The sequence below is a fragment of the Anopheles bellator genome, chromosome 1 (genome assembly GCF_943735745.2).
Source record: "Anopheles bellator chromosome 1, idAnoBellAS_SP24_06.2, whole genome shotgun sequence".
NCBI classification, from domain to species: Eukaryota; Metazoa; Arthropoda; class Insecta; order Diptera; family Culicidae; genus Anopheles; species Anopheles bellator.
The window spans coordinates 18,297,029-18,580,155 of record NC_071285.1 but is presented as its reverse complement, the minus strand read 5'-3'; the positions used below and the strand labels follow the sequence as shown (position 1 = coordinate 18,580,155).

General features: G+C 48.7%; 18 protein-coding genes across 23 annotated transcripts in view; 11 read left to right on the top strand and 7 right to left on the bottom strand.

Moving 5' to 3' along the window:
- Window positions 1-1,762, top strand: part of LOC131216290 (Golgi pH regulator) — a 1,967-nt gene extending 205 nt beyond the window's left edge. The window contains exons 2-5 of one of the 2 annotated variants that reach the window (XM_058210741.1): window positions 67-337; window positions 412-813; window positions 881-1,062; window positions 1,125-1,762. In XM_058210741.1, coding sequence (XP_058066724.1) covers window positions 67-337; window positions 412-813; window positions 881-1,062; window positions 1,125-1,580 — 1,311 coding nt within the window. In that variant the 3' untranslated portion in view covers window positions 1,581-1,762. Of the gene's footprint in view, window positions 1-66; window positions 338-411; window positions 828-880; window positions 1,063-1,124 lie in introns of both variants that reach the window. The other variant, XM_058210742.1, reaches the window with a different exon arrangement.
- Window positions 1,763-3,188: 1,426 nt separating this feature from the next.
- Window positions 3,189-46,890, top strand: LOC131205555 (neuromodulin). Its single transcript, XM_058197708.1, has 4 exons — window positions 3,189-3,291; window positions 32,335-32,517; window positions 45,126-45,247; window positions 45,334-46,890. Exons 1-4 carry the CDS (start codon window positions 3,189-3,191, stop codon window positions 45,454-45,456), a joined length of 531 nt encoding a protein of 176 aa, XP_058053691.1. The 3' UTR covers window positions 45,457-46,890.
- Window positions 46,891-47,048: 158 nt separating this feature from the next.
- LOC131216269 (BUD13 homolog) lies at window positions 47,049-49,105 on the bottom strand. Its single transcript, XM_058210719.1, has 3 exons — window positions 48,979-49,105; window positions 47,485-48,909; window positions 47,049-47,412 (listed from the first exon to the last, which is right to left on the bottom strand). Exons 1-3 carry the CDS (start codon window positions 49,083-49,085, stop codon window positions 47,049-47,051), a joined length of 1,896 nt encoding a protein of 631 aa, XP_058066702.1. The 5' UTR covers window positions 49,086-49,105.
- Window positions 49,106-49,352: 247 nt separating this feature from the next.
- On the bottom strand, window positions 49,353-51,525 carry LOC131216255 (protein FAM98B-like). Its single transcript, XM_058210699.1, has 4 exons — window positions 51,304-51,525; window positions 50,238-51,228; window positions 49,792-50,047; window positions 49,353-49,722 (listed from the first exon to the last, which is right to left on the bottom strand). The coding sequence occupies exons 1-4, from the start codon at window positions 51,348-51,350 to the stop codon at window positions 49,481-49,483; spliced, it is 1,536 nt and encodes a 511-aa protein (XP_058066682.1). The 5' UTR covers window positions 51,351-51,525; the 3' UTR covers window positions 49,353-49,480.
- A 202-nt stretch (window positions 51,526-51,727) lies between these two features.
- LOC131206548 (longitudinals lacking protein-like) lies at window positions 51,728-57,363 on the top strand. 4 transcript variants are annotated; one of them, XM_058199132.1, is made up of 4 exons: window positions 51,728-51,820; window positions 55,054-55,294; window positions 55,373-55,459; window positions 55,539-57,363. In XM_058199132.1, the coding sequence occupies exons 2-4, from the start codon at window positions 55,196-55,198 to the stop codon at window positions 55,731-55,733; spliced, it is 381 nt and encodes a 126-aa protein (XP_058055115.1). In that variant the 5' UTR covers window positions 51,728-51,820; window positions 55,054-55,195; the 3' UTR covers window positions 55,734-57,363. The 4 variants fall into 4 exon arrangements, with proteins under 4 accessions (XP_058055115.1, XP_058055116.1, XP_058055119.1 ...); XM_058199133.1 differs by lacking the exon at window positions 51,728-51,820 and adding an exon at window positions 52,867-53,162; XM_058199136.1 differs by lacking the exon at window positions 51,728-51,820 and adding an exon at window positions 53,285-53,304.
- A 109-nt stretch (window positions 57,364-57,472) lies between these two features.
- Window positions 57,473-58,373, bottom strand: LOC131216767 (origin recognition complex subunit 6). Its single transcript, XM_058211343.1, has 2 exons — window positions 58,271-58,373; window positions 57,473-58,198 (listed from the first exon to the last, which is right to left on the bottom strand). Exons 1-2 carry the CDS (start codon window positions 58,345-58,347, stop codon window positions 57,511-57,513), a joined length of 765 nt encoding a protein of 254 aa, XP_058067326.1. The 5' UTR covers window positions 58,348-58,373; the 3' UTR covers window positions 57,473-57,510.
- Window positions 58,374-58,611: 238 nt separating this feature from the next.
- Window positions 58,612-60,149, top strand: LOC131206034 (mitochondrial-processing peptidase subunit beta-like). The gene has a single exon (XM_058198397.1). The coding sequence runs from the start codon at window positions 58,619-58,621 to the stop codon at window positions 60,050-60,052; it is 1,434 nt and encodes a 477-aa protein (XP_058054380.1). The 5' UTR covers window positions 58,612-58,618; the 3' UTR covers window positions 60,053-60,149.
- Window positions 60,150-60,363: 214 nt separating this feature from the next.
- LOC131206035 (1,5-anhydro-D-fructose reductase-like) lies at window positions 60,364-61,676 on the bottom strand. The gene is made up of 3 exons (XM_058198398.1): window positions 61,439-61,676; window positions 61,195-61,362; window positions 60,364-61,131 (listed from the first exon to the last, which is right to left on the bottom strand). The coding sequence occupies exons 1-3, from the start codon at window positions 61,511-61,513 to the stop codon at window positions 60,397-60,399; spliced, it is 978 nt and encodes a 325-aa protein (XP_058054381.1). The 5' UTR covers window positions 61,514-61,676; the 3' UTR covers window positions 60,364-60,396.
- A 276-nt stretch (window positions 61,677-61,952) lies between these two features.
- LOC131205322 (peroxiredoxin 1-like) lies at window positions 61,953-64,472 on the top strand. Its single transcript, XM_058197383.1, has 2 exons — window positions 61,953-62,158; window positions 63,308-64,472. Exon 2 carries the CDS (start codon window positions 63,335-63,337, stop codon window positions 63,923-63,925), a length of 591 nt encoding a protein of 196 aa, XP_058053366.1. The 5' UTR covers window positions 61,953-62,158; window positions 63,308-63,334; the 3' UTR covers window positions 63,926-64,472.
- Window positions 64,473-65,819: 1,347 nt separating this feature from the next.
- Window positions 65,820-69,178, bottom strand: LOC131214135 (cyclin-dependent kinase 11B). The gene is made up of 3 exons (XM_058208508.1): window positions 67,714-69,178; window positions 66,389-67,674; window positions 65,820-66,303 (listed from the first exon to the last, which is right to left on the bottom strand). The coding sequence occupies exons 1-3, from the start codon at window positions 69,176-69,178 to the stop codon at window positions 66,193-66,195; spliced, it is 2,862 nt and encodes a 953-aa protein (XP_058064491.1). The 3' UTR covers window positions 65,820-66,192.
- Window positions 69,179-69,339: 161 nt separating this feature from the next.
- On the top strand, window positions 69,340-70,419 carry LOC131216445 (distal membrane-arm assembly complex protein 2). The gene is made up of 2 exons (XM_058210940.1): window positions 69,340-69,889; window positions 69,960-70,419. Exons 1-2 carry the CDS (start codon window positions 69,456-69,458, stop codon window positions 70,372-70,374), a joined length of 849 nt encoding a protein of 282 aa, XP_058066923.1. The 5' UTR covers window positions 69,340-69,455; the 3' UTR covers window positions 70,375-70,419.
- A 153-nt stretch (window positions 70,420-70,572) lies between these two features.
- LOC131216352 (vacuolar protein sorting-associated protein 26C) lies at window positions 70,573-71,760 on the top strand. The gene is made up of 3 exons (XM_058210819.1): window positions 70,573-70,691; window positions 70,753-71,509; window positions 71,595-71,760. Exons 1-3 carry the CDS (start codon window positions 70,635-70,637, stop codon window positions 71,678-71,680), a joined length of 900 nt encoding a protein of 299 aa, XP_058066802.1. The 5' UTR covers window positions 70,573-70,634; the 3' UTR covers window positions 71,681-71,760.
- Window positions 71,761-71,893: 133 nt separating this feature from the next.
- LOC131215160 (uncharacterized) lies at window positions 71,894-74,426 on the bottom strand. The gene is made up of 2 exons (XM_058209546.1): window positions 72,987-74,426; window positions 71,894-72,925 (listed from the first exon to the last, which is right to left on the bottom strand). Exons 1-2 carry the CDS (start codon window positions 74,424-74,426, stop codon window positions 71,894-71,896), a joined length of 2,472 nt encoding a protein of 823 aa, XP_058065529.1.
- Window positions 74,427-74,894: 468 nt separating this feature from the next.
- Window positions 74,895-75,427, bottom strand: LOC131205239 (coiled-coil-helix-coiled-coil-helix domain-containing protein 7). The gene is made up of 3 exons (XM_058197254.1): window positions 75,319-75,427; window positions 75,159-75,257; window positions 74,895-75,079 (listed from the first exon to the last, which is right to left on the bottom strand). Exons 1-3 carry the CDS (start codon window positions 75,361-75,363, stop codon window positions 74,969-74,971), a joined length of 255 nt encoding a protein of 84 aa, XP_058053237.1. The 5' UTR covers window positions 75,364-75,427; the 3' UTR covers window positions 74,895-74,968.
- A 1,118-nt stretch (window positions 75,428-76,545) lies between these two features.
- LOC131214934 (phosphotriesterase-related protein) lies at window positions 76,546-86,390 on the top strand. Of its 2 annotated transcripts, XR_009157052.1 has the most exons (4): window positions 76,546-76,617; window positions 76,697-77,598; window positions 77,669-77,949; window positions 86,346-86,390. XR_009157052.1 is itself a non-coding variant. In XM_058209282.1 (3 exons), the coding sequence occupies exons 1-3, from the start codon at window positions 76,599-76,601 to the stop codon at window positions 77,804-77,806; spliced, it is 1,059 nt and encodes a 352-aa protein (XP_058065265.1). In that variant the 5' UTR covers window positions 76,546-76,598; the 3' UTR covers window positions 77,807-78,010. The 2 variants fall into 2 exon arrangements, 1 of the variants encoding a protein (XP_058065265.1); XM_058209282.1 differs by lacking the exon at window positions 86,346-86,390 and having other exon boundaries at window positions 77,669-78,010.
- A 7,457-nt stretch (window positions 86,391-93,847) lies between these two features.
- On the top strand, window positions 93,848-95,435 carry LOC131216455 (uncharacterized). The gene is made up of 3 exons (XM_058210951.1): window positions 93,848-94,780; window positions 94,847-95,078; window positions 95,148-95,435. The coding sequence occupies exons 1-3, from the start codon at window positions 94,617-94,619 to the stop codon at window positions 95,262-95,264; spliced, it is 513 nt and encodes a 170-aa protein (XP_058066934.1). The 5' UTR covers window positions 93,848-94,616; the 3' UTR covers window positions 95,265-95,435.
- Window positions 95,436-144,903: 49,468 nt separating this feature from the next.
- On the top strand, window positions 144,904-182,904 carry LOC131215159 (cysteine-rich motor neuron 1 protein). The gene is made up of 6 exons (XM_058209545.1): window positions 144,904-145,118; window positions 151,129-151,256; window positions 161,847-162,019; window positions 162,119-162,203; window positions 163,407-163,453; window positions 182,887-182,904. The coding sequence occupies exons 1-6, from the start codon at window positions 144,904-144,906 to the stop codon at window positions 182,902-182,904; spliced, it is 666 nt and encodes a 221-aa protein (XP_058065528.1).
- A 1,159-nt stretch (window positions 182,905-184,063) lies between these two features.
- LOC131211774 (cysteine-rich motor neuron 1 protein-like) lies at window positions 184,064-271,227 on the top strand. The gene is made up of 2 exons (XM_058205384.1): window positions 184,064-184,218; window positions 267,851-271,227. The coding sequence occupies exons 1-2, from the start codon at window positions 184,131-184,133 to the stop codon at window positions 269,080-269,082; spliced, it is 1,320 nt and encodes a 439-aa protein (XP_058061367.1). The 5' UTR covers window positions 184,064-184,130; the 3' UTR covers window positions 269,083-271,227.
- The last annotated feature ends 11,900 nt before the right edge of the window (window positions 271,228-283,127 follow it).

Below are 283,127 nucleotides of genomic sequence, written 5' to 3'. Positions count from 1 at the left end.
TACGGCTCGACATTCCAGCACCTAAGGGTCCTTATTAATTGTTTCGCTGGTTTCGATTGATTTCAGTTAATTTTCTTCATCGGAGGATGGCTGTTTTTCGTGAAGCAACTGTTCCGGAACTACGAAATACGGCAACTGGTTGTGCAGCTCATCTTCTCCTCGACCCTGGCCCTCTCGCTGACGATGTTTGAGCTGATTATTTTTGAAATAATCGGCTTCCTAGACTCAACTTCGCGCTACTTTCACTGGCGCCTCGGCTTAACGCTGCTGCTGATTATGGTCATCGCGGTGATACCGTATCTCATAGCCTACTCCTGCATCAGCAACGTGCGGATCGGTAACTGATGGCTTTAAAAATGTATCTCAGGAGATCTAATTTTTCGCACCTTTTCTCTCCCCTTCCCATCAAAGTGCCCGCAAAGTGGGTACAACCGCTGACCACACTCATCTGGCTGTGCTATCTGTACGGGTTCTGGCGCATAGGCGATCCGTTTCCGCTGCTCAGCGTTAGCCGGGGCATTTTTACGATCGAGCAAGCGGTCTCGCGTATCGGCGTCGTCGGCGTGACGGTGATGGCGATACTATCTGGGTTCGGTTCGGTCAACTATCCGTACACGAGTATGTCCTACTTCATACGGCCCGTCTCGCAGACCGATGTGGTCAATCTGGAGCGTAGGCTGCTGCAAACGATGGACATGATACTGGTGAAGAAGAAGCGGATCGCACTCGATCGTAGGAGAAACAAGCCGAACCAGAAGCAAAGCATCTGGGGCATGATCAGCAGTGTAACGCAGAGACCGGCCGGTGCAGAAAGTAATGTATCAAAAGTAATGTCGTCGTTGATGACGAACTTATCTCTATCCTCGAATCCTGCGCATAGATATTGGACAGTTGCGATTGGAAATTTCCGCCCTAGAGGAACTGTCCCGCCAGCTGTTCCTCGAGGTACATTCCATGAAAAACATGCAGGAACGGGAACGATGGGCCGGAACGCTGCAGGGAAAGTACTTCAACGTGCTGGGGCACTTCTTTAGTTTGTACTGTTTGTGGAAAATTTTCATCGTAAGTGATGCTTTCAACCGTCAGTGTCGCTGTTCCCATTTCATTACTTCCTGTTTCCACAGTGCACGATCAACATAATATTCGATCGCGTAGGTAAAAAGGACCCCGTTACGCGAGGCATCGAAATCGCGGTGCATTGGTGCGGGTTCGACATGGACATCGCCTTCTGGAGCCAGCACGTGTCATTTCTACTGGTCGGCTGCATCGTGGTCACCTCGATCCGGGGCCTATTGTTGACGTTGACGAAATTTTTCTACAAAATTTCCTCCAGCAAATCATCAAACATCATCGTGCTGGTGCTGGCCCAGATCATGGGCATGTACTTTTGCTCGTCGGTGCTGCTGATGCGAATGAATATGCCTGCCGAGTACCGGGTGATCATAACGGAGGTGCTCGGTGGGCTGCACTTTAACTTCTACCATCGGTGGTTCGATGTGATCTTTCTGGTGAGCGCACTGGCCACGATCGTGGTGCTTTATCTACTGCACAAACCACCAAACGTCGACAGCAGTATGTAACGTGAAAAGTATGATCCTAACCCGCTGTGTATCCTTGCTCGTACTGCTCTACAAGTGTGATTGTGCTTTATTTTTAAATCCATTCCGACGTTTCCGAACCGCATACCGGCGGCCATGACAAAAGGCTGTCAAAGATTCTTGTTGTAAATAATTTAACCGCGAACAAGGCGAAAACGAAAAGAACGACAATAAAATAAAGTTCTGATATCAAACTCGAACCTCCGCCCTCGAAGGTGCTGTCACAAGACATAAATTATACACGCGGGAAATACTAAATCCATTTAGTTAATACTTGTTTTTTTTTGGACCACACCATAAGAATGGGGTTCCCGCCGAAGCGGATCACAGGCGAGAAATTATCACGATTTATTTCCCCTTTTACGGCCACTTCAATGCGATTCAAACCATCAATAGTTAATGAGTCAGCACCGTAGGCGGGCGGCAACTGGAACAAATGGAACGTCATCGTTGCACTGCTGGCCCCTCTAGGTACCCGGCGGAAAGGGCCCACAAATCTCATTTTTGCCGTTTCAGCCTTCGGGGCGAATGGCTGGCTGGTTTGGTTTGGTTTTCTTGTACGGCGGGCCAGCGGCAGCGTTCGTTGTCATGCCGATGGTCCATTTTATGAATAAACAACTTTTCGCCCCTAGCGGACAATCGGCTTCTGGTCGGGTCGGAAGGACGAAGCCACGAGTTTCGAGGCGAGGCCGCAGCTCGTGGCATCCACGCCGTGGTGAGGCAGTCGAGCGACTCACACGCCACACCTTGAAGCACGGGAACTAACATATGACTACGGGTGATGCGAGTTCGTCATAGAAGGTTAACCGCTTTCGTTAGCACCACCGCTGCTTGTGCCGCGTGTTCCGCGTATGTCAATAGACGTGCTCCGATCGCGAGTGCCATGCCTGTGTCCGCCGGGTGTTTGAAACATTAATCGATAGACCGTTCAGTTGCCGTTCGGCGTTTGATGAAAGTGAATTAACTCCATTCGGGACCCGTCATTTGGTTTGTGATTCAAAGAGGCAAACAGAAAATTTACAAAGCTCACCGTTAAAAGATGGCCCGTTACGGAACTGGAAAGGTGCTGTGCGACATCGAAGCCGATCGAAAGAAGGCGGAGAGTAGTAAATAACCTTCCGTGCACCCTTCAGTCAGCTCTTCTCTGCGTTGCATTCCGCTTTAAAACCAGTGTGTCCAATCGTGGGCAATTTCACACACATAAACTGGGGACCGGGCTGGGGAAAGGAGCAAAAATCAATCTATCGTTGTTTGGTCGAATCGTTGGGCCCCGACGGTAACGCTGGTTCGACAACAGGTTGCAAGTTGCACCCGATGGCCGGAAGCCGATCGGGACGTGAAATAACGACACCGGTCAGCGGGTGCATCCGCCGGATGTCCGTGTGCTCCGGGAGCGGAACAAAAGTAAATCAGCCGTGCTGTGAAGATAATTAAAGGTTGACACCGAAAGGGCAAGTTCAATATTGGACCACTTAACAACCCTCAGGATGGCGACGTAGTGGTGCTGGTTATTGTGAAGTTGACGGTGACGATGCTCACAGTCAGGTTGTTAGTAGTAGTCAATTAGTTTGGTGTGTGCAGTGAACCATAATGGGTTGCAACACTAGCCAGGAGATACCGAACTGCATAGGCCAGAAAACAACTGACTCGGCCGCCGCCCTCGGTGACCTACTGGAAGGTGATATTGAGGAAGGTAAGCCATAAACAAAGGTTATTCAAAGTTCACAGTTCAGTTTAACAGCTGCAACCTTGCTACATGGAGGCGCCTGGTACCCGATGTATACGCCTGGTACTTTTGATTGCTCCCCATAATTGAATGCCTCTGGAAGAGGGAATTTTGGGCCAGGATGTGATGAGACTGTATAGAAGAGCCACCAAAGGAACAAAAAGGCATAAATTCTAAAATCTGTCTAAAGCGATAGCGATATTACTCATATGCTACTTACACATATGCAATTAATTCAAGCAGGAAAAACTCTTACTTTCCGGAAAAAATCCCAGTAAATCGTCATTTCCCAAATATCGTATTCCAAGTGGTCCGCCAAGTAATAAGCATTGAATGTGGAGTACCCAGCCGTTCCCCTTTTTTTAAATAGCAACCGCGGAAAGACGGAAGCTTTCCCGAAAGCTTTCGCACCGCTCGAAAGCTCCGCTGCTCGAAAGCTGTTACATTGCGAAGCGTTTCGTTTCGAGTAGCAGCTGACGGGAGCGCGTTCGGCAAAACCGACTGGCCCCGTTTGACCGAGCCCGAACCGGGCTGTCGATCGCGCTCGAGCGGCCTCGGCGACCGAACCGCCCGTGTGTTGTTGGTGGCCGGTGGTGCTTTTCGGTGTTCGGCGTCCATCCCGTGCTGCCACATCCTACCGTTACCTCACATCCTTCGGACGCAAGGACGGCTGGCTGTTGCCTGCTGGCACCGCGCGAGCTTTCAAGGCTGCTCACTCTGAAGCGATACTCGCAGCTGTGCACACGCGAAAAGTTGCCCCGTGGCCCGTGACGGTCTCCTCGCGCGCGCGTTCTAACGCCTTCGAAGCCAAGCTCAACCGAACGGTGCGCCTTTCGCGCTGTCCACCCTACCTGCCTCGACGGTGACGGGTTCTCCGTTTCCGGTGTCTTCGGTCCTTCTTCACCCGGCCGCGCGGCCCTCGGGTTACTCATTGCGTAAGCGTGCCATTTTCGCGGAAGCAGCGCGGAAGTAATCGTCCCCAGTTCGCACCATCATCTCCGTGTGCCGTGTGGTGTGGATTTCTGTTTGGTGCCCCGGGTGCTCGAAAGCGGTTATTAGTTACGCCACTCGCGCTCACCATTATCCGTGCGGTTCCGTAGCGTGCGTGCTCTCGTACCCCTCGGACGTCTTCGAGGAGTGACACGGAAAGCCCCCTCCACTCACTTGTCCTTCGGCAACGGCAGCACAGCCCAAGGACGGCGGCAGGCGTTTAAACAGGTAACTTCTTCCCTTTCTACTTCCTGTGCCCATTTCGCCACCTTTTTTTGCAAATGTTTCAAAAGAGACAAAGTTCAACCCGGCCAGGCCTCCGCTTCAGAAGCTGACAGCCGCGGCCCGGCCACAGTTATGATGGTTGGTAGATAAATTATTTATAATTAAAATAATTATAACCCAAAATGGAGCCATCGCGATAAGCGGAACTTTCTGAGGACGTCCCCCTCCCCACCCAAGTCGGGTTTGAACCGTAAATCGTATCCGGCGGTGAGGGGATCTTGTTGTCGTCATCGGGCTGGTTATCGTTTCAAAAAGCGTTTCATCGCTCGGAGAACGGGCCGCGGACGCGCTCCGATGAATAATGTACGTATCGTGACGTGTCGTGTAGGTAGGACTCCGGAAGGCGGCCGGAAACGGAAACCTTTGGCTGACTCTCGGTAAAGTGGGCGCCCGGGGTGAGGAAATTAAATCGGGCACCGGGAGGGCTGCCCGCGGAGCCATCACAAAATCGATCGATCGCTGCTCACACTTCCGATGGCCTCACCGGCATCTCATCTCGGGGGCCGCCTGCCGTTACCGTTTCGGGAGGCCCGAACGTTGGCTTTATTGATTTCGGGCTTCAATTTTTGATGCACTTCCTGCTGGGCGCGCACACCTGGAGCGAGGCCACCGAAACGAACTGGTGGCCCCACGGGCTGGGGGTTTGATTCCGTTAGTTAGCTACTTACTCGACCCCGTTTCCGGAACCGAAGACTCGCGCGCTGTGATTGCGTAAGCAAGGTGATTCGATTTCGTTTCTTACGCTGCTCCGATTGGCCACCGTAGGGGTGGCCTGTGAGAATTTTCCTCGTCGTTTCCAGTCGAGATTCGATCGCCCGCCAGGGGTTCTTCTAAGGAACAGCCTTCCAGCTAATGGAGACACTTTGAAGCTCGCGTGTCCCCAACACTTCACGAACGGCCCGCACTAAGCGATTCCGCGGCATTTACATGATTCTGAAGCATCACTCAGCCCACGGTGCAGCCTGGCCTGGGCCTGGGACGGTGGGTTTCAGAATGGTGCCGTTTATTGATCGAGCGCACGGTTGAAAAGGTCACGGACGCACTCGTGGCGAGCTGGTGACTCAGAAAATCAGTGAACCGGCGCTGGTGAAGATGAAGTTACTGCAATTTTTTTTGCTGTTTTCTGTTCTTTTTTTAAACTTACGATGTTGAGTCGATCAAACGTTTTCAGTGCCCTTCGAATAATAGCGAAAAGTCCTCAATTTCAACGACCCAATAGGTCGATTCATTACCGTGGTGTCATTTCTAAGCGAATTCAAATTCTCAAATTTATTGCCCATTAAAATGGCAACGACCTGGCCGCGTAAGGCCTAGGACGAATCTGGGCCTAGTTAGGGCTCCCCGGCACGAGACCGAAGCTTATGAATAAAATTATCGGACCCTTTCGGTGAAGGGCACCAGAATGAATGAATGTAGAAATAACAATCATAAAGCCTATCCCCTGGCTGGCACAGGACGGGCGTTGTCTGCCGTTCCGCTGTTCCCGTTCCCGGGGTGTGCTAGTAAATAGATTTGGTATGCCACCCCGAAAGTGAATGTGGTGCCAACGATTCGGGTGAATTACGACGACTGCCCGGCCCAACCCCGGGGTTCGTAATACATTTTTCGCCACACGCCACACGAATTAATAATTCATTTCGCGATTGAGAAAATCCTTCGCCCACACAACGGGAGGCTGTGTGCGCGCTCGAATCGAATTACCGCGCCCAGCTGGGAGATGAACTCACATTCGTTTACAAATCACCACCAAGGATGTTAATCAGCAAGCAAACGCTGGTGGAAGGTGCGAATAGAATCCGACGGCACACGCAACCAGCGCACCAGTTGCGTTGCGCTAGTAGAACTTGATTATAATTCTCAGGCACAAAACCGAGAGTCCTGGCTGGTGGCTTGCACGTGGCTGATTATTCGCATATTTGTGCACTGACTTTCATTATGCAAATGATGGCGGAAACAGCGCTGGTGGAAACAAATCTTCAAAAACCGAAACCGCTTCTAACAAGAACGCGCGCCCCAAACGGGACGAGCCGAACCACGGAAACCACTTCTCCGAAAACGCTTTCCTCTCCCACTCGAAGGCTGCGATATCTTCATCGTGTGCAGTGCCGTCAGTGCCGTGATTTATCGGTTATGGTGGTAACCTCTGTGGCAACATGTCGACCGCCACCTGCCACCCGCCGCGACCTCCGCCGAGTGCCGGCATCCACGGCCTCGAAATCAATCGGCTGGCAAACGGTGGGTTGGTGGGCGGGCCCGCTTAAGCCGACATTCACACCCTCCCGGCAGGCAATAGACCGGAAGGGCCGGGCTTTGCGAAATTGTAAATGACAGCCACCGGGAACGTGACGAGCTTACGAATTGTTTCGCAAAACGGTGTCGATGCAAATTTCAATTCCATCCTCCCGAACGGCGGTTTGTCGTGACTATTGTAGTCCTCGCTGGCTTCCCCCCCACCCGAACGGTCTACTGGTGGAACCGCAGGAACCGATAGGAACCGTTTTGTGCTCCCGTGGTGCGGTGCCGCTCCGGAATTGGATTCTGGCGCAGGCGGCAGATGCCCAACGAAGGGAGGGCTTTCTTACCAATGTTACTAAGTGAGACCGGTAGGGGAAAGAATGAAATAATTAGAATTGCAATTAAATTATATATTTCCCTATCGGGTGCCCCTATTGAATAGCTCCCTGTGCTCGGTTGCATAACGATGCTCGGTGGCTAGTGGGACCATGGATACAGCCCGAACTGGAAGGAAGAAACGTTTCGCCCGCCGGAGATTAGTTTTGGTGAAATTATTTATCAGCATGTTGTTCGGCACCTTTTTGTGCCGGTTACACCCGATCGCCTAGAGAGCTGTTGAGCTTGGAATGGCTCTAGCTTATCGGAATTCAAACGAAATGCGAACAGATGCTGCGTGCAATGCAGGTATTAGGAAAAAACAGGATCCCTCCGAACATTTCACCCTAATGTAGATAAAAGTTTGCTCATACATATTTATAAAAGCTTCGTTAAGAAATGTGTTCAACCGAAAGGCGTACTTATCATTAATTTTGCGTGGAAGCCAAAGTTCAGCCTATCTTTACCGTGCGTGTTGCTGTCCCTAAGCCGGTAGGTCTTTGCGACCTCACGTCGAATTGACGTGCACAAGTCACACACTCCTCTAACACAAAACAAGAACTCAGGTCTTATAGGAAAAGTTCAACAAGGTTTTTCTCCCAAGCCCTCAACAACCCGTGCTGATAATGATAAGCACTTGGAAACAGATACCAGTCTAATTACATCAGAAGCGCCCCAATCCGCCCGAGCCGCGCACGTTCAACAGTTCCTTCATCAAACTTTCATACCACGAGCGAAAGAGCGAATGGCAATCACTCAGCGCGGACCATCCGAACCCCCGGGCTCACCGGCTCAGCTGTTGGCCACGTGCCACGTCATTCGAATTGGCAAAAAAACAACGTTATTCCACCTTTTTTTTGCGCTCATGCAACACATGCCACTTCGGCGTGGGTCAAAGAACTGACATGCAAGCGTAAGGTGCTAGCAAGCTGGGGCTTCTGACAAGGCGCGCCCCAATTAGCCTAAGACTTTGGCCGAGCCGGAACGGAAAGTATGCCGCCATAACATACCGGTTCACCGGACCTAGGTCTTCCAATTATGTCTCACGTCCGTCGTACCTTTCGCCAATCAGTCGCCAGGACGGCTAAAGTTTCGATGTTTACGTTGGTACACTGTGGGGTGGTCATCGAACCAGACCGTTGTAAATGATCACATGCGGTTATCCGTTTTATTGAAATCGATAAATCAACCCGAGCGCACCGGCTCCGGAGGAAACGGGTTCCCATCAGCGCCTACGGCCGGATATTGTGATTCGATTCTGTGAATGGCTCAGTGAGACCGTTGGGTTAGGTTCAACCGCAAGTCCCTCGGTCGAGAGTGAAAAGACGGGAATTTAAAAGAATTGGTAGTGAGTAATGGAGAGAAATGTGTCTCCCCGGTTGTCACCATTTTTCATCCCCGTGAGGGCTTCTCCCGCTGATGTATAATGGTAGTCTATAATTGCGCTCTGCGGCGGCTTACACGTCCGGATTTCCTCCACTCGAGCCTGACGAGACCGAGTTGAAGCGCCTCTCCGACAGGCAGGCAGGTAAACCGAAAGGGGTTTGCTGTTTCGTTCCATCTCCGCCCTCCGAGAACCTGGTGCGGTTGCCAAGCGCACCGCAAACAGTCCTTCGGTCCTCGAGCACCTTAAGCCGGGTCCTTCGGAAGTGAACGGAATTGCGGGGACGGGGACCGAAGCAGGCCACCAGCACGGTAGCGCGATATTCGAATCGATTCACTGTCGCTTAGTGGCCGATCAGATTGAGGTTAGGTTTTCGATAGTGCCACTTACGGATTCTCTGGTGGACGTGAAACGGCTACAACAATGAGGCGGTTTAGGTTTTAGGTTTCACCTGCAACGTTTGGGGGGCGTTGAGAAAAAAGCCACTGCCGAGAGTGGCGTAATGGCAGGGTGGACATGCTTACAAAAGTACGGCTGGAAGTCGTAGAAGTGATTGACGATGTACCGATGCCCCATTGATGGCGAGATGGTCACTGTCCCGTGACGCAACCGATCAACGGTTGATTAGGCCGTTCTGGATCGATCGAAGCCTTAGTCTCGCTTTCGTGTCCTTTGTCTCTCTCTCTCTCTGCCGCGTGTGCCAGATAGTGCGGATGTATCAATCAGTGGCGAGCGGATGTGTAGGTACGGTGGATCTAATACCGGAAAATGTAACACAAACGGACCAGCGATAGTGGACCACAACTGACCATAGATTGTTGTTGGCGTTTTAGTTTTTTTTTTTGCTTCATAAAACCCATTCCCGTTGGGACACCCGAGGGAAGCTCGAGCACACCGATACGGATGGCTTACGATCGGCTGCGGCGATGCGAAGGATATTAAATTCAAAATTAAATTGCTTTCAATCCATTCCGATTCGATTGCGATGCGCTTCGTCCATTGGACGCCAGCAGCGACTTCATAAAACGTCGATAAAGGCTGGCAATATTTCGATATTAAACTTTTTAATGATTTGTGTGGATCGATTAAATACGCTGCACTTCACTATACTGCGACTGAGCTGCAAAGAAAACTATTCATGTACTTAAAATTGATTGGAAAATGATCAACCTACTTTACAGCTCATTTTAAAATATAAAAGACGAAAAATACTTCGCTTCGTAACATCAGTTATCGCCTTCCTGGTTCACTGGCCCGATTTACCTCAACATATACCCTTACTGCTGCGGGTCCGAATCGTCCGAACTGTGGCACGATGTGTTTCGAAAAGACGTTGTTGCGTAACCTCAACCAAGTTCCGTAACTTCCATCTGGGGCTCACCACCGTAATGGAATGAATATTGTTTTCCTAGGTCCCTTCCCACGGTGGCCCGGACCGGAGATACCTCGCTCACCAGACCCTTTTTAGCATACCACCGCGCGTACTAAGGTGAGAGCCATCCCATCGCTGGAATTGGTGTGTTTGTACACTTTATGACGTGTTACGGCTCCGAGCGGGAAAAACGGAAAGGGTCTGACGTGGGCAAACTCAAAATCCCCAACCAAGCCCAATGGAAAAAAAGATAGAAGGACGAAACAGGGGCTACCGGTGGGTCGGTTTATGGAATTTATAATAACATAAAAGAAAACATCCTGACCATTAACGAAAGTGTCGATGGCCGGCGACGGCACCGATGACACATGGACGATGGTGGACGGCCGAACAGGACCCGTTATTGGGATGGAGATGCGAAGATTGAAAGCTGCAACCATGCTCGACAACCGACATCCACCCTGGTTTGGTTCGGTTTTAATTGAATCTCTCACCAGACCGGAATGGAACCGGTTGCCAATGGAATGACCTGGACGTGTAATGGGCGTGGGGATGCTAGATGTTACCCTGGCACCCGTTAAAAGGACAATTGCTGTAATCAATACATTGATTTTTATTCACTCCATTTCCACGTTGAGTCCTCGGGGTTGACTCCGATTGTCGACTTAGAACCAAAAAAAAGGAGAATAAAACCAGGACAAGGCTTGGATGGGTTCCAGTAAATTGCTGATGGTGTTGTTCTGGCCCAGCTTTCGATTCTCTCTCGCTCTCACTTTCTCTCTCTCTCTCTCTCGCTCTCTCTATCTTCAAAGGTGGTGTGGTCGCCTTTGGGGTCTTGTTTAATTAAAATCTGATTCAAGTTTCCATTTTCGGTTCACCGAGTCGGTGTTTATTTTCAATCTTTGGGCGGTCTCGGAATGGGAGTGTCGTTTTTTCACTTCAAACCCTATCTTCGCTGGGAGCGGGAGCCCGGAGGCCGCTGCATGCTAACGCGCAGCATTGGAAAATCAGCAGACGACAGTCTGCTGGCGGCTGCCTGCCGGATGATCGATCGGAAGGAATGGCCTCCGGCAAAGATAAGCACCGGTGTCTATGGATGTGTGTCTACACGTGATAAGAATGAAAGATGAGTCACGGAATTCAATTTGCTTGCAGCAACTCCAATACGCGGGAAAAGGACGGAGCGAGCTCCCCGTTGTCGCTAATGTGAAGATGATACATTCGTAGCAGTGGTGAAAGCAATTAATTAATCGACACCTTGCTTGCGGTTCTAATTCAAATCCCCGCAAAGGAATGGAATCGCGAATTGAAACACACGTTATCTCATCAGTGGCAGCAATTTGAAATAATCTACATGTTTCATTCAGCGGAAGTTTAACAATTGCCTATCAAAACACTGGCAAAATGCCGCAAGTAGACAGATCGCTTTGATTATTGTGTTTGCCATGTGCCGTTAAGAATCCCCGGCTAAGAGCCATTAAGAAACCGCAATAAAACGTGGGTCGTGGGAACGTGTGTTGTAAAAATATGTGACTTTATCGGTTTTGCTTAATTAACCTCCATTAATTTACGACGTTCCATTAATTCCGAGTAACCGAGTAACCATGCACCATGTATTCGTCGGGAACCATTATATGCCGGAAACGGGTTAGTATACTAAAACCCATTCAGGCCGCTGGAAACTCCACGCACACCACGGTCTTTGGTGTTGTTTTCTTTTCAACCACACTGTAGCTCCGACCGTTCCAACCGATTGCGCCAATAGCGCAGCCATTGGTTATGGGCCACCACCGCTCCAGTGTTCCGTAACAGTGAGCCATTTTTCTTATGACCACCATCACCATCGTCTGTTGGCTTTTTCCTCTTGTCTGACTCACATGTGTGAATTTGCCACGGACAAAGGTCAGTTCGGGGGGTCCTTCTTCGGGCTGGCACCGTTTACAGTGAGTGATCGGCGAGCTTTCAGGTTGCTTGCGCTGGCTAATGGAAGGACAGATTAGTGGGAAAAGTCAAAGCAAAACACACTCACATTCCACTGTGACCCTCTGGCGCACCGGGGCAGAGATTTAGATCAACATTTCTATTTCGGGCGATTTTTTCGTAAAGCTTCGTTAGCCCTGCTAGCGTTCAATCGAAAACCGGTACTTAAAAGGTGTCATTAGGTCTGTGCGCTCGTCTAACGATACGGTTTCCGAACCGTACATTAGCCGGAACGAATATCTGTTGGCTCCGACCGGGCCATCGGGAGATCGGACGTTCAGCCGTCGGCTGATAGGTTAATCTACATCACAGCCATTGGCCATACTCGTTTGACCAACGTGCACGGTCGAGTAAAGGGGCAACGGCACAGAAGTGGCCAGGATGCCCACATAGGAGCGCACAGACGCACAGGCACTTCACTTTAGAAATCGATTACTCGGAAAATACATTTCTGATCGTCTCTTTTTCCTGTCGATTTCGTGTGCATTCAACTGTAAGCGTTTCTATGCAGGAACCTACGTGGTCCGTCGTCCTTTTACGGTTCCGGTGGACGTGTTCCGTTCAGCGACCGACACAACGGCACCAAGGTGTCGTAAATAATTAAACATTAGGTGAACAGCAGCAGCAGCAGCAGCAGGGAGCTCTTAATTAAAATGTATACAAGAACGCCGCCATGCAGCGTGACCCTCTTAGCAGCGTAACGGCGCCCGACCGGAAAGACCGACTCAAAAGACCGACATCAGCCCGCCGGCCCATCGGTCCGCCGGGGTGTCGGTGGAAAACACCTTCACCCGGCCGGGTGTTCAAAACACTCAACCTGCGAACGGGGCCCTAACGGTGTCACCTTTTCGCCGGGTCAGTCTTCCGGGAACGCCACAACTCCTTCAGAAGCCCGTGTGTAATTAGTATTGATTGCAAGAGTGCCGCCGAGGCCGATGCAGCTAAACCCCCGTGAGGATAATTGAGGCAGATCCGGTGTCCGATAGTGTTGCCAGCGGCGTGACGGCAGTCCCTATTCCCTGGGCCGTCACCAAACCACGTGGCCCAGGATGAGTTCGCCTGAGCGTGGGAAGCGCGTGAGAAACCCACGGCCCACAAAGGACGTGTCCGGGGCGCTAAAAACTTACACCGTCATCAGCTGTTGCATTTCTCGAATGCACTTATTTTCCTACCCCCACCGCCAGCATTCTGTGACAGGAAAGCGACACGGCGAAGGTCAATGTCGCAAACCCCACAGTTTGTGTCTGTCCGGACGGAGCCCGGTTCGCATTGGTGTGCAAATTGGATTTGATTATCATTGCTCCGCAGCCGAGCCCAGTCGAGCAAGGTTAACTGTGTAAGCCGCCGGTGCCCGGGTTGGTTTCTGTTCGATTGGCACGGGAATCGGGACGATAAGCCCCCTGTTGCAGCCGGCCAGGCCAGCGCTTCGTGATGACAATTATCACAAGCGGAAGCTGTAATGACGGTAATGACATTTGCCATCCCAATGCCTCCGAGCCCTAATGCTCCGAGTGTGGCGAGCTTTTAGTTACACTTGCGAATTGTAATTGTCCGCCAGAGCAATCCTATCGTAAAAGCGACCCACCGGGGGACGTTGGACCGTGCTCGATGTTACGTAACAACCGGGACCCATTACTGAACCCCAGAACGGGGAGCGCCATTCGGGGGTTTCGAAATCGCTGACCTCATAAAATCAACTGAAATTTTGATTTAATGTTAATTTTTCCACAAAACGCCACAAAAATCGTTGCTCAATTTGCGATTTATCAAAAAGTGACAGCCCCGCCCCGAATCGAACAGGACCGTGGCTCGACAAATGTCATGGCACCGCTTCCACCGGTTCGAACTTGGCAGCAGACATTGCACGCGAGCCACCGGAACCGGAAGCACTAAAGGTGGCTTACCGTGACCAACGAATCGGTCGGCAAGGAATCGGTGAAGATCCTGTGGGGCGCCACCAGCGCTCGGCCAGGTGTCCATAAATTATATCCTACCCGTGGCCTGTGACAGGTGGTCGCTGAACACAGGAAATCTTCCCGAAGCCCCACCAGAGACTCTGGCCCCTTACTCTGGCGCCCCGAATCGATTGGAGAGGCCCAACCAGGGTTCAACTCACGGGACATGCTCGCTCGTTCGGGTCGGTGCGCATCGTTTGTCGACTCCTGAGGGATGAGGGCCTTCATGCGTTCATAAGCGGATAGAAAGTCATGAGGCGGTGCCATTGCACGGTCCACTACACCTTTCGACGGCCAAACGGTCGACGGAGGGACGGAAGACAGACGAAGCGCGGGATTGGGTGGGATTGAAAGAAACGGATTTGGCAAGCAAAATTAGGATAACTAACCAGGAGGGAAACAGATGCCATGCGTGCGGTGCAGACTGCGACCGTGGACCGTTATGGATCGGTTACGGTGAGTATCGAAGTAATCATATTGCTCCGATAGGACGATAGGAGGTTGACGGAATCCCATGAGCCGCGCCCGCGACTCGAGTTATGGAAAGAAAGGGAATTCGTATATCCTTTTCTTTTGAAATAACTATTTAATTGGAACTTTTTGTGCTTTGTGTTTTGTTTTTTTTGTGCAGTTGCATATAACTATTTGCCTATAAGGAAATGTCAACTACATTTTCTAAAGGTTTGTAATAGAAAGTAGCTAAAGTAGAAAGAAGACGCGTGTACAACAACGGTGCGCCGTCAAACTAAAAGCTTACGAATATGATTTTTAAAGAATGACTAAACATTCAAAATTTTCATTACTAGCTTTTAACATAACCGCAAATGCCTAATTTTTTCCCTAAAAATGCAGCTAAAGTAAAGCGCACAAAAAACTGCTTTAATGAAAAGTGCTTCATACCGATTCTTGTAACCTATTAAAAAACTTATGAACCATTGAATGATTTATTTAAAAAGGAATGCATTCTTTGCACAGGATCATTATTGAATAGTGAAGAAATACGCTTCGGCCAAATAATTTTTCATCAATTCATGGGGTCAGTGGAAATCCGGTTCGATTTTTAACAAATGTTTACTGTACTACAATTGTTTGATATTACACTTCATGAACATATTTCACCACTAAAGCGGAACACACGCTTTAGTTCCGCTAGTCGTAGACGATGGCCGCCTCGGAACCAATCGGTTGGTAATTAGCGACACCGTATCGGTCATTCGAACGAAATACATAGTTATTGCACAACAATGTACTCCGCTCAACTATTGGCAGGGCCATGTTTTGATTTCTTGTCCTCCGTTGCCGCTAATTGCAGCCCGTGTACTTCAAGTTTTCGGGGTGGGCCTTTTGGCAAGGGCGATCGATTTACGAGTGCCTCAGCACCCAGGCACGAGCCTGTCGTAAACCCTTTCGGCCCGTAAAAAGGGACACTCCGCACGGCCAATAACATCAAAAAGCCAGCCTGTTTGTAGCCACATATCGAGTGGAAATATTGCTGAAAGCATGACCCAGCATGCGTTCCGTGCCGACCCGGTACCACGCTGGAATGATGATTTTCATCGCCCAGCCGCGGGCGACGTGGTCCGAATAGCGTGGTACAGAGCATAGGCAAGACAGGGTCCGAGGGTTCGGTGCAAAATGTCACAACTATTTTACAACAATTTTCAAAAGCCCTCCGTTCTAGATCCGCATCGATGCTGGAGCGGTTTGGACGCGTCCGCAGCCGGGCGCGGGGCTTACCATGTAAACACGTCCGATAGGTAATCCTGAAATTTGGCCCAAGGCCCCCCGAGTGTCATCCGGTCCCGGGCCACTAGCCCTGGCGTGGCCTGGCGCTAGCCGGAAGCTTCCCCCTAGTGGCCGGATGAATCGGTCCACTATCTAGGTCAGCGCAGGATAGCGCTCCGCACGGACTCGTGTGAGTGGGTCTTCGACGGGCACGTGCTGTAATCATCATCCGTCTTTCCCGTGTTTCCCTTTTTCTTACGCCCACCAACGCCCACCGCAGTCGCTAGTGTCCGGCTCTTCGTAAAAGAGCCCTCGGCTTGACCTTCGCATAGTTCGTGCATAATTAACGGGTTTTCCCCGTCCAACCGCGGTTCCGTTCGAACGGCACCATGCATGGCAAGGACACGTCACAAAAGTCACATCACGAGGGAAGTGTAAACTGTGTGAAGGATGTGTGTGGGACCGAGGCCACCCGACGCGTGCTGGGAATGTTTAGCAGCTTCGCTTCCCAGTGCCCGTGCTGGCCGTGACGATAAATCATGTGACGGGCTGGCGGATCAAGGCCCCCAAACTCGTTTCAAAGTCAATGTTTGGCGGACGACCAATTAGACAGCGTACCAGGGGCGCGGCTTTGGGGTTTTGGGAATCCTGGGAAAGTGGCATGGAAATTCCGAAAATTGGGCAATTAAGTGGCGAAACCAAATTAAACCTCGCATCAGAAGGTAGGCCACTAATCAGATATAAGCTAAATGTGCTTTCGCGGATCGCACCCTTGGCTGGAGCAGAAGCTTTAATACATTATGCGCATCCCTTACGAAGGGTGGCAAATCGGTGGAAGTGATAAAACCACCAGCCCGAGCTATTAATAATGCACGCTAAATGCGTTCACTCGATCCTAGTTCAAACTGAAGGCAGAACCTACCGTTCTAGGGCTTCTTTCTTGTCAATCGTTTGAAGAGCACATTATCCTCTGGCCCGTTACAGAATGCGTCACAGCGAGTGACGCTGGCAACCATGACATGGTGTATCTGCACACCAGCAGAGAGATAATTTTCCGAATTTAATGATAACTAACGAGGAAAGTTTATATCTCGTTTTACAGGGCCTCGACTCGACACGGCTTAGAAGCACTCCTTTTTCGCCGAAAGCTGCCGTGGCCAGCCCTTCTCACATCCACGATGGGCAATTATATTAATTAAGTACCGTGCCGTGGGTCTGGGTTGCAAGTATAGATGGCACAAATGAAGCACCCACTCTGCACGCGGAGAAGACCTCGTGCTACTTTATTGCTACATTTGCGCCCGGCTTTGGTGATGCAGTAACAACGCGAAAAAAAACGGACCACTGGTCGCCACGGCCATCGGATTGGCTTTTTAAAAAGGAACGAACCCCAAGATGGCATCGGGGGGAAAAAAATGGTAAAATAAATAAAACACTCCCGCACGCCGGCCGTTTATGATTAAGTGATTCGGTGCCTACATCATAAAAAATGAGCTTGATGTTCGTCGGCAAAAACAAACTCATTTTTGTCGTCGTGCTCGTGGGCGAGCACGAACAGCCGGGCGGGCGATCAGCGATTGTTGCGGTGGTGGATTATTGAAAAAACATACGACCGATGGCCGGGGGTTGCATAATTTAACGGCCCCACGGTGCTCGTGAGCCCAAGTGAAGTCGATCGCATGCCGATACGCGCGTTTCGCCATCGATAATTTATCCTCTGTCATTTCGAAACGAACCGTTTACGGGCGCGACAGTCCATTAATCCGGTTACTCAATAAACTCAAACTCAATTACGGGCCCACCACCATCGGTGGGCTGCATTATAACTGCGTTTCTTTGCCTTTTTCTATCTCCCTGTCTGTCTCCTGTGTATGTGTTTAACCGAATGGCGATCGCGTGTGTGTTTGAAGGGAAATTTTGGCTATATTTTGAATTTTTCCATTTTGCTCCCCACTCACACCATTTTTGGCCAGGGCACTAACGATTCGCAGGACGTACCGTTTTGCCGGTCGCGCTCCTCAAGCTCGGCAACGGAACCGGGATCGCGTGCCTCTATTTGGTCGATGAAATTAATTTCCTCCCGTGGAGGGTAGTTCAAGAGCTATCCTGCGACGGCTCCTAGCCTCCGAGCCTTCGATAAGAACCGGTGCACCACCAAAGGAGCGCCACGGAAGCGTTGGCCTGCGATGGGCTGAACTTTGGCCGCCGTCGAGTGTCTGGCAAATCGGTCACCAGAAGTGGAAAAAGTGGACTCCCTGGTCGCCGACTGATAGGCCCTGTAGGGCACCCGCTCGGTAGATGCCGACCGAGAGCACCTAGGGCACCAAGGGGCTGTAAAATTTTAAAGACCCCCACCGGCGACACACTAGCAGCGGTTGCATTGGTTAGTACGTCCCGAAAATAGTTACCACACGCCCCGGGGGCTGTTACCGAAGCCGAATGCTGTTGAATAATTGATCCGAGCCCTCGGCATAATAACGTTATTCTTCGTTCCATTCTGAGAATTTTGGTCCGCAGTGTGCGCTCGTACCTTTTTTTTGCCATATTTCTGCTGAAAACTCTTCTAGACCCGAGCCGCTTCTTGGCCGGTGGCCGAGGGCCAGAATATTGCACTGTATGTCCTGTGCCTGGGAAGGGATAAGGACGGGAAAATTAACGTTTTCGATGAACCCAGGGCCAAGGTTTGACCGGCGAACTGTTCCTTCGTTCAGTGTCGCTACATGTCACCGGCTGCCCTGGTGGTGGACAGCATGATAAGTGGTATTACTGGACGGTAGTAGCAAGCTGAAAAGGCACCGGCGAACCCGGCCAATGTCCGTAATGTAGACATGCCTTTTCATTGTTATAGTTTCCGTCCCCTCGGTGCCGGGTCTATTCATCAACTTTTGTTCTTGTTTAAGTTTGAAATTCACATTCAAATGAGATTAAGATGAGAGTTACGGTTCCATTTGGTTAGTGAACCCGTAAAAGCCCGTTTTAATAAAGCTGTACAAAATAGAGAGAACTGTATGTTAGAAATTGTGTTACATTAAAATAAGCTTAGACAAATTTTGCAATGAAAGAAAATCACATTCAAAAACATTAGGCAGAGTGCGGATCGCCTGCATCCTGCCGCTGGAAAATGTTCTGATGGGTTTGAAAAAACCGCTCACGTTTCCAGAAAAACTGCGTTCGTGGAAGATTTCCTTTTTTTCTCAGTTTCGCCATTCACCATCGAGATCCGTTTTCTTAGAAAAAGAAACTCCCATTCCGAAAGCTACAAGTGCCGTAAAAATTAAAATTCTACGCCCGGATGTCACTCCGCCAGTGGCGCTCTCCGGGTGATGATTGATTACACCGAAAGTTTACTGCGAAAGTGTCATTAATGATCGATAATGTGACAAGTTTGGCGCTAAACAACTTTTGGCAGTTCCGCACGGCTGCACGGAGCGAATGTCCGAAGTCAGTCAGTGGAACATTTGCTCCCCCAGGCCGTGCGCCATCCACTGGCGAATTGCGTTTGAAATCCTTTTAAATCTAAACTTTGTGAACGATCTGAAACTGTAAAAAGAAAATCGGACGGTGGGTAAAAACCTCGCCGCTCTTTCGTTCGGTGCTGTTTTATGTTTTAGCCCGTGAAGCGAACATCCTTTCGTAGTTTCCAGCCAGCAGGTCTTTGGGAGCTAGCGAAGGAGCTCGGTTTCGTGTAGAGCGTGTGGTCGCTCACCGCACAAGACACAAGACACCGGGAACACTTTAACTGTCAGCGGGTCGGTGCTGGACGACGACAAACGAGTACCGGGATGTTGTAGCGTGTGCCATAAAATGCTTCACCGATTTGTTGCTCCGTTTCTCGGTTTCTGGGTTCCCTGACAGCAGCGTGGAAACTCTACCACTCTGCGAAACCACACGCACGCCAACCGACATGCCGAGCTACGTAATTCCGTTCGCAGTAAACTAAGTTCCCGGAACGTGTACCACCAGCATTTAGGTGGTGTCCTGTTCCACGCCGACTGCAAAGTGCTCGATGCTGTTGGTTAACAGTTTTACAACACACAGAAATGGCTGCCGGCTCTGATTTACTTCAGCATCTGCTCCCTGGGAGCGTTCTGTTTCTGCAGAAATATTTTCGATCACGCTCACCTGAGTGTCGTACCGTGCGGCACTTTAGTGACTCGAATGGAAGTGGCAGCGGCAGCAGCGTTGGCTTTCGAAAGCCCCTACATCCGAAAGGGATCGAGAATTACGAATTCCGCAGATCATCGAGACAGCCAGGCCATTAGCATGTAAACGAAGCCCACCGTTTCGTTGATTAAAGCCCTCTGCTGGCTGCCGTGCCCAATCTTTCGCTCCGCTCGGGCTCGGATCAACGGGTCCGGGCAAGGATTAAGACCCTGCTGATTGAACTTTAGCCTTTGCCGCGCTGCCTGACAGCAGGCAGCGCCGGTCGGGCCAGCTGCTAAGCTGCATTAGCATGATGTTGAATTTCAAATGCAAACGCGGCCGGTGGCCTCGTACGATACAATCCGGGCAGACAAATGTGTTGCCTGACCATCAGCGAGAAGCAAGTCAGGACAGTTACAAGCTGAAAACCTTTTCAAATTGGCGTGTTTTCGAGCAAAGTGGTATCGCCATTGGAATTAGTCATTTCGACGCAACCGAGCCGAGGTTGGATCCCCGAGAAGCGCCGGCCGTTGAAATTTGCTCGATGTTGTTAATGGAGGCGCCTGGTGCTTCGTAAAACGCGCACAAAACTCACAAGCAGAAATAGCGTTTGTGACAACAGTATATGTGTCACTCCTCGGTGCAGACAGATATACCCATTTCGGTGTCCCAATTCTCATTTGCCGATGGCACACTACGAGCATGCCTTTCGATTGGAATCGACCGCGAGGAGTGTTTCGAAATGGAGGCGCATGGTCGTTCACGGCTCAGCGTTACATGCCCGGGGAGAATGTTATTATTGATTTCGGATCAACGTCGGCGCAAACAATACAGTGTGATGGTTCAGGTAATTGAGCAACCCGGCCAAGAGTGTGGCCAGTCGAGCCAACCAGAGCCAACCCGGCAAGCCAAACAACGCGCGCCACTAATGACGGAGCACATCAATAATTACTAACAACGTAATCCCCCCAAAAAATCCATCACCCGTTTCGTGGCGAACCGATTGTGGTTGTTACTTTTACGTGTACCCAACCCGGCGGGGGCTAAACTGTCACCAACCGTGGCGCCCATGACAAGAGCCTTAATTCGCCAACCAAATTCACCTAATAAATCATGGCCCGAAACTGGGCGAAGGGCGGGATGAGCTCGGTCGGGCTTGTGTGGCCGGGGGCCGGGAAAATGGTTGAAAAATTAATCGCCAGCCCTGTGCGTGACAGAGTACAGCGCTCATACTCGGCCCGGCCCGGGCTGGGGCTGGCCTATTTTTCGATCAACAGGCTGCTTGGTAAAATTAATGACAACAAGCCAGCCATTCATTTGCAGCACGCAAATCAGTCGTACTTTGTGCTTTCCGCTTCTCCTCTTTTGTTGTTTGTTTTAATTTCCCTTCCACGTGGCTTCACATTAAGCCAGGCCGGGACCATGATTAGTGCTCGACGGGTGCGAATGATGGTGATACTAATAAAGCCGTGGAGTGTTTGGGGCGTCTGAATCAATCCGAAGCGTCCTTGTCCGTGGTATACAACGCTATTTCAACATCGAAAAGCATAAACACTGTGGCGCAAAAATTTATTGCATTGTCGTGCGTCGTTCCACTCACCGCAGCGTGCGGGTAACGTTATTTTTATTTTGTTTTAATTTACTACGAATTACTGATCGTATCCGCAATGGCTTTGGTGCTTGCGAAACCAAAATTGCCTAGCAACCGGTACTAAAAATGAGCTATTCAGTGGTCAAACTCTGTCTCCTGCAATATGCACACGTGCGCCGCCGTTTCGAGGTGGTGAACGAAGCAATAAAAAATGCCACAATTCACTGGTGAATGATTTATAGCCCCACTCGACAGCGATTAATGGTCTCAAAACTGTTTCTGCTGCTGTTGTTGTTCCTGTTAGCGCATTCCCGGGCGGGCAGTAATTTGAAGCCAAATTGAGGCCTCCCGGACCGTGAAGCACTTAAACCCCCGGACCCTGGGTATGCAAATTCAATGTTTTGCAAAACTGCCCGCAGACTTAGGGCCATTACGCGGGGCCTGTGTCTCTTTGGCGATTCCAACGGAGGGGCCATTTTGATGGAACGGTTCACAGCGACACGATGGTACCATGGAGAAGAATTATGACTATAAACGAGCAAAGAAAGCAGTTTCCGCCGGGAGCCGGGGATCGAGGACCGAGAGTCGGCCGTCAGCTTATGATGCGGACCATACACCGAGCACATTGTACCAGCATAGGGGTGTATTTGGACAAACAGAACCACCAAACGGGCTGTTTTGGGAGTGCAACATTGTACTACAATGGCTGTACCTCTAGTGTGATTGTCATCAGACTGTGGAGATGCATTTTGTTGAAATTGCCACAAGATAATGGGGCGACAACTTGAGGCATACCATTAAATTGTTTGCCTTTTTAATTAAACTCCGGATCTCCAGCTCGGATCCAGTTGAGAAGCTTGCAACAGAAGTGTGTTGGTAATTCATTCAAGAATGTATTTTTAGATTTTCTACTAATTAATAATTTTTTACCTAATTTATGTTCTTAAACATACCTAGCAAAATAATTGAAAAGAAAACGAAGAGCAGAACTGATATCAAACTTGGTCTTGTCGTTTCGGGAAACGTTCCAAAAACAGGTATCATAAGCATGAATCCAGCCGATTTCGAAATTTCGTTTCCTACCCAACGAAATGCAATAAACAACGGACAACATACCGATTTCGCATGCGATGAGCTAAGCCATGCCTCTGTCTCTTATCTGGCCAATTGTTGCCACCCAGCCCGGGGAATTAAAGCTTTGACTGTCGGCCAAATCAGGTGGCCAGCAAGTTGGCCGGCACCAAGGGACACCCGGTTCGGCCACCGTATTATCTGCTTGATCCACCAAAATAGATCCGGGCCCTTGGCGCGAAGGTGGTCCGTAAAATTTATTACCTCCGGCGGCATAGGGTGCAGTAGCACCGAGGTCGGATCAAATCGGTTGCCCGAAAGGAAATGCACAACAAAAGAACATCAAACAAACACATAAACACAAACAACGACATAAAATCCTCCAAAACAAAGCACGGGTTGTCGTCTCTACCGGGAACACACAGAGACACACTATCCTTCGCCGAGGGCCTTCGCATGAAGCTGACCTAAAAGTTCAAACAGCACCCGGGGGGCGTATTTTCGGGTTTCGAGTCAACTGCAACTAGGGGTCGTGCTGAAGGATGAAGAAAACCTGGAAAGCTTCAGTCCACCGTTGGTCGGTGTTTTATTCAATTTTTCTGACCTCCACTCCAGCCAGCAGAGCTCGGATTGAGGTTAAGGTTCGTGTGACAATAGGAAGAAGGCACAAGGACACACGGGCACCGCATTACTCGAAAGCCATTGTGCAGCCAGCCCAAAACCAACCCCAGCACGGTCCCGAAGCAGACGAGAAAAGAATCCACGCAAATCCCGGACGATGTTGAGTGGACACATCCTTTCGGAACCTTTCATCGTGCATCCTTCATCGGTGCGGCACAATTTTGTTTATGCTCGTCTTCTTCGTGCATCGCTGGGCCCACCAGCGGCCAACCAGGACACCGTGGGTTACTATTTTTAGTTCCTGGAACGATGAGAATTAATGAGCGCATACTCATTCGCGGCCAGGACTCCAGCCACGGAGACTGTCAAGATAAGGTGTGGCCGTGTGTGCTGCGTGTGGTTTGGTGGGTTTTGTGGCCAGGAGCCCTTAGTTAGCTTTATCTTTGGTTTTTGTGGCTACTCGAGCTCCGAGGGGAATCGTTAATGGAATTAATTAGCCTGCGGCCGGCTCGGTGCAGCATGTGACCACAGCGTTGTGCCGAAAGTGGAACAAGCAGAAAATCACGATCCCCAGAAGGAGAAGGACTTTCAGGATGCAGAACCTGTTTTTTCTTGGTGCTGATAATCAAACCATCAAAGAAGTTTCCCTGCGCAACCCACGAAGTCGAACGAACTGTTATCCTGCCGTTCATGCCAGTGTCGTTCGTGATAACGTTCAATGAAATTGAGTTTATTCGAAACATCAACAAGCATCGGAGTACCGGAAGGCAGGAGGCAACTAATGGCGAGCGCTCATTGCGTTTGGCTAATTGGATGTAAATAATTTGAGCAATCATCAGCGACGACGACGACGACGGCCACGATGTGCCTGAGGTGCAGAATTTCGATCTCGAGCCTATCGAAATTCAACCAAAAGAGGGAAAAAGTCGGACCGTTCCCAAAAGCGGCGTCAGTTAATTGGATGAGCAAATGAAATAATCGAGTGCGGTAGCAGCAAACGTGAAAGGACGTACGGGCTGCACATCGTTCAACACTGGCCACAGGCCACCGGTGGCCGCTGGCCATTCGGTAGTCGATCCAAGTGCGGGCCCAGGATTTGTTTGATGTGCATAAAAGGGAACAGCGCGCCGCGGCCGCGAGTGGTTCGAATCGATTGGTCCGTTAATTGAGTGATGTTCATGCGGTACCGATGCTTCGATGTGGCTGTCGTCACACAGGCCAACGGTACCGCACCAGAAGCTCGGTGAGGTAGTAGGAAATAGAAGAATGGAAAATTAATTAAACGATCGGAAGCCAGACGAAGTGCTAGGAAATATTCACATTACCCCGAGTGTATGCATATCGGTAGCATTTTATTAAAAATTGTTAATTTATTAGGTCACTGGAAAGCAATTGTAAAGTGCTTCAGTATAGAAAAAGGTGCAACCAACCGAAAGTGCATCGGTGCAGAAACACTCGCTTTCGGGTTGTCGAATGTCTGGTCAACCGTTGCCCGGGCAGACTGCTTTCGCAATTATTGTTCGCCACCAACTGTTACTGTTTGACGTCAATGCACCGGATATCCGGTGCACATCAAACAGTACGGTCATGCATCGGCAACACACCACTTGCTGTTGCACTCTCTCCAGGTCTCTCTCTCTCTCTCTGTCTCTCTCTGCAACTACGTGTTGTGTGCACTCACGTCACTCCGGTTTGATGGAATAGTTTCGGGCGGAAACAGCAAACAGTGCGGCACAAAATTCATCCTCACAACACATACACAATCAAACCAAACACGTACGTGTCTCGAACAGGGCACGTGCACTTTGAAGCGGAGTGGCGAGTCCATGCGTCCAGCTGGGGTTGGAAACATGCGAACAAACAACATTTCACAAGTGAGCCATGAGCATGGCATCCTACGCTTTGCGCTCATCGTTCGCCTTTTTTGCCACCTCCCGAGGCATACGTCAACATTCGTGGCAACCGGCTGATCGTGACCCGATTCGGGCGGCAGGGGGCCAACTGGGGAAGCGATTTGCCCTAAGCCCGGCGACAACGACGACGGTGATGAAACAACAGATCCCCGAGCACTCTAAGGCTCGGCCTCGGCTACACGTGGCCTGGCGTTAGCATCCATTGCGTCGTGATTGATGTGATCTTTTCACTTGCGCCCGCTGTGATTAGTGCAGTCCCACGCACTGGAACTGAGACACCGGCCACGTGTGCTGGGGTTTGGCACGTTTGGCCTTTTTCTCATGAGTCACAAACTTGTCTTGGGCCCAAAAACGCGCGTTGGCGCGCGTAAAACATTGCCCCCCCCAGACGTGCCCGGTGGGTTGAAAGAACGTGCGAAATTGGAAAAGTTCCTGGTGGCAGTTTGTTTGGGGGGCTGTGACCCACAATCCGGGCTCCCAATCCCAAAAGACGCACAAGTTGTGCAAGTGAAAATATTGCTCTCAATTAGAAAAATGTCGTCCGAAAAGGGGAAAATGCCAGGCAGAGATGTAAATTGTTTGCGAAGTAGTATTATCAGCCAGCCAGCCAGCCAGCGAACCAAGAAGCTCTGTTGAGCTTCAGCATGACATATTATTTTGACCGAAAAAGTTTGCCCCGAAGAAACTCCGATGGATGTGTCCCTTTGGGATGGTGACGTGTTGTGGTAGAGATGTCGCATAACAACGCCATAAAAATAAAAGCCTGAGGCCTTGAGCCCTGTGGGCACTGCTACTCCAACACGCCTTGGCCACGGGCGCTTGTCTTGGTAGCGCTAGGATCGGTAGAAACTGTCAAACTCCGGAGGAGAATAGTTAAACTTTAATTACTACGCTCGGCGACGCTTCAGGATTGGTCCGTATGACTGCACGGAATCTCTGGTGCTGTCAAAAGATTCACAAAGAAGTATACTAATTTTATGATCATTTTCTAGGCATAATATTTCACACTGCCCTGCCCAGTTCTGTGTAGTTTATCGACTTTTATGCTCGTCCGTCCGGTTGGAAAGGTTTTAAAGGAGGTTAAGGTTACGGGGTGTCGTCCTGACTGTCCATATTTTTAACTATCTCGGCAAGTGGGACATCTACCAAGTTGAAGAAACCACTCAAGAAAACTCACACCCCCAAAAAGGCTTGCCGCTGTCGTACCATCGGGCATCCTCCCCGACAATCGATCGGCCAAATTTATGGCCAAAGCCCGACGAACCCGTATTTTATAGGTTGCTCAAACAAGACGACGCAACCCACCCGGTGCCGTGCGGAAGGCAAAGAAATAGTTTCGATAGCGAGCGGGCCCACCCGAAATTGCCCGAAAAGATGGGCCGGGCGCGGCTCGCAATTCCCGTCATTCCATAACTCCGACCAGGGCCACCAGAGAGCATTCGGTTACCAGGCCAAGCCAGGGGGTCCACTAATAGAAAGTAAACTATTTTCTAATGCCATTCCGCACCGTCGCCAGCCAGCGGACGGGTCCGAAATGGATTCGATACGATCGTAAATAAGAAAGATAATCATGGTGAGACCGCCACAAACACCGCTTCGGTCCGGCCCGGGACTGCGGATGCGCCACCCCCTCCCGGATCGCCGGAGCTTTGTTGGGTGTGCGCCAAGAAATCACTATTTCGCTGGCGTGGTGAATCGTGCGCTAAACGGAATCGGCACCATCGGCCATCGGTGCCGCCGTTCGACAAACGGCACCGGGCGTCTGCAGAGCGTTAGGAGTGTTCCTGCACGTATTTTTTTCGCCTCCTTCATCCAACACAAGCACCCACCATTCCGGTGGCAAGCGGAAAGGCTCAGCCACCTAACCCCAAAACAGCACTCTACTTCGGTGGAGCAAATGAAAAACAAACAGAACGGATCGTTCACCAGCCGCCGCAAAGTACCGGGCGTCTCCATCGGGTGAAATTCATCTTCGAAATCGGAATGGCGTCGAACGTCGCCGTAGAGTTGAGTGTTTGTAGACTTCCCTCGGCTGTAAGACGCCGTTGTGTGAAATCATTGTTTGCCAGTTAATCAATCGAGAATTGAGTTCCCCATGTTTTAGGTCGATTTGAAGTCGCTGTAGATTGACACTTTTTGCACACACGGTTGGGGTACGTACTTTTTCTGATTTTCAATGCCAATCGCGTCCTAATGTCCCATTACCGAATACGTGAAGCCACGGCACCTTTGGGACTCCGGTGTCCTTGATATCCTTCGGAGCGGAGAAGGAGCGTTGGCGGACGATTGACCTTCGACGGGGAAGGAAATCAATACGGGGCGGCCCCTAAAATCGGAAACCATTTAAGTGCCGTCGAGCCACACACTTTTTTCCGTTTTTTTGGGGTCCTTTTTGCGCCTATCCATCGTGGTGACTGTAAGAAGCGGATTAGGTGACATGTAACCAGCCAATCCCAACGTACCGCTAGGTCGATTGGTGGGATGTTATGAAACACTTTTCCTATAAAGGGGAACATCAGCGTTTGCTCAACACGAGCTTAGTGCTGTTAACCAATCGCTGTTCTAGTTCCGAAACGAACCACACTCAAACCCGATAGAAGGAACGTTTTAGGTACCGGTTCCGGGAGCTAAGTGAACAGCGTCAAACCAAGTCAGTGTACTCAGGCAACGGACGCGACCTGTCAATCAGCTGACAAACTGTAGTTTCCATGTACATCAAACCAGCGTTTCGACCTCACGACATTACACGATCGGTAGAAAACGGCACTGATGTTGTGTTGCAAAAATTACTGTACACCGAGCCACGGGCAGCCCTTTCTGCAAGGTAGGGACCAGATACTCTGAGTCCTGACAGGCACTCGTTTACTTACCGTCCATCAAATTATGGTTACGTGTTTTTCGTGTCCAACAACCGAACCGTCGGTGGCCACCGAAAACCTTCGGTCGAAGTGGATGGGTGTTGTCGCGGCATATCTAAACACCATTGCTGCTGCTGCTACTGTTGTTGCCATCGGAAATAGTGGCCCCCTTGATTTCTGGCCATGGAAGACGCCGGTCGGGTCGGGCCGTAATGAAATGCGCGGCCGCGATAGCATAACGGGCTACATAAATACTGCAATTAAGTTACTTTTATGGACTTTCTTTTCAATCGCTCGTTACTGATTGCCACGTGCGGGGGCCATGCCGGCGATATTATCTTTATTTATAGACCCAAAACACCTCTTTGCGCTCGATATAATTCAATGCAATGTCGGTCTTTAGGATGGGTTATTACGATGCTGGCCAAACGATATAAGACTTTTATGTTTTTTCTTCATGACAGTCAATCGATAGAGATACGGAGCGCTGTACAGATACGTAATCCGTTTCCGTTTAGCAGCCGACGAGGAGCTGCCTTTATTCTTTGAAATGCGTGAACCTAAAGTCTAAAGTTCCTAACAACAAAAACAAACAAGCTGCGCTCTTTGCCTTCTCAAGTCTACTTAAATGGGATTATGATTTATGCTTTCTGCTTCTCTGCCGGAGCCCATCACGCAAAATCACGGAAGAAAACACTCGCCGGGACAAAAGTTGCCGATGACGTGGAGAAAAACGCACCGAAATTTCATGTTGATGAAAACTAATGCTCCGGAGGCCGTACGGATCGACCCGCAAAAGGAAAGGGTCACCAAACGGGGCAGGCCGTTTTATAGGCAATGTGCCCCGTGGCCCACGATGATGATGACGATGGAACATTTCGTGACATTCACGTTGGATGATTAATCTTGATTTTTTCGTGGCCCGCCTTCGAGCCTTGGGTCTTCGAGAGGGAGGAAAAAAACAAACCTAATTCGAGTGCTTCTTTCTTATTTATGCATTTCACTTTTTTATTTGAATGCGCCCAGCTTTTTGGGACCGCCACTTCCAAATCCGGAAGTGCCGTGTGAGGCGAGGTGGAAATGAGCCAGATTTAATAAATTTCGCTCCCCAATCGATCGACCCGATTGAAAAGCAAAGCTGTTGCCATTTTTTGTCTGTCTGACTCGGTCGCCAGAAATTGGGTCACGAGCGAAGCGGACCATCGGTTCCATTACTGCTCGGTGTGTGACGGTAAAATATGGGCGACTAAAAATAAGTCCCCTACACTAACCACATTCCGGACAACCGAACACGCATAAAAAATGGATTCCACGGAGCACGCGCGATTGAGCAGCAGGTGGTCCGCTTTCCAAAACCACAAACCCACAGCCACTCCGAACAGAGACCGCGAAAAGGCAATGAATTTTAAAATCGATCCGACCCCAGCCACATCTCGCGGCGGAAACCATCCCTGGCCCGGGTGGTAAGACCGTTGACCCGCGCCCGTCCCACTCGTTTCTGGGCGGTTTCTTGTTCCTACTTTCTTGTGCCGGATTCATTCAAAACATGACAGCATAATGCATACAACATGCTCATGCCGGGTCTGCACGCTCGGGAAAGGACTCCGAAAAACTTTTACCACATCGCAATCTGCTGTGCTGCCCATTCATGGGGAGCTGCCACGCGGAAAGAAGCATTACTTCCAGCCCAAAAGCGAGCCCCAAAGCAATAAGTTAAAGCAAGGCTCGAGCAAAAAGCTCCCAATTTCCATTTTTTATCCCCCGTCACGATAGGAAACATAAAACAGCATCGTCATGTTACCTGGCCACAGTGTGGGCCCTGGAGGCCCCGTTCGGAACATCGTGCGCCCTACGCAACGGTAAATTCCTACAAATTTTCTTTATTGAATTTTCCGTTAGATCATCCCCTGGGCGGCCACGCGGGAAAACTCAATTTTTGCCTTACCACACCGAGTACCCCCTGCCAAAAATTGGGAAATAATTTTGCGTTTAGCATAAAACCATACACACGGATCCTAACTGATCAACACTCGATCAACGCTTTAACGTGCGGGATAAGTTTTTGAGTAAACTTTCGTATCGGCCAATTCTCGTGGCACCAAATAGTGCGAGTTTGGCAGTGTTTTTGGTGCTCTGTTGAAACCTCTACTCTGTCAGCTTAATGCAGAACCGGCGCCTGCGCTGCACCCCATCAGGTATTCAAGCCACAGGCAGGCAGACAGCCAGGCGGCCACAGGCAGCCGTACGTGCAACCGGCTGCTTTGCGTGTGTATGCATTTCAGGAATTTGAAATGCAAATGAAGGCAACCCGGTAGTTTGCAGTACACTATACCGGACCGAAAGTGCGAGAAAGCTGGCAATGGACTGGATTGAGCCAAATCTGGGACCGCCATGGAAACTAAACAGCTGCCACCGGCTGCGGCTACCTAGCTGCCGGCAACGGTGGTGTTTCTTTATTTTCCAATGTTAGCAACTCGGGCGGTCGGTCGGTTGCTCCAATTTTCTAATGCATTCGATGCTCTTTTTATAACTTAATCCAGCGAATTTAACTCTCGACACAGTTTGCGCATAATATTAGACACGCAGATGAGTGGCTCACTCCAATGCCCCATGGCGCAATCCTTTCGAGGAGTGGTCCCTCGTTCGTGCCGTTTTGCTTTTCTATTTAGAGTCTCTGTTCACTTGCTGTTTAAATTGTTATTTCTTGTGAATCCCATAACGTTATAATGATATGGCGTTTTTTATTATCCCACCGAACCTTTCGCAATAAACATTCCAGCGAGCGATAATAATAAACACATGCCGAGGCCACTTTTGCGCATCCAACGCGTGACGCATATTAAAAACGTGGGCACCGACAACCAATAGAGACGACCTTCCGACACCTGGTCGTAATAATAATAACACTAAGGCCGCCTGTTTCCAACTGTTTACGGGCGAAGGGATAAAATAATAATGGTTACCACTTCTGCAAGTCGCGCGAGTCACCTGACACATGCACTGACAGGCGCGTGAATTTTATTGCCAATTTTTACCTGCTTTTAATGTCATTTTCAGGCCAACGCCCGAAAAACAAGCTCGGGGACTGGAAAACTCGTTTTATTCGCCACTGGTTTTCCATTTCTTCACCTGTTATCCAAACGACGGCCATGATTGCCATCGAAATGGCAAGCGGAGCAGCAGCGTGTCACAGCGTTTTCCGCTGCGGGCTGAAAAACTGCCGTTTGATGTTTGAACGGCAGAGGACGAAGATCGCAAAACACAACAAGAGGTCACTCAAGGGAAAGAAAAATATCTCTACCATCATCAACCATTATTCAGCCTAGGCCTGCGGAAGAACTTTTCGCCACTTACAGACACGCGCACGAGGGAGAGGATCATATTTTGATTTGACTTTCTGCTTTCAATATTCGCCATTTTGACGCCACGCCACTGAACAGAGGCAGTACTGCTTCGATAACTGCCTGCGAAACTTTCTGGAAGCCAGTGCTCAACTCAGTCCTCTTTTTTTGCACCATCGGGTGGTGAATTTAATATTACTCAATTTGCGGCTGCCAACGGGCAACTTCGAGGGGGCCAATGGAGAAAAATTAAAACTGACGAAATAAACAATTCGGTTTGAAATGATTTATTGTCGGACCAGTATTTGATGCATGCAGTTTGGCAGACGGTGGAAAAAGTTTTTAACGTTGTCAAATCGCCGGAGCAACTTCAGTGATTAATCGTTGGATCGTCTTTGCGACTAATTCGAGGGGACTAATTTGCGTGAATAAGCGTTTGACTTCGCCCTTCGGAGCTACCCTTTGGCCAATTCGAACAATAAGTTCAAATATTAGAGCATGTCAAAAAGTTGTATGCGTGATTTGATCATGATTAAAATTTTGCGCTCGTTATTTCAATCATGAATTGCTTTTTGTTCAAAAAAGTAAAAAGTGGGGGACAGTTAGAGCGTTGCCGGAACTGTACTTAGAGCTTAGTTGTGTCGAAATTTCCCGGCCATGTTTCAAGGTTAAGGTCTATTTTTCTTAAATTCCGTCCTTTCCGTTGTTAAATTATCGCCCAGAGTAGTTCGCAGAATTGTATGCTGCTTGTTGGCCGGCAGAATCGAAGCAGTATTAATGACGAAAAACGCAACCTGCTTACAAAACGCTCAAACACTTTTTATACGGCCTAATGAGTGTAGTAAAATTAGATGAGCTTTGGAAATGTCTAATGATCGCGCTGCCCAAAGTGGCCCTCTTTGATTTATGCCCAACAACTTCATGCTACTCGTACCCATCACAAAGCACAAAGTGAGCCTCGCACTCGAATAAATAATCCTCCACCATTGGATTATTTTGGTCCTCTCGCAAAACTCGGTTACCACGGCCACACGGCTGGGCACGGTCTCTGCGTGAGTTGGGTTTTATATTGTTCGCGCTTTTCTCCGCGAAAATTCTTCTCTAAAGCTATTGCCAGCCTTCTACTTACCCTCAACAACGGTTTCTTGTTACACTTAATTTTCTTTCGCAGTTGAAGCGGCAGCTACTAAAATCCAGGCAGCGTTCCGTGGTCACAAGACGCGCAAAGAGATGAAACAAGGCGACGGTGTTACCAAGGCGTCCAGCGAGGCCCAACAGCAGCAGGCCACGGCCGAAACCGAGCGAGAACCGACCAAAGAGGAGCTGGAGGCGGAGTTCGATCCGAACGATGCAGGTACGGAACGGCCACTTTTTGGCCGAAAGCATTTTAGGGCACTTTTAAGCGAAAGAGCCCTTGACCATGAGCACGATTCCATTTTGCTGTAACGACCAGTGGGAACTGAAATACAATTATCAGTCTAAGCACCATACTAGATCAGTTTCACAAACGATAAACGATTGATCAAACTTTATTTATTCGTTTATCAAACTTTACCATACTAAAGCTCGCCAAAGCTTTAACAGGATCACTCGGAAGCCGTTGATAGCGTTTGCAGCGTGATGTAAAATTTATTGCAATTTTAAGACCGGCCGACCGACGAAGAGTGGCACATCATCCCTAACAATTAATGCCGTATGCCACCGCACTCATGCATGATGCGCCGGCCCTAGCCTATTGATTCTTTGTAAACCACCAGCCCACACAGTGCACTTCAGTGGTACTGGCAGCAAAAAAGGACCACGGACCCGACCATGCGTGCTGGATGCTGGCTGCTGACCAACGTGACCACATAATAACGGTGCTGGTCATCGTCGGGCTGGAGCTTACTCTCTGTGTGCGCGCTGCACTGGTCAGCGGCTCACGTTTTTGTTTGTTAATATTGCCCTTTTTGCCGTCTGCTTCGGATCCCTGACAGTCCGCCATAATTGAGGCTCGTCCTCCGCCGGGGTGAATGCGCTGGGGTGATGCGGGATCTGGGAGGTTCTCGGACCACACGCGCTCCACGGTACGGCATAGAATATTAATTAAAATTGATATCTTCCATTAGGACTAATTGGGTGAAAGACGAGGTCAGTGCGTCAGTCAGTCGGACCAACGAGCTGGCCGGTCGAAAGTGATGGTTGTTCTATCGACCACCACCGAAACGGGCCGGCTCCTCCGAAGGGCTACCAAAGTCCGACGCCTTAACGGTGTCCGAGATCAGAGGTCCTTACCGATAGAATATTGTTCCCGGGGGTGTGTTGCCAAACGTGGCCCATTCTTTTTTTTTCTGCATGCAAGAAGTGTAATAATAAGAAAACATAAGGCACCACCAGGTACGGACAGGTACAACCGTGTCCGGTACCCAAAAGGCTAACGATAACAACCCACGGATTTCGCTTTTGTTTCGACTCCGAGGAACAGATGAATTTTTATTGCACATCCTGGCGCACATCCCACTATGCCAATTTAGCACGGGATTGTACTGCCCAACCAGCTAAAGGATAATAAAGGACGAGAAGTTATGACAGTTCTTGGTCCAGCACGGCGGCCGTGGCGGTTAACAAGGGAAAAATGGCCCCAAATTTACTGTGTTCAGCGCCACAGACGATTATTATGATTGCGGCTCCATTGTGTCCGCAGCGCCGGACCGAACTCGCCGCACGATTGTGAACTTGGGTGCACTGTTCTGCGGGGAACGGGTCATGAGTGTCCATTTTCATTTCTTCTCGCCATTGTTACCGACGTAAACAGGTGTAGCCGGAACGTACCCAGAAGGTCAGAAAGACCTGGCCATTTAATTGTCACCGCCGAGAGCATTTTGTGGAGGGACACTAGAGCTTTTGTGGGACAGTCGAATCGCTGGCCGATTTGATACAGATTGAGGCTACGTGTGATGCTGCGTTTTGAAGTGTGTTTCACATTATGACGAATGCATTCCACATTCAAATTTGCGTAGTCCATTATTTAATATTCAGTGGAATCGTAACACAATTCAATCGAAATGTACTAAAGAATTGTAGCTCCTCTCAATTTTTTATTAAATTTTAAACGATTCTCCGGTCCCAAAACGAAATTGACGATGAATGTTTCATTCATTTCAAACGAGAGCTATGAATTTATTAATATCTTTCTCACATTTTGTCGCTCCTGGCCTCCATTTGGAATGTTCAATTTAACTTTTCCAAAATCTACATTGGGCAAAATGGAAGCACTAGTACTTTGTAAATATAATCACTCAAAACCTCCTCGCAGGCAGACCCGGGTGCCAGCATTCTCAAGTGCACCTTTGACCCTGCTCACTTCTCGTGCCCGTGTATTTTGCAAAGAGTAAGAAAAAATAAATCTTAGTCCAAACGGTTCCGGCCAACCGGTACCGGCATGCTGTCGCCAGTTGGTTTCTTGCCTTGGCGCAGCCGGAGCTTTCGACATACGCAGTGCATCGTGGCCCTGGGTGCAACCCAGAGCCACACGCCACACCCAGCGACCGCACATGCGAAAGCCGCCATTAATAAATTGGTTCTCGTCGGGTCTGTCAGCAGCCGTTGCCGTTTGCATTCGCTTTCGCTCGCCGAAAGTCCGCTGCAGGGCAGAAGAACTCAACGAAAGGGAAGGACTTTGCACGAAAACTCGTTTCGGCGGTTTCGGGGAAAGTTTATCCTCCCGAAAGAGCTGCTGCACATCTGCGAGCCGTCAGCCTCTTCACCGGGTCTATTCTTCTCGTTTATTAGTAGCAAGATGGTGCTGTAGGATGAACGATGGCACCCGAGCGCCCGGGGCTCGTATGTGTTCTGAGGCAAGGGCTTTGAGGTTTGAAATATCATCACCGTTCATTTTCGAAATGACTACAGAAACCTCAAACAACTCCAAACCGTTTATTTCGGCTACGTACAGCGACGACCCACGACAACGGCCACGGCAGCCAGGGCCGCGCCAAGCGGATAATCGGGCTGGAAACAAAACACTCTCATTTACCGCTAAATAAACGTTCAAACGGCTAACAAATGGGTGTCGCCGTGAATCATCATTACGGATTTCTGCTTCCCGGTTGCCCACTTACGGTGGCAGTGTTTTTTGGGGGAGACTCATCTCCATGCACATGTTGCACCCGAGCCCACCTTAGCTTTGTAGTTCGGACGGGCCAAAATGGCAAATCTCGCAGACCCATTTGAAGTTCTGTTTTTTTAATCTCCATTTAATTGGCTTTATAAATCATAAATCAAACACGCTCCGTTCGAACTGATATATCGTGCTTCAGATAGCCCTCTTTGGGGTACGAATGTGTTTCTCCATTCCAACTGTGAACATTCAGATTTATAATTTAAAAACCAATCACACACGTGGAAGGAATCGGTGGTATGTGAAAAATCATTTCCTTTGGCCTTTGCATCCATCACGAAAACTGTGCACCGGACAAAAGGTTTAATTCTGGGCTTCCCAACTGAGGGCAATCAATGTGTAAACTTTTGATTAAGCAATTTTCACTTTGAGTCCGGGAAATGCGCCAGGACTGTGCGATTGCATACCGGGCACCAACATTGTATCGCGCAATGCGCTGGTAAGTTTAATTTTCCACTGATTCGTTATTCGTGTACGACACCGCAATTTGAATACAAATAGAAAATCGATCACAATCGAACACTGATCTGGGTACGGACGGATTCGGGTACGTTTTTCCAATAATGCTTGCCCCGTTTCGAGCGAAACCGAATTACACATTACTCACAGAGCCCTTCAGCTGCTGTCGATACCCTGGAAGCCGGGCGTTTATCTGCCCACTCTCCGCAAGCACATTAGCACGTAGGTCCTTTTTCACAGATTTTTTGACGTACGTGAGACCGTTAAATCATCGTAAAGTACACATGAACCCACTCACCGGGGGGTTTTGTTTTTCCGTAGAACGGATAATTTATGCAACCTTTGGCTTCGGTTCTTCGGGTTTTATTGCTTTGCCACATTCAATCGGAGTTTACCCGACCAGAACCGTTTTATTGGGTGTTGCAAGCAATCAACATGCTTCTCGTGGGTCCCAACGCCACAGGACATCGTAAAAGTGAGGTCGTTTTTCTTTGCGAAATTCAATCTCAAGTGTGATTCACAGAAATCCGTTGTCGATCTGGAGCCGGTTTGCATGCGACCGAAGTGACACGTTGCGAAGATGTTGACTCTATTTATGAGATTTTTCCCTACTCCTACACGCCAACATTCGTTTGCCGGGTGGATAAAAACAGTAACGCAATTAGCAATCTCGAGCTGGAGTTTGTTTGTTATGCTCGGCTCTAGAGGGCCGTTCCGCGTTCGAATGGAGAAGGCCGAAGTTCACACCGGCAAAAAAAACATCAACAAAGCGATTAATTGTTATTTAATGAGTGTACATTTGCACGCCAATTCGGCCCGGCAACGTGAGCTGCGGCCCGTTGGGAAGAGATTTTTCGTTCGACATTGAAATGTTGCGATAATCTGGATGTAAATGATCCGAACGAAGCCGATAGTCATAAGAAAGTGTGGAATAATAGATTACACTCATTATTAGCCCCATCATCATCATCAGCTTGATTACTATCTCCGTTTTCCACTTACTAATCATGAGGCAATCCTACACCGAGTCCGGTCCACATCCCGAGGGAAATCAGATAGGAAATCCTGCGTGCCGAGAACTTGCTGCAAGCAAAAACTCATCTTCGCTTCCTAGACAACCAGTCTCACGGATTGGTGAGACGGAACACTTCCTTGGGTATTGAAAAGCTTCTCGGAGCATAAAAAGTTAGACAGATATTGTAACCATGCGTCGAATCGGAAGAATCTTTTGCACCGTAAGCAGGGAAATCGAAGAAAAGCCGCCCATAACCGTATCCGTGACGGACCAGCCTTTGCGAGGGCAGCGGAACCGGTTAATTTATGGTCCAAAAGGAAAACAATTATCTGTCTTAACCCTCCTGAATAGATAATGGACCCGGCACGGCCGTCTCGGTGGCCGGACCGTGGGGAGAATTAAAAACTTTTCTCACCCACTTTTCAAACCCACCCTCGGCCTTGCCTGACCTCTAGTGGCGAACTTTTAACTTTCCTGGTGCCCTGGTTTCGTTATGCTTCGGGTCCTTTTTTTGTTTGCTCTGCATTTGCGCCGGCCACCAACATTTGCAGGAGATGCCGATGCCTGCTGATAATGACGCAGTGCGATGCGCGCTGAAATATGAGAAACACTTGGCCCCGAAAAACAAAAAAAAAACAAACCGGACACTGGCTTGCCGTGAGCTATTTTTAATTTACTAATTGCAGCTTCAAAGTGTCGGGCGCCAGATTGGGCTGAAAGTTTAAACAGTTCGTCAGTTCATTAGGAAAAGTATGGCCCCGAATGGTGGCCAAAGTGATTTTGAATATTTCGACTCCAACCCAAAGATCGCCCACAGTTCACGTTTTGAGACGGATGGTTACCGCCCAGCAACAACAGGTCCGGCATGCGGGGCTCACATTCCAGCCTCCGGCTGCGATGGAGGACAAACGTTGGGGTCATCAAATTCCTGCCATCCCAAGACACGACAACGTTACCGCTGTGCGAGGAATGGCGCTGTCAGAATGATAAATACCCAAGCAGCATGCATCCGGCGCGGATTGTAAACCGGAGTGGGATGTTTACCGTCGCCCGCAACCTGCCTTCAAATGGCGCGCTCCGAGGAACGCTCCATGGCCTCTGCCTGCTGTGGGCGTATTCTTTTATATTTCTGTTTCTTCCACCGGTGGGGTATTCTGTTTTTTTCTGGGACCCTCTGTGTCTCGTGGGGCATGGTGCCCGGTGCCTTAATTAAATGTGATGTGTAATCGCGAGTCGAGCATCAGTGCCCGCACAGGCTACGGGGACGCCCGTGACGTCCGTGGCCAACGAGTCCTCCCTGCCAGTGACCGCGATGGGAGTTCTTAAAAATTTAATCATTTAATCATGGAACAACTCGAGGAAGTCCCCGCGACAAACCGGCGAAGACCGCCCTGCGCCACGTCGTTTGTGCTTCCCGTGCGCGTTCTTCCGCTTCCGTTGTTTGTCAACCGGACGCCACGGAGACGCAGAGCACTGACGGACGGCTGAGCTGTATGAAGCAAAACCTGAGCCATTTGTCAAAATGTCCGAATGGGGCGCGCGCGCTGTAATCCACGGAATTACGCGGTTTTTCTTCGGGCCGGTTTGCAATTAAAGCTGGTTTGGGGTGGGCCGCTAATATAATCCGGTAAACTTTGGCGCAAAACTCGGTACTCGGCGGTGTTGGGACGATAGCTAGGGCTTCGGCCGGGGCGGTTTGTCTTTCGAGTTTCTTTATTGTCACATTAAAATATTATCACACTTCGCCGTTCCTCGCTGTGGAGTAAATGTTTGTTTAAAATAAAATAAAACACACTCTAACCAAGAAATAGCGGCAATTACTCATTTAAAACTTGCTCAGTCAATTTTCTTATCACATCTTAATTGGCTGAATTGTTAAATGTGTCGTTTCACCTCGAACACGGTGGTCGGCGGACTTTTGGTTTTTAGCACCTACGGGCATATTAAATTTAAATGGTGTTAAAAATTGTTACAAATGTTCGTCCATGTGTTAAAGCGAGATACATACTTGGTAACTAATAGAAGTTTGAGTTTCTGTTTTTCCTTCCGGTATTTAGTCGTTAAATTTATCAAACCATTTAAAGCAGCTCCCTTATCGTTCCGACATGGTGCCCGACATCGATGTCGTTACTTTTGGGATTACCGGCCAAAAAAGAACACTGAACAAATATTTATTCACACCGCGTAAGCGCTATGACCGTGGTGTCCCAGTGGTCTTTAATGTTTTCCCAAGACAACCGACATTACCGCGTCAGTGTTCGCTAATTAACACCACCATTCATCCGGAGTGCGCGTCGTCCACTGTACCGATCGAAAGCTTTCGTTTATGTTTGGGATTAATGATTGGGATCCGCTTTGATGGCGATGACGAAAAAAAGGAAACGAAACGCAACGATACCATCGACGCCGGAGCCGTGGGCCGGCGAAAATCAATTCCCGGATCTCCGAAACGATGGAATCGTTCATTGGACCAACCGAATGCTGCTTCCGCGTCGCCTGTCGCCCGTTTCTGACTTCTGTTTGGAAATGCGGTAGCCAAGCGCACAAACTAAGCCCCAGTTTGGCTAATGAAAGTTTACGAGCTTTTTTGCCCGTACTCGGAGGGACACTAAAAGTGCGCCGATACAGCGGACCGTACTTTTATCTACTGGCGCGCCCGCCTGCGCACCGCCATCGGTATCGTAAAGTTTTGGATTTTAGAATTATTTATTTACCCAAGCGCTGTGCGTGTTTGCCATTCTTGGGCCGCGAGCCCGCGGGATGGATTCTTCGCCAAATACCATTTTCCGCTCGGTACGGGGGCCGACCGGAAAGAATTTCTTTTCCCGCGAATACATCCGAGCCGCGTAATCCCAGCGGCGCGGTAATCCACGAATCGGCCCGCGTCTAACCAAATAACGGGCCGATAAATAAATAAATCCTTCGGCACAGGCCACCGTCGTGGCCACCGCGCCGTGGCTTAACCGGGAGCGAACTGTTCGCTACGCCGTCCGGATCGGTTGGTTCTGTTTGCTGCCGTTGTCTCAAAACCCGTAACCCAGGCCCGGGGCTTCACCGTGCCGTATTTTCGATTGGAATTTCCGTTTCGCGGTTGATTTAGGGGACGCTCATACAACTGTGCACATTTCCTGCCCTGCAACTCAATTTACGGACCCAGTAAGGACGTGGAGCGAGGGTCTCCGGGTTCTGCCGTGACAGGAACTTGCTTTGTAAGTGAAACTGAAGCGCCATCAGCGCTGCCATGTCCCGTCCAACAGGCGGCGAACGCTAATGGGTTCGGCGGGATGGTCGAATAATTCAATTCCTGGCTTCCCTTTGGTTGTTGCAGCCGAACCACTCGTATGCTGTCTCGTTTTTTTGCTATTTGTCTCCGGCAGGCTCCATCGCGGATCGATTTCTTGACGTAAGCTGCGCATTGATGTGTTGCCGTGGGGCAATGGGGGCGCATGGTGGCTGAAGCCGCCGGTGATCGATGTTATTGTGTTATTGAAAGATAGTTCATCGGATCGGTGAGCACATAAATGTCAGTCGCGCTGACAATTGTGTTTCAATTAACTGTTGTGAAAAGGCCCTGGCATTTGCATACATTTTAGTTCGCGTTTACCCACAGACAAACTAACGACTGTCCCGATACTACAAAACCAAATGCACTTAAGCTCATAACAAGTGTGGATAATTCCAATCGAAAGAAAAACATCCTGAATACTGGAAGCGGTATCATAACGAGCCAATTTAAATTCGCTCTCTCTCTCTCTCTCTCTCTCTCCCAAACTCTCTGGACTGCAACACAGAACTTGGGCGGCTCCCGGCCAAGGGTCCCAGCCAGTGCTCATCGATGTAATCTTTTTCTTCCGTTTTCGCCTCACCAAAGTTCATTCTAGAAGATTAAAAAACTTTTGCCATCCCCTCAGAGGCCATCAGAAATACTTTGGCGCCGACTAATTGGCGAACCGAAACTAATCGAAACCGAAAGTGCACGGTGGGGCCAACTACATGCCAGGGGTTCGGAGGCTTATTGAGGCTGCACAGGACAGTAACTGTCATCGGGCAGACAATCAGTCAAGTTGGTGGAGATGGTCGCCATGAAACTTTCTCAACAGTGTGCCAGTTTTCAATTATGAACCCGTAATCAACCTATTCCGAGCGAGTGAGCATGAGCGCTCATTGCACTGCATTGGCGTTGTTGTTGCCTATTCAGGCAACGTTGACGATGCATCCTTCGGAGCGATTGCTAGCCGCCCGGTGCTTAGACCGAGCCGGTGAGTGGGCAAAAGTTGCTGATTTCACCACTCCACGTGGGCAATGAGGTGTAAAGTGCCGTTTGGTAGGGAACTGTTTAGTTGGCAGTTTGGCCGAGGTTCGGCTATTTGGTTGTGGTTCGCCATGCAATCGGCTGCCACTGACCCATTTTCGTTCACACTGATTTTCCTTTCAATTTGTTTTGCCTTAACGGACTGCATAAATTTAGTCAATTTTTTTATACGGGACAAGGTTGCACACATAATAAGGGGTAATAAAAGCGGAAGCCGGAAGCCTATCAAAACGGCTCCCGATCTCGCCATATTCGTAAAAGAAAACTGAAACTAGTTTAAATATTCACCAAAAGACACACGATAATGGTACTGCAAACTAGGCAATACTGGCTGAATGACTGCAATTCAATATCCTTGCCACATGCTTGACTTGGGAACTGCTGCAGAAGGCAGACCCTTGGCGCCCCTCTTGTCGGCTCGTTCACAAACAGTTGCGGACGGAGTTGTTTGGGGTAAATAAAACATTCATCCCCGCAAACCGGAGTTCAGGGTGGGCCGAAGGAGCATTCGAAAGCGAAACGCGAAGAACGTGCCACGTTCGGGTGTAAATATTTAATTTCGATTCGTTCACTTGCCATGGTCTAGGGGTTTCTTTTTCGGTCGTTGTTGCGGAAATGGTTGTATTTTCACAACCCGCTTTTCCGCAACTCGAAAGTACTGTGCCCGACGGTGTAAGCGTCCCAAACAATCCAAGTCCGCTTTTTGGGCAACAAGCAGCGGTTTTTCGGGCGATGTAAGAGAAATTTAATCTTCGCCAAAGATTGACGGAAGCTACGTCAAAACCGCCAACGACGAAGATGTCGTTATTTGGTTGCTTCTTCCGCCGCGCTCCGGAGCCGTTGTTGCGGTGTTATTGATTGGGTTCGTGGAGTCAATCGCCTGAATCAACAACAACAACGACCCCAGCAGGGGGGTTCTTTGATTCACCCGGCGCTGGTTCCGGTTTCCGGCCTCGAAGCGACAGACAGCAAAAACATGGCCCACAGATTCGTATCGCATCGGTTGGAATAAACCCATTAGCTTATGACCCTGGACCGCCCATGTCGGTATCTAAAGCTATCGGAGCAATACGACTACGAACCACTTCTTTCAATCAGCATTAAATAATCATATTGCTATTTGCGTTCGGCTTTGTTAATTTAGCAACCGCAGGCCACGGAATGTGGGCTCAGAAAATCCGGCATTTTATTTATAACATAAAATCTCCTTCGAAAAAGGAACGGAAGTTCAATAAATTAAACGAAATGACTCCAAGCACTACTACTAAAGTACGCTCTGTTCGGCTTTCGTACCATACTTTATGATGATTGCAATTAAAACTAGCCCAAGCCTGGGTACGAGCAACCAATTTGTGTCAACGTTGCCATCCCTGTTCTGTGGCCACTTTTCCGACGGTTTCGGTAGAAAAAGTGGGTAGCCCGTGACTACATGATTTTTAATGTATTCAAAAGTTTTAATTCAAGACCATGGCGCAGTGAAAGTTAGACCTCGAAGTCCAAAGTGAAATTCATGACAAAACCACAATCTACCCAACGAGAGTGGCGCAGGCCCGGCCTAGTATGCTCGTTACTTCGTGGCTGCAAGCGCCAAAAATACCCCCGTTTGCCTAGCACGGAGCCACAGAAACGGTTTTCTTCGGGCAGTCATCTCTGTTGTTCGGTTCACCGCCAAAAACGGACTCAATTAAACACAGGACGAATCTTGGTCCTTCGCCGAAATATTTGTCGCTGTCAAGCGAAGTCCACCGAAAAGTGGTGCACGAAAAACTTCGCACCCAACACCATTTACGGGCCTCAAAATTGAAGCTCGCCGTTTGTTAAAACATCCACCCGTGGCAAAGAATGATAAAGAAAACGTGGAAGCATTCCGATCATTGTGCGTCGTCGTTTGGAGTGCCGACGGCAACAATGGGACCCGGTGGACCCGGTTGCCGGCTCTTGCCGAGTGGGAAAATCTAATTTCCATGTCATTTTCACCGCACGAAGACGTTCGCGCCGCTTGCATCGAAGAAGAAAAGAAGCAAACGGCACAACAAAGGGACGAAACGAAAAAGAAACCCTTCCCAAAAAGGGATCTCAAGATCGTGTTCATCGCTGAGGCACAGCCAAGCAAAAAAAGGGCGGAAAGAAGTGGCAACTTTTGGCACCACCGACTTGCAAAGGGGACCCGGTGCCCGGCATCGCATAAAACACAATGTCGGCCGCGTCCCTTTCTGTGAAAAGCGTTCTTTACGTATTTTCTTTTTTTATTTTATTCACCCGTCGACTCGACAATCTTAACGATTCGTGCCGCTGGTGCATCTTCCGCCCGAATCGTACCGACCAAATGGTCGTTTATTTAGCAATTTCTAGCAAGTCGGATGGACCGGTCTTCTTCGTCGCGCAGGTTTCAACTATTTTTCCCGATGTTGAAAATTATACTGCAAACTGAGGTGGGAATCATGAACGCAAACAGAGGGACAGGCAGAGAGTGAGAGAGAGCGAGAAATTTAGTGAAGAAAAGTAGTTCCATCGGCAAGAACAATGAATATTTCTAGGTTTAATGTCAATAAATTAAAGCGATTCTCGGGTGCGGGACGATGGCGCCGGACTAGGACACGCCACGAAATATGGTGCGGTGCACAAAAAATAAGCCATCTTGTTTTAATGTCTCGGATCCCGCGGCACACAGCTTACGGGACCCCAGTGAGACCACTTAGCATATTTGTTTTTTTTTAAACGGTACGTTTAGTGAAGTTGCTATTGTCAGTGCACTCTTTTAGTTTTATATTCACTTTAATGCTATAAATGTTCATTCGGTTAAACCAATTAAGTAAATGAAGCTAATTCTACATTAGAATTCGGATACATTATCTTAAAAAGTTTTATAATTCTCTTTTATGGTTCTCTATCGTGATCAATTCTAATGTTATTTAAAGGAATCGTTGCTTAAATTCCACCACATTACTATTGTTTGTACACAACAAACACTGTTTTAAGCCATGACCGTACTTTACACTTTAAAATGAAGCATATTCAAACGACCCAGCAACTAAACGACTCAAAAGCGACGTTCAACAACAAGCTCGAGTGGCAAACAGTACCTTGCCAACACGCACCGACGAGCCCACGGCCCCATAAAAGAGATCCCCACATTAAGCTCCTGGAATTCGGGAAGCACCCGCGATAGAAGCACCAAGCGCGAGAAGGCTGTTTAAGCATCGTGCCAAAGGGGCCCATTAAGGGCCACCCTCGTGAAGCTTGTGAAATCGCGCACAGCGTTCGGTGTATTTTTCTTCATCTTATGCGAAAGCAGAAAAAACCGATGGCAAGTGATCGATGTGAGCCTCTGAAAGGCGCGGCTTAGGCTGGCCGCTTTGCGGTGTCGATTCTGTGTATGATCAATAGGCGAAAATCGGGCACGATTGAAAACGTTTAACGAGCCTTCGTTACGCGTGCGGCTCCTAACCGCTTTCTAATGGGGTTGCAGCGCCTTTGGTCCCTCTCATGCTGGGTATTGTTATGTCTGTTGGGAGGCTCACCCAAGAAATAATCGAGACCGGGATGATGATAGACTGAAGGACCTCCAATCGTCAGTGCAGAATGGCACGGAGAAAGAATAATATGCCAAGTGTCAATAAATAATGTATTGCCCGTAAGAGTTTGCTTGAAACCCAATTAAATTGTTGTTTCGCAACATAATAAAATAAAGTACCAAGCCGAACAGAACGCAGTGTGGTTGTATGAATAATGGAACGCGGCTCTGGGCTGGTTCTCCTTTTCAACTCTCTTGCGATTGTTAATTGAATTTTTATGTGAATCGAATTTTTATTTAATTTTATAGATTGTTATGCGTTCGTCTGGTGCCGCTGCTAAAAGCATTTCGAGTTTTTATTTTTTCCTTTTCACCATTCCTTTACCAATCCATCAGCAGGGCGGTGTGCTGCGAGGAAAACCACTTCAAAAGCATAATTGAATTATTATATCGCGGTGTCCTCTTTCGTTGCCATTGATTACGGTTTTATCTTCTGTTTGCAGAACTGACCCACGCGGCCACCCGCATCCAGGCCAGCTTCCGGGGCCACATGGCCAGAAAAACGGCCCCCAAGGAGGGCGAGGACACGAAGAAGGTGGTAGACATTGACGAAATTACCAGAAAGGTAAAAACGCAAAGCTGACACGGGCAACGTTTGAACGCCGACGCTATTTACCGTACTTCCCGGTGCGCTCTTTTCTTTCCCACAAGGTTGCCGAGGAACTGGACATCGACATGGACGATCCGGAGCTGCACAAGGCGGCCAGCAAAATTCAGGCCTCGTTCCGTGGCCACAAGGTGCGCAAAGACGTGCCGAAGGATGGTGAAAACTAAGAAGCATAAACACTGCTGTGCAGGATTGATGGCGTCCCACGATTTTCGAGCCCGGGCGGCCGGCTGGCCCCCCGGGCAGATAGCAGTCGGGACACCTGCCGGTGCGAGTGTCCCGACACCCTTCCTATTCCTTCATGCTGCTGCACATCCGTCACGTTGTCGCCGGGTGCAGCTGCTTGCATTTGTGGCCCCGTGAACGAGAAAGAGAGAGCAAGAAAGTGGCAATTTAAAACCACAAACGAAGTGAGCCCAATGGAGAGAAGAAAAAAATGAGAAATATTGCACCTGTTATGATTTCATAAATTTTATCGATCATATCCAATCGAGTATATTAAAGCATCCTGAATCGTAGCGGAAGAACCCAACCCAACCGTTTGATATCCTTCTTCTTCGGCATGCGTGGTGTGTTTCTTCGTGGAAGGCGCACTGGCAGGGACGAACGGCGAATGTTACATTCAATGGATGGAAGAAATACTGAAAGCGACATTGAAAGGCCACTTACTGAATCAAAGAAAACTTTTAAACTACAGCCATTTGAAGCAGATCAACCGATAGGATACGCAGCGCAACCTAACCAACTCCGGACTCCGGACCATGGAACCGATAACTGATCATTTTTCAATTAAAACTATTGCACACGCGGAAACAGTAGCAGCTCGGTGAAGGGCAAACGAGGAATCCTTTCGAGTGTTAGGTGGCCAAGGCTGGTGGTGAGCACGGCCACCGCACATGTTGTTGGCCACAGTATTTCTGCAAGCAACATACAACCTAAACGACACACATACACTATCGATAAACAAATGTTTAGTGCGAATCCGTCGGGCACTTACTGAATAAACTTGCAAACCTTCGCGGCACACACAGTTTGCTTACTCTTGTAGGGAAATCCAAACACTAAACACACACTCCCAGAAGCGAAGGGTTTTTTCTAGCACCGCAAAATTGTGTTTTAAGAAACAATTTCCATACGAAATCAAAACCCAGAGAGTACTCACTTGTAGTACGTATAGAATACAACTCCCGCATGGTGCACTCCCGATACAGCAAATAGTAACGACCGGCTGCTGTAGAGAAGCGGTTAAAATATGTGGGCCACATTTGAACGATTTTCGGCATCACACATCCGAACCAACAGCCAATCGCCAACAGAAGGACGGGTTCAAATCGAAACAGGATAAGGCGACAATGCATGGACCAGAACGCGGCACGGGGTACCTAGACAACCGGTGAACCCCTTCCGAGAGCCAAGTCAATCTTGCGAAGAATGTGCGTTTAAAAATAAATCTCTATTTAACCAACCAGCTGCGAACTTTGCTGCGATGTAACCGATACGAGTGCGTTGAGGATGTGGGAAACGGGGAGCGAAAGAAAATCGTCACCGCCATGAATGTAACTGTCAATAGGCAAAATAAATGCATTACTACATTGAGCTTTAAATTCCCAAAACTCCTTCCGGCAGCAAACGAAGGGCTCCATTTCGCCAGAAAAGAGGAAAGAAATAACAATGAATGAATTGTGGGAAGAATTCTTACAATTGAAGAAGATCGTGCGATCTCATGTATTTCGCTTCCTTCGTACGGACATCGGCATCCTCACATGTCCTCGACGCTGTACTTGTACGCTTCCTCCTCGACCGCTTTCTTCTTGCTCATCGTATCGAACCAGCGCTTCTCGAACCCGTTCGACCGATCGACGCCATCCCATCGATAGCCGGGCCGTATGTTGAATCGGTTGTCCGGGTACGCACCTTGGTACGACGGTTTCTCCGGTATGCCGGCCCGCTGGCTCTCTTCCTTGCGTTTGCTGCGCAAATACTCCAACATTGGGTCGCCGATGCGTTCTTGTTTTTTCAGATGCTCATCCAGATCGCTATCGTTCGCGTACCGTGCAAGCGGTTTCTCCATCTCGTGTGCCGCCTCCTGCAGCCGTGCGTTGTAATCCTCCACTTGCTTCACACTGTAAGGCGGTGCAGAAAACGAGTTAGATTAAACAGGGCATACATGACCCTTTTTAACGCAAGAACCTTACCCTTTTCCCCAGCGCGTGTAGATTTCCTTTTTCTTCTCCTCGTGCTTGCGCTTTTCGAACTCTTCCCGAAGCTCCTTCTCGATGTCCTTCCGGCGGCCCGTTTTGCCACGAACCACCGTCTGTGCGTCGCGCCCCGTAAGATCGGCAGACATTTTCGAAAACAGTTCATCCTCCCGCTGCCGGAAGCGCTCGTTTTCTTCGCGTACGGCTCGTGCGGCCTGTAGCCCAACCCGTTTGCCGTCGAGTGTTTTGGTCATGCGACTCGGACCGGCGGCTTCCTGTTCCGGGGGGGAACGATTACGTTCCTCTTTCACTCGGACTGGAGGTAGAATTGTGGCTGTGCGTCTCGAGGGACTTCTCGATGACCGTTTTTGCCCCCGTCTTGGGGGACTTTCATCCGAGTCGCACCGTGGCTCTTGCTTTATGCGAACCGCTGGCTCCACCGTTGACTGGCGGTTGCGTCCTGCAGGACTTCGGCGAGACTTGCTCCGTTCTCTAGAATCGTTCCCTCTACGCCTCGGAGGGCTTTCATCTGAGTCACGCCGTGATGACCGACGTACTGGATCCGTGCGATGGCTGGATACCAGCCGGCGAGGGCTTTCACGAGCGATACCGCGATCGCGCCGACTGTTAGAACCACAGTTTCGCCGGTCGGGACTCTCATCCGAATCCATGTGACGATGGCTGGCTCTGTGAGAACTCTTGTTTCGTGTAGCTCCGTTGGACGAACTTTTGTGCAAATCTCTACTGCCGGGCCGTCTCGGAAGGCTTTCATCGGAATCGCGGCGCAATCTTCTCGGTGGGCTTTCATCCGAATCGTGACGATTACCACGTTTGGGGGCTGATTTGTCGGACTTGGTTCGTCTCGCAGGGCTTTCATCGGAATCACGGCGCAATCTTCTCGGTGGGCTTTCACCCGAATCGTGACGATTACCACGTTTGGGGGCTGTTTTGTCGGACTTGGATCGTCTCGGAGGGCTTTCATCAGAATCATCGCGCCGGCTTCGAACCATTTGCGTGTCTGAAGTAACGGCACGCCGAGGAGGACTTTCATCGGAGTCGAGTCGCTTGGATCGGGTATCTTTGGACCTTCGGTTCCTTGGTGGGCTTTCATCCGAGTCTCGCCGGGCCTTTCCACCGCTACTTGTTGACGCTTGTTTCGCATTTGTTTCAACACCAATGGCTAGTCGAACATCCCCGGTGCGGTTACTAACATCGCGAACCTGCAGCGTATCATCATTAGCTGCCACCACTTTCCACTTGTTGCTGCTAAAGTCCTCCTTCGCCCGCAGTTCCGGCGGCCGATCATCAATTATGCCCACAATCTGGGGTGCTTCCTCCCCAAGGGCAAAGAGATCCACATCGTCGGGATTCTCGATGGTCTGAAGCTTTGCGAAGTCTAAGTCGTCGTCGATGATCCGCACGCTGTAAAGGAGAAACACGAATCACACTTTAGGGCCCAGAAGTACTGTTGCGCTCAAGCGACATACTTACGTTTCCTTGCCGATGGGCTTTTTCACCTTTTTCTTTTTCTTCTTCTTTTCCTTATCATTGGAAAGATAACGTTTCAGGTACTCTTTCTGATTAATTTTCTGCGCCATCCTTGCGGCGAGGGAAACTAATAAACACCACAATGTTTACGGTGTTCCTTTTGTTTATATTTCATTTGACATTTCCCTTCAACCAGTCGGTCGACATGATGCTGACAACTGTCAAACTTTCAGTTGACCAGTTAAGCAATCGAAAGCAACATTTTTGCTATCTTTGAGCAAAAGCATTCGCCACAGAACTAATTTAACATCACATTTTATATGCCAAGAAATGTTACTAGCCACCGAAATGAGTTCTTCTAGGAAAATTTACGCTTTATTTGTGTCACCGACGATTCCTCGACACATAAAATGGAAACGAACTTATGAAATACAGACTGAGCACGTACTGCTTATGCATGGAAATGAATAGAGAAACTGTCCAGCGAACAAGCGAGCGGTTGATGTCAACGCCGACCGCCCCGGTTGTAGTTTGACCGCCCTCGGCCACCACCACCGCGGGTGTTGTAGTCGTTATTATCGTAGTTGTTCCGATTGTCGCCGTAACCACCACGATCGCTGTAGACACCACCGCTGCCATAATTCCCGCGACTATTCCCGGAACTATTTCCACTGTAGTGCTGCTGTTGCTGGTCACCGCCAAAACTACCACGACTCGATCCAGAACCATATCCACTGTGATTGTAATCTACAAAAAAGGAGCACAACAAACGTTGGGTTTACTCTGAGGAGGATTATCACACGGTAAGGCACACACCTTGTTGAGACTGTGACCAGCCTCCCTGCACCCGACCTCCGCGGTTCTGGTTGTGGCCACCTCCTCCGCCGCCACCTTGATAGTAACCGCCTCCGCCACTGCTCGAAGCCAGATTGCCACCGCCTCCTTGATTGTTATATCCTCCGCGGCCTCCTTGATAGAATCCTTGGCCACCATTGCCATTGCCTTGGTTGTATCCTTTGTTGGGGTAATTAGAGTGTTGTTGCTGGAAACCTCCGCCGCCACCACGTCCACCCTGGAAAACGCAGAAAAGTATTAACGTGAATAGTACCTTGTGAAACCAACTAAACAATAGAAAACTGGGATCCATGCAACTCACACCAACATCCTTTAGAAAATAGCATTTCAGAAGAAAGTGTTCCGATAAGATTTGTAAACGGGCAATTTTAATATCGTAAGGAGTTTCGTTTTAATCCGTTACATACCCTTCCTCCTCCGAAACCACCGCGGCCGCCACCGCCGCCGCCGCCCGTACTGCGCTGCGTTTGCCAGGAGGGCATTTCGAGGGCCGGTGCTTTGTGCTCGTACGCCCGTCCACCACGATCCGGCACCAGTCCGATGATGTGTCGCTGGATTTTGCTCTTCGTGTTCTTCCGAACCGTTGCGCTGCTCGTTTTTTCGATGATGGCCAGAGTTTCGCGCGCCGCCAGTAGCGCCGCAATATCCGTATCCCGTCCACCTGCTTGCAGGGCGTCGAGAATTTTGCGCTTCTCCGCGTACCGCTCCGCAATTGTACCCTCTTTATCTTTGGCCCGGTTCGACCATCTGAAGCTCTGAATAGTAACGTCCAGCCGGGTCAGCAACATCTTACGCCTCAGATCGTACTCATGGTCCAGCTCTTTTTGTATGCGCTCCAACTTGGCCCACTGGTCGCCCGTAAGGCGCTCCTTTGGGTTGAACAGAGGTTTGCTGAGTCGACTCTCGCCCTCGTTGCGTACCATATCGTCCAGATGGGAGTTGATCTTCTCGAACAGCATCTTCGGTGGCACATTGTTCGGCGGTTTGCCCATGCCGAGCGTAATACAGATGTCCTTCAAGGCCGCGGCCGTCGGCGATTCGTGCAGGGTGATTACGGTTGATTTTTCCTTCGGTTTCAACGCTTCCAGCATCTTCAGTGCCATCAGCTCGTTCACCAAGTAGTCGAGCAGCAGCAGTTTGGCTTCGAGCGTTTGCAATCGATCGGAAACGTGACCCACCGTGAGGCTGGTATAGGGACACGTGAGTTCCTTCAGAAAGCTCGACAGTTCCCACACGAAGGTGTTCGAGTCTTCGCTCTTGGTGATGCGTTCGTCCAGCTTGCCCAGTACGCGGATTTCCTCCGTCAGCCAGATCACGACGTCCTGGAACTCGCCACTCTGCGTGCCGGCCAGGATGGCGGTGTTGGCATAGTTTTGATCCAGAAACGGGCCATCGTACCTGCCAACGGAGGGCACAGGTTGTTGCTACCCCTTGCATTGATCGAAACCCTACATATCGAAGCCTATTACTCACCCAACATTTCGCAATTCGAACAATAGTTGCGCTTCACCTGCTGCCATAGCGGAACGGAAAGCTACGCAAGAACGAAAAGCCGGCCAAAGTTCTACTGCGATACCAAACGTTGCAACGTTACTCCAAGATGCCGAGCGCGTTACGGGGTCGCAAACGGGCGACCAGGTTTATTTTGCAAATAAACCACAGTTCCTGATTCTCGTGCAGATGGGGGACAACCTTTTTTTCTTCGTTCTTCGCTGCCGCTGCGGTTCTTGGCTCGATTGTCAAACTCGAAGGTCGACCTTTTTGTTGTTGTTTTGCTCTTTTTCTTTCCACCGAGTCGACATTGTCGACTCGCGGTAGCGAACACCGTTTGTCTCACATCGTGCCGTCCCGCTTGTGAGTGCACTGCGAACTCCATTTTGCATTTCTCTTTTTTCTCGACTCGGACAATCTTGCTCATTCGGTTTCGTGTTGAGTATTCCAAAACAAGTCGAAAAATCGCGCTCCGCAAAGGTGGCCGTGTTTCCCAAAGGTTAGTTTCTGCCCCATGCACGAAAGCTACAAGAAAAGATATTGCGTTCGCACAGCAATATCTACAATCAAAGCAGAGTGATTGATTGCAAATTGTGTCCAAGTTTGCCACGCGAAGAAACGAAAACGCTGCGGTGGGCCGCCGACGAGCGCGTCGCAGACGATGAATTCGATCGCCTGACAAAAAAGGATTAGAAAGAAAGGAAAAGAAAAAGTGACGAATGCGCCGCCACCTTCCTCTACACATTATCAGCGCCTTTCTCAATCGCTTGAGCATTTCGTAGCAATCCGTGTCCTTCTTGTGGTGTGCCTTTTCCGGTTCGTGCATGTTGCGTCGAAAACGGTTTGGCGATAGTTTCGCTTCCCTTTGCGCTTGGCCGGATAGTGAAGTTTCAGTTTGCCCTCCGATGTTCTTTAGCCGGGAGTGCTTCCGCGAAGTAATTAGCGGAAATTGAGTGTAATTTCCAGCAGCCTTGGTGCGTAGTGTAACATTCTTCATCGTTTCGGATACAATTGCGTTTGGTAGACTCCGCCGTCGTATTGGCATGGAAATCTAACGCTCGCCGCTGCGACAAAGCGGGCGGTGACGTGCAAGAAGAAGCATAGTACGGATGACGAAGAAATCTAATCCGTGGCGTTACAGCAGTCTCTCAGCGCTGTCCCGCCGTCCGTCGTCATGTGTCCACACCGTCGCGACCCGAAAGAGGAGGAAAGGGAAAGAAGCGCGAAGGAACGGCGGAGTTTCTTCCCTTGTCTTGATTTTGGTGTTTCTTGCTATATTTCCTTCCTGTCGCCTATGCGATGCCTCGCTCTTTCTCGACTTCGTTCTCTCTCTTTCACTCTCTCTGTCTCACTTTCGCGGACCACCGACATTTCGATTGGAACGCACCTCAAAATGGAGCGATGCAACGAGGCAACAATGGAAGAGAGTGGAAAACACGGAACAGAGAGAGAGAGAGAGAATGGAGTGATGTTTACATTTCGTTTGTGCAACGCAGTTTTTGACAGTCCTGCTCCTTTCGTCGGCTATTCGAGGAAATTGTGATCGGAAATACGCTTAATTCTTGAACGCCAAACGTTGTTGGCACGATAGTGCGAAAAAATCCTGTCCGTCCGACAGCCACAAAGAGCGAAAGAGAGAGTACAAAGAAGAGCGCGAGCGAGCGATGAAGAGAAAACTATTTTTTCGAGCGCGTGACCTTCGATTTGGTGGCTTTCGCAACTTCTAGCGCGCACCGCTATTGTTATTGGTTGGCACAATCGATTCGCCTTAAAAAATATGTAGCCCCTCTCGATACGTGAACGTGGTGTGGTTTGTCTCATGTGTATAATGTGCCCAAAGTGTGCGTAGAATCTGCAGCGAAAAGAAAGACATAAGACAAATGACCCTCGGAACTCCAAAGTAGAACCTGTGCGACTGTCCCCCCACCCAAATAGACCCAATTATGCCGCCGCGATTGTTGTTTGGCGGGGGTTCACAACACGGTACACCGAAGATATTTGAGAAGGACCTTGAGGTTTTCGTCTTTTGCGGCCTAAGAGTGCCTCTGGCACAACTACACGCCTGGAAGATATTTTTATTGGGCACGCGAAACAAATGCACAAAAATTACACAATGCAATCTCTCGCATAACCGCACACTCACGCAATCATGTACGTGAGTGAAGAGAGCGGAAGGTGCATCCGTTCCGAGGACTGTGTACAGCAAACACACGTATACCATCGGACGGCAGGCGTGCCGTTGTTTTTGTCGCCCGTCTCTGTATTTCAAACATACGGGCTCCTACGGTGTTTTGCACCGCAACAGTGTTGCCAAGCAGACGTCGCCGACCGCCGTATGTCGTAGCATTGATTTTTTAATGTTTTAACTTAAACCGAAAAGTAAACGTTCCGTTGTAAATTGATTTCTGTTTCCTGAAGCTGATTGGGTAAACTCCTTTTCGTTTTCCCCAAAGTTATCGCTTCCAATTTACATTCTTGTCATTTGCTGTTAACACTCCTAGTGGAAATAGAATCGAATTCAAAATTAGACTCAAGATCCACGATCGAACGGTACATCACATTGCATTGGGGCCGCTAGGAGCCATACCAACGCAACGAGAATGGCCAGATGCTTGCGAATAAAGCTAGTTTCAAAACGTGCGCCGGCCAAGAATGGAAACAAAACAAAAACGGATAAATACACACGAAACTCTGTGGAACGGGCCAACACTCCAGGTGGTAGTGAAGCATACAAGCACAATATCTTGCGGCTTTTCATAGTTCATCTCATAATTGTTCGATTGGCTTAGATGGAAGAAACCGCCCCAACAGCACCACCAGCCTTTCTAATTCTATCCACCACTCTTTGGCCTCTGGCGCTTCTGCAGATCAAATGCAATTCCTGGATACGGCGGTGGTGGATGAAAAAGGACCGGTCTGCCGTCGTCGAAGAAGACGCGCAGTGCCAAAGCATACCCGTCCGTTGATAATAGTTTTGCACTCTCTATTTTTGAAATAATATATTCAACCAAAACTCGCGTAGGTGTGCGTGTGGAGCGGGGGATTAGCGACGATAAGAAGAAAAGAAACATGACCGACACAAACGCACACATGGGCAAATCGTTTAAAAGAGGAAAAATAGCAACATCATCATCATCGGCGCACCTCTGCCATTCGGTGCTGGAAAAGGGGGGCTTTTGCGGTAAACGAGGTCAAAACACGGCGGAGAAGCGATGCGAGAAGTTCATCTTCTTTTGCTGTTTCTGTTGTTGGGCCAGCATCCCAAAACACCCCACTCTATTTCATTCTCCAATTCTTAAACCACAGCAACGGTTGATGGTGTTTTGTTTTGCGTTAGACCGCTTGCTATGTTTTGCATCAACATTGCGATGATTGCGGAATAGAGCGAGAGAGCGAGCGAGCGAAAGAGTGAATCGTTAACGTTAACACTTTTTGGTGGGGAAATCGATTTAAAAACTTCCGACACGTTGGCATTCAGAATCCTGCACAACTTTTTGCATAGCTTTATCACGATGAAGACGATGAAAAGAAGATATTAATGATTCACTTTTCGCTAGTATTTTCAACGAAGTACTTCGACCGGTTTGAGTGAAAAACATGGCCTACTATCGATTGCGAATGTTAATCGATCTTTGTGCATCTTTCTCTTCACAAGCAGTTTAATAAGAACCAGCAGTATAATCAAAAATGCGCTACTAACGATTACCTGTGTATCTTGCTGCCTACTTTCAGATTAAGTCCCCGTTACCGTTTTGAGTTCCTTTTCTAGTTTCTGAATTTTGTTTCCCTTGGAATCATTTAAACCAACCAATTGTGTCCGATTGCGGAAGCGTAAGAATTTGACCAAGAGAAAAATCAATCACAACAACGCGCAATGGCTGACCAACAGCAGTACTTTTTGAAGTGGAATGACTTCCAGACGAACATGGTTACCTCGTTCCGGCACCTCCGGAACGAAAAGAGCTTCACAGACGTACGTAGTAGCAGCGTTTTGACGGTCGGAACGTGCGCCACAGTTGTTACCTAGCTGTTTGTTTTTCTGTTTTTCCAGGTAACACTAGCATGTGAAGGACAAACGTGCAAAGCACACAAGATGGTCCTGTCTGCCTGTAGTCCTTACTTTAAATCTCTTCTAGAGGTAAGACACAAACGGGGGGCATGCGCTGCTGTCCGGTGCAGTATTTGATTTACTTAACTGTTCGCATTCACATTTGCAGGAAAACCCTTCCAAACACCCGATAATCATCCTCAAAGACGTGTCCTACAGCCATTTGCAGGCAATTCTCGAGTTCATGTACGCCGGCGAGGTGAACGTGTCGCAGGAGCAGCTCCCAACATTTCTAAAAACCGCCGACAGACTGAAAGTGAAGGGCCTCGCGGAAACGCCGACAAATATCAAACGCGAGGGCTGAGATAACCCCACAGTGGGTTACATGCAGCCGCTTTTGCTTTAACGTTTTTTTTATTTACGTTCACCTTTCTTCTCTTCCTTTTTTAATAAACCAGAAATCTTCTATATATATATACAGATTATATATATACACACACAGTACCGCCACATTACCTATTAGTAGTGAAAGGAAAGGATAGTAAGCGAATGAAATGGACTCTGTGCATAAGCAGTTTTATGTGTGGGGTGCTAGTGTACGTGGAAGGATTTGAAAATGAGGATGTTTATGTGTTTTTTCTGTTCTTTTGTAAGAGGCAAATAACATCCCAATGGCCAGAACATGGTACGTGGGACGTATTTGGCATCAACCGCCTAGAGACTACTATTAGCAGACGCCTACTGGGTTGGTAAGAGCAATTATTGCAAAAAGGGAAAACAGGATAGCAAAAAGTAGGCGACGGCAAGTAGGGGATCCCAAGGAAAACAGATCAAACGGCGGCGTGTGTGGCTATAATATAAACGAAGTGTGTTCGACGGTACGAAATATGTTAGTAGTGAAGTTTTGAGGACATGCAATTATCGAGAGCAACACACAATTTAACGGAGGTGAAAGCAAAAGAAGTGAGGAACCAACATATTATTATTATGATAGTAACTAAATAATGCAAACTGCACCTAAGAAAAGCGGGGAAAACAAGTTTAATTGAATGCCGCGAAATTGGTAGATGTGGACCGATAGATGCAGGTGAACGAGAGGGCTGTGGCCGATGTGTATGATAGGGAATGGAGGAGTTACGCGCGGTTCTTACCTGCCCCGAGAAACGGTGACTGTAAGCATGACGCGCGATTGTAGGAAGAGGGTATAGTTTTTGTTCGTGCGACTAAAGCGAAAAGACAGACTCATACCGGCCGTAGGTGATAGAGGTCAGCAAATTCTTATACAAATTGGCAGCACAGAAGAAAACGATGTTGTGAAAGAATAGTTTAACACTAAATTTTTCTACATGCCCCGCCGAGGCCAGTAAAACATCTCCCCGAAGTGTTTGTTTCGTACACTTATGGATCAGGCTTTTTCCAACAGTTTGTTAGACGATTCCAGAGTTAGCCAGAGAATGGTATGATACGATCTGTACCTTCTCTCCTTCCAAGCACCTCCACCGGTGAAGCCGAAGAACCGAAGAGCGAACGTTGACTTTATGATTAAAGAAGCACCATATTATTACCATTTATTCCAAATGAAGAAACAAGTAAACAACAACCCTTCCTTTATCGTCTCAAACAATGTTTCAGCATCTTTAACTAGCTATAGAAGCGCAAGGATATGATAGTGTGCCTGTATCGCGTTGGTTTGCGTGGTGGGGCGAACCATTCGAAAGTCAATCGATCCGTGTATAGCAGCATACGTTGAAAGGCGCAGGAATCCAACGGACGAATTGAGTTTAACGGTGGACTTGTTTCATTTCCCGTAAAGCCCGGCCGAATACGTAGTCCATATTATGCGTTTGTTTTTTTTGTTTCAATTCACGTATAAAGTTGCCTTTCGTCTATTTCAAGATTTACTTTCACAATCCCAAGCGACCGAAATATTTTATCGAAAAAAAATTACCCCGCCAGTAAGGAGGCATACGAATAAAGATAGTTAGAGAGAAACTGAAAAGGCAATGTTGCGTGATGTTTTATATTTATTTTATACTTTGAAAATCCTTATCCCTAAACTTGATGCAAATCGGAAATTGATTGTACATAATATCATCGCCACGTGATCTTTATCGGCTAGCAAGGACGCTGCGTTTTCCGCATTATCCACTGCCCCGAAGAAGCTCCAGCTCGCGGTAAGCCTTTTCCAACATACGCTTCTTCCAGTTCGGGTACGTTTCCACTTTCTCTGGACTTCCATGCTTCCGTGAGGCATGTTTGCTGTCGGTTTGCACCCTAGTCTCTTCCTCAGTCTGCATTTCTGGTTCTTTATTTCCGTCTTGGGCACCATTGGATGCCGGCGCGTTCGCGAGACATTTTTCCCAGTTTTTCTCCAGCATTGCCCATTGGGTCGGTTTGAGGTGACTGAGCCCGACGAGCTTGGTTTTGGGCGGTTTCACTTTCCGCCGCTGACACGCCTGATAAACGGCCATCGCCGCGTACTGTGGATGGGTAAAGTCGGAACCGGTACCGGTGCCGTCGTATCGTTTGTACGCTTCCAGCAAACCCGTCGCTTCGTTTTGCACCTGATTCAGCCCAAGTTGCACGCAAATCTCTCCGATTCCGACCGTCCGAGCGATGTCCAAAACTTTCTCCACCATTCGGCGACCGCCAGAGTAGGCCGGCTTTTTTAGACCCGAAAGTTTGAGAGCTGTCTCGGTGTCGAACGGTAGCCCCAGTAGACTGGCCGCAAGATCGATACAGAGTGTTGCTTTTGCGGATTCGCTCAGATTGCCCGTGAGCGCACCGGACGAGCGAATCAGCAGCAATCGGTGCAGTTCGGTTGACTTGCTGCAGAAGAGTTAATACCATTAATTGGCAACCCGATTGGTTTTCCAAAACCGTCCATGAAGGAGTACTTACGGTGCGAGAGACTCATGGCTTGCTAGGCCTAGCTTTTGGATGTGCTGAAGTAGCAGTTTGTTATCGCTGCTCGCCATTGTTGTACGTGGTAATAATTTGATCAGCAAAGTAGACTGGTTTGATTCAGCTCGGTTGCGTGTGTTTACCGCTCTACCAGTTTGGCGCGCGATTTGTGTGCTGTCAAATCGCCTTCTTATTACACAGTTCCGAACAAAAAAGCACCACCCCGCATTGACAGCCGAGAATAGACGGAAAGAGAAAGAATATAAACAAACTGCTTTTCAGTTGAAAACGTCAGTTTGTGTCAACACCAAGCACATCGCATTCCGCGGAAATACTTTTCATTCGATGGCCGCGTTGCTTAAGATTCTTCGTCCGGCTGGTATCCGGACGAACCGTGTCCGTGGCCTCTGCCAGCATGTGGTGGGTCGTAAAAAACTAAGCAACGCCGGGAAGTTCCAAGCTGCGCTGGTGAATGTGCCACCAACTGAGATGACGAAACTCGGCAGTGGATTGCGCGTAGCAAGCGAAGATTCCGGATCGCAAACGGCGACCGTCGGACTGTGGATCGATGCTGGGTCACGGTATGAGAGCACCAGCACAAACGGCGTGGCACACTTCCTCGAGCACATGGCCTTCAAGGGGACTGCCAAGCGTACGCAGACCGATCTGGAGCTGGAGGTGGAAAACATGGGAGCCCACCTGAATGCATACACGTCCCGCGAGCAGACCGTGTTTTACGCCAAGTGCCTTTCGAAGGACGTCTCGAAAGCGGTGGAGATCCTTTCCGACATCATCCAACACTCGACGCTCGGCGAAGGCGAGATTGAGCGCGAACGGGGCGTGATACTGCGCGAAATGCAGGAGGTCGAAAGTAACCTGCAGGAGGTGGTGTTTGACCATTTGCATGCCACTGCGTACCAGGACACTCCGCTTGGCAACACCATCCTTGGCCCGACGAAGAACATCCAATCGATCGGGAAGACCGATTTGCAGAGATACATCAGGGACCACTATAAGGCTCCCCGTGTTGTGCTAGCCGCATCCGGCGGGGTCCGACACGAGGAACTCGTCCGTCTGGCCGAGAAGAATCTTGGCCAGCTTAATGCAACCGTTGACGGTTCCAGTTTGTTGACTCCTTGCCGTTTCACCGGCTCAGAGGTTCGCGTCAGAGACGACTCGCTTCCCCTGGCACACGTCGCTATAGCGGTCGAATCGTGCGGCTGGCCAGACCAAGACAACGTGCCGCTGATGGTAGCAAACACACTGATCGGTGCGTGGGACCGGTCGCAGGGCGGCGGTGCCAGTAATGCCTCGAAGCTTGCTGTTGCCAGCGCCACCGACAACTTGTGCCACAGCTTCCAATCCTTCAACACCTGCTACAAGGACACGGGCCTGTGGGGCATCTACTTCGTTTGCGATCCGCTTACGTGCGAGGACATGCTGTTCAACATACAGAACGAGTGGATGCGCTTGTGCACGATGGTGACTGAGGCCGAGGTCGACCGGGCAAAGAACCTGCTCAAAACGAACATGCTTCTGCAGCTCGACGGCACCACACAGATCTGCGAGGACATCGGGCGCCAGATGCTGTGCTACGGTCGTCGCATTCCGTTGCACGAGTTGGAACGGCGAATCAACAGTGTCACGGCGCAGAACGTTCGCGATGTGGCTATGAAGTATATCTTTGATCGTTGCCCTGCCGTGGCCGCCGTTGGCCCGGTAGAGAATCTACCCGATTACATGCGCATCCGCTCGGCGATGCATTGGGCCCGCGTGTAAGCCTTGAACCACACAGAAGAGTAGCACCTTTCGTTCCTTGATTAAATTATTGCCGTATAATTGATGATGCATGCAAATAAACATTTTTTTATCAACGAGAAAATGTATGCATAACTCTGATTTCTATCACTATCAAACATTAAAAAAATTATTCAGTACAAAATTATCCGTTTGATTGAAAAACAATTTAATCATCGTCCAACCATTGGGTAGTATTTTGAATACGTAATTTCGGTCGGTAGTATGAAAAGTGCCCAATTTAACTCATCTCTGTGCCGTGTTTCCTTATCATCAGCAAAATAGCATTTTATGATGCATTGTGTTATGATCGTGCCATTTCTTTATCAGTATTCCAGCTTGAAGGGGAAGTATTTGTGTGCGCTGCTGAAGTTGAAAGGCACCGTGCGCGCGCCCGTGTTGAAGCCATCCAGAACCTTAATCTCGTCGGCGGTCAGTTGAAAGTCGAAGATGTCAATATTCTGCCGTATGCGCTCGAGACGCGACGACTTTGGAATCGGAACCGTGCCCAGCTCTATCAAGTACCGTAGCACCACCTGACCCGCGCTCTTGCCGTACTTCTTAGCGATGCCAACCACCCGTGGATCGTCGAGCGCATGTTTCGGAATGCCCTCTGTGCCTACTACGGGGTCAGTTAGGTTCGGACGTCCCAGGGGACTGTACGAAGTGATGACGATATCATGCTGGCGGCAGAAATCGATCAACTTTCGCTGGTTGATGCCCGGATTGCACTCGACCTGGTTGGTCACCGGTTTGACTTTACACTTGGCTAACAGGCGCGTCAACTGTTCGCTGTTAAAGTTAGACACGCCGATGCTCTTAACTTTGCCCGTCTCGAGCAGCCGCTCCATGGCGCTCCACGTTTCAAGGTAGTCAACGTCCGAGTTGATCGTACGGCCGGCAGCGTCCATCGGCATGAAGTCGCTCGGTGACCAGCCCGAAAACTTCCAACCCGTTGGCCAGTGCATCAAGTACAGATCGATGTAGTCCAGCCCGAGGTTGTCGAGCGATCGCTGAAACGCTTGCTCAACATGTTCCGGTGCATGATAGGTATTCCAGACCTGCGAACGGGCACATCATTTTAGCTTTTCCCCCAGAACAGCCGCCTCGATGGCGCCCTTTACCTTGGTGACGATGTAAACATCCTCTCGCTTGATGACCCCTTCGGCGATTTTAGCTCGCACCGCCTGGCCGACTTGGGTTTCGTTCTGATAAAAGTACGCCGTATCGATGTGCCGGTAACCCTCGTCGATGGCCATTTTCACCGCGGCGATACCTTCCTCTTCGGTTGCCTAAACGAACCGGGGGAAAGCATGGAAACTTCACTGATAAAACTGGTTGGTAGTGTGTAATTTTGCCCTTCATTACCATGTACGTTCCCAATCCTAGGGCGGGAATCTCGAGGCCGTTGTTCAGGCGGATGGCTGGAACCTTTGGGGCCATATTGATGCCACAAAACACGACTACACTCGATTGGGAAGAATACGTTCACACGGATTGGATTCGAAACGTGAATGACCAACTGATAAATGGCTCGCAATGCAATCAACCAGCGGGCGGACTTATCGCGTAAATGGCTAATGAGATTCCAGCCGGAGCCGGTGTCCTTGGCACAAACCGCGTAGGTGCCACCAGTTGCATTAACCCTTAAAGCACAGTTGAATAATCATCTTTCGTCAAGTTGATTGGAAGATTCGCACCGCGAAATTCGAGTTTCGACAAGATTCGAGCACTTATTTCGTGACTACGTTTTGAGAGAAAAAAGAAGTGAGAGAGAATTGAGAAAACGGAGAGAGAAAAGAGACCGGAAGGCAAAAACAGAGCCCGGGAACGGTCAGAAAAAAAAGGCCTAAAATTGTTATTTCAAATTTCAAACAAAAGAGTTTCGCGGAACGAGATTTTTTGCTCATTTCTTTGCTCCGCTCGTTCGGAAATCAGCTGAAAACGCGTTTGTCGAAAATCGTTGTTCTCATTTTCCTGTGCGTGCGCGTTCTGTTTTACCGGCTTTTCCTGTGTGCTTTGCGGAACCAAAATTTGCGGAAAGCAATTCATCATCTGACTTGACTGCCGACTCCCGTTTTTAAAAAGGTAAAATTCATCGGTGAAAGGATTGAGCTGGTGACGGTGGTTCCGGCAAATAGTGTGTCACCTATCCCAAGCGGATGACGAAACGTCTCGAATGCTGTGAAAATGCTGTGCCCGCCGCCGGGCAAAATGTCGTCGGATGTCACACATACAAAAAGTGGCCAACGCGCTTTATTAGAAACATGTATTTCGTTTTTGTAGCACTAATTTCGTTCTTGCTTTGCTCAGCACAAATCGCTGCTTTGATGTTGTCCTTCCGACAAATCGATTTTCCGAACAAGGCCACACAATGCGCACTCTGGACCCCATTTTTGCCGCCCTCCGAGTGGAGAGGTAAGCTATGTTGAATGAGAGGCCGCCTTTTGTTCCTCCGCGCTGTTTCCATGCGAACCGATCCGAGGGGCAGGCGAAGGGTTTGCTTCTAGCATTTTCTAACGCGTGTGTCGATCGCCATTTGCTGCCTTGGAACCATCCGTCCCTCTCGGCGGATGATGGTCCCTTTTTCGCTCGCTCCACTTGCTGGTGGGGCTTTTGTACTGTGCACACGACAGCCAGAGTGGAGTCCCCCACCCTCCCCCATTGACAATCGATCTAATCCGCCAGTTACGTAGTTGAGCATCGCGGGATGATTAGCGGCCGACGGCGGTGACGATGACGGACCACAGCCACCGTTGTCCCTTCCATCGAAAGCGTTTCTCCGTAATCGGTTCCCATCGTAAATTGCGTCCGTGGCCGGCGGCGAAAAGCACGCTCCAGGTTCCACTTGCGGACGCTAGGTTGCCGCGACCTTTCCAAAGAGGCACGCATAGTTTTGAAATGTGTGTTGAAATGTTATGTTAAGGGCTTTCGATTTTTCGGCAGATTGAAAGTGAAAGTGGGGATGAGATTTCGATCGTGGCCGGGACGCTGCCATCGTGAGCGCGGTAATTATGCGCTCGCTTGGCGCGCGATGGCCGCGAATAGAATGAGACGGATGAATGAGAGAGGCTCAGTGTTGTGCTTCTGCCGGTAATATTATGCAATCCGTAGCCAAATTGGTCACATCCGGTGGGAGCAGCTGCTCATTCGTTTGCATTGGAAATACGATTCTTTTTCTGGGCGAGGACTCGGACTGATTTTGCTTTTACCTCTTCTTCGCTCTTTAATTCGTAGTATTAACTCATCCCGATCATCAGAAACATGCCTGTCCCGGAGCTCCAGAAGCCAGCGCCCGCCTTCAGCGGTACCGCCGTCGTCGACGGGCAGTTCAAGGAGATCAGTCTGGCGGACTACCGCGGCAAGTACCTGGTGCTGTTCTTCTATCCGCTCGATTTCACCTTCGTCTGCCCGACGGAAATCGTCGCCTACTCCGATCGTGTGGAAGAGTTCCGCGCGAAGGGTTGCGAGGTCGTCGCCTGCTCGACCGACAGCCACTTTGCGCATCTCGCGTGGATCAACACACCGCGCAAGCAGGGAGGTCTGGGCGAGCTGAAGATCCCGCTGCTGGCGGACAAGTCGATGAAGATTGCCCGTGATTATGGTGTGCTGCAGGAGGAATCGGGTGTCCCGTTCCGCGGACTGTTCATCATCGACGGGAAGGGCAATTTGCGCCAGGTGACGGTAAACGATCTGCCGGTCGGCCGCAGCGTTGATGAGACGCTCCGGTTGGTGGAAGCATTCCGCTACACCGACGAGTTTGGCGAAGTGTGCCCCGCCAATTGGAAGCCGGGCAGCAAAACGATGGTTGCTGATCCGCAGAAGTCGAAAGACTATTTCAACTCTGTGAACTAAATCGCCGGAATCGGAAAAACTGCTACCAACGCGTCACGCGTGATCACCATGATGTCCACTTTTTCGTGCACTCTTCTGCAAATCTCATCAGTAGTATGTGTGATTTTTCCCATTTACACCTATCGAACCTTCCCGATCATCGATCATTCACACACCAATGTCACATTTTTACAAACTTCCGCCCGTACTTCACGCTGCTCTCGCATTTCCGGATGACCGGGTAGAACCTGGAACCTGGTAGAAATGTAACATTAAGAGGCTCACGAATAGCAGACGGGGTTGGTTGATATGATCAACCACCTGGAACGCCAAAAAGAAACAACAAGAGGGAGAATTAATTGGGATTCGCTCAACTCAAGCACAGTCGAGAATTGCATTCTCGCTGTGGGACACACAAAGAAAAACCCAAAATGCCGGAACGATGCTATGCTGTGGAAGATGGAGTGTGAAAATGAAACCCCCTAAGAAGAACTGGAAAGGCAGAAGGAGCGTGCCGCACTGTTGAGAACAATAAAATGGAAATGCAGTATTGAGTTTTTGTACAAGGTAGAGTCGTTTCGCCCGCGTAATTGTAATTTATTCCGAAAATTACTGTGTAAAAATCCACTACAGTAAGAAAGCAACCGTACGTCAAAATTACATTCAATTACTGCCCAATCCATCACTATTGCCCGTGGCGCTAAATGGTAGCGGACTCATCCGTCTTCCTACTGATAAGGAATTGTCGTGTACGCTTTGCGGTCACGTTTTTGCCGTCAGCTGTTCTTGGCTCCCAGGCACGGGCTAGTCTGGCGAAGGAAGATAATGTGACCGACTAATCGACGCGCGACGCGGCAGCGCGATAACGAACCCGGGTTGTTGATGACCAATCATATTTCCTTAAAGAAACCCCCTTTTTGACACCATTCACGCGATCGATATGTAGAACTCGGGTTTTTTTTGCGTATAAAGTTGAGCGGACACGCGACTGGCAAGAGCTGTGCTCATTTGCATTCTGCGATTGTTTTTATACACTCGTGAACGACGCGATCATGAACTTTATTAGCAATCGGTCCCACGTTGAATCACACGGTTCTTGAAAAAAATGTCCCCTATGAAGTGCAACAGAGAACAGTTTAGCGTTAAACAGCTAAATTAGTAAGAAGTTTCCAACCACTCGCGTGGTGCGTGTCGAGGGCTCTATAGCCGTTGCTAATTATTTCCTGGACCGGAAGGCAGCAACGATTTCGCAATAGTCGCACAGTATTTCTAAACGCATGGAATCATCCAATGTGCGTTCAGGTTGGGTAACATACAATCGATTTGTGATTACTTTTGAACAACCAATATCGCTCAATATTCGACAATGAAAAGACAACGTTAAAAAATTATCCTTTCATCGGAGGGACGTGCGGAGAATCGCGAAACCTCGATGATAAGGAAGGGCTCGCATAGATCGGAGCAAGACAACGAAACGCTTGCGGGACCACGTAATGGTGCAAAGTCGAACGGCGTGCGCAAATACTCATAAACCGGTCGGGTCGGTCACCTTCCGATGACGAAATGTTTGCGATGCGTTTCATTTTCATTGTCAAGACCACTTAACCTGCGTCTTGTTAACCGGTTTTTGTCGGACGTTCTTTTCCTAGGTCAAGAAATGGGTCAACGAATTTTGTTATCTGCCCCGTGTTGGGGTTATTTGGGGTGCTTGGGTATTCAGGAGCCTCGCCTTTAAATGATCGTGATAATTTGTGCTCTTATCACTTTCTGGCTTGGTTCATATTTTTACCTCATTTTCTAAACAGCATCTGATACATGTTTTTAATATTTTTTTGAGTAAAAATAAGCACTATGAATTGTATTGTAGGTAAACTTAGTTTATTCGTTTATTTATGCTGATTTGTTACGGGCGATTTCAAGTGTCGGCATCAACAATAACTGATCACATGCATCCATTTTACAGGAAAACATAGATGTTGTTCTACGCACAAACTCGGCCAGCAACCGGCCAACAGTGCTACTTTACCAGTATTAATTTCTAAATTACTTTTCGTTTATTGTGATCAATTTGCAATATTAGAATATTAACCATTTTTATTTCTAGGCCGTTATTATACTTTAAATTGCTGCTTGCAACTTCTAATATATGTACCTCGTTTAGCTGTGCCAATATGTTACAGTGTCTTCATCCAGTCACCCAACCTGCCAATGGCCGTTGGGCACACCCAGTCAACCGTGTTCGGATAGTACTACTACTTCAATCCGAACCCGGTTGACAGCTCGTGACCTCAGAACTTTAAACTGAATCCCGGGCCCATGGCAAGCTGTCTCGATTCGGCGTACGTTGCGCCTCCCAGATGAAAGCCACCGATCGCATTGTCCGGGACCGGATCATCTCCCTGCGTGGAGGAGAATCATTGAGAACGTTTGCTCGTAAAAAAGTATCCTCGCGAAGACCGCGAGGGGCGAGAAATTTAAACTTACCAGCTTCTTGAACTCACCACCACCGCTCGGTGGCTTGGGACTGGAAGCGAGTGCTTTCTTCAATCCGAGCTCACTCTTCGCCGGCCACGTTGGGAACATCGCGGGATCAATTGGTAGCGGAAGCTCGCGGAAGTAGGTATGCTGGAGGGCAACTTCAGCCGTGAGGCGCTGCTTAGAATCGAACGTAAGCAAACCCTGCAGCAGCCCGATGCCAAGCTCGCTGGTCAGGTGGGAGAACTTTTTGCGCAGATTCGAGACGGGGTACTCAGTGAACGTCATCTTCTGAACCGCCGGTAGCTGGTTGTAGCCGGGCCAGATTTTTTCGTTCGGTGTTCCAAGATCCTTGAAGATGCGGTTCAGTTGGTCGATTTCCGTTTTGCCCGGAAACAGGGCCGCCATCGACAGGAATTCGGCAAAAATACAACCCACTGACCAGATGTCGATCGGTGTCGAGTACTCCTTGCAGCAGAGCAGCAGCTCCGGGGCGCGGTACCAGAGCGTCACCACGATCGAGGTGTACGCTTTGAGCGGAGAACCGTACTCCCGCGCAAGTCCAAAATCTCCCACCTTCAAGATGCCCTTGTGTGAGAGCAACAGATTGGAGGTTTTGAGATCACGGTGCAGGATCCAGTTGTCGTGCAGGTGGGCCACAGCTCGGAGGAGCTGCTGTGTGAGACATTTCACTTCCCCGGGTAGAAAGACTTGCTTCTTGTGCTTCATCGTTTCCATCAGCGACTTCAAATCGTGTTCGACGTAGTCCATGACGATGAAAATTTTGTCCATATTGCTGCCAACCACTATTTCGCGCACGGTCACGATGTTGGGGTGCTGGCCTTTGAGCAGCGTGTTGATCTCACGGAGTGACGTTATTGGGAATCCTTCCTTTTCCTTTTCCATCTTAAGCCGTTTTAAGGCCACGATCTCCTCGGTGCGTTTATCTTTGGCCCGGTACACCACACCGTACGTTCCCTCCTCGATGCGATTGAGGCAGAGGAACTCCTCAACCGATCGGCAACCCTGGATGCCCGGGAAATACGGTGGTAGGGTGTTTTTCACTTCCACCTCCGGTTCCTCTTCACCTGCAGCAGTCCCGTCCGCTGTAGCGGATGGTTTCGGTGATTTGCTACCATCCGGTTTCTTTCCCCGATCGTTATCTTGATCACCATCGTCACGGTTTGACCGAGCCCGTAGATCCTCGCGCGAGCGGCTGCTGTCGCTGCGACTTTCTTCGTGCCGGTGGTGTGGACTGCGCGATCGGCTTCTCGAGTCCGATTCCGAGCCCGATGCTGAGCGTGTTTGTGATTGGGAGCGGGAGCGATACGAACCGCTGTGGCTGTCTCGTCGATCACGACGATCGGACTTGGCAAGTTCACCTACAGAGAGTGGACTAACCGGCGGCGGTTCTTCATCTTCTTCCCCATTAGAACGGCCCTCGGATTCATCTTCCGATGCCCGGGAGCTGCTTGATTCCGATTCGGATACACCTCTCGAAATGTCGCCACGGTTCGTGTGATGTTGCCGCCGTTGGCGTCGCTGGCGTGTTCGCTTTCTGGGCCGCCGTTCCCGCTGCTCGTCCCCGCTTAATACCACTACTTCTCCCTGTTCGTCTTCCTCCTCTCCTTCTTCGCCCATGTCCGCCCCGGCGTCAGCATCGTCCTCCTCATCGTTGTCATCATCGTCGTCATCCGATCCAGAATCCGTCTCGAGATCGCTCTCGTTGCGTTCCTCTTCTTTGCGCAGACGCCGAGCTTCCAGCTCTTCCCGTGCCAACTCTTTTCGACGCAACATCTCACGATCGGCCTCGAGCAGCTTGGCCCGTCGCGCTTCGTGTTCCCTTTCTTCTGCCGTCCGTGGTACTCCTGTATCGTAACGATCCGGACTTTCGACGATCTCAACCACATCCGATCCGGTGCCACGTGTTTCGTAACGATCGCGCTCACGCTCCCGATGCTCCCGGTTGCGACCACGGTCGCGACCCTCTTTACCCATTTCCTCCTCCCGGTGATGGCGATGTTGATGTTCACGTTTTCGTTCGCGTTTCTCACGATAATACTCCATCTCGTCGGTGTACAGTTCCGAATCCGGCAACATATCCCGCTCACGTTCGCGTACATCCCGCTGTTGCTGCCTAGAATCGTAGCGATTCTTTTTGTTCAACAAGCGCGTTCGCAGATCTTCTAGCATTTTTTCCGGATCCGCTTTCGAGTCGCCACTGCTCATCGCATTCAGCACTTCCGTTCGCCGTTCCCGCTTCTCGGGGTACTCGCGCACCCTTTCGTAGTCTCGCTCGCGGTCACGTTCGCGATGTTCACGCTCACGTTCCCGGTCCCGTTTGCTGTGATAAGTTTCTCGCATTTCCCCATAGAATGGGTTGAGTTCGTAGCGAGTGCTGTGATGCTTTTCGCGGTTACTTTCCCGCATCCGCTCCCGGCCACTGCTGCCGAGTCCGGAAGCCCCGACGCGTGACGACTGTGAAGACCGGTGCTGTTCCCGGGAACCTCCGGAGTGGTGATCTCGTTCACGGTAGTGTTCCCGCTCCCCGCGGTTGCCTCCGCCACGATCGCGGTCGCGTGCCTCACGTTCCATCATATGGTGGCGCATTTGCTGCTCCTTGGAATATTTGCTTCGCTCTTTCGGTTTTTTCTCTTTCCGTTTGCTGCCTCCGTAGTAGGCGTAGCTTGCCTGGGGTGGCTTGATGTCGAGCGAATCGTTCGTTTCCTCGTCGTCCGATGGGCTCAGCTCAACGCCGCTCATCACCTGTCCATCTTCACTCTGGTCACCGTCGCTCATGTTGTTCCGGTTGCGTTCGAAGAACCTGAGTAAAATCTGCACAAACAACCCACTTTCTGTTTTCCAGTGTCCCGAAAATATACAGCTTCCAGCTTTGTCTGCTGTCAAAACAGGCGCAATGACAGCACCAGCTGTCAAATGGTGCCGGCTCGTGGGGGATTTTGTGTTGTTACGCCATTGGTGAAAATTACCCACTGGAATCAAAACACAAACAAAACGGAACAAGTGTGAGGTCTCCGCAAGATTTTGTTGGTCGGTTAAGTTATTTTTGTGGAAAATGCTATCGACAACAATGTATCGGTTGGCGAGGCACACGCGGCTACCAGTGTTAAATCGGGCCGCGTTGCACATTCCTCCCGAGAACAAAGAAATGCAAAGCAACAATGAACTGGAATCCAAACTTGGCCCCAACGTGGTAAAACAGATCAACGAAGACAAGGAGCGGCTCGAGTGGCGCACCCCGTACTCGGAGCGATCGGACAGCTTTTACAGTGTGTTTAAGTTGTTCGCTTCGGAAAACCGAAACTCTGAATTGGTGGAGAAAATGCAACAGCCAATCAATTTGGCACCGTCGGCCATTTATGAGTGGTGGCAAAGGCGCCGGACGAGTATTGCGTCGCACATGCAAAGCTTTATTCCGGAGCGACACGCAACCCTCGGTGACGACATTGCTACGGCCCATTTCATCGTACATCGAGGTGGATCCGTAAGGTACCAGAACGCCCAGCCGACTACGAAAAGGTTTTCCATAATATTTGCATTGCCTAATCGTCCTTTGCAGGTTTCGGGGCGATAGCAACTGGAAGCAAAGGGATGAGGACAATGAGTATGATTTGCCTCGACATTACGTGCCCGGTTTTGTGCTCGAGGAGCTACGCTGCGACGGGATACAGCTGTTCTATGAGGGCATGGAAAACATTCAGAAACTACTGTACTTGAAAAACGCCTCGTTCGAAAATGTGTCCTTGTTCGATGACTGGCATCTGGATCGGTTTTCCGGAAGCACGTTTCCCTCGCTGGAGAAGCTCAATCTGCGTGGTACGGCTGTAACGCACCGTGGTTTGACTTGTCTCTACCGTTTGCCCAGCCTGAAGATAGTACTGGTTGATGATCCCGATAAGGATATTCTCTGGAAACTCATGGTGGCCACGCTTGAAGAATGGAATCCTAAATTAAGGGTTGTCTCGAATGAATGATAAGATGTCTGGGAAGGGATTTCGTACAGAATAAAATACTATCAGTCCGCATACCTATAGCTACCTTGTTCAGGCCGCACAAGTAAGGATGTAAACATTGGAACATCCGCGCTGCTATAAACCTTGACATGGTCGCCGGTCTGTCAAAAATGAGGCTGTGTTTATTTTTTCCCGAACCCTTATCAGTGCGTTTGGGAGATGATTTTCTAGCAATGACTTTTTAAGTACTACGAATCGCAAATCAGTAAATTGCTGGCAAGATGTCAATTAACGTAGAGATAAAGTTCCGCCGAGCGAACAAAGTTTACTACGAAGGGGTGTGTGTTGCGATCACGGATTCTTGGGAGGAAATAATGTATGCTTGCTTTTCCCCAACAGGAAACGGTATCGGGCGTGGTACAAGTTGTCTGTGGTTCGGAAGTGAAACACGAAGGAATCACGGTGACCCTCGAGGGTTCGGTAAACTTACAAATTAGCAATAAAAACGTCGGCATCTTCGAGGCGCTCTACAACAGTGTGAAACCGATCACGCTTCTCAATCAGCACAGCGATCTGGCTCCGTCGGGCAAGCTTCCGATCGGTACGAGCGAGTTTCCGTTTGAATTCCCGTTAATATGTCCGCGGGAGCCGAAAACGTTGTACGAAACATACCACGGTGTCTTCGTAAACATAACATACATGCTGCGGTGCGATATAAAGCGTAGCTTTCTGGCGAAAAGTGTTCAACGAGTTCAACAATTCATCATCCAATACCGACCCGTCGTGGAGCGGCCTCCAAAGGAGGTTCAGTTCTCCATCAGTCCCGACACGCTGCAGAAAACGGCCAAAGAGCGGATCTCTATTCCACGATTTCTCATCTCCGGAACACTCGATTCGACGGACTGTTGTGTGACAAAACCGTTCACGGGCACAGTGACCGTGCACCACACGGAGGTGGCGATCAAATCGATCGAAATACAGTTGGTACGAGTGGAAACGTGCGGCTGTGCGGAAGGGTACTCGCGTGATGCAACCGAAATACAGAATATTCAGATAGCGGACGGCAATGTCTGCCCGAAGGTGGCGATTCCGATCTATATGACGCTCCCGAGATTGTTCACGTGTCCGACCCTGATAACGAAGAATTTTAAAGTTGGTAAGTATCAGAAAGGGTCTAGGCTCAGGCCAAAAGAAAACACAGAATATGTTCTTTCTTTTACCCGTACTGTTTCTGCTTGCAGAGTTTGAGGTGAATCTCGTAATAATCTTCGGTGATGACTATCTGGTGACGGAAAACTTTCAAATACTTCTAAACAGAACAGCATAATACGAAGTGGTCCGCGGTTGTCTCCATTCCAATCGTTTTTTTCCCCTGAAGCAATAAATCTCGTCTCTTAGTTCTCACAACCCATTTACTAAAAGTTAGCCTCTATTTAATTCGATATAATTACCCGTAAAATCGGCACCAACTTTTTCATTGAATTAAAATTTCAGCATAAGAGACAAATCCATTTATTCTTTACGAGTGTCTTGCGGACGACTACAACGTTATCCACGTGACATCGCTGGTCCCGAGCGCATCCAGTTCCGCATTCAAACACTGCAGTTTGATCGCTATCCGCTTGGTGACATACATTTCTATCAGATCGCGCCCGATCATCGGGTGGCGTTTGCTGATAGAATCAACCAGTCCATTCACCAGCGACGCCTTGCGATGGTAGACCGCTTCGACTACCGCGACTTCCAGCAGCTTTGCCTGTGCCGTCCACAGTTTCGATGGTGTCACTTTTGAAACTTCTCCGCTAACCGGTATGAACACATACTGGTCATTCTGCAGCTCGATGGCATACGATCGTTCTCCGAGATACTCGTGGATTCGGCGTAACCGATCCGCTATCAGATGGGTCAAAAACTCGCATGCCTCCTGCTCCGTTACACCGTAGACATCCGGATCGGATGGATCGTCGGGGCGGCCGGTAGTTGCTGAAACATCTGCCGAAAGTTGCACCACCAGCAGGAGAGTGTTGGATATGTGTGATGCGTGCTTGACACTCGCAACCGTACGACACAATTGAAACAGTGCATCGTCTGTAGAAAGAATACGCGTTTCTGAAGCAACGGTAATGGCGCTCTGAAGGCTGAGAAGCGTTTCGCTCATAGGTGTGCTACTCAAGTGTTGCATGGGAATACCGTTCGTTTCCGGAGGACAGTGGACGCGCAAATCGGCCCATAGCTTGCGTGTCGAAGCGATAGAAACGAGGACCGCCTCAGGAAGGTAGTGGTAGTTTGCGCTGCCGACACACCGCATGCTTTCCATAACATTTTCCATTCCATCCAGCACAATTTGCTGCTCATCCTCGCATGCACCATACGGAAGCCGCGTGATGGGAACGTGTTCCTCGTGCGGAGACACCGTTGTACACAGCTCGTACCAATCGCTGAAGAGATCGAAAAGTGTCGCTATCGAAGCAAACGTGTCATCGCCGCTTTCGGCAAGAACTTTCAGTGCGTTTGCTGTGCCATGCGATATCAGTACCCGCGATGGAAGTGTGTTGAAAGCATCGTTTAGAATCTGTGAAAAACAAAATTTCTTAGCTACTTCCATTTCGTTTTTAGGAGAGAGTGATTCCTACCTCAGTGTCAAGATGGCTTTCATTGAACTTGATGTGGTCGTGGATTCGTCGATCGTACGATTCCAGCAGCTTCACCAGTGCCTCCTTTGTGAGCGTCACGTTGTTCTCCGCGATGGCGAACCCACCGTCGAGCAGTACCCGGTGCATGGTGGTGAGTATGGTGTCCGGGCAGGCAAAAATGTAGATAGGGTCATCCGTTAGCGGGTGACGAATGTAGTGCTTTTGGAAACTGACTCCCAGTTCGTTCCACATGTCGGCCGTCTCGCGATCGCATGGCATCGTAATGGCAGCTATCCGGTAGCCGGCTTCATGTACCATTTCTGCGACTCTTTCAACTAGTTTGACACTGTACACGAGATCAAAATCGACATGGACGATTTGCTTCCATTGGCTAAAGATGCCCTGCACGTAAAGACAGTGAAGCTGTGCGTTCGGGCCGACTATTTGATCGCGCACTCGATCGTAGCTGTAGCGTACAGGCACGTCAACTTTAACAAAGTTCAGTGAGCAGATGCGATCGGCTGGATTGTGCAGTAACGGTGCGTAAGCCTTTAGCAACCGAAAGGCCGTTGCGTTTACACCAGTTGCTAGATACGCGCTCTGGATCCATTGTGCGATTTGAAGCGGCGCGGGAAAAGGGTAGTTCAGCTGGTTCAAAACGTAGTCGAATGCTTCCGCACTAATGCACCGCAGTTCAAGCGCTTTCAACAAGTCATCATCCGTCCACCGCACCGCACCGGCTATGAGTGGTCCCGAACCGGTCAAAATGGCCGCCACTTGCCCCTCGGTGAAGTGTCCCGCAAGGATTTGCTCAACGCGCTTGGTTACTTCGTTGCTATCATGATCCTTTACTTCCTGCAATGAGATCGCAAGGTTTACCAGTTCCTTTTTCGTAAACTCGATGCGTTCCGTCTGCTGCTCGTTTGTACGCGTTAGAGCAGAAATCGTATCCCTCTGTTCGCTGAGCTTCTGCTTCAACGTTTCTATTCGCTCTAGTAGACAGTTTCGCTCTTTGGTCACTTTCACAAGCTTATTCTCACACCAAGCCGAGGGCCGCAGCGGAGAGACAATATCTTCCGTAACGGGAATCTCTCCGCCGAGTAGCTTTTCTACCATTTCCTTCCGCTTCCGTACTGCCCCCTTATCCAGCGCTTTATCCGACTCATTCCGAATCGTGGGGACGGCATCCTTTTTCAGTATTCTTCGCTTAGAGCTCCCCGTTAGTTCCGTGTACAGCCGTACTTCGAAACAATGTTCTGTAAAGTGATTACTACAAATATAGTGACGCTGTTTGTGCTGATGTTGCTCGATTCCGCAGAATTTCAACCACCCGTCGAAATGCTCGCCGGGCACCGGGAACTTGTGGTACGAAACACGGTGTTGGTCACTCGTTTCACTATTGGTTTTTCGCGAATCGTTCGAACAAACGATGCACTTCATTTCGCTTTGTAGAGCGACAACAACGAAAATTGCAGGAAGCTCACTGTGCCATTCAGCTTCACAATAGATCTTTCATTGTTTCCGCACAGTTTTACAGTGAAGTTGCCCAAACATAAGAACAGATGTTTTTATTTGCCGATTTGACAGTGAATTGTTGGTGACAGGCCCAAGTGGCATATCTCGATATTAGGCTACGCGAAACAACAGCTAATCAAGTTTTTGTATTATATTTAAAAAAAGGTAACATTTAAATGAATGGAGTTGTTATTAATTTTATTTGAACAGTTTTTGTATCAAATTTTTCATCCTTTCTCTAAAAGTACTACAGTCAACAAACCACAGAAACGCACACATTCAACCATGTTTTGTTTATCATATTTCCCCACCTTTTCGGTACGTGTATCAAAACGGTGCGTAAAGTGAAACGGTAATCATATTAGCACCGGGCGAGTGACTCGATAGGAAGGATATCGTTGCGTTAAAGAGTTTATTTCCTACATTTTTTAATACAAAAAATCAGTCACTAAACGAGTGCACCATCATTACGCCGTTGGTTTCGTTTTCATATACTCGGCTTTAATGTTTGCCCGATCGGCAATATCTGGCAGGTGAGGAAAGATGCCGTGCGCCCTTCGATCCGCGCGTACTTTGTTCTGAGTGGAGAAACGAGTGTGGTTACTAAAACGGATACGGCTCACCCTTTCAATAGAACGCCACGGTTCAACGACTCACCCAAAACTCCTTGCAATTGTTGTAGTTCGCGTAGTACACCTCACACTTACTGTGGTCAAAATTATTCTTGCTGAGACATTTGTACGACAGTTCTTGTTCCTTGAAAGACACACCGGCGGATTATTTCGTAATGGTGGCGATAACATAGAACCGTTCTTACCTTCAAGCAGGGGTTGTTCCTTTCTGCATCCACGTTTTTGGGCATTGTATAAATTGTGTGAAAAGGGGATTGTAGTAGCCGGTCGGTTCGGGCGGCTTTGTTTACAGCGTTTATTGTTGCGCGTTACGTACGAGAAACATCTGATTTTGACAGCACGGTCGAAAGCGATCTTTTGTGGACCCCCAGCGCAAAGAAGAACGTTTCGAATTTAAAAAGCCGTTAATTATCTATGGTAAAATTTTTTGATAAAAGTCAACACAGACAGATTACTTACGGAAGCTTAGTGTTTCATTTTATGCAAACGTAGCGTAAAGCATAATTCTGAACACACCGACACATACTTGGATTGCTCAAACCATACTTGGATTGTTCTAATGTACAGTTTGAGAAGAATTAATTCTTATCTACAACGTTTTACATTTACGTAATTGTACTACCACTTTAAATGTCTTCTTATGTAAATGTTAAATCTTAAGTAGGAACCTGAATTACAAACCACATGTTCGATTGAAGCTTGTGTATTTGTCGACCTTATCTTGACCGTTTGCGTATTTTGATTCAAATGATTACATTCCAAACATATTCGATTTCAAGAGTGCTAACCGTTTATCGCCGGACTGTCCCCATTTTTCCCTCTTAAGTTAAGTTTCTCTTTCGAAGTCCTCTACCGGAATGGGGCAGACGACAAAGAATGTTTGAGAACATATTTGGTTTGGCGCACGAACTGACTCCGACGCGTACAGTTGTAAAAGGTGTAAAAAGATAATAATGGAAAATTCACGAAGAACCGGCCTTGTGTACGGTGCAGAAGATGCGGTCGTTTGCTCGCGCCGACGTTCAAAACAGATACTGCATAATGCAGATAGTATTGATAAACATTTTGTTTACCACACCATTCCAAGCGGTGCGCACATTTTCTATTCACAAAGGCCGGGAACGAGATCCGCAACATTTTGCTGGTTTTCGATTTTTGAAAGAATAGATATTGAATTTTCTTTCACATTTACTCCGAAATAACTCGAGTGTTTTTTTCAAATTTTTACCACCAAGGCTAAGGCAGGAACGCCTTAAGGGATCGCAAAAACAGAGACGAAATCTTCGAAACGTAGATAACGCGCGTTAAGAGAAGATAACACCATCACCAAGCGCACGGCAGTGGTGGTGATAGAGTGTGGCCAGGCCAATTATCGGGTCTCGTGAGGTGGGTTTGAATATATAAAACGGCACGGTTCGGGTCACGTCGAGGCCAGTGTTAAAATTATCTCCCAACAAGCAACGAGATGCTGAAGGTACAGACTGGTAAGTTGTGGAAGGGCTCCGTTATACAAAGGTCGGTGGATTAGTGTGAACCGCCTCTGCTTGAACGGCCCGTTTACAGTGCGCGGTCCGGTGGATCCGGAGCAGCTCGGTTACACGCTGACGCATGAGCACTTTTCGCTCAACTTCGACAAAATGTACGACGCTCCACCGGACGCGGTCGCGGAATATGTTAGCCGGCGCATTACGCTCGAGAACGTCGGTTACGTGAAGCAGTACCCGTACAGCAGCCGGTACAACATCAACTTCGAGGACTATGATACGCACCAGGCGGTCATGAAGGATGTGGTGGCGTACCGGAAGTTTGGTGGCGGTTCCATCGTCGAGAACACATCGCACGGCCTGGGGCGCAACCTGAAGCTAATGTGCGAGGTGTCACGGGAAGCGAATGTCCACGTGATCGCCGGGACGGGCCATTACATACACGCGATGCAGGACGAGGCAACGCACGGGATGAGCGTCGAGCGGTTAACGGATTTGTACACGAAGGAGCTCCTGTTCGGGGTGGAAGTGGCCGGCATCGAGGAGCCGGTTAAGTGCGGGTTCATTGGTGAGGTCGGTAGCGGCTGGCCGATTAGTGCGTTCGAGCGGAACGCCATTCAGGCCACGGCCGAGGTGCAGGCAGCCATCGGGTGCGGGGTCTCGTTCCATCCGGGCCGCGAGCGTGACGCACCGTTCGAGATTGTGCGGCTCTACCTAGAGGCAGGCGGGGCGGCCAACAAGTGCGTCATGTCGCATCTCGATCGGACACTGTTCAGCGAGGAGGATTTGCTGGACTTTGCCAAACTCGGCACCTACTGCCAGTTCGATCTGTTCGGCACCGAGTGCTCGTACTACCAGCTTAATCCGGAATCGTACATGCCATCGGACGAGCAGCGCATCCAGAAGATCATCGGCCTGCTGCGGGAGGGCTACCAGGAGCGCATTCTGATGTCGCACGACATCCATACCAAGCACCGATTGGTAAGAGTCCCGGTGGTATCGGTGCCACCAATCGATGGTAATCGCTAAGCTCCCTCCGCTCTCGTTACAGACATCTTTCGGTGGCCACGGTTTCAGCCACATACTGAACAACGTTCTGATGCGTTTCACGCTGCGCGGAATCGATATTAAAACCGTCGATACGATGACCATTACCAATCCGGCCCGCTGGCTAGAGATGAAGGTTTAGGTTAGACCAGATTAACCGGCTGATAAAACGCCGGGCAACCGGGAGAATCAATCACGCTCCGGTACTTCGCTTTCGGCTCCGATGAGCAAGAACGTAAAGTTCCACCGCTCGCCGCGGGAACGGTGCAAGAAATCCGGTTGAAAGTAAATGATCGTTTCAGTTTTTTTATTATCAAATAAAAGCGCTTGTTAGTGGCGCTAAGGTTTATAACTAGCCTCTTCCGGGCGGTTCCGGTGTGCGTGGTGAACAAGATGGCGATGGAGGTCCTTCCCTCCACTCGGCGAGCGTCCAATTTCCACGACAAACAACGGGTGCGCGGGTAATGATGTTGCTGTGCTGTAATGGTCCTCCCTTTTCGTCCTGGCCGTCGTCAAACGGCACAGCAGCGCGCGGCTACACAACGTCGCAACCCTTTCACGCACCACACTCTTCCCACTGGCCGCAGTGTCTTCGTTTGTGTTTTCTTATCTTTATTACCACTTCATAAAAGTTTCACAATATAAATTTAAATTTTCACCCGACCGCCGCGTGCCGGAAGCGGTGACCCACCGTCTTCTCCGTGACGGTGCACTCGTGCCTTTCGCGCATCCTTTCGGACACCGTGGTGGGGTTGTTTTTGTTTTCTCCGGAACCACGCGGATCGCGAGTGCACAGAGATCATGAGGGAATTTCGCAGAAATTGCTTCGAGTTCCGCCAGGTTGGCCAATAACAGTTCGCCCAAATGGTTCGCTCGGTTCGGGAATGCGAAATCGAGTAATGAAATTTGTCCATCTTTCGTGGCCGTGGTCGGGAAGGTTTTTGTGAAAGTTTTGCCAGAGGACGAACGTCCCTATCCCGTCCAGGATCAATTTGTGCCAAGTAAGAGCGCGTAACCTACGAGAGCGAGAAGTGTTTTTCTTGCCTCATTTCTTTTATTCAATCAAATATGGAGGACTTCCGAGAAAGGCAAAGCCAATGGCAAATGCATGCTGGCGTTGGTGGCGAGTTTCGCAAAGATCATTTGCATCAATTACCGATGGCCGCCGTGTGGGGACTTTGTGCAAAGAAAATAGACAAGTTCGTGCTCCTTCGTGCTTGTGGATCGTGTTCGGTCACAAATGGCAAAGTAAAGATGGAAAAACAAACAATTTATTATGATCACTAGCGGTGTTTAGTTTGCAAAGTGGTATTTTTAGTAAAGCCTGTAAATTTTACGCCAAATCCAAACCTCATAACATATTTAGTTTCACATAAAACCTCGCCTTCTTGCCGCACTGTCACTATTAACTGAAATTGAATAAATTTAAAAATCAGCACCACTAAGCCGGGCAATCCAGCCTAAAGGACTTCGGCTGGTGCCGGTTGCGAGGCTGTGTGTGTTGCAAAATTGATCCTCATCAAATCTGCACACGAAACACGTTGCTGGCGAAAGAAACGTCCTCAGATTTGCAATCGAACCCAGTCCGGGGAGCGCGAACGGTAGCCGGAGCCTGCGTCCGGTGCTCAACCTGGTGGACACAGGCTGGGAGTTCCCCGACTAACCGTTGGGCATTGTTGTCGGGATTTCATCGCACCGGGGCTTACGTTTGCGGTTTGTTTGGACACAGCGAAGGACCTGACATTCAATTACCTGCACTCCCGACGGAGATGTCGGCGGTTGATGGTGGACATATGTTTTTTGCTTGGTTTCGGTGTTTCAATTCAACCTTGTAACGGACATCGCGGCGCCAAACGATACCGACAAAAAAATGGGGAACAAAAATGGGGGTTTCAACATAAATAAAAACTCGTAGAGAAAAAGTAATACAATTTTTTCGGTACTGTTTTGTAAATGAAACATCAGATGCTTGTTCAAGTTTGTCGGAATCCATGAATTTCCTATTGCTAACCTACTCAACTAACCAGCGTTCGACCGCGTGAAGCATGTTCCAAAACTACAAGTTGGTTCTATTGTAATGACTAACAACAACTAACAAAACATAAATAAATCTCTACGGTAACGGCTTATTTTTAAAGCAATATCAAAAATGCTTTCTGAGCAACATTATTGTGTCGTTCTGATTGAAATAAAGATGATTAAAACTGGCATGCGATAGAATGTTCTGCTGCTTCTTAAGCTGTCCTTAAACACCGTAAAAATTTAATTACGAGTGCAGTGGTCGAGAAAGGATCACGTGCGGTCAGTGCCTCGAAGCACTCCGTAAACCCCCTCCGGAAAGCGACAACGTGGATCTGCTCGCCGTTGCCAGTGTGCCGATATTTGCGATGGCCATGTTCCGTTTTTTATGGCGTAACATAATCCTTTTATGGTACCGTTACTAGCAACATCATCCGAGGCAACACCAATGTGTGACCTTTCGAGCTTCCGGACGCTGTTGTTAACGGGTCTCTCTATGGACCTAATGATCCGACCGATGGTTTGAAGAAACTAGCTGAAAGCTCGACACGAAAACTCTCATGGAGCCGCCTGGTCGCTTGTTGTGCAATGGAGATACCGTGACGCGGGAGTTCACGAAAAGTCGATCCCCGGTCGGTAGCTGGGTGTGTTGGTTTTTATTCCTCTGTCGCTCCCTTCATAATACTGGTTTATGATATGACAAACCCACCGAGAATCGATCATTTGCTTTACGGTAAAGACGGATTCTGGCAGGCTACCGCCGGTGAGGGCCCAAAAAGGGAACCATCGAAGGCTAAGCAAACAGTGCTGCCGATTAGGCTGCCAGCAGCAACGTTTGCTCAATCCATCGTGGTCGATGGCGAAGAAATGGTTCCCATCGGTCAGTGGCAGGATCACCACCGTACAAAACCCGAACCAATGAGTTCCTATCCTTTGGGCTTCTTGGACTTGGACCGGCTTCCGGCAGTGCGCATGAGCGTAGCTTTCCAGTGTCTAGCTGGTGCTCAAACCGAGTGATCCAGCTGCTCGGCTCCGCTCTGTCCATGGAGGTCCATGTTGCGCGATTAGCTGGCAAACAGTGGAATGGTTTGTTTATGCTCCTAGTTACGCGTATTATGGGGCATAAGACTTTCACCGCCCACTCACCCAGCAGTAAGGTGAGGTAGAGGCCACCTGGCCGCTGCTAGCGTCAAAACTTTCGACCATCCGGATGCACTTTGTTCTCGACCCGGCACGTACCGCCCGGGCAAGAAGAAGGCTGCAGTTCGCTTCCTTGGCGTGCTCTCGGCCCATCTGCCGGAACAGAATGGTACTCAAAGATTTATGACAATTTACCGGAAGGGCCCGCTCATCAAAGCGTAAAGTTTTTTGAACTTTTCTCGGTCTCGGTAGCGACGGTGGGAGTTCGTGGCATCTTAAGGTAGGTCGTGGTCTCGAAACGCCTTCTTCTGGGTTAGTGTGTGCCCTAGTTAATCGGTTTGCTCGAAGCCCTTTGCTGTGCTGCGGCGCTTTCTGCCACGCTTTCTCGGTAATCTGGACGAGTTTCACCTGAATTCTGGATGACTCTAAGCCGTTGCACCGAGCAAGACGTACTCCTGCCACGGCGTAACACTTAAAACCTTCCCGCGGCTCTCGTGTTTAGGCATTCGACGGGATCTGTGTTTGAATTATTAAAAACTTTCACGCGGAGCGTGGTATCCGGGGACTGCAGTGTGTGATGTGCGAGAATTTATTATGACGCTGATCGCGTTACGAAACTAAATGCAATTTAAATTTATACCCTCTCAGTCTCCAAGGTCATTACGGCGCGGGCAGGGGCCAAAACGGGATGGCGGAACAGAATGTAACTATATGGCACAGGATAGTTAATAATCCACATCCGGGAACTTGCATCGCTACAAGATAATCATCTTTCGCCCACCACGAACTATGGCGGAAGGCGTCTGCACGAAGCGCCCCGGGACCGGATGGGCCGGAACAGCAGGAAGCAATTATACGCTTTTAGTTCGTTTCCGATAGCGTCACTGATCCAGCGGGCCACTGCACCGTTCATAAAGGCTCCTCATAATAATGTATGCACTGGGAAACCGGAATCGCAATCATCGCCACCCTGGACGATGGGTGGTGGCCGATCGAGCATAAATCTTGCACGAAATTCGTGCCCGTTTCGTGTGCCGTGCCGCATTCCGGGTGGTCGCGGTCGCGTGCAGCGTGGATCGCGTTCCTTGCCACGGTGGATCATATTTTAAACCAAAATCCCAAAAATTCGCCATCGCCCCAGACCACGACCACGGCCGGTAGCCGTTGTTGGCATTTAGATAATGAAGGCTGCCACTGACCGCCGTTAGTGCCGTGAATTTGCATTACACTAATTGCCTGGTCCGGAAAGATGCCGAAATCGCAAATTATTAAAATGTTTGTTAAGCTTTTGTATAAAGTTTTGTATAAATTGTTTGATCGAAACGGACAGAAAAAATGGTGAAATTTAACTAACAATGAATTTTGGTTTGATTTTGTTCAATGGAATTTGGCAATTAATTGAACAGGTTTTTCCACAAGAAGTTACTAAAGAAGTTCTATATACTCCAGTTCAGTTTTTAAATTTTTTATAAAAATACAAAATGTTTTAAAAAAATGTTACAAACAGTGGTGTGGTGAACGTTGCTTAAAAAGCTTGACGGACGTTGGTTAAGAGAAAAAAAGATGGACTACCAATGAACAAGCGGACCCCAAGAGATTTGAACAACCGTTCTGATGAGTTTTAAAATATATTTGTGTTCTATTGCTGCACCGCAATTTGGGTCTAATAAAGCCAGAATCACATACGCGGAGCGAATGAAAATGGTATCCTGTTTTGTAATCCCACAAAATAAAACGGTACATGAAGAAAAGAGCGTTATTTAGCCCATTTCAGATCAGACTCATTTCAGTACTGCAGAGCCACCGATCCTCGGAGCCATTCAAAACGGTCGTCAAGGGTCCGAAATTGCATTCCCTTCGCTGTACCATGTGCTGCAGGCGGAACACCTGCAGCTCGTAACCTGGCTTTTCTCGGCACCTTATCGTCGTTCATCACATGCCCCATGGCCAATGTTTGGTCTCACGGAAAACTCTCACGTTCGGCCCATTTGGGTGCTGCACCAAAAATATTTCTGCCGGCCTTCCTGTTTTTTGCTTCTTGCTGTTATTGTCTGGCCCGAGACGAGGAAATCTTCCTGAATTAATTCCTGCACACGAATGCAAAACTTGGTACGGATAGGCACCGGAAACTTTTCCGGAAATACTTTTACACCCGAGCTGCCAGGCCAGCTAGAACTTACATCCGTAAGGATCTGCGTTACATTTGGGATTGCGAATAGCAGGGCGCAATTCATTACCGGAGCCGGTGGTGGTGCTGGTTAACGTTTTTTGGAAGGTGCAGATGCAGCGTGATGACATGCACCGTATGGAATCGGGGGGTCCTCCGGTCCAGCGGGGGAATGCAGAAACAAAGCCACGATGTCCTTAAATGAGTGCGGACGTCTGGATGTAGTGCCGTTGCTGGGCCGCTGCTGCTGTCGTCGCTAGTCCTGAAGCCACCGGGACGGACCCATCAGAGGATCCAACTTTAACCCGCCACTCTCGTCCGGGTTTGCCCCGTTTACCCCGCTTTCGTGACAATACTTCCGGTTGCTGCAGCACTCCAGAGAGCGATGACCGTTCCGGGGCTCGTTGTGAAAATGCACGATGCCGGCGGCCGTTGGATGTCCTTTTTTGCTTCCGTTTTCAAGTACCTGCATGCAACTCACCTGGAGGGCAGAACTTTTCATCGCCCCCCTCATTTCTCTTCCCTCCTCACTCTCTCTCGGTGTCTCTCTCACCCCTAGGGAACGCAATGTGCAAATAAATACTTCACAACAAATAAAAAGGACGGCCACCCGGCAAAAGGCCACCCTGCTTTTCAGTGAGATCCTCCGTCCCGATACCGTCCGACTGCTGCACGGGACGACCCGTTCCGACGACGACGACGACGACAGTCGCAGTGTTGATTATTTTATTTATGAAACATTCTCACGTAAGTGAAAAACTTAGTTGTACTAATTACGGGCCGTCGGTAGGATCGGTCTGCCTCGGAACGGGGTAGAAAGCGGAGCGAACGGCCTATGCTTATCCGCTTCCGGTTCTGGGTCGCTGTTTGGGCTCCGGGTGCCCACCTATAGTAGTTTTATGGCGCAATAGAGTGAGATTTTGAAGTTGCAGCGGGCAGCGGAGATGGGCAGACTTTGAATAAAGAGCCATGTTGGGCCCACTTCGTCGGTTCTGCCGGTCGTTCGTGAAGAGTTTGCTCACTGGCTACGTGTTTTCAGTGACCGGGTTGTGCACATTGAAGCCAAAGCAAAGTGAAGCGGTGTCAAAGCAGGTGTGAAAACATTACTAAAGTTAACGTTGGCAGTTACATCGGCGCCGTCAATTACAGCGTGCACACAGGATTTGGGTGGACAAGGAGTTGTCCAATAAAAGTCGTTCCAGAACCAGAGAGTTTCAGATTGCCTCCGGGCCATAGTTTTAGTGGCTCGGCATAAAACAAAGAAGATCAGATGGTTCGGATGCAAACACACTATCGTGCGGCGCGGATTTGCAGTGGAAGAATAAAAGTTAAGCATTAAAGTTAAGCCACGGCGATGGCCAAAGCGAAACAGACGGGAGAGAGAGAGAGCGAAAGGGGGGCAGATCCGCACAAAAAAGTGATAAAATTTGTTAACACTACAGAACTACATCCTAGCTGTTCGAAACTTTGTGATTGCCCTTTTTGTCTCGTCGCAACAGACGTCGCGTTTTTTTCGCGGAACTCAAGTGCGACGTGGAAAAGTTTTGATAATGACATTTTTTTGCTTTCCTCCACTTCGTTGTGCCTGAAAAAAATGCTGCTGTCCAGCCCAGTCACAAAGTCGATGAAAAAGCACTCAAAAGCGGGTCGCACTCGGCGTTTGTTCCCACGCTGTGCTTGGCCGACGTTACGCCATGGCCGGTAGATGGACTTACAAAAAAGTGAAATGTACTGTTTTTTGGGATCAAGCGATGCATTACGGAACCATAGATGGAGGTTAGGGCAAATAGTTTAAAGTACTCAAACGCAAGGTTTCTACACTTATAATTTAGTTAAGTAGTTTTCCCATTTTTTTACGGATGCGAAACTTTCAGGTTGTGCGGTCACGATGCGTTTACTCATCTTGCAAACTTAATTCCTGAAGGTTTTCTGTCTTTAAAACTTATCATAAAATTAAATCACTGCACACATTTTTTGGAATACTCTTTAGCAACATCTGCTTCGGAACGTAGCATATGCTGCCCCCGGAGGCCGGTCCTGGGAGGGCTGCCTTCACCAACAGTTTCAGCTGCCGTTTGCCATGAGAGAGAAATCCGCAGACCCAGCAAAGGGCCAAACATTCCCCGAGTTGTGTCCCCTTGTAAATGCCGGACACGTAAGTAGTTTGACTGCAACTACTTTTCAAAAGCGTTTAGTAATGAGGCATACCGTACCGGTTAACGTGTGTGCCGAGAATGGTAAATGAAGCAGTGCAGGACGTGGTCCTTCCTTCCGAAAATCGGGTTCCCACCGTTGTTGAAAGCTAGGTCTGTAGGGCTGTAGGGCCCAGTGACGATCATTTACGCATCGAATCATTTGCTGGACGAACGTGAGACTGAGAGCGACCACAAAGGACCACACTGTCCCCGACAGATCTCCGTGGCTCCGTATCGTCGATGATGGTTCCGGTGTTGCTTCTGCTGGTCTAAATCCAAACCTTCGTCTTCGTTGCCGGTGCTGGTCCTGAATTTGAGGGGCTTTTTATGCTTGTGTCACACTGACCATAAGTGATGTCTGGTCGACCGGTGAACGTAGCCCCAGATTTGTTTACCGTACGTGTGGCCTGGCAAGGTACAGCTTTCAGACAACAGTGATTGACCTAATCGATTGTCCATCAATCGGTAGCTGCACCGGGGGAGACTAACAGATACTGAGAGTTTGCCATCCGAACTGGGAGCCTAATTTGGTTAGGGTTCCAGCATTTTTCCGCCCATCCGCTTGGAAACGGAAACTGTAATGGCACGCACACATACCGGAATCAACAAGGATAAGTGTTACTCAGGAAGCAGCTCGATAGGTGGTATCGACACAACTTGTGCCGTTCCAAAAATGCCAGGGTCTGAACCTGCCAGCCCATGTGCGGCGTGCGTCGATGCGCTTCCGGCACCGAGGCTCCAGAAACTCCCGGTGCATCATAACAATGTCTTGTTATTGCTTGTGTGAACTAGTTTCGGGGCTTTTGGGGAAGTAGATCGGGAACAGGATGTCGGAAACGCTATGCTTTGGGTCCGGCCATCTAAACTCCTCCGGGGCGCTGTGGATCGAGCAATGAACATTGTTTATGTTGCTACAATTGCTCCAAATAGCCTGGACTGCGGCGGGCTGCTGCCAACCTGGCTGCCTGTATACTATTTATTCGACTGCCGGTAGCATCCGGTATCTGTAGGGGATTTGGCGTCGGTTCTCTCCAGCGTGCCAGCCAACCAGCTCGTTGCCACCGTTTTGGGACCTAAATAATGCAGACACACCCACCCACCCGGAGCTGCTTCAGTGCTTTCGAGTAATTTATTGCTTTTGGTGCACGTTTTCGTTATAGCTTCAGAGAGAAAACGGACCCCGAAAAGAGGCTTGCATTAGCCGGTGAACTCGGAGCGAAGGTGTCCTGTGTCGGGCGGGGCGAGTTCTGCGAAACAGCGGACGTGCTGCCCGACTCAGCCCGAGGTCCACTATCGAGCAGCAACACCTTGACGCATCACGCTAAAATGTGCGAAGCAATGCAAGACTGCGCTGCATCCTGCACCAGCCGCGATCTAAGCTCGGAACCACCTCGATCCACGTCGTGGAAGAAAATAGCGTACTAACGATAGATATTCCCGCAGAAACTTGGCATCCGTCGCGCGTGTGTGTCGTGGAGGAAACTTTCATGAATAATAAACAAATAAATAATACACCGAGCGAGTGAAAGGGGGGAGGGCAACATTCTTGAGTCCATTATTTTGGACCCTTGTTTTTCGTCGACCAGGATGCATTTAGATGCACATCGGCCACCCGCCCGGTCGGCCCCGTAGCTGAAGGCTAATTGAAGATGAGGAACGAATCCTCTATTGTTTTTCTTTCCACCCCACCAAAGAACTTTCCAGGGATCAGCAAAGTATCCAAATCCTTACAAATGCCGCCGACCGGAGATTCCACTTCAGGGTTTGGGGTGGAAAATTGCATCACTCTGGCACGGTTCCGACTCTGGCTGCATCCAGACGGCCAACTGGCGGCAACTGGCAAAGAGCGCCGTGCCTCCAGCGTACCTTGACTTGCCAATAATGGTGCTCTTTATTTTCATCCCTTCGCCGGTGCCACTTTGGGGCAAACTTTTCCATAACTCCCGGGGTTACCTTTTCCTGCCGGTGACGTGGCGTGGCGCGACTTCGTACGTAAACTGTGCAACATACTCTCGCCGGACGAAGGACGAAAGGCGGTGCCGCGTGGCACGTGGGGTTTATTTGTTGCGCACCGAATGCCACGGCCACCGTGACGGCACTCGCAGCGTAGAACTATGCAGCCTGGGCTGCGGGGCCTGCGACCTATGTGGTGGAATATGCAGCTTTTTTTCCGGTCCCCATTCTTCGGAGCAGAGTTGAGCAAAGTATTGCATTACAGCACAAGTTTTATTAACGTTCAAAAGTAGTTTCACTAACGGGAGCGATTTACCTTTCGGCATTTTAGCTCTCCGACAAAATGCGGGTGAAAACGAAGGAAAATTTTTAGAGAAAGCACTCGCGCAGTCGGTCGGATGGCCCACCGGTTTGTCCCCGGGTTTTTGCAAAACATTTTACCTCAACCTCCGTAATCCTTTCTTCGGCCTTTTTATTGCTTCGTCAACTTGGTAAGCTTGTGTTGCAGTGAAGGAAATTGTGAAGGTTGCGGTCGTTTTGTGCAATGCTTATCTCGAAAGTAAACACAATAAACTAGACCAGCAAGGGGAAGTTTTTAAATGAAAATGTTTTCAACAACAAACGAAAGAAACCGAAGAAAACGATGTCCTCGATAATGAACTCGTTCGACGGTCATTTAATAAATGTTTCCATTTGTGCGGGCCATTTAATTCCAAATCGTGAAATAATTTTGTTGTTGTTATTCATTAACTTATTAATTGTGACTATCGTATGCTTCGTCTCAATACGCTTCGTTTTCTCAGAAAACCCGATGTGGAAGCAAACTTTATGGTCTAATAACATTAAACAACACATAACGTTGCCATAATAACAAATAACGTGCCCTTCACCAAAGTAAAGTTTCGCGTCTACAATATTGGGAAGTTCACTTTAAGAAATACAAACAAAATCGATGGTAAAACGCAACATTCTCGTTGACCCAATGATTCCACAACGTGCCCCGTTGATTTGCCGTTTTCCCGGGAAACGAATGGTTTCATGTTTCGTGTTTTTTTGCTCCGGCCTTTTGAAATTTAATTTCCACCCAATTGCCTAATAAATTAACGAACACCTCCCGCCGAGACCCTCGGAGTAGAGAACGATGGTTCATAAGACACGACACACAGATGACGTTAATTAGTCGTCCCAAATCGTGCCCTCTGACACGAGCCGGTGCTCGGAAGGACATTTGATGCCTTCCGTTCTCACGAAAGCCCTGGCCCCGGGGGCGTCAGCCACCACCAACGACTATTTCGTGAAGGGTTCGAAGTGGCGCTTTTTCAACGACTTAGCCCTGCTGTGTCCCTGCTGCGAACTTCTTAGCGCTTTCTTTTCGGCGCGTGTTTACGATTAATGCACAGAGCGTAAAATTGAACCCAGATCGATCGATTTCGTTTGATCGATGAAATGGAAATTCTTCACTCGAGCAAGCAAAAGGGAAAGGGAGAGAGAGTGAAATTTCAAACCAAAATTGGCAGCGAAGCACTGGAACGGTCGATGGGCAACATTGTGTTCATCAGCAACGCGCTAGCGCGTAACTGTGAGGTAAATTTTGAACCGAAAAACCGTGTCGTTGACGTCTTCGAAACGGTAGCCGCTGGCTGGAGACGGAGTGTTGGGGGGTCTGTGGGGCAGAATGGGCGGTAAGTGGCTGAAATAGCGTGTTTCGTTTCAATATCCGTTGGCATCACGTAACTTCCGGCGTTTGTAACATCTTGCGGGCTCCAAAGGGCACGGAATTTAATCAGGAATGCGAACCAACGGTTTTACGGAAGGAACCTCCGCTTGGTCGGTGCCGGTCTGCTCTGTGTAATCTGCACAATTCAACAATGCTGGTCCTGATGGCCCCCGGGCGTTAGTTGACACCGGTTGTAAAACACAGAAAGTGGGGTTATGTCGCCGCCCATGATTTATGGTAGGATGGCGGAGAAATGGTGCCAGCTACGCGCGGAATGCGCGTAAATTAAACGCGTGTCGATGTAATCGATACGCTTTTGAGGCGTTTAATTTCTTCACTTGAGCATAAACGTTGGTATGTTTCATTTCAAACCATTCCCATCTGTGGCGCATCTGTGTCGTCTTGATCTTCATTACTTTATATTAAAATGTGTCTAGGCCGTGCCGGAGAAAATCTAGAGTCCGCCAGAGCTTAAAACCGATTACGACTGGTGGCTCGGTTGTCGCCCGGACTTTGATGCTGGTGCCAAGATGGTGGTATCGTTCAACTGTTGCCTCCCGAAAATCTGTCGGCTTAGAAGAAGAATTCGCACAAGAGAACGACGACGTCTTCGGGCGTGAGAAGATTACCATTGTTGTACTGTTAATTAAATTGAAATGATAAAATACCATCTCCCGGGTAGCATCCAGTAACCGCTAGCATAAACCGTCTCCCATCAACGATCGGTGGCGGAAGTGGAAGAGTTGAGCCGAGACTCGGTTCCTCCCCGGGAGGTCGCAGGCGGAAGTGTTGAAGTCGATTGTAAGTGAACGGGAAGTGCCCCACAGAACACTCAGCCGCCTCTATTGAGTCGTTTATTGTACGCTAACAGTGTTCATCTGCGTCTTTATCAGTGCCGTGGGGGGTGGGTGACATAATTCTCGGTAGCATGGCTTATGCTGGCAGTGTTGGGTGGCTGAGCTTGGTGCCGAACCTGGTGGAGTCTGGCCCTTATCAGGTGCGATCGCCACCATCTTGAGCGTGAAACTTTTCATCTTTTATTGTGATACTGTGAGTTGTTGGGCACGATAAGCGGCTTTCCAGCGATAGACGGCGAAGCGGTAGTTAACTTGTGTCTCTCGCCGAGGTAAGTTGTTTGGCTTCTGTTCTCTCGGGCAGGGTGTTAGTTTCCCGTTGGTGCAGGTTGTTTACGGCAATGTATCTGTAAGGGGTACGTGTTTGGTGCTACTTAAGGCTAATGGAAGCTTAGTGAAAGGAATGGTGAATAGAAAAGTGTAATTGGGTGCATTTGTTTCAGTTTATGCCTCGAGCTTTTGCAAAGCATATTCGATCACGTGATTTAAGAATCATGATTATTTATTGGACCAGCACGTCTAACGGAATTTCATTGTATTTTTTTGTGCTCATTGCTTCAAGCAAGTTGAATAATGGCGTCCTTTTGAAATCTACAGACAGAGCTAGAGGAGAATATATCTTAAGAGATGCATTTAATTGTTTAAGTTTCTCTTACTTGTAAACAGTTTTGTAACACTAGAATATACTCGCAAAGTCAAAAGGAACACGATCCAGAAAGTGAACCGCGAAGGGAAAAAAGCCAAACGTCAACCGAGTACTGACCGAGAACCGTCGAATCAATTTTATGTTTTGTAGCCTTTTACAATCTGATCGAACAAGTCCATCACGCTCGATGTGACATCTAAAAATACTAATTATATTCTCCGTTTTTACCGATGAAATTCCATGTTCGCCGGTGCACGTATTGCGTGATCATTGCTTTTTATGCACCCGAGCTACATCAGTCATTCACCTTTTTTGCGGCATTCGCTCGATTCCCGCTTTTTAGTTTCGTTCCATCGACTAAAAAGCTAGCCAACCGATCAGATCAATAAAGAGATAGTGGAACACCGCTACATCAATTTGACCTCTTGGTGACACTTTTCTTTCTTACCCGTCCCCGTCCACCGTGCGCCGTGGGCTCTCCATCCCCCTAGTGATGGTAAGGGTCATAAATTGGAGTAGTCATAATTCACGCGAACCTGCGAAGAACCGCTCGGTCACTCGAGAGGCGATTTCCGACGTGTCACTAATTGATAGTGACCGTGCCTCTCGCCCGGGGTCATCACTAACCATGCACAAGACGGTCAGGTCAGTCCATGCAACATACTTCCCTGCTTCTTCATGTTTTGGGTGGGCACGATCTCGCCCTCCGTTGGAAGGCTATAAAAAACGCCGAACGCGTTCGTCCGAAGACATTTGGTAATCGCTACGAGTGTCGACAGGAGCTCACTTCTACTGGTGCTGCCACCTTCCGGAACGGATCCGGCGTTGTTTTTAGCCGATTAAAGTACCCTCCAGTGATTTATAAGGTAATGCTCTCAATTGTTTTTTTTTTGGTACGAAATCCGTGTTGAAGTGATAGAAGACGCGTGTCGCTGTCGGGTGCAAACGAAGTGATGTTGCCGTAATGTGGCCGTGATCATTGTTCGACATGATTGAAATTGATTTCCCAATCCGGCACGTCGGGTGGATTTCTTTCGAGAGGCGAGCGAAGTTATGTTGCGAATTGCTCCGTATGTGCCGTGGTTTGCCGTTTGTTGCTTGGCGCTTTGTTAGCTCTTTAGTGATGATTTCGGTTAGCGTCACACTGTGGCCCGGGCCATGGTATGGGTTGATACGGGTGCGTATCAAGGTTGAGTAGTCCCGACAATAAGCCGGAGATAATGCAATCACTGTGCGAAATGATGGGTCAAAAGTTTGTTGTTCGGGTTTGTCCGTTTATTGCCACAAGTGTTTTGCTCGGTATGAAAGGCTATTGATTAAAGCAGATGATGATTTTTCGAACAATGTTTTCTTTGCATACAATTAATTGCAGTAAAAACCGCTTTTCAAAACACTCTGCTTGATTGGGCGACATTGTGATTCAGAAATTTACTATTGGATTCTTTAATCATAAACCATTGATAAAAACACTTGAACTCCATTGACACGATTTCCCCAGCGGAATGTACGAAAATCGAACATGAACATAAAATTCACTCAACTCAATGGGTCCGCCCATTATGCTGTGCTGTAGAATAATTAAATACCGTTTGAATGGTTCACTGTAATTACTGTAATAATTTTTGGTGAATGTGGCCACCATTTAAGGGGCTCATTAAAAGCCCCGACCCGCAAGAGCGGTTCGCCAACAGCACCTTTTGAATAATTGGTATGCTGGGACCGAATGTTCGAGCAGAGTATTCGTCAATCCACACGCGGCTCGACAGCATTTGCGCTCCGTATGCTGCCACGCAACAGGTACGCCACGCCGCATTACTGCCGGTCGCCATATGTGCGCTTTTACATGCCACGTCGCTGCGACCGGGCCGGTTGCAAATGGTTGTTTTCCCGGAGGGAAAATGATGCCAACATTATGCCTGTCAGTGCGACGGCCGCCACGGTTTGTACCGTGTGTGATGCGAAATAATGGAGCAACCCGGAAATGCCGGAACATGTCTCGACTTGGTGCAAGATAGTATCGATGCGAAAGGGGGAGCGAAAACAGGAGAGACGATTTGGCGTGGGCTACCAGGCGCCCGCTTTCGCTTCGCTAGCGTTTGCACGGCCCTAATTGTCCTCTTTTTTATTTCTGTCCACCATCGAAGCGAACCCGGAGAGGCACGTTGGTATTCAAACATGGTCCGTTGTCACGATAACGGCAGCCGAAAACTCCTCCGGGAGCCGAGGGCCTGAGCAAACAAAACAAATGTCTAATTATTTCCTTACTTTTGTCGTTTCGACGAACGGCTCATCATTATCTCTCGTCCTGTGGCGTAGACATTCGTACGTTTGTGTCGTTAACAATTATCTTCCCTTTCGGTCGTTTCGGGCGTTTCGTGCAACGACCGACATTACTGGACTCGGTAAGACAGACGTTCGAGTGACTTGCTGACTATATACGGGTCATCGTTGACATTAATTAAATAAAACGGAAGCTAAAACTGCTCCCGCCAAGAATGGGGTGGTTGGGCGTGAAGTGGAGGAGACGCTCGAAGAACCACGCACGAGGCTGCCGTTCGCGTATGCGAAGTACGCCACACCAACACAGACATCGCGTGACAAGCAAAAAGGGGCTCGTCTCGTGGAGCGCATTTTTTGGTGGAAAAAATAAACAACTGAGCAGCGATCCGGTGGTCGGATGATGCCACGGGACGGTCGTCTGTGAGAGAGCGCGAGAGATAGGTTCGCATCGAAAGTACGGGATTAGAAGATATTTCAGGTGCTCAAGAACTTTTGGTAGCTTTTCCGCAACTTACCCTAAGCCTATGTCTACGTATCGTTCGTTGGGGAGTTGTTCACCTTCATGACCTACTAAGCAAAATGCCCAGCACTGGTTACCAAAAGTAACTTTAGTAAAATGGAGTTTATATTAAAACCGGATCTCAATTCTTGTTCCTTTTGGGAATTTAGCTCCATGATAAGAAGCCAGGACAGTTGGTCGGGCGATCACTAGTGGCCATGGGTTATGGCAACACTGCCTTGGCCGATGTGGTTCACTACTAGGAAGAGAGCAGAGAGAAAGCGAGAACCGCGAGAGAGCGTAAATACACTTTAAATTGAATCAATTTCGGGGGCGCGCATACACCGAGAAGAGCAGCTGTTGAACCTCGAGCTCGACGCTCTGAGAAGGACTGTAGTCGGCGTATGCGAAATGTGTCTTGTTGCGCGAGTGTTGGTTATGGAGCAGACAACACAAGCAGCGTGGCCGGTTTGCTTGTATCTGCCCCCACTAGTGGCAGTCGTGTGCTGGAACCGCTATGCACTAGAAGAGATACAGGCCCTCGGACACATTACTGAAAACGGGCAGTCAGGAAAACGCAGGTAGCGGGCACAGATCGATCGTTCTGGCCATTTCTTAATTGACGGGTCCAAGGTCCAAGAAGCTTTGCACTGGAAGCTCCAGGTCATAAATCAGCCTCCTGCGAGAGAAGCAGCTATCGGTGTACCGAAAAATTGTCCGAGAGATCGAGCGGGTGAATGAGAAAGAGAGTGCTCGAGAGAAATGGTGTTTGGTATGCCGGCCAGTTCCGGTTGGCGTGAGTGAAATGGCACATCGAAAGCCGAGCCACCGACGGAACGTGTTCGGCAAGTGAGCGATTGGCGTACTGTGGGCACGGCCAAGAAAACAAGCGCGAAAATCGACTTCCCACCAGAAAGCAACAAGTTTTTGCCGAGTTAGGAAGGGCCTTTGTTTTGGTTTTTCCCAACTGACAGCTGGTGGCTGTACCGTGCTCCGTCGGTCGCCTGCTCTTTCCCCGGCCGCTTGGCCCACTGCTCCATCGCTCGTGCCGTTGCTGGTGCGCGTGGCGACTGGGTGAGAGTGTATGGCCTCCATCGTCTTGGTTGCATGTGTGTGGTCAGCGTAAACCGGTCAGCGGTTGCATCGTGGCCAGAGTGTTGGTACAGTGTTTTGATAGTTTTTTGACAGAACAAAACCGCCACGAAATCGTCGACAGTTTTCCAATACCTCCTGTTGCCGTGTTGCGTGGCACAAAAAAAAAGCGAGACATCCTGCTCCTTGTTTGTGTCGATGGGTGCCTGTGGTTGCCCGGTTCCAATCGGAGTTGGCTGTGAAGCGGCAGTTGTCTTTCGTGGTTGAACCAGTTGTTGCTGTGAGTAAGAGATTTCGGTGTTACCTTTTCGGTGCTCTCCAGGAATCAGGGCAGGAAGTGGAAACCGGGGCAAGGCGCCGCGAACGAAACAAAAATAAATAGAAAAAGAAATGTCAGGACCCACTTCGTTAGTCGGAGCGGAAGAGGATGAGCAAACCAATTACGACACACCGGACGAGACCGGCCTTACGAAGTCGCAGAAGGTGGCCCTGACGGCGGCGTGGAGTATCGTGAAGAAGGATTTGGTCACGCACGGGCGCAATATCTTCGTGATGTAAGTAATCGCCAATCCGAGCCGCGAAGGCCGCGAGTAATCGATGCGATTTGCTTTTCCGAACAGCTTCTTCGAGGAGTACCCGCAGTATCTGGACTACTTTGATTTCTCGGCCTCTGAAACGGTGAGCCCGGATCTGGGCGAAAATCGTTCCCTCCACGCGCACGCTATCAATGTGATGAACTTCATCGGTACCCTGATCGACTACGGGCTGAAAGATCCGTCATTGATGAAGTGTAGCCTGGCGAAGCTCGTCCGGAACCACCGGAGGCGCAACGTGTCGAAGGAGGACGTGGGTGTAAGTATCCTAGGTCATCCAGCTGATATGCAGGCATTACTGGTGTGTTGCTTTTGTTGCTCAATTCAGGCCGTCGGAGGTGTCATTATGCGCTACTGTTTGAACGCCCTGGAAGAGCATAAAACGAAGACACTAGAGGAAGCGTTCGAGGCATTCCTTGGCACCGTAGCGGCTGCATTCGAGTGAGACCAATCGCAGATGCTGGAACCTGGAGTAAGATCATCATCAGTATCATCTTCACTGTCATCGACGCCCACCGTTAGCCCATCGTACACCACCTAAGGAGCCTGGGTGAATGCCGCCGAGCACTTCCCGCGTTTCCGAGAAGCTAGACTCGGGCCTAAGCAGCAATAGTGCAGCCACTTTCACTCTCCGTGAACCATTTCAACATGACACGGGCGCTTTTTATGGTCAGAATAGAATAAAATTTTCAGTATCGTATCTCCGTTTGGACTTGTGACCGTTCTTCTCTGCCCGCTACGGCAAGTTCGACAAAAGTCTTCGAGTTGGAGCATTTTGAATGTTTGACAACTTTCGATCGAAGTTCGATCAATACCCGTTCAATTTATCGCGAACCTCCCAGACCACAGAACTTCTTCTTTTAGGCATCACACTCGGGAGGCCGTGGACCTCAGTTTGCAGACTTCACAAAGCGGTGGCCTGGTGCTAGGTGCATCGACTGTTCCGCAAAACCCAACCCCGACAAGTCTAATTGAGTTCAATTAAAAGCAATAAAGAAAAGTTTGCCTAACGGGACCAATCGATCGGTGCGGGTTCCGGCCAGCAGACCGATGATTAATCTTATCCTTCTCTCTCACCCTGTGGTGACCCTCGTCGATTCGGATGACTTGAAGCTTTGGCCATGTCCTTTGTGGTGCTAAACGGAAACGGAAATGCTAGCCGAACGGAGCAACGTTCTACTTCCGCGTAGCTTCGCGTAGGGTCATAAATCGTTCAACACACGGTGTGCCGATACGGAATTGCGGAACCGTTATACGCTGTACGGTGTCGGATCCGGTTTTGCTTTGAGTATAGCAGAGCTTTCGCGGATAATTTACTTCCTTTTATCCAATGGCGAGTATTTTTTATGTCCGTCCACGTCGGACAAGGACGTAGTTTATGTGTGTATGTTGTTCCGTTTGGGCGAGCCCATCACGTACACCGTGGACCGTTCGATCCGTGCGATTCCCCCGTTAAATGATATCCGAAGCTCGCACTTTCCGCTGTTCGGCTTCCGTTTCTTTTTTCTCAGGCAATACATTTTCTCGATATCTTCGGAAGTCCTTGGAGGTTTCGGTGGGATCCCTATTGTTCATCGTCACTGATAGAGACCGTTTACTCCGCGGTTTGGATCGCCGTTGTTCCAAAACCTCAATGACGCGCGGGTTACAAAACGGGGGAAACGGAAGTGAAATATTTCATTCACATCAACCCTTAGCAACATGTAATAGAAAGAACAGTCCTTCTTACTCTTCAGGTTATATATCCGGGTCTTGGGCAGAGCGTACCATCGGTCCCAGAAGTCGGTCGCACAGGCGGATAAGACATTCTACCCCAGAAGTCCAGTCACGGTCCTTCCGAGAAAATGGGGGCGCCTGGTGGGTTTCATAAATAAGTGTTTTCTACCCGTAACACGAGCGCCCAAAGAAAATGATAAGAATTTGCAGTAAATCAACGAAGCACCGCCGCTTGGAACACCGCCAGTGACGTCCGGCGAGCTGGGACGAAGTTGTTTTGTGAGCATTCCAAAAACAGTCATCATCACCACCGTCATCGTAATCAAAATTACGAGTAGCGCCGCTACTTGGACGGCAACTGCCAAGCACCGGAAGTGCTCACGACGGTTTTGTGCATAGTTATGAGGAGACTTTATGGGTTAGTGGACTTAGTATTTGCTGCTCGCCACCTTCCAAACCTAACAGTTCCAGTTTTACAAACACTCATGCAAGACCCAAAAAGGACTTACGTTTCTGCCAACCGGATGTCTCTGTTTAAATGGTTTGTTCCCTTCCCGATTTGTTTCTTCAACTAGTTGCTAAGTGGCAATGGGTCGTGAAGCAGAAAAGCTCCGCAAAGCTTCCAACCTAGCATTAGAGAGAGGCAGAGAGAGGGAGAAACAGAGAGAGGAAGCCAGGAAAGTTAGTCTTGAACTTCCTTCGTGGATCAGAAGGTTTTTGGTGAATAATGGGAGCCCTTTCTGGCGGTGCCATTAGTTTGAGTACTGGTCCCACTTCTGCACATGATGGATCAGCCCGGTCCGCCTGGTTTGAGGTGCACAAACTGTGGTGCGATAATGCTTACAGCTAAGTTGCTGATCCGGTTTCAGTTCTCCTTCCTGGAAACTGAACCCATTCCGGGCGATGATGAGTGAGTGTGGGAGCCATTTTTCCACCCAAGACATTGTGCTGTTTTCGGTGCGGACATGTTTATTTTTTGTTTGTTCATTGGACCGATTATGAAGCACCAAAGTCATGTACAGACCGCGTAACTAGTCCGAAAGCTTAACGTTTTCCGAGGTGTTGTTTGGAGTTGGACAAGAAGTGGTTGCAAAAGAGTGAAGCCAAAGTAAATGCTAGGAAACCGATTATAAACATTTGTTACCACTGCGAAGAAGAGAGATCCTCGGTCATCTATCATGTCCATCCGTTGCTCTGCAAAAGCTCGTTGTACTTCAGTACGGACGTTACTTCACTTTGTATTTTTTTCTGCTTATCTTTGTTTGTCAATTTAGCCGAAATTTAATGCCTCAGATGTTCAAATTCAAAAATCAAGAGAGTTTTGAAATATGTTCGGGTTGTGACAAAAGTACAAAGAAATGAACAAAAATTTAACAACTGAATTCTATTTGTCTTCATCGGTAAGTAATAAAATAATTTTTATTTTATCTATAATGTTTAACACTAGTGAAAGAGTGAAAGAGTAGAGAGACCTAATCTAGTGAATATTTAACGTGAACTCAAACGACACTCAAACGGCGTAACGGCTTGATGCCTCCATATACGAATCGAACATGAAATCACAACTTTCCTCACCAACTTTGAAACAAACGGTTGCCGACGAAACTTTGGTAGCAATGGAAACTATATTTCACGTTCAAACTATCCCGGCCGTAATCCAGTGCACAGGGCAGAAGTTCTCATTATCTTACCGTGGAATAATGCATGATTGTTCCGAACAAAGTTTCTCCGATAAATAGGTGCACTTGCCGGTGCGTGTTTCCCACCTTAGCCCATTTATTTTTCTACTTCATTTGCCCGGTTGCCATTGCTTATTTATCCTCCACCGCATTTATCTAAAGAACCGCTTCGTTCGAAAACTTTTAAACTAACGCGAATAATTTATGGTAGTGCCGTCTGCTGCCGTCTCACCCTCAGGGCCCGTATCGATGACAAAAAAGCTCATTTTCACCTTCTCCAACCCACCGGGTCATAATTGTAGGAACGATACTGCGGTACTGCCGCGAAGCGCTGCGTCTTTCGATTTGGTGAACCGTTGCAATTTCCATTAATCATTTCTATGTCGTCTAGTTTGTACGGAAATGACTGTAAGACTAAGCACCGAAATTGAACGAGAGAAAGGCTCCTAATGGAAGGTGCTACTGAATGGGAAACCAATGGATGTGTTTCGAATTGCGGAAACCGAAGAAAGAGCTCATTGATTTATTTAACGGTTCATTCGATGCCAGGTGACCCGAATTCACATCGTTTGGTATTAAACAGAAAATTGTTAGCTTTGGAAAGTTTCCTTTTTCGTCATTTAAGATAAATTGATGTTAAATAAATGAGCTGTGACTAGCAAAGCACACAAAATATTTTAAATTTTGTACCTTTTTAATTATTCTGTGGCTCTTTTCTTGGTCTATGGACTTTGTTGTAATAAAAGCGTCTTCCGGAAATGGCAACGCACAGTAATGGTTTTCGAAATATCTACTATAAATTTCACCAACTGTACCCAATTTCACTGTATTTTAATTTCCAAGCCACCAACCGGTATATACCAGAGAATGATACTTGAATTGTAACGGATCGGTTTTGAAGAAATACCATAGTGCCATAAACATAAATTGGCCCTGCACCCCCAGCGTTACATATATTTGCATGCTCAACGGGCTTATGCGCAAAACTTATTCCATGAAGTCCGACTATTCGACCACCATTCCCCATTCGAAGCATTGGCACTAGGGCCGTTGCAACTGGCGCAAAGGCAATCACCCTGAGGGGGTGTCCTGATAAAACTTCAAATCCTGCACTCCTGTTACTATGCATGGATGGAATTTCAGCACTCCCGTATGCTCAGTGTGATCAACCGGAATCGATCGATTGACTGATGGATCGGTTGCAGGGTGCGTGCGCGTGAAAGTCGGTCATCCGGAAGCGGAACTTGTCAGGATATGTGGGCACCGCGTCCTATCCACCTATGGCGGTAGGATTCGCCCGAAAACTGTTGCTTAGCAATTTTATTGAAAGTGTTCTGTATTTCATTGCAATGTTAAATCGAAACGGGAAAAGTTTGACAAAAATAGCACTCAAGATAGTAATGGCCTCGGTGCGTCAGTAGGGTGACATTTTATTCATAGGCCCCATTTTTTAGCAAGCTTCACGACCTGGCGAAACAGAACTGTTCTGCACCGAAGCAATTTAAACACCTGCTTTGCCTGTTTTCTAGTGGCAACGGAGCGGAAGTCGAACAGGCGATGAAATTGATTACTCCTGCTCACTATTGTGGCTATGGTCCGTCAAGCTTCATGTCGTGTTCCGAGGCTCCGTTCTCCGAAGGGGCCTGTTTCGGCATTCGGCAGGCGCAATAGAGATTGACGGGGTGAGCACAAACACCACAAGATTAATTTCCGCTAGCAGCTTTCCGATCGATTCACATGCTGGGCTCGTTTTGCTGGTGTAAGGTTTTGCTAATTTTAGATAAGATAGGACAAACAAACGGCCTGCGTAGTGAGCTTACTGTTTTAGGCGTACGGCCGCCGTACGGTTGTTGGTTGCGATTCCGTGATCAATCGGATTGAACACTGCCAGGATTCTTCACACTACGACAAGATGTCATGTAAGCAGTTGTGGTAAATTAGGGTATTGAAATCTGAATCACATCGAATTAATTCGAACAAGAACTGTAACAACTCATGTTCAGCTGTTCCAGTTTTTGTTGCAATGGCAGTTCCAAAGAGCGATTAATATTGGGCTCTGGAATGAATGGGATTTGTAATTTTTGATGCAACATGCAACGTATTACTTTCACCATGGGCAATATTCTGCTATTCAACGGTTCACGAACAATTATTATAGGTCACTAAATTTAGAAACATCCGTATCGGCTACAGTCGCGTATCAATAAACAAATGGGGCCAAATTGCTTGACGTCAATATTTTCCATTACGGGCGAAATGTAATAAAGACGCAAAACATTTGCGTCAATCAATCCCAAAATAATTCCAATTCGATTCGATCGGACCACTCGACCGCCTTTTCCTTTTCATTTTGTTCCACGGTTGATAAATGAACCGGCGTAGCGGCGCACCGGAAACCTGGCGACGAGTTGCGTGTTGATGGGAAAATTAGAACCCATTAATTTGCGCGCCCACCAACTCCCAGCTCGGTGCCGGGAAGCGGGCCCAAAAGGAAGAATCAATTTTCGTGTAAACCACTGTAATTCATTTCCCTAAGCCACCGCGAGGTTTGGTTTAATCTTCGGGACAAGCTTCCGCGAACCTCACCTCCGACGTCGGTTGGGGAGATTAAATTAAATTCATATTCAAAAATTAAAACCCGAACCTCGGACCGTATTCCGGGGCTCGGGACCGAATTCCGAAACCGTCTATCCGGAAGCGGGGTCACGGCTTGGGAAATTTTATCACGAACAGAAAACTAATCTTATCGCCATTGTCTTCTGCGGGAGGTGCAAGGCTTGAGGTGCGGCCCGCTCAACACTTTCGGTTTCTGGGGTTATTAATTTCGCTCGGTAAGCCACAAGTCTTCCGTAAAGGATGCCCTTTAGGGCCACCGCGCCCGAGAAAGGTAGGTGTTACAATGGCGAATGACCGAACGGGTACCGCGTGAGGGTTATCCTTTTATTTTAAATTAATTTCAGTTCGCGGTTCAATACTTCCGAGCGTGGGTCGGTTGGAAAGGTCTCGGCGAAATAATATCTACTTCGAAGCGTAATATTTGCCGCCGAAACGTGTCCTCGGTTCGAGTTTCGGTTTAATATACCTTTCCGTGGTGTCCTTTTGCGATGCTGTGGGCACACACGTCCGCCACGTAAGGTCCTGTGACCGCGAGCCAACAACCAACGTGCGAGATTGGACCGAACGAATGAGATTGTTTTTTTAGGGGACGGCTTGTGGTATTCGACCTTTGGTTCTACGCAGGGACCGTGTGAGATGATCCACGACACAGTTTCACTCAAAGGATCGAAACGATGTGGCAGAGTCCCAAAGGGTATCAACTCCAACATATTGTACCACAAAAGACCACAATTGAACGTGCGGTAACGTGTTTTAAAATATCTGAAACTTTTATACGACAAAATTGATAGTAGTTTAATTTAGTAGGACATAGAAATGACAGAAGCGTATGGCTACGAGAACCGTAACATTTCGTCGGAGCCCTGTTCGGGTTTGTGTCAACCGTACCGTAGCTAAAATAGTGCAAAACACACTTCCATTTGTGTTTCGCTCAAATACACATTGCATTGCCGATGCTCACAACAATGTCGCTTTGAGCGGACTTTTTTTCCCGGTTACAAGTGGCAAACGAACTCCAGAACTGGAGAAGGGCGGATCCTAGCACGAATCACGTGCCGTGACGTAAGGTAATTTTTTAAATCACTATTTGTTTTCGATTAACATCGAAAACGGGATTGTACTTTTCTGTTCGCTGCTATTATTTCAGCCCCGGTCGTTCCCGGCCCGGCCGAACGGGCTTCGTTTGCATACACTTAACGAATGCATTTCGGTATTCCATCCCAATCGATCGGATATGTCTGGGTTCTGTGACCCAGAAGTGCGTGATGGTGTGCCCGCTGATGGCGTTCTGGTTTGCGATTATTATTAACCTTTTTGCATTAGCTACTGCCAATCATTCGATTATAGAAAGTGTCTTTCCACGAAATGTATTTAGTTACACAACTATAGCGCGTTCCTTCAGTCTACTGCCAGGTATCGGATTCTGGGCACAGAATTGCTATTTTTTTGTATTGATCAAACAGTTTTCCCAGTTTTAATTTGAAACCGGAACTCGGTCCGCGGGTTCGCGTTTCAAGCTGCAGTAAGATGCAACGTGGAGCCTGATGAAGCCAATAAAAAAACCCGAAACGTAATAAAACATCAAATTAAACCAATTGTTTGCAGTGCATGAGCGCACGCGAGAGAGAGCTTCAAATGAAACAATTGTCTGCGGAGCCAAAAGGTACTTCCGATCGAAAACGAGTTGTAAATTGTAACCGTTAATACTTCCGACCGCAAATCGCGACGTGCTTTTTTTGGTAGTGCACGTCGGTTTGAACCGACTGGTCGGCAGAGGAATAAAATAATAATAAAGTGAAAGGAAAAACCAGGAACTGAAGCCGTGGTGCTGCGGAAAACCACCCGAGAACGTGCCATTTTCCACCGTTCCGATTGCAGTGGGAATGCATGAGATTGTGCGGACGCGAGAAGGGTGAAGTTGGGAACCTGAGCCGGGTATCATTCAATCATACACACGCATCCCTTGCGTAACTCCTGGTTTGTTGTATTGTTTTTTCCATCAAAGGACTGCGGAAATGGTCCTTGACCGAATGGTTCGACGGGTGGGAAAAAAGTTCAATTAAATCGTGGAAGTGGAAAATGGAAAACGGTCGCTCGGCAAGCGAGGCGAAGAACAAAAATACTTTTGAAAGGGGCCCCCACAAAACCCTGGGGCTACGGTTCGTTACACAAGAGGCATCAATCCTTCGGTGGATCTTCGCACAACGGACCAGCAACGGAGCGTTGATTTTACGTGGGCCAACCAAAGGGCCAAAGCAAGGATAATGATTTTGCTCGGACACGTTACGGTGGCCCGCGCTAGGCTCAGGGGTGGATTGTGAATTTTTGATCCACGCGAACCATCAACGCCGGCGACTTTGGGCCGGATGGACGTAACGCAGAACGACCGCGACCGCGTTGATCGAATCGAACTGGCTGCAATGATGCGGTTTTGAGGTTTTGGAGTTGTGCGGAACGGAAAGACGTTTGCGGTGTGGTCGGCAAACGATTCGATTCCACTGAAAAGCCCGCCGTTGCAACGGAAGCATTGGTTCGGTCCGGAGAACAAAAATAGGTGGTCGGCAAATATTCGCCCAACCCGACACAAAAAAAGGTGTAGCAAATTTTCAACACAACGCTTTTCGCAGGAGAACACCGTTGGGCCGGGGTTTGGATTCGGGTCGGCCCAAACGATTGTTTTATCCTTTGCCACACGGGGAACGGTTTTGCATTCGGGGAAACCGCCGGCTACCGATCGATAGAATGCAGCGTAGGCCCCCAAGTTATAGTCCATACCACTAGGCTACGTGGGGTTGCAGCTTTATGTGCCGTGTTTATTGAAACACAAAAAAATTGACACGTTTGGGTATCTGTAAATACGTGTGTAGGGACCCTTATAAGGGCTGTGCTATGGGCCTTCCCATTCGAGGTCAGTGTTCAACCCCTGCTGTTTCCATAATCATAATTTCGATGTTAAACTGGATAGTAAATAATGATTTCCCTCGCTAATCACGTTGCAGATCCGGCCGGTAGCTTTGTCATCGTCAACTTTTGCGCTATCGGAACGTGATTAAATCGACAAATCCGCAACGCGGCCAACGGAGACTGATTGAAATTTATGTTTCAAACCAACACGAAACCCGGCCACTGGCCTGACGTTGCGTTGCGCATTTATTTTTGCTGCTCGTCGGAACTCTCGGCTCGAATAAACAAATTATAAAACAAAGCCCACAATATGACCGAGCCCGGGGGCGTTGAAAAAATAAACATAAAATAGAAACTCGAGTACCGGCGGCTGGAGCGCGACCGAGCCGAGCCCGATGTGACCTATTAGCTTTCGACCGCAGACCGCCATCGATTATCGAGCTCATCCTTGTTCATTTTGGTTAGACGATTAAGCTGCGCGACTCGATAACGAGGATCGATTGGTTTCACAATCAGTTTAGTTGTTCCTCGTCCCGTTTTTCCCATCGTCTCTAGTTAACCACAGTGCACTGTCTCTCTCCCTGTCTTGCTCTGGTACGATCAGCAATTTGCTCGTGGTGTGTGGCTTTGCGGGTGTGGTAGGATGCAAAAATAATTGATGGATTATGGGCTACACGTGGTGCGAACGGAAGGGATGATGATAAGTTGCAGGTTGTTTTTGCATATCCTTCCACCGTTTCAACGGCCATCGGCTGGATCGCCATCACCGGCCGGTTACGACCAACTCTTTATGATGTGTTCATTTAATAGCGTCAGCAGTTTGTGGAATCGATTCGATCGATCAATATTTTTTAACGGTCTCACTCGCTGCTAAGGGGCGGCCGAAGTCCATCGAGTGGCGGATTGACGGGGCGATAAATTGGCGTACGTAACGCACGGTCCGGGAAAAAAGGTCCCAGAGGAAGGTCTAAGCAGGTAACATGTAGCAATGATGGCCCATAGTAAAATGCTCAGCAAATGGATGCTGGTCGAGGATTGACTTTTGGCAATCGACGCGGAAATATCGGTAATGCAATTTCGTTGTGGGTACCCCATCGAGATTATCGTTTAAGCCTTCCCAATTTAATTTGATTTTTTTTATTTCTACGAATTATTCATATTATCATTGACCGACGTCCAATTTGCGTACAGTTTCATCCTACTTTCGTCCAACATAGCAAAATCCCTAACGACACGTTTTGCTATTTCCAAAACCTACGTTCAGGCAAATTGTATTGAATGGCCTCGACGCTACACGAAAATGGCATACGAAAATAAACAAATAAATAAAAAATAATAATAAATAAATAAGTAAACACCATTTTTACATTATACGTTAATAGGTTTCGTTTTAAGCTGATTAACTTGCGAAGCGGGCATTAAAATTAAGCACATAAACTTAACGAGCGGGAAAGATACGCTCCGATTTCGGGCCGGAAGCCGTCTTTGTCGGGTTCGAAAGCTTCTTCCTGTACCCCCTGATAGATTGACCTTCAAACCGCACTCGACATCTTTTCCTCAAAAGATACTCATCCGTCGCCGCTGCCGCCACCGGGGTAGAGTAGTAATGCGATTATTAGGAAGTTTATCATGGTAATAATAAAAAAAATGATAGAAACCCATCCTTTATCAAGCGAGACAAACAAGGGCGACAATAAATTGTGCCCACTTTTCCACATCATTTATCTCACATTTTTATGCGGTGAACACACGCGTGCCGGCTTGCGTCGCTCGTCTCCAACATCCAGCGTTGTTACGGGTTTTCCGACGGATTCCTACGGGCCCCGTTCCCAATTTTCCACACGCTGATCCCAAAGTCAGGATCCTTCGATCGGCCAAGGATGGCTGATGATGGTGGCGATGATGAAGGTTTTCTGAAGGCTCTGCATGAAGAAGAACATGATGAACATGACACCATTTATCATGCGACGCCGGTCCTACGCAGGCGAACGCTGTCGACAAACTTACGACACACTCGGAGACCGATGTTCCGATTTTCGGAGACATCTTCGCCCGAACACGAGGTGTCATTCAATTACGCCGCAAAACCGAAAAATGTCCCATTCTCGGTCCCGGTAAAGCAGAAACCCTTTCGCACGCCGACAGGACGGTGGAGTCAGTTGGGCACATATGGGCCGGAGCGCGGACTGCCGACGAGGGGGACGATGACGATGGGCAAACGGCAGGTCCTTCAGCAAGCGAGTAAGATGAACGGGAGACTGACGGATGCCCCGGAATTCGATAACTATGCTCCAATTGTAGGGATCATCAAAAAATGGTTAAGAATTTATTATGTTTGGATGACAAACACCAAACGCCTGATTATTCCTGCGATGGTGGGGATGCTTTTGGCCCCGTTCCTCCGGGTTGAATGCTTTGCACGGTTTTCTGTGGTAGCTTTTCAATTTTCCATCATTGTTTCTGCGGCCGGTTGCTTCGTTCGCGGGAAACGGAACTGATCCGCTCGAGTGATGAATGGATTTTTTCGACAGTGAGAAGGTCGTTTCTGGGAACTGACTGCCATTAGCCGTGGGTTCGAAGGGTGCTAACAGTTGGGAATGTGCTCGAAGATTGAAAGTAATGAATCAAAATTGTTGCTCACTCTTTGCTCAAGATTCAAAACTATCGAATCGCAGAGTAAAACGGCAACCTGGTTGTTTTAGTGCAAGTTTGTAATCAAGGTATAATAATAAAATAACATCCAAAACTTTAATCAGAAGCTCGTAGACAGTTGGAATATCAAACCTGAACGTTTAACATTTTCTCCGACGTTTTCAATTTAATTAAACTTGTACGTAGTGTTCCGAAGAATTAAGCTCTCAAGACCACCGATGCCTTCAGCACCGCTCTCTGCTTGCTTCACTGTGTTCCTGTGGGCCCGAAAGGGCTTAAAACCGTAAATGGTTCCACTTTACATAAGCATAACTATTGCGCTTGCTGCTTCTGCTGTAGAAGAAAACCCCGATGAGGACAGCATCCGGTACAGATGACGCCAGCGAGACAGGTGGGCCAGCTCTTTGGCGGCCAAGACTTACACCCAATCGTGCGGCTCCCGGATGAGCCGGTAATTAAGAAAAATAATCCCTCCGACAGTCAACTCCAACTCCCGGCCGGAAATTGGGCATTTCCGTGCAGCTTTTGCGCACTTCACCGTACCTTCTGGGCATAGATTGTGAGCCCGGCTGGTGGTGCTGGGTGAAACTTTTCCAAGGACCATCAACCGGGTACCGACGATTCCGGGCAACGAATTTCCCGCTGGCAGCAACTTTCGCGGGAAAAGTGCCGTTTACTGCAGCCCGTGCAGGCCATTTTTGGGACGAGAGAAAAAGTTTAAAGTTATATTAGTGAGGAAACAAAAAAATGAATGAAAACCATTCTGGTTCGTGACGTTTCGGTCTCCGTATGAGCTGGAAGTGCTTCCTTTCGTATCGAGGCGCCCGATGGCCCGATCACGTACTGTATGGAAAATGAAGCAATAACCGTTTGCGGTACGTTAACTCGTGACGATTTCCGGTTTTGAGGTACGCGACGTTTTTATTGGACGAATGTGACATCATTCTGCCTAAAAGAAAATGAGTATTACAGCCAGAAAAAAAAAATCATACAAATTTTATCGCAGTTCGTTCGGGAAATGGGAAATTTTTAAATGGTCTTACAGCGCCGCACAAGACAATAAACGGAAGTTTCTGCCTCCTCTTGCCCGACCAGGATGATGGATGGCTTGGAAGTGGGTATTTAAGAAAGTTTCTCCACCGTTTTGTGTAAACGACGGCCAGTGCCGGAGGAAGCACGAATCTGATCGGAGCAAATGATCGCTAAACATAATTAAAATATTCATTACCCACGGTATGCCGTACGGCCACCATCCCACCGTCGGTGCCGTGTTCCGGGTCGCCGCAATGTAGTGAAGATTATCGTTGTGTTGGTGAAAAGTCAAGCGCAACAAATTAAAAATACTTGAGCTTGAAATTAATTCCACTTCCTTCGCGGGGCAGCTGTTGCCGCGTTGTGTTCGAGCTCAACTACCCACTCAGGCAGGACCGTGTTGTCTCGCTAAGGCTCCTTCGGACGGCCCGCGGACTTCACTGGGCCGCGGCTGATACGCGGGCCGGTGAGCGGCCGTCTCCGCGCGCTAATCGGAATTAATTAAAAATAGTCAAAAACCCGAGCTCGACTCCCGCGGGCTCGAGGAATGTTTTTATTTCACCACGCACATACACAAACGGTCTTGTGACTGCCTTTGACTAACTTAGCGGCCTGGGGGTCAGGATTTCTTATTTTGGCAAAAGATTCGCAGCGATTCGGAGTTGGCAGAATCTGGAGACGGCGGTTGGTCGCTTCATTTACGGTGCGGTCGGAGTTTTGATTACGTGGCACAGGAAATGCTGAGTGGCCAAAAGCACGCCAACGGAACGCGAATTTCCAGGCCGACGAAACAGGCGCTTCGATGCTCGGGTGACGCAAAGATTTACGAAAACGGTTTGTGAAAATATTGGAAATTGGCCTTAATCGTTTGTTGCTGAAATGTGACTGAAGTTTAAAGATCCAGCTTGGAGTGTTTTAGGCTTGTCGAAATTATAATTAGTGGCGAATATTTGGCCAGATGCGCCTGAAGTTGTGCAATAAGAACATCCTTTTCGTTCAGAAAGCACTCATTGATAATGGCGTTTTAAATGAACGAAATAATGCCTCATTCATGGAACGAGTTGCATTTAGAAATAAGGTATGAGCTTAGGGTTTCGCCACAGCCTGAAGCTCATCGTTTCAGCATAAATAAAGCAATGCTGCCAGACGCAGATGCACATGGTCGCACACTGTCGGCACCTATCCTTGCACCTTTGGAAGCACAAAACTTGCGTCTAAGTTACAGCAGATTCTGAAACCGTCCTGTGGTTTAGGTTGTGGTTCAAAGGGCCATGAGGGCTGTGAGTAACCCACCAGAGCCAGCGAAATACGATCCGATAGTTTGTGGATCGTATTTGCTCAAATAGACGCCCTACTAGCATTGAGGAATGTTTTCTCAGCACTGAGTATGCTCTTTACGACCGGGGACCGAAGGTCATTCGTTCAATAATGAGTGCAAGTCCCGCTTGGAGCAAAGGTTGACACGACGATTTACTTACATACCGCCCGGGGACCCAAGCGATGGTTCTTCTACATCTAGCCGCACATCTTGGCCAAAGAATGCCTTTGTCTGGCGGCTATAAGACCGTCGTACCTTGGCACAAGCTCGGGGCGCACCGTGGCGCTTTGTATCTAAGTAGTAAACTGAGCTTCTTTCAAGGGTCAGGACTAGGGACCGCCGGTTTAGCCCTTTCGGAAGAGCATCCATTTCCACTCGAAGGGGCACGATGTAAACGGCATTGCAAATGTGAATAACAATCGTCATAAATTTCGCATCACAGCACACAGGTCCTTGCCCGTCGGCCCGTTTTTTCCTTTCCCAGGAAGCGCTTCCGGATGTAGTTGGGCAGAGCGCAGGAAGAAAAGCCATGTAAAAGCCATTGCCAGGGGCCCGGTTGCTTATCTCCGGAATGGGTCATGCTGGACGGGATTGGTTGGGACGGAGATTCAGAATGGCACCGGAAATGATGGGGTTGTCATCGTGCGTCGTTGTTTGTTGTGCGACCGTTAAAGTGTGGCCGAGCCCCGGAGCGCTCCGAAATGGACTCGGATCTGAGCAATTGATCGAACCCCAATGGTCAGCTCGCAGGACAATATTCTCCGACTGCCCTCGGGAAGAAATATAATGGAGCAGAGGCTCTTCGATTTGATTTATGGAATATTGAAAGAGCTCAGCTTCCGCCGCAGGCGGCTAATAAAGCCATAGCCGGCAGGTGTCCGGTGTTAAGTCTAGAGAGAAGCAACACTTTTGGACATTCGCAATGGATGATGAGTACTTGCCACTGGCTTCTCGGAAAGTGCTGGGTAATTGATGCTACGGTGGTTATGAAATTGTTCCTAATTGTCTGCCGAATGGAGTGAATGAATAATTAATGGAAAAATAAGTGGATGCATTGAAAAATCCATCATAACATTGTGGCTGGATGCTGCATCGATCCGGACACAGTGCATTGGCTCAATAAATTTGCCAAATATTTCGAATAATTTGAAAAATCTCTTTGCAATTTATATACTTTCATCATAAAAACGCTTCGGTTGTGGGACAGAGTGATATTTTGTGTAAATATTGAACAAATGAAATCAACGTTACGTTCACTCATTGCATGATGATGGCGGCATAAATTCTCAATTTGGTAACAAATTTTCGCGTTACTGAGTGTAATCGGATTTAAATTCGTTTCGTGGCAGCCATCCCCATCATTCTGCCATCGAGGATATAGTCTGCTGGGTAACGTTCACTACACTGCATCGGTTCGTAGCGGTACGAGCGCTACTGTTAATTATATCAAGAATTTCGAGAACGAGAACAGCTCGCTACAAACTTAATGAATTTGCCAATCTGTAGACGGGTACCGGCGGAACGGTGTGTCCCATTGTGTTCCCGCAGCGAGCACTGGCCATCCACCACGTCAAGCCACGTCAAGTTAATGGCGATATGGACAGGAGATATGAGAAAACGGTGTCGAATGTTCGCCACCGCCGTTGTCGAGTTCCCGGAAGTGTCGGAAAGTTTTCGATTAGTTTTTAATATATTCCTAATGAAGTAATTTAAATTCACACTGTTGTGTGCACCGTAGAGGTGGCTCGACCCACCGGCGACAGCTGCTGCGAACGGCGAAACGCAACCGGGGGCATGCCTTTGATGCCCTCCGTGAAATCCCTACCCCCATCCGAAGAGGCTGGATTCGGTAAAGCTGGATTTTATTTTGGACACCGGATCGAGATGCTTCGACACTAGCGTCAGTTCGGGGGCTAGAATCTGCCCGGTACGACAGAACTGTGCTAACACATGGTCTCCAGATTTGGACAACTCGAATCGAATGTTGTGCAGGTGTCGCAATGAGTGCGCATTGTAGAGGGCACTTTGAACCAGAGTGAAAATACATTAGCTCCTATCGGATCGTGTCGAGCCACAGATTTCCAAGAAGCTGTAACAATGAGCTTACAACGATGTCGTTGGCTTATTTTTCCCAAACCCGGGAAAAGTTCATCCGCTGGAACGGCACGCTAGTTGGCGAGTTTATCTCGGATCGTGGAGGGCTCGTTGGGGACACAAAGTTAGAACATTTAAATGTAAACGAATCGAACTTATGAGCATGAGCCCCTGGCCGTGAATGAAGTGGAATGGCCAATGTCGTGTACTGTTGCAAGTGCTAAATAGTCTCCATCGTTCTTTGCCAGCGTTGTTTATGCTGTTTGTCGAGGGTCGAGTTCCGTTCGGGGGCAACGAATCCGATCTAATCGAAGTGAAAATGCCCGGGAAGTTCAGAAAGAAATTTATCACATCCACCAGCAGCACACAGCACATCAGGTGGTAATTTTGGTTGCCACTGTTGTTTTTTTGTCCGGGAAGCCATTACGCTATGTTTAGCTACTGCCCAAAGAACGGGGCACTTCAGTTCTGAGAAATGAAACTACTTTGAGATGGTGGTAAGTTGATGCAAAACATAACACTTCGCCAACACGGGGTTTGCTCGAAATGTTCAAGAAGTACAATGAGCCAGGTATGCTGCGTTTTGTTGGAGTTATTAATTAAAAACCCCAAAGTGCAACGCGCTCGCAACTCGCCCACTCGCCCAGGTATTGGCCATTACTTTTCACGCTAATAAATTAACTTTCGCGGAAGAAGACGCTTCCATCTGCTGAACGTCTGGGCAGAGCAGCGCGAAAAAAGGAAACCCCTAAAAAAGGGAACTTTCCCAGGACCCGAGACCGGAGTGCAACAAAATCATCAAACGCCTCTCCTTTCGCCGGAAACGGCTCCCAAAAAGTCGCCACGAGATGGCGCTCGGAGCGGCACGGGGTGAAATTTAATTATCAAACTCATTTGCATCTCGCGCACGGAGATAAACAATATCCCCCGATCGTGGCCACCTCAAGGACCCGGGGTTGCGCGTTGCTTGCACTTGGTTTTGAAGCTCAGAACGCGCATTCCTCCGGTGTTGCCCTGCCCTCACTGAGCTAACCTCAAAGGGACACTTTCGAATGGCATGTGCAATGTGTGTGCGCGCGTCCTTTCGGTTGTAGTACGCGGGGCCATAACCGCTCAAAGGCTCATTGGCATAAACGCTCGGAGCTCGCCACCTCTTATCGCACCGAGAATGCGCCTGCAAGGTAGGCAACCATTATCACAGCCACCATCTTCGCGCCGGTGCCAACTCGTTTCATCTTGCAGCAATGCCGTGTGATGGTCGTCGTAATTAGTTCAAAAGCCCGGATAAGGAAAGCGCTGCCGGTTCTGGGCGGTACCGCGGGGCACACGGTTAACGGTGGGGCTCCCGATTGTCGGGCTCGAGTTTTGCGGTAAACTTACGCCGTTGGTTTGTCTTCGGATTGGCAAACAGGAAATGGATTTCCTGCAAGCGTGTGTGTGAGAGAGAGAGCTGCACACTAAACGTTTTAGTTGAATGTTTACTCGGCACAGGATTGCCAACGGACCAAGTTGTGCATCCAAAGATCGAAGTTTGTGTGCAGATGGTGGCGTTCCAGGTCCTGCCAGTGTTTAATGTCAATAAACACAAGCAACCGTACAGTGAGTGGCGCTGGTCAATGAGGGACCGATATGAAGATGTTATTTCACTTCACGAACCGGCTGCAAAGTGGTTCGGCGCCGTTGGTGCTGTTTATTTTCCATCAGCTTGTTGCGGTTGTAAACCATTCGATTGAAGTATCCAAACCCAAGTGCTCGTGGTGCTCTTGTGATAGGCACTTAGGAGCAACTGATGAAAGGTGCTTTCGACGTTGATCTAAATCCATTGCCCGGCTCTTACCGAATCGGCGGCAGTTCTATGATACTTCCGTGCTGTCTAAAAGGACAATCTTTGCAGATCCGATTGGCTAGCGACTTAGAAGCGCCACAGTGAGACCTTGGATCTTAGTTACTGGCGTTCTCGGGGTACTTGACGGTAGACTCAATTTCGCTATTCTTAGGCGTAGTATAGGGAAAATTACAGATTAAAACAGGAACTAAATTAGTGTCTGCCCTGTCTGTGATTCAAATGTCAAATAACCAGTCATAAGTTAGTTTTATTCAAACACTTAATTGCAGAAAGTATTCCCCAAAGGCTTAATTCTTAATAGGTTTTCTCTTAAAACGATGTCCCGCTCTACATAAATCAGTTTAATGTTGTTTACCTTCTCATTACGACATAATTATTTCAGCCATTAACGAAGGGACACACAGCGCTCTCTCTCTCTCTTTCTCCCTCGGGGGGAACTTTGCCTTTTCGGCGAAGTCATTTTGTGCCCTCTGGGGCAAGATGCCATTTCCCGTGCCAAAGTCGCAATCGATTGGCACAGTCGCTTAACGTTCGTGCATTTTTGATACCTTGCACTCTATATCCATCGTCGCGTGTCGCGCACTGGAATCGGCTCTCAAATCCTAACCTCAAACTCCGGGTTCTGGAGCGACACGCGGAAGGAAGATGTTAGCCCACACTCCGCCTGCCAGTGATGGCGGTGAAAAGTTGAGTAATTAAACTGATTATCAAAAGTTTTTATCACATTACCGACAGGGGCTCGGTCGGATCGCACCGTGGATGTCATCGTCGTTTCGCAATATTCGAACGGTATGTTGCAGACGGCCAGGACGGCCTTGCCAGGCTAACCGAGCCTACTGACGATGATGGCGCGCTAGTCAGTGTGGCGGTGAGTAATTTTCCCTCACCGCAAAAACGGCCCATACACGGAGTGGGCCGGAACGGGAGTGAAAGGCATCGGCCAAGCGTCAGGTTATCGGGAAAATGGCGGGTGGAAAATCTTTCATGTTTCAGGGAGGCCCGGAAAGCCGCACCGGCAGCGTAGTGTATGCAAAACGCAGTCCATTAAATAAATGGATTAACTTTTCCGATCAGCACACTCACCACGGGAACACACGGACACATCAACCTGGGGCAGAGGCCGTATCCAGCGGGCGGTTGATGGCTTGCCGGTGGTTTGATGATTCACGAGACACCCAAGACCCGGGGTTGATAGAGCATGATTTTTGGCGGTGGTGGCGGAGTTGTAAAATGCAAATTTAGCACCGACGGTTGTTGTATCGCATTTAAGGGCGGACCCCCCGTACCTTGGGAGGATGTTGAGTTTTGGCTAAGCAGAAGAAGCTGTCGGCCGCATAGCGAATCATAATCGCATTTCCATGCAAAATTCCTTCCAATCTTCGACAGCGGCAGCTGCTCGAGCAAAATACTCACCTCAGCGGTTGGGCCCGGGAGAGTTTTGGAATTTGCGCGAAGACAATTTTCTTGCGGTATGCGTTCTTCATTGCTTCAAACATCCTTCACATTCGTTTGTGATCGCACTCCGGGAACCGAAGCACACCGAGCGCCACCATAACTTTTAAAACTAAATTAATTTGATTTACTTTCGCCCGGCTCGCGCTTTTCGGAAGAATGTTTAGATTATTGTGGCGTCCGTGCGGCGTCCTGTTGGGAGGGAAAAAAATCCGACGCACGGAAAATGGAGAAATAAAAAGGGAACCGGAAACACACCGGCACCGGCGAAGCGAGGTGTGGAACCGGGAAACCGTTTTGCAAATGTAAAAATGTTAGCAATTTCTTCGTCTTCGCATTTCTTCGCACGCCTGGGTTGAGGTGAGTTTCGGCCGGAGAAGATGATGAGATTTTGATTATGGCGTACACCTGGTTCTGGTGTGCCCTCGGCGCGCAGAGCTCATAGTGGGATGCTGGGACTCAAAGGATACGACCAAAAATTAGGTTTTATTCCGATTTTGTTCGTCTAGAATCTATTATTCCTTAAAAAACGTTTCCTTTTACAATGGTTGTTTTCTACGAAAATATAAAAAAATAATTTTAGGTTGATGCACTGAACACTTTCAGAAGAAGATTAGAGAACTTACACTATCTGTGTAAAACTGTAAAAATCTGTCAACAGTTGCGAGACTAATTTGACCAAAATTCTGTAATTCAGACTCTCTATCGTGAATATGAAACCGCCTTTCAGCGTGGCATGTTCGTTGACGACAGGACGACATTTCTAATTACCGAACGTGACGCTACATAATAAGGCCAGAGTCCGGTCGAGTCCATGATTGTGGGCTCGTCCCCACCCAGAATGAAGCCCGGTCCCCCGTTTGAAGCGCGGTTTTTAATAATAATAATAATAAAGCAATAAATGTACCGCCACTGGCAGCAACGTGAATTAGATACGGTAAACGATTTTGGAAAGCAATTTTATTTCTGTACAAGCGAAGAAAAGCCCACAAAAGCAGAAAAGCAAGTTCCGACTTTTTTCACTTTTGAGCACACAATTTACAGTCCACTTCCCACATGTACTCACCGCACAGCCAGTGAAAGCAGTACGCAGGATTCTCACTTTTTGCCCTCGGTGGCCTGTCGAAAACATGCGAAACTTGTGGAAATGCGACCTTAAAGCCCACTCAGATCTGACCGGACCGAGTTTGGCAGTCCACGGCACAATGACACGTTGCTGCGCTGTAGGCTTCATAATTGAATCATAAGCTCGTAGTTCATTCCCTGGCCGGGTCGGCTCCCGGTCCGGTATGTGAGAGGTTATGGTTTTTACGATCGTCCCCCCTGGGGGAGGGGGCCCACTGTACCGGAAGGAAGTCGACTGACCGCGGCCGGTTGCGAGCTGCGTGGCGTGAGGCGAAAGCATAAAATATGAGATGAAGCCACCGGACCGGTTCTCGTTGATGGCCGGATGGGTCGTAAATTTATTTGACAGTTTCACATCCCGGGCTGCGAGGTGCGTGAGGTGAAATCCGGAAATCAAAATGGCGGCCGCCGATGGGACGATCTCGCTCCCGGTGACGGTTCTTATCAATTTTACGATTTCGCGCCACTTTTTCACTCCGACGGCCAAGATTATCGGTGGTAATAAGTAGCGTTGAGAGTTAGAAATACGTTACTACCCCGATCCCAACAATCTTACCGTTGGAAAGGCTCGGCTACTGCTTACCCCGTTGCATATGGTGCTCAAATATTAACGGGCACTCGACTTTGACGCAACTCTATTACGCGGCATATAAAAGGGGCTTTCGTCGGATCAGCGTATCAAAATGATTGCCTCGACACTCCTGGGGGGAAGCGCCTTCCTTTCAGCTTTCCCTGTTGCACACGCCATGCTTGACACGGATTCATAGAGGATTAAAAAAGAAAAGAAAAAAGTCATTATTACCTTAGTGCCTCGGAGAGAACCGTACACTTCCGTACGGTCTGCCGTCTGCTCATCAACCACTCGAGGGCGCACTGTCTTGGAACCGGTGGAAAATAAAACCGGAATCACCCCTGAACCTCCGGCCAGGCCGGGGCACCCAAAGCGTGCACCTTCCGGTGTGCTCCTTGATGACGCCCTGTAATCAAATTGGGCTTCCAAGTGCCGGCTCTCCGGTCGACGATTCCGGTCCGCTGCAAGAGTTCGAGGTCCTTCTTGTTTACTTTCGCCTCGTGAATTGTCAGATTTGACAGAATTTCTATTACACGCGCGCAACGGTGGCTGCATCCTGAGGGCCTACTGCGATGGAAGCAACGGAGCTTCAGGGACTCACGTACGCTTCGAGAATCCAGGAATTGGCGTTATGGTATCGCTATAACGACCTCCGTTGTGGTTATGGACGTCGTGGAATGGCCTTTCTTTCTCGTCCTTCGCACACGATGGCAGTGCGTGCGTGCGTGAGTTCGTGCATGTGTGGCACGGTACAAATCATCGCCCAAATGGCTCATAGTGGCAACAGGGCGGTTAGAGAGAAGCCAGAAGTCGTCCAAAATTGCATCAAACGAAAGCAACGTAAGCGACGACGTATGCTGCTTGTTGATGATGAATTTTGTGCCACGAAAGTGAGGTTTACGCTTTGCGCCTGCAAGGTAGGCAACACGCAACTACCGTCTTCGTGTGTCCCGAGCGGCCCGGAATGTGGCACTAAAATATGATATCTCATCATAGGATGGCGATGCTGGTGGACATACATACGCATCTCCACACGAGCGCCATGAGTGACCATGAAGCAGAAAGAGAGAGAGAGTGAGAGAGAGAGAGAGAGATAGGGAGAGATCTTAAAGGTATTTTTTGTTCTAGTTTTTGTCGAATCCCATTTTACGATGCCATATTCCGAACACCGACCTATAGGCCATTGGTACCGAAGGTGTGACGCACACTGGGAGTTGAAAACGGTCAAAAGCTCTCTTAAACCAATTGCCAGCGAGAATAAGTGGATAAATAAATAATATTGTTGAATCCATTAAATATCGTTCTTAATTTTCTTTCTTTCAACCAATTTTTCACAGGGTGCTTGTTGGGTGTTGCTGAAAGCGAGAATTGAGCTTACTTTTTCGCGTTTGTTTTCGTCTACCTTTCAAACCTTTACCTATTGTTTCACCGAATGGGCGAACTCTTTCGCCCTTTCAGTGTTGAAGTTTTTCGCTTCCCATCCCCACGGTCAGTGCCTGCAGAGGCGTGAAATTATGCGAGTGTATAGAATAGAGATAAATTGGAACGGAAAATCGCAATCATCGCAAGTCATCAACCGTATCCTCGGTGCGCTCGCGTGTTTGCTCGTGCTTGGCTTGCGCTGAAAAACTGCCTCCGGTGGAGGCGCCTGGTGGAGGCGCCTGGTGGAGGCGCCTGGTGAAGCACTTTTATGCTGGCTGGCCTTTTCTTGCAGCAGCCGCCTGATTCTATCATCACACACTCACCTGAGGCCATCATATTTCATCGGCAGCATTAGCGGGCTGCTTTGCCGGGTGAGAGCCACATATCTAGGGGAGGTCCCAAATGAGCCCCATTTGTAACATTCTCTGCCCAAGGATGCCCATGCTCTTGATGCACGTCGAGAGCATCGGTAAATCGTGGCCGATAATTAATGCAAACCAACTGACCACTGATCGTGAAGAGGTTAGCAGACTGCAGATGGATAGTTTGCTTTGCGAGCCTATAATGATTTCAATTAGCCGCGAGGCCTCGGGCAGATAATCTTAAGCATCAATCTTATCTTATTGGTTTTATCCAGCACATAATGAATCTCGTTTGTTGCACAATGGGGCCCATGCTGAATGAAACACGTGTTCAACATTAATTATTCGCTAACTCGTAGAACTTTAGATGGGCTTTATTAACGAACATTGCCATTACAAGATTAAACACGCTCTCTACTGATGAAATACAGATCGGTGAAGCCATACCTTGGTAAAACAATTGAAGGCTTTTTAATTGGCCTGATATAGTAAAAGAAAACAAAAATTAAACAATACTTCAACAATTTGCATTTTTAAAATAAATGCATCGGTATGACTTTTTATGATCTTTCCCATTCGTCTGCAGCATGTAACAAAAAATATCGCCAAATCTGTCTTAATGGTCACATATTTTGCCATTTCGATCTGGCATCATCTAAAGAGGAACAAAACTAAACTCCCATTTCGACCGCAGAGGCTGCCCGGGCAAGCGCTGCAGACAAAATTTATTTGACCCATTCCGGGGCCGGATGAACATGATCGCATACGACAGTTGACGGGGCGCCGAGGAAAAGAAATCGTTCAACTTGCTTTATTGCACGGTCGTAAAAGAGCTGATTATGGTACACCAAATCGAACCTGAGGGGCGCATAAAAAATCACATTCCCTCAAAATCGTCCGGTCTTTTTTACTGGGCCATACGGAGCGGACCCAGCGGACTTGCACGAATCTCGTACGATTGATTGAATGTTGGCTGGATCCGAAAATCGATCACTACAGAGCCGCCCGATTCCACCAGATTTATTTGCTTGAGCCAGAGCATCGCCGCATCCGGAGCTTTTCGGAAGAGCAACAAATTTTGGCGCCAGATAACGAAAAAAGGAGGTTTCGCAACACAGCACAAAAATGAAGCGGAATGGAAACTTATACATTTTGATGCGAGTCAATGGAATGGAAGTGCGCATAGCCCCCTGGCCAAAAAAAGAAGAAAAGTGAAATACTTTCACTACAAAGCACCGCCACTGGCATGAAATGGGTCCGACTACCGCTTTCAACCGCTCTAAAACTCGCAATCATTCGGCCGCTGATCTGGGAGCCGGTCCGAACGGGGTCCGATCGGCGTGTACAATTGTAACACACCGGCCACAGGATAGCCCACAGACGTCTCGCTCCCGGACCGAACATAACCATCTAACGCAGGGTGGCCAACAAATTCCCATTTCTACATCCTTCCTGTCCGGAAGCAATCGAAATGGTGATGGGGGCAATAAGGACGGCGGGACGGTCCCCGGTGGTCTGCCGAGCGGTCCGGTGGTCCGTCCGGGTTTGTAGGTAGTAGCTGACAGCCATTCACATATTTCACATTTCCTGCCATCATCATCGTACCGACCGTACCGACCGATCCACGCTTCTCTTTTTTTTTGTTGAAGGATGCAATTTTGATGCCTGCATTCCGGACTCGCGAAACATAACCAGGGGTGACCGGCGCCCGGGTGGGTCGGTTTCACTGCGAAATAGGAAAAATGAATTTATTACAGTGTGTAATCTGATTTATCGTCCCGGCTCCGTTCGCCCGGGATGTTTCGTGGGCTTTTTCCACCACGGCGCACTCTCCTGGGAACCCCTTCGGGTATCGGGCGCCCAGTTTAGCTTGCGACCACAAAATCGCGTTTGGTCGACAAAGATGTTTCGGCGGTTTTACGTTGATCTCCGTGCGTTGGTCCGAATGGTGGGTGCTTCGGGCGTCAGTTTTCACATCCGATGTACATGATGTACGCGCCCAGCAGGACGAGGCGAGTCCGTTTCCGATCCGCATCCGGAGGCGATACGTTTTGTCCGCTGCACTGATGGACATTTCCTGGCACGCGGTACGATGTTTGTGTTTGTTCTACTTTGTAGCGGTCGAAAAGATCTTCACAGTGAAAAATGGCACAAAAACCCAAACCCCTTTTAGCAACCTCCCAACCTCAGCCAACCTCAGTGCACTAAAAAGTGATAATTTTTTATGACAACATCCGCTTATCCGTTGGCAGCTTTCTCTCAGCGGTGGAATAGTTTTTTTTTCTGTCCCCGTTTTAATGGTCACGATGTGAAACTGCTGATGATGGTGCGGTGTATGTGATAAAAGTCACCTGCAGCGATTACGAACCGCATCACGAACCTGCGATCACGATAAAGACGATGCTCCGCCACCGCCGAAGGTTCCATCGTTGTGTTGCAGAAGAAATCGTTACGGGAACGCTTTGTTGGTTTAGACCACACTCGCATATCGTGAGCGCAGATCTTCGGCGACGCCCAGCGTTGGTGTCCTTTTGTCGGTCGATGAGCAATTCACGGTTAAATCGAGCATTTTGCCAGGATCATGGAACTGGGACGAGCATGTTTCAACGAACAGCGGGGCGTCGATTCTGGCGATGGGAATGGATGAAGTAAACATGACATAACCATGAATTCAGCACCTTCCACTCCGTGCCAGCATCGTGGTACATTAGTGATCAGTTAGGGACACGGATGGTCGTTTTGGTGGATGAAGTCGAGCGTATGTTGTGCTCTAAGAAAAAGCAACAGCCATTTTTTAAAGTGACAACAAACGAACCGCTACGTGTTTAATTATGTGAAAGTTTTTCGACGTGGACTTGGAACGATTATGAGAATGTAGTTCTGCAGGATGTTTTTGGTAAATAGTTAAAGTTCAGGTATAGTAGTTTCGGATTGTGTGGTTCTCCATTGCTGTCTTCATTGCTGTGGCCATTGATCTTAAAGATTTGCCACTGATTTGTGAAGTTTTCTCTTGATGATTTTCGTTAGAAAAAAGTGTGAAGCTTAGAGGGTTTTGTCTTTCTTACAGGAATTATCTACTTTTCACAATACTATAAAACGATTCACCTTTGTTTCTTTGGCACAATATCAAATGATGTTACCTCAAGCACCGGTTTAAGGATTTGTTTTCGTGCTCCTCCCAAAGCCAACAGACTGTCCGTCAGACAGTCCGTTGTTGATCTGGATCAAAGTTCTAGACCACCTGTTATCAGACGTCGCTTATCTCGGCAGAAAAGTTGTGTCACTTCGGAAGTGTGTTTGCTACTGGAACAAAAATAAACCCCGTTGTTGTTTCTTTTTTGACTCGATGTTGACACTTCGCATTCCGGAAACTTATCTTTCTCGCCCGGTGAGTGTCACCCGTTGTCTGGAAGGTGTTTTTCTCAGCACGAAGGCCAACGCCTTCATCACCTCACCTCATCTCGTGCTTATCAGTCCGGTGTGATGACCAGCTTTGCGTGCCTGCAATCAAATGCGCACCGTAGCCACCTAGGCAAATAAATAAACGAAATTGCACCAGATTGTTTAGGTTTTTTATTTACCTTCCCGTGACGGGAGGAATTTCTACGGTAAACGAAATAAAAATGGAAGTAGGACAAAGCCAAGAGCGAGATATGAGCGCCATATAAAAATTCCCGCGGTGGAATGCAAAATCCCCGAAGATAAATCCCCCCTCAAATGTGTCATATTTCATTTATCATTTTTCGGGTAGTCCAATCAGCTGTTTCGTAAAGATTCCCATCAGGTTGTTAATCATTATTTGCAGGGTGCAGATGGTTGGCAACGTTCCCCGAAAACGGCTTATCAGCCATCCACCCCACTGCCTATGCCTCTTCCACTGTGTGCAAACGGTCGCAGGGCACTTTAAAGCCGCAAGATGAAAGATAAGAAATGCTCAAGATAGGCCAGATACAAGAGTGCACCCTGTCCGGTGATCTAAGTGCAATGGAATGCGTTGTTTACAACCCGCATGATTTATCGTTGCATTCCACCTACCGAAAAACCATGGTCTGTATTTCGGTCACGGAAAAAGTGGAGAACAATCATTTTTAATTATTTGCCACATTACTTGTGTCACGAAATTATGACAAATGGCCGCTCTAATGAATATCGAAAACAACGGTTATTCTAGGACGCGAAACAATTTCATTTGCGAGCAAGCCAATTAATGAATCTGGTACTGACTGTACGCGCGCCCCGCGATAGATATTCTGATTTGAATGGCTTCGGCAAAAGAGCGTCGATCCTGCCCGGGGCTGCACGTCATTAGTGATCGGCGGATGCCACGGGCGAAGCGTGTGATGATTATTAAATAAATAATGTCCACAGGGCGCCCAACAACAACGCCGGACGTCCATTCGAATAATTAACGCAGCGAGTTGCGTTGTTCCGGGAGCACACGGATTTGGTGGCGTGATATGGTCTGGAGCTGTCAAAATTCAAGCCCATCCACAAACCGCGGATTTGTGTTTATTAATCAAATTGTAGCGAGCTGTCAAACTTGTCACCTAATTATGGCGCGCCCCGCGATTGAGTGCGCTTCAGGTGCAGGATCGGGCATTAGCGGGACACATTTCGGTTCACTGAATCGCGTTGGCTAATGCGATGCAACTTTCTCGAGTTCCGGCTAATTGCGATACCGATACATCTTCGGTCGGTGAGGCAAATGAAGATAAATTATTCTGTCCAACTGGCCTTAAAGTCGGTCGGCCTACGATGCTGCTTCATTTGGGATTAAGCTAGGCCCACCGGAAGGCCAACAAAGTAACCGGTCGCGGTCTAGTTTCGCGAACCATTCAATTTCATCAAAACAGTGCACTGCTAATTGGTTTCCGGACGGGGGCTGATCGGATGGCACCGGAAGGGGGTCACGTCAAGGCGCGTGCTGATTTTATTGATTTATGATGTATGGTTAAGAGTTAACGGAATTGCATTCGGGCCCTATGGCCACAGTCTTGCACACAGCTGTCATTATGCTCTTAATGAGAAGCTCAAGCCAGACGCCCGGCCATGCAGACGATTCACGATGGCCGCAAGCAACATAACCTTAATCAGGAGTGCACACACGCGCATACATAGAGTGCGTTTATCGCAGTTCACTTGGCCTCTGCTGCTACCGCTTATCGGTGGCTGTCAGAATTAGATACTTGATTCATGTACATCTTTGGGCTGGATCATGGCGGCCATTTACTCGCAATTATAATGTTTCCCCCGTTGCTTCCGGGGAAAATCATCGAAGACGTTCGAAGCGCTTCCTGCCTGCTGCGCTGCGCCGATGAAGCTGTAAAACGAGAGCACTGGACACTTGTCTAAAACATTAAATGGTCAACAGGATCCACAGCCTCCGGGCCTTGTCCGGGGCTGAGATTGTGCGGAGGTGTTTGGGATGTTTCTTGATTTCGATTAAGTGGACAACGGCCACGGGATGTGCGGAACATCGGAGGCCGATGACCGTGTGCGGCTTGCGGCGTATGTTTATCGGACAGAATGGATTCATCAGAGTTCAGCAGCAGGCGCAAAATGGGGCCACTTCTCCCGGCCACGTTTGTCATCATCGTCATTCGGTTCGGTAATTGTGAACGATCATCGAACACAGACCGAATGCAGACATGAGAAGTCCGTCTGTATGTGGGCAGTGTTGAGAGCATTGTTCCTGACGGCAGGTGACGAAGGCTGTGGCGTCAAGTGGGTCATGCAGGGTACGTCCCGTTGCCCGTATGTTTTGCATTCGAAATTCGCAAAATGAAATCGTAATAAGCCAGTCGGCTAGGCGGCTAGCTAGCTAGCGATTGATAGGAACGACAAGGGCCCATGTTTGCGTGGATAGGGGGAAGGACAACAAAAAGCACTCAGGGAGCAAGGGCTGTCTTCTGCTGGTGTGTACCGTCTTGTCCAGGCAGCTTGTAGCTGCAGCTGATGTGGTACAACGAAAGTTCATGCTCGCTGATCTTGGTAAACTTAGGTTGCCTGCAGACGATGCCGGTCTTGATGCCGTTACGATGCTCATTTGTTCGCTCAACTCCAAAATCAATAGCAGGAAGAACTGGCGCAATTGACGCGAACTATTTCATGTCGGGCAACATCGATGTACGTAATGCTACTGCAACACTTTAAGGAAATAGTCTTACCTGTCGTGGTGTCGAATTTTGTTCGATTAATCAGAGGTGGGCTAAATACTAATAGGGCTAGGATCTTCTTCGGAGCTACAGGAAATAAGAAAATAATATTGCAACGTCCTCGGTCACTGCATTGCTTCGCAACCATCTTCATCATCGCTAATCGGCAACGGAGCGGAACAAAATGATCAGTCTGCTCGTGTCCCAAGCGACTCAGAGACTGTCAAGGGTGATGGACCGACCAGTTTCTCGAGGAGGCTGTACCGCTGATCACTCCCGCAAACAAACCGCGTGTCGGCCATTTTGCCACTTTCATATCCACATCGTTTTTGAACTTCTCTCTCACGGACAGCCGAGCATTCGAAGTTGTGCACTCCGTTGTTTGCATTTGCATTGTTGGCCTGCACCATGGTTTTCTCACCCCCGAGTACTTCCGGTGCAAGATAGTAATGTGCCGGGGTGTGCTTAAGGAGCCGGCAAAATGGCCCCGCCTGGCAGCATAACAGTTGCTTCTGTTAATGTTATGCTTCTCGCGCACTGCTCTGTGTTCGATGGAGATGAAGAGTGGCACCGCGGTGCTTGAAAAACCTACCAATGTTGCATTTTCTTCTTCCGATGGCGGCACCCCTGGAGGTAGGTGGACAGCCTGGGCCGTGGGCTAAAGTTACGCAAAAACTTTCAACAACCATTTCAATTCCCTCTTTCGTCACCTTCATCGGGTTTCGTGTGCGAATGGCTTCCTCCGGCGCCTTACCAAGCATTTGCCGAGGCAATACTGCATCGAAGCAACCTCCGCCCAAGGCCCCTTTGGCAGTCAAAAGTGATAGAAATTACAAAACAACAATCAGATACATTCTGCATAGCGCGAAGTTCTGTGTAAAGCGTTTCTGTTCTGAGAAGTTGAGAGGAGCGTACATTCTTGGCGTTCACAAAGCGATCGTTGGTAGGTGTCGGTCAGTGAAGGCGAACCGAAGGATCGATTTAAGGTATCAGTATCCATTTTTACCGGTGACCTATTATAATTTCGAGTGGTTTTTCAAGCACCTCGTAACAGACTGCTTTGCGATGTGCTCGAAGCAACTGCTCGATTTTGATTGTTGGGGTTGATTGGCTCCAATGAAACCGTCGACGAGAGGTTCGCCATCTCTGCGCTTTGCCGATGAAGGAATGGCAGTGCCGGGTGCCGAGCTGTGTATGCCTTTCCCACTTATTATTTTAGCTTCGGTCAGTAGTGGCGATACGCCCCGGAGTCTTTCGGTTTTCATTACCCACGGGCCGCCCGTCAGTAACGGGGGATTCGAGTGGCCCGAGGCCGCACGGTACAGTTTCCAGTCTTATCGTACCCATATTTAGTTGTGGCCAATTCCATCCCTCCTCCCGGGACGGGGTTTTCGGAACTTACATTTCGATATTGTTTTCGGTTCCACGAAGGGCTCTCGAAAGGCAGGCAGCGAGGAAGTGGTAGACTTCTTGCCTTCGTCAGTGAGCTGTCAGTGGGCATTTTGTGGGCGACTGAAAGCCCGAAACGTGGCGTCGGGACTGGGCTCCCGTTTCCGGATGCCACTCTCGCGCTCTCTCTCGCCCGCTCTCCGGTTGGAGTGTTGTTATCGTAACGGATGGGAACGTGTTTTTCCGTTCCGTCGTCTGCCGTTCTCGTTGTTGGCTGAACGCGGTGAAAGCGTCCAAGGGCCGCCGCCTTTCGTACTCCATCAAACGAGCGGCCGTGCCGCGGCGGAATGGAGTGAAACATTTTTAAACGAAACGAGACCCTGAGAAAAAACATTCCAAAAACTGTCCATTCTGTGGCTTTTTTGGTTTATCCTTTTTTGCCGGTTTTTTCACGCGGCCACCCCAAAAGAGCCTCTTGTCGGAGTGTTCGGAGTGCGTTCGGACACGCGAATGCAGCAATTTTATGCTAATGATGGTTACGTGCTAGTGCGCGGAAGATAATTTTATTTCACGACTACTTTCCAATAGCGCTGTCGGGGCAGGAAGGAGTTGTAGTTTGTTGCCAAATAGAATGGAAAAAGAAAAAGCAGATGGCATTTGGGAGCAAAAATGCTGAAATGTAGCAAACCGCACATTTTTCGGGTTCACCGGGGCACTTCAGACCGCACCGCACGAAAGACACGCCAACGTTATGGTACACGGAACGAGATGGTCGTCTGTCCATTTTTATGTGTTCCAGCCTTCAGCATAACCGTCGGGAGCAACCGTGAGTGAATATTTCCCCCCGGGTTTTTGGGGGCATGGCAGGCATGCAGCGTGGAAAATTAAAATAAAAAAAAGGATGCATGTCCGCGGTACGTGCCCGATGCTCTCCGGTGGTCGATGTGTTGTTGGTCGTAACGAGTGCTTAGTAGTAGAAAACGTTTGGGTAGTTTGTTATGAAAGTTTGATCAACGAAATTGTTACACGCCAACCCGCCGGTCGGTCGGAGTACTCGAAGTTGTTTGATGTGATTTACGGTTTGCTATTTATTAGGATATGCTGGCGGTTATATTTTGATTTATGAACCTAAACACTTGCAGTTTTTGGCAGTTTATTTCAAACTTCCGAAATTGCGGTTTAGCTGCAACAGTTAATTTTTGCTATGGCATGTTCGCTTATCGCTCTTGATTTCAATGAGTTCCGGGTACACTGTTCTGTGTATCTGTCGAAACATTGAATCACAAATCAACACGAGCATGGAAAAAAGCTTGCTTATTTTATACCTTCAAAACGGCTTACAGAAGAATCAGCCTTGCTCGACGTGAGCCTACCGATTTTATCATGATTTTCATGGGGCTTCCGCTTTTCGGACAACTGATCACATTGTCGGCACCGTGGTCCGGTGGCGGTGAGTCCGGGAGTGAGATGGCAAACTTTGTCCAGACGATGAAAGTAAATACGATGTTTTGTATGCCTTTCACCCTTTCTTAGGAACGCTCGTGGAGCCTTGAGGCATATTCTTTTCTCTTGGAGGATGGAAAGAATGGACGCTGGTGCTTTTTCTTGCATCGGCGATAAGACCTATTTACCTATCATTTGCCTCGGTCCCCGAGATGCTTTGATGTGAGTGTGTTTGTGCTTAAGATACTCGCCGATCCGGCGAACGGCTTGATGGGGCGTTTCCCGGTATGGCACACAGCAATCTGGGTCCTGTTTTGCAAGAAGCGAGGCTTGAAGCGCCGATCTTAATGGCCCTGATTTCATCTTGGCTTGATTTATTTTTATTACATCGTACCCGACGGCGACGAACATCAGAGTTAATTTTCTTTTGATCTAAAAGTCCAGGATTCAGGAGATTTGCGTACAGAGCTGCAAGTCAACATGAGGCAAGGCAAAACAAAGTTTACCACGGACTCCGTATTTAGATTCTAAACTTAGATTTGTAAGCCCACTGCCTGGAACTCATCTCGCAATTGGCTGGCGGTTCGTTACACAGCGGGAAAAAGGATTCGCTTTTCGAGCACTCTACGAACGTCAGTTGTGCGTCAAAAGTGTTTAAAAATAATCATCCCTAATGAATGCCCGTTAATGCCTATTGCCCGGCGATGGACTGGATAAATAAATTAAATTTCAGAAAGTGACTCGAACGAAACGAAAACCTCACCGTGTCGGTGGAGCAATTGCAGGCAAACTTTCCAATTAGCAATCCAGACTGTAGGTAGTTGAGTTCGCCAAACCGCCGATGATCGCCGCTAACGCTTGGCAATAAAATCAAATTAAAAACGATCGACTCGCTGGCATCGTTTCGCGCAAACGATAATGGCCAGCGAACGTGATCAACTTTCGGCTCTGTCCACCATTGGCTTCCGGTTTCTGCACCTTAGACAACCAAAAGGCTCGAGCCGAGCCTTCCGGATGGTGGAACTGCCGTTCGGTTGCGCTTCTAAGTCTGCAGCGTGAACCTGCCCTGCACTCGCAATTGAATTAAATTGCAACGGAATGGAATGGCATGGTTACGATTACAAATGGAGCGATTCCGTCAGCGCCCGGACCCAACGGCCCCCCGGTAAGGCCGTTAAGTCATTTGCGAGCCTTACAGAGACTCTGGGCGGTTCGCGGACGACGGATCCGGACTCCATGACGACGACCACCGCCACTAACATTACGGAAGGTACCTAATGGACTGACATGATTCGAATGCTGACCACAACACCGAGCTATTTGGCGAGTTGTTCGCGAACATCCAGCGGGATTCCTGCTTCCTCGGGCAACAGGTCTCCGGGCTCGGTGGCCGTACTGGCCACCGGATGGAGGGTTTGAGTCAGGGCTTCAGGGCTGGAAATTACTATATCCCTCTAATAACAGAGGATTGCAACGGACAGGCCATCATCATATGGGCAACCATCATGGGTTCGCTCTGCACGAAATGGTATCACCGCTCGGAAGCAGTAGAACCGCTGACGTGCCGTTGATGTGAATGAGCAGAAAATTACTTTCATTCTACGTTTTTCAATATCAGCCGTGATGAAAGCGTTCTGCGAGGAGTAACTTTAAACACCCCAGAGAAGGTGGAACACATACATACATCGGTGTATGGTTTCAACACTGATTGATCGTGTGGAATGTAGGGAAAAGGCCGTACGGTGTAGAAAGGGAATGATTTTCCCATTTCAAAAGCACTTGCCAATCCGTTGGCGAGCCGTCAAGGCAGAAAGAGACATTGGCGCAGGTCCTCTCAAGCGCACTACGGTACGGTGTTTCTTCAAAGTGAATAATTTTCTCGCTGAAAAATACACGTGCCTGGACAGCTTCCGGTAGGGTGATTTTGAGGCGTAGAAAAAAGCGATCGAGCAGAAACGGGAGCTTGCGAAGAGTTCACGAGAAAAGTTTTGCGACTGTAGGCCCAAACTGTTAATGGATCTGCGTGAGCAGCAGAAACTGAGGTGCTAGGCGGCCCCACAGATGGCCCCAAGTAGACGTCCAGTTTCCGTGCTTTCTGTGGCCACCGTTTTCCTTTTTTGTTGTTGCTCGAGCTGACCTTTGCACACGTCTCTATTGAGAAATGCCCGTCTTTCGCTGTTCAGCGAACAGCAGCCGAAGCGGTTGCATCCGGTTCGAGATACGCTTGACCGTCTTTCGGCTCCGAAAAAACCCTTTTTGGCACTTTATTACGGTGGCTTTACCTCTCGCCTTTGCCTTCGGGGCTAAGCCAGCGCACGACTGGTCAAGGACGCCCGAGAACGGGGCGTGAATGATCTTCGAGAGGCGTAAAGTTTCATTTGCATTAAAGGTCGTCACCGGTGCGTGACCGGCGTCCTCCGGGGGAAGGGGGTGAGTGATTTGTGTATTGGTTCCAAGTAGCAAAACGAGGGTGAAAAAAAAAGAGGTGAACCCTGGCCCCGCAAGAAAGCCGACGTTCATTTTCCGACGTGTCATGATTTCACGGCCAAGTGCCGATGGTAATCAGCACGAAGGATCCGTGACCGGGCTGGTGAGTAGTTTCGGAAGGGATGCGGGAACACTCGCAAAAAGAGAAGCGCAAAAATAAAGGACGGAACCTCGGAAAATATCCCCACCAAGCGCAATGCATTAAATCGGACCGGACCGGATGCGGAGATCTTGAAGAAAAAGCGGACCGCACGCGGCAAAGTACGAAATGGGTTAATCCTTTTTAGAATGCAGCGTGAGAGGGGCGTGTGTTTTCGCCTGATGATTTGCGGTTTCATTATAATGCTTTTTAAGTAAATCCTGAATTTGAGTAGGGGATTAGGACCGACTGGTAGGTAGCACCAGTGACTTTGCAAGCTTATACCGGAAAATTGCACCAAAATATTTTACACTCACTAATATTGAAATATTGCCGAAAATTTTGTTTGGCCGTTTGGAACAGTATTATTACGTACTTCATAATAAAGATGGCATACAATATTGCATGCAAGTTTTGGAAAACAAATCTTGCATGCAACGTTGCGTGCAATATTGTGCACAAGTTACTGGTGCTACCTACCAGTCGCTCCTGCTCCCCTATAAAAATTTCAGATTTTAAAAAAATTACTCCTTTTTGTATATCACGGGTGCTACCTGACAGTCGCTTTTGGGCTACCTCCGCAATACTACCCTATTGCAAATATTACTATCAACATATAACCATTAATTTGGCCGGGAAGTAAAGAAAACAGCTAGACCTCTTTCTAATCAAGGGGATTTTAATGCGGACCTCATAATAGTAGAAAGTGAATCGTTTGGAAGGTTTGGACACCTTTGATACCTTCGATAGCTTAAAACGGGTTTGCAGAATCGAAAGATCACTAATCGGACAAAGTGGAAACGGCACTTCGTAAACTATTTCACGAAGTTTCGAGTTTTGAATGTAGGGGGCAGTTGATGACTCAAGGTACATCATAAAAACTAACCAGCCATTAGAACAAAACAGATCTTAATTTAACCTCTGTAACTCAAGATTAAACTACGTATTCGAAGAGTTGTGTAAACTACGAGTGAATAAATAAATTCGCTATCGAAATAAAGGAGCTCAATAAGCTGGTGGCGTAAGCCCGTTTGAGATGTTTTTATTAGAAACATCCAATCAATGCAGCGCACCCAGCCCAGCTAGCTTGTGGTACGCTTTCTTCATAAAAGTGACTTTATTAATTTTAATTCCTCCATCAATCATCCGCCGAACGTCGAGCCAATCTCAACGTATCCTTCCCCGAGTCGAGCGCTGGACTGCGAGGGCCACCCTAGCGACGGATCTTCTCCTCGTTGAAAGAGTGCAACTCCTTTCGGGGCCGACATCCCCGTATCCTTTCAACGCAGGCGCACTCACTCTCTCTATCTCGCTCTCTCCGCCTCTTTCTCTCTCTGTCTCTTTTCCCATTTTCCGTGCACATGCAACAAATGAGTTCCACTTCCAGTGCGCCTTGCGGAGAAATGGAGCTCCGGCCCGATCGTAGTACTAGCCAAAAGTTTCTTCGGTCACTCACGAAACGCTTGCGGGTCTCACGGGTGAAAATTCGGGAAAAACGGTTCCACTGCGACGGAGGGACGGTCGGCAGGAATCAAAATATTTATCAACCGCCAACGACGTCCCTAAAGTCAGTTATGTAAAGCGTGCCGTTGCGTACGGATCGTGCTCCTGTCCGTGGTCCGTGTGCTGGGCGTTCGTGATCGAATTTCGTGGCCGTGTCCCGTGCGCTCGGTTTCCGCTCGCCAGCTTTCCCTCACTCATCGTCCAGCCAGTGTCTGTGCATGTGTGTGTGTTTGTAAGCGAGAGATTTCCCGTGTATGTGACCGCACTTAGGCGTGTTTTGTCGCCGCAACATTCCGGAGGCCAAGTCGGGCTCCGAGTTTGAAGTCGTGCAAAGTTGAAAGTTGTTTGAAGGAGGTTCCGTTTCCGTTTCTTTTCTTCGTTCGCGAAAAGGTGCAAAGCTTCGCTCCAAGGTGAAAACGGGGAATGTAATTCAATTGTTCACACATCTTTTCACTCAAGTTGAAATTAAACATCGACGCAAGTGGAAGTGGCGCAAATTAGCGACAGAGTGCCAGATTCTGTGATTCAGGTGAACCAGTTTAACATTTAAAGATAAAGTGGAAAACTGTGGGGCGAACATGCGACTCACCAAAGACGCTGGTCAACCTAAGGGAAGGCCTCATACGTAGATTTTGAGGACCTGACCCACAACGGTCCTATAGGGAAAAGTTTGGGAAAAAAGGTAAAATGCTAGAACAAAATAATGCCCAAAAAAGGGTACGTTGCTTGCCCAAACATCGACGACGTGCCCTTCTTCGAAGGAGTTGCATAGCTTTTAGTACATAGTAGCAGCGGTCCCTGCGCCGTCCGCCGTAAGTCAACAGCGAAACGAAAAGCCAAAGACCCCTTTACGCTGACCGCAGCCCCGTTGAGGGTGAGATTTGTTTTATGTTTGAGCATATAAACGGGCGCCACACAGCGAGCGAGAGGCCAATAACGGGACGGATGCCACGGTGCAACGGTGCAAGTGTTAGTTAGTCCCGCAGTGCCGCAGTCCGTTTCCGGCACGGCACGGCCGAGGCTACAATGTCTCTTGCAATTAATGTGGAAGCCTCTCTTGGGCGTCGGGCAGACTTTAAGTCCTTTTCTAACTGTCCCCGTCTGGCATTCCTTTTTTTTCTTGTTCTTTGCCGTCTACGGGGGGAAAAGATGAAAGGCCAGCTGTCTGGGTCTTAGATGAAGCACGCGTACAATAAGAACGCGCGAGTTGAGACTCCGGTTTATGAGCGGTTTCCTTATTATGTTGGAGTAGTTCCGCCACGCCTAATTATTTTAATAAGTTTGTGGTTTATTAAAAGAACCAAACCGAGGGGAGATCGACAAGTGAAGGCTTCTAGCAATGTAATATTTTTGTTAGAAATAATTACATAACTTTAAATGAGTCAATATAGCTGATTACCTCTAGGAGATTTTAATTGATATAAGTTAAGGGCTTAAGTTTGATTTTAAATGTGGTTTTTAGTCAATTTAAGAGAGTTCCATAACTCTAATCCGATCATCAGTCGGTCTGTTTTGGTGATCTCTAGGGACTCAAGGATCTAGCAGCTCCAACCGTGCTCCCAACTTCAATTAATCTTTGGCGAGGATTAAATAAATGATGTTGAATGAACGGATTGAAATTAATCTCCTACAGCACCACCTTAATTCACCTTCCAACGAATGGATTCACAGGTCTGCTGTGTAGTTCTAATTGGTTGAAGTTAGCCCACCGAGTCCACCGAGGGGGAGTAAATAGCTCAAAATGGAATGACACTTTGATGAAAAACACCCATCCACGAGACTAGCGTCTGCAAAAAGGGATACTTAAACCTAATGAGCCAAGAGACCTGACTAATGTAGTGCCGGGTAATAATCAGAAGACGCACTCTCTAGCAGTGATGGGTAGCGGTCTTACACTCGTTTAGAGGCCGGTACCCCTGAATGATAGTTTGAGGTTTGCCGTGTCTTAGGTTTGCCGTGTGATCAACCTGTGATTTCCACCTCCAGTTAGACACGTCTTTAATCCTTCCGGAGTGAATTGCTTTGGCCCCAGCATGCATGCTGGAGGATCGTGTCAGACCTGATGGAGGCTTTGCCGATTCTCAACGCCGTGGCCTACTGCAAACAGCGGCCGGTGCCCGGAATGCGTAAGAAGTGGTCCTTCTCCGAGCCAAGCCGGACGTGTTTGTCTTGTGCCCAGCGGTGTACGGTACCGGGGACAACCAGAGTCGGCACGTCGCTTTCACTGTTTTTGCTGAGCTAATGGAAAACCATACTCAAGCTGGATCCCTCAGGACCACGGTGGCGCATCGAAGAGTTGACGGTGGTCACCGGAGTACGTGCGAAATTTGTGCGCAGCAGTGTCCTGGGTGTGGGGAGCGATTATTGCCAAGAGTAGGGCAAAAGTTTGACGTTAAGTTCAGCCAAAATGGGGGTTCTTGCGTAAACCGGAGCCAAGGTGTACGCCACTTAGTATTGGCCGTTTGCCGTTTGTTTGTTGAGCAAACAAGTGAAAGAGAGAGATAGGGAGAAAGAGAGTAATTAAATGGATTCGGACGATCGAAGGGGGTTCTGTATTTCGCCGCAGCCCGGGACCTGTGACCCTGCACGTGCCGGTGAGCAGATGGTGCTATGCGGCGCAATGTGAAATCAAATCGTCTCCCTCAGTGTGAGCTTGTAAGTAATCGGGGAAGACACTGTCCTATGAGTTCCATACGGGATGCATTCGTCGAATGTCCTAATCGAGTGAAGACCGGGAGCTCGAAAGCATCGAAATGGGTTACAATTTAGTTATCGCTCCTGATGGACTTTGGCAAGTCCATCCTGACGAATCAGACGTCGTTAACTCAATTTGGTAGGGTTCTCGGGTCGCGCGCTGCCGTCCAGAAAAAATCCAATTGGCACCAGCAACAATTACCACCGCTGGGCCGACAAACCACCGTCAGTGTCGGGTGGAAAACTTTTGGCCCCGAGGGAACCAACAAGCGCGCCCGGGCGTGGGTCGATCCAAGTTATAGTCACTGCCGCCACACCTAGGATAGTAATTTCGATTGCTTAGCGGCGATTACGTACCACTCGGTACGTCAAAGCCGCGCTCGGTGACGTTTGTTTGTTGCTAATCCTTTTAATTATATCCCGTGTCGAGCTCATCCATCGCCTCAGAAAGGGTCTCAAAATTCGCGACGTGGTACATCCTCGGTGCTGACAGTGTCAGCTCCGTTACTATCGCGATACGACCAACTTTGGTACGTGCATTGGCTTCGAATGAAAGCTTTCACGGCACGGCGCTTCGCCCGATGCAGTGTACGGGCGTTTAGTACCGCAAGAGTCTTTGGTGAGGAATCTTCGATAAAAGTTTTCGCCGGAAGTGTGTTGTGCGGTATCCATACGGCGCGACCCGTCTCAAAGAGGACCGATCTAACACTGGACGGATTAGCACCGTCCTGTATTTCGTAGCAACTGCTGGTTGGATGTTGTGCTGGTAATTGGCCCCGAAAAACAATTCCTCCTTCAACCAAGACGTTTAGAGTTAATTAATTAATTTGTTGTACGGAGCAGAAGGCTTTCAATAATTCGCTCCGTGGATTCTCGAATTCCGTTTGTCTCGCAAAACTATAAATAACACATAACACTGTGTGCTATTTTTGGACCATCAAAAAGGACATCGTGCCGTGTGTCCCACGCTGCACGGTTGGATAGTTATGCTTCAGTGAACTGAGCGAACTGAGAAACCGGCCACCAAAGGATGCGTCACGCCGACGAGCTCATCAAATAATAAAGCTTCGGAGTCGGAACAAATTGGAAATGCTGCCTGTGCCTGTGTTCGTGATTGGGCCGGCTGGGCTTTGGAGCCGGAGCTCGGTCCGGAGCTCGAGTGGAGCTTGTTATCCCGTATCGCAGCACTAATTTTAGCCTCAACGAGAGCAGTGGCAACAGCACGGGATGAAGGGTATAAGAAGCCTTTTCCGATTCATGTGGCGCTTGTCGCTCATCCATCATCCGGGACGAACGGAACAAGGATGGATTGGGTTTTGATTGACGATGGCGGAATGGCGGATGAAGCGGATATGCTGTTGAGTCGCTGAGATTTTGCGCCGCCGAGTTTTGTCACCTTAAATGGCTTTGAGAGCAGAGGGGGGCTGCAGTCGATGGCCGTTGAAACACGAGCCCTCGTATTGATTAAATTATTTTTGTAATTTGAGTCCATGGTGGCTGTCTTGTGTTACTTTTACCCAGATACCCCAGTCTCTTTTCTTCAGCAAAAATATTGTTTCGAAGCGCATCAATTCTCCAAAAACGACACGCCTCTGAACCTAAAAACATAAGAAGTTGAGAAACAAAAAGAAATAACCTTATTATAAAGCAAACATCAACAGAGGGCAAAAGAACACACGGCCATCATCCATCAGTCTAAGTATTTTTTTTGCGAACCACAAAAGACGTATCTGGTTTCATTTTTTAACTATGCCCGAAGGCTCCAAAAGCCGTTGTCGATATCTCAGGAGCGTTCGCGCATGAATCAGGCTTTCCGAGGCCGATAAGGCAGACGGCTACACCATACTCATTTCACAATTCGTTTTTCCGTTCTCCTGCGCGTGGCACGTGCTTTTCGCTCACACGCGGCGCGTCCTGAGAGAAGCCAATCCATACGATGGTAGCGTCTGGCCCGCGATGTAGGAGGAATCTTTCTGCTCGATGAGGTTCTTATCACGTTTGATCACGTGTTTTTCACTCCTGGAATTCATTCTATGCTGTGCCTTTTTCGAGCCTTCTTCTAAGCAGCAATATGTTGAAAGGGACCAAAGTTTAACAGTTATGAAGTTACGCCCAGTCATGGGGAAGAAAACTCATCAGAAGATGATTTGTTCGGGAGCGAAAGTTTGCACCAATCAAAATACGGCTCCGGTTGGGGTACGCTGGTCGTGAGAAAATGCCACGGTGGCACAATAAGAGATTGATAACATTATTGGGAAATTGTATATTTTCGGTGTATCGGACCGAACGGGCGTTTCTGATTTATTCGTTACGAAGGAAACAATCTAATTTTCTACATTAAATCAATAGGGTATAAAGTGTTGAAGCAAAAGCATGCGCCCATACTAATGCCGGCCACCGATTCTGTACACGTGTTTATCACAAAGTTTTGCGCTCTCACCTGAGACTGACAGCGGGCCAAGAGTCGGTGAAGTCTGCACATGAAACCTAAATTTCGGTAGCGTTCCGGAGCCGTCTACGTATCCCGCTAGGTGGGTCTACCTGCGGGGTGTGAGGCTCTGGAAAGGGGGGGCAGCAAAAGTGGATTATGTTGGAGGATTATGGGGAGATTGTTTCCGGCTCGCGGGTCTTACGATTTTCACTAAATCATCATCAGCCATCGAATTTGCCATCGCCACCGTTCCGGTGGTGGTTTGGAATTTTCACAGCTGTTTCGGGCTGCTTTCCCGTGCCATGGGCGCTGTAATTTGGTTACCCGTCCCAAATATTGACACCAATCCGCAGGCTAATCCGGTTTTGAGGAAATGGGAAAACAAAATTCGCGCTAACGGGAACGGAGGAATTTTAGTCACTGTGTTTTCCATCAAATTAGGCCGTACACAGACGGGGCTTTTACATACATTAGATGGACGTTACGGAATCATTTATATTTCTTGCTTCAAATACAAATTTTGAAAAGGTAATAGTGGAAATATCCCTTTTTCGAAACATGCTGGTCATTTTGATAATTTTAAAGATTTAACAGTAGCTACCTATTTTATGTTACAATTAGAGCAATATATTTGTGTATTTAATAGTAATTGCTTATTGATTACGTATATTGAAAGTGTTCGAAATAGGGGATTGTCAAAACTAATATTTGTAGTAACAGTAAAAAGAAATTTTCACGTCATCTTGAAATGTGTACCCAACAAACAAATATCCTTCGTAGTTTTTGAAGATCTCTTTTGAAGACTTGTGAATCGCAAAAGTATGGATTTAGCAATATCGCTATCCTGCATATGCTTGGGCCGGAAACTATTGACCGACGTATCGCAATGCCACCCATTAGAATATTCATAGCATGGGTTTTATGCTGTTGCTTTTCATCGCGAAATACATAACACGAATTCCACTAGACAGCTGGTTGTTTGAATGTCCTTGTTTTGCACTTTTCGACAAAACATAATCAACAACCGGACTGATTAACTCGTCCCCAGCGGCTAGTCCGGCAGTACGTTGAAACAAAATTCACTTCGATTCGTTCGTTAGATTTCTCTTTGTGTATCCCGCGAACTGGAATAAAAATCGATATCAATTTGTGGTGAATGTCAGTTTTTGGCTCGCTCGCCATTGGGTGCGATAGGTTGCGATGAGCATATTTTTTCGTGTCTCCCTTGGTGGGCTTATACAATTGTTTCTACGCCGCCCAGTGGATTAGCAGCGAACGGCTTTAAAGGGTAGTTTAGAATCCATGCGTCGAAACGTGTCTCAAATCAACAACTCGGTTGAAATTAATGCTGACTTTCAGCCGACGGACCCATTTGGACGGCCATCACTCAGTGACCATTTCCATTACCGTACTGACCTTCCGTAATCCAACTGATTGTTGCGAAGGTACCGGAACCGAAAAAATGTTCATTTAAAAAGGGCAGTGATGCGCCAAACAGCAAGGCCCTTTGGTGCCGGCCAATTATGCGACAAAATTGTAATCCTGACAGCGACGACACAGCTCCCTGGCACTCAACAAGTAGCAAACACGAGCGGAGTGGAAGAAATGGCGAAATCATCTTCATCTTGCTGGCTTGCGTTATAATTTTGCGCGACATTTTATTTCACGTTTCGCACGTAACGTCGTCGGTCCGGTCCGGTGGCCCTTACCGTTTGTTTTATTTACATTTAATCCTCCCCGTCGGCCCTTCCGGTGTTTGGGTCGCAGAAAGCATAAATTTTAATCCCCGGCTTAGTCGATGTTTGGTCACACCTTCTTTCGGCCGCCCGTTCCCACCGGGACAAAAGGGACTTCTTCTGCAACGCGCTGCGGGTCACTAGCAGCAGTCGGTTGAGATTTTTCACTCCGAACTCCGATAAGATTTTCTTCACTTTTCCAGATCCCACCTCGCGTTGAAGGGAACTGAGCACAGCAAGAAGCAGCATCGCCAAGGGGCCTCTTCATTTAAATTTTACGCTCCACTGACCCACACCGTCCGTTGGCTGCTGCATCGTAAGAGTGCCGGCGGCTTTGCAGATGTCATTTTCCCGGGTTTTGCAGTAATTCCAGATGGGCAAAGGAATCGTCAGAAAGCGGAAAAAAGCAGGACCATTGACACACCTTCTCATTGACTTGTAAAAGAGAAACGTTCTGTGGAGAAAAACCTGGGATGGGGAAAAAACCTTTCGTTGGCCATCAACCCGAGGCCGGCGTTGGTGGTCGCTTACCTTCATAAAGTTTTCCCCAGTTTTTTGCCGTATGACGAGGGCTGCTGTGCTACAATCTTGGGCTCACTTCAGGTAGAAGCATCAAACGCCGCCGTGAGTTTAGCGTGAAGTGTAGGCCGGTCTTAGTGAAGCAGTTTGCCCCGCACAAAGGTGTGTCACTTAATTAATATTCCGTTGCCAAGTCACCCGGCACGCGGCTGAGAACTTTTCGCAAGCACAATTTTGTTCATCATCCGTCGCCAGGACGTTGTAGTGTTGTGACACCGCTGGCTGGTCCCTGAACCGGCAACGGAAGCCAAGTGTTAAGAAGACTCTGAAAATAGAGGCAACATGGGCTACACGGAATTCATTAGAAATCCCGACGATGACACGTGCCAACACGTGGTTTGTCGGGCAGGCTGAGCGTGTTCGTAATTACTTAGACCCCGGGCTAGAGGATGAAGTCCTCGAAGTTGTGCACGATCATCGTGGCTGATGATGGCTGCGAGCATCGAATGGGTGGTTTCGAGTTACATTCACTCGTCCGTTCGACAAGGTCCTTTTACTGGTAAAGGGTAGAATCGCGTGACGAGGGCCATCGAATCGTTACCCCAATTTACACCGTCACGGTTTGGGGTTTCGGAACATTTGAATCCATCGACGGAACGTTGATCAATTCGCATAAACATTCGCAGCGATCATAAACCGTTACTGGAAGGGGTTGCCGCTCAAAAAATACGACCTTCGAAAAGCAATAACGTTATTGACAATTTATCAAAAACTTTGCCAATATTCCGAATCGAACCGACGGCCGGCGAAGGATACTAGTAGCGTCCAATCAACGAATTTATCACAAACGCGTGTCCAAGTTCCTGGGCTCATCCAACTTACCGCAAAGGAAGGTAGGGCGAAGGAAAAGGTAGAAAAAAGGCGACTTCCGAGTAACGCTCGGGAGTTGCTGCTCAGCATCTTTTCCAAATGGACCAAAGGTCAGCGACAGCGAAACGAAAAATGGGACCAAAAGTTAACTCCGCCGAAGGGCCGTATCCTTTTCTCGTAGCACGCGGCGCCGTAGCAAATTCGATTGGGACTCAAAATTGATCCCAAAAGTTAGTGTCTCGGTGGCGAAGGCTACGGAATGCGCCTCCGAGTTCTTCCACTGGCCCGGAATTCGCTGCACGTAGCGGGAAGCCTGCCTCAACGGGTTCACGCTTGGTCCTTTCGGCTGGTGACCGGAAGTCTCCTGTTGCCCGTGTCTTTGCACAGCAGATGGGTTCGAAATTTTGTCGACGATCAAAGAAATGCCGGAATATCTACCAATCGGTTTCACTACCTCGGTTAATGGAGATTATAGACCGGGATTATTGAACTATCAATTCGGAATGACACCACTTGTCTATTTGATAAGGATTATTTTTTATGGATAATTTTTAATGTAAAATGCCTCAACTTTCAAAGAACCGTGCGCATAATGATTGAAACAGATTCTTTTCTTAACGAACCCAAAAATCGCTACAACAACTTACTTTTGAATCACTTTAACGTTCTGATGAAAAAAGTTATGAGCCGAATCCCTTCCGGTTGGAGTTTCCGCTAGCACTTTAATTTGAAAAGGGACGAAAAATCGATTGTAGCGATAGAAAAGTGAAACAAAATTAGGCCACAGTATTCGCCACACCATCACCATTTCTCCGAAACGGCTGTGTTTCCCACACACACCGCGACCGCTCCGGTCGGCTCGGTCCCGAAAATAGACAATAGATGACAAATGATGAGGATGGAATCTTTGCGAGTTTTTTTTCCTTTTACATCCCAATCCTTACGTTGCCGGAGTGCTTCGCGACGAGTGTCGAAATTTGTTCGAGATCCATGAGAAAGGATGACAGCAACGGGGGGCTTCTTCGGTTTCGGTGGACTGCGGACCGTTCAATAAGTGTGCAAATTGATCGCTTAGTGAAATGTGAAACGAACGGCAGCTTTTGGGTGTGGTGGCGATTGTAAAAGGGATGAACTTTCGTTCTGCTTCGACCTCACGATAGTTTTCTGGTCCGCTCATGGTTGGCCCATGTAAGATCTTTATGCACGCATACGCCAAAGGTAACTCTAGCTCACTCGTGGTCGGCCCGAGAGCGACCGAACGGACGGAAGCAATCAATTTGTTTCCCATTTGTAGATCTGAGCATGCTTTCAACGGACACTTCGACGTCATCGAAGGCCACTGCTGCCGGTCGGGATTGCGCCGAGACCACAAAACGAACTATTGGATTGAATTGGAAAGAAGATATCTTCGCTAACGGCATTGAAAGCGAGCGGTGGTAAAGTGCCAACTTCAACCTTCATGAAATGGATCAATTTCTGCTATTCGATAGCTTGCCTCCCAATAGTACCTATTTCTTCAATGCCTTGTGTTTAAGTTTTATGCAAACGATTCGTGCCGCATAAATGTAGGAGCAGTATGCAGCGAAACTGATTATGCAATGTTGGTGGAACGTCTACTTCAAAATTTATAACCAGTTGGTGGTAATTATCAATCTGTGCCTCACTGTCTCCCCTTTGACTCGGTCTGACCCACGACTAAGTGATTGTTTTAATCACTTTCGTTCTGTAATTCTTTTTGGCTTTCTTTCAATCAAACCATTATCATCCCTCGGCACCAGCCAGCCTGCCTACGATGGCCTGAGTTGTGATTTAAGTGAGGCCATTTACCCGCAAAGGGGTGGAAAATTTGTAAACATTGTCAGCCCAAGTGGAGCACCAGGCGCCTCCATCGGCTCGGCATGAATAAATCAACGCCAATCCGAGCCCCCGCTGGAGGTGGACATATTTTAATCTCGGCTTTAATTATCCTTGTCCCCCAGAGACAGGGATGGGACAGTTTTTCCGCTTTCTCTCTCTCTCTCTCTCTCTCTCTCTCTCTTTCTTTCTTTCTTTCCTTCCTTGTCCTTCTGGACAGACACACTTGTACCGTAATTATCGCCACGCGCCCGGTACTGCCGATGGCTTATGATAAATAGTCCCCCACTCTTTGGCTGGTTGGTGGTTGATGTCACGCCAGCTTTACGGCCAGTAAAAACTGGACCAAAAGCAGACACTCCGCTGATGCTGTTGGTTCTGCTGAGGATTGCTCCGCAGAATACCGCCTGCTTGAAGGGCACAATAATAAAAAAAATCAATATCATTAAAACGCCAGTTGGCCGGCGGCGGGCGTGATGGCGCCCTCGAGCCACTCGCATCATCGCCATTTTTCACAGCAACCAACTCCAGCACAGGGCAACTCCCTTGGCCGCCTGCTGCTTCGAGTGCTTCCGCCAGCAGACTATGCTCGCAGCCCACCCGTTGGCGGCTGCGTTCGAAAATTGGCCACATTAAGCATAATTTATAATCGTCCATTCAAGCAGTTTTGCCGGTAAGGCAGTTACGACATTCACCTTCCGGGATTTGCGCGTTTTCTCCCCCAGGATGAAGATGGCCTGTAATCCGATAAGGACGGCTTGCGGCTTACGCATTCCTTTTCTGGACGAAGAGACAGCTTCCAAATGATAATGCCAACGAAGTCGTTAGTCGAGTAGTAACACGAAACTTGGCCCCAGAGAAAGCGGCTTTCCGGTGGGTGCCAGAGAATGGCTTTCGCAGTTTCGGTTTTGCCCCCTGGTAACGGGACGAACGCAAAATGGTGGTGCGTGAGTTCCGCCACCACTCGGTATGGCGCATTTTTGAGGAAACACACAAACCCTGTCCTCCAGCCGTAACGGGCTTTACGCGCCGTTTTTCCGCAAGCAAACGGCAGATTGTGTCTTTAAACTCGTAGGGTTTTCTCATGTTACGAGCGAACGGTGTCGGTATTCGTGGAAGGTTCTTAAATTCTTCCGTCGTGCCCTCGAGTCAAGGCGGGACTTCTACGGGTCAACGGTCGTGGCGCGTTCCGATAAAGAAATTGGCCAAAAGATTCGCGTGAAGATTATGTTGTCTCGCACCGTTTGGAGAAAACCCTCGACGAAGCATATTTTCCACTCGCTGAAGGAGAGAGAGAGAGTACGGAAATGCCTCACTTTCACGGGTGGAGGGTATGAAATATTTAGGGCAATCAAACACGGGCTTGAAATGGCACTTCGCCGGGATCGACTCCAGGAGGGCTGATTTAGCGGAAGAAAGGAAGAAAAGTATCGGACCAATACAAACAAACTCCCGGCGGGACTTCTGATTCCGTCGGTTTTCTGTTGGCACCTTTCGTACACTCCTCGAAAGTCAATAGCTTTGGTGAAAATTGGAAACTCATTGTAAACTGCCCGGAACTCACGTGGCCGGCGCCGTGTTTTGGGCAGCACAGCGAACCAATTTGGAGAAAATAAAACGTTATTTAAACGCCAACTCGTTTCTTATTCATAAACGCTGGCTCTACGTTCGCCCAGCCCGTCCAGCTGGGATGGGGACAAATGGGAAGAAAAGGATTCTGGAAGGCGTCTCAAGTGCCAGCCAATCATTCTGACTCCATCTCCTTTAATGGTGGTTTTATGTTAGCCCTACAGCGCGTTCCTTCGAGGAACTCGACCCAAAGAGGTCGCGATCTTGTAGTGCGATTGGCGTTTGACCGGAGCCGACTTTAGCGTCAAGGGTCGACCCGGTTGTGGCGTAATTAAAGATTAAAACCGTTCCTTGAAATTATGGCAAACCCAGCGCACTACGCTTCGAGCATTTCGGTGTCCCGACGAGTGTCACGAGTGAGCTCGGAGTTTTCGTGAAATGGCCAACATGTACGCGTAGTATTACGCAAGCAGACTTTGGACACTTTCTCAAAATTCCGGTCCTTTAAGACGTTGCTGTTCGTCGATCTATTTTTGTACTTTTTCATTCTAATGGTTTATACCAAATGTATCATCGGTTTTTTCATGGTGCGCTTAACTTTAAGGGTCATTGCAATCCCATTAAATGCTTTAATCGTTAAACTTTAATTGAATTGATGGCACATATTTGTTCATTGAAATGAATGTACAAAGCATAGACCACATCAAATCCAAACGGGTAGGCTTTGAAGCAACGAAGCCATTTCAGCGGTCTCGCGAAACAATGCAAAATTTTACCATCACTCGGTTGGTTGGCCCATTGGCGAATTGCAGCACCATCGGTACCCGAACAATTGGCACTGGCTCAATGTGTTCACTGCAGGCGTGTTAAATCCATTAATAAACCGACAACGGCGTGCAACATTGTGCCAGTATCTCCGTCGAAAATAATGGTTTGTCGGAGACTTTGCAACAATGTTGCCAGAGCTTGAGGATTACGTTTTACGTTCTCTTCTGTTATGCTACTTAATGCCACGTGTCAACCGCGGGCGTTCGGGCGCGTGTGCGTGATATCCACACGTGGCCACAACCTCGTTTGTCAGGCGGCTAAATAAAAGCTGATTTTCTGGTGTGTCAATCAGCAACACTGTTTGCGGCTTATGTTATGGGCGTTTTTTTAATGCTCGAAATGATCGCGATGAATGAAAACCACCCTTTCGTGGAGTGTAAAATTGAGCCAAACGCAAGCCCGGTCGGTCGGTATCAGTAGCTTGTGCAGCAGGTCTTGCGGTTGATACACTGTGTATGGCCGGTGAACAATCACTGCCGATGACGGTTTCGATGATGAGAGTTTTTCTGGTTCAGAAATCAAAAGCCACACCACGGGCTGGCCATCAATGTTACATTCCGATTCGCTTTAATGCTTCACCGAGTGCCCTCACACTAATGCGTGTTTTGTTTTTGCGTATCTCCCTACAGGTCCCAACGAACTCCACCGGAATGCTTAAAGTGCAGTATCCTCGATTTTCCTGCATGTAACGGTTCGAAACCCCCCAAACGGTGTGAACCGTTTAAAGGACAGTCAATCTTAAGCGCGAAGAACGATTACTTTGACACTCGAATTACAGCTGCCGTACCGTGGCGTGGAGCCGAAATCTCCAACACAGTGGTCCGGTACATTTGAGGCCCACAATCGTTACCGAGCGTGTCGTAAATTACGATTTTATGCACCACACAGACAGTTCGTTCTGAGCGCCCACCGAAAGCCTGCCCACAGCAGAACGCCTATCATCGTGTTTCTTGGGCGTGGATTTTTTTTTGTTTTATTTCTCTTCGGCTTTTCGGCCGGAAGCGAGGCTTTGACAGGGCTCAAAGTGGTCGGTCTGGGCATCGTGGAAACGACGCAGCACTGCAAAAAAAAAAACAAAATCAGTAAAACAAAATAAATCTCAACGGTAATTTACGCGCCTTTCAGCGATGCGCTTGAGTGGCGGGCCCAAGGCGCGAATATTTATTTGTCGCCTTCCGGCGAAGAGCTTTTCACGCACCTAAACGGTCTGCACTCGGGGGGAAGTTTGCTGTCCTTCGCCAGGAGCCGGGCAGGGGTGGAACTTGTGAGGAGCTCGGTCGGTCGCGCGGCTAAAATTGTAAATAGCGAACGTGCGCATTTTTTCCCGCTTTTATTTATCGTTTCCGGTGTTCGTATCTGCGCATAGGATTAGTGAAGTATTGCTTCTGCTGCTGCTGCTGCTACTTTTGGCGCTTAGTTTGTTTAACGAAATTTGTTGCTTAAAAAAAGGAGAAAAAAATTAATCGTAAGTTTCCATTTTCATTTCCGTTCAGTGAAGCCAAGCCCAAGTACGTAATTTAGAGTGCGAAAATTGCTCGGTGTGTCGCCCGGTGTTTGAGTGTGTTTCTAGGAGGGGTGATAACGAAAGTCCAACAAAAACAAGGTGAAGCCCGGCAAGCGAACCACCGTCAGTGCCCCGTACAGACCCACCCTCCCACGAAGGACATGCCATGAATCGATGGGCGAGAAAATGGGAAAAGTTCTAGCGGCCATCCTGGCGCTCAACGGCAGCATATCGACGATAAATTTCAGCATTAAGCTGCTCATCTACTGTCTGATGGTGCTGAATGTGAAAACTTTCGGCCTGAAGTGTGTCTGCAACCCGGACGAGTGTGACATCATACGCCCGGAGGACTGCCCCGGGAAGGGCTACATCGTGTGGGACCCGTGCAAGTGAGTATCCTTTCGAACCGCTCCCCCTTTCACACTACGCCGGTTGTTTCGGTTCCGTTCAGATGGCCTGACAGCCTCCTGACGCCCTCTCGATTTGGCCAATTTTGTTCCCCTCCCGGGAATCGTTCCCGGGATTGCTTCCCACTTTTAATGGTTCCCGTTACAGAGGCAGCAAAAAGAGGAGCAAAAGTTGCCACTTTTTTCGTACGTTTTGTACCAGATGTTGTACGCTGCTGTCCATCGCTCCGAGTCAAGTAAAAAAAATTGAAAGTTAGAAATCTTTTTCTCATTTTTGAAACTAAAATAGTGGATTCAACTAGTCGGTCACTGCCGACCAGCTCTGACCTCTATTGTCATAAAACACCCAAACACTTACCGGAAGAGTACTTCATTAGAATTTCAGTTTATTATCACCTCTCGCCAGCAGCAAAAAGAGTAAAAAAGATTCGCTCCGGGATCGCCGGGCAGCATATCCGGGCCATTGAAACTAATTGGAACGGGGCCGCCCAGGGGTTCCCAAAATTTGAATGAGAATGGCAGCACCCGAACACCCGAAAAAAGTTGCAACAAGTTTTTCGAGCCCCAATTTTCAAAAACATTCTAATATGTTTGACTTTTCAGGGAAATGGGATCATGGGTGTGCTCCGAAGCGGGATTAACATTTTACATGATGATGACGCACGACGATTTCTGGCTCCGCAACTCGGGCGCCCTTCGCACAGGGCACGAAGGGCATAATTTGGTGAGCCGAGTACGGCGTAGAACCTTCTTTGGGAACCTTTTAATCTACAACGCTGTAACTCCGTTGTTGAAAGAGAATACATGATCATACGCGTGGCGCTGCTCGGGCCGGCTGTTTGTCTTGGTAGAGTTTTGGTTTTTCAATAACATAAAAAAGTGCTTTTGGAACGACTTTTAACGAGAGTTTGTTTTATTAATCATTAATTAATATAGGATTGGGTTAGGAGTTTTGCGCCGTTCGACAAATTGGCGCACAATATAAACAAACCGTCATCCTGCAGCATTTGTGGGTTAATAAAAGTGAATCGAAACTATTTCGCTTTCGACGCAGGCACTCTGGTGAAGTTGTGCTGCTTTGGTGTAGAACCGTGGGCATAGAAAGCTAATATTTGTGGAAAAATAGAAGATGTAATGCGGACCACAAAAGTAAACTTGGTGCCCCGATCGAACGCGGGCCCCGACGGTCAGCAGGTCACCCGGCCATGTTGGTTCCCGGGGCATGGTTTCTTCGTGCCGCTTTCAGACAACAAAGTTTGACGCGTACCACGCGAAAACCGAACCGCTTCGGGCGCCAAAGCTGATAATGCTAATGGTGTTCAGCATTCGAGCGGCTTTGGTGCCGGGAGGTGCTTACAAGTTCGGTCGATTGCGGCACATTCGGCATTTGCCCATTCGCCGGCCCGAAAGTTGTGTGGGCCACGCTAAGCCCCGGCGGGATATTCGGGTACCGATTTCAGTTTTATTTTCCATCCCTGCTTGGCGCAGGATTGCGACTTTTTGTCGCCCCCGGGTCAGGGCTTTTGGGGTTCTGTAGTTTCTTATCGTACTTCGTCGATGGGTTCCGTTTCGTTTGGCTTCCCGTACACTGCAAAATTTTTACTGCCCAAAGTTTCCCCAAAACAAGATTTACATACCAAAGAAACACGCGTAGTCCAACTTTCTCTTATGCGACGTGTTCGTGTTCGGGTGGGGTTTTTGGTTGCTCTTGAGGGCGAAAGATTTCGGTGATATGACAAAATATTATGAAACATTCATGTATTGATGAAAGTTTTGAATATGTTTTGTGGTTTTCGACTGAGCTCTGCTGCGCGTCTAGTGAGCATCATTGGATCAAAGTTAAGCTGTGCTGAGCTTGGAGACCAACTTTTGAGGTCTCGGTAGTCGATTCTACTTGCGAACGGTACTAGAAACTCTGTCTATTTATGTGTTGGCAATCAGTGAAAGTTTCTTAAAGAAACGCTTTTCGTTGTATTTTAATTCATTTTTTTTATGTATTTAAAATACACAGTATAAATTTGTGGAAATTGTAAAACTTGTAAACTTGTAAAACTTGTTGTAAATTTATTGGACATATATTATGGTAACTTAAATCAATGCCAAACAAAATTAAATAAACTAGAGTAAGCTTTGTTCATGATAGTTTATAATAAGTGTTTTTTAACCAATTTAATAAAGGCTGAACGTCAAGTTATAAAACTTAAACAAAGACTTGAAGTAAATTTGTCGAAACTCGAATTAACAATGATACGCTCTTAACGGTAATGACTGTAACTAGCCAATGATTAATGGTACTTAACTAAAACATGTTCACTAACGCTAGGGTGAGAAAAAAGGCAAATCGTGTCGATTGTTTCAAATTTTCTCATCCACAAGAAAACACCATGGAACCAATGGAGGCAATCGTTACGCCCACAGGCTCTCATAAATGTCGCTCGCAATGCCAGCACCGGTATCGATGTGAACTACAAGCCATAAATTAGCTACTTTATCCTCCATCACCGGCAGGTGGCTAGCGTAGGCCCGCTAGTGGATTCCTTCGGGCCAAAATACTGTTAGCCATAGCGGGAAAACCGGTTGCTTCAGGTTCTGCTTTATATCTGGCAAATAGTGCAATTAACACCCCGCTGTACCAAACCACCAACCAGGACCACAGGGCTCGGGCCCACCAACGCCGACGGAAGTAGTTGCCACTAAAGGAGCGGTTGGACTCGCTAGGCTACCGACCGCTTGGGCCTTGAACGCCTAATTTATGGTGGCTTCGTGTGAAGCGACCGTTTCGGGAAATCGGGAACGAAAACTTCTCAAATCCCGTGCAGCGGATAAAGTTTCAACCAACTCACGGATGGGACGGTGGACGGCGAAAGGTGGACGAAAAAGGGTGTGTCGAGAAGGCGCACAACCTTTACCAACCCTCCAATTGGCTACCGATCGATTTCTTCGCACTGACGCTTCGTACGCTAATTACCATCACCTTTTGGGTTGGGACCGGCGGGTGTAGCGCTACACTCGGATACACTTTTTATTCAGTTTCTGCACGAAAGAGACTAATCTGCTGTATGAAAAAGAGGTAGAAAAACGGGAGAGAACATTAGGAGAGCATGGAGATAAAATTTGTACAGGGCACAAGAAAGAAAGAAAGGATACGAAGGAAACCCAAAACGAGAAAGACGTCATCACGGGAAAGCTCACTCATCGGGCAAAAACGAGCAGAACCGAAGAAAAGTAGAACACAGTGAACGTTCATCTTCTTTTTCGGCTGCCAAACGGGTCACCCAGCACGTAATGTTTTAGGTGGCTCCAAGTTCGACACATTATGCCCATATTTTTTTATTCTGTCTGGCATCGTTGAGCCTGAAAATCCGTTTCGCATGGCATTTAAGAAGGATTAGTTGAAATGCCAGAGCTCTCAAAAAGCTTTCGGACAGTTTCGAGTTAGTTTAGCAATATTCGGCGAAAGTATTGTCGCTAATAAGATATTAATTTTACTTTGGATCTACGACAAGTTCTTGTTATCCACTGATGGCAGATAATTTAATCAACATTTACTACATTCTACGGCAATTGGCAGGATTAATGAAACTTCTCAACGCTGTTTGAATGTGAAGTTTAATTGACAGCAAATGCCATACCGTCTGCCTATTCTCCGTCGGAAGCAAGGCCCCAATGACTTGGAGACTCGGAGAGCTATCCTTAAGTTCATTTCATTTGCATGCCACGAGCAGCAGAAGTACGCAACGAGGCTGGTCCCGACAAATGTTTCAGCTTCAAGTTTTTACACCCATCGAAAGTTGGATGGTTTTTTATCCTTTGATATCACTCTTCAACACCTTCTCAAGGTCCAAACTCCCGGAACCTACTCCTGCTGGTGTGCTCCGTTTTTTAGTCGCTCCATACGCAGCCCACTGGACGCTAAGGCTCGAATCCCTCCACTCATTCGATTCCAGTTTTTTTCGTGGTTCACAGGGAAAAGTTTTCCCGAGAAACTCGTGCCACTTCATTTTCACCATGTGAGCGACTGCATCGGAATGGCCCCGGGGCAGGATAGTGGGCCGAAATGGGGCGAAATCACGACGGACGATGAATATTCAACGGAACGAAAGCCGGTCATAGCAAACCCCAATCCTGCGCCGTGGGGGTTCCGGAGGTTCTATGAATGTTTGGATTTTTTTGCTTTTTCAACGCAGGAGCGGAAGGGGGGACGAGTGTTAAGGTCGGCAGACACTTTGGGTGGAGAAGAGGAAAATCCCTAAACATCGACACCGGTTGGTGCGGCCGGCCAACCCAAGAAAGTGTACTGATTATTTGCTGATAGTAAAACTCCGTACGCCGGGCTCACGGGCCGGGTGCTGGTGTGTGAACAGTGCCGTCGGGAAGCAAGAGAAAAACTTTTCACCGTCCAATTTTTAGTATTAGTAGAAGTGGGGAAAGCAAGTGCTGACCCCACAGGGCCGGCGACCTTAGACCTTTTCCCGAACGGTATGCCCTCACGTCCATAGCATGATCATCATCATAGGGATATTCTTCCCACGAAAGCCCTTTTGCATTACTCTGGGCCTTAATTTTTTATTTCATGAGGCCGACATCCAGAGCAAGAGTGACCCGGTTTTATAGATAGCGTGGGTCGAAAAGTTCACCTTTTTGGTTATTTAACACTACCGTTGGTCATTTGTCCGCCACACTGAATTGTTTTACGGCTGGGGGCGGAAAGCTACGAAGTCCATCGAGGAAAGGCCGTGTTCACGAAACAACTAGTGATGAAGTTGTTAAAAGGAAGAAAGAGAGAGCAAATTTAGAGAATTTGCTATCAAATTCGAGTTGTTTTCAATGTTTTATTACACACTAGCCGATCCAACATACCAGTGGTAAGTCCGACTATCCGACTTGTCTGATCGAGAATTGTCGCTATAAAGTAAAGTAAATTAAAAAATCTTGACTCACTCACTCAAATCATAGTTTACTGTCCTAACAGATACTGTAAAGGGATCGATAAAATTTGAAAAGAAATCACTTTGTATAAAGAATATTTTTCCACATCGCCGACAGTTAGCAAATTATCATTGACTGCAGATCATAAGTCTTAATTGTTGCCGACAAGAGCTATTTAAAGAAGAGATTTTCCACAGTTACAGCTGCACAGAGAAGAAGCACAACAGAACATAAATCAACCTTCAGTGCTTTGGAACGGCTCGCCTTACAAAAATACAGTTCGACCACGGTTAGTGGTTCAACTTCCAGCCATAAAAACAAATGGAGGCGCACGGTGGCTGTCGAAAAATAAAAACTAAACTTTTCTCGTTGCAATAAACTTTCCACCCATTTCTCTCACACACGAGCAAGCATCATTAAGCCATCAGACTGGTGTTGGTGGTCCGGTAACCCACCAAACTAACCGAAAACCCAAATGTTCGAAATACGATTCCGGTTGAGTAACGAAGGTAAAAAGAACAGTTGCCTGTTTTGGCGGGTTGCCGGTTGAACACGAAAGTTATTTCACTGAATATTTGCTGGGTCGCCCCGTTATTTTTGGCACCCACCACAAACCGCCACACGTTTCGAGCCTTCGCTTTCTTACATTTCAAAATAACCATAAAACCCGGACCGACCGACCGGCGGGCACCCATTAGCCATTTTCAACAGTGGCAGCAGCAGCAGCAGCAGGTTGATTGTTAAATTTTATAGCCTTTCGAGCGTAATCTCCACTCGACAGGTTCCGACACAACGGGTTTCCGTGGGGCGATGAATTATTTTGCCACACGGCGCACAGTCAATTTTCCACCCCCGCGAGGCTAACAATGCTCATTGATTCGTGCTTCGGTTCAGTTTGGCTCCCGGCCCATTTCCGGCGATTTTTTGTCGGATCGGTGAGGGGTATACTATGCTCTGACGAGCTCTCTAATTTCTGAATCGTAACATTTCTAGTTTTTAACCGCACTTTTTTGCCTCTCATTTATGCTATTTTATGCTCTTTCTCTCTCCCACCCCACGACAGGTGCTGCAAGGTGTGTGCCAGGACGCTCGGCGAGGCTTGCGGTGGTCCGGGTGGCTTTTCCGGCGCTTGCGAACCGCCACTTAGCTGTGTTTCGAAACCACCGGTCGGTGGTTCTGGCGTGTGCATGGGTAAGTTTATTCGTTCGGCAATCACCATTATTAAGCCCCAGGTTGGATGGTTTTGTGCAAATTTTTGTAGCCCCCTTAGCATTGTTAGGGAGGTTCAAACAGTGAACTGGCCACAGCACGGTGAAATGGCTGCTGTAGCGGTGACTTCCTGTTGGACGAAACGGGCGGCAACACAAATTGATGTCCACTAATGAGGCCGTGATTACATGCCCTTAATCCTGCCATCGGGACGTCATAAATTGTTGACAGCAAGTGGGTGATGAGAGGCTCTCATTACACGATGATAATGGATGTGTGGGGATAAAAAAGCGACAACAATCAATGATTGTATGATAATCCCGTCGTGCCCTTTGTAAGCACACCATTTCATTAGTGTTTGTTATTTATAGAGTAGTCCATTATTATTTGATTCGTTTTGCTCCTTCCTTTTCCGGTGTGCAAGCAAATCCGATTGAAATTAGCGTTAAAACACATCAAACAACGATGATTCACGTCGTATTGATTTCAATAAAGTATTTACAGTATACGGTTTGGAAGGAAACAAGTTGAGGATGCAATAGCTTTGGTGTATCCAAATGTATGGAAACCGCTGCGATTGTACAGCGTAAAATGCGTTAATATTACTTTCCACCGAAGGAGTGAATGTTTCTGGCCTTAACGGCCACTCTAACGACATTGAACGTCCCTTAAGTAGTGCCCTTGAACTTTATTTTGCCTCAAATTAGCGAATGGCGAGGAAGAACTGAACTGAAAGTGGAACGGAAGGAAAACTTAGGAGCCAAAACGGAACCGAAATGAACGAGTACTTTGGGTGGATTATATAAAACGACCCCCTAGAGATCCGCCTGAGAGACGGTAGAGCAAACACGATTACCCTGGCTAATCCGCGGGCCGGCCAAGATGGTGCCCATTGGCTGGAGCATTTATACAGTTTGTTTGCAGAATAAATATATCCTCATTTAAAAATTGGTCAAGAACCTTAGGGCGTCCTGCTGAAACAGCGTATTGTTCGAAACGACCTGCCACAAACTACCGGCCCGTATCCTTACAGATCTGTTAGAGATGTTCCCGGTTTTCAAGCGAAATAATTTCTTTACGTGTCGATAAATTGAAACGAAAATAAAACATTTATATCCAATTTTCTTGTTGAACTATTTGCACATTGGCATCGACAATTTCCAGCACACTTCAGTGTTGTTAAAGTAACGTTTAATGTGCCAGTCTTCAGGACATGGTGCATTCCGAAAGGTAGAGTTTAACAAGATCTACAAGAAGAGCGCAAAGGAGAAGAACGCAACAAACGCCAGACAGGCGGACAAACATCAGCGGACGAAGTAAATATTAGCTTCACCGCGTGCGTTGTAGAGCTTTACTTCTTCAAACGTAGACCAGCCTCTGTCGTCGACAGAGGATAGTCTGCGCTCGGCGACGACGGCTGGAGTGCCGTGCCGAGAGGAGATTTAATTAAAAAGAAATTAAATCTGTTCGAAAAGTAATTCCCTACCGTTCTGTCGTTGGCGTCTAGAACCACGGTCCAACCACCGGTGGACTCTTGTGACGGGTGACATTGTTTTGAGTCGAGCAACCCGCAGAGATCGGGGAGAAAGTTTATCAATGATCAGATCTGGTCCGGTCCGGAGATTCCACCGTGCAGACGAGCCGAGAATGAGGCAAATAATTCGCGATCCTAATCTGGCCCGGCACCTGGTGACAGTAATTCGATTGAAACCGAAGGACGTACCGGTGCGTCGTTCGCTCGTCGTTCGTGACGCGGTGGAGTGAAATGTCGTGGGTCTGCGATGTGTCCCCGTGAGCGCTCACTGAAGTGTCAGTAATCAGTGCCGGCCGGAGACCGGTGGTTTGTCTGATTGTTTGATGTTACGGTCTCTTTATTATGACAGCAATAAATTACCGCACAGTCTGCACCAATGGCTTCCCCCACGATTGGCCGTGGGTCAAAGTGGCATTACTTGCTGCACCAAACATTCCGACTGCTGGTAGTTCCTGGTTTTATTCCCTGTGCTCAGTGTGGCCGTGCTGTTTGTAATGTTCCTCTTCCGGGTATTTGTTCCGGAGTTATTTTTCTTTTACTATCCGAGAGAGAGAGAGAAAGAGAGAGGCCCCAGGCACAGAGTAATGGAATGTAAACAAATCACAAACCCTGGCACACGAGAGACTCTTGTGGAGCCAACTGACAGCAGGAGTCGGTAGAGAAAGAGAGAAACAGAGAGAGAGAGAGAGAAAGCACGACGCATATAAATCGTGCAGAAATCGCTGCGGATACGGGTGACTCTGTTGCAAATTATCTTCTCAGTTTACACTCCACACTCGGATGCTGAAGCCGGTGGTTCTGTCGTCTACTGTCCCATGCGACATTCCCGCTACACGTTAGTAGTTCCCGTTTTTGCCTTTCCGGGAGTAAAAGCTTTAATTTATTACAAACCACTTTTCCGGGAACCAAGCTCGTGCTAGCAACCACGACCTCCGGTGCCAATGTTGTCATTGAGGCGAACCCCGAACTGGGAACCAGCATGGTAGGGAGCTCCGGGTGGTTTCACCTTTCAGGATAGATTAACCCATTTGGTGGATGTTCCTGTGTGGTTACTCCATTCATCTCATTGTTGGTATTGGTTAGAGAAGCATGGCCCAGTAAAAAAAGGATCGTCCGGAAAACCGAGCTCACGGATGGAATTCCTCTGTCGGTGATCTAAATTACGTACCCTATATCTTCCAGTGGGGTAGAGTTGAGACACTCGGCCAGACATGCACCCTCGACATGTGTGCGGTGAATTGTGGTTGCATGTGACCGATACGTTAGCGATGCTGCCTGTTTGAAGCGGAATGCCTCGTCCCGAAGGGCTCCCGGAATCAGTCTCCATAGTTCATAAATTGGTAGTACGTATTCGGCTGTGGAACGGTTGGACTCCAGATGAAACACCCTTCCGCATCCGTCCTTGGGGATGTTGATTATGGTGAAGCAGAACACGAGGACTTTTTGTGTCCGCTGCACACACATCCTAGGCTGGGGTTGGTCTGTAGATGGTCCTTTTCGGTTTCGCGCCGGTTCATAGTGGCCGCCCGTATCACGGAAGGGAGTTAAAGGAGCTTTTTTTACAGCGCGATGAAATCGAGGCCAAGTGGATTCGTATGCACTCGAGCGCGCCCGAACTTAGATTCATGTTCCCGGGGAGGCATCGGTGAATGCACGACACCTCCGAGATATCGCAATCTCGGGTGAAAGTTGGCTGACGCTGAAGTTGATCGCTTTTTATTACCAGGACTGACCCGAAGAGAAAGAGAGGGAGAGAGGGAGTTTGAAAGGTAAATAGAAAGAGAGAAGGGACCCCAACAGTCAAAAACGAATGGTGTAGTCGACGGTAGTGAAAATTGGATCTCTGTGGTCTCACTCCTGGGTCCGAGGCCCCGTGGTGCACATACAGGTCGAAGTGAAAATATAATCTAACGAAAAGCCAATTTACAATCCGTTCGCCGAGAGTGTACCGGTTCGACACAATGTGAGGTACCTCATAGCGGGAGGTTTGCACCGAACGCTCTGATATTCAAGTCTTACCTGACACGAGGTTGGAATGGCAAATGATATTACGGTTTATTGAAATTAGATTTCAAAGAAAAATACAATACTGTACGCTGACCAATCTGAAACAGAGGAACCAAAGGCATGGGTTTGAAAGTAAACGAAAAACCTTCGTAAAATTGGTGTCAAATGTATCCCGGGCAAGGAAATACCTCTGTCACATGTCATCGTTACACAGAAACGACATTATTCCGACAAGTGTGCCGGCTGGGCAGGTCTTAATGAGGGAAAGGTCAACCTTTTTTACGTACGCTCGAAAAGCGCCAGCATATGCGCGCAACATAAAAGCCGTGGCTGTGTGATGATCCTACGGAGAATTCAGAAATGTCACCGGGATCAGTAGAAAATAATTTGTCACCCAAATTAAAAGAAAGATGCTTGCCGAGGTCCTGACAGGTGCTGGGTGCTTGCAGGTACCATGTCACCGACTGAGTGTGACAGGGTTTTTGATAGCACAACATTCTTTTCTCAGAAATCGTCGTTTTTAAAACGTGATCTTTTTCCATTTTCATTATTTTTAAGAATAACTTAACACTTAGTTGAACGTTGTTAAGCTAAAGCTAATAATTTGTTACCTAAAGTTTAATAAAAAATCACGGCAACAAAGCAATTGTTTTAAACAATAGAGACGCCGCTATGTTTTTCAGTCACTGCACAATAAATGTATTGAATTTTCATACATCTGATAGAGTCGAAGAAATGGAAAGGATCTCAAATTGGCTGGCTGCGCTGATGATTGGTTGCCAGGCCCAGCTCTCCTGGGACCTGCGGAGCGACAGCACCTTCCAATGTGGCAATGTGGCCCCGTTGAATACCTGACTAGAAAAGATGAAGAGCCACATTACCTGTCATATTTCGCTTTCCATGAAACAGTGTCGGTCCCATCCACGGAACGATCTTTAAGGATGGCTTCGGCTTTAACTCATGAATAATTCGTACAAAATCTCACAATTTATGCGTCTTCCAGAATCTTTGGCGGTGAAAACAAACGGAGCAACTGGCGGTCGGACGGTTCGGATGGGAAAAGAAAATGAAGTGTTTTATATGTTAATGCGCCGACGCTCCGCCGAGGGAAGCTGCATTCAAGCGCCTAAAACTTTCTATGATTGTTCTCCACCGAAAGCCCCGCTGTGCATTTATGCAGCGCTTCACGTTCCGAATCGACCAGTTGCTGGAGTGTGCCCCGCGCCAGGCGGGATTATGCAGCCAAATAGCCACATTGATGCGTTCTTCCTTTTTTTGTTTATGAAGAGTCCCAATTCCAAATGCGAGGGTTGCTGGTTCTTAATAGAGCCCGCTATCTCCTACGTTAGGGTTGATCCACGATTTTCATTTTAAAGCATTCTTTTCTGAATCTGCTCCAATTTAAGAGAGAACCCGTTTTGGTAACTCATCCAAGAGATTAAGAGAATAATTTGAATATTGTTTCTTTAAAGAATGCAAATTAATTTCAAACTAGCAGGTTGCATTTGGCAGTCTTATCACGTTCTTTTGTGATAAAAAATGACAGCATTCCCGATGACAGCATAACGAGACCATTAGCCGCGTTCATTCGGTACAAAATGAAGTGTCACAGAAAGGCATCGATCATGTTGACAGATTTTACCACTCACACACTCCTCTTCATGGTACGAACTCCTGAATGTTGTCAATCGGGTATAGGTTACAGAAAAAAGCAGGTAAAAAATCGAAACCTGTATGTGATCTGCGTCAGCAGCTGTAGGCGGCGGCTGATGGACGACTCCTGATGGCTTCGTCTTGGTGGTAAACCTTCAACACGCTATCCGGCTCTTCGGTAACGAAGTGGAAACGCGATATGCAGGCGTTACCGCTTTGTTTATTCTGTTGCTTAAGTTGCTTAAGGGATTGTCCTTGGGGCCCTCGTCATTCACCGAAGGCTACTACCAAACTGTCGCTCATTATTCTGGGAATCCGTTGCTCTTGGTTCCACTTTCGCCGAAGTGTCACTGTTCTGTGTTGGTTTCATTCTTTAACGGATTTAATATTCGTAGTGCAGGGGAACAGCTTTCTGCTGACTTCCCCAAAAAACAAAGCCGCCTTTCGCCACACATTAGGATCGTGTCACCGATAGAGCCATTTGCCGGGTGCTCTGAATGATGATCTTAATCTCTCGCCATCGGGGCCCGGCTTAGCAACTACGGTCTGGTTTATCAAAATTCTACTTCCATTCTGGCAATCCGCTCCCTGGGTCCCGACATTCGATTCCGTGGCTTTCCAGTCCGGCGGCTTTGGCCACATGCTATTCGTTTTCCTCTGTGGAAAGCGTGGGGATGGAAAAATATTGGCCGAGTGGGTGCTGAAAATAAATGCTTATGGCAGGAAAGTCCGCGTTGTTGCTGTAACATTTGTTTAGTCGACGTGTCCTTACGAGTCCAACCTTCCCGGAGGATGTTGCTGACATTTGCCGTACGGTTTCGGGTGATTATGTTCGGGAAAATCTTCATCACCTCCTGCCTGCCAGCCAGTCTCCTCAACGATGGGTCACAATTTTCCCATTATCCTCGCACGCGGGCTGGAATTCGTTCGCTCAATTCGTTCACCAAAAACCTTCGACGCCCCTTAATAGTCGCAACGTAACCTCGCTCCAAGCGGCATTTATTAGATTCCGGAATAAATTTATTCCATTCAACGACGACGAACGGTGGTGGCTTTTTTGCAGGTCTTTCGCCCTCCCGGGGGTTCCCGGGCCTTACGATGAAAGCCAAGAAAATCGAGTCCGCGAGTCGTTTTGCGTTTCTGGTGCGGATTGGTTCCCGGGGCCAGCTGGCTTAGGAGTTGGCTGCTTTTTTATAACTCACCACCGGGAAAATCTTCACCGGGGGAAACAAATTGACTTTCCCGATTTGGAAGCTGCTTTGCTTGTTACACTTCGTTTTTGGCACACCAGAAACAATGGCGTTGGCCACATACTGCTGGCTTACACGTGCTTTATGGTTATGCTTATGATTATGGCCTCGTTTCATTGCACTCCAGGTGAAGGACAGTGGCTGGTCGAGTGACGCAGAAATAGACGGCACGTGTTACGGTCGAATAATGATGCCTTGGACGGGCGACACATTGGCGAACGGTTTAATATGATCCCCAAATGTGATGCGTGCTCGTGAGACCATCAACTTGTGGACGGTTTTTTAAAGGTCTGGTACTAGGTGTCCATTTTACAAAGAATGTATTGTTGCACGTGACGAGATCCCGGTATGCTTACAAATTAAATAATTGGCCCATTAATTAGTTGAATTATGAAAAATCCAATTACATTTTTGTAACAAAACCCGACGAACCTGATATTGAAATTAAATTTACACTCGAAGGGTGATAAACAAATTTAATCACAAATGGACAGACAGTGACCATTGGGTTGGCAGTCCAACAGTTGCAAAAAACAACCGATCCCCCCGTTTTTGGCAGACCGTGTGCCGCCCCGGGTACGTGATTTTCATTATAATGTATCCAATTGGTGGAATATAATCGGAGACCAATATGAATCAATTAGTCATATCAAAGCCCCACGTTTTCGATGGCATTCCATTTCACGCCCCAGTGTCACGATAATGAAATTTCCACCACCGAAATGAAATCAAACTCTGGACGTCGATGATCCCACAGACACCCTCGACTATGAAACAGCCCGCATCGTTGTCGCTGGGCTGGGACCGGGCTAAAGACCCAATTTGCGCATTTTGATCCCCGTTTCCGGGTAGCTGGATCGGTCCGAGCCTTATTAAATGTTCATCCGCTCACAATCAAATCAGAGCTCAGAGGCCCCGCTCTCCGAAGCCTGGTGATTCGGCGAGGTCCTACCAAATCGTCATCCGCATGGAAACGGCCGTAGGGAACGGCAAACGATGGTGACATAAATATGTAAAATGTAGCAAACATGTCTCGTTTGGATGGGAGTGGACGGGCGCCTTTTCTGGGTCAAACTGTGGTGGGCCGAGTAAAAACCGGACCCAACACGGCCGGTGATGGCAAAATAATGGAATGGCACGTGATGAAGGTACTGCCGGTGAGCCGGCCAACCGTGCAGATTGGTCTGACCTGTTGGTTTTGTCAGATTAAAAATGGGGCCAAAATGTTATTTCGAATTAATTACATGGCCACGTGCGCGGCACGCAAACGCAACTTTGAGTGGCGTGTGTGGCGCTGTGGAATTTCTATGAATTGCTGCCCAAACATGTTGTTTCAAACGAAGCCAAACCCGGTGGCAAGGTGTACATCAACGTTGGAACAGGGTAGAACCGGGCCAACATCAGACGACGGGATTACAGAGAGATACATTTGATGCGGGTTTCAAATGAAAGCTCCTAATGCTCAGAGCTCATGATGTTCGTTTGGACGTTTGCTAGAAGTTGAATTTTTTGCGCAAATCTCGATCCTCGAATCGAATAACGTATCGTCCAGAAAAAAGGGCATTAAATGTGGAATGACATACTTTCGCCCCACATCGTCACCCGAGCGAATACCATTTTGGATCGAAAGTGCCAAAAAAGTGCATTTCTTTCGTGTGTTGTTGAAATGATTGATCGGGCTCACAAAAGGGTGTAGATGGTGATGATGATAATGTTAAGGCAATTTTCCCGAAAGGTCGGCACTTGACCACCGTTAGGGGCCCGACCCGAAGGGTTTCGATGGAGGCGCCTGGTCGCTAATGATTTGCGAGTAATGTTTACGCATAATTTTATTATTTTTTTTGCAAGTCGTCTGGGCAGATTTGAAGCATTCAATCAAATGCCCCTCAAATCGCGCCAAAACAAAATCACAAAAAACCAGTGACTGCTTGTCCCTCGGAACCCGAGTTTCGTTCGACCCTAGCTCTTTTCGAATTATTATTATTACTATAATTCCCGGGCGAGGCACACCCCGGGAGTGATTGGGTGATTTTCCATCATCGTTTACATATTTTGCCTTCACCGAAGCACCGTGGAGCGGGCCGCAGCGCGACCATTTGCGAAAATTATTTTTTTCGGTTCCGCAGCAGAAAAAACGGATCCTTGGCGAAGGACATCGAGTCGGCGGAACGCCGGTGCACAAGGCTCGATCCGGTGCAGGTGAGTTTGGGCTGACGGAAAAAAAGCATGAACAGCAATGGATAGCAAACGATCCGTAACCCGAAAGGCAATCCGGTCAAAAGGATGAAAGCCGCTCAGGAAAAAATCCTAACCTCACAAGGAACGCAAAAGAGGTGAAGTGAAAAAGGGGACAATAAATTTGCATTAGATCGAAACCGTTTTAACCCTGTGGCTTCTCGGCGCCCGGGAGTCTTTCGAGGTCTTTCCGAAGGCCCGTCCTTTCCTATCCATCTTTGCATTCTTCCTGCGAAGCTAACTCTCCGCATAAAATCACGGGGAACGGCTGCCTACGCAGCCAATTGGTACCATTTGGGCTAGATGTTGTTTGGATTGTGCGTGTACTTTGGCAGTTTGCTTTTCTTTTTTTTATCTTCCAAAATGGACCGCCAAGGGCGCCGGAGGACGTTTTCCCACTTCCCATTATCCCGCTGGCTTCACCCTAGAAGACGACACAAATTTCCAAGAAACTCCTCGTTTGTCAAATTTGGTTGTTGGGTTTGGCATTTTTGCGTACCTTTTTTGTGCAGGATGGATGGACGAACTCGAACCTATGATGGATCGCTGGTGGAGATTCGATTCCGAGAGACAGAGATGAAGTTTCCTTTTCATTACAGAAAAGCTTGAGGATGTTATCGCTCCCTCTCTCTCTCTCTCTTTCTCTTTCTGTCTTCCAACCTTTCCAACCAATTTGAAAAGAAAGCCCAATTCCCAGGCGTACAAACACGCCACTTGGTGGCATTTAGCAGGGTGCCCAGTCGAGGCAGGACTCTGTGACGCTCTTTGCCCAGGCTTCCAGTAGTGACCCTAGGGAAGTAGCGCCTACGGAACTCTCTGCCGGTCGGACCCGAACGGAAAAGGGCACCGGTACCGCCTGTTTGCGGAGACAATCTGGGCTTCGATCGAAGTGTTTGGCTTCGGGGTTCCCGTCGTTCGTTTATTTGTCAAATAGAAATTGCCAAACGTACCCAAAGCCCGGAGCGGCGGGAGTCTCTCGATCAAATTGGATGATCCTTTTTGTTTTGTGATTTTTTTTGCGTGCCACGACGGCCCTAAGATATGGGAAAGGAAAATTGGAAAAAGTGGTTTATTTGAACAGAGGTTTGAAAAATATTTGTCCCCTGCTCGATGTACTATTTACCGTCTTCGGCGCGGACTGACGTGCGTTCCGTGCTAGGCACGTAGAAGGACATGAAAAAAACTGCGAGTATGTGTGTTTGTTGGTGCGCGAGGCGCGTCGTCTTGATTTGTCTGCGTTCAGGACAACGGCACAAAGTATGCTAGACGTCGTTGTCGCAAAATATCAATCAATCCAATCGGGCGGCGGAATTCGCTGGCGGAATGTAGAACCCTCCTAATTGACGTCGCTGGGACCAATCAATGACTTGCCTTTTGGGGGTTTTATTGAGTTACCGGTTTTTATGGGGCTTAAATAAACAAAGCGGAATCTAAATTAAATATGGACGCTGGAGTTCCACAATAAATATTCGATAAAATCAAGCCGTCGTCTGTTTATCCTTAAGTCGAGCGCGCACATTGTCCTTTTTGCTATTTGCATAATGTGCTCGAAATGCATTTCTCGCCTTCGGTCGGACGATCGGTCTTCGACACTATAGAGCGCTTCAGGCGAACAAAGTTTTACGAGAAACTTAAATTCCACCGTCAATGCTTGGGCCAATTTTCATTTTGTCTTAAAATTCACTGCTCATCGAGGATCGAAACACAGAAGACAAAGTGAGACAGTAAGGTGCCGACAAACACCTTTGGGGCCCAATTATGTTGAAAAAGCAGTTCCGGTGCCGGAACCAACAGTGAGCGCAGTCGATATTATTCATTCTGTCCGTGTTTCGTATTTTTACTTTTAGGAAAATGCTCTCGTTTCTGATTTTCATGTGCCTTCCGTTTCCACAGACGTTCCACAGAGCACCAGTGAGGGCGCCGATCGACCGGGAGGGGCCAATTGTCCGGATACGGTGCTGATCGAACCGGGCTGCGAGATTGTCAACCGGAAGTGCAAATGCTGGGACCGGATACGGCTGTGCCGGAGTAAAGCGATCAGCAAGTGGGATTTCAAAAACATGGAGGTAAGCCGCCATTCTCGGTTCTTGCTTTTGTTTCCGGGTCCGGGCGTTGTGAGTCTTGCAAACTGTTGTTTTCTTTTCATCTTTTTATGCGGTTCCCAGGAGTGTCAGCTCAATATAGAGAATCTAGTGAAAACGGAGCTAGAGTTCGACGAAGACTACACGGCACCACCGAGGATTAGCTTTGGTAAGTTTTCTCCTGCTCTGTAGAAGAATACATTCTGAATACAGAAGAATTCTGTTCGAAAAGTGCTCAAAAACTGAACAAGAAAGTAAGAGATGATTATGAAACTGATTCAAATACTGTTTTTAAATTCGCACGAGAGTTTAGTTTTCTTCGTGGCGACTAACTGTGCTTTAGGCAAATGGGAAGACATCATTGGCTGACCAATTAAGAAAAAGAAAGGCAATCAAAATATCCAAAAAAACACATCCCTAGTTATGGGAAAAAACATAAAACAACCTCCGGAGACACCCACCGCGCAGCGGTCGCAGGCCACAAACGCTTTTACGACCAAAGGCCAGCGTTTAATTAAAAGCGAACTAGCTTCACTTATTCCCAGGTGGGTGTTCTGTGCCCCGAAGGTTCTTCGGATACATCGGACGGCACCATCGTGGATGCTGCCGGGCCTGTGTAACGAGATAATAAAACGATTTCGTGGTCAGTGACCGTGGCCACAGGTAGCAACCAGTAGGACGAGCTACACGACACGACGGTCATCACAGAGGACGATGCTTTGAACAGATTTCACTGCAGCATGTTGAAAAGTAGACATAATTGTTACGCTGCGGACAATGTTTTGCGTGGATGAACTAATTTGTTTGTTTTTTCGTCAGCATTTTCTCCTTTAAAAAGGTGTTTAAGATTGTTAAAAACCGTTTTGATGAAGCGGAAATGAGAAGCTAAGCTCACCAGTTTCATGGTACCAATTAAGCTCTGAAAAGGATGTTTGGGACTTTCTGCCATGGACTTTTGGCGACTTGGCAATCGGCAAATTGTTTTAGAACACCATTAATCGCCTCAATACTCATTGTGAAATTGTGCCAACCATTAGCCACGCTCCGGTGGCACTTTGCCGGAACTCCGTGCAGAGCCACAAGCGGATTTCCGGCATCAAGCCGTTGCAGATAATCAACACACAGCGAAAGCCCCATCAAAAGTTCACTCATCCGAAACGCTCACGATAAGCTCTCGCGGTGCCTCACAATGAGCTGAGCCAGCAAACCAAACCGTTTGTTAGTGTTTTGCAACTTCATTAAACACTGGAGAGCAAGTGTTTAATGCATTTTGTTACACTTCATTCGCTCCGGCCAGTGGCCCCAGCACCGCCCAGCCTGGTACACACTTTTCAACGTTTTCCTCATCCGTTTTTTCTCTTCGATTTTCCAGAATCTGTCATCACCCACCGGGGCAGGAGGAGAAAAAAGCTTTTCCAGGTAAGTGAAATGATCGTCCTCTCTAGAGAGAGAGAGAAGCTGAGTGCCATTAAAGGGCGATGACGGCAAAGATAATGATTTTCGTTGAAGCTTCTATTTTCATGGGTATCGATAGTGCGTTTAATGTACCTTTTCCCCGAACCGGATATGGATGGCCGAAGTGTGTGTGAGAGAAAGAGAGAGTTTATCAAACAATTTAGTCCTGCGTGTTCTACGAGCCCCGGAGTGCATGGTAATTTAAGCGTACTGGAGTAGATCATTGAGAGCGTCGATTCGGAACCAAGGAACGGTGACGAGTATCGGGGCTGTAAAAACACTTTTACCGTCCAGATAGTAAACACACCTCAGCTTCCGGCACTTTGTAAGCCATCGATCACAGCACAGCAGTGTACCGGTACTCAAATTACTCGGTATTCGTGCCTCCGCATACCGTAGCATCGTTGGGTTGTGCCGTTGGCAAAGGGACGGGTCGGTTTGCCCTAACGAAGTAAGGCTTGTATCGATGGACCATCACTTTGGTCATCATCAAAGTGGTCACGATGGTTTCAGAAGTAAACGGAGGTCATTTGTCAAAAAACTATTAAGCTAGGTCAGGTGTTTTATTGGCATAAATAAACACTTGTTACTCTCGAAAACTTGCATAACCGTGTGTAATTTAGTTTAGTTTATTCAGATTAAATTCCATTAGCATAAACATGTACGGGGTGTTTCATTCAACGATGCACGATTTCATTTGATTATAAAAAAACGGCAGAATATTTTTCAATTGTTAAATCGAATTGAAATTAGGAAATATGAAAAAATTATTTCCAAAGTGGTAGGTCGCCAAATCGTATGTTAACACGCAGTATTGTGGTTCGGAAAACCCACAAATCGTGCAAGAGAAGTCAATGCACCCACGACGAGTGACTGTTTGGTACGGATTTTGGCCGATTGGTTCTTCGGCGAAATTGATGCTGAAAACTTGGACGGCGTTTGGTTTGAACAGGACGGCCGTACTTGCCATACAGTGACAGCCACAATCAATATTTATAGTATGCCAACATACCAGCAGCTATTGACAACCTTAAGGACCAAATTCAAGTTGCTGTTGACGAAATAGAACAAGATACAAACGGAAAAGTACTCAAAAATAGGTCGACCGAATGAGCTACTGCCAAACCAATCGTGGCAAACATTTTATCAAAATGCAGCCGCTTTTTTATAACCAAATGAAAAAATGCATCTTTAATGAAATACACTGTAGCTTAGCGTAAAAATATTCCTAAGCTGATATTTTACAAAATCTTTATTTGAGCTGCAATTGAAATAGGAAAACTGTTAAACTTAAATAAGCTATTCGACGATGTTTTTCGAATACTTTCGAAACAAATGGGCGGCCCAGAGCCATACCCGATCCCGACCAGAACGATGAGGCTACTGATGGAAGTGCAATTTCCGGGGAACGGTCGAAACGATTGTCGGCGAAAGCTTGGCCGGCCAAACAATTTACTTTCTTCGTTTTCACTTTCTCCCCCGGCCCCTGTCATCAGTGCTAAGCGATGAAAGAAGCCAAAATTCATTAATATTCTCCTTGGCTTGGTGAGCCCCAGAGCCAGACCGTCGGAGACCATACCACTGCAACATTTCCAATTGCACTTCAGCGTGGCTACCTCCCGAGAACCACCGGCGACCGGCGATCAGATTTTGCATCGTACTTGGTCCACTGCGCTCGCACTGCTAGTCAACGCCAAAAAGTGCAGGAATTCGTTGAACGGCAGCAGCACAAGTGCTACGGCATAACATAAAACTCTCCTCTTCATTGTAGCCCCCGCCAGAGGCTATTACTTACACCCGAGAGTTGCAGGGTGCCAATCGGCCCGTGGGTACACACTGGTGGTCTGCAGATTGCTTTCATTGGCTCAATTTCAGTTGAGCAAGGAAAAGGAGAAAGAATAAGGAAAATGTTGCTTTTACTTTTGGTTCAACATTCTACACCCCGAAAGGGCCACACACTTCGGGTCGGGATCGCGGTGCGGGAAGTATTTGATAAAATCAAAACACCGTCCTCGGGCTGGCCACCAGCGATCAAAGTTCTTCATAGTTCATCAAGACGTGAGCGAGCCGAGCGCAAGTGGCCAGACCTCGTGAACGTACCGAGACTGGCAAAGACGGCCGGCTCCATTAGGAGCCGCTGCTCCTTAGGCATGCCGCACTAGCGCTCCGCAAAGTTCCATGAGTTTCAGCAGCTCCGCAGCTGTCCGGTGTTAAAAATCGAAGCTGTGGAACCGAGCGAGTCACATAGTTGAACTACTAGAGCTCAGCCCACGGTTTTAATAATAAAAGTTCTTCTAGAGCGCCGCTCGGTTCCAAACTCTGGACTGGATCTCCACAAGAAGTGAAGGTACGTTTTCTTAGAGTCCAACCTTCAGAGGACACGTGTCCCCGTCGTCAGTCAACCGGATGTACGATGGTGGGGTCCCTCATGGTGGGTGCCCAACAATGGACAACAACGTGAAGCCACCGGCCCGGTCGAATGAAGAATGAGGGGGGGAAAGCGAAATTTATGGAAGACATTTTTCGTGGCGGCGTGGCAGGGAAGTGTAGTAGTAAAGTAAATTCCTTACGCTCGGCCACGCTTTCGGTCCGGATTTTGAGAGCACTCGGTGCGCGGTCCACGAAGACAAGTGCCAGCATCATCATCGTTACGAAGTCCACTTTCACTGGAGGTTAGTCCTTTCCTTGGCCGTCGTCGTCGTCGTCGAGAGGTAGCCCCCCCATCAATTCACTATCGAGATTAATTTCGTGCTGGCTGGTACCGGTGGGTTGGTTACTCCGGACACTGGGCGCACCGTCTTGGGCTGGACTAACTCGCTCCGTGCGCTGAAGTGTGCACGGCTTGAGGTTAGGAAAATTGAAATAAGTTGAAAGATTACGCTCCACCATCCTCCGGTCGGCAGCTGCAGCAGCGGGTGTGTGGGTAGGAACTTTGCCAAGAAGTTCCCCGGAGTGCGCTCTACACTGTCTACACAGCCGAGCACCGGAAAAGGCCACGGCGACCATCGATTAAGCGAGATCTGATCGATTATGGGGAAGATTTATGGTTTTTTCGACTCCGCACCCGGAGGGGGTTCGGTCGGTAATCGTCGTTATCTCAAGATGTCGGTTGGTGACTCGTCTGGTGACGTTCGGGGACTAGCGATCGAAGCGAAGTCGCTCGAGCCCAAGCGTCATCATCCTGGCTCCTGGCCGGGAGTTAGTCCCACTTCGTTGAAGCTTAGCAAAGATGAGTTTGAGCTTCATTGCCAAATCCCTCCGAGCACTCGGGGGCCAATCAAGGGATTTAATTTGAAGTTCGGTGCGTGTGTTATCGCCACTGGCCATTGGTAGAAGAGGACGACCGTCGTCGTCGTCGTCGTCGTCGCCGTCGTCGCCGGTGACGTTGTTTATCTGGGGAGTCGAACGGAGTAGATCATTAGTCCGGGTGGGCGGCTATCGCTGCAGGCCATCGCAGGCCATCGGAGAGTTGAGCGGGCTTCAGTTTTTGGGGATGGATTTGGGGAAAATGCTTTCAGTCGTACATCTCCCAAAGCAATTAGCCATTAGCGTTCGCTGTCCGGCGGCCGACGGAGAAGAATAATTGCTTTATTCAATAATTTAATGAGCCCATTGCTTGGGATGATATCTGCGCGGATCGTGATACCATTATGTAGCCCCCGGAGGGACAGGTTCTTAATGATCGTGCCACACCGGTGCCTTTTGCGCAAGCTTTCATCTTCAATTCAACTTATTCAAGCTAAAAAAGTAAAGTTGGATTTGCTTAAAATAGCAGCATATCAAGTAATCACTTAATCACTCGAAATCATAAATTGGCGGGCTTTGACTCATTTGCATTTGCATTATTGTATATAAAGGAATAAGTAAAGTTGCAATAAAAGTTAGGGTAGATAGAGTGCTTCTCCATGGACCGTCTGAAAGTATGCAATCCAGGAGTTTCGAAATTATTTTTACAGCATTTAAAATTAAATTTCATTACAGCGAAACTTTTAGCAATTTTATTGTTACATAATGGCGCACTATTATGATTGCTGAAATTGTTCAAAGTTTAAAGACCCAATGATTTATTTTCGTAACCTCATCGAAACTCTGCAGCTCTGGTGTTCCGAAGCTATGCTTTGAAACTGGAAACGTTTCTTCTTAACTTTCAAGTCGCAGAACGACGCCAACATTCCGTCGAAAGCTCGTGCCGGCATCGTCTTACAGATGCCGCTCGGGAATTACTCCTTCGCCCAAATTAGCTTGTCATTTCACCCAAAAGCCAAGCGGCAAAACATCAGATACCCAGACAGGTTCACTTCCCACGTCAAAACACACTTTCATCTTCACTATCTGCCAGCCCTCGGTCGGAGACCTTCGGGGAAGAAACTGCTGCTGCTGCTACTGCTGCTACTGCTGGTTCCAGCCCAGTAGCCGCCTGTGGCATCCTTTGAAGGAATGCATTTAATGTAGCTCTGGAGCGAAGAGGCGACTTAAAACGGTAGCGAGTCTCGGGAAGGGCCCTCCGGAAGAAAAGTCGGAGCGGAAGAAAAAGCTAATCATCTTCAAATGTTGCTGCACGCGGCGAGGTTCGAGCCACCTCGGTCCCGGATTAAGTTTTGTAATGAGTTGCCATCTGCAGACTGCTCCGGGTTTCTTGATTTCGTGAGCAGAAGGAAGGATGCGCGGTGCAAAGTTTTGCCCGCCGCAAAGAAGTATGCTTCCAAGAAAAACTGTCACTCGCCCCAGAGATCACCGACCACGGCCACTGAAGGGAAAACTTTTGTTTCAAACCCTTTTTCTATCTCCCTAACTCTCTATTTGGAGCTCTTGCTATCTCTCGGAACGTACTGTTGAAGCCCTTAGTGGCTGTTACTGTGAGGCGGACAGCTTTTCTCTACTATTTTTGTAATGATTCGCATCTTTCCATCCGATCAATCCCACCGGAGCATCATAAGATAAAGCTGTTTTAATAGTTGGTAAAGGGAATAAAGCTTAAAAAGCAACATCGAGTGGAGCAACTGGTGGCGTTGTCGCCATTATTGCATTGTGTCATTCTTCAGATAGCTTTATTGGTTATTATTTTCCGCATTTTCCGCAAGCAATAGACTTTAAGTGCATAACAGCTTAGTTTAGCAGCAAACGAACTGAGGTTAGTCTTTACATTAAGGCACAACTCATCGTCCTCGGTTAATAATTTATTAAACTTAATTTCATTATGCATATTGAAGTAGGGCTCCAGTATGCACAAGGCATTAAGCATGTTGGCTCCCGTTGGCCGAGAAGCTTTGAAGCTGTTTTCGACTAACGCCCTATCAGCAATGGCACATTTTAACCCATCAACAGCAACCCACTCACAGTTTCGCAGAAACAGCACAAAGTTGCTTAATGAGAAAATGATTTTGCGTATAACGGTTGTGTGTTGCGGTTACGCTTTTATCGGCCCATTTTCCGTTGAACGGTAAAATATATTTCATTAACTGTGCCCAGTGGGCGCACTGGGTCTAACTCGAGGCTCCCACGTGGCATGTCTTGCCTCCAACCGAACGGAAGTCATTAGACGCGTCGAACGATTGATGGGACGACCGGGCTCGTGCCGTTCGTCAGAAATCGATCACCATTTACCTCGATGCTTCGCGGCAAGACGAGGCCCTTAAAAAGAAGGCACCGTAGCTGGTGGAGAACGCATCCCGAAGCGATGCCATCGTTTCCGCACAAACCGACCCGGATAACGGTGGCCATGAAGCGCCCTCGGCCTCGAGCTGCCGCATCTCCCGGATAGGGTGAAAATGTTCAACGGCACTTCGCGTCGCCCTTGAAGTGGAGCCTTGTTTTGTGTGGAAAATTTCCCAGAAAGAAAACAGACGAAGGGGAAAAGCGTCCATCGGCGTGAGTGTCAGTGAGCCCTTCCTTCTGACGGCGGTCGGCTCTGATTGATGTTGATGGCACTCGATGTCCCGATAATAATATCGATGCACGATAACGGTAATGTTTATCGTGACAACAGTCACTAGCACCACTGCGACGCGTGACGACGAGGGCCAGCGCCGTGATGATTTTATGGCATCGTGCCACCGTCAAAAACCCGCGAAGTTTGCATGTCCTTGCGGTAATCATAATAATTATGGCCACCAAACACACACGTTTGGGCCCGCGCGAATGTGTCGATTGCCATCGAAACGGCACTTAACCGCGCATGGCTGGTAGGGAAGCATGGCATCACTGGAGGTCCTGGAATGAGGCAAGCCATCAGGCGGGGGCCGTTTCGCGGGCCAAACATTACCGAAGCAAAGTGATAATTAAGCACCGGGCACCAGGCGCCTCCATCGGCGGCAGGAATGTTTGTATTCGGGTTGCGTTGCTTCACGGCGTACGGCGTGCACCACGCACGCCACGTCACACAAATGGGTTCCAATAAACCTCACCGTAACAATTACGCGTGCAGCCTGCCGTCGTCGTGGTCGTTACCGTACCGTCGTCGTTCGGGGCGCAAACTTCATTAATGTTGCTCAGTCGAACGCGCGAGTGAATTTAATTTGGCAATAGCATAACTTTTTCCCACCGCCACCGGTTCGTCGTCGTTCAGCGTTTAATGGCCATTTGGTGGTTGGTGACCGGTGGGTCGTTCCAGCCTTGCGAGCGGTGCCTAGTCCAGCAGGCAAGGTGGCAGGTGTTTACCGTTAGTCTATTACATTTTATCTGATTGCGCTCTGCGGGAAGTCTGGTAAAATCTCAGTTTTTGGAGCTATCGCAGAGAACTACATTTAGGGATAGGTCTTTGGTATTGTGTTCTACACGCTAAAGACCGTAGACCGTACCACAAATTAACAATTTAGTCAGTCAATCCTTTAACGACAATTTTCCTTGTTTACGCCCGAAAGGTATGCAAACGGTGGCGCAGCGCTTTTAAGGATTTGTTTTACCCCAAATTCTCCTGCCACTCCAATCAGCTAACCAGGGGCCCAAAATCAACACAAAAATCGTTAAATTTAAATGGAAGGGACCGACCGACACTTTCCGTCCCGTTTTGGTTTTTCGATTCGATCAATAATTTACAGCCGTTTGATTGTGGAAGCAGTGGGCCGGCTAGCGACCACCGTTCGTTAGGCTCATCTATAATTGATCACCAGAATCTCCACCCGAAGCCGTTGTCGTGGCTCCAATCCCGGGAAATGATGTTGATTCCATATTCGTAACGCCGTGGTCCTCCCCGAGGCAGGCTTTTGAGTATTTTATATTTTATTTTGTTTGCTCACGGCGGTCAGGTCGCTTTTGCCGGGCAGATCCGGTCTGCTTTCGGTCCCCCGGCAGTCATTAGGCCGCTGTGTCGGTCTGCTGGGAAGTGCTCAAGTGGACTTTTTGAAAGCGAGCTTTTTTGCTTTCTTCGCTCTGTGTGGTGCTTCTAACAAAGGAAGAAGCTTCGGGGCGAAGAAAGGGCCGATGCGAAGAAAAGTGACCCGCTTGATTGGCCGCTTTAAAAAGGACCCGCTTTACGTCGTCTTGGGATGGCTAAGAGTGCTTTATGCCGAAGGCCAGGGCTAAGGCCGTTCCGGTCGTATTGGTTCTGTTTTGGAAAATCATTAAACAACCTTGCGGACACAATAAGCACAATGGACGGGTCGGCCATCTGTCCCTCACGGAAAATGCGAAGAAATATCGCTCCTTCCAAAGACTCGAAGGAGGACGGATCCTGAACGTTACCGTTTACTGCTGGAAAGATATCTGGAAAATCATTTTCCCTCCATTTATCAACTCTAAACAAGGACCCGCGCACGCTCGTAGCGGAAAGAGACGGCAGTGCTTAGAAATCGGCTCGAAAAAATGGAAACTGAGCTGATGGCGTGGCGAATTGCAGCAAGATCATGAGGGGGCCCGTTTCGGGGGTTTTTCTCTGTGAAAACGCAGAAAAGCACACCGAAGAAGTGCTTTAATGGACTGAAACTCCACTCGGCCATCTTTACGCCCGGCGGACCATTTTATGGATTTTGATGCCGGTTTGCGGTTCTGTTCGGAGGGATTTATTTCACTTCTTCGCGCAAGATGGACGGACGATAAGCAGAACGGCAGAGACTAACCCTGGCCGTGGCCAGGGCCTCAGTCATTTCGGGTTTCGGCGACATTTTCGGTGGACCGACAGTTCGTTTTCGCCAAAGGATTGTGTCATTATGCTGCGGCTGGTCCGTGCCGGGCGAAGGACGCCTGAAGGGGGCTGACTACAAACTGTGGTGGGCTGGGAGCTGATCCAGTCGTTTGCAGCTAACGAACGGACAAGCGGGGATGAACGATGAGTTGTCAGGTCCATCCTTCAGAAGAAACCGAAACCGGTTGCAACCGGGAACCGGAACCGGCTCCCCGGCCGAATGGTACTCACGCGACGCTGGCTAAGCTTGTCAGCTAACATCTGGTTTTTCGGGTTTGCCCAGCTCCCCGTCGCTTCTGTCTGGAGCTTTGTTTCTGCGGCGTGCCCACCAGCGTTCTGGTTCTCGCCCAAAAATGCCCAAGTCTTGCTAAACGACGCCGTCGTCCTCGGTTTGGCGTTGACAAGAATCGGGACAGTTCTGCAAAAAAAAAGAGCGGAAAAGAACATGCCAGAAAGGCGAAAAACATTTTCGTCGGCACGAAATGATACAAATGCACTTTTATTGTTTCGCTACGGAATGACGGACGGCTGGGTTGGCATTTAAAGTGTTGGATGTTGGAATTAGGTTTATTGTAGCACTAAACTTTGGAAACGCCTTGAAAAACCTCGAAATCTCCAATCTACAATCCTGTTCGGCACACTCGCAGCCATGTGTTTGGTGTCGTTTCGTATTTTGAAACTAATACGAAGCTTATCACAATAAAATTTATTCTGTCAATTAAATCATAATTGAAGCTGATAGTGTTTGACATTGATGAGAATTTTTATACCATTAATTAAATTATTCTCGATGATCAATAAATGAGATCTTGAGATTTTGTTACCGACTGGGTTTGTTCTTGCTTTTAATTTTCGATGGACAGAATAATCCACTATTTTCATCAGATGCCTGGAGAGCCGATTCACAAGATGCCCCAAGAAAATCAATCAACAACATTTTCCAAATGAAAACTTCACACTTCGGATCGCCTGTTTGGCAGATCGTTACACGGTCGCGCTTCCTGGTTCTTCGCAATCGGGGCCAACCGTTGCTCCACTTTCCACTCAATAATTCATTGCTGCAAACGAGTCCATCTTATCCGTTCCGCAATTTTATGTCCCTCGAAGCACTTTCGCAGGCATCATTGGTTTGGTTGCTGATGCACAACACAGTTACAGCGGATGCAATTTTGCAGATCGCACAGATCCAAGATGACTCACTTGGCACGATTTCCCTCACCACGGGCTCCCGGTTTTGGCTTATTTCGCACCAAATCAGCATATTGCGGAGTGGCAAACGGAAGGAATCATTCATTGCGCTCATTATGCAACGCAAAGAGTATTGCATTTTTGCTGCAATAACGCATTTCCATATTTTATTTCACCACCCTCCGTTGGCGCTGCCGAACGGCTTGCGGCCATTTTAGATAATGTTTCCCGTGGCGCAAGGGTTTCCGCGAACTGGGGTTGCTGCATAAATTAGCATCCTTTTAACGAAGAACAAACAACGGCCGGTGGAGAGTATCTGTTGCCATCTTTTTTTCGTCAGCCACGGCTCTCGATTATCCTAACGCGGTGTGCGGCCGATCATGGACTCAGCTTTTTAAAATCTTTTTTCTGGTTTGCAACAACGATAATGAAATATCCAAAAGCGATAGGGCAAACATATTTTGCCCGGGTGTGTGGTTACCGTTGCGTCAATTAATATAAATAACGTACAGCTGGGGCCGAACGCACGGCTGGCCGTTTGGTGCCAAGTACCAGGAAGACCGTCAAATTTCATCGCCTGGCCACAACGCATGCGGACATAAAAATGTGCATAACTTACTTCGGAACCCTACGGCTCATGCCCGTGCTCGGGACAGCAGCTCTCGGGCGTGCAGAATGTTGCAAAAATTGCACACAAAACTGCAAAATATGCACCATCAGCGCGCCACGATGCATTTGCTAAATTAAAACTTATCGTGTGGGTTTTTTTTCTTCTCATTTTTGTGGTACCATGTGCGTTGAGTAGTTCATATTTTTACTTGATTCGGTTAGCTATTTGTTGCGCAGACTTTTTTCTACGCCTTTTTTGTTCGTGTTGCTTATGGCAATCTGACTCCGAAAACGCCATGTTGGTCACCCACAAACACACTCCGTGGTTTTGCTGGTGTGCGGAAAATTAGTCAAAGCGCTGCAAAAAACCGGGAAAGCAAAATGGTCCCAAGAAGGCAGAGAAAAGTACATAAGTAGCGATCGGGACGTCGGGGATCGGATTGAAATGACTAGCGAAAAACTTTTCCCACCCGTCGCTGAGGAGGAGAGAGCGAGAGAGAGCGAGAGTGATTCTTGGGAAAAAGATCCGTCCGTCCTGTATGGCCAACCGCAAAACCCGTGAACGGTAAAAGTGAAGCATAAAAGTTTCGCCACCGACCAGAAACTGTGTTTTTATCTTTCGCCCGAACCGTCCGACCCGACGTTTTCCGAGACCCCTATTTCGTCCTCCTTCTGGCATAGTTCCATCGTTTTGCTGCTCTTCTCCTTCTGACTTTCCACGGGCCCGGCTAATGGATGGTGGTGTTTGAAGCAAGAAGTTTGAAGTTTTGCAGTCAAAAACTGTGCCACGCTTCCGTTCCGCATCATCGGCGTTGACACCGGCGTGACTCTCCGGAAGCATCCGCGCGCTTCCGTACGTTCTGCCTTTTTTTTATCTTCCTCTTCTTTACCTACGTGCGTCTGTCACGGCCACTTTCAGGAGTGTCAACTTTCGGCAGCGTACAAATTGTGACAGAAAAGTGAGGTGACATTAAATTTAATTTCCCACCGAACACCGAAATTGGTTCGGAAGGCACGGAGACTCGTTTTTGGAATAAAATTAACGAAATTAATTGGAGCCAAACTTTGGCGTTCGCACCGTCGTCGGGGTTAAAGGTGCGCAAGAAACAGTGAAACTTGAAGATACCGAACGGTACAGTGATGCTTGCCACGAATGAGCAATGGGTATCTTTAAAGTGTTTAGAAATGCAAATGAAAAAGGTTAATGTCAATTAAAAAGATTTTATTACAATTACGTCTTCATTTAAAGGTCCTTCGGGGTGAAACAACAATTGAAACAACGGAACTCCAAAACGAATTCAAAAATCTAAACGATGCGTGACGAATTTTTCTTCCTGTCGACATCGCGAGTGATTCTGTTGTTCGTGAATGGCACGATTTTCGGCCGCAAGCCGCGTGAAGATTCTGTGCGATTTCTAGTACTTCAAAAACTGCTCAGCATCCCGACATTAAGCCGGTTTCTGGTGCACACCCCCCTTGCAGGATTCGCAATTTGCATCGGGGATTAGATTTTCGTTTATTTTCATTCTCATGCGAGAAACGGTAACGCGTGACTTGCAAGTGCGACTGGTGGCGATGGAAAGGTAAGAAAATGGGAATCCTTTAAGTCCACCCCCAGCCGCACCCACGCCACGGAGGTAGCCAATTTTGCTTCGAGCCAGTCAGCTTAGAGGCATCAACGGAGAAGAAATAATTAAATTTGCCTGAAAAACCGCACGTACCTACTATTTATTCATTAACTGGCTAGACGGAATATCAACTAGAACCACCGGCATCCTGGTGGGCCTGGTTCGTGTTCGGTGTTTTAATATTCAGCGAAGCGAAATGGGTCCGGAGTTTGGAAAATGGAAATACAAAAAAAATGCTGCCGTTGTACCTGTTCGTTTCTGGGCCCTGTTATTGAGTTATCTCATTCTCATGTTGACACTCGTTGTCGAAGCATTTGACCCATTTCGCTGGGGTTTCTGGGGGTGATTTAAACGTTTATTTGTTTATCATTGTCCACCTGGGCTTACATACGAATCTATTAGTACGTTGCAATGACCGTCTGGTGCTTGTAATTATGTTTTAAATTTTCCAAATACTAAGGAAAACGAAAGTTAATTGCTTATTTATATTTTTGGAATATTCTATTATAAACTGTTGTAATAATCTATTCGTATACATCGTTTCCTTCAGCAAAACAGGCATCTACATTAAAGTAATGAAAGAACATGAACAATAATGTAAATAGACCAATTCTTTGTCCAACGTGTGGAAGTGTCCTGCATACGATAGAAACATAGGCGAAACATCAAATGAACACGAAATTGCTGGAAATCCTAGAAAATTATGCAATATTTCTAAATCAATAAGCGAATAGTAGAAAACACCCTCGCGATCGTTTCTTCGTGTTGCGTTGCGCGTACGATCTCACTTTCCCCTTTTTACGCGCCGCGCGATCAGCGTTCCGCAAGAGTGTGCGTGCGCTCTCCGTTTCTCTCTCGATCTCTCTAACTCTCTCTCTCTCTCTATCGCTCTCTTTCTCTCAGCGCACGCTTTATTTTCGTTTGCGCGTTTCGCCGTCAAACCAAACAAATCGCGGTAGCAAAACAAACGAGTTCACGAAATCCCTTTTCGCTGCGAATTCCGTCTTCGGTGGCTTTTGGGTGATCTTGGCCGCGAGATGGAGACCGCGGATAGCGACGGTGGCAGCGGCGGTGGTGTAAATGCTCGAAAGCGCAAAGTTACGATCGAATAAGATGTAGCTCACGTCGTGAAGGAAGTGGAAGGCACATGAGGATCGAAGAAACCGCAAGGTACACTTGAAATGAGAGCTCACCCGAGTACAGTGCCGTGCCGAATAAGTGCTACAGGTATTCGCGAATGCCTTACTCGATCACCTCGATTTAGAGATTCCTGGTTTGCATACGATCAATGACTAGTATGACACAGTTCGACTGTTCCTTTTGTGTATGCTACAAACGAACCGGAAAACAGTAGATGATCTTCATAACGGCTTAACCATTGCTGCAAATTTTTTTTATCTGTTGCTGTCGACGAAATTGACCGCGCACTGTCACCTTATTTAGCGGTATATTAAGTTAAAAAGGACAACTACGGCGCCCCCCAAACGGGGCCTCCGCGAGTGTGTTTGTGTGTGTGGCGAGAGAAGTGGAAAAACCGGCTTTTTGCATACGCACCTCTCCGGCCGGATGTTGTGGCGATCGACTCTCCGGCGACGAATGGAGTGCGCAAAACAGAGCCAAAATAAAGGAAAAGAAAATAGAAACATAAAACAGGGTGATCTCCCGCACGTTCCGCCCCGGCCACACCTCCCAGTGCCGCGGTAAGGTCACACTTACCGTGTAATCCTACTCCGTCGCGGGTTTCGAGAAACCGAAACACTTTGGCTATTTATTGACTCGCTAAGTGGAAAGGCTGCTCTTCGGTTGCGCCTAAAGATGACAAACCGAAAGACGCGTTCCCTGCGAGGGAAAGAGAGAGTGAGCGAGGCGAACGGGAGAGTTGCTGCGTAAATTTCTGTGGCCGCTGGTTTAGCCTAACTTTTTTTTGCGCTGCTCCTTGTGGCGCGAAAAATGCTTGGCGATTAGTTTTTTTTTGTTTTCGCGTGTACGGCCAATGTTTACGGCTTAGCCACGCTACGCGACGCACGTTGCTTCCATGTGATTCGCGCGTCCTGTTGGGAGCTCTGTTTTGCGCGGTCCATTTTTTTGCAGACATCATCAACAGCAGCAGCAGCCGCGATCGCGAAGTTGGGGAGCACAACCGAGCCCGTTTAGTGACTCGCCATTTCTAGTTCATCCGATGAAGAGAGCACTTGTCGGTTTATGGACAAAATTTCGTTACCTAATTACCATTCCGATTGGGCGACAAAAGGCTGCACACAAACGTGCCTCAATGGTGTCTGCTTTGGAAAGAAAAGGTACCTCATCGAACCAACCCGGCAACGAGCCCATTAAAGTGTTAATCACGAGCCCCTCACTTGGGAGCGCTCAAGTGCCTTTGGAATGTCCATTGACGCGCAATTGAAGAGGAGGCTTTGGAAAATCACTGCCATAACGTTATCGCACCGAGCAACCCGAGTAACCACCGGCTCCACATTATCTAATTTCAAGAAGCTTCAGCGTCCCTAATCGCCGTAATCCAATTTGTTCACCCCTAAAAAGGAACCCTCCCAAATGGCACAGTAGAGTACCACCTGCAAAGCATGGTTCCGCGACTTACTCGCCCTCGTGTGTGCGCATGACGGTGTGCGTGCGCGCTACACTTAACTTCCCCTTCAATCACGTTGCGTGACAGAATTTTGCCATAATCCAATTGGAATATGGCAAAGTCGTGGGAAAAAGTGAGACAGCTGGTGTGGTTCTCTCTCGCTCTGTCGCCCATCAAAGAGCGGGAGCAAACGAGTGTTTATGAGAGAGCGATAAAAGTTAGACTCGTAGTCAGGTTGGAAAGTGCAAAGTCAGCTTCAAAAATCGGTTAGATTCAGTGACAGAAATTCAGAAAAATTCAGACGCAAGTTGGTTTTCAAAAATTCGGACGTCCATTTCAGAGCCATTTCCCGGTAAAGTGTTGTCCTCGCCGTACGTTACCCGTCACACGGCTTAAACACGTTTCAACCGTCGAGCGAGCCGGTTCTGTTTGAGCTCTCGAGCTTTGAGCGTGCGAATACGCGAAAGTGTTTTGGCGTGCCATTTGAGAGGTTGCTCTGCTGCTAGAGATGTGATCAATCGACGAATTTTTTTTATCCACCATTACCGAGCGAAGTGAAGCATTGGCAATCCTTGACTGGTCGGTGTGATTTCGGCAATTCGGTGCGAAGGGCTACTGCGCGTTGGGCCAATCCGAGCCATCCGAAGGCTCAGAGTCGGAAGTGTTGTTATTTTTGCGGATGCTGTGAAGGTGCCCGGTGTGATTCGCGGTGCGTGAAGTGTGATGAATTTGGTGAGTGTAATTTTTCTGGTGGGGCTCGCGTGGGGCGAATCTGTACATCTTCGCTGGCTGCTGCGACGATCTTGGGCGCCGCGGCGTTGTTCCGCTTCTCTTTCGCTCTGCCTGTGTGTGTTTGATTCGGAGGCGCGTGCACACGTTGGGAGTGCGCCTGTGTGCGAGTGGCCGCGAGGGTGCGTGCGATGCACGCGCGATAAGCCCAAAATCGAAGGCTCCACCGAGGCGCGCGCGGGTTGTTGATATTTTCGGGCATCTTTTCTGGGACAACTTCAACCGTCGACGGCATCGGCATCTTGCGGGAGATGAGGCCACGGATGGCCGACTTTCGACGCCTTCAACGGCGCCCGGTCACTCAGCGTGCTCTTTAGAACCTTTTCCTGTTTTGTAGACAAGCGGGGAGCTGTTGCGGCAGGCGCAGGGTTCTGAGATTCCGAGCCTTGCGAACGGTGTTAATCGTGATCAGGGGTTGCTGTGCTGTGTCAAACACATCTCGTGTTGGTGGCATAGACAGTACTAATCAATTTGCGATAATGATGTGAGATTTTCATCACATTGGCCCTTAGCATTAAAGTCCTTCTTAAGTCTGAAAATCCTAGTTTTTGTAAAATTACTTCAAATGTTAGCCTATGTTTCAAAGCTAGGCATCACTCGCTCGGGTGTCTTGAAGACTGAAGCATACTTTAAGTTTAATATGCTTAGATGTTTGTTCACTTGTTCTCTCCGGGTGACTCCGCCATCAGGCAGAGCAGAATAAGCGCATCAGCTCGAGTAGACATCAGATCAGTAGAAAGCCGATAAGATAACGCAATTCATAATCGTTCGTGAACGAACTTGTTCACACGAGCGTGAATGTTTGAGTGGAATAAACAAGTTTGAAGGTATTATTACGGTTATGATGAATCACAAGAACCATATAAATATCACGATGTTTGGAGCTCATCTCTTTCACATCGTGACGAAATGCGTTTTCCGAACAGAAAATTGAGCTTTGTTCTCCTGGGTTCAGATTGATCGCATTTAGCATGTACTAGAGCAATAAAAATCTATCCTGTTTAATCGATGAACTGACACTGTCGGGCGCACTGGCTAGGATCGAAAATTCCACAAAAGAAAGGCCATAACATCTGAGTAAAAAAAGATGGTCTGAAACATAATCTCACAACGCACGCCACACTCACAAGGTGTTTCGGTTCCCAAGCGCCGCGCAAGAAACTTTTATGATGGATTTGTCATTGAGTGAGGCATTTATTGAGGCCACCGCGATCATGCGCAAGGTTCGGTGGCAGCTTCGAGACGAGCTTGTCTTTCACACTGCGATACGGGACGATTTTTGTAGCGTGAAACTGTAACCAGTACAGTTCGCGATCCGGTAATAAATGTCCGCATGTGATGGGTTCGTTGTTTGAAGTTTAGTATAAAAAAAATGCAAAAGGAATCCGCGCGGAGCCATCGACACACGGGTCGACCTTGACAGGGACCTGCGCTACGTGGCGTGCGTGGATCAGTAAAATTTAGGCTGATTTACGATCATACCGATAGATCTTGCCCAGTCGCTGTCGCCGATCGCGCTGCGCTAAGGCCAACCAGTCACCGGGAATCATGTAGCACGACATGATCCACTTCCCATCGGTTGGGGAAAAGAGAGAGAACGACTAAACGAAGGTGTTAACATTAGCGGAAGTACCCCTGGGAGGGTCAGGTCGATCGGTGACGTGTAATTCGAAACCTTCGCGCGTTCTAATGCCGTGTTTGACAAGCGAAACGATCAACACTAATTAGTGAGACGATTTCACGGTTGGTGTGTCCGGCACGGGGCCGTGGTGATCAGTTGCCTTAGTTCTCTCTCAACTACTTCAGTTCTCATTTGCAACCTTTTTATAATTTTTTTCCAATTTTTGGGCAAACTACATCGGCTCGAGTTTTATCCTTTTTGCTTTCCTTGTGTTCTACTGCCTTTTGTGGACGATTTTTTCGTTTTGCAATTTGTCTCTTTCCCCATTGATTTTCTTTTTGGCGTGCTGTTTTCGTGTTTTTATCAATTCCAACACCTTTTACCCATTTGAAGCTTATTTTGATTTTACCCAACGATATTCTGATTCCGGGTTGAGCTTTGATTTTAATCTAATGGATTTTAGTTTCGCCGACCCATTCGCGTATGCCCCTGGGTGTCCGCTGGGCTATCATTAGTGGGGCATCATTAGCGGAGTGTGCCCGAAGTTTCCGTATTTTATGTGTTTCCGTTCCGCATGTTCAATGCCGGTTTCTTGGGGCCACTAGCATATGCATAAAAACTGCCGCTAGGGACCATCAAACGCGGCGAACCCGCGCGAAACAGCTTAATCACGGCATCCGGGAGTCCCCAATTCGGATCGCGCGACAGTCGGCGGCGTTAGTGGCATGTGTTCCGGTAGCCCCCGTCTGGTCGCGGACTCTCTTTGGTTTGTGCGGTCCCGAGTCGCGGTTTGTTGCTGAAGTGCGCGCAAATCTGGCGACGACCGTCGCCAGCGAGTCCTACGCACCGCCACGGCACTCCGTGGCGGGGCTTTGAGTTCATAAAACATTCACATTATAACATTCGCTAATTTAAAAGCCATAAATTTTAATTTTAATATCTCGTCCGGCCGCGTCGGATCGCGAGCATCGCGCGACCCCGATCAGCAATGGGCGACCAGCAACAAACACATCCACGTTTCGCGCGTCGCGTTTGTTTGCGATTTTGTGTGATCATCCGGTCGATCGGCGTGAGGTCTCTGGAGCCGGTGCTGGAGCCTTTTCCTTGCTGCGAACCGTTTTCGCAGTTTAGCGACCAAGCTCTTCGCCGCAGACGATAGCGAGTGTGGCTCATTAGTAGATTTTCCTCCTCCGAGTCGGTCGTTGCAATCATCTTGTCTCGTTTATCATGAGGGACAGGAAGATAGCGAAAAAATGGTTCCTTTAACCTCGCCGGTCGGTCGACCGGCTTAAACAGCCGTCCCATTTACCGGGTGAAACGGGACGCCTCACAGAGTGAGATAGCAGCTAATAGAGGGAATAGCGAGCGAGAGATGCAGCAGCCCTTACGGAGGCGCAACCGGCAGACAGCGCGTCGCTGCCGCTCGATGTTTTCGTTTACGCAACTGGCGTGACACTTTCCGTGAGCACATCACGGGAACCGGCGTGGGGCCGCCGGGAGCCTGAGCGGTGTCCCACCCGAGCGCGCCAAATGATTCTTTTCCGTCGTCGCGGAACCATCACAGCCAAGCATTCCTTCTCGGTTGCGACAACGGATGTGTTTTGGCGAAATTAGATACCAGCGTTTTCCTAGATTTGGGTCATTTTTTTAAATGCGCCACACCCATTGTTACAGTGTTGTTGGTACTATTTTCGCAAAGATCGCTTCTTAATTCGATGATTGCAATAATGGTTGGAACGGGACTGTTGGTCCCAAATGTAGAATTTGTAGATGTTTTTTCACATTTTCCATATGTTTCATATCTTTGTGATAGTTTGGATTGTTCTGTTTGCTGCTTCCAAAAGTCAAGTTTGTGCTATTTTTTGTTTCTATTTGTTTTATTACACTTCTTCAAACGTTGGTTTAACTTACTTTAATCGTTTACAGTCTGATCCACAGTGTTGCTATTTAATGTTTCTACTTCCAAATGTTGTTGAACGTAAAGAAACATTGATGTCGCTGTCACAACCTCGAACGAACGGTCCAACCCCACACACACAATCAGGTTGACCATTTACCAACAGTTTTACAGTAATGAGGGTATGCGATCAGCGGGTGACTGGAGGTGTGACACCCGATTCGCCCCCGCTCAAGATTTGTGCACTTTGGCAGTCACTTAGGGAAATTAAAATGTCACATTTCTTATCTGACACTTCCTTAATCGCTTCCTCCGCTCGTTGCGTTCGGTGAGCTGGGCTCAGCACCACACTGAGGAAGGACACGTGTGGTACGAAGGATTTCACAGATTTGTGCCGGTTTTTTTCCGTCGGGGACTCTGAGTTGTTGGACCTCCGTGAAGCACGCCCTTTCCCTTTGCACCGCTGTCCTTGTCCGACGGGAAATGCCACGTCAGGATGATTAATTACCCACAAACACATGCACCCCGTTTCTGGATCCGTTTAATTTTTAAACTCTCCGGTTCGGAGCAATTAAGGCTTTTCTGGTGGAAATTTTCTGTGGGAACCATTATCAGGAGGGCGTGTGGAGAAGCGTTTTTCCCCGATTGGACGCAGCCCAGGGAAATGATTTTTAATTCCGTATCCTTCCTTCCGTTTGGAAGCGAGGCGGCGAGTCGTTCATCCTTTTTAATCATTGTCTGGAATGGGAGGGGATTCCGTCCGAAAGCAGTGGCGCGCCTCTAATTGATACCCGTTTCCGATTTACATTAGCATTCATTTGGGAATTCTGCCCATCCGTTCTGGGTAATTTCATTTTCGCGTTGTTAGCGAACCTTTTTCACACGGATTATCAGATGGGAATGATTTACGTAACTCTCGTCTGCTGTCTAACACGTCCTTTTCTCTTTCTCCTTTACAGCACTTTGATTTGTACTAAAGCAGCCACCAACCAACCAAGCAAGCCACGGAGCACAATATAAGAAATTGATAATAACGACAAAGCAGGCAACGCATTCACAAACAACTAGAGTAGAACAGGCGGCGCGCCGTGTGTTATTTATGCTTAAATGCGCGTGAAGGTGGCCGCATTTTCTGTGCATACACTCCCCCACCTGCTGGCCCCATTGTGGTGCGTGTGTACGTGTGAGTTTGGTGTTGAGGGTGAGCTCCGAAAGCATCAAAAGCATTGCGCGGAGTGCAAATTCCGCCGGAACGAATTGCGTGCGGCGATACCGATCTGCGGAAGTTGGGCCGCCACTTCCCGCGTTTGATTGAGTCAAACGTCAAACGTTGCCGCCGCCGCCGCTGGAACTTGATCTTCGCCCGCCGACGAAATAGCAATAAATCGAAAATTCGATCGCAAACATTTGCGCCACTCCCCGCTGTCCGACACTTCCTCGGTGGCTTCCAATCCCAGGGCCAGACGACAAGGCAAGTGACGGAAGCGTAAAGACAAGTAAAACTATCAACCCGTAGCATTTCCGTGGCCGATATTAGTTTCAGCACTCGGTAAAAGTTACATAAGCAGTGCGAAGCGAACCCGGGAAAAAATCTGGAAAAGTAAAAGAAACGATGCAACCCGAGATGGAGTAGAGAACGCAAACTAGATAAAGCAAAGAAAACGAAACAAACGAAGCGAATGGTAGTAGAAGAAAATTCCTTCACTAAAGCGTGCCTTGAGTGTTGAGTACAGCAAAAGCAAGCAAGCAAAGAAGCGCAGGCTTCCGGTGAGGCCGCCGCCGGCGAAGAAAAAGTAGAGAGCAAAGTGTCGTCAACCGGCATCCGGCTCGGGGGAAAATTAGAAAAGGAAGCATCCGACGTCGCAGAAGAGCAAATCAAGGTGAAGATAAATTGATTCCGTTCAGTGTGCGCGCCATCTCTCTCTCTCTCTCTCTCAGCTTCGGTGGCTGTGTGTGCTGGTGTCCTGTGTGTGCGGGTCTGGGAAGAGATAAAACGCGAGAGAGAAAGAGTGAGGAAGTTTCAAATTGGAAGAAGTGATAGTGCGGAAAAGGGGTCCACCCCGCAGAAAGTGATTGTAAGAAAGGGGGCGCCCAAGGGGTTCTGCGGAATCCGGAAACAGGCACGGTCGGAGTGAGCTCAGCTGAGCGTCCTTTCTGCACTTTGTCTGCCACTTGGCCGAACCGTCTTCGATTTCCCTGTGCAATGGCGTCCCGGAGTCGAAAGATCTGGTGTCTGCCGCTGATGCTGCTAGTGCTCGCCGGCTGCACCGCAGTGGAGGACGTCGTAACAGGTGAGCAAATCGATGGCACAAAGTTCATGTAAAATTATTCACTTAACACGCCGTGTCACCGCGGCGGGCCCAGACTTTGGCCGCGTGTGCCGCGGGTGAAAGATTCAATTTCAATTTCGATCACGTTTCTGCCGCCGAGGCCGCCGAGGAAGTCTTTCTGGCGTTTTTTTGTTCACTTCTTCAGCGCTTATTGATGTTTCGCATTTTCGTTTTAGTCGCCATGTTTCGTTTAGTTTCGCTTTCTTTCTTTCTTGCGCTACAAACTGCACTTTCTCACTGACCCACCGGCTTTGGCGTTAAATCGATTTATGCATAAACAGCCAAGCATTGAGCAAACAAACCGTGTCGGCATCGGGTTTGAATTTTGTTTTTTAATTGTGTTTACTTGTTGGTTACTTTCTTGTTTGCGTTCGATTTACATTTTGTATCGGATTTCCTGTGCCTTCTTTTTATTTTGTCGATTTCAACATATTCAGCATTGAGCTTTATTTGTTTTTTTTTTTGAACTTTAACAAGATATTGCGAATGGCACGTTATTGGACCTTTCCTTTCGCGACTGGTCCACTCCAAAATTGGTTCCCAACAATAACGCCACAACCTTGACGAGGCTCTGCCAGTTTTCTACAACGTCTACGCTGGCCTATCAGATTGCCACCGACGCTCGATAAGATAGCCTTCGTAAGGTTCTTGCCACCGGCCCTGGTCCCGCACGCAGTTGCGGAGAGAACCGAGCTTCGTTGTCGTTATGCTTGCCTTATGCTGCGTGAAGGTGATGTTTGTCACGATTTTCGACCGCCCACTACTGGGGTCGGTCTGGAGGGCGCCACACCGTGCGTGCGTGCTTGCGTATCTTGCGTAGCATTAAACGAGATACGATTCGGCGTGGCTGGCGTTGTTACCTCTTCGCTTCAAGGCTCGCTAGCCTAATTTACCTCGTCACTTGGTGTGCTTTCCGGACCTACGGTGTCACGGGCAATCAATAATGTTTGATTAGATTAGCCGTGACTGTGTACTTACTCCGGAAGGCCACCAGCCGGGCCGTCCTTTTGCGGTGGCCCCAGTGCCGCGCGACTCACTCTCGTTCATCAGAACTGGGGGGGTTTGTCGCTAAGAAGCTCTTCCGGGAATTGACCTTCGTCACGCCGTAGATCTCGTAGATCTCTCCGCTGGTCTGCTCGCCAGTGACCGAACGCTTTTCTCACCCTTCCCGGGGGCGATCCCGACCCAACCGTACCGACCGCACTGGAGGTTGATTTTCTTTGCCTACTTCGCATCAACGGTTTCAGCCGGACACGTGTGCAGTTTGCGGTGCCCTTGAGAGAGAGATGCAGTCACTGGCTGGCTGGCTGGCTGGCTGGTTGGCTGGAGCGATAAAGGGCAAATGTTTCCTGCTGTGGCTGCCCTGATGCTGTTACTGATCGGGTCCGGCGGCCGGTCGAGGACACCGGGCACATCAAACGGACCGCGGCATCAGAGTCGGTGCCAGCGGCAGTGCAGGGCCACAGCTCTGCTGTGCCGTGTAAGATCACGGCCTTAGCGAGCCCGGCCGAGGTTATGCATCCGACGGTGCACCGTCTCGAACGAGGGCTGTAATCTCGTAGGTGTTCCGAGAAAGATATTGCTGATTTAGTTAGCTCCCTCGAGTGTTTATTGATCGATGTTTTCTTTGTGCATGTCTACATCTGTATCAACACTTGCTGTTTTCAACGATTTTTTTGCATCACATCAAAAGACTCCCAACCAACTATTGCTTTGAGTTTATGAAACATAACACATCATGTTTTCACTTGCAGTTCATGAACTTTAAAAACATTAAATGATTAATGTTTGCAGTATGTTTACAGTTTCACTATATTCCTCAGTTGAAAACATGTATAAATTTTGCTAACAATTATGCCAGAGTATAACTTTAATGAAAAGTGTAACATGTACGCGGTGAGGGCACAAAAAAGCACCCTCCAAAACTATCCAACCACCAACCGGGCGGACGGCCCAATAATCGTTACGGCTGCGCTTTGCTCCCGGTCCCGCAAACCCTTCACTGCTAATGGCTTCCCCACGACCAATCACGCTAGGCCCATCAGCCAGTGCTCTTCCGTCTCTTTCCGCCGTAGAACCTACCGGAGGGCTCGATCGATCAAGATTGGGAGCCACGGTGCTCACTCCCCGGTCGGCCTGAAACCCGCGCGTTCTTCCGCCATCGCCACCACGATTATGCTGCCAATTGGCGGCAGCCAGTCGTCGGCGGTCGTCGGTTTTGTCGGACAAAGTACAAAGCGACCAGCGACCGCGTGCTCGTTTCGCAGGCTCGTGCGCGATCATTCCGATTCCGATCGGTGAATGGGAAAATTACACCCTGCTGCTGCCCGCCTCGACCGAAAAAAAGGGCCGCCCGAGCGAAGCGTTATGATCTAGGTTATGCAACCGCAATGCTCACAAGCGCAAGCGCGATTGTTGGCACGATCAGTTGATCGCAGCTCCGGTCGCGGTTGCTGCTGCCAAAGTGCCGAGGCATTAAGGTAATACGGCGAGTGACTAATGCAGAGTGAAGCGCGGAAACGGGCCGAGAAGCGACCAAGAGAGAGGGCTGCTACAATACTTTCCCTGTGCGAGCGATCGCTTGTGCCGGTCGCCCCCACCGACAGGGTGAGGATGCCGATGTCGGGAGAGCTTTAACGATTTTTATCGTGCTATTGAGTGGTTGATCGGTTTGCCTCCTTTTTTTCGAAGACATCGGCGATCGTTGGTTCGTTATAGCCGCGCTCGCCGATGATTAGCCGTAGCTTGCAAAGTGGCTGGCACAGGGTTCGGTACATGGCAATGCGACAGCATTATTGGGGGAACCGAGCAACATAGTTTTCGTGTTTAAGTTTCTACGAAGAATCTCTAAAGCATTATAATCCTCTATTTATTTGTTGACGTACTGTACGTTAGATTCAACCACCGAATTTAATCGAAAAGTTAAATATGAATCCTGCAAAGTTAGACTAGATTGTTTTCCCATTACAAGCTACTGAATAACTTAACCTTAAAATTATCGGCAACTCGAAGACACTGCACACCGAAGGGTTAATGCTCAACCGTGGCTTGGCTTATCTCCTGCCATTCAGCTTGAGACAAACAGTGCTGCCACCGTTGATGGCGAAATTCGAAATGGCACCGGAGGATGGAAAGCAAAAAACAGCATGAAAACCAGCCAAACTTTGGCCCGAGTCGTCGCGGGCAGACATCGAGAAACCGAGGCCGACGCCAGCGCGGCGGTAAATGTCAAAAATCTGACAGCTGCTGGTTGCGCTGCGCACAGCACGCCGGACTTTCGGGTCACGGTCCGTGAAGATAACGATCGGCTTGACCGATTGGCAAGATTGCACGGACGCCACTCGGGAACCTTGGCGGCGAAGGTGATGGTGGACCTGAGTTTGACAGTCGATCTGACCGGGCCCGGGCCTTACGTAGTGCGGTTTGCTCGTGACTTTGCTTCGCGAAATCCACGATTTACGCATTCGCGGAAAAGATTCGAATCGAAACCGGGTTCGGTTGCAGATAAGCAAGAACAACATGCGTGGCCCACCTTATCGACGGGCGATTATGGTTGATAAGAATTCAATTTCGTCTCCATTAAGGGGTGCGTCCGGCGATAACGCGCACCGCAAGGAAGTTCTGCATCAATAAATTGAGGCGCCATTATTTTCTAAATTAGGAGACCCAAAACCAATTATATGGCGCCGTAAGGCGAGTGGTGCCGTCCTGTAATCGATCGTCCGGGAGAAGGTAGGTTATTTTTAACAACCTCACCCTAACCTTTGTTTTCGTGGCTGATGGTATCTTTTGGACCGGCGCGGATAGGTTCACCAATTTTATGGTGGGAAATTTCGCAGCAAAGCCGTATTTTGGCGGACTGAAAACATGTGAACAAGGTTGACACAGGGATCCACAAGACCGGACGCTGACACTAACATGGCGCTTCTTATATAAAATCTATGTTTTCGAACATCATTCAAAAATATCAATTAAGACAAGGTGGATTCCAAGAGCCAGGCTATTGAAATGCTGTTTTTTTTATGGTTTCTGCCTCTGAGCTGAAAGAGAAAATTGGTCAATTAATTAGTTGGTTACCGAACGTTTTGGTGTTTGGCGAAAAACATTCCTTCCTTTGCTCTTCTACAGTCTTCTGGGGCGCTAATTTTCGATTATATTTTCACAAACCTGCCTGCCGCCTTTTTTCTGTGTACGACAAAAATGGCTTCTCGAAGGGACTTTTCGCCTGGCCACTGACCGTTTTTGGGGACGCCCAGCAATTCTTCGAAACGTGGTCCGAGCTTTCCCAAAACCGGAAAGGACGGGCGCCTTTCTATTGCTATCCAATCAAGCGCAACTGAATCCTGGATCTGGGATTTTTCGGGACTGGCTGTCGTTGTCGTTGTTTGGAGCGCGCCCGTGAAAAATGATATCCTTATCGGTGGGTATCGGGGTCGAGGGCCCTGGGGCATGTTTTTGAACCGGACCGCCTCGCGATCGGGCGCACTCAATTAATTTACCAATTATTTTTAATTTCCATTGGAAACCGTACTCGGGCTCACGAAGTGTTGCTGCTGTTGCGCCATCAAGCCGCGTCAAATGGAGTGTTGTCGAGCTGAACGGCCCGCGGAGGCAGCCGTTTGGAGATTGAATCGAACAACGTTCGCTTCATTTGCTCGATTTAATTACGAAGAACTGCAAGTTCTATGGAGAATCATAATTCGGTTTTTTTTCTTCTGAACCATGAAAGATAAAAATGTTGGAAGTTAAAACTTTATTAAAGATACATAAAGCGGCAACAGTTTCCATTCACCTTTCAATGCTTTTCATCGATCGAAATCCGCTTCCCTGTGGCTTTAAAAATACGTAAGGCTTCATACTGAATACATCATAACACTCTAACAGCACATAAAATGCTCGACAAAATGCTCGCGTCCAGACGGGTCCTGTCTTGCTCCTCGGGTCAGTGTGACTTTCGCACAGTGCTTCTGGTCATCAACGTTTCGGACAGGGGGCCATCGGCGACGATATCATCGTCAGGGGCGTCATATTTTTTTTATTCATAGCTCCGTTGCATTCCACGGGGGGCTTTATGCAGGTGGAAACCCCGATGTTCCGACGACGGGATTGTTCTGGAAGCTCTAGTTTTACGTTTCGTTCCCGAACAGCAAAAACCCTCATTCCCAGTGAATGAAAGGTGCCCGCGGTCTCGTGTCCTCACCAGTGCTTCGTTAAGATGTTCCTGGCAGGATGTCGATACCATCGACGGAATGCAACCCGCTTCTGTGTTTCGCAGCCTTCCTCCACAACAGGGAGCAAGCTTTGTTTAACGTAGTTTGTGAGCATAAAATTTGAATTTTGTTTATCTATTTTTTATTCCATACGTTCCATCCGGTCCACCGGGTTTAGCCGCTTTCAACGACGAGCCTTTCCGTGCGTTAGGCTTTTCGGCATCGTCACCGCAAGTTTCTTGTTATATTTTATTTTCACAATAAACCTCCGGTTTTTTGCATGCCTGATGCTAGTTTAACCCCTTTCTGCGTCCCCGTCTCTCAGGTTTGCAGTTTTTTTTTGTTCGCTACGCAAAAGAGCCGTCTGGTTTTTGTTCGCAGAAATTGGTTAAAATAGTGGAACCAACGCTGCCCGGCGTCGACAAGTAAAACCGGGTCTCTCGTCTATTCGTTTTGTTATGAGCAGAAAAAAAACGGCATTGGTTAACCGGAAGTACGGCACCGGACAGCGAGTTTGTCGTCGGCAAAATGCGTCGGCCGGCAGCCGCCACACACTGGGACCGCTCGGTGAACCAGCTGTTCCGTAGTAAAATATTTACTTACCCAACAACGAAACGCTTGGTTAGTGGTTGGCACCTCTTTTTTTTGTTGCACCGGCTCGCGGCCCGGAACTATGTGGTCCTGGTTTTTTTTTTCGCCCAACACGATTTTTATGGCCGCGGAAATGGCCATCTCGCCGTTTTCGATTATGAACCATCGGGCTCGGATCAATGGGACTGCCACGACTGCTGCCGCAGCTCATCGTTATGTGCCAATGAAAGTAGCGAAAAACTGGGAATCGGGATCAATCGAGACGGTGCCGATGGCACACACGACCTAACACATTCCGATAGGGCTCGTCACTGGGCGGCAATGGCAATTGGTAATCAATTTTCATAAACCTTGCTGGCTGACTGGCCAGCGTTACCACCAATTGGAATGCAATTGCATCGGTGCAGTGGAGTCGATGGCAAAATCGCATCTGCTTCGTTCGCATCCAGATACGACGAGCGAGCGTTTCGTTCGAACCAGGAAAGGAATTCCATCACTATTTGTCAATAGATAAGCAACTCGTGCGCCCGCCTACGTTGGTGGTGTTCGCAGGCGTACCAATGGCTGCATCAAGTGCATCGATGCACATTCCTATGGCGATGGTGCACCGCCGGTTCGCGCCTGCTCGACACCGACCGACCGATCGGCGGTGAAATAAATGAGGAAAAATTAAACCTCCGTCATCGGGAGTCGGTCGCGTCTTGACGCATTAATGGGGGCCACTTGAAGACGCCGGTTCGCTTCCTAGAAGAATGCGCGCATCAAACGTCGTGATGACGTCGAACGTGTCGATGCGTGAAAGGGTGCAATGTGTGCAATATTGGCCCGGTCCGGCCACCATACGTCATTACTCATTCGACAGTCAATAGCAGACACCCTCCTGGCGCGATGAAGCGTTTCTTTCCCGAGTGTAAGTTTAATTGAACAAACATGTACTCGAGCTAGTTGCGCATTTTAAAACATCATTCGATTGTGTTGTGGCGTGCATCCGATTACGCTATTCCAGTAGGGCTCTCATGCTTTGATTTTTGCCTCCGTTCTCGTGACTCTCTCTATGAAAACGATTGCATCAAATCGGACCCAAGCTCCCAGGCGGAGGCAGATTCTTAAGGGCGCAGTTCATGCGTGCTTGTGTCACTACGCACACCGAGGACACCACAACTCGGATCGTTATCTTTCGCGCGCACGCTGGATAAGTATGGCAATTAATCATACCGGCTCGCTGCATATGAAACGGAATCATGCCGAGGACTCGACGGGACGGGACGGGCTGCTCGCGCTCGGTTGTTGCCGTTTCGCGCTGACTGCTACTTCTTAGAGATTCGCCTTTGCCGTCTGTAGGAAAGGGAACAAAAAGCGTCGAGATTCCAATCGTGTGACCTCATTTTGTGATCCGATCTCTAATACTCCACGGCTACCGGTTGTAGGGCAAGTTTACGGCTCGGGGATGGAGAGATAGAGAGACAGAGAGTCGGTGGCGGGTGAATGTGTTTGTCGTGCGTCGGGCTTGCCGTGCGATTATAAATTGTTTTCTGCTGTTTTTGTCCCGGTCGTGACGTGAGCAGCCCGCGTGCAGTGCAGTCCGTGGGTGTAAATTCCGATCCAAAATTAGTAATCACGGTTCGCTTATCCGCGCAAATCATGCGTCCGCCTGTCGCTGATGTGTGTTCGTCATCATCACGAGGCACTGTTCGCTGGGACGGGCGGGTGTTATAATGTTGCCGCACGAGGCTGTTGATTACTGATTGAAGGTCATTGCTCTTGTGTTCCTTCAACAATAGCCCCAACTCGTTTGGCGTCGTGGTTATGTAACATGGTAAACGCATGATTTCTAGCTAGAGATTTTGGCTTGAAATAAATTGGAAATAAATTACACTTCTTTGTGCGAATAAGTGAATTAATTGGACATAAAATATCCATGATTTCTAAAACGCTCTTACCGTGAATCTTTGGCCAATCCATTTATTTATTATCCATTTACAAGCAAAAGCGGCTGCGCGCACCATGCATCGAAACGGTTCTGTTCCACTATGCTCCACGTTGGCACTCCTGTGGAGTGCTAATTAGTGCACTTTAACTAACCACCACCACCGAGCATGGTGGCTGATTATGGTGGCGTCACGTGGCGTTTAACCGACTTTGGGAGAGGGTTGAATTTAATTATCCCGTTTCATGCGAATCAAACGCTGCCGTCTAAAGTCGAGAACGTTAAGCGAAGTGCCAGTAGCCACTAACCAGCGGCTGCCACAGACAAAACCACAGATTCGGTTTCAAGGTTACGGTCGAGGATAGTTTGAGATTTGCCACCCAAAAGTGTGTACCCAAAATGCATACTCAACACTGACTTGCAAGCGACGTCCCGTACGAGGGCTGCATTGACTGAAAGGAACCACAATGATTGATTACATCGCACGGACCGCAGAATCCTAACGAGAAGATATTGCAGTTTCGTTGAGGTTTTCGTTTCAAAAAAAAAAAAAAAGACCAAGAGGTCGATGATTCTTAAATTATTTAAAACCACAGTTTACCTTTTTGGGGCCCCAGAGTTAACAACCCCAGTCACTTAAATTTCAATCAATCATCCTAATTGAGTTTAACTCCGTGCAATTTGATTAAATATGCTGCCACATTTCGATGCAATTACGCACCCAGTTACATGGCGTTACCCTCCACATCGCACTCGAAAGGGCACTTAATTGTGCATTAATCATCATCGATTAGGGTGATGGTAAATATTTTCCAAACTATGCACCCACTTACTAGGGCACAACAAGCATGCGGTGCGCGAGTTTGTTTGTTCTAAAGCTTCACGCCCACCAGGAAGTGGATCGATCCGGTTACTGGCCTTGGTGCGTACCCGGGCCCCGGATGTTGATGTCTCTGGCAGTGCCAGTAATACCGCGCGAGCTATCTTATCTTGCGCGTATCGGTTCTCGTTGCCCTTCCAAGGAGGCGGGTGTCACATTGAACCCTGCGCACTCAGGTGCTGATTTTGCGCTGCGTTGCGCGTCTTGACAGTCAACATTTCCGCTTTTGCGCATCTGATCGAAACGATAAATCATAGCCCAGCAAACAACAACAGCAACTTCTTTGCCGGGGGGGCGTTTTCTTTTCTTCGTTTTTTCCACATCGAAAGGGGCTTAAAATACGACCACCCGGCTTATCAACTTCACCGCGTTTCGCGACCAGTTTTGAAAGTGCGTTGCGAGCGCGACAAATTTTATACGCATCGATCATGGGGGACCTCTTACTTGGCCTCTGCTTGTCTGGCGGGCGGACGAATATCTTACCCAAAAATGACGCCGGCTTGTCGACGGCTGATTGAATAATTTTGCGAATTAATGTGAGCTCTCTCGCATTACGCAGGGAGCACCGACGGAATTAATCGCACGCGTCTTATCCTCTCGTTAGCAAGCGATGAGCTTGCAGTGAGCATGAATAATCGCTGAACCGCGCCCAGGTCAGTCGGCGAGCCGGCGAGACTGGCCGGCCTTCTTCTAGAGCCCCTCCCTCCGTGTGATCCCCGAGAATCATGACAAATGATGCTCATTACGAGCGAGAGAAATCATAACCAATATGGGGCCGGGGCGCCACCCTACCCTTCGTGGCTGGATCGATAGGGCCAGCTATCGGTTGAGCGCTGCGGCCCATGGAGCCGTGTAATCCTTCACTGTGATTGATTTAAAGTGGATGTTGTGCGGATTTGTTTATATTTTTACTTTCCAATCGGGGCGCGCCTCCGATGCGCTATACTCATAAAATAAACACTCGTCAGTGTGTTGTGCAATTGTGCGAATAGTCTGTTGAATAGTAAACAAATAAGCACCACCGGGTACTGTGTGGCGATGGCGATAAGGCTTCAGGCTATTACGGTGCGCGTAATCTCGGTCCACTCGATTCCAGGTCGAATCGGCGCGGTCCAGTCCAACTGAAAGAGGGCAGCATAAGTATGTCCCGTTAAGTTGGGTGCGGCAATTACATTAAGCCACAATAAGATTTATACACTCCACCGCATTCGTCGGCCATCTAGGAGTGGAGGATCAGTCAGATTACTTGCTTACAATCGGGTCGGATCACTTCAGCAACGTTAAGTGGCCCGGTACAGAGGCGAGTTATTACGCAGCCGTCGATTGTTGCTGATTTTTCAAATTGTCAGTACAATATGACAGTTTTATTTACTCCCTATTTGCTGCGATGCGAGAAGTTCTAATGAAAACACAAACTGCCACAGAATTATAGCGCGCCGGTTGACGTTGTCGGCGAAACGGGTGTCACTATGCTCCGAGAACCACGCTCTCGGAAGCTCCGGTTTCAAGGGCGGGCCACAAAAGCGCTAGCAAATGAGAAACATAAACATACTCAAACTTCTTGCGCGGCACATTTTTATTCCACCAAGCGGGGCCAAGAATACGGCTCCTTGGCGGGGGTTGGGACACTGGCGAGCAGCAACGCAACTGTTGCGCTGCTCAGAAGCTGCTGCAGCAGTGAGCAAGAAGCGGAAGAAGACCGAAACGCACCGTGTGCAGTATTCGGCCAATGTGCAGGCGATGCAGCGTGCCGCCGAGTGGATGGAGATGCAAATGGTTCGCTACCGGCACCGGCATCAGTTGATGCTGCCTGCTGCTGTCTGCTGGCTGATGAATAATGCATTCTTCCGTAAAAGTGTCGCCGCGACAAATGATACATACTGCCGATGACACGTCCCCAAGAAGGAGGGTGTCGCAAATCTGTCACCACGCGAGACACTCGACACCCTCTCGGCAGACGCGGTGCGCATAATCGACGTGGTAGTGGACGAGAAGATTGATCAGTCATTGGTTCAATTTGGCTAAAGATTTATGGTCACAGATTGATTTTTATTTCACCATCGACGTATCATTTCATCGGTCTGTCATCGGTTAATAAGCGGTTCAGGCCAGCGTTGTCGGTTACTATTTTTATCGCTATCACTTCTCTATTAAATGGGTGAAAATTTGTTTACACTTCATTCACAAAGCAAACATTTCAGGCATCTAAATTTCTAACGAAATATAAAATTAAAAACTAATATTATTATTCAGATAACCAATCTCCTGCGGAGGAGGGTTAAGCTGCTGGCAACGCGAGTGTCCCGTAAAAATGGGTTAAGGAAATAATTTAATGTTCGAATTGCTTTATTCAAGATATTTTGCATCAAGCGGCTGACACGTTCCCACGGAGCCAGAAGGACACAAAAACTGTTTGCTTTAAAATTAATCAATACAAAGGAGATTACAATGAAGAGAAAAGAAAGAGAAAGGAAATTGCAATGCCTGCAGGATTACAACAGTATTGAATAGATGTTACCATTCAACATCAATCATATGCGAAATAAAAAACCATGCAAAATGCGGCATTTGTTGAACCACAAGCAAGCATAAGAAAGCATCTTTGTTCCTGATATGTTCACGCTGCACGCTTACGCCGGAGTGTTTTCGCAAAGCAGCTGATCCCGAATCTGCGCCATTCGCAAACTCCGCCGTACCCCGTCAGCAGAGGAACTCTTTCATTCATCTGTTTTTACTTCGCACAACAGCGGCGCGAAGGCGTAGAAAAGACGTTTGTTATTACCGCACCGTAAGACGCAGAACGCGGCCGAACTCGGAGAGTGCAAAACCCGGCCGAAAGTAAACATGGTGCGGACCACTCGATACACTACGCCGTGCGCCGAGAAAACCTTAAAACTCTCGTCGCGCCGATTTCGCTTCGGTGGTCCGTCTGGTGCGTCTTGGTTTAATTGCAATTTTGCGCCGTCCAAGTTCAAGGAGAACTCTCGGTACCGCGGCGCGCGAGATCGAGTGAAAAGTAAACAAGGCCGTGCCGGTTTGGAGTTTATCAACTCTTTGGACGTTCGTGTACTCTAGCTTATCAAGATCGATTGCATCTTGCAACGTGCATCATTCGGCAGGTTTCTGTTTCTTTCACTATTGACTCAGCTTCGCTCACAAGGCACGCCATGGGTCCGGACGCAAGACCCGTGAGGACCGCGACGGGGGGCACTTAAGCAAAAGTTGTCTGCCGAAATTTTCTTTGTCCCTCGCCCCGCGGGAATTTTGGAGATAACTTCGGTCTTCGGTTTCGTTTTTGTTTTCCTCCGAAGGTTCTGTGGCGACTATTGCGCAGTGGAAAAATTTCACATCCGTCACGAATTGCGGTGCAAACCGCGGACGGAATTCGTTCGCTCGCGGTGTTTACTTGACGAACGGCCCACAGATGCGAAAATGAAGTTATTTTGAAGGAGCAACACACACTGAATGGGAATCAGTTTTCGATGTTTTTTGCCTTCTTCCCCCCAGGATGACTGTCGGATGGTTGTGAATGAAAGTGGCCGCGGGGTACCGGCTACTGGACCATGGAAGTTCGGTGTGTCAAAAGTGTTGCAAGATGCCGGGTGCCAAAAGGGGTCCAGGATTGACGGATCTCGGCTACTGGCCGGGCCGGGATCGATGACAAGCCGATAAACGCTTCAATTTTGGCTGCCAATTGCATCCCGGGCGGCTCTCGCTTTCTCTCTCTCTCTCTGACGCTCCTTGACAGGGTGATGGACAAAATTTCAAGTGGGGTTTCGGTATTGTTTGTGCCGTGCAATTTTACTCGCACTGCCTCGAAGGAATGCCAGGAATTTGTTTATACGCCGCAGGGGAAAATAATATTTCAATTAAAACCAGAGCGCAGCACCGAGAGACGGAGTTGTTGATTTTCGGTTCGTTGATGGTTCTGCTTGCACCAAAATTACGCCTTATTTGATTCGACCTGCGTCGCAATTTTGGCCGCACTCGGCCGGTTTAATCGAGGATTTAACCTTTACCGGATCATTCGATTCATCCATCGTTTGCTGTTCGGCTTGGTATTTTAAGAAAAAGGAACCAAACACCGAGCAATAAAATCGACATTTCGCGATGCAATTAATCGTTGCGCGCCGTTTCTTTGACATTGAGAGTCCCGACAGAAACCCGTTGAGGTTGCCGATTTATTGACGTTGAATCCTGTGCTTCTCGTTGGGTCCTTTATCATCAAAAACCTATCTAACGCGCGGTTGGTAAATGCAACCGAGAGCGGGTGAATCGGTTTGTTAACCTTCCGGTTTGTTTGTCGGCAAAGCCTCAAATCCGGGTTGAGAAGAGGTTGCGAGCAAGGCGAAATCAAACAACAGCTCACTCGGCCGAACACTGACGGACAAAAATTGTATGCGTTTGTTGAGTGAGTGGGGTTTTAGTTGGCATCCCAACGGGTAGCACCGGGGCAGTCAGTCCCTCTTTTCGAGAGCGAGACGCTTGACAGCCCACCACCGGCAGTGACACTTTGTTCGGACGGATGAATGAATAGCGATCAGATCAGGAATCGCCATAAATCTCCGGGGAACAATAAGTGCATTGAAAAACTGCAACACCAAGCCAGTCGACGCTACCGATGAATGGCGCAATAAAACGCCGGACCAAATGGTCTAGAGGCGCGCAACTCACAACATGTCTATCCTGGGGTGCCATTAGTAGTGGGTGACCCCTTCAACGGGCAACAATGCTGGGCTAGCGAGGACTTGGAGACCTGTATTTTGCAGATTTAGATTTAGATGAAAAGCATCAAGTTGATCAAGCGACCTTAAAAGCTTATCCTATTACATCGAAAATAATTAATTGATGATGTTTCCACCAGTATGGTTGATTTACCAATTAATAAAAAGGCCGTTCGGATGCGTTGCGAAAATTTTGCCCACTCCTGTTGACGACGGGAGACACGCCAAATGTGCCGCCATGGCAAATGTGCCCCACAACAGCCAGGCGATAGCTAAATGGATTATATAAACGTTGGCGCGCTGACTTGGCGTCGGTTTACGACTGCAATCGGCGGCTGCAACGCAGCGCAGCGTCACACTGGTCACGGTTTCGCGCACCCAACTGCGTGTCAGAGATTTTAAATGTTTTCTTATTCGCTCGCTCGCCCTTTTCGGTCTTTTTATGTTTCGGTCTCTGCATCGCCTGCAAAACCCAAAGAAACGCGTCAGGCCGTTCTCTACAGGCGTCAGGCCGTTTCTGGGTGTTTTATTTGGCCCGCGTTCCCGTTGACACCATTTTGTCATCGGCATTCTGTGCGCTGATGCGATCATCGCTCACCCGTGGAGAGCCGCGCTGTTTGACGGGAATCTGTCACAAAAAATGGCAACCAAAAATGAAAAATAGCCAAAAGTGCCAAACTGAGGGACACACACTCGAGCGAGAGATGTTGTAGCCAGATTATCACATTTGCGCATTTTTTCGCTGAAAACCACATTCTTCGGGTGTTCGGTGTGCCACAAAAGGAGCGGAGATGCATCCGGGCCATCGGTTCGGGCGGAGTGCTAAAATCCGATTGCAACGTAACACACCTTGAGCGTCGGTCGGTCGGGATGAGGGTCTTTGTTCGCGTCTAATGGCGCATGACGCGCTCTCGGCTCGGCTGCATATTGGCGAGACAGCGCCCTTGACCTTCCGCAAGTGCATACGAGGCGTGCGCAGAACGTTATGCGCATCGCCATCCAACGGCGGCGCCGGCTTGATGACACAATCGATCAGATTCTTCGCTGTAAGATCCTCTGCCTGGCGCGATTATGTGCTGCGTTGCTAATTGCGCGTTGATCGCCCGGAACGCGCCGCGGTTCGACCTTCCCAGCGGCGCCCAGACCTTGCCAGCGCCAAATGTCAAGGAGAGGGTCCTGTCAGGGGGGCTTGTGAACTCGATACGGGCAGCGTTAATCTGTCGGGATCCTTTCACTTTCCGACCGCTTCCACCGACCCTTCCAATTTTCTTCCAAGGCTGTGGACGTCCAGTAAGTCGCCGCTCATTAAATCGATTATCGGGTCGAGTTAAGACGGCAGCCCATCGTCGAGGGAAGCGGACGCAGCATGGACGCGGAAAATAAACAATAAACACCGAGCTTCAGCAACCGAGAGCCCACCGCGTGATCCCTGAGATCCCTTTCACCTTCGCGCGCTGACACCGCGCGGGACAGCCACGGCGTTGCGCGGATAAACGCGGATTTCGCGGACACAAATTATCAAGGGGGCTACCGACCAGGCGCCCGGTTGACGGTTCGGTTGGTCGGGCAGCATTTGGTGGTGCGAAAATAAATTAAAACGATAATATTGAAAGTGGGCAATAATGATGCTAAACGGCTACCCAACCAACCGGCCGGTGGCGGCAGATCTGAAATCGAGGCCACACTTAAGGACGATGGAACGATGGCGAACTCGCGGTTGACGGGGAGAGGGGGAATAAATGTCCCCCCCGAAAGAAACTTTAATTAACGCAAGGATCTGCATCTGTTACCAGGTCTTAAATAACATCTTGGGGCTTATACTTTTGAATAGTTACAGAAGTCGTACCGCTCACGCTGAATACCCACCGCCAATCGTTAATCGGTTTGTGAGCAGTTTCGAGTAGATTTCTTCTAATATCAGAATTATAACCATTGTTCAGTAGTTTAATTCTTTATCTGATGAAGATATTTGCTGACAGCAAGTACCGATCGTAAGGTCCAGCTTGGCAATCCTAGATCGTACGTAACGCACCGTATTTAGCAGGCAGGTTTAGCGCGAAATGTTAAAGCTTATATAGTTAATGTTAGAACGAACAAACATTTTGCATTTATATTGTTTTCTATTTAAGCGATCTTGATTAAAAGCTCTCCACTCAGCACTGAGTTATGCACGAAAAAACCAACAGAAAGAATGGCTTCTTGACTCCCCACATTATTCGTTAAAGCTTGAACGAGTCAACGTTGTTTCGTGTTCGTAGTTTTAATATCGTGCGAAAATTGAAGTCAAAGCGCACTAACCGTTAATGTTAACGAACATCAGGCCGAGCAAGACCTCCCCCCCACACACGGCGATCTCTTCTAATACGCGTTTCTGGCTAATGGAAAGTGATTTTGACATCCTCATCGCAAACAGAGGAGGCTCCAGAAATAATGCTCCGCCCACCGGGCCGGGCCGTCAGCACTAATTTTCGACCCAAATTTCATACCAACCTCGGGCCTCGGTGGCAGCTGAGCTGAGTTTATTAGGGGATAATTTTCTCATTTTCACTCGAACACACTGCCGCGCCACATCGCCGGTAGGGCTGGCGAGCTTGAAGGCCATCAGCATCAATCGCCTTTGGCGCTTGGCTGCCGCCGGCGGAAGCGCTGTTCGGCCTACGCGCTGCGGCCATCAAACGGCGGGCAAAGATGAGGCTTCCATGCGGGCGAGAGAAACTGGGTAGAACGGTCCTACAACTAGAACCTTACCGCCATCGCCTGGCCACTGATTTCAGTGGAAATTCCTCGTTTTCCGAGAAGCGCCTCCCGGCGATAAAGCGAATAAAAAGGAAAACCTCACGGTGGGCGATGCGCCGTAGGATGCTAATGCCCTTCCGGGTGGAAGCGTTTCGGTAGCGAACATCCCCGCACCGGCTGCCGGCTGTAACGCCAACGCCTTAATCGTACGCTCTGGGACCACGCGAGCACCGAGAGGCGTTTCCGGTGAACAAATTACAACGCATCGCCAGCGGGGGGAGTGTTTGCGTAGCAGCAGCTATTCCGGTGGCCGCCTGTCCCGGAAGGAGCCCTCCACCAACTCTGCTGGTGCCAAATGTCGGCTTTCGAAGCTTTCGTCGGCGCAAGCTCCTAGGGCCGGCTCCAGTTGAGCGGGAAGAGTCAAACAAACTCGGCCAGAGGCACAGCAGAACGCAACAAATACCAACCTTCATCGTGATTGATTGATTGACTTCGCTGCTCGCTGGTGGTGGCTGTGGCCGCGCTGCGCTGATTTCACGATCCGGCACCAGGAGTCTAGTCACTGGCCGCAGTAGTGACAGCGCCGGGATGAAGTCGCGAGTCGCGCACCCTGTGCACGATTTCGGAGGCCTACCGTTGTTTTGGGGCTCGTCAAAAACCATATTAGCGAAGCCATCTATCGCTGACGAACCGCGCGCGTGGGTCAAATAGCCGCGCTCTAGCTTCCCTGATTTGATTCGCTTCGTTAGATATTGACGCCCGTGTCTGCCCTCTAGCCTTCTCGTTAGCAGCGCGATCTAGCGGCGGGCGTTGTTTTCTGATGCCCGAATCCCCAGCGCACTACTTTAGCCCCACAGAGACGGTCCAGCAACCGAGAACGAGACGACGGCTGATCTTCCTCGGCCACTGGTTGTCTAATAAATTTGGTTTCCCATTTTTTGCACCCCACCAACGCCTCCCAAGAACTCCCACGGGCTTTGCGATGGATCGTCAAATATTGTGAATTTCTTCCCTGAGCATAGCGAAGCGCCTATGTCAGCCAGCCTACTGAGGGAACCATCAAATCAAATCGATAACTTCATTTTTCTTCATTTTCGTGTCCGGCCACGGGTGGGCCGTAGCAGATCGGCCGTCGGCCAGCATCGATAGCACGTGGTGCGTGTTTTTATTCGATTGCCTTTTCGCTTCATTTTATCGGCTCCATGTTATGCTTGTGTGTGCACTAGCTTTTAATATTCAGAACGACCCTGTGGTCCTGTGCCAGCATTCTGCACTGCTTCCGGTAGAAGCCATCCCGGGTGAGCGTTCGATCTGATTGGAAGTGATATGGTTATCGAATGGCAAAGGTGCTTCAAGGTGAGCTTCATCTTCCCTAAAAGGGGGTAGTAGAAAATTGGCGATCGAATTGTGGTTCGTCTATCGATAACAAGAGGAAAGGTTAACCCTGTGAACAGAGCCAGCCAGGAGTTGAGTTATTAACTTATTGGCTTAAACGATACCAGTAAATTTACCCTTCCTGCACGACGCAAAACGTTCGTTCGATTACTCAATGAAGCCATAAAGTTGTCGTGCTGAGACTATCGAGACGCAGATGTCGTCCGCGTTCGCACTTTCACATTCGCTTTCGTTTTTTATTGCAAAACAAACGAGTCGGAGCCACCCGTAAACGTGGCCCGTTCTTTGCCCAAATCTTTCATTAGTTGCCTATTGCGTTGTGGAGTGGCCGCTGTTTTCCCCACCTCGCCAGACATGTAATGGGTGATCGTAATACGCGATAACCATCGCCATCATCACCATCATCGCCAGCGACATCTTTATCACTCGCTGCGCTTCGGCGGCGGCAGCGTTGTCATGTTTATCGTGCCTTCTGCCTGTTATCGAGTATCTATTGGCCAATGTTGTTGTGATTTCCACGGCCACCACAACAACCGACACCCTAGTTTTTTCGGGCCTTATTCGCCTCGCCTCCGCCTTCATCCCTTGATCGAGAACCGACCCCAGCGAGCTGACTGGCGGCCCGCCGAACATATATGCTGGGGACACTCTCGAACTCGAACTGTCGAAATGATTTCGTTCGATTCGTTTCGGTTTTCGGTTGGGCCGAGTGATGTGTTATTGTTGTCTGGGGCTGGCCGTGCGAGCACCAATTGTTATGGTTCTATTTCGCCGTAGCATAATATTCGTTCTTCTTCCGGGCGCAATACGACGATGCACCCGCGTTGTTGTGCTGACGTTCGTTTCTGGAGGGAATAGAATTGATGGTTTTTTAAATGAACTAACACCAAACGGACACCCTATCGGGCCCGATAAAGTGACGTGTGATAAGAGGGCAAGCCTGGCAGAGATGGCGATGGCGGGGGCCGATGGGCCACAGATCGAAGCCGATGCCCATGAATCGATTCCTAATGGTTGCAAATGGCCACCGTACGATGAATCCATCACGATGGTCCCAGCTGCAGACGGAATGGCGAGCAAACGAATTGAACGGCCAAGTGGTGGAAGGTGGTGGTCGGTACGATCGAATCTCGTTCCTTCGTCCGTGGTGCCAAATGAACCAACCCCCGGGGCCTGTTGTGACGTGCGCCCGTAGTCGATGGTGGAGCAGCAAAAAGCTAAACTCTTCCTAATGACTGTCGCTTCATCAGGTCTTGGCCACTGCAGAATTGAGAACTTTATTGCTCTTTGAATAGAGCAGGACCCATCCGTCGTGGCGGTGTCGGGCGGCGAAGACGGATCGGATGGCACACATAATTTAAAATGCATTTTGATCAAAACTAATGGAAAACTGATTCACGACTATTCGGGACGCGCGTCTCGATTGAACGGTTTGCCAGGCCGACGGAAGTCTACATTCGGAACGGGGCCATTATCAATTCATCATCGCCTTCGACCGAGCCGAGGGTGTCTCCGAAACGTTTGTCCGAAGACTTATTAGAATTTCACATTTTTTTAGCAACTAATGGCCGTAAGCAGAGATTGTAGATTTCCAACATTGCAAAAGTTATTTCTTGAATAGAATAGAATAAAAGTCTCTCAACCAACATTAACATTTAATTGCAGTAATTAAACGAATTACGCGACGAATTATTCGCCATCGACCACTGGCGACCTTGGCGGAGGCGTATTGTCACGCCTCGCACGATTTATGGCAACCTTGAAGGAAAGTAACACTCATCACTCACAAACGTAACACACCGTATCATCCCCCGAGCGTGTCACGATCCTTCCTTACCCCGTTGTCGCCTTCACTCGTGGCTGCGTTTTGTGACCGTTTGTGATCTCTCCCACTCTCTCCCTCTCCCCTGTCGCTCCGATGGCGTCACGGTGGCTGGTTTGATTTAAAAATAAATAATGAGGAAAGTTTCACGACACGACCGCGCGCGGCGTCAGGTCTCGTTACGAACCGGCCGCGTTTTGAAGCGAACCACGGTTCTGAGCCGAGCTGTGACAAGGTGATGGTCTGTGACTCATCCCGAGCGGGGTTGCTGCTGGCAGCATAACGAAACGAATCCGTCTTGTCAACATGGTGCTTTTTCTTCATCGTTCTTAAAATTGAAATTAATCACCCACAGGCAACATACGGTGGTAAGCACACTCTACACATGATTATCATTAAATGATTCTCAATTACGCCCGAGCCGCGGCAGACTGTTGGCTGTAATGCGAGCTGCGAGATGGAAATGGATGCCAAATCTTCAAACTTTAGCAATTCGTTTTACGGGCCCATTGCGCACTGCGTCCCTGACAAAACTGTCGTTGTCTTGTGGATTCCTGGAAATGGTGCTGTTTTTGCTCTCAAAGCCACTCTCAGAGCCGGTGCCGTCGCCGATATTTTCATTCCCATTGCCCGTTGAAAATCATCCGGAAAATTGTTTGCCCAAAATGCCACATATTTGCTTCGGACCGAGCCGCCAAGGCCCGCTGGTGGCAGAAACCACCTAGTCCTAGTCATCATTTTTTATGATTATTTTTCCGTGTTTCACACCTTCGCCGTTTCGCTGGGTACGGTACGTCAGGACTTCCGTCAGGTCCGTGCCGTCAGCCCACCAGTAATGGCGGTCTATCTTGGCAGCCAACGGCAGAAGGACCTCCGAAGCCTCTTCGACACGGCACATCGCACGTCAGATGGCTTCGTGCTACATTTATGGCTCTCTTGCTCTCGTTTTCGGAAGCCGCTACACCAGCCCATGTTGAGCTTATTTGCCGTGAGGCCATAATTTCAAATTGAATGTTAACCACGCCGGCGCAGGTTGTGGCTTTGGGTTTCCTACCGGAGCCAGGACGTCGGGCCGACGTCCTTGCACTTTTATTAAGTTTTATCCACACCACAAAGTGCCATCTTTTGCGGAGATGTCAGCAGGTCTCGCACGGTCCCGTCCGCCCGTCACAAGTGGCGCTAGAAAACGACATTCGTTTTGTCATTTTCACCGTGCTTACGTCACCGGTTTTCCGGTTGGAACACACGGTAGCGCACGAACCGTATCATCGTTCCGTGATGGTTTGATGGCCTATTTTCTGAAACTTTTCGTCCCCGGCTCGTCTGGTAGGCCAAGAAGGAGGCCGTAGCGCAATAGTTTTGTGGCTGCGTGATTACATAACCCCAAAACGTTACCACAACCCCGTCTGACAAGGCCATTTTATCTTCACGGCAACACTTGTTCCCTCAGTTTCTGCGCGGGTTAATATATTCGGCAAAAGGCGCAAGCTTCTAACGCAAGCTTCAAGCTTCAAGGAACTCGGCGGCTGAATTAAAGGCTTACCATAGCTCATACGGGAGCTGATGATTCATCGAACAAACTGACACATACCCTGACTAACGGCGACGACGAGGAACCGGCTCAAATCGGCACCGCAATGCTGCTGGGGTTGCCACAAAATTGGCCTTTCCTGCGGAAAAAGGGTTCGCCAGGCTACGGCGTCGCCCAGCGTTTCCTGTTGCTCCACTCGACTTCTGGCTGGGCCATAAAGCAGGATAATTAAACATGTTTATGTTGGCTGCAGTTCCGTCGACGGTCGGAGCTCCGGTATGACTTCGGTAGAAGCCTTCCTCGCTGCCTTCAGCAGTAGGTTCACTTTCAGGCGAAAAGCTCCCAGTCTCAAGTCCAACATACCACGCCACGTAACCAAGATGATGCGGTGATTTATGCGGTAGGATTTGCGATCTTTTTGAAGGAAGGGCGTTTGGGTGTTTTTTAATGCTTTTCATCTTCACTGCGATGCGTAAATCATACGAAGAGCTCATTACTTTGCACACTTTTGAAACAGGGTCCCGCTTTGATATTGATTTTCAGCGTGCTCCAGCAAAGTTTTATGTTTACTTTACAACCTACATTTTTGTTTAATGCTTCGTTTCGTTCTCTCTCCCGTTCTAGGTACGGCCGGGAATGAGCGAGTATGTTGATATTCGCGTGTGCGTGTTATGTTTTAGCGAATGCCAGGTAATTAAAGTGCAAAGCAAAGCCTCATCGACCTCGGTGATACGGTGCACTTTGGTCAGAGCTGCTACACCATAAAGCCGTGGAGTGAAGCGTGTAGAATTAAAATGTTAATCCCATAAGGATCACAGCTCGGGTGGGCGAACCTAACACGACGACGCTTCCACATGGGAATAGTTTAAGGACTTCTTGAGTTGCTCCCTTCCGAGCGAAGGCCCCTGCAATAGACTGTGATAAAATATTTGTTCTCAAATTTTGTCTTAGCGTGTTTGATCCCAGAACACCCACGCTAGGCTGCGTGTGGAGTCGCGCACACACCATCATCATCATCGTCATCATCGTCACCGCTGCTGCTGCCGCTGCCATCTCGGTCGTTAACCTTATTACACGGCACAAATGATAAGCCAGCCTGGCGGGGGGTGGGTGGTTGTGACAAGTTTTTGCCCAAAGCCCAATCCTCGGCGGAGCTCCAAGGACGAACTCGATTCCCACGATAACCGTGCCACCGTGGTGAGAGCTTGGCAGGCAAAAAAGTGCGCAATGTTTGAACTTTTCTCCCGGAAGGTTCATAATCTATAGCTTCCGAGAAACTTCAGCCGTCGGTGGCTGCGAAGTGACGCAGTTTTCCGGAGAACCACGGGCGGGTTGCGTGTGCATGTTTCGTCCTTTTCATCCTTGCGCCAGACTCTTGAATTCTTGCCGCGGTTCTGTTTTTTTTTGTTATTGAAGTGCGTGACGCGTGGCTGTTCCCGTGTTAAAGCTCGGTAATAAATTGGATTGAGTCATGGGTTTCGTGGCCAATTTTTCGCGAGCCAACCGTTTTCCCGAACTTCAAGCTCAGGCGCAAGAGGAGTGCAAGAAATAAGAGTGACAACCGAAAACGAAAACACATTCCTTCGCAACCATTCCCATCGGCAAACTAGTGTTAGCCTTTTGGCGATCACAGCAAAAGCCCTCACAGCCACATCACAACGCCGTTACAGTGACGCCGGGTAGCGTAAACTGGTAGCGCAAAGTAATCAAAAGAAAGTTGAAGATGTGGAAGTGATCGAACGGAAGGACGAGAACGAACCGAGAAAGGTCAATGGATAACCTCCGATCGGAACGGATGGAGCCTAGCGTGTGGTGCAAACGCACGGCGGTACGAAGAGTCCTGCCGGCCAAAACTGCAGACCGTGGGCGACTGAAAAGAAAAGTCCCCCTCGAAGAACCCTTACAAAAAGTGGCGAGTGAGTAGGGTTCGAAAAGCACTTACGAATTATGCGTAAACATTGTACCGGCAATCACTTTCGGATATGTTGTGTATACACCCGCATAGCCAGAGAGAGCGAGAGACGGGACAGGAAACAAGCGTGGCTTTGGGGGGCGCTTTTCTATGGAAAGTTCTTTTGCATGACTTTCCACAAGACAACAATCAGCTTCCCTGTCCCTTCCCATCGGTTTCGGCCCCGATGTTTTGGTGGGATTTTCCTGTCATCTTGTCCCATTCGGGGTGGGTCTTCTAGTTCGTCCTTTTCGAAACTGCGTGCGCCATTTCGATTTTTTTATTTGTTGCGGCTCTCTCTGGGTGTGTGCTATTTTGATTATTGTGCAAATAATGGAGGGCAGAAAAACAGCAATGAGCGAGCGAGCGGCACGCTGAAAAGTGTGTAGCCGCCTTGGAAAAACGCTGATCATGGTGCGGTGGGTTGTCTGCCCCCGCATCGTGACATCGCGGGTGTGTGCGGGAGTCTCCTTTTCTCTTCCAAAACCCGAATGCCGATCGAAAGAAAATATTGTTTCTCCGCGAGGGCGGCAGCACTCGAGAGGCGCTCCATTTCTAGTGGTTCTTGTCGTGTTTTGCACGCTCATATGTGTCATGCTTTGATCGTTCGGGAAAATGGTCGGCTTTAGAAACTGCTTTTAATGTATTTCTTTTCGGGCGGTACGGCTCGTTTTCCGTCAAACAATTGCTTGAACTCAAAGAAGCAAATCATGTCGATACTCTGGATCGAACCGGCGCTTATCTTTTGTTGTTTCCAAGAGGATTACTTCTTTGGGGTGCTTCTTTTGTCGTCGCATTTGTTATGTTTTGAATTGTTCTTTACATTCTCTTTTCCCCACAATGATCAGCTGTATCATCTTAACCTAATTATTAGCCTTTGTAAGTTGAGGTTTATTCGTTTTCAACTCCTCCCTCTGAAACTAAGCAACGAAACACTCTCGCGCCTTTTGACCAATTGAGCGCAACTAGAGCACACGCAGTTTCCGGCCGGTACCGCCCCGGGGCCCGGATACGGTTTACATAGACCGGAAATGCTTCGTCGAACGCTTTACGCTTCGGTCACCCTGACAAAAACGCCGGAACACGCGCGAGCTCGTGACGCGTGTTTGCATACTTGATGATGGCAAATTCCGATGCGTTGGTTGCAAAGCAAAGACGAGGACGGCTCGACGGCTAGCGGAACGCGTTACGTCCTGCCTCAGGGCTCCGGAGGGCTCCCATTCAGACAACAAAAAACGCGAAGACCCCGATTGTGCACGGTTGTGTCCAATTCCAACCAGCCATCCCGCCAGTGTATGCGTACTTGTGTTTGACAAAAGCCATCCGGCGCTGATCCGGACGTACGATTTGACACCGGCCTATCACCGGGGTGGAAGATGACGTGCCGTGCCGTGTAGAGTGTTGGCAAACATGAGCCGAGCTTTGGAAATGAATTCAATTTCGCACGTTACGCGTGTTGAAAGTAATGTACGGTTTGCTGGGCCCCGTTGGGTTGGAGGTGATGGAGGCCCCGAGAGACCGTGCGGATGATGTTGGATCGGGACACGGACAGTCCGAAAGGTTGAAATGAAACGGAGAAATCTACAGCTTCGCGACAGAAACGCCAACCACGCCACAAAGCCTTCGCTTTGTCCGTGCTCGGCATCTTTGGTTGGCCAGCGGAGCAAGACCGAGGGACGGTCAAGTAAAGCGGAACACGCTTTCCGTGGTGTATCGGTGAACCGTGGGTCACGATACCGCCGCTCACCCGACACCTCCAGATGAAATTACTTTCCTTTTTTCGACGTGTCCGAAGGTGTCATGGTGTCGGCGGTGCCAGGGAGTTTTGAAGAAAACGAAACAAAATAATACTAATTCAGTTGAAGGTATTTATGGTGTTTGGAATTGGTGTGGCAATTACCTCATTTCATTACCTATTTTCAGTTTGCTGTGTCAATTGATTAGTAAACAATATTTTACTTGTTTATCGAAGATCGTTCGTAGGTAAAAGAGCCGAGAAGTTCAATCCTTGACATTGACATAAACTTGAGGATTGCCCGCCAAGACCGCCTCCCAGTTCGGTTCGGTCAAACAGCTTTCTCTAAAGTGGGTCGCTCGCCCTCACCGAGCCAATTTACCCAGTTTGCGCTTCGTGACAACTTATTGAGGCTCCGGTCACGTCAACCCGCCCCGAAGATGTCAAGGGAGCTGGCTAGCGCAACGGGGTGAAAGAAAACAGCATCGCTCACCGAGCGAAAAGAATGACACGGAACAACTCTATCGCCACAAACAGCAAACCCCTTGCACCACGCTGCATCGTGGCGCTAGTTTGGCGGAATCGTGCCATAACCTACAATATTCATTTTCATTTCCTCGTGAGGTTGGTTGAGATTTGTGGCGTTCGGTCACTGGACAAATGCAAATTACTTTACGCCGTCCCAGCTAACGTACATCCCGGTCCTGGTTCACGAGAAAAAAGTAATGTCTGGGCTTTCAAGCCCACCGAAAGAGGATCGTTGAGTGCGGAAAGGTAGACTCCACAGTGCCCTCGTTCAGCAGTGATATCGCAATACGCCTTTTCTAGGAAATCACGGTCAGGTCAGAGGTCTTCTGGTGCTCTGTCAAGAGTGGCGGCCACTCGTGACTCGTTGCCGTTGCCTTTGGCCATCTTTTAAAAGGTGATCAGTAGGGAGGATTGAGTGTGCTTTAATTCACACCACACCAAGCGTCGTGTCCTTTCGTTTCCCTTGATCCAGCGGTTCGGTCAAACTTAACAAGAGATTCAATTTACAATTCAACTCAAAGGAACTTTTGATACGTACGAGCGCATCCAGCGATGTGGTTTAATGTGCAGTAACATTGACTTGCGTTGCTTGCCGCGGCCACATCTGCTTTCGTTCCAATATTTTTCGATGGCCACTTGGGTCGATTAAAGCTCAGCTATTGCGCGCTCCGTGCCGTTCCAGGTCTGGCGGTCCTCACGGGAGCGTGTTTGATTTATGATCCCATCTGCATAAATCTAAGCCGAAATGCAAATTCACAGTGCAAGCCCACGAGAAAGTCGAAAGTCTACCGTTGGGCGTTATGGGCTTTAATCGGATACGTCCTTCAGTGCTGGTTGTTTGGGTGCCGCCGGGTAGAAGCTGACTCGTTGACTGGTCCACGGTGACATTTCGACCGGCCGAGCAGCACAGCGGCAGGTGATCCACGATTACTGATTCATCGTATCGGCTCAAACGTGGACGACAGCAACGCAGACACAATCAGGACATTGGGACATCGTGTCCCGGAAAGCGCACACCCACCGTTCAATTCAACAAACGACCGAAAAATCCAATAGAAACCATAAACATAGCCGGTGTCCTGTCGGTTGGACTGAAACTCGAAACCCATTCGATGAAAACCGTCCCAGCTCAATCCAGGGGGGGAACCACGGCAATGGCAATTGCGCACTGACCACCGTGCCGTGTGCATCCGATGCTCGTCTAATTCTCGTTGCAAATTTTCGATTTTGCACCTGCCCACCGACGAAACGTGGGACGTGCGCGCTCCAGAGTGCAACAAGCCAACAACAGGGAAAGCCACAGTCCGATTGCTTTCTTTACGGAAGAACCGAGGCCCCGGAACGGAACGCCTGCGGGGTGATCGATCGGCGCGGGTTGGTTTGGGATTTTGGTGCCATCGGGAACGAAGTCACACCAAGGCGAGCCTCGCCGCGTCCTGTTCACCTCGCGGGAGTTCTCGCGAGACCGAGATCCGACCGATCGATGGTGCCGGGCGGCGAACGACACGGTGAAAATCCATCAATTTGCCAGCCTGGCAACGATGCTCGAGCTCCGGATGCACGGCACGGAGCTCGTCGCTGCGTCGTGGGTTGCATTTGATTTTCGCAGTCCCAAAACGCCGCGACGAATCCTGGCGTGCACGCTGCGGGTTACATACATTTGCATAATGATGATGCTGGCCTTCCCTGAGCACGCGGATCCGGTCTGCGACGAGATCGACTGGAACTCGTCACCGGCACAGCCACCGTCATCATATCGTGACTCGTTTGACGTGTAATCGGTTTGCCTACCTTGCAGGCGCTAGCATCCGATGGGTTGTGCAGTATCCGGCAAACAAATGTTTGCCGAGCGGTTTTCGCGAAGAATCGATCCTTTCACGATCTTTCCGTACAAAACCAATCCTCTATGAGGCTGGGTGTACGTTACAGAACTGTGGGCTTCTAGTTTTTCTGAACCTTTCAAACGAACAACATACCCATTATTATACACATTTGCTGTGCTTTTTACGAATCTCGACTTCGGTTGTTGCTGGGTTGACTCTGTCAGTCGAGCATTCGAGCACTGGCTGTCGTCCAAAAACCCGGAGGCTATCCGCAATTAATGTCATCTACCACTGGTCGTACCGCTATCAGTGATCGGGTAGCAAATAGACTTCACGATGATGATGACGCCGAAGGCGTACTTTTTTTTCTCTGCCGTTGTGGTGACGTTTCAATTGCGTTGCTATTGATATTTGTAACACTACTCTTTGTGAGTGATTCTTGGTTTACGTATTTTCGTGCGGGCTGTTCGGTTACCTCATTACTCGTTCTGGTTCATTCTGGTTCGTTGCCGATGGCAAGTTACGTGGGTTGCCGTTTCACCGCACTTTTTTATTGTCACTAGCTCATTCATTTTGTGTGATTATTTTTTAATGAGCCATCCGCGTTAAATCTTCAGCTTTAATTTACTTAATCTCATTAGTTTTAAGGGTTTTCACACTGCATTATTGAAACAATTTTTACAGTACCTCTGGCACCAATTCATTGTTTTTTCTTCTGCTTCATTATGAGAGTTCGTTTTTCGAATTTCTAAGCCATCAGGTGCAACTTTTTATCATTTTCACGAGAAATAGACCAAAGTGCTGTCTGCGTTTTTTGGGCCGTATCCTACGGTGCAAAAGCTTGGCTAAATAGATTGGAATGTCTGCAATTTTTTATCATTTCTAATTTTTTTTTGTTTCGCTAACAAGGTCGCAAATTAAATAAAGCCCATCTGTGTTTGAGAAAAGGCACGCTACTGGGAATTCCCCAGCTTTTTCGCAACACACATTCGTGCTCCGTGCTCGGGTCCGGACTTTAGATCGGAACCTCGGCGCTGCAGCCTTGGCTGCTGCCGTTCCATCAATTCTTCGTTTCAATTTCATTTTCAATTTCGGTTGCCGCGTAATTCTTTCCGATGCCGGGGCGTTGGTCAAAATCTCCGGAGACGGCCTCTGGAGTTCCTTTGTCGTGCTCTTCGTGCAATTCTTCGACCCTTATGTTTGGTGTCTTTGCGTTGCTCGCTAGCGCGGACTGTGGCACGATCCTCTCGCACCGGTAACGTCTACGTGATATGAATAATTTCTGCACGCGGATGGCAAGGTCGCTTTCGGTTTCGGCACGGAGGACACATTTTCGGCTCCGTTCCGTGTGCTGTGTTTTGTTTTTAGTGTTGCAACTTCGGTACAGTATAAAGCGGAACAGCCGGCCCTTTGCTGCAAAGTTGAGCCACAGCTTGTCGATGGACGGTTGTATATGATTTAAAAATTTAAAAATCGCCCATTCAGCTCAGGCGCTGGTTATTCATAATTCGTGTACATAAATTTGTCAGAATCCCAGAAGCTGTAAAAACTTCGTTCTTTATGCCAGTTCCGTGAAGGCTTTGACTGAAACATTCCACCAACCACCGTGAAATACAGTTTTAATCAATATTTTCCATGAACTCCATGAAGGATCTCGTATGGTTTATAATTTGCAGCAGTGGGGATTTCAGCAAGAAAGAAAACGCAACCCATGGCACATTGAACGTCGCTCTGACCAATCAACCGTCCCATTCATTCCGGCAGCTCGTGCGCTTGAAAACGCCGGCGATCCGATAAACGGGCAACATACATTCGCCACACGTAGCCTCCGCTAACCTACATACGAACGCTTCCCGTTACGAGCGATGCGTACCGTTCGCCATCATTAGCATAAGGTCCGCGTCCACCGCGGAAACCGCATTTCGTGTCCATCGGTACACATCAAAGGAGTGCCAGTAGCTTCCCCCGTCCAGTTACTCACCATCAACAGCGCCCGTGGTGGGTCCGTAGCCCTACGCGCAGACCCTTTTTAATGCTGCGCGATGCGAGAATGTTAAGCATTTAAGCAGAGCGCTCCGAGACGCCGCGTAAGAATTGAGGGACCCCGAAAAGGCCGTGGGAAGCTACCAAAGGCATGAACAGAAAAAAAATGTCCTCTCCACTCCGCGATTATGAGTAATTATCGGTAATAAAAGATTACGACCTATCACGGCGGGGCCCACATCCCGAGTTCCCGAAGAAGCAGCTCCCATTTGCTTTCCTTTTCGGAATTCTCGCTTTTTTTTCGTCGCTGTTACTTCGGTCCCATTCGGTGACCGTGAAAAAACCGTGCATGGTCAACGCCTACGCGCGCGCCTCGGCCTCATGGGGGTCGCTTTTTATGCTGCGAAAGGCCTACATAAATAACGGCGGGTGACGGCGTGGTGGTTGCGATGAGACGTGTTTTGTCGCGACACTAATAGCTCCCAACGGTTTTAAAAGATTATGATGATGATGGCGATGGTGTTAGTACGGTCGTCAGCCGTCTGGTGAGCGCTTCCTGACTGTAAGTTGTGACATCTTCGGTTCATCAATTTGTAGAAAAAAGCTGTAATGGCTGAGAAAATGGTGTGTTGTCACCAGCCATTCGATAGGGGCCATTCAAATGATGGTCCCGCCGGGGCAGCCCCCCAATAAAATAGACGATAAAATTTGGGAAGGGTGTCACTGCAAAGGGTTTAATGTATGTGCCCTGCGGTGCTGTAGAGGCCGCGGCGAATGAACGAACGATCCAGTAAATTGTATGCTTCCCTAGAAGGGGCGAGGTCACCGCTGAATGATTTAATCTTTCGATTCCGTTGGCGCGGACCCGACATCGAGCTGGTTTATCAATCGCGAAAGCTACTCCAGTACTGACCCTACTCGCGAACGGAACCAGTTTCCGGTTCGTTCGTTCGGGCCAAACGTTATTTTGATAGCTGATTTTGAAGAAACGTAAACGTGGGACCGTAAACAAAGTTTCGCCCGAAAAAGGGCCGAGCACGGTAATTAGATTTGGTGTCAGCTATTAACGCACGCCGGCTTCCTGGCTCGCGTAACGCTCTTCGTGGGCCGGCGGGTCTCAAGTGACTAAAGCCAACACTCGACACTCAACTCAACAGTGAAAATATTTATTTCCCGCACACAGCACAGCCCTACGCGTGTACACACTTGTAAATAAATTACCATGCCTCATTACCACCGAGAGCCAGCGTGTGGAACCAAGGCTGCGCCACAGATAGTGCGAGCCAGAGGGCCTTTGTCTTACGAAGCCTTGGGCCCTCCGGAAGCCCTAAACTATTCTTCCTAAGTCGGTGCCGGGACGGGTCGGGTGGGGATGTGTGTTTGCCTATTTAATCCCGAAACCACTTCCCCGTCACGGTGATGTTTGCATAGTTTCTAGTTTTCTAGAGACGTTGCAGGCGATCGCTGTGGACGATAACGGGCGCTGGCTGGGGGCTACTACACGGCATTCCGCTCCATCTCGGGGATAGGATCTCCGCGTGCCGCGTACGGTGTACGATGACAACCCCGGAGGCAGCAAACACGGTTCCGAGCCCGCCCCGTTTATCGGAGCAAAGAAACTGATCAAACAACTCCACCGATCGCCGCAGCACGGAAGGCACTTGGTGGGTCTGTGCTAACCCTTCACACGCCAACTCTCGCCGTTTCGGCAGGCCTCATAGCTGTCAAAAGTTTTGTTGGGCAAACGCGTGACGGAGCGCTCTCGGCGTGTGTCTCTCTCCGATCGACAGAATCGATGGCTTTGCATTATCTGCCTTCATTATGGGTAATTTTCCACAAGAGACTTCCCTGAAGTGCCAGCCCACGACCCAAGGCTCTCAGAATCGGCACTCCGGTGGATGTGAAGACAAAATTCCTAATTAACCGGGTAAATAATTCTGACAGCTCGTCCGATAGACGACGCGACGACGAGCACTGGGTGGCGGGGGGGCACCACCGACCCCACGTGCCCCAGCGTGCGGCCTTGTTTACATTCGCAGTCAGCGCTAATCTGACAGGCAGGCGGCTTCAACGCACAAAGTCGACTCCGCGAGGCCCCAGGATTCTGCTGCCCGCGGGCGGAGGGAGACATCTCCAGTGGCAGCAGCAGCCCAGCTGTCAATCACGGGGTTTCGGGTTTCGGACAGCAGTACCTCGACGGCTCGTTCACCGCCTTCGTAGGCCGCGCCTGTCCAGAACGCGACCGAAAAGGCTGTGTTGAAGTGCAGGCTTCCAAAGCTGGGCGGGACCCCATTACACGCATTAATACTTTGCGATGTTTTGTTGACCAGCTGGCCAAACCAGCAACCATCGGGTGCGTAAGCTGGTTCCAATCTCCCCGATGGGAGAGTAAGTTGACAGAAAGCGGCCGACAGGGTGCGCATTCGTTCCCGTCGCGGTCATTTTTCATTTCGCTACGAAGCAAATTATGCCAATTATTATCTTAATAAATTACACCTCACTCACCGGCCACCGCCAAGGAACCACCTTCCGCATGTACGCCGACCGGAGTCGAGGCTGAGCGAAACGGCCCTGAAGCGATCAAAATGATTGATCGTCGTCGTTGCGCCTGAAAGGGTGGCAATACGAGTGCACGCGGCCACGGTGGCGGTGGCTCGAGACTGGCATGGCGTTGTTCTACTCTACTACTACTGTTCTCCTGTTTCAATCAGAAAACTCGGACACGTACCTTCACTCTTCCTACGTTCGTTTACAATTTTTCGACCATAGTTCCGATCCAATCACCGAGAGTTCACGAAACCAGCGCAACATCTAACACTTCCGGGTGGACGATGAAAAGCCGGTCTGGAAATTGATTTTTCCCGCCTTTCTGCAATCTGTTTCCCACGGTGATTTTTTCTCCCCGATGGATTGCTCACCAATTTTGCCGGCCGATGCTAGCCGGACGAAAAGTTGGGCTTTCAACGTGGTGCCACTCATTTGCCGCTCGGTTTCATGTCTACAGCTCGGCACTGTGCGGACCCTACGGTTACGAAACATTAAAGCAAGTGTGTCTTGGATGGATTTCAAACGAGTCCCAGCCCGTGGTCGGACTGAAGCATTTTCCGGCTACGTTTGATAGCCGGCCTATCGCTGGCAGCATTCGGAAGCATTTTGGTACCACCTGATCCCGAGATGGGTGAAGTTCTGATTTCCGTGCTGGGCGAGTTGCCAACGTCACTCCACCAGCATTAGTAACCATCACCGACAGCATCGGGATTGGTTCACAGACCAACGCACACATAGGTCCCTTAGTAACTCGCCCAACAGCGAATTCCATTTGTCCATGATTTTGGTTGTTTGACGGACATCAACTGCATTCGACGGTTCTTGGGACTTGCGTTGAAACTTTGTATAGTTTTCCTAACACACTTTTGTAACTTTTTCATAAAAAAACCACAAATGCAACGGGGCCCAGAAAATTCGCGACAAGGCTTCTGTTGGCAAAATCATTCATCACAATCTGGAGTCCGATTTTCGAAGCAAATGGGAGTTTGAGCAGGTCTTTTTACACCAAACGTTTCGTTCGACGTTTCGTAATTCAATGCAAAACTCAAAAAGACACAAATTCTTCTTCAAATCGACAGCATCTTCAAGACCCCGGTGTTCCAGCTTCATCAGACTTTTTAATTAAAAAGATACAGAATGCACCGAATCTCTTCCACAACGCAGCGCAGGAGCATAAAATTAATCAGTGGAACTGAATGGTAGAAAAAAATTAGAAACACACACAAAGCAAAGACCACGCAGAGCACCGCCTAGAATTGATAATGAAGTTTCGCGCGCTCTGGTCAATAAATTTTCATCCCATTCCCAGTTCCGCCACGTCTGCGAAGTTTGTTATCATGCGAAAAGACGCTTGCCGTAGAAAGCACAATCCGGTGCCGGCGGCATCTCCGGCTTCGACATCTCACAAGTCTCACAGCTTGCCGCCACCGCCAGTGGCTGGCTTCGCTTCACATCGCGCTGCAGTTTGCATGTTTTGCTGTTAAATCGACCGCATCGAGGTGAAATTAAATTAAGAAAACCAAACGACGGGAAGAACGACGCCGGTCTTCACCGACGGCGACGATCGCCAAAAACAAACGCCGGGCGAAAGCGAATCAAATTAATTGCATTTTAATGACTGCGACCCCGCGGTCTGTGTTCGGGAGATTGAGAATGCAAGCGTGTGTAACAGGAGTGCAAAAACCTGCACGAAATCGGGATCGTTCAGGCGGAATGGCGCAACAGGACCCCCAGGAAATGGGGAGATACAAAATCTGCCACCATCGCGGCGCACTCAAACGAAAACGAAAGATAAACGAAAGACTGTCGCAACTTGGAAATGGAAAGCAAAGTTAGGTGACCACCTCGGGCACAATTTGGCAGACAATTTCAGTTATCGTCGTCCATCGAGCGTTTTGTGTCCTTTCGTTTCGAGGAAGCACTCTAGCGTCAACGACGGTGTTGTAAACAAACTGGATACGTTTAAGTTTCCCTGGAATCTAATATTTTCATCACTCAAACGACCTAGTTACGGCGCTGTCGAGAGCACCGCTAGTTGGCCTTTTGCTTTCCTGAAGGAAACCCCTCAAGCATGGCGCCTAACTGGGGAGGCTACTAAATGGACAAAGCGATCCTTCAACGGCTCTCCGGGCTGCACCCGCCACAAAAGCATAATTACACCTGCAAATGAACAGCGAAGAGATTAATGGCGCATTTTCATACCCTCCAGCAGCCTGCGTTGGAACAGGAGGATAATCATCTGAGAAGAAGTAGACGACAGCGCCTGGGTTCTACCGGCTAGAAATGGACGTTTCGTTCTATGGAGCAGAATGTGCACCTATCCACACATACATACACACTACCGTAGGAAACTCTATCAAACGTAGTGACCGAAACTCCTGAAAAAAGTCCACGCAAAATCCAACGACGCACGCGCAGCATGAACGTTGTGAACGATTGGCATGGCCTTTGGTAAAGAGCAAAATAATGACCCTGCTGAATGTAACCGGGCTTTGGCGAAAATTTAGCCTCGCAAACGGAAAAGGTTAATTAGCTTTCGTGTAAATTAAACTCAATTCTCGTTCGCTCCCTGCGGATACGATTGGGCACCTTAATGTTCCGTTCGGCGCAGTTGCTGCAGAGTTTTTGGATGATAATTATAAATTAGTTAATGTCAATGCGACGATTTTTTTTTGTGGGCCCAAAGCTGCGCAGTGCTGCAGTTTGCGAACTTTAATGAACATTTGAAATGGTTTTTAAATATGTGCACAATTTTTGTGAACTCTGCTATTTATTTGTTTCGTTTTCAAAATTGTACAGTCTGAGTCAAAAACAGGATCTCTATCTTTTTATTATTATAAAATTTGCTATCGTTTAGATATTTCTATTGCTGAAGAAATAATTTTATTATATTGTATAAACACAACACGCGTCACCTGCTTATTTGATATTTTTGATGCTTTTTCAACTATTTTGTTTGTCTCGCTCCCGTTCTCTATCTTTGTTTCTCTCCTCCTTTTATACAACATGACACTATTCTAATCGAAATTATATTCTAATTTGTATTTGTGTAATTTCCCTTTGCTTGACATCAGCAGCCTCTTTTTATGGTTTGCCTCTGACTAACTGTTGCAAATGAGCCCTTTAATGGGATATTTTGTTGACTGCTACGGCGATGATTAATGACAAACGTTGTTTAAACGACTGCGCACCATTGAACGCTTAACAACCCTAGAAACAAATTGCTCCCTTGCCACGGCCAGGCCTTAAGGATGAGCCAAAGTTGTGTGAAATATTTCACGCTCGTCCGTTTCGAGTACACAAAATACTAAATTCCAAGATTAAACGCATTCCTTACTGAGCTGCGGTAGTGGACACTCGCGTACTTTCGCCTTTACCATGGAGAAACAGCAGCTGGCAACTTGCCAATATAACGGCGGTGAACTTGGCCTACCGAGCGCCAACGAAACCTTGCATCACCCCTGGCCACCACGAGCACAGTATGACGCTAATAGACTTCAGGCCAATAAATCACCTACTTTTTAACGAACAGCACCCCGTTCCAGCCGTCGCCCCCGTTGCCTAGCGGCTCTCGCGAACCCCGTCCAGGGGAAGATTTTTCAATCATCGTCAAAGCACCAATCTTTACGAGCGCTCCGGCTCGGGGCTAATGAAGAAGGCAACGGGACGACTTGAAAGAAAACTGAAACGAAACAGCCAATTAACAAGTCGTCAAGCAAACAAGCCGCACAAGAGCATCGGCCCGGACCCTGGGGGGGTGCTGGCCGCTGCGGCCGTCTCCGCTACCCTCGGTAGTACCGCCGGGCCCGCCGCTGTTTATTTCCCATTAGACACTTGTTGCTAATCGATCGTCCCGCACACACAGCCGTGTAGCCGTGTGTTGGGGTGAAAAAAGGGGTGAAAATTGGGAGAGCCTGTCAGCGGGAAATCTGATAAGAGGTAGTAAACTATCTCGCGCAAGGAACCTCCGGTTGTCGCTACTAGTGCTGTCCACGCGATTGCCCTTTCCGATTACCACGAGTTGGAGATTGATGGCTGCTTGAGTTTCCGTGGTAAAATTAGTCGTTTCAAAACTCTCCACGGCATTCGTCGGACATTCTCAGGCTCAGTACCTACCTACATGGCATCTAACGAGCTCTACACGCTGCGTCCGATTACCGGTACGGTAACTCCAACGAGTAATCCCCGACTCAGCTGCGAGTATCAGCTGAGGGCTAATTATAGCATAATTAAATCGTGTAATGGTTGGCTTAAGACCTGCTGCCCTGCCCTAGATGCCCCGGACGGTGGTACCGACACAGGCAGCGCCACTCGAGGATGATGCAGCGCCTTGTGGCAGCTCCGTTCCTGGGGCGGCCAACATCTGTAGCATCACCCCACCGTTTCTCGGCTTGCTTCCGTGGGAAGCACCGACCATCAACAATGTGCTCTCGCAGCGCTACCGAACCGAAACCGAATTCATTTGCCAAATGCACCCGAGCGTTGGCAAACCCCACGGGCCCCACCCGGCACCTACACCGTTGGAATGTCAATGTCAAGCAATTGGGGGTGTAGAAAGTACTCGAAACGAATGGCGTCACAGGAAGGCCGTCGGCTGTGACTTCCTCGACAGCTGGGTCGCCTGTTCGGTGGGTGGTTGACTCCAGCTTCCTTAGCAGCCCGGCCGCCGTCAGCCAGCTGTCAGCGTGTCGGTTTCGCGGATCATATTACCCGGCGGGCCCGGGAGACACCCGCGACACGTGCGCCCGCAGTTTGTAGGATATTTTATTGCCAACATCAGGCCGATCGGGGAACCGTTCTTGTCGTCGTCGGCTTCTGATGGGCCGACGCCGCGCCGGGCAGTTACATTCCATTAGCCTGGTAACCGCAGCAATGTGTGAGGTAATCAATATATCGCCGACAGTGGGCTGGAATGTGCTCACGGCTCTGTGTAATTATTTCTTCGCCATGGAGAGGGATCCGCATGGTACCAGGGCTTGTGGTTCCTGCAGCACCTGACAACTGCCAGAACAGTATGCGAAATGCCTGTCAATTTGCGGTCAACCGGCCGCCAAATGAAGCAAGACGTTCTACGACTCTCGGGGCTCTCGCGAAGCAGTCTGGCCAGCCTGCTGCGCCCACACCCATAAAACCTGAAACGCCACCATGTCTCGACGGTGCGTCTACGACAGTTCCGAGCGTGTCCACAACCTCGACAAACACGGCCCGGTGACAGTCGTCGCTCCGATCACTTCCTGATTGCCCAACGCGCAGAGTTGCGACACACTTGCGCCCGAAACAAGGGCTCTCCGGCCCTACACCCGACGTCGAAAGTGATGCTTATCTGGTACACAGCATAAACATACGCGTTGCGTGAAACGCAACGCTCGAACTCGCAGCAGCTGCGCGCGCTCGCGTTAGCGGAGGCCAATCGGAGGCCTGTTATCAAGCTGTCAAAACAAAAACATGATAAAACACCACCGGTGACACACTGGTCGGGCACTTCTTCCGTCCGAAGTTTTCCTCCCCTATTGTTCGTCGAATTCCGACGTGTATCTCTACTCCCAAAAAATGCGGATCGAGTAAGCAAACGACGCCAACGTCGCCATCGTCGCCATCGTCGCCGCCGTGTCCTATCCATCCTTCATATCTCCGCTAACCTTCCCACGTCACCTAGGCGAGCGATCGCCGGTATCGCGCTTTATCGCAACATGTCTTGTTGACCCACCCCTGCCTCCCCACCCGGCGATCCGCCCGCCCCTCCCCTCCTGTGATGGCTTTGGCGAAACTTTTGTGTGGCAAATATTTGCAGTAGAAATATTTCAAATTTTTGCACCCACTTATGTCGGTCCCGGCCCGGACCGGCCCAGCCCACCTGCGGCGCCCGTAATCTGACGGCCTGTGTGTTGCCGGGCGGCTCCGCGTTTCGGGCCACCCAGGGCAAAGGGGTGTTTTGTTTTTGTACGTACCGTAGGCCGGCGTACGTTGTCAAGCTACTTTCTTGGGCCGAGGGCTCAATCAACGTCCGAACTGACATCTGATACGTTGCCCGGCGAGCTGGGCGAACCGATACCCCCGACACCATTGCACGCGGTGGTGCTACTCGGAGATCCGTTACAATCGTAATGCAAAAGTGTCTGTCTGTTTTAGCACTGGATTCTGATAATAAGCAACAGCGATACACGGGGTGAGGCCGGATTTTTCGGACGGAAGTCGGAAACACTTTTAATGCTATTCGAATAATAGCGAATGCGCATACTTTGTACTAAGCTAAGTGGGTAAAACAATATGTGATCAAGTTGTTTTTGCGATTGACTTGAGTCATGTGGTAGTTTTTCAGGATATTTAGATTCGGATGTGGGTCGCCCGTTGAGCCATATACGCTGCACCGAACAACCGGTTTCTAAGCGAAAGATGTTAGTTCGAACCATGACAGAGCATTAACTTGATTGTAAAACATTTTAGATTGGTGCTTAATAGACTTTGTCCATTTTAATAATCAAAACGTTTAAATATCAGATGATGTGTTTTGAACCATTGGCTATCCAAAAAGCAGTTCTAAAATCGTATCATACCGGAGAGATATTTTGGCAATTTTTGGCCAAATTTTAATGTGTTTTTGCTATCTTAACAGGATACTTGCATTGTGCAGTTAACATTTTCAAAATAATGCTAAAGTGTTTGAAGTGAATTGGCTAACCGTTGATAGCTTGCCAAAGACCCTAGTTCGAATGGGTGGAAAGTTGATCTGAATGTTTCAACGATCGGACAGCTTTTTTAATTAAGTCCCGCTCAAAGAATACGACGATTACCTTGCGAACTCATTCGGACGTCATTTAATACATTCGGAGCATAATTAGAAGCTGTGTTGAAACATTGCAGCATGACACATTATCACATCTTGATTGCTATTAGCACAGGCCGTAACATCGTAAAGTAACATCGGGGTTGTCCGGGGCCGCGAGAAGGCAGATAAATCATTAAGATTTTATAACAACTCTGATGATTTGACTGCATCTTCGTACGACTCCTCTGCACATGCGGCGCCATCATCTGGAATCGGTGTGGCCACCTTTGTCGTCGGTTCGCTTTTGACGTTCGCCGCGATTGAGTCGTTCCGAGTTGATCGTTCCAGCGCGTCTCGCATGTGGCGCTCGTAAAACGTTTATTTTTATCGTGCACTCGAATCAGCCGGATCGGTGTTATAGTAACGCATCCACGACACGCCATGCCATGTGTGCAGTTTGTGCCGTGAAGGACTGTCAAAACACCGGCGAGCATTTGCAATCGATGTGTGAAGCCGGACCCGAGTACCGCCGTACAACATGCGGCCGTATCTTTTCGAAAGGTTTCGGACTCTGAGATTTCTTCTTGCCACGAAGCACGCAATGATCGTGGCGACATAAATTTGCTTCCATTTATGGTAAGAATCGGTCCATTACTTCTAGCTAAGAGTGTTTGTTTTGACGGCTTCGGTTGATCTGGGCCTAAATACCGAAAGCATACGTGACTCATGGGGTGGTGAATTAAAAACTACTCCGAGAGAATGAGAGAAAGATCGGACATCGGTGTTTAAGGTAAAGCAAACAACTACACCGTGTTGTGTGGCATCCACAACAACAACAACAACGGCCAAAATGACGAATCGCGTCAAGTGTGTGACGACTGGCGCCGACACCATAGCAACCGTCTTCGTCAGCGTCGTCTTCGTCGCCGAAGATATGCAAAACATCATCAAGACGCTCGACGCCGGTTGAGTGACCGTTCGCCGCTCCTTTCTTTTTCTCCTTTCCTCCGCGATTCCGCGGTGGTTTCTTATTTTTAGTGTTGACACTCTGTTATTTTGACACACTTCGACCGGCCGTCGCGGGCCTCTGCGTGGCGTTGGTAGCCAATTTGCAACATCTCTTCGCATCCCAGCGAAAACCATTTTTTGCATATATTCTGTTCCGAAGTGATTTAACCTACTTTCGGCGAAGGCGCTGTTGTTTTTCTTTTAACGACTTTGACGAAATATTGCGCCTTGCCGTGATTTTTGACCTTCTCGGTCGGTGGACGGCCCCGAACGGACGGAGGATCATTTCGCCGGGCGCACGTTGCCGCTGCTGGAAGGAAGGAAGTGGCTCGTTTTGGAGGGATGAACTTTCGAGAGGCTTTCGACTTGCAGCGCTGGTGGGCAACAAACGCCTCTTGCGTGCTCGTTTCTATGTTAATAATCAAAAATAAATTTTGGCAATAAATTTTATGACGGTGATAATGGCATAAAACAACGGGCCCGCGGGCCTGATCAGACAATATGCAAAGCAGGCCCAAAAAATTCGCACCACTCCGGGCTGGTGGTGAAGCCTTTCCTGGTAACGATACTCTGGTGGGCAATACGTTTAATTGATGTGTTTTCACGTTTGCCGAAAATTGCTTTCCCAATGAACCCGAGCCAACCGAACCAAACTGCCTAACAAGCAGCCGGCACACATGCTCTCGGGTGTTGGGTTAATTCGCCAAATTCCGAACCGCGTTAATTTATTTCGTGTAAATGAGCGCCCGCCGGTCCTGGTTGAATCGATCTTCTCACGGACCGCCATTAGACCGAGCGTAATTCAATCGATCTTACCACTTGACGTCAACATTCAACGTTGGCTGGGTTTTGGGTTAGACCCTCTTTGCCCGCAGCATGGAAACATGGTCCAACATGGAGTACCATCCACGACCGTCCGGTCGACCGGCAATTATCATCGACGATAATTTAATGATCATCTCTTGGTTCGTTTTGGGCCTCATGTTGCGGGTTGAGGTCGATTGTTGTGGGAAATTGAATATTTTCTCGTGTTTTTATTCCATCGACCCGGTTATCTAGTTACGGTTCTGCAATATCATGAGCGCCTAACATTTGCTTTCATTAGAGTAGCCCACTTCATAAATTATAACACTAACGATTTTCTTTCCTTGTTTTTACAGGTAAACTAATCACCAACTGTTGACAATCGATATCCGATGAACTCTTTTAGTTGGTAAGCGATCACTTGCATTGAAATGATGTGGGATCTTTCCATCATTACGTTTTTTTTTATGCTTCAGCTTTAGCCAAAGTGTCACTTTCATGATTCAAAATTCTGCCTTTTCTTTAGTACCTGACCTGCAAGCTATTTAAATCCTGATTTTGGTGATCGCTAGTTGCAGACTACTGAAAAATAATTGAGTCTACAACATGGCCAATGTCGTAGATAATTACTCAATAATGACTGCTCAACGTAGACAGTCTGGACTACGCAACATACACGCGTCTCCCGGTGCCGGTTTGGAGAAAATGTTTAAAATTCCATTCCAATCGAATCGAAAACCCGGCAGTCTGACCTCCACCATGCACCGGAGGCAATGGATCCTTCGAGAGGCAATCGGCTGCACGCAGCTAAATCGGAACCTGCGGCGGAATGAGAGTTCCGCCGTTCGACAAGATCCCCTCAGACCGGCGCTTGTCAGAGGGCACGCTTGAAAATAACCATTACACACTCCATTAGCGGGAGACGATGTCGACAAGCGCCGGCCGAGAACTCCGGCAGTACGGCCTCCAGACGCGAGCGCGCGAAGCATTCCACTCCACTTGACATTCCAAGACGTTCGACGGATCAGGCGATCGGCGGAGTTGCGCTCCCGGATGCGGCTAGCCCCTATCGCTCTACGTAACGGCCGATCGGTGCTGCTGGCGGCGTGCGCTATTTTCACTGCTTGTGCAGCGGCCAAAAAGAAGCCGAACAAAGAGAAAGAGATGATCAAACGAAGCACTTGTGCCGCTGGCTTTGCTTGGCACTTGGCCTGGTCCCGTCGTTGGATTGAGACATCAAAGCGCATCGGCGCATGTTGCAAGCACCGCGGACGATGCTAGAAGCACCAAGCACTTGTCAAAGAGTTTGTTTGCTTAACTCTCTCAAGCTGACTACAAACCAACCCCCGAAACGAGTCCCTAGAAATGTTTGAAAGGAAGCGATAGACTTGGCACCCTTTTAAAATTGGGCCCATTTTAACGATTTAGGAATGTGAAACTTCTGCAAACGATTACTGTTAAAATGCTTAAATAATAATTCAAAACTAACATAAGAGTTTATTCACCAACCCTGACGTATTGATGTTAATACTAAAACAGGCGCAGTGTTTCCGGTGACCTAACCTATTTATGCAACTTTTGTCATTATTAAGTAAGCATGACATTATCTAAGCGACCAAATGTGACATATTTTCATGCACAAAGAGCGCAGCACTGAACCGGAAAAGTGAAAGTCGGAAAACGCAAGCTCCGAAGGCGAAATTAGATGCGCTCCACACTCCGCTCTGGCGCACAGCTGATCAGCGGGGAGCACAGGGATATTTTTATGCACACACCGCCCACCCTACATGCCAGCCCACTTCGTGCCTCACGGACCATTGGGTGCACGTGTTTACTTACGCCCCGAGCGAAACGATGCGCGACACACTTGGCCACCGTCGGCAACGATCGAAGCGCAAATTTTCTACCGAAGCGGTCCACTTTTCAGCCTCCGCCGCCCTCGCCACGAACCTGTCCGCCTGTTGCCCGTTTGTTTTGATTTCCATCCTCCCCGGTTCCCCGTGGCCACAAGCTTCTTCGAGCGGACGAGCGAGGTCTACTACGGTTTGATTCCATTTGCCAAAACCACAGCATGCGACCAGCGGCGGCAACGGAGTCAGCTGGTTAGCTCACACACGGTGGTGTTGTTTTTCGTTTAAATTTTCCAACCGCTTTTCCTCGCGCCACCTCCTCATTAGCACCGCTGACTCGTGACGTCAGAGCCGGAGTGGGCAGTGGGTGAACAGATTTTCTTATGACATCACCAGAGCCCCCTGCGAAGTCAATCGTTTTAAAATTGACTTCGTCGTCGTCCACTTTTTTTCGGAGCAGATCGGAAGCTTGCTGGCATGCAGTTTCGTACGTCAGCAGTGCTCAAGCATGCGGTGGCCTTCCCACACACAGACAGGGCAACAGGCATCTGTTGTTGTTCGGCACCCGGCAGTGACCAGCCGCACCATGCAAAGCCGAAAAAAAGGAAGGAAGTTGGACGGATTTATTTTTAAACAGGCACAAAATGTGAGCAAACGACATTAAATATTCATCACATCATCATACACTGGGGCTGCTGGGGCTGCCCCATCAAAGTCCAACCCACGCACACACTGGCATAAGAGAAACCCCATTGCGCGAATCTGTTGGCCGGGATGTGACGCTCCTGGAGGCGGCAGCAGTGTTGGTCGGCTCGGGGTCCGGTTTGTGGAAGAAAGCTGAATGGAATTCCTGCGCCATTTCGGCTTGACGTCACCGTAAACACACTCGTAAACTTTGCCGGACGTGCGCTCGCGAGCATTGTTTTCTATTTAACTTGTCCGCGGCAGCCATCATCTGAAGTTTGGAACATTTAGTAAACACCGGCCGCCGGTTCACTTCATTAGCGAACGCTGGAAGTTGCACGGCACCGGTGCACGTTTTGTTGCCCAGCAAAGCATGATGCGTGAGCTTTGTCCTTGTGTTATGCGATTTTACTTGTTTAGCGTTTGTAACGCTAGACCTAGTGATAAGCGTTAGGCGTGATGTTAATTTTTCTTCTTGTTAAACTGAGTTTTGTTCTATTGTTTATTCTTCTATCGTGTATTATACTAACTAAGTTAATTATTTTACAGATTTTGACAGTTTATTTTCAATCACGCTTTAAACGCGTTCTATTTTTAACTATTTTTCTTGAATGCTCCAATGTTTTATTTGGTGTCTATTTTGAAAATATATTTAAGGGTAATAATTTTTTTTAATGCATGTTCTATTCTAAATTGTCATTGCTATTGCAGCTTTTGTTGGTCAAGTCACTCAGTTATAAAATAATCAGCATACACCGTTTTGATTCTCAGCATTACAAAAGACCAACATAATAGAAAAAATCTTTTAGTTTGAATAAAATATTCTCACCCGCAGCACCATTTTGTCTTCGGTGATCGATTGGCATCCTAAACACTTCTCGGCTTCCGGTAATTGGCCGTATGCAAATAAGGTTTTCTATCGCTGATCTTGCCGTACGACTTGGCAGGCTGCGCTATATGGGTTGCGCTTCCGTCTGCTGGTGGTGCTGGTTGCCGTGGCCGACGGAACCGACACCACCATTCAGCCTGTCAGCGAGCCGTACAAATAAAGCAACATAAAACGAGATGCCGCTGTAAACAGATTAGTTCCACCTTCACACACTGCGACCATCCCCCCCGGGTCTGTCCATAAATCATTTGGCGCATTTGATAGCACCCTCTCTCTTTCTCTCTCTCTCTCTTTCATCTCGTGTGCCCGTATTTCGTGGTTCACTCCTAAAACAAGGTTAGATCTTTGAGCGAACCGTGAAGAAGTGAGCAAGAAAACCGGACCAAAAGAAACTGTGTGACGTGCGTCGTGCTGCCGTTGGTTGGAAAAAAACTGGTCCGCATCATCTAACCCGGGGAGCAATAATGCCATTTTATGCCGCTTTCTCTATTCACCCACCCGGTCAGCACAGCCGGTCGCCTGCCCGCACGAGGGTGATTAATTTTCCACCCCGCCCGCCAAACACTCGATACTCGAAAGCTGCTCTACCGAACCTTCCGGGCCCGTTAATGCAGCGGCCGGCCTTTGCATCCGGGTGGGGGTTTTGCGCACACCGGATGTGTGTCACTGGGCGGGAAATCAACCGACCCGTTCGGGGGAGGAAAATCCATAACCTCAAGGTCGCGCACCCGGATCAGAATCGGCCATTTTTCACTCGCTCAACCTTCTGTCGCTATCTCTCTTCCTCCCTCTGTTTGGACCTGGAACGTGCCAGTTCGTGCCAGCATCCATCAACCGCCGGCTGCTGCTGGGTTGGCGATTTCATTTGCTTTTTGGGGTTGATTTATGGTTAGAAGGAATTTGGACTTGTGTTTTTTCGCAAATTCCCCTCCACGGAACCAAGCCAAAAAAAGTAAAACACACACGGGCGCGCTCGTGACACGCACGCGGTGACCTTCCGATCAGATGGAATGAAAATGGAACAACCAGAAGGTGGTTTGTGTTTTCATATTTAAGCTTCCCCTGCGTGTTGGTATTTTTCGGGTGGGTTGACCGCTGTTTGGGCCACATTCCAATAGGGGATATTACTCTTTTTTCTTCTGTTACTGAAACGCCGCTTCTGGTGATCGTGGTTTCCTTTCACTTCGGTTTGTTTTCCTGCAAGTCGCCTTACTCGTTCACTCTGCGTTCTGTGGTTTTTGTTGGTCGGTTAACACACGATGGCTTACAAGACGCCTGGTTGCTGGCGCCAAATCGAAAACAGTTCACGTTGACGGTGGTTTTTTGTCCGTCAAAGACATCTGCCACACGGTCGCATATGGCTGACGTACGTGCTGACATGAAACGCTTTTATCATCACCGTGTAAAACGCAGTGGTTGGTCAGTGATTCATTAATAGTAATTTTTCTTGGCCAACGAAAAGATCATCGCCCAACAGGAACTAAAGTAAAGGTTTAAACAGTAAACAGTTGATGGGATGTTATCATGTTCCACTGCGCTTTGTTATGCTGTTTATTTATCAAGCTGTTGGTCGACAATACTCATTAACGGCCATTCGGTGCATAAAACATAAGCAAACCTCGCGCCCCAAGGGAGAAACAAAAAGCTAAAAATATTAACTCTCCACGGAACAAACACCGTGGCCACTCGATGAAAACCCCGAACCAGATGATTATTTATGAGCATGTGATGTGAGACTCGGGGCCAAAACTCGTGGCCAAAAACGAAAACATTCACAGATGGAGGCGCCTGGTACACGTAGGATTGGAAGAAATATTGCCGACAGGCCCCAACCGTACACAAGCATGTGCTCCCGAAAGAGGAAAGGAACGACGGGACCTTCGAACCAGTAACGGGTTATGGATTGTGAATTCAAATTTTTCGGAAAGTGCTTAATGAAATGAGTGATGAACTGGCCTGGCTACTAAAGCGAACCATTTGCCAACCGTAATTTATGGGTTTGGTGTGTAACCCGGTCTTTGCCCGGTGCCAGCTCGTAGTTTATCGTATTGTAAAATTCATTTTTCATTCTTTGCGTTCGGCTTAATGTGTTTTGAGTGCGTTAAAAATGTTTATATGCAAAACATAAATGATATGACCATGCTTATGCTCCCGTTGCACTGAGCCCTAACAAATCATTCATCCGCCTTAATGTTGTCAATAAACAAAACAGTTGGTTACGGTTCCGTTCCGTAGCTGATGTGCTACCTATCTCTCTCACTCACTCTTCGCTCAATTATGCCACATTTCATCACTTATTTATGCTGCGTGAAGACAGAACCAAACCAGTGCCTGTCAATGGCTGAGGGACATTTCATTGAGCTGTCAGTAAGATTGGCAGTCGGTAATACACCGAACCGATTGGTATACTGTCAACCAAATCTGACACAGATTCCTTTCTACTGTGACGTACGCTCCGTTCTGCGTGAGAGTGATGTTATGTAGCCTTCAGAAGTAAATCCTTCCTGGATGGCAATATCTTAATTGATCAAACCGCTTAGCTTTGAGGAAGTTTATTAAACAGTCGGAACTATTAAGTAGATTCTACAACTCTTCCCAGGTTCGTGGTGCACGATTTCTTCTCTATAAATAGTGCTGCACGGGATCGGGGTAAACAACTTCAAATTATCGAAAGTGCTTTTCGCCATTGACCTTTAAGATTTGGCTTGACATTTGCGCGCTGGCACTCACCATAATTCATCCTCCTCCTTCCGGTTGCTTCCATCGCGAGGAAACTAAAGTTCGCTAAGCACGGTAATAATTATGGGCCCTACTTCCAGCGGGTGAACTGACGAGACATAATTTATGATTCCTACCATTCTCAGCCTGTCAGTCTCGTGTTGCGTGTTGCCGCGTGTAAAGGAGAAATGCGTGTCACCTGCCATTACTATTCAAAGCTGCCAACCGTTCATTTTCTTGTGCCACAATAGACCGTGTGACGCCCGCGATCACTTACACTGGTATCGTATCATCAAACATCCATTAAAAGAAACTTCCTACCACACGCACGCACCAGTTCATTGAGTAAACGGCATCGGCAGCATGTCAATAAATCTTCGTTCTTGAAGTGAAATCAGAAAAAAACAGAATACTGACCTCACAGATGTTGGCCAGGAGAACGATTATCGGTTTTGATGCCATTTTTATTCGAACCGATTTGCCTTCTTTCCGGTGCAGACCGGGACCGGAGTTCGGGTAACTGTTCTATTAACGCGCGCTCTGCAATTCCCCTCTGATCACTGAAGTCTCAGATCTTTCTGGTTGCGGTGGCATTTATCTTATCCAAAAACCCATTGGTGGCCATCGTGCAACACAGTGTTTTTTTCGATTTCATCTTCTACAACCACCAAACCCATCAGTCAACCACTAACACCAACACCAGCGACCGCCGGAGCGCCACAATCTAGTCGCGTGTGATAAATTGCTCGATTTCATAGTCTATGGATTTTTATTGTTATTTTATTGATAATTTATGATTATTGTTACGATTATTGTGGTCCACATTTTGAGTCGTTCATTTTCAGACTTCACCCGCGACACCGCCCCCCCTATCAACACCGCTGCCCTTTGCGAACCGCAGAAAAAAGGTTTGCGTTTTAGTTCGCAAATAGTCTCTCCCTCGCCACAGAGAGAGAAAGAGAGAGAATCATTGAGATAAATCACCGAGCGAGGGACTGAGAAGCGGAATCCGTACTGGTGGGGGCTGGTGGTTCTGGTTATTTCGATTTATTTATGCTTTGCCGCTATGCTCTTCGTTTCTATCTCACTGGCCCACTGGTGCGTGACACGGTTTCTTCTCAGGGCTTAGCGTGGGACACCCTCATAGTTTTGACCCCCGTTGTTCTTTAGGGCGAAGAAAACTACACTCTGCTCTGCTTTTCTGCTCGGCAAACTTCTCTTCTAAACTCTGGCACAATCGCTTGGCTGGCTTCCCCCCCCCTTGGTAGCACTTTGCGTGTCTGAGCTGGAACTTTCTTCCACCTTTTATTCAAATGTCAGCAAAATACACGCCAAAGCGAGACACTCGGAGCTGGCTCCGAAATGCAATCCGAACCGCACACTCGAAAGGGAAAATAGGAAAAAAGAAATGCGACAAAAACCACCGAGGGAAGGAAAAGTTGATGGAAAACTCATTGAAAAGTTTCGATGCTTCATTTTTATGGTGCTTATGATGCATATTTATTTGCCTTGAATGCGTTTCGGTTGTCTCGTTCCATTTCGTCTCGTTTTATTGCACGAATTTCATTTTTACACCACTATCGACAAGACAATTTATTGGTTTTGCTTAAAAAGTCAGTACCCCGTGCAATCAGTGTCAGTTTTATGGTTTTTGTATTTATTACCATCATCGCTGGTTCTTGGGAATTTCAGACAGAAGCCCGTTTTCTTGAGCAAAAAGTTGGCAGATGCAAATCACTGTTTTATACACTATTTTTTCTTTTACATCTGGTCGATTTTCATTTGATTCACTTTATGGTTCGCAATGTGGCCAATCATCCCTTCTGGGCTTAAAATTTGCATACAACTGCCATCCTTGTGCTTTACCGGCAAGGACTTGTTTCGAAAATTCTCGCTTATGCTTTATGTATTTATTTTACGAGATTGGTCTTGGTTTGTTTGTGCCGCAGAAAAGCGATCTGAATAAAAACATTAATTTGAATTTCTGTAAGACGATCATTCAAACGAAACAGTCAGTTATGGTCACTGTTGATGCAAAAATCGAAGTTGACGACCTTTTGATTGTCGGCAGCAGATTTCCGTTTTATTTGATTTCTCGGCGCAACCACCCACAAAGCAAACTGACTCCGACCAGCCAGCTTCAATTTGACGTGTTTAATTTTAAAATGAATGCCACAATATCGAAGCTTTAATTAAATTTAAATAAATATTCAGCGGAACGTGCCACGCGCTTCTTTGACTGCGATTTCTCATTTGATGGAAGTGGCAACATAACGCAAACAGACGCGCTCCCACACAAGCTGCAAGCTGCTTCCCTTTTGCTGTCCACATCTGCCAGAGGCAACTGCAGTAGCAGCATAAACAAGCAAAATCACATTGCCACTACCGATCTGATGGTCCGTACAATTTGTGCCTTCACTGTACGCATCAGGAAAGACATCTGCATCGGAGCAAAATTGCACTGGGGCCACGGCCGTGCTGTTGCATTGTGCACGCGTCTGTAATGGACGCATCGGAGATGTTGCATCATGATGTCAAGCGGATGGATGATGCAAATCGAGCTCGTGGGAAAAAGAACGAGCTGTACCGAGGAAACCCAGGCTAGTCAAGATACTCTCACCGATGCCCGAGCCCGTGGGAGCTGGGAATGATGGAGCCGTGCTAGGGACCGACCGAGAGCCGAGCGCTGGGCCCGCCGGGGACGATTTATTACGCAATTAAATTAATCTCGACCCTGTGCTTCGATGCCTTGCTCCGATGCTTCCGCCGTTCCACGGAGCATTCGGATTGCACAGTCAGCACCCGACCCGGCAGGAGTTGACTCTCGATGGCTTCAATCTCCATCATCTGTCTAAGGGGTGGCAGCTTTCCCGTGCCCTGGCGCTGACGTTGGGAGAAAATTGAAATCGTGTTCTATGGCATGGAAACGTGCATCTCACTTTGCATGCTTGACAATTTTCCCTACCCATGGCGCTGGCATCGTGGCACTTGTGCAAAAAAGGGAAAGGGCTTTCTCTCCCGCTCGTTTGCTCTCTACGGGCTGGTCAACGCAGATCGAAAGCTTCTTTAATTAATGGGAACGCATGAAAAAACCATTACACCCGTTCGGGGAACTTTCATTCAATTTGGTCACCACCTGGCAGCTGCCTGCCTCGGGATGCCCATTTCTAAAGTTTCAGATGGAAAGCATGCTCGCCGTGGGTTTACTGTAAGAAACGCAAGTTGAACGAACCGCACGAGTCCGTGTGATTGAAAAGCAATTTTAAAATGTTCTTCATTTGCCAGCCCAAAAGGAAGTCCCGATTTCGGGCAACAGGTGGACCAGGTCGTCGGTCTAATCTTCTTTGTTGCTTTCCACGCTACGCAACATCGATTTTCCAAGCCACAGAGCCTGCGTTCGACTCGGCGTTCGCCGTCCTCCACTTCGACGCAGCCTTTTCCGCCACTTTTCCCACGCAGTTTTTCTGGGAAGCATAATAAATAATTCACGTGAACAGAAAGCGCTTCGGCCGAGCGCTTGCACGTTGACCAAACACGGTTCCAGTCTGGGTACTTTGGGTTGGGTTTTTGGCTTTATTTTCCTCTTTGATCACACTAAAACGAAGCCTAAAGTGAACTAGAAGTTCGATATCTTTCCGAAAAGTGAGTTTAACTTTTTCGGTTTTGGGCACAATCACGGAGCTTACCATTTTGTTTCTGCTAAACTTTTGCTGATCAATTTCGTCCAAAGTTTAGGAAATTATAGCCTCCAGTTTCAAGGGCGACTTCGAGTTTTGTTCACGGAATATCAGATGGTGGAAAGATTCAGATATCTTGCCATTCAGCCAGCCAACCAGATATTTAACCGGTAATGAAGTATTCATTGGGGAAAATGAAAGAACAAAATTTATAGAAATTGTTGACATTCGAAACATTGTTTCGTAAATACTGTTGCGTCGTTATTCTAGGACTGTGTTAAATGGTTTGTTCAACCAATTGTCCGTTGAACAATCAAATCAGTTTAATGTTTTGCACTCAATTCGGTTCGACCTGACGCCTCTTACTTCGAAACCCATTAATCTGTTGCAACAGCGAGACAGATAACGAACGCAAGAAATCATTTCTTATGTTCTTTTTATGGATTTTTAATGAAAATTTATACGGAAGTAGAGTAAACGATAATGCCTTAGCTTTTTAATTGAAACTCCATTACCAGCAGTGCCAGTTGCAAATCAAATACAAAAAACAAAAAAACAACACCCAACACGAACCCCATAAGCCCCATTAACCCCTTACTAACCGCCACCCGGGACGGGGATCGTAGGCCCCGGCCGCAAGTCGTGAACTCCGTGTCAGCCTGGTCCGTCGATTAGTTAACCTTCCACCTGACAAATCATCTCAAACAAACACGCAAACTAGGCGCCCCCGAACCCAAGACTTCCGACCCATGAGTAGCCCCAGCCCCAGTGAAGCAACAGCCTCACGGTGAGCCCCACGGCCGCCAATCAATTCTTGCAACATCCACTTCGACTCCGCGAGTCGCGGGGTTTCAAGTCGGTTGCAATTAGGGCCAAATGTATCGACCGTGTCACGAACCGTTTCAAGATCGATGACGCAGCGCGCCGCGACGTGTGCCCTTTTAATTCCTCGTCGTTCCCCGCAGAAGGCCTAAGGACGGCGGGGCCAGCGAGTACACTTTGCATATATTCGTAAGTGCAATCCGATGTCTTCGATGTGGTCGCGTCCAGTGGCGGTTTCGTGCAAGTGGCTTTGGCTACAATTCTGTTTTTTTCCTCTGGTTTCCCCACTTTCGCTGCTTGATTTCGATGCCCATAAGCCGGCGTGTGATTGGCGCCATAAATGGTATCGCTACTCTTGGAGCGTAACGATGAGCGATCTATAAGGCCAGCACGGTATCGTTGGTCAATCCAATTAGAATATTTGATGGTTTACGTGTCGGCCGACAGCAACTTCACGCTGCCATCATCGTCGGAGCAGATGGTGCGAAGCGAGCACACCGCCGCGAATGGAGCACTCCTGGGCTGCCTGCTTCGAATAGACTCCCTCCCCAAACTAGACCTTTTTCCGCTTGTTTAGACATAAAAGTTTCACGTTCTGGCAGAAGAACCGCTCAGAAGACAATGGGTAGGTGCGTGGGCTCGCCCCCAAGAAGTTTCGCTTCCGAGGGCCCGGCTGGTGGAAAGTTTCTCCATCTCCAAAAGGTGGACAGAACGGCTGACACAACGGTCGGTGGCTCACTTGACGGTTTTTGACTTTTTGCTTCCAACACGCGCACCGCCATGGCGTCTTCACCCAAAAAGCGTGGCTTGGCTTCTTGGCGGGCCGAGAAGCCCCGACACTACGACCACGACGACGACGACGATGAGGTACAAAGTGCAATTTTCGCACCGATCAGCAACCTCGCAGTCCGAGCTCGTCCGCCAACTGTGGAAGGTGTTGGTTTTCGCCTCGCTTGTGTGTTTCGCAAATTATGCTGACACGGCACACACAACCCACGGGCGTCCATTTGGCTACCACTTTGGCCGCTTCTTCCACAGTGGGGCCTGGCCGAAAGAAAGGTCCATCGTGGTGAGTGTCTATGACGTAGAGCTCCGGTGAAGCACCAGAAACCGGCGGATGAACGCTGGGTACGAAATCGGGCCGGGTTGTAAGTACACAATGTTGTCACAGGTCGTTATGGAGGAGGGCATTGTGTGTGGGGGAGGGCATTTTCACGAGCTGCTGACTTCACCTGAGCGGGAAAATAGCTTTTGTTTTAATTTCTCAAACAACCGCTGCTGCCGTTCGTGAAGTTGGTAGCATCTGCACGATTTCGAAGGGTTAAGCTGGTCGATTTTAGTGGAACTAAGTTCAGCGGTACCTGAGAATTTCAACATGTTGTAATGCTGTTTTTCAATTAATACTTCTGACCAGAACAAACAACCATCTATAGCCGCTGAAACTTGGGCGAAATTGTAATGCTGATTAAATTTAGTAAATAGCGGTCATATTTGGGCACTGAACCCTTTACATGAACCGATTTGTTGTTTGCTTGTCACGATATGTAGTAAGCTTTCACTACTTCAATCCTATCATAAAACGATGTTAAAACCTTTAAATCAAGTTAAAATATCTAAAAACCATTATATCTTATGGAAAGTTTAAACGGCACTCAAAGGCAATATTTTCGCAAACATAAGAATCTGCGTTCCGAGAAACTTTTAGAACCAATTTTTTGTTCCATGTTGAATGCTTTCCACCGTTGACGTCATCGGCCGCGTACATGAGCACGAAACGGTTGCTTTGAGCATAACTTCAATCGCTGAAACCGAACACCGTCCCGATGCTGACTGAGCCCACACGCATACCGGCACGGCCGGTGTGTTGCCCGGAGGTGCTTTTTGCCTTCACTTGCCACCCCAACCCCAACGAACAATGCGAATTCTTTCATCCATCATAAGCAACTACTGTTGGACGACGGTTCTGTATCTGCGTCTGCCCAAGACGGAACGAACGGGGCAGAAGTCAGACACCAGGAACCGCGGGCCGAACACACAGCTGAAGGTGCATAAAATATGCAAACGCAAGCTTCTGCCGCGAGCCAAAGGCGATACGGCTACGGCGAACGGTGCCCGGCTCCTCGGTTACTCGACCCGGCAGCTGCGTGACCGGCTTCGCTCAGGCTTCCATTTCAAAGTGCAATGGGAAAAGTTATTTATTTGTGAAGTATAAATCTTAATCCGCTGGAAAACAAAACAACCCAACCCTGCGATCTGCTCCTGAGGAGATATATCGCGGAGCCTCCGGGAAGGAGGAGTCCAAGGAAGAAGTTGATTGGAGAAATTGGAAACGGTTTCCGTGGCATGCCGCGTTGGACCTTCGGGCACCGGTGATAACTCCTTCCACGGCGCACTTGCCCTGACTTTGCCGGGTTCCCTGAAGGGTTCCGAGAGTTGCTTCTGTGGATGTTGGTTTCGATATTGCGAACGGTACGGAAGCTCGAGCTGGCGAAATCGCGGCCAATCGATTCTTGGCGGCCGGTGGTTAGTAAAAACCCCTTGTGCAGCCACCGGTACCCCCTTATGCTGATATTTTCTCGCTTGCATTCTAAGTTTACAATCGGTTCCTTAGGCGCAAGAAAACCCGACTGTCTGTGCACGAGAACGGTTTCCATTATTGTTCCGTCTCTCGCATTATAACCGAGAACTTTCTGGGCAGGTACATAAATTTCCTGTTTGGTACCGAAAGGTAAAGTTTTATTAGCACGCACACCCTATCGGAACGTGGTGAGGCGGGCGGACTTCACTTTTCCCCAATGGCTAGTCACTTTCGCGTTGAAATCGTAACTCCAGTAGGAATCCTGTCCTGGTTGAACGTGTGTAATCCAAGTGCAGGTCCAACAATTGGAACACCACGCTGGAGTAAATTACCAGACCCAGGGCGATTGTTTGAGGCTCTGCGCCGTTCGAGTTAATTTATGGTGCACCACTCGGAGATATGGCGCTCGTCGCCAATGGAATGATAAACGAAAGTCACAACGGTGGATGGGCTGGCGCCTCAAATACGCACATACCATAAGGAATCTGGAAGGAATGGGCCGCAGGAGCCTTGAGGCCGGTTCGTGGGCCAAACCCGAAAACATCCTAATCAATATTCGTCTTGCTGAGATTACTGAACCACCATGTGATGCATCATTTTTCAATCTGATTCTGATTCGTAGCCAGAGGCGTTGTGATGGCGGATTTATGTTTATCCGACATTGGTCGTCGTTCTCGTGACGCCACTACGTCGTCTGATAATTCTGCATGTTTTAAATGCTCCCTTTAATTAAGCGTATTGTACTTTTAAAAACTAACTTTTATCTTAAGCCAATAATGTTTTCCGACGTTTGCCGAAATATTCAAATATGCACTTAAAGTTCGAAAGCTTTGAGTTATTTCAATCGTATGCGCATTCCATTCTCGAATTCCCAGATCCCGAAGATAAACTGTTTTTGCAACCTTCTTCGTGCATCAATCTTTAATCTCATCCCAGGCACAGTACAGCATGGCATGAAAATAAATTTCGGCTTCATATAGCGAAGCATTAGGAACGTCCTTCTCTTGTCGATGCATTTCGCTTGCTTGGTCGGTCCGTAGTGCTCCACTCTGCATGCTAATAGGACGTGCACAGGGCTCCCAAAGAATGGACCGTAAACATTCGATCGAATCGATATCGAGCAGTTCATTCCGCGCAATTGAACCATATCCTTCTCGGCCCGGCTGGAGAGTATCTCGGTAATATATCGGTAAGCCTAGGGCCGGAACGAGCTACGTGCTGCTTTGTCTTTTGCAACATGACTGCACCCCAGTGCCCAGCGATTATGCCGACCGGGGCGTATGGCCAGACTCTTCGAAAGGCACAGAATAGCCCTCGGCCCAGTGCCCCAGCACTGGGTCCTTTCATCGGGCAGCTTAATCTCGGTGCCGAACTTCCAAGAACTCGTCCGCTCGTCCATGAGCGGCAACTTTCGCTTGAGCTCTGCTACGCTTCGACGAATCGCACCCAAACCGAAATCCGACATCGTCGAATTCGCTCTACATCGGATGATGTTAACCGTCTCGGTTAAGCCGTGGCCAGCCTAATGTCTATCGCTAATTGACGGCATTTGAGGCTAGCGGACGCCCAAGGCTGAGCGACGATCGCAGCGCTCGATAGACGCGAGAAGGCTGAAAATTCGTAGTAATGCGGTGGAAAATTTTCCTAATAGACCAATTTCGCCCGAAGCCAGAGCCGAATGTGGTGTCGGTTCTCGTGAAAGGATAAACCACCGTAGCACGTGGCATCGCATACCCGTGCTGGGGTTTCAGCGGGACGGGGGCTAGGATCAGCGCGGAGTTTGACGCACGCCCAAAACGTCGATATTCAAATCAATTTAAATTGCTTCTGCCCAAACAAAGCTGATTAATGATGAGTTTATTTTTCACAACAGCGGTCCTAAGCAACGATAAGCGGTCGGTGGCTGAAATCCGCGAGTGTTCACAGTGTTTTAGCATAACAGACTTAATATCCTACGAAAGGGATGCCAATGTTTTGGCAATATTCATGCTGATCGAAATTGTTAGCAGCGGCTTCAAATCAAAAACTGCGATACAATGAAATGAAACAAATGAGGGATATAAAAGAAAACTAACGAAGAGAAATGTGGGCAAAGATTCTTAACATCATCCGATTGCTCGAAAATTGGACAGTAATTGTTAAACGAAACCCTTTTGCCCCCAGAGTCCATATCCACAGTTCGCCAACATTTGGCCCAGCCACTAAACGGTCCAGTTTTTTTGTGTTTATTAAATCATCGACCCTCCAGCTGGTCACCCCGTGGTGGCATGTGTGTGGCATATTGATTGATTTTGATTGATTCATTACCACGCGCCGTGACACGCATTCAGCAGAAGCCCCGAACCCGACGGGCGAGACCTGAGCGAGCATGAGAACATAACCACCGAGACACGAAACCTCTTCTGCCACGCGAGACCGAGGCCACGGCCACACGCAGATCAACCGTTATCTTGCGGGCTAAGCGTCGCCCTTCTCGAGTTCGCACGAGGATGCTTCGACGGGTTTTCGCCTCCAGAGGCTCTCGCACGAGCAGCACGCTGAGGGCGCCTTCCGTCGTCCCCGTTTTTGCACCAACAACTGCCGTTCAACTGCTTCCTGCTTTCACTCATCATCAGGCCGAACCGAGGAGACTTCTTCTGCGAGCTGCCAGATAGGACCTCACAGCCAAACGTGCGGGCGAAGCCGATGAACGTGGCCGTTTGACATTCCTCATCAAATCGATCCCTCGAGCAACCAGAGACCTCGCCGTGCAGTGGCCGACTGCCACTTTGGTGGCCTGTTGCACACGGGATTGGCACCTCAGGCTTCTCGCGCGCCCGTACACACTGTCAGGCGAACCACACGTAGTGTCGATGACAGTTCATTAGCTCCAATTAACCGCAACCGCTGCAGCTGCTGCTGGTGCAGAACGCAGAAAGAAACCCATCCTCGAAGAAGTTGCAGTGGAAAGAAGACCCAAGAAAATGGGTCACTGAACTGCGCGAACTTTTACCGCAAAACTTACCGCGTGGTGGCCCAACGTCTTGAGAGCGCCGCCCGGTTCGGTTCGAACCGCCCGCTCTGTGGCACGCTCGATGGCACCATCCGTGGCGACCTCTCGAATTGACACTTTTTCGTTGATTGATGGACGATGAGTTATTTTTGGCCCACCCCTTCGCGGCTATGCTTCGAGTGGAAACGGCCGTTGAGTCGATTCGATGCGGCTCGTTGCATAGTCTTTTTCGGTTTTCGGTCGATTAAATCTGTGCCAATGACCGGGACCGGTGGATCTGTAGATAAATGATGGATGCTGTCATGTTTCTTATGCTCGCTGGATCCAATTTGTGGGATACGGATTAAACCAAGCACCTCTGAGTTCCGATGCACAGTTTCGAAATAGTTGGAAACTGAGTTATTTTTAGGTGAACTTGCCCTGGCCAATCTTTCAATGTTGCAGCTATCCCTCGTGTCAGCTAACGGCCGTGAAGTATTTTATTTTTACAAAAGTCACTTGCAAACTATCGAGAGGAAGTCTATAAATTCGTCGTGTTATTCACCTGACTCCTGGCAACTATTTGAGCGAAACTACAAAAACTCATGCAAATACGTTGCCATTACACCATCGATTGTAAAAATCAATCTCCGTCAGTGCCGAGGATGGGGCGCCCGGGTTATCCTCGCGTACACGACATTCACTCGCCCCGAGGACGACGACTGGCTGCAGTAATTACATGTTACTTCTATGCTTCACTTCAGATGGCCGGGCCGGTAGTAATTACAGTGCCGATTGCTCTTGATTACAATAAATTACGGCATAAAATGAGAGCATGAAACAGTGCAAACGAACCGACGGTCAGCAATCAGTGCAAAAAAGCGGTGACAGCAAGAAAAAAAAGCGACCGGCGCACTTAATGCATTTGCATTCGATTTATTTATTTAACTACCTTTTTCGCGCGGCGTACGCTTATCGGCGCATCTCGGCTTTCAGCAGATGGAAAACGATTTTTCCCTCATTCGGTAAATGGATGACAAAACGCGGCACAGAGTTTCTGTTAGTGATTTTTTATTACAAAAAAGATTACTTTATCACTATCGGTAATGTATGATAAAAAATATGTTAAAGTTTTCGAGACGTAACTTGATGGACTTTTCTGGGCTTGCTTTGGATTTAAGCATAGCTCCCAGCCGTATCTACTTATAAAAGTGCAATACCAATTACTTGAGCCACCGCCGACCTTATAGGCAACCCCAAGGCTTAAGGCGACCAACTTTGCCGTTCCCTATAAATCTTTCAAATTCGTCTCGGTGCTCGACAAAGAATTACTTTCGATTCAATCCGGCATCGAGTAGTGCACCAGTCGGGAGGACGTGGCAGCCCCGAACTTTGGACCCACACATGCACCGCAGACAAAGAGGTCCTTTCGGAAAAGCGAAAAGCTTCACCTCAAGGGCTGTCTGGAACGGAGCACCCCAGCACCGTCGTTGATTGCCGGGAAGGGATTTCCAATCTAAACAGCCTCTCCGCCTCTCTGCCACAATGCACGCCCGCCATCCCGGAATGCTAGAGGGCAAATAAATCGTACCTCGAGGCTGTGCTTGCCTTGAGCCACGCTCGTGGCTTGAGGTGGATGTTTCGATGCGATTATTCTTTGTCGAGGAAAAAATAACGACATCTTCCCGAGCAAACACCCACACACACGTGCGGGCGTGTACAGGAGGGCAGAAAAGCCGTCAACCCGTTTCCTGCCGTCTGTTCAACCCTCCGACAACCTCCACGGGCGGTTGCCATTCCAAGTGCTAAGCGTTACTGCGCCCAACGTTCGGTCGGCAAGTGCAAACATATCGACTAACCATCGTCACACCGGCATCGGCACCAACAAGTACTGCTTCTTCGGCTTTGGGACCACACCTACGAGGGGGGGAGGCCCCTGCTGAACTTCCTGGTTCCTAGCATCTTCCCTAGGTCCGGTAGTGAAAAGCGATTGGAAAGCGAATGTTGAAGCGCTAAGGTGAAAAGTAAGTGAATTTGTATTCGACTCAACGAGTGGCCAAACATTGCCGCAGCCCGGCGCTGCCCCGCGCTCCGGAACCGTACAACCTCAATGCGGGGTGGGCTGGGCGAACCAATAGAACTGAAACCAATCGCCCTGATGAAGTGTAAACAACCGGTGCCGAGGACCGACCCGTTCGCGAACCGTACACATTTTTTTTTTATTATTCCCCGTCCATCCGCTGATACGACATAATCCTCGCCCAGGATGGGCCACGCTGACGCTGATCATCCCGGGTATACTCGGGAGGTGTTGAGGTGTTGATTACGATTTCATTTGGCGCAGGATATTTATCCTGCATTTTTATTTATGGCACGGTGGGACCAGCGCGCTCGGTGTCCAGCATCCTTCCATGCTCGGGTTTGGTATTAAAAGAAGAAAATTTGGGCTTCATTCGCGCTTTGGCCGTCACTCGGTCGGCACAAGTTTGCTTAAAGATGGCGTATCAACACGACCCGTTTCACTGGTTTACCTTCGCTCTGCCGCAGTCAAGGAGCGCGAAGTGAGCCTTTATTTTGATTCGATTTTCCATTGATCATGGGTCGTGCTTTTTTAGCTGTCGGCATGCAAACAAGCAACTTCGGTAAGACTTGATTTCTTGGGTAAATATTTTCCTCTGATTATGGCGGTTGGCCAATTTGCATCCCTTACTTGTAGCTTCCTAGCTTGGGCGTGATTTTGGTCTCATCCTCTGTAAACGATTTGCATTCCACTAAAAACATATTTATTCCCTTAATTTATCATACAAAGTGTAACAGACTTGATGAAGTCAGTAACGTCAGAGAGAAACCACTTCCCTTCGACGGACAACGACGACGACGATGGTGGAGCTTAAATGTTCCAACAACTTAATTTCAAGTGGCATCCAGTGCAAGGACGCGCTATGCAGGGTCCACTTTAAAGTCCGTACCTTTTCGCTTCCTGGCGTAACCGACCGGTAACCTACTGCATACGTCGTTTTGCACCGATCGCCGTGCCGAAGTATTAATTAACTATCGATCGGTACACGTTCCGCTGGGCTGCGCGTCGACACCGCGACACGGATGTGGATGATGAGATGCAAGGCTCCCTGGTCACCGAGCGGCGTGAACTGACAACTACTCGGTGGGGGGCACTAAACTCACAGCCATTAAAGTCCACGATACACTTCATTAACGAAGGGGAAAAAAGACGACGGTTGCAATGAAAAATGGAATGCGAGGCGAATGGAAGGCGCAAGGAAGAGGCAAGCCAAGACCTCCACCGAAACGGAACCAGAAATTAGCTCTCTACGCAGCTAATAAAGAATAATTTGTCCCACATGAATAATGCAACGGACATTGGTAATTATTATTGAATAATGAGCTAATTTGGTCACACGTCTCGGGAGTAATTTGCCAGCCGGTGTCTGAGGCTCTCTCGCTGTCTCTCTGTCTCTTGCTGACGGATCCAATGCTCACCGGTGGCCTTCGCCGCATCTCCCTTCCCTTCATTTCGCGGTGGTTGTCCAAGTAATTAGCTTTTCCCTGATTGCAAACTGACTTTGACAGCAGGTGACAACCGCGGCAATGGCCAGCAGAATGCCACGTCGGCGGGTGCGAGCGCGCGTGCTGATTTGCCGTGCCGTTGACACTAATCGATGAATGAGACACCGAAACGCTTCCTCACTGTCGCACTCTTTCTTTATCTCGCTTACTCTGGTAGCTCTAATTAAAGCTTACAAAATGCTTTCTGGACACATTTCGCCACTGTCAAAAGGACGTTGACAGTCGACATTATAGCTGTACTATCAAAAGTTCGAACTTTCATCCGAGGAATTGGTCGCTGGTTGATTTATTTATTATCCCAAACCCATTGTATAAGGAATCGTGTAAATCATTTCTGTACAAATATTTCCACATGGAACGGTTTAAAATCGATCGACTTTTCCGTAGTAGTGAGCGGAAAATTTATGTTCATTATTATTATCTTCACCGTAATCCTATGCCACCAACAAAGGCCGGACTGGAAAACAAAACTCCGTGCTACCCTTCCTGTTCGGCATCTAAATCGGGCACCACACCTGTACCGAATATTTCGGGGATGACCCCCGAAAGGCGCATCATGGTTGCCCCATAAATTATGTCCTACAGCCAGCCAGGCCGGGGGTGGACATCTAGGTGGAAATTGTTTTGTATGCTGATGAACCTTGTCACAGCCCCCAGCTGCAATGTGCGATAACGCGCTCACACAAACACACAGGGAACGACGGCGATCCGTTTCGTGGTGTCCTGGTCGTGGTGATCCAGGAACGGTGTGGTCACAGCACAGTCGTTCGTACTGTTTGTGGTCCTGTGGCAGACGGAAAACAATCGACTACAAATGGAGAACCCAAAATCGAATGCCAAACCAGATTGTTAATGGGAATTGCCAATGGTAAACGATTGCCCTAGGTCGTTCGCATGACGGCCCCCAGCGCGCCTTTAATCCGTGCATTATCCTTGTGGCTTACGGGCGCGTTATGTGTGTTAACGCGCGCAGCTACATTGCGTTATTAAAAACTTACAACTGGCTGAATATTTAATTAGCGAGTCACAGGCGGGTGCCACTGGCGCTTATTAATTTCCACTAACTTTTTAAGCCGCTAAAAGAGGAAATACAATCAACTCAAAAACTGTTCAAAACTGTTACCAACATCAAATTATTATTTTAATCTCTTCATTACAACAATCTCGTGTCCGTCAGTAATGTTCGTTTCAATGGCCCGGAAGCAGTTGGCTCGCGGTTCGAGCTACCCACTGAACGCTGAATTTTGGAATACGTTATGGGAAAAGTTTTACTGGCGTTATCATCTCGAACCCGTTGTCTGATGGCCATCAGCATAATCGACACCATTGTCTACGAATTAGAGGTGAATGCATGTTTTCTGCGTTTTTCTCGGAAAGTATAATATGCTTAGTTTCAATTACGATAGTTTCTCGCGAATCGCTTCTATAGTTATCTATCGGTGAGTTGCAATAGAATTTGATGAGTTTCAACCGCCGCCATACAACGTTAAGGTGTTATATGCTTTCTGTTTTACTACCACTGCTTGCGCAAATTTTTCGAAACTATTCATTCACGTAGCTCGTCTCCTGATAAACGAGAACGGTAACGGACGGTGACATAATTCAATATTTTTCTGGCACAGCGCGCACCACAAGCGTCGACGGCGTCCGTAATGTTTCGGGCAAATGCACTCCGTGCATGAAATTGTCCTTTCCCTCAGAAAACCCGGGCCCGAGCCAGCCGGTGTGTGGTGTGCTCACGTGATCTGCAGCCCGACACCCGGAAGGCTGCTGAACGTGATTTTTGTTCACAATTTCACCGTTCACGTACAATTTTGCAACCGGAGAGAGATTTTATTATTATTTACCGCACTGGTACATACATCCGCTCCGGGCAAAACCTCTGGTGCCGGTCAACGCGCGAGACCCGATTCCGAATTTTGCGACGGCAAACGATGACAGTCTTGCTCCCAGCCCGTTCCCGGGCGTATTCCAGCATGATGTTTGTGGAAAAAGTTCACGTAACGCAAACCCCGGACAGGGTGTTATTTGCGAGCGAAACGACCGACGCTTTCGGTCGCCGTCCGTTCGGGTTTCGCTTCCCGAGAAAAGAAAACTGCGTTCGTAAGCATTTTAGGTGCTCATTTATTGGAGTTCGGCGCGGTTTCTAACCTTACCCTCGAAATTGACCGCACATAGCATTTAGATTGATGCTTCGATTGCGCTGTCGGATGCACCACGTTGGCCATTCCATCCAACTGTCAATTTTTAGGAGAACGGTTCGTTGTTGTCAGCACCTTTGGGCCCGATCGACCGCCTATGCAATGTAATTTATCCCGCGACACTGGCATCGACTTTGGTTTGGCCAAATTTAACCGTTAAAGTAGACAATTTTAAACGTCAGTCACCAGGCGCCTCCTTCGGTGACGAACGTTTAGCTAATCCAGTAAAGTTACAACAACGAGGGTCCTTCTTTTCAAGGGCTGTGGGACAATTCCTCTCATAAGCAAGGCAAATAATTATCCCACAATGACAGCGGTTAACATCGTCCCATTATGTTTACCACATTATCTTGACCGTTTCCCAAGAACGACACTATTTTCCACTCTCAATGATCTCTTCATGCCATTAAGGGGCGTGCGCCAATCCAAAGGATGGTCTAATAAACTGCTGGCATATCAATATGACCCGCTCTCGTTGCTGGGCGGATGCTGCTAAATTGTCTTCTCAACGTGATGCCAAACAGAAACCGCAGCTGGATTTTAGCCGTCTTGAGAAGTTTAGCAAGACCACCGAGGTTACCGAGGCTTTCATAGATCCTTACCAACGGGTTAGATAAACTTGCTCTTTTTTATAGAACTTGAACCCATCGCGGGGCTCGGCCGGCCAATTAGTGACGCATTCAACTCAGCGTCCTCGAGTGTCGCTCCGGGTCGTAGTAATTTAGAGTTCACTCTTTCGGCCCCATTTCTCAGAAAGCTCCACTTCAGGGGAGGGTGCGTTCGGTAAGAACAGAGACCATTATACCGCACCATGTTTTGCCGCCCGACCTAGTGTCGCCAGTTGAGGCCACTAAAAAATAACTCCATTTCAAAAGTTGATTACCGTCGATAAAAAATATGACAATTTAAGTTAACCTTTTCCGGTTTCGCTTCGGAGCTGGGTATCCGGTTTTTTGCTGTGCTTGAGATTTGTCACAAGACTTCGCCAATGCCACTGGAGTTCAGCAACGGGACCAAAGAAAACGGCAAGAAAAATCCGGACCTTCCCAGGATTCTCTGGGACCGGTCAAAGTATGGAAAGAATTTCCATTTTCCTCAGCCGCCTTTGGGGCACTATTTCGCCCGGGCGGCGTCCTGTCCTTTTTGTTTCGCTCTTTCTCTTCGCAGCGGTACGGTTACGGTCAATAAATTAAACTCGCCTTATCGGTTCGGCAAAATCAGCTCGAACCTTCGCCCTCGGAGGGCCACTATCAACCCTTCGGGGACATTTTGCGAAAATGGTTTGACGCGGGCGCGCCAAACACGACGGACTCCGAAGTTCTTTCGGCCGATGAAAAGAGCAAAGTGGGGCCACCCTTTTTGGGCCGAAAAGTCTTGAAAATCCCCTTTTCTTCCGGGAAACTGCGCTGAGCATGCGAGTGTTTCATGGCGCTTAGTTTAAAGATAGATTTCTCGATGAAGCCTCTTTTTAATTATTATCCCGAACATGTAAATAAGAGGCTGGGCTAAAGTTGGCCCAATTTCGATTGCAATATTATAATAACCTCTGGAGATTGTTATTCCAACGAAACTCTCGAAAACCACCAAAGACCGCGAGGAATTTCTAATATTTATAGAAGCTATCAATCGATGTCGGTTCTTGGTTTTGTAACCTTGTGTAACCTTCCGACAATGAAGAAAAACATCGTTTCGCTAGGGTTGACTGCAGGCGGAAATTGGCAAAGTTTATCCAAACACATCTCAACCATGGCCACCGACGTCAACGAACCCGCCCACCGAGCTCCGGGCTTTTCGTAAAGCGGATGATTAATAATTTTCTCATTTTCCCGATTTGTCAGGTCATCTTTCGTTAATTTTCACTCCACGAGCGGCTCTCTTTCAGGAGCGGGGGTCAAATGAGTTGACAAGAAATATTGTCGTCGTCGCCGTTGAGGAACAGCGACAAGAAAACGGGCATCATAATTCATGGAGCTTCTTCCAAGACCCTCCGAAGACGACGTTGTCGATAGGCGGCTTTCGGTGGCCGCGCTTGCCTGTTGTGACATTAATTTAAACTTTTTGTCGGCGTTTTCCGTCGGAATCGAACGGGAACGGAAACGCTAATGATTTTTGCTATTCCTGTGCAGTTTCATTTGCTTCAAAATCATGTTCCAGTCCGGCTGCCAGCGTCGTTGTTTGTTGGTAAGCCGGGCAATCTCAAGACAGAGCTCATCTGTTAGCAGAGCAAAAACCGGCAGACAAATGTTATTAAACAAGAAATGCAATCATATTGTTATACCGTTTGGGCTCGTTAGCTGTCGTTTCGAGATCACTAATCTAATGCCACTAATTTCCACCCATTTCCCGGTTCGCATCCTTTCGAAAGTTCCACTTGGTTCCGCTTTTTTGTCATGAATCTAAATTCACCCCGGCTGCCCTTGAAAGCTGCGGCTCGTCCGCCCGCTCTTGTGGTTTTGGCTGAAATCCGGAGCGCAAGACTGTGCTGAACTTTTGACTCCCTGCAGATTTTCAACTACCAGAGCAAAGCGGTCTCTTTCACCTCTCTATTTTAACGACTCGAAAATTTTCTCACTAATGACCCCATGTTGACGTTATCCCTTTTCCGGCTTTTCTTCGTACGGCGGTTCGACTTCATTCGTTTCTTTGAAACTGAAGCAAATAAAACCGTCCTCTGGTCGAGCTCTAGAAAAACGATTGCAGCGGAACAACGTCAAACCGAAAGTCGCATTAAATTCGACCGACGCTCTCACGAAGCGGTCGGTTTCTGTTGATAAGGTCTTTTTCGGTGCAGGAAGTTCAAAATGAGAGGCCCATTTCCTTGAGGAGCATCACATTGCGGAAACCGGAACCCGCTTGTTTGCGTTACCCTACCAAAGACAAATAAGATATTCAAAATTTATGATCCATAAAAGGAAAGCGAGCGCGTTCCATTCTCTACTGTAGCCCTGCGAATCAACCCGATTTTTTGCCCCATTTTCAATTTATCCACCAAATCTCCGTTTTCGCATCTTAACGTCTGATGGCGAAGCTTTCTACTCAAGCACGGCTCAAGCATCCAACCCATCGCCACATCTGGCGCTTTGCATCCGAGAAAAGTTCGCTCCCCGTAGGGCCGGTTCCTTCCGTGGAGCTAATTTGACCGACAGGAAGTCAGCTTCCGTGCCTGTCGTTCTAATAATGACATTAAAAACAATTCCCACTCCTATGCTCATCTTTGCTGGGCCGAAGAAAAACCCGCCGGAAAGAAGAAAGCTCAAAAGTTCAACTTCACTAAACCACCATCGGGCGAAGGAAAAAGAAACTCCGGGCACTTCTTTTTTCATTCGTTAGCTCAGAATCCTTCGCCCAGCGCTGGGCTTCTGCTACCGACGAGTGGAGTCCGTGGACCGTGTTTCCACGCGGATGCAAAAGTTTTCCACCAACAGATTTCTTTTTTGTTTCCCGCTCGCTAACTCTCGCTCTTCTTTCTCGCGTGTCGTTTCAGGTAATTATAATCAATGGATGGTGGAAAAATGGTGCGAGGAAGCGCCACGAAGGTTGGCCCCCCCAGGGCAAGGCTGGCCGTAACGAAGTCCGGGCGTGTGTGTCTTGCGTAAGCTTTCTCCCCAAAACCGGAAGTAGTCGAGCGTCTGGTGGTGCGGCAGGAACCGGAAATCGTTTGCCGCGGACTAAACGCCGACAGCGCCGACGTGGTTTTCAAAGTTCAGCCAGCCATCACTGGCAACGTTGCAGGAAGATAAGCGAAACCGTGCACCTTGCCCGGCCACCGGATTGCTACTTTGTGTACCGCTTTGTGGCGTGCGTCACAATTTTTTATTGGCTTCTCGGGTGGCCTCGGGAAAAGTCTCGTACCGTAAGAAAACTCCGAAGGCAGCGCGGAAGTGGCTACATTATTCTGCTCACGGGAAAACGGGCCTGGGCCATCGCGTAAACGCAGCGAGGCCAGCACCGAATTACGTCGCGGAAGTTAACGAGATTTATGCCCCGGCGGTGACTTGGTCCCGGAATGAGTTTCCCTCTTTACACCGTTCGGAAGCCCTTTCTTGTTTCAGGCCAGCCTGGTGGCTTCAGCCAGCGATAAACTCCTGGAACGCGGGCCCCCGAAGTAACTGGCTTTTCCGTGAGTGGTCTACGCACGTGCCTTCCAACGGGATCCTCACCGGCACCCGTGCGCTGCTCGTCCTTTCAACGGGTTAGCCGGGCTCCTGTAATGGGTGTGCGGGAGTTTGATTTCCAGCACACCGAGCGTAGCGTGGAGTGTGTTTACAAAATAAAAGCACCCATTAAAAATGATCTACGTTCACTGCCGACGAGCATATACTCGAAGGACCATAACCGACATGATGTATTACTCGGTGCGAGATTGTCACACAAACCCAGAGCTCCACCGGTGCCGCAACATAAAATAATGATTTGCAATGTGAAACCATGCAACTGGAGCTCTCGGGCCCAGAATATTTGCTTAGGTGTGGAATGCTAGGGTCCCTCTCCCAGTCTTGCCATCAACCAGAAGCCGGATCCCGATTTCAAAGCGTAACATATTTTATGACGCTTGTCTTGTGATCCTGAAAGTAACTTTTTTGTTTTTCTGATGACTGTCGTCCCATTAATGTTGGCGAAAGAACAGCAAGGGGTTCCCGGAAAAGGTTCTCGGAGGACTTTCAAACCCCCCAAACTCCGAACTCTGAACTGCTGCGATCAGCACCCTTTCGGCAAACCACTCCTTAAAATGGCCCTCAAATTCCTTGGTCTCTTTAAAGCACCGAAACACAACTGTTGCCGTCGGCATGTGTGAAAATGACCATAAATAAAATGATTACTCAGAGGTATCGGTGACCACTCGGTGGCCTGTGTTTGTGGCCCGCTACAGCACCAGCACAGTCCAGCAGCAGTACCACATCATTAAGAACCCGATCCTGGGGCCCGTTTATCATAAGCTTCCCACGAGTGATGCGCATATTTGAACAAAACACTTCCCGCCAACAACGGGATTCGCCAGATTCATGCTCCCGATTTCCCCCCGGAGGGAGGCGTGCGCTCATTACAAACAACATAACCAGCATAGCGCGTTTCGGACCCACAAACCCAGTACGGCGGACTGCGCCAAAAAAGCGGCACTCTACGGCAGCTGGGGGCGACGCCGCAGTGTGGTGACCCATTAAAATTGCTGCTATCAATTTGTTTCTGGGGGTGTAAAAACATCGAAAACATGCACCGACCCTCGTGTGACTCGCCGGCCGGCACAAAATGTGGGCGAACGAAATGTCGAATCGAACCGCCAGACTCGGGGGGAGTGGAGCCGAACGTAACCCTTCAAATTCGCTGGCCCCGGGTCCAACGCAAGGCCCGCCCCGATGTATGCGAGTGCCTATCGTGTGCGGCATAAATTAATGGTGAAGTTTTTAATGCAAAATTTATGTCACCAACAACCCGTGACAACACACCCCGCCTCGCTGCTGCTGCATCGCTTCACCAAGTGCCGGGGCTCATGGGTGCCCCCAACGGGGGTGATTCCGATGGCTGCGGATCACCCTGACCCGATACAACACACAATATAATATGCTGCGGAGCTAATGCTGGTGAGTCCTGCGAAAGCACCAAAAAAAGGAAAAAAACACGAAAACACAAAAAGATAATGTTTCGGTGCCAGCATCCACCCACATACGCTGGGGGGGTTATGTTTTACCCCACCACAGGGGAGGTGCTGTGGGAGCATCCACCCCAAATTTCGGTTTTATTGTGTAACTTGTAAATTAAATTTTATATGCACCATTTTGTGCGCCTCAATTTCGGTTACAGTGTCACGTAACCGGCCTCGGTGTTCGATAAGCGACCCACCCGCCCACACGCACACTCTCTATCTCGCTCTCTTTTTGAGAGGGAAAATAATTCAATTTCGACACATTTTGTCCACCGGAGAGCATCACACTCTGCGCCCGGTGTGGGCCTGCACGTAACGTGGAATTGATAATAAGGTTTCGATTTGTGCTCGCAAAGGCAATCGTAAATTGTGGATGCTTCGTAAATATTTTCCCAACCCCAAAAAGGCTCCCCGAACAGAGGCGACCTTCTCCAGCTTAGGGGCAAAAGGAATCCCTTAAGGCCCGGACCCCGGAATGCCGAAAAGACGAACCCTTTCAATTCGCTGCCTCGCTAGGAAGCAGCTGCAGCTTGTTGGTGTTGTGTGATATTTTATCGAAAGCTTCCCTTTGCATTCGTCACCGTGTCCGCACACTGGGTGCGTCTGCGTCCCGAGGACATGCTCACCCATCGAGCTTCGGAAAATGCTGATCTTTCCCGAAATGGCCCGACATGCAGTTTCCACGACGGCAAAGACGGCAATGTTTCATTCCTCCCATTTTATATCGGCACCCAGAAGGCAGGAACAATCTGCTGTGCCCGGTACGTGACTTGGCTCGGCGACGATCGCACACGTACCGGGAAGACCGTCCGGGACGAAACCCGGATTTATTTATCGTGTTCCTTGCACCGTTTCCTTTTGCACGAAACCATTTTCTTATCCTTTTGCCACACACTGTATGCGGACGTGGCCAAACGATGCGATGCTGCGATTTTAGAATATCCAGCTTCACACCAGGTTCAATCGATCGGATCGGATCCTTATCCGGATCGATCGGATCGAAGCGCTACCTTAACTCAATTTCCTTGCCTCGTCGGTCCAACAATCGAAGCACAACCGGAATTATGCTCCAAAACTCTCAGAATCGAGCATAAACACACGCTCAGGCACGCGGAAAATCAAAATTCCAACACAATCACCGGTAATTACCGGCACCAATAATTACGTGTAATGAGCTTATACGGCTGGGGTGGTTCAGTGTCCAAAGTTGTTGTAGTGCAAATTATTCGGCGACACCAAAACCTCACCCCAAAACGCCGGGAACCGGCCGAAGTGCAGACGTTTGCCATTTATTGATCGACCGGCGAGCAAGGCACAAAACCCACCCATAAATGGCCGACGCATGGCGCAGGAGCAGCGGGGCACAGCAGCATAAATCAAGAGTGCAAACGAACGACAACCAAACCAAACGGCTAGCCGGCATCAACAGCAAAAAAAAACGTGGCGTGGATGTTCGCGGCCAAGCTCGTTTGCATGAACCGGTTCGTTGCCGGTCCCATTGAGGGTGGCATCAATTTATTCATAAATAAACACATGTTTCTGAGGCTGGGGTCTGGCCTGTGCGGGGGCCATGTTGCGGGAAGGAAAGGACACGGAAGGATGCAATATTGCTGCCACTATTCATTATTGTGCTCGAAAGCGGTCCACATTCTGCGTAGGAGTTCCGGCGCCCCGGAGTGGAATTGGCCCGGATATCGGGGTGATGTAGGGAATCGATTGGTCAAACTGGTCTCCGGACTGTTTTTATCAAGCTTTCAAGCATTCGTCTTTCTAGCCTACGAGATGTGATATTGTTTAGATATTTGTTGCGTTATCTTATTCGATTCGAATTTTTTGCTTTATCTTATATTTGTGAACAACGTCGGGTTGAAACGAACATTTTCTTATTTTTGCTGATTTTACAGTTATAGGAAGTTTAGTGAAACAAACCTAGACAAAAAAACTGAAGATATCCTTTGTAACGTGAAATTATACATCAAACCCAACTTAAAACAGATCTTTGATCACTAACAATCTGATGTGGAGAAATATAGGCCACAGACTAATCCGAGCCAACGATGATTATAAACCGATTTACCATGCCTTGTTAATCAACAACATTTCGCATTTTTTCACGTTCAGTTGATTCAATCTCACCTTATTCAATTCAGAATACTTTTGTAATCTGTTGTTGAAAGCCCCAAACTAGTAATATTTCCCACAACCTCGAATCGACTCGACGAATCAAACGGACCCGCCATCAGGACTTCAGAACTAGCGTTCAGCATCAAAGAATCTCATAAATCACCCACCGGGCTACAACAGCATGCAGCTTTCCGAGTAAACAAACAACTTCTGTTCGTTCTGGAAATTCGTTTTAATCGCATTCAAAATGCACCTTTTTTGTCCCGACGACGCCGCGATGCACCGGGTGGGCCACATAAACAACTCACCATCGCCCAAAACGCGGATCCCGCGGATGTCACCGCATACCGGTGTGTGCCGCGGCGGAATTAAGGTAAACATGACACTCTTACCACCCATTAGCTCCGCTTACGCTGGCTGTGGTGTGGTGGCGATTCTGTTCTTCTCCGTTTCCAATCGCCCATAAACACCCAAAATAGCTGAAAAACTTAACGGTCGCTCGGGATTTGACACTTCCGCCGTTCCAGGGCCGGCGGAGCCCAAATCCCACGCGCGCACGTGCTGCCCGCCGCGCGTCTGGCTCCCGCCGACGGTGGCCCCCGCGGTGATGATTGTGCGATAAATCTTAAACAACGTACGCAGCCAATTAACTCCCATGTTGGAGACCGTCGCCAGGCGCGCGCGAGAAGCCGGTCCGTCCGTCCCTCGAAATCCCCATATGCCTCGCGGTGAATCCACCGAAAATTTATCGACTCGAATGAAATATTTGACACAATATCTTAATTAATTACCGGGCGCGCTTTGTGTGTTGTGGCGGTCCACCCGTCCTTCTGAAGTCCGGCGGACATCGCGGTGGCGCCCAAGTGCTTTGCGGGAGGAATTTTAGAGGCACTCGGGCCAGTTCGGGCAAGTTTTTGTGGAACTGTCGGCCACGGTGTCTCACGGTGGGTTTAGTCCACTGGCTACTGGTCGGCGCTCCGTGGGTATCATTGGCAGTGGCTTCCGCCATTATTTATGCCCCCCCGGCTAGGACTTACGAAGCCGGTATCAACCGGTTCCCAGCTGGGGCGCCACCATGTGACGCCTTCAGTTCCCCCTCAGCCCCACTCACACATATGTCACAGTGCCGCCACTGTGAGTTGATATGCTGCGCTGGCCCTAACGAGGTATGGCCGCGACCAAGCCGCGGCTGTGTAAAATTAATGATCCAATTTGGGGGACTCACCACAGTATCCTGGGGCGCCCTGCCACAACTAATTTCACTGTCCATGTCCGTGTAAGCCTTCGATACCCGAGACCCGACTAAAACCCGGTTATACACGAAATCTTTCACGCCAAACCACATCAATTTCAATCAACCGCCCGAAAATCGGCGGCGTCCTCCGGTGTCAGTCGCTCGCCGGGTGGTTATAATTTAGAGCGGCACTGACCTCAAGGACCGGCCGGCTCCGGAAGCTCCGAACTTAAGCCAGCGTGCAGCCCGCCGAGTTACCGCTCAAAACTTCCGGTCCCGTTACTGTCAAGACTTTGGTTGAAATATTGACACTTTCGGTAACACTCTTTTAATCCACCAATTTACCACTTCTTGGCCCGCCGGTGTCAATGGTCCGTAAATAGTGTCCTCGCGAAGTGCGTGTGAAGTGGGTTGGCAACTTAACGGGTGAAGTTTGTGAAAATGTGTCTCCTTCACCGGACCCGATCTCCAAATTGGGAAGTCCTTATCCAGCTATTTAGTGGGGGCTTAGGCTGTCCGGATCGATACGAAACGAATGGGGCAAACTGCCCGGGTGGGGCGTATCTGGTGGCGGTGGTTAACCATGATGGAGAGATAAATGTTTCGGTTCGGTTCCATTTTGTTTATCGAACCAATGTGTGGGTACTGAATGGGAATTCTCTGGAACGGACTGCAATCCCGAATTTGCGGATAAGAACAGTGGACAGACATAGTGGCATTCGAACTTTCGGTTTCTGTGTAAGGTTCATATCCGGTGCCGATCGAAACAGTTGCCAGATAAGGCACTGATACGAACCGGAGCTCGAATTCAAAGTTTTAAACATTATTGCGTGTTAACGTCGAGTGCTCGTATCATCACTGAAATGTGTTGCTATCTAACATGAATCGACTCTCCATAAATGATTGATCCATTTTGTAGATTCAAGCATTAATCTCCATTCATCATTGTAATGTTTACCCGTCAACAACCCTTTTGTTCGAACACGGACCCAACCCAACTCAGCATAAAATATGCGACTAGAAACCTCCCTTTTAATGGCTTCTGACGAAGTCACAACCCAACAATCCGCTCGTTGTTCGTGGGCTAATGGCTGAGTGACAACGGGTTTGAAGTGGTACTACCCACTCGGGCACACCTCGCGATCCAGCCCGAGGCAACCCGGGCGATCTTTCACATCTTACGTCACAGTAGGTATACCAGGTATACCTATGGATAAGTGTCCTTCTAGCGCTACATTGCATCTGAATGCCTCGAACAATCGTCATCATTCGCTTCGGAGCTCTCCGTGTCTAAAAGAGGCGGCTGGCGCTTTCTGTTGACATTCAGATTTTTCGTCCCACAGTTCACAGTTCGGAACCTGCTTTCCGTTCTGCCGTCTTCTCAGTGTCGCATTAAAAGCGATACCTATTAGTGGGGAGCAAAAAATGGCAACCGCACACCTTTGGAGCTTCGGATCGGTTTGAAAGGAGTGCTTCTTGTCGCTCGATGAAAAATCTGTCGACACATCGTCGCGAAAGACGAAAGAAACCTCGACCCGACCGAGAAAGCTTTTCCCAGTCCACGGTTCGGGGACCGGTGCGGTCTCTTCGACCCACCACCGGTTCGAGGAGACCGGAAACAAAGACATAATCCTTCTACCGTGGCGCGCACTCGTATCGGCAACCATTCAGGGGCGTTCTGTTTGGTTCTGAAAAGAAAACCAATCTCTTGAAACCCCGTTATGCGACCGTGGGAAGCGCCGGCTTTTCTCAAACAATATGTATCTTTGTATGTGTGCATGCGGAACGGAAGCGGATTTTCTCCTCCTCGCAACCACATACACACTCACCGGAAGGAAATCCATTGCTGCATCGAGCCACGGCGGCCGTCGCAGCCGCGGGTTCGCCTCCATCACACGCCAGGATGCACTTTCGGTGAAGTGAATCCGTCTCCGATGTTGCTTTCTTTTCTTAATTCCTTTCCCCCCACTGTTCGAACGAGCAGAGAAGCAGGACGCGGGCCAAGGCGAAAGGCTTTCCAGGTGAGAGCGCCACCGGGACAATCGAGAGCGAACAAAGCGAAAGGATAAAAAAAAAGGTCCGTAAGTCGCTACATGCGATGTTGCCTCTTCGAGGGGGTTGCCGTTGCAATTGAAAGCATAATTTGCCGTCCGCCCCATTTAGTTTCAGCGTCAGCAAAATGGTGCTTATTGTGGAGCGAACTTCTTTGCGCTTCGCTCAATGGACGGGAAGTAAAGCGGGTTGCTCCATTGTTACTCCTTTACGCGGCAGAAGGTGGTCCGGGGAATGATGTTTGCGCTTTCACGGTGCATTCTAAGAACTTGTTTTTGAAGGCCATTCCCGTTAAGCTGCTGGTCCGTAATTATTCAGTAGTTCACACGGTTCGGTGGCGGGGGCTCGGCTTGACACGTCGTGCTCAAGGGTCCCACATCTTCCAATCACATTTTGACATCCTTTTATGTGCGATCGTCGAGCAATCCATTTGATACGTTCCGGATTAATGCTACGTGAGTCGGATCTTTACACTCTCCGGTAGTGGTTAAAATTTTATGTCACACGTGGATTAAAAGTGCTTTAGGAAAAGACTCCGCTCGAACTGTTTTTCAAGTGCAAACATTTTCTCCTTTTTCAAGGTATTCGCAATCGATCAACATTAAAGCATGTAGTGTAGATGTGTTCTCTAGATCCGTATTGTCCGATACATGGACTATTCCGATTAAGATCGACCACAGCAGAGGCAACAAACATCAACTACGTAGCTGTTTGGAATGATTACAAAATAGCAGATTTTAAAGCACTGCTGAATTTCTGGTTGGATTTCTGATTCAGAAATGGATGAGAAATTGATTCAATGCGAGAATATTCAATGCAGAATATTCAAAGGCAAGTAACCCATACGCCCTACGAATTCCAAGCCTTGATTGCCGGCAATAAAAGTATGTTATGTATTTTGGTTCAATTGGAATGGAATTATCCTTCAACGACGATTGACGACAACGAACTTGACGAAACGGGAAACTCAGTCCTCTGATGTGGCCGGCTCAACCGTTTGAGTGAAGCAGTCCAGTAATAACCGACCAGAATTTTACAACGGAAAAGAAGGTACATTTCATCATTTTCATCATCATTTCATCAAGGAATAATATTCTACATCTCATAAGCCGTTCATCGGCCAGTGTCGATGTCAGCGGCGTCAGCAATATTTTGGACACAACAAAACAACCGAAGTAGATGCCCTGCAAAGTTTACGCTTGGTGAAAGTATTATCATCACTTATTAAGTGCTTCCAAAGTTGACGTACAACGTAGAAGCTGCCTCGATTACTCGGCTCAGGCCTGCCCAAGCGGACCAATTGAACCGACCACTGTCAACAGATGCTTCCCCCGTTTTGAAGGCGCTGTTGTGCTGGTTAACACACGCTGGAAACACGCGCCACACCTGCAGCGACTCCAGCAGCCAGGACCTAAACAGGGGCGAAAGTTTGTCGAAAATTTAATCAATTTTGTGTACGACCACAACCCCCGGCCAGGAAACTTTTGCACCAACATGCCGCGTGTTCCCTCTCTTTGCTAAAGTTGCTTTCGGTTCTGTTTTTCTTTTCACCGAACGGCATCGATCGGTCGGACTCCCCGAATTGTGTTCTGTAAGTCCGGGACGAGATAATTCGGCCACTTCTCCGGCGAGGGGCACTTGTTGCGCGAACGCTCGAAAGACAGCATCTTGAGCCTGATTACGCTCGTCGTTACGCAAATCAATGCCTCCAAAGGCGTATCGACTCCATCTTGGGCGAGTGATGGTGATTCCCCTCCAAAGGGCGACGCCAAGAAAGGCGTATCTTATCGCTTATCAACGCTGGTTATTGATTGTGCAGAACGTTCCATTCAAATGTAGCATCAGACAATGGCTTCAGCTCTCCCGTCCGGACTGCTCTGGGCTATGGACAGCATCGTCCACTGCCCAGTTCCGTACAAGCAGCTCCACAATGAAGTCCTCAGTCGCTCTGCTGGCGCTGCTTCCGATGGTGCTACTAGCGCTGCAAGTGGTGGCCCAAGTCCAGGAGCTGGATTGTACCGATCCGAACAACATCGGGATCTTTCTGCCGCATCCGGAGTCGTGCCAAAAGTATCTGAACTGCTGGCTAGGTGTCATGGCGGAGGGTAGCTGTCCGGACGGGCTGTACTTCGACCTGGAGCGCCAAGTCTGCGAGTCCGCCGCAAGAGTACGCTGCACGATGAGTGTCTCAGGGCAGACTAAGGAGTGACCTTCACCCGCACCATCGAAGAATCGACCTCGTAGGAGCTGCTCCAGAAAGTGCGTACGTGCGTCTGGACGTGAGTGAGTGGTGCCCGGTGAAGTGTAGTGTGGCCACCACCGAAACACAAATGGAGTAAATAAACGGGTCAAGAATGTGAACCAAACGAACGTCAAGAGTTACTTCGCCGCACGATTTCCTGGACCCCTCCTCGGTCGTCGTCTGACGGACGTGTCGTCACGTGGACCCATCAACACCAGGGCGCCGTATCGCGATTAATCGATCGCTTGTCACGCCGATTGTCGGCTCTGGCTTTGAAGTCTCCGGCGAAGCCGCTCGAAGGTTGGGGAACCACTAACAATGTTAATAATTTAATTTCATACCCAACCACACCCGCGAACTACGTGCACCCTCGCGCCGCGTGCCGTAGGGGGTCGTAAAGTTGCGTCGTAATTTTGCATTCAAACCGCCGCTGATTAAATCCCCGCGTGACGTGGCCAGCGGTGGCCGATGCTGTAATTACATTTTTAGCTGTTCGTCAATATCGTTTTCACGGTTCGATTGTGCCGCGTCACGGGAAATGGACGCATACACAGAAAGAAGAAAAAAAAGCCAGATGGAGAAGTCCACAAAGTTTCCGTCAAATGGGGACGCGCTCGTTCATGGGGAAAAAAATAAGATTAATGACAATCGCTTCCAATTCGCGGTTCGCGTGCTACTTCTTCTTCTTTGTCGTGGTGATCCGCTTGGAAATGTCACCTTAAATGGGCAAATAATGTTCTTGAGTGCGTGGGGGGGCTCCCAATTTAATCCGCTTACTAAAACCCAGTCCCGAGGATTATCTTTGGGAGTTCTGGAGCTTCCACACGAAAGGCTCCTTCTTTATTCCGGGGGTTGCATCTATCGACACGGAAAGTGCATCAACGGGCAGAGAGTAGTGCTCACCGATGCGGAAGCGGAAAACTCCAGTCCGAAGCCGATTTTCCAACCCCTGATTTGCGGCCGTGCAAAAAAATCCTCGCCAATCCCTTGGTTCACGGCACGATAATGGTCGACGTCAGCAGCTTAATTAAACGTGACTGGGGCGTTTTGTTTTAAGTAGGTTGTAAAACGCTTCACTCGAACGTATGGCCAGGCATTAAATTGCACTTTGATGTGGCTCCGGCTCGAGTGACGTTTCACTTAAAAGCTAATCAATTCCTGCCACTGGAATTGAGGTTTAAGCTCTGATTGATGAACGTTTCGCGGTCCTTTTGCTCTTGCCCGTGCACGTGCCACACGTTGACTGACTACAGCGAGCCAGCCAGCTCCAATTAGTGTTGATTTTGTGCATGTTAAACTCCCTTCGGAGCAATTCATTTATCACAAAACAAATTAATCTGGCCCGAAGTCGGCCCCGAAGGAAGCAAACCAAATATTAGCCCCATGTCAATGTCTGCCCAAAGCCCCGAAGGGCGGCATTGGTCTGCCCGATACGTCGTGTTTCGTGACAAATCATTTGCTCGTGCAAACACACTCCCGCTCGATCCATTATCCTCCTCTGGGGACACGCATTGATTTGGAGAACTCTTGAGAACGTCGGAATCGATAAGCGAGAGGAAGCACGGGAAAAAGACCCGAAACACCACCGCAGGGACATTGAGCGCACGAAACGATTAATTGGTTTCGGACGACAGCCACAGATTCTCCCGACTGAGGCGAGCCAGCCACAAGTCAATGCGTCATGTCGTCTCATCTCTGATGAGCAGGTTTCGCAATCGCTTCATCACAGACATGGCCGGAATTCCGAAAATTTCCACACAATCAGTACCAAATGTTCGACCCTTTCGATTCGCACGTGAATCACGGCTTCCAAGAAGACGCCGAACCGGTCGAATCGAACTGCCGGAACTGCCGGATTGTGAATCGCTGCTTCCAAGAAAACGCTCAACCGTTCGAACCGAACGCCCGGATTGCCGGAAGGTAAATTTACGGGCCACGCTCTGCGTAAAGATCTCAAGGCCATCAAAAGCGATCGAGTTCGGACCGTGATTTAAAAGGAAGTTGCTCAATGAATCACCCCGGAGCCAGTGCTCTAATTCGGTTTATTTTCCCAACCCAACCCAGCGCAGGTTCGGAATGCGTTCGACGGAGACCGATGAAGGAAAAAAACGCGCGTCTAAATAAATTCTATGCTCTCCACCGTTCCGGCGAATGAGGAAATGCTGTCTTTCGTTTAACTGTCATCGTCATCGGCGTCCCTGCGGGGTGGATCTATTACTTCATTCATGAATGGGCTGCGCTCGAGAGCTGACTAAACAACGGCCCCCGGTGGGGCGGAATTTTCCAACATTCTTTTCGTGGCCGCGCAGGGTGTTGGTGGGTGGCGGCCCAACATTACCATGCTCCCGGCGGCGGCGATGATTAATTGGATCTATATTTAGCGAAGCGAACGGGAAGCCGAAATTGGCCGCACTGGGGCACTGGCACGGTGAATCGGCATCGGTTCGGTTTCGCTGCGTTGCTCCGTCGGACGAGCTGTTTGGGTGTGCGTCGAGGTCCATCAATTGGTCGATTAATCATTCGGGATAAAATTCGGTCCTGGCCTGCCGTCAGCTTTTAAATCGATTTTTGAGATGGCACAACGAATCCAATAGGCACCCTGATTCGATTCGCACACAGTTCCGGTCCACGTCTGTCAGGTATTGAGCTAGAAACCGGAGCGCTCGGCCAACCGGGGCTAATTCAAACCGACAACGCGCGAATCGACAAACCCCGTGGTGGTGGGACCGAGTGGAAAAGCTGGCCAGGCACATCGCTATCCTCTGCTATGCCATCGCCGATCTGTCACGCGAAACGTCAAAACGGCATGTTTGCAAATTATGCACGCAGCCGCTTCTGGAAAGCGCGCCAGACAGACGGAAGAAGTCCAAACAAAAGGCCTTTTCACTGCCACGGCCATTCGGCCGTCAGGTGCTTGGCGAAAGGACCGCCACTAAACTCCGGGCCGCGTCGCGAATCATCACCACGCTAGTCACATCCGGAAAAAAAACGAATCACCTACCGAAACGTACGGTGTCCCTTGGATGCCTATCACCCCGGTCCACCGTCGGCCCCGTTGGCTCAAACCAATGGAAAATGGGTTCTGCGGGCGTATCATGAATATTTCACGCGACAAATGAGCGTGAAGAAGAACCGCGATAGCCCCGTGCTCGCCGTCGTGATTCCGGAAGCGGTTGTTGTTGTTGTTGTCACTGCTGCAGCCCACACCTAGCCCGTCTTCCCAGCTTTGTCGCCCTTCCTGGGGATAATGATGATTCGGGAGGAAGATGATAAATAATTTATGACGATGACACCCGCACGTCCGGCGTGACTGAAAAGGCTCGCCGAGAACCCTTTCTTTTGGCAAGCCTTTGGAATTAACAACCGGCTCACGGAGCGCCCACATCTCAAGAGCCCTCCCCGTCAGATAGGCAAGGACGTCAGCCCATCGGTCTACAAATCAAACCGAACAACCGACCGTGGACAATTTTAACACGTCGAAGATACGGCCAGAATTCCCTGCACTCTATTGCCGACACCGATGATCACCTTAATCAGTGTGATCAGCGGCGTTCCGAAGCATCGGATCGATATCTGCACCATACTTTTTTGTAGGGGGTTTTAACGACCACCAATAAAGCCACAATGTTTATGCGTGCCGCGCCGTTTCGATTCCCTATGTCTTCCCAGCCGGGGGCCCGGCATCCAAGCCAAGTGCACCAAACGAACGAACTTGACCTTAACCCATTTAGCGTGCGACGACGATAAGATGCACTCCTGCCGCACAGGGCTGCGGAGGGTTGTGTTATCTAATTTATATTTATGAGCAGCACGCATTAGCCGACATGCCGCGGTTGGACCACTTCCGAGCCGCGGACGGGACCGACGTCGGTTTAATCGAGATGCGCCTCGGCCGTGTTTGGTATTTTATTGTTTCGCTCGGAAAGCCTTTTATCAACCGCGGTTTAAAATGGGAGCATCGCGTTCGATGGTAAAAGAGAAAAGCGACAACGGAAACGATTTCCATTCATTTTTTGTGGCTTCTTTTGGTTAAACCGGGGCGTTCGTTATTTTTAGCACCAACTTAGGGAATGTAGCCTTGAACAGTTAAGAGGTTGAAGCTACTCGAAGCGTATGTGTGGTTGAGGTTAAACAGTATGCTGCAGCATCTCGAACTATAAACTCTTAAGCCTATTGTACTACCGGCCTAATAAGGTTCGATAAATACTATACATCTACAAAAAAAAAAGATTGTGTGTTGATTTTTTGCGGATTGTCAAACATTATTTCGCAGGACCCAGGGATTAGACACATAAAAAAAATGTTGGTACTTTGCTGTGCAGTTGGGGTGTTTACATTTGACTAATACTTGTTAGATCACCCCAATAAAGTTCTGTAAACAAACAAAGGGATGACATTGCCGGACAAACAGTCTCGTATCCGCTTATCAGTACCAACCGACGGCGCTGTAGACACTCTTCGGACACGCCACATAAAAAAGGCGGCATCGAGTTTGAGAACGGATTAGCAGCGGACAGATCCGATCATCAATTATGCTATTCAGCCCACCGCCTCCCGGAACCCGGATGATGCCCGAAAACATAAATAGCGGAGCACTTCCACGACAACTCGTCTCCCGATGGTCCGTAGCGCCCCAAGAAACGGAGCCATACCCCCGCCGTTGCACCAGATTTGCGGTAAAGAACCGACCGGAAGTGTCCTTTCAATGTAGTGACCCAAAACTGTGCAGCGGTAAAAGCGGAAAGCTCGGCAGGCTTGCCTTCATCGGGTCCGGGCGGATCCGGGTCGCGCGTAGATCCTTCGAGTCCTCGAACTGTCCGCGCGTCAACGTTAGGTGCCCGTTATACTTTTATAACCCACATTTATTGCCGTCATTCGATGGGTTCGGCAGCGAACGAAAGTCAAACCCTTTTTCGGGGCACATCAGAAAACAGGGATGACATTTCGGTGCGAGGAGAGTGAGCGATAGGTTCATTCACCTCTCCTTTGCTCTCGCTCTGTGGGAATTCCTTTTTTGCTCCTTTTTTGACAATTTGCTTTTTGCACACCATTCCATCGGTCGGTCGGTCGGTCGGTCGGTGTCGGAAAACAATATTTATTGCTTAAACATGATGGATGACTGACGGGGTCAGTGCGCGCGTCCATTCGAATGAATTTATGGGATTTTCGGGTCAGCGGAAGCGGCAAGCGACAACAGGGGGTGCGGAGAAAAAGAAAAACGAGAGCGGAAAAGTATTTCAAAAATCCCGCAGCGCGCTCGCGGGGCACCATCTGCAAACGGTGTCCTGGCGGGGATCTGGGTTTCGGTTGCCTTAATTTCATCACTTTTTCCCGCTGTCCTTCCGGTTTCGACCCCTGACAGTTATGCTGACGTGTGGAGGTTTCGGCAGACGGCCTGACGGCCTTGGCCAGCCCGTAAATTTTACAATTCATGAGAAAAAGCGATGCGATGGTTTGTGGCATGGCCCCGAGACCCTCCAGCCGGAATCGATCGAAACGATGATGACGGAGCGTTGAAATGCATCAACCCACGTTCGGTCCGTTTTTTGAGTGACTGAAAGCATGATGAAATATGCGCCACTCTGGCCGTATCGTTCCGCATTGATCGGGGCTATCCCGGTAAAAAGGCCCGACACTGTTTCATTTCCTTTAATTGGGCCGTGAATTTTAAGTCAGCCGTCAGCCTTTATGGAATGACTTTTTAATTAAACCGAAACACTTCGAAAGTCCATTAACAGTAGCATCTGAAGCAGTGGACTTTGCAAACATCGCGAGCCAAAGGGCTCACTTCACACCGGAAATAGGCGCGCGCCGTAATTGCATGACTGCATGTGGAACAAAGCAGGGCTATCTCCAAGAGCCACTTAACCGGGGGAGCTTATCCAATCCCCGGTGGGATATAGAAGCCAAGTCGGGCTCCGGGAATGGCGTCGGCGATTAAGACCCCCGTTGGCCCGTTGCGTGTGGCACGCACATTTTTCACGCGATCACAGCCCCATGATAAGCGTTTTATTAGTTCCCGATCGTCACCGGGGTGTATCGGGAGCCCAGCGAAGTATCCCGTATCGAGACGTTCGAAAGAGGGTGACCATAATAAGGTGAATGGACCCCGTTTTTCCCGAAGCCCGATCGCCAATTCTATCTTATCTCCAACGCGCCCGCTTTAATAGCGTCAACGTTGAGGGTTGATGGCGCACGTAATGGGGTCGCTACAGAAGGATCCAATTGGCCCGACACCCGAGTGGTCCATTTAATAGCCGCCACTCGCGTGGTGTGATGGCTGCAACGTACCGTGCGCCAGAGGTGCCCGATAGCCGTGCGAACTCCATCCGTTATCGGCCGATCGCCGGTGGAAAAATGGTCCAATTTAGGTCCGGGTGACTGTGTGGCTCGTCCTGCTGCCACGGGTTCTACGGACTCCAATGGCCTGGAGGATAATTTTACTTCCTCCGAAAGCGCCCCGATAGGGTAGTGGACTGTGAAAAATTCGATTCCAATCCCCGATTCCTGATACGGCCGCCTCCGGAAGCGTCCTCTCGTTGAGCGCGGCTAATTCCACACCAAGCAGTGGATGCTGCTGCCCCCGTACGGTCCTTTGAGTCCCTCCCGGGGGTGCCCTCCTAATTCTGGTGGATATGTGTTTGGCAGGACAAAATTCTGGCCCCGTAGCCCGAGGGCATCGCAGGACTACCACGCTTCGCATATTCAGGGTGGCTCCGGGGGCGTAACGCCCCAAATGGAGTGCAATCACCGGGGAAGTGACATCAGCCAGGATTAGCAAAAAGGACAAGGGCATTTCTTTTTGGCTACCCACGTCCCGAAACGCGCTTCGCTGCTCAAATCATTCGAAAGCGATCGCAATAGACCCCGAATCCCGGGGTGAGAGTTCAACTATCAAATCACAGTTTTCGTTTTTTTTTCTCTTAAGCCGACCCCCTATTTGTCCAAAAATGGCGACAAAAAGGGCGCCGGCCTGCGACTCGAGGAGTGCGCCAGTTAGTGTTGCGGAGAAGGAGAATTAAATTAATTTTGAACCCCGCCGTGATGGGCGCCGATGATGGCACAACGAATTCTGACAGCCGTTGCTGCAGCGCCATCTGGTGTTAGTGCGCTCCTAAAACGCACGTGACACGGGCACGAACGAAACCCGCCAATCTTGTGGCACTATCCGCCCCGTGACGTCGAGGCCAATCGATTTCCAATGAGGCGGAAAATGAATTCAGGACCTCCGGTTGGTAGGGATGGACCAAAAAATCAGAACAAAAAACGGACGGTTTGTTAAATCCCCGTCAATGGTTTGGGTGGCCGGGGATTGGGTTGGGCGGGTTCATCAACATCGATCAGTTTCAATCGCAGCGCCCCATTCATGACCCGAGCGAACGGGGGACGCATTTGGCTTGCTCGAGTTAATTCCATTACCCGGTTGAACCGGTAACAAATTGCACAAGGAATATCTGTTGGCTTTTAGTTTTCTGGGGCCTTCGAAACTATCCAACATTCTGCCATCTGTTGCCAGGGTTTGCTGAATGTGAGGGCCAATTGCACGTTAGAAGCGCAACCACCGAAAAGTCACCACGTCGTTGGTTGTGAAGGAGTCAACCAACGACTTTTTGAGCGACAGCTCCACGGCCTTTTTAGCGTTTAAAAATCGCTCATAATTTTTGGATTTTTTTCGCATATCATTTGTGCTACCTTCACGTCGTCCCTGTCCCCGTAGTGTTTTTGCGGTTCCAAAAAGCCAAATTTTTTCAGGTCATTTGACCGAGAAGGCGAAGTTTTGACGAATTTTTGGAGCGGATTGTTCCGATTACAAAAATTAACCACAAGCTGCCAGCCACGTCTTAGGAAACCGCTCAAGACACTGGGGAGAGAAATAAAAAACGAAAAAGAAAATAATACAAAGGTTGGCCATTGGGTTGGTCGAAAATTTTGTTGTTAATTTGGCTACTATTTCTACCCAGCGAAGCCAAGGGACACGCCTATCACCGTGCGAACCAAACCAGATTCGCAAAACTCGGTACCTTACATTGAATGTAAGGAATGTAACACATTTTGTTTATACGCAAAACCTTACGGCCAGCACGAAGTTCCGTGTAACATGATGACGAAGTTGCCTAAAATTTTCCTATGCTCCAGAAGAACGCATGAATTGAATCACATCGTGCCATAATTTATTTACTACTCGTTTCTCGATGATCAGGCGATCCAGAGGATCGAACTTTCTAGTGACGTCAGCTGATCGGCTTCCCTTCTCGCTTCCCGTTGCTCCTCCGTTTAGTTTCCATGCTGCAGATGTAGCGCTAATCTCATCAGTGACTCATTCTAATCGGATGCTTTCTCCGCTGATCTCCGGTGTCGTTCCAGATCTGGACAGCCTGTGTGAGACGGTGCAATGTCCTTCCGATTGCCCCGCGGACAGTTACATGCCCTCGAAGGCGGAATACTTTGCCGGCGAGACCAACGGGCTGTTCGGGCACGACGTGCGGGACGATGAGGCAGCTACGGAGGCGCCGCCAACCGCCGGCCGTCGCGAGCGTCGCTCGATCGCCATGAACAACCATCCGCACGAGTCCATCAGGATCATCCCGAGTGCCCACGTGTTCCTGCACCAGAACCAGCTGCAGGCCTCCCGGGCCCAGAGGCACCACCTGTGGAAGCGTGCGGTGCCGTACGCGGCCGATGCCACCGACGAGCTGTTGGATGGGGGGGCCGCTCCCGGATCCGGCGTCGATCTGCACGAGCTCTGCTGCCCAAAGTGCCTGTGCCGGGTGTGCCGGGAGGCAAGCTGCCCGCACAACTACTTCGCCAGCGTCGACAGGGACGGAACTACGGGCAATCCAGGGAGCTGCTGCCCGCATGTCCTCTGCCAGCCGAAGCGATGCCGTTCGGACAGCTTCCCGGACCGGCTGTTCGCCGACGGCGAACAATGGAACGAGAACCCGTGCACGCTGTGCCACTGCGTGAACGGTATGAGAAACTGCGAGATCCCATCCTGCCGCCCGCTCAACTGCAACAACACGCTCCAAATCCCCGGCCAGTGCTGCCCGGTGTGCGACGAAAAGGACTCCATGTTCTGCCCGAGCCACGTCAACTGCGGGCTAAACTGCCGCTATGGTTATAGGAGCGAAGGTGGGTGCCATCTGTGTGAGTGCATTCGTCAACCCAACGTCACCAACACCACCACCACCACCACCACCACCACCACCACCACCACCACCACGGACGCCACCACCAGCAGCAGCACGAAGCCGGCGAGCTCCACCGAACCGACGCACGTCCCCACAACCTCGGACGAGCTGCTGGTGGAGCCGGAACTGGAGACCAGCAACCGCTACGGACCGGAACCGGAACCGACGTCGGTGGATCCCGTGAACCGACCGCTCTACCTGCCGATACTGTATCTGATCATTATTTCGCTGATCCTGGGCCTAGGGCTCGCCGGGGGCATCATGTCCCTGTGGAAGCTGGCGCAGAGCCGGCACCGCGGCAAGTACAGCACCGTGCCGGTGACGGCAAGCACGGCACCGACGACGCCGGTACCGTCGGTGCAGCTGATCGCCACCACCCCCACGATGACGGCCAACAGTTTCGCCTAGACTGGCCCTGCGACGCTTCCTTTTCACACGCTCCCAACCAACGCATCCCTTTGTTTTCTTTATATTTTCTCTGTCATTTATCATTCACCATTTCCACGTTATATGAAGTAAAAAAAATTGTGATAAAAATGTTAAGGAGAGAGGCTCTGATAGAATGAGTGGAAGAAGAAGGAGCAAGGGAAAAACACGAGAGCGAGAGGGAGAGAGAGAGCCAGAAGTCGGAGCCAATTAAACGAGAGGGAACCGGGCATCGATTGGCGGTGGCCCGCGTAAGGAAGAAACACATATTCCTATCTATTAATTCGTGTTTCTTCACTATTATATTTATTTACTTATTGGTTTAAGGATACGACGATGCGTAGAGAGAGAGAGAGAGAGAGAGAGAGCGATAGAGTGTGAAAATCAGAAAAAATCAATTTTGCGTTCAAAACCCGAGCCCCATTTCCGAATGCGCGAACCGAGCACTCAACAAAAACCGGTCCACTTGTGATTGAGTTTACGTGCACGATTTAGGTGTCGAGCTTCGAGCGATCCTTGAAAATTAACACTGTTAACAAGGTGAGCCCCCCGCCCGGGGGCCACCAGACGGCCATGCGCCAAGGTAGTATTCGAAGCGTAAGTAAGTCCCGTTTGTTGTACGTTTGCACGTTTTGCACGCTTCCTGCACCATGTCACGTGGAGCGGCCAGAACACCACTTCCGTTTTTGGTTCCGTTACCGAAACGCAGGCGAAACGGGTTTGTAAATGAAGGCAAAATAAAATACCAAAAGGCTTCCATTCGGGCCCCGGGCAAACAAACGAGACGGAAAACGTCGCACAAGACGGAAAGATGGAAGTGAAACAGCTCACAAGCGCACGCTCACAGTTACGATGCGAAAAGAAAGCTGCAAAAAGGCGAACAATTTAAGGAACAAACCGAAAACATCCTTGCATAACGGAGCCGGTCATTGTAAAAAGCTGTTGCTAAACTATTTAACCACCCCACCCGGGGCCACCCGGGACCGGGGGTCTTGAAACCTATACCTCCTGCATATCGCTATCCCAGGCTCACTCACGGACCACTCATGCGAACAGACGTGATACACGATCCTCCACCAAATATTGAACGCCCGGGCGAACTGTGGAAATAGTTAATCGAAAAACCTTTTACTTCCTCGATGTCTCGCTTCAGCTTCAACGGCCTCGGACGGACGCGTGTCCCTATAAACGGTCTAAGCACCGCTATTCTGTCACCTCATCACACAGACACGCACACATACATACGCAGCTAGTTCACCAATGAGCGTGAAGACAAACTCGAAACTATGCAATATGTAATGGGACACGCCACATGGATCGCCCTAAAAAGGGAACGGAAAACCTGTTGAAATTTGTAAACGCAACTGTAAAAAGCTAAAGCCCGAACCCGGGTGCGGGGTGCAAGCAGAACTGTAGTAAAGCAGGGGGTTAGTCCCAGGAAAAACATGCAACATTTAACCGTAGCTAAACACGAAATAAAAAGCTTCGAGCAGACCCACGAGTGGCCCCAGTATATGAGTTTACTTCCATTTGGTTTTATCCCAATCACCCGATGGAACATCAATGAAACTCCTATCCTTAATCCGCTACCATCCGCCTAGAACTCCTCGATCGGCTGAACTTATCCATGGCGTGGAATAGCGCAATCGAACCGACACCGACGTGTACATTAACGAAGCAAATATAGATATAATTGCATATAAGTGTGCGCCGCGTCCGGGTGGCCCCAAATGTTTGTCACTCCGGAAAATGTGTCTCTGTGCGTGCGTCTGTGTGTACCTATTTGTGTGAATTGTTCGATGTCGCCACAGACAGGGGAGCAGAGACAACGCAACGCAACCGAACCGAATGCTGCATCCGATCGTAAAAGGTTCCGGTTTAGGTTTAGGGCGCCATAATGTAGAACGCAAACGAAGACGATAGAGTGAACAGACACATACAAAAAAAAAACAAAACCAAAACAATGAAGGTGCAGCAAGGAAACCCCTAAACAGCAAAACAATTGAGAAAACTGAAAGTTGGAAACCTCCAGCAATCGGAGCGTATTGAGCGCGAGTTGGTGAAGAGTTTACATGTGAATAGTTATGCATTGTACGAAATCGATCATTTGTATAAAGAAATAAAATATACCAGTAAGAAAAATTATGAAAAATATATATAAATTCGAATGAAACTCACAGCTGGTGCTTTTGTGTCGGTGTTTGGGCCCAACGAAAACGGTTCCATCCGTTCCATCAGTTCCCCTTGAGTGTATAAACATCTTCAAAACTTAATCGATGCTTGCCGCACGCCACTTACGAAAGTGGTCGAGCTTTTAATTGGATGGTTAATGATCAATTACGTTCGAGCCGTAACCATTCTGCGGGAGCCTCCGAAAGAGGCTCGACCAAACAAGCTTGCGGCTTGTCGAGTGCCACTGTGCCGATTGGTGTCGGGTCGTTTTTCGTTTCGAAACCGAAAATGATGGAAAACTGAGTTTTGCGCTCTCGAAACTTTCGGCATCTCGCTACCCGGAGCCAGTCGATTCTGAGGTAATTTGCTTTTTACATTCGCTATACCCTTGTTGCTCGGTGGATTTTTTGTAACAATTTTACACGACCCATCCGAGGTCGGTATCAGAAGTTTGGCAAGGAAACCGGTCGTCACCAGAATCAACTACAGCTAATTGGGAAACATGAAATCCTGAATTTGGTAAATCAATGTTTTTCCCATGGTCAATTGTATGTGGCATTTTCACGGGTCGGAAGTCGGGTTCTTGCACCTGATAATAAAACAAAAAATGTAGTGTATCAGAAAATTCTTAACAGTTTCCAATAAATCATTTTTATTCGCCGATCTCAACTGGTCTCTCTGCCAGATCAGCTCTCAGAGAAATTCGCTTGTCGCACCAATCAGTGATCAGCATCTGACCACAAATCTCCACGGGGAAGCAAAGAGGACAGCCAGATCCTTTTGTAGTTAACGCTAAATAATTACATGCTTGCCGCCCGCTTAACTGGATTTCAGTCCATCTGCTGAATCCCTCGTAATACGAGAGCAACCAACCGATATCGATTTCGAATCAAGCACCCGGCTTAATGATATGATTTTCGTTGCATTGAAATACCTGGGCACCTGGTCGGCACGAAATACGATCATATCAAAATTCTTATATATCCGTGTTCAGTGTACTTTAAAAGGTTTTCACTCTATTCCCGGTTGCCATCAACCCATCCATCGTGGCATAATTAAATCAATTTCATTATTCCAAGCACAGACCTAAAGCGAGTGTTCCGATTGCACGGGGCTCGGTGCAAAGTCCTGCAAACTAACTTACTGTCTGCAAAAATCGAATTTAATTTCATAATTGCTCTCAACCTGATCGAAAACTAAACAGCAAACACCACAGTTGACTTACTGCCGGAGCTCTGCCCGGGAACACACGCCCGGAACTGGGATCCCCAATCTGGTACCGCTATTCAATCAATTAAAATCAAAAATTAAAGTGCAAGTTGGTCAAATATTCCAATTCCACTATCGGCCGGCACTCAAGCGTCGTTGGTAAAATCGGATGGCATCAGTTGCCATACCATGATGCCATGGACACACAGCATTACAAGCCAGCCTGCAGTACAATCAGATTCGAACGCGAGAGAGAGACACAAAGAGTGGATAATAACATCGACAACATCCAGCAGTTTTAGTTGACTCTACTTTGCTGGATATGGCTAGGTATTTAAAGTACTCAAATTGAAGTGTTTTATTTGTTCGCCCCTTGGCACATGCATAAGTATGCTGCTAAAGTTAGGCAAACATTACACAACTAGCTTCGATTGGCGTAATTAAATTGCAACAACAATGGACGCCCCCGGCCACACATTCCGATCTTCAATAGACGCCCATTTGACTGTTTGTGGCCGATCAGTACACAGCCGAGATTCCAACAGCAATGCAATAAATTATCCTGTTCACCATTATGAAAGTGCACTTTAAAGACTCGGTGTGGAATTGGTGGAAGCGACCAACCACCATGACTTTCAGCCGGTTAGTTCTAATTTAGCCCGATTCGGAGCAACCATTTTAAATTTCTCATGCAATCTGCAACGTGTAATTTAATTTTAATTACCGAATACTCAGTGATTAGCAATATCTGGAACGCCTTCAAGAAATCCTTTGAAGTTGAATTGTGAATTGGATTTACGATGGAATTAAATTGAAAAACTATCCACGGCCGACCTACATCCGTTGACCACTTTAAACTACTGCGACCTACTCGTCCTAGAGGTTCTAATCAGAAACATAACTGGCCAGCCTGCGCTCAGTTTACGCTCTGGCTGGGTTTCAATTCATTGCCCCCTGGGGGAGTGCAGCAACAGAATGAATGCCATTCCTGTCACCTGTGTATGTGGACCGTAGGACCAACTGTGCCATATTCCGTGCGGCAGTAGGGCCGTCGGACAATCCGAGATGGGTTCCTGGTCCGGGTGAAAAGACTACTCTCGATTGCCCGAAATCGATGGAACATTCAAATTTACTACCCTCGGCACGAAGGCATGGTTTGTAATGACGCTCGTGTTACAACGCCCAATTCCCAAATCGTATTTCACCAGGACACAGCACCCCAGCTGACGGGCCGGCACGGAAACAGTGATGGTCGTAATTTACCGTCCCGCATGAAAAGAAAATCCCGAACCCGGCAGGTTTTCCGATGGTCTTGTGGACTCCTAAGAAGCACCACAGTGCACCACAGTGAGTGCTGCATTGCAGGATATTCATAATTTTATTTCCGTCGCTTACGAAAATCCTGGTTTTCTGGCACCGCTATGCAAAGTAATTGATGAAGCTCGCCGAGCAATACCAAACTCTGCCAGCCGATCTGACCTTCGCCAATAATCGAATTCCCTTTTGCTGTGCCGCCGGCCCGGGTGTTGGGCACCCGCAGTACGACTGCATATCGGTGTCACCGGACACATCCTAGCTGGCCGTTCGATGCACTCCCCCCAAAATGCGTACACCTCGATCGGTACGTGAGTTTTATGTTTCGCAAGATTTTGTTGAGCACAGCGCAACATATGAAAGCATCGAGCGGAGGGCCACACGTCCGAAGAGGAAACTTGCTCGGTATCGTTCACCGCCGGATAATGTACGATGCAGATTGTGTTCCGTGCACGTTGCCGGTCGCCGAAGCAATCCTCAGCAAGCCAAAAAAAAAGGTCTTGAACTCTTGCAGCAAGATTTGAAACGAAGTATTTGAGTTCACTTTCCGTCGGGTGCTTTTGCTTCCCTGGTGAAATTAAATCGGCTTCGAACCCGTTTTGCATGCCGGATCAGGGTAGGAGTGTCCGGTTTTTGTGGCAACATTTTTGAAAGCCCCACCAGAAAAAAGAGGCAAGGAAACTGCAAAACGAAACGGACGTACCTGAGGACGTTCTCTTGAGTGCACTTGAAGACCCGGAGGGGTCAGCCAGAGTTATTAGCAGCTGAGCTTCCTTAAAATCTGCTCCTCTGATTAAATCAATTATGCAGCAAAGCTCGATCGTCTCGATGGCCCTTGCAGCCCTCCTGCATACCACGGTAATCCTATAATTGAATAAGAAATTTATTGAAATATTATGCATTTATTCCAGACACATGTGAGAGAACGAATCGGATATGATAAGTTATAAATCGAGGATGTGAAAACGCCGAACGTACGATAACGAACTTTCGAATTGAATAACCACAGCCAAACGCAGGCCCTGTTTTGGGGGGAGCTGACAGGATGAGAATAAATACGCATTCGTTTCCGATTTGTGATTGACAATCTCGGAGCGTCCGCCGTTTGATCTTCTCGATAATCGGAATGCAAACCGGACCGGACCGGTGCCAAGACATCGCCGTCGTCTTCTGTGGACAAATTCTCCACAAGGACGATATCGGTGCCGTTTCTCTGAGTGCCGTGGTCCGAAAGCTCCACATTCCAGGTCATCCCTATCGCACACACGAAACAGCTGCCAATGTTAACGCTTAGAGTTGATAAATTATTAATCACTTCCAATTCGGAACCGCACGTTGGAGGACCCTCCGTTGGCACGGAAGAGCAGTCGGCAGCTGCCCCGGGGTTCGGTCAGCAGGTCTGGTTCGCACATCTGGCTCCGGTCACAGCACGGCCACAGTGTCACAGGCTGCAGCAACGCAACGAGTCAGTTAATCTCCTCTCTTTCCTGCTCCCGGGTGGGTCATTAATTAAAATTTACTTCTTGTCCGCCTAAACTCCCACGGCTGGTCACCGAGACCCCGCGAATGGTGGAGGAAACGTGCGAACTCGTACGTGCGCCAAGGTCCACGTCGAAGCCGTTGTCGAACGTGAGCCGTACCAACGGAACCACCACCGTCGCCGGTGGTTTGCATCAGAATTCAGGCGTTAATTTATCTTGGGACCTTCGCCAGCGGGTCGGCTGTGGCATAGCTGACCAGGAAGCCACCGAGAGCGCCACACCGCACAGTCTGGCCGCGTTCCAGTTCCACGCTCGACTGCATCTCTCGCTCACCGTCTGCCCATCTTCGTCGACGTGGTGGGCCATCTTTTAGCTGTACAATCCTTCTGCGAAGCAACACTGCCTGTAGGATAACTGCTAAATGGGCGGCCAGGACATCGTTTGTCTGCGCAGCATAAGGAGCGCGCCTGGCAATGCAATTATTTCGCTCTTTTCGTGATAAATTTACAATGGCTATCTAACGAGGTTTTCAGACGCCAGGATTTCGAGTTTATTAAAACCAAAAAAAAGTCAAAGCTCTTTGTTTAGTAACTAAATGGATGGATCCTTATTTAATAAACACCGTGCACCATATTTTGAAGTAAATGAAAAATTATATTGAGCACAAGAAATGTGACCACTCCTTGGGGCTGCGGATTTCAAAGGACACCCGAAGGACGCTTCACATAACCTCGACCAATAAGTGTCTGTTTTTGAACCAGATTACCAATATCCTAGAATGCACTGCTTTCTCACTAATGATCCCAGCAGGCTTTGGCCAACTGCTTCAGTGCACTCACCGTACTCCAAAGTGCCGAGTGTTTTCCGTTAGTTTCATTATTTCAACCCCAAATGGGTTTTTTTTTGTGCCACCCACTCAACCGATTCGACAAAACGAACAACAAACGCTTGCGAGCGAAGTGCAAAAAGCTTGAAACACTTCACTGAACTAATAAACCGACCAACCGAGCGTAAGCTTCGTGGCACCCCGCACCGCACAAGATATTGTTGGGATTTATCGCAAAAACGTGAACTGCGATCAACGAGAGGCGAGACGGTCCAAAGTCCAGTGCAAGCTGTCATTTTTCATTTTTGCACAAACGCGCACACACAAGTTCGTTATGTTTTGCTTTCGCTCTTTTTCTGTCCTGAGCCGGAATTTTGCTCGGAAGTGCCCGCGGGTCTTAAGGTTGAGATCTTTGAGCTTCGAAAGGCATTATCAGGAGCGGTGGAAAAAGTTTCGCATCAAGTGGACGAAGAAAAAAACACGCTGACAGTGGCAACAGTGTTCGGTGCCCAAACTGAAGCCTACGGTACGGCCTTCTTTGATGAATGAAGATTCTTTTCGTTTCAAGTGAATTTAGTAAGTATCCGGCCTTAAACCGAACGCCAAACGTTTTGAACCATTTTGTCATCAAAATTTAATAATCCCAAATAATACTCTCGATTTAGTTTCACCTTAGCATGGGGCCATCCATTTCGGGAGCTATAAAGTATGTTCACCAATTATAAATTATGGTCACATTCATCAGGGGCAAAAATGAAGCCTCATTAGACCCGGTTCGCCATATCACGCTGGTGGCCCAAACAGGACCAAATAGTGCCAGCAGAGGTTTAGCCTCCGGTCCGGTCTGCCCGCATGTGGCTTAACTTTGCCACGCAAACCGTGTGTACGACTAATGCATTCGTCATCCTCACGTTCAGTGAGTGTCTAATGAGCTTTAGAATGGAGGCGCCTGGTGATGGCTGATTTGTGTGGTGGCCATCCGCAGGCTTACACCACTGCGTGTTGGCGTCTCGTTGGCTTTTCCCGGCCGTTTTTCCCGGACTGCCAGCAAAACTTCAGCGCTCGCTCGGCCTGGCGATGAATCGAAAGCCCGGGAACCGCACCCAAAAGACGGAGCGTCTATGTTGACGATAGTTGGATGAGGTGAGCCCGGACTTTAACCGCACTCAAATCATCGTTGGCACTGGCAGGCAGCATGTGTGCTGGCAGTGAAAACAGCAGCCAGCCGGGCGTGGTGAAACTTTTGCCGAAAACTTCACCCAAACACCGATCGGGATGGTCGAGCTCGGACGGGTCGGGAGCTCGGACACAGCGCCACACCGAGCGCATGACACTTGGCTGCTCGGGCGCCCGGGATGCAGGGTAGTCCTTCGGTCAACCACACGCAGGCACGCTATCACACACCGACCAGTCGTGCTGGCGGGCGGCCCGAAGGATGCGATTTTCAAGCCCGGCATCGGAGCCTGGGCGCGAAAAGCGTGTGCTGGGCGCAAACTTTGGACAGGAAAACTTTCAAGCGCGTCGCATTATGTGAACCATTTGTTCACAATTATATCATTTGTGTGCGGTGTTGGCCGAGGCAGGCACGCTGGCGATCGGGGTGGGTGAGCTTGATTTATGTTTTAATTTATGCACGGCGAAGGCCACGGCACGGAGTTTGACAAATGATAATCAAATCGAGTGGTTTTCCTTGGAAAGCAAGTAATCGAGTAATGAGGACGAAAGAAGCTTAGCTTTAAACTTGATAATTTCAATATGCAGGGTTTAAAATACATAAAATATGATTCAAGTATTGCAGTCACTTTGTTGGGATTGTTGGAAACGTTTGCAAGTGCTTGCGAAAAAAAGGGATTAACAACCTGAGAAACGCACGAAACATAGTACCAAAACTCCGCCACGGAACAATGACCGCAAACAATCTCCATCGGCTTAGAGTTCGCTGTGGGAAACGGTTCCCGACGGTACTGGGGGGGTTCAGACTGACATTCCTTCTTGTACCTTAACTTTCAACGATGCCTTGCTCGTTCCCGGAAAAGAGATCTTTGCCTTCCGGAAGGATCATCCATAGGGGTAGAGAATTCATTTCTCAAACTTCCCGGCGGTGGCAGGAAATCCAGCATCCGGAAGTATCCTGGAGCCCGAGTGGAGGAAACGATTCAAAATAATTTTACATGCCTTCCGAGGGACCCAACCCTGTAACCCTTGGCCAACCAGTCGAGCTAAGATGCACATTTTATCACCACCGCATTCCGGCACACATTTCCCGTGCAACCGGGACCGACCGGGAATGCCATTCGCTCGTAGCACGACCGGTATGCTCTCCTGACTCGCCTGGCACTCCGTGCTCCAATGCTCCATTGTTTGTCCTTTCCAATTGGATGGTGGTCCTGGTGTTTTCTTTTTCTTCGGTTGTGCTTCTATTTTCCTTACAATCCACAAATCGAATTGTTCAGCAACCGACGCCCTCAGCGCTCGGACTCTTCAATCGTCGTCGTCGTCGTTCGTTGCCAGTTTTGCCTCATAAATGTCCATTACTTGTTCCTTTATGTTGGAGCATCGTAAACGGCTGCCCGGTGCAGTAACCACTGGCTCAGGAGTTCTGCCAATTCCTCGTAACCCCAATCTGTTGCACTCTGCACTCTCGTGCAACCCTGCAATGGGTCAGCCAAACTAACTGGCTGTGTAAACGGGTTTGACTTTTCAACTTAAAGTAAATCAACTGGAGGAGCGACGAATTAAATTCAGAACTTAACTCGGTGTCACGGAGGTTAGCTCGGATCGGTGAACACTACGTAGGGCTGCGATGATTCTGCGATCAAGTTGAGGCAAGAAATTCAAAAATAGATGCAAATGCTTTATACTCCCTCGCGCTAATCACATTGGCCCAATCTCGGGGCGCTACAAAGGAAGTAATAATAGGTTGCCGGATAGCTTAATACGTTCCCTGGCGTGTGCCTCTTCGGCTGCATATTAACTTTCCAGTATTATGGCCACTAGCGTGCACGGTACGTACCGTAGCGTTTTATAGAGTACGACATACTTCCCGTTTCTTTCCATCTGCACATCTCATCCAGACGGTACTCCCGTATATTTATGTCCACTTATGCGAAATGCTCATGCGGAACGTACGCTAGAACAGTGCCAGCTCACTCAACTGAACACCGAGTGGCAGCGTAAGAGGTACACCCGCTGATGGAGTCTCAATTGAATTTTCATAACTGTGCCAGCAAAAATTGAATTTTTACAACCTGCTATCTGCTGTCTGGGACTTCCGTTGGTTCGTTCGGTCGAACCCAAGTGGCATGGTAGGACCGCTTGGTTTCGATAGCAATTACGCGCAAGCACACAATGTGTTCTTAATCAATAGAATGAAGTGATTGTGTGAAATCAAGATGAAGAGCTGCAAGCTGTTTAAGGATAAGCTTGATACCCTTAGAGTCGTCTGAAGATGGTTCTAAGTCATTTTTTCTCAAATAAAGTGTAATAGGAATCAGTCGCTAAAGTTGGAAATTCAAATGGTATCTGTTAAGTAAATGGATAAAAATGCTCATGAAAGCGAAACGCATGTTGTTCGCATTACTTAATAAACATCCTTAATAAGAGTAAAATAGTGCGAAACAAAATAAGCACAGTTGAACGGCGTAATCGAACAAAAGTAACATTCGTTGGCATCGATCACAACAGTATAAAAGCATAAAAGGCTTCATGGAAGCGCAAATTATATAACAGCACTACTGCTGATTCGTTTTTGCTCCTGGGCTTATTAAATTTCGTTCCAAAAGTATGAAATAAATTGGATTAATAAATAGGATTGCTTCAGGTCTTTTCGAGAGGGTATCAAATTTTTAAAATGAAGATTGACTGAACATTCAACAGCATTAGGATGAACGTGGAGAATTGGAAAACACAACATTAAAACGGTACAGTGAACAGTTATCTGGCTGTGGAGACACTCTTTCAATGCCCTCTAAAGCCGGAGCCGGAAAAATGATGGCGACTTCCATAAAGAACAGATAAGATAAGAATTGGCTCCACCATTTACGAACGATCTCGAAATCCTGCCGCAAAAATTGGCGCATAAATTTGATAATTGATCACCAGCACGCCGCCAGCAAACCTCCCTGCTTTCTTATCTCTTCGTGGAGCATAATTTAATTCCAACTTGAACCTCGAGCCTCCAGACCCCGATGAACTGCGGGTCCCTACGGAAGGGCAAAGACCAACCGAAGCTTCATGTTTGACCAACACAACAGCCAGTGCTCCGCTGCGGCCTTCGAGGAGACGATTACCATTCCCCCGGAAGGTACGGGTCGGGCAGCAGCGGGACGATTAAATGCAATCGAAACCTAAAATCGGTAAAACAATTCCAAAGAAAAACATACCGACGACGGCACTAAAATGGCATCTTACAGGGACCCGGTTGATGGTCGGGTCCAGCTTGGGGCCAGCGCCGGCAGGTTGACAAGAATTAAACTCTTTTACAACCCCCGAAGCTGGCCCGGCGGTCGTCTGTGAACGAAGCGAAGAAAAATAAAACGATCTCCTCACCAGGCAGCAATGGGCCGACCCCCGGGGGCCATATCACGGACGGCCATCTTAACGAGCAGCAGTACGAACGCCGAAGCCCTGTTTTGCTGGACCCCTCCCTCGGGGTGGGGTGGCCCGCACGGCCATTTCCTCCTGGTTCCCGCTCCCGGAGGACAATTCAATTTACGACACGCAAGGATCGGTATCAGTAAGCCATCCGAAACGTAAACAGCGAGTGAGACATCGGACCGCACCGGAGCGGGGCAGTGCTTGTTGCCCCTTACAAGGGAGGGCGTTCCGACTTTCGAAGGACCCCGAAGATGCTTACGCAGCACACACACAGAGGCAAGCTTTGTCTGCGCCTTCGTGAGCAGCAGACCGTTATTTTGCATTTTAATTAAAAGATATTTATGAGCTTCCGAGCGTTGGGAGCCGAACGGAGTGGAGTCTTAGGTCCTGGCTTACCGCCTTGAAGCTTACCGCACCTCGTTTGAAGTGCCCTGTCTGGTGCTCCCCGCCCTCCCCCTCCCGGAGGTCACCTGAGACGCTGATCTGATGGGAAATTCCATTGTACTCGACGGAATGTACAATGGCGTCGTAAGGATTCCGTAAGGACATCGGCAAACGGAGCAGTCGCAGTTCGCATTACGGCAGCGGCACACATCCCCGCGCCGGAGCTCCCGAGTGGCACGTTCATCTTCGTCTGCGGCGCTTTGGCTTTCAACCACACAAGTTTTGCTTTGCGACCGTTGCGGTTGGTAGCCCCGCACTACCCCATTCGCAGCTTCTCACCGGTTTCGGCGGCGCGATAGGGACCGATGAAAATCAACAATCGCACAGAGAAGTCGTAGGCAGGGGACGCGGGATGTTATGGACGAGACACGGTGTTTCGCGATGTGTGATAACATCAACAACCCGGGCCCGGGCCCGGACCGACCGAGACCGACCTCTCACACTTCACTCTCCAAAGTTGTAATCCTTTAATTACGTGAAATTGGAGTGCTGTGCTTTGCGCGAAAATGGTGGCAGGGTTCGCGCACCTCGCGCGAAACCTTCGTGACGCGTGTCGTCGGATCACATTCACCAATTCGCACTCGTCTTGTTCGGTTCGGCTGTCTCTTTCATGGAACCCCCTAGACACTTGGAGCCCCATCTATGAATTCTTTGAATTTTGGCGTGTGACGTGGGAACCGCTTGCCATTCATTGTTAAGTGATGCCCTCGGTTTATTTCTTTCTCCGATTGGAGACATCGTCCTACCAAAGGGGTTGTGTAAATTAAGAAAAACCGCGAAACCCCAATGCAATCCCCGTGCGAAAGTATTACGGGGCTATTCGTGGAAAAGTCTTGTCCCTAGAGGGGAAAACGTTGCCAATTAGGCCGTACTTTCGCTCATTATTCGAGATCTATTTTAGGGTTTGATGACTGTTACAGAATGTAGAACTGAAGTCTACTTGGCCCGTATTTTTTTATGTATTCATGGACAGCCTGTACAATCAAGATACATCTAACAATCCGAACAAATGCCAAACGAAGGATTTTACCTTCATAAAATTTGACGTTAATAATATTCAATTCAGGGTCTGGCAGCACAACATTTTCAAAACCTACTGCAATCAAACCCAAACCAACCTATGACATGTACGTCAAATATGTACCAATCATAGACGAGCCAAAAATGTTGTACATCTTAGTTCTCTGAGAAAACCCCAATATGGAGTTCATTTGATAACATTGTACAGGAAAATCCCCACAATCCATTTTTCATCACCACAATTTTGCTTAGCCATCCAAAAGCGAGTCGACAACCTAGGTAAGTTGTACCATTAAACTTGAAATTCATAATTACGTTAAGAATAAGCAATATCACCTAAGATGCTTATGAAAACAAGATTGCAACTCGAAAAAAATCCTTGACTACTCGCAAATTGAATGGCCTGAATGAACTGGGTTACGTTTGCTACATTCGTCCTGCGACCCATGAATACAGCGACAAGGCTAGGCAACAAGTAAAAGGCAAGGCAAATATTAATTTAAAAAATATCGGAAATTTGAAATGAAAATCACAATCAGCCGGCAGCAAGGTGAAGCGAAAAAATCATTATCGATTTCAAACGCGCTCCTCGCCACGGGAAAGCACCGCATTTGGCGACGTTTGAAGTAACGTAAAAAATCTCAAAAGGATCTCAAAAATATGTTTCTCGGTACTGGTACATCAAACATGCAGACGGTTGGCTGCGAACGTTGCACCAGAAACCTGTCGGAATCCTCTGCATCCATGGCTCGCTGTAACAGCCACCGCCCCAGGGGCTCCCGTTTTCCCTTCTCCCAGCATCCCAACAACATATGACGCACCATCGCGTCACGTCACTGCATCATTTCGGTGCCTGGGAAAACTGTCAGCCGTCGACGACGACGGCGACGACGTCGGAACCCGGGGCCAGCCAGCAGTGGCGTTGACAACCGGTTTGAACTGACAGTTTATGTTGCTACTGAGCG

Bases quoted from the DNA above. Each gene is read 5' to 3' on its own strand.
- LOC131214934 (XM_058209282.1), top strand. The intron at 77,599-77,668 runs GTAAGAGTCCCG...CTCTCGTTACAG, and splicing joins TCCATACCAAGCACCGATTG to ACATCTTTCGGTGGCCACGG.
- LOC131216255 (XM_058210699.1), bottom strand. From the start codon at position 51,350: ATGGCAGCAGGTGAAGCGCAACTATTGTTCGAATTGCGAAATGTTGG. The intron at 51,229-51,303 runs GTGAGTAATAGG...CTCCGTTGGCAG, and splicing joins TTCGAATTGCGAAATGTTGG to GTACGATGGCCCGTTTCTGG. The intron at 50,048-50,237 runs GTATGTAACGGA...TGCGTTTTCCAG, and splicing joins GTGGTTTCGGAGGAGGAAGG to GGTGGACGTGGTGGCGGCGG.
- LOC131214135 (XM_058208508.1), bottom strand. From the start codon at position 69,178: ATGAGCGACGGTGACCAGAGTGAAGATGGACAGGTGATGAGCGGCGTT. The intron at 67,675-67,713 runs GTTCGTATCGCT...AAACACGCTCAG, and splicing joins TCGACGAGACAGCCACAGCG to CATCGGGCTCGGAATCGGAC. The intron at 66,304-66,388 runs GTAAGTTTAAAT...TCCTCCACGCAG, and splicing joins GTGGTGAGTTCAAGAAGCTG to GGAGATGATCCGGTCCCGGA.
- LOC131206035 (XM_058198398.1), bottom strand. From the start codon at position 61,513: ATGGCCCCAAAGGTTCCAGCCATCCGCCTGAACAACGGCCTCGAGATT. The intron at 61,363-61,438 runs GTAATGAAGGGC...CGGTTCGTTTAG, and splicing joins TAGGATTGGGAACGTACATG to GCAACCGAAGAGGAAGGTAT. The intron at 61,132-61,194 runs GTAAAGGGCGCC...GCCCGTTCGCAG, and splicing joins ATGTTTACATCGTCACCAAG to GTCTGGAATACCTATCATGC.
- LOC131215160 (XM_058209546.1), bottom strand. From the start codon at position 74,426: ATGAAGTGCATCGTTTGTTCGAACGATTCGCGAAAAACCAATAGTGAA. The intron at 72,926-72,986 runs GTAGGAATCACT...TGTTTTTCACAG, and splicing joins AAAGCCATCTTGACACTGAG to ATTCTAAACGATGCTTTCAA.
- LOC131216269 (XM_058210719.1), bottom strand. From the start codon at position 49,085: ATGGCGCAGAAAATTAATCAGAAAGAGTACCTGAAACGTTATCTTTCC. The intron at 48,910-48,978 runs GTAAGTATGTCG...TCTCCTTTACAG, and splicing joins AAGCCCATCGGCAAGGAAAC to CGTGCGGATCATCGACGACG. The intron at 47,413-47,484 runs GTAAGGTTCTTG...ACCGCCTTACAG, and splicing joins TACACGCGCTGGGGAAAAGG to TGTGAAGCAAGTGGAGGATT.
- LOC131206548 (XM_058199132.1), top strand. From the start codon at position 55,196: ATGGCTGACCAACAGCAGTACTTTTTGAAGTGGAATGACTTCCAGACG. The intron at 55,295-55,372 runs GTACGTAGTAGC...CTGTTTTTCCAG, and splicing joins ACGAAAAGAGCTTCACAGAC to GTAACACTAGCATGTGAAGG. The intron at 55,460-55,538 runs GTAAGACACAAA...TCACATTTGCAG, and splicing joins ACTTTAAATCTCTTCTAGAG to GAAAACCCTTCCAAACACCC.
- LOC131216455 (XM_058210951.1), top strand. From the start codon at position 94,617: ATGTCAGGACCCACTTCGTTAGTCGGAGCGGAAGAGGATGAGCAAACC. The intron at 94,781-94,846 runs GTAAGTAATCGC...TTTTCCGAACAG, and splicing joins GGGCGCAATATCTTCGTGAT to CTTCTTCGAGGAGTACCCGC. The intron at 95,079-95,147 runs GTAAGTATCCTA...TGCTCAATTCAG, and splicing joins TGTCGAAGGAGGACGTGGGT to GCCGTCGGAGGTGTCATTAT.
- LOC131216352 (XM_058210819.1), top strand. From the start codon at position 70,635: ATGTCAATTAACGTAGAGATAAAGTTCCGCCGAGCGAACAAAGTTTAC. The intron at 70,692-70,752 runs GTGTGTGTTGCG...TTTCCCCAACAG, and splicing joins ACAAAGTTTACTACGAAGGG to GAAACGGTATCGGGCGTGGT. The intron at 71,510-71,594 runs GTAAGTATCAGA...TTCTGCTTGCAG, and splicing joins AACGAAGAATTTTAAAGTTG to AGTTTGAGGTGAATCTCGTA.
- LOC131215159 (XM_058209545.1), top strand. From the start codon at position 144,904: ATGGGCGAGAAAATGGGAAAAGTTCTAGCGGCCATCCTGGCGCTCAAC. The intron at 145,119-151,128 runs GTGAGTATCCTT...ACCCCACGACAG, and splicing joins ATCGTGTGGGACCCGTGCAA to GTGCTGCAAGGTGTGTGCCA. The intron at 151,257-161,846 runs GTAAGTTTATTC...CCGTTTCCACAG, and splicing joins TGGTTCTGGCGTGTGCATGG to ACGTTCCACAGAGCACCAGT.
- LOC131205555 (XM_058197708.1), top strand. From the start codon at position 3,189: ATGGGTTGCAACACTAGCCAGGAGATACCGAACTGCATAGGCCAGAAA. The intron at 3,292-32,334 runs GTAAGCCATAAA...TTTCTTTCGCAG, and splicing joins GGAAGGTGATATTGAGGAAG to TTGAAGCGGCAGCTACTAAA. The intron at 45,248-45,333 runs GTAAAAACGCAA...CTTTCCCACAAG, and splicing joins TTGACGAAATTACCAGAAAG to GTTGCCGAGGAACTGGACAT.
- LOC131206034 (XM_058198397.1), top strand. From the start codon at position 58,619: ATGGCCGCGTTGCTTAAGATTCTTCGTCCGGCTGGTATCCGGACGAAC.
- LOC131205322 (XM_058197383.1), top strand. From the start codon at position 63,335: ATGCCTGTCCCGGAGCTCCAGAAGCCAGCGCCCGCCTTCAGCGGTACC.
- LOC131211774 (XM_058205384.1), top strand. From the start codon at position 184,131: ATGGCGTCCCGGAGTCGAAAGATCTGGTGTCTGCCGCTGATGCTGCTA. The intron at 184,219-267,850 runs GTGAGCAAATCG...GTGTCGTTCCAG, and splicing joins AGTGGAGGACGTCGTAACAG to ATCTGGACAGCCTGTGTGAG.
- LOC131216445 (XM_058210940.1), top strand. From the start codon at position 69,456: ATGCTATCGACAACAATGTATCGGTTGGCGAGGCACACGCGGCTACCA. The intron at 69,890-69,959 runs GTACCAGAACGC...CGTCCTTTGCAG, and splicing joins CATCGAGGTGGATCCGTAAG to GTTTCGGGGCGATAGCAACT.
- LOC131205239 (XM_058197254.1), bottom strand. From the start codon at position 75,363: ATGCCCAAAAACGTGGATGCAGAAAGGAACAACCCCTGCTTGAAG. The intron at 75,258-75,318 runs GTAAGAACGGTT...GTGTCTTTCAAG, and splicing joins GGAACAACCCCTGCTTGAAG to GAACAAGAACTGTCGTACAA. The intron at 75,080-75,158 runs GTGAGTCGTTGA...TTCTCCACTCAG, and splicing joins ACAATTGCAAGGAGTTTTGG to AACAAAGTACGCGCGGATCG.
- LOC131216767 (XM_058211343.1), bottom strand. From the start codon at position 58,347: ATGGCGAGCAGCGATAACAAACTGCTACTTCAGCACATCCAAAAGCTA. The intron at 58,199-58,270 runs GTAAGTACTCCT...ACTCTTCTGCAG, and splicing joins AGCCATGAGTCTCTCGCACC to CAAGTCAACCGAACTGCACC.